Source organism: Artibeus jamaicensis, unplaced genomic scaffold, assembly GCF_021234435.1.
Source record: "Artibeus jamaicensis isolate MK-2021 breed Jamaican fruit bat unplaced genomic scaffold, CSHL_Jam_final contig_588, whole genome shotgun sequence".
Classification (NCBI taxonomy): Eukaryota; Metazoa; Chordata; class Mammalia; order Chiroptera; family Phyllostomidae; genus Artibeus; species Artibeus jamaicensis.
Genome location: NW_026521895.1, coordinates 168070 through 456427, shown reverse-complemented (window position 1 = coordinate 456427; position 288358 = coordinate 168070). Strand labels below are relative to the sequence as shown.

At 41.2% G+C, this 288358-nt stretch overlaps 1 protein-coding gene and 1 long non-coding RNA gene across 2 annotated transcripts; both read right to left on the bottom strand.

Moving 5' to 3' along the window:
• Positions 1–48858: 48858 nt before the first annotated feature.
• EGLN3 (egl-9 family hypoxia inducible factor 3) lies at positions 48859–76751 on the bottom strand. The gene is made up of 5 exons (XM_037161621.2): positions 76105–76751; positions 56275–56394; positions 54605–54741; positions 52759–52832; positions 48859–51868 (listed from the first exon to the last, which is right to left on the bottom strand). Exons 1-5 carry the CDS (start codon positions 76459–76461, stop codon positions 51837–51839), a joined length of 720 nt encoding a protein of 239 aa, XP_037017516.1. The 5' UTR covers positions 76462–76751; the 3' UTR covers positions 48859–51836.
• A 6650-nt stretch (positions 76752–83401) lies between these two features.
• On the bottom strand, positions 83402–206585 carry LOC119043000 (uncharacterized). The gene is made up of 5 exons (XR_008392528.1): positions 206475–206585; positions 186404–186534; positions 181910–181980; positions 84859–84918; positions 83402–84382 (listed from the first exon to the last, which is right to left on the bottom strand). It is a non-coding gene; the product is annotated as an uncharacterized LOC119043000 (long non-coding RNA).
• Positions 206586–288358: the final 81773 nt, after the last annotated feature.

Here is a 288358-nt window from a genome sequence, read left to right as displayed (position 1 = left end):
CTTGCCTCTATAGAGGTATTTTAATTTCCCATCTCAGTTGGTCATCCCACTCTGTGGTCCACCTCCAGTAAGAAAGGGGGGTCTTTGGATGCCTCTTGAGGTCCCTTCTGGGGAAATTTCTGACTCCAGTATAATTCCTCAAAGCTCTGGGAAAATTAGATAGAATACCTGAGTGTCCTCTTTGTGATTTGGAAAAGAGTTATTTCATAATAAGTTCATCTTGGTGCCCCTCTTGGTGGTTTATGGTGCCAGAAACTATTTTGCTATTAAGACACTTTCTTTGCCCCAGATCTTAAGGCTTACAGGAAGATGAGGATACATAGATGAAGAATACAGGAATGGAAACATACTCAGGCTGCCTGGGTAGAGCAGTGGGTCTGCGGTTGTCAGGATTACAGGCAATTGCTCAAGGATGATGGATTGGTTCCCTCCCAATAGTTCTTTGCAGGCCGAACACTCAGTAGGACCATGAATTATGCAAATAGTGCCCATAGATCTCAAAACCTCTGAATTAAGCCTAGAAAAAGAAAGAATATTAGACTGTGGTGATCCTCTTAAGCCTTTTAGATTTCTGTTGGCCAATATTCACTAGGATTTCTTTCACCAGAGACGTCTGGTAGGTGGGTGGGATTCCAGGAGATGCCCTGTGGCCCATGAGGAAAGCTCCTGAGGTTAAAAAAAAAAAAAAGAGCGGGTGGGGGAATGCTTCTAGATTACAAGGGAGTATCTTGCCCACTAGGATCTCTTTCAGCAGAGACATCTGATAGGACAGTGGCATCCTGGGGGACACCCTGTGGCCCACTAGGAAAGCTCCTAAGGCAAACAAAGAGGGACCCCTCTAGATTGCAAAGGAGTATCTTTGTGCTTTTCTTTTTCCTTCTCTTTAGGATCAGCGTGTTCAAGATGGAGACCACACCCTCCATCCCTTCCAAATCATCACTGGGTTTCATTCTTAGTGATTGGGATAAATTTGACCCTAAAATTTTTTAAAGGAAGAGATTAGGGGTTTTTGTAACACTGTTTGACCCCAATACAAATTAGGGTACAGAGATATGGCCTGAAAATGGGAGCAGGAATGATAATATTATACAACAGTTGAATCTGTTCTGTTGGAGGGAAGGCAAATGGTGTGACATTCCTTATATGCAGGCATTTATGGCTCTGCACTGAGATCCCTCCTTTTGCTCTGGCCCTGCCCTGACAGAACCTATGGGCCCAAGTGGCAATCAATTAGAAGATACTCTCCTTAGTTCCCCACCTGTCTCTCAAGGTAGATTAAGGGGACCCCAGAGTTCAGGAGTCTCCGCCCCTACCTTAGAAGGCTCAACTTCTCCACCACCTTGTGTTAGAGACGACCTAAAGCCACCAGATGAGAAAAAACTCAGCCCAGCAGGACATACTAGGAGTGGCACTTATCTCCCCACCACCCCTATACTCCTACATGCAGGGAGATAGCAGGTGCCAAAGGTGCTATTAGGGTACAAGTGCCCTTTCTCTGTAACTGATTTACAATGTAAGGACAGGCTAGGGAGTTTTTCAGAGGGCTCTTAGTAGTGTTTCACTAGTAATTTCCAGACTCTTACTTTTAGGCTTTAGTATGTCATGGAGGGATTCGTACATAATTCTGACCACCTGCTGTTCCCCAGATGAAAAACAGTAGATCTGGGAGGAAGCCTGTGAACATGAAGACCAGTTGCACACCCAGAACCCTGGCACTAACCAGCCTGCTGCCCAAGCCACCCCAGACCAGGACCCCAACTGAGGATACAGTACTCAGGTGGGAATCCAGAGGACGGATGCAATGATAGATTGCCTACTGACAGGAAGGAGAAACTGCATTAAGAAACCTGTAGATTATGAAAAGATTAGGGTAATCATCCAGGGCAAGGAAAAGAACCCAGAAGCAGACTAGTAGAAGCCTTCTGAAAATATGCGAACTTGAGTCCATCCTCCCTGAAGGGTCAAATCTTGAGAGGACAGAGTATTATATAAGTCAGTCCACCCCTGATATTCACAGGAAGCTTCAGAAATTACAAATAGGCCCACAGATCCCCCTAGACTAGCTCATGGATATGGCCTTTTTAATCTTTAAAAATAGGGACTTGGAGGAAAGAAAACAGGAAAAGAAGGAAAGGGAGAAAGCAAGCTGAGCTCTTTGTCCTAGCCTTTCATAGTGCTATTGGTGGAAATCAACCCCATCAGGGGAGCTCAGGGAAGCCTCAGAAAAATCAGGGGCAAAAGGATCAGACCTGTTACATGTGCAAGCACCCCAGACACTGGGCAAAGAACTGCACTCGACCACCTCCAAGACCCTGTCCTCTATGCAAGAACATCAGTTCTGATCCCTGGCACTGGAAGGTAGACTGCCTCCATTCCCAGAGTGGAAATGGGTCATCACCCATAGACCATGGCTATTTTTGAGGACTGAGGGTGCCCAGAGAACAGGTTGACCCTAGGGTATACTCATATTCCCACCTCTCCCAAGGTAACTCTGGATGTGGCAGGTAAGAAAATCAACTTTCTTGATTTTCAGTAGTTGCTGAAACCAGGAGGAAATCCCAAGTTCAGTTGTGGATGCAGTAAAACCTGCTGGTTCAGGAGACAGGGATTCCTGGAAGAGCAAATACTGCATTACCAGTTAAAATCCAATTAAAGCCAAGTCAGATTATCCTCACAGGAAGAAGTATCCTATTAAACAAGAGGCTTTGGGAGGGTTGCAGCCTATCATAACTACAGCACAGGTTCATAGTTCCTTGTCAGTCTCCTTGCAACATTCCCATCTTACCGGTTATAAAACCCACCGGAGAGTATAGGCTAGTCCAGGATCTAAGGTTAGTCAATGAAGCAGTAGTCCCTTTACACGCAATAGTAGCTAAACCCTTATAGCTCATTCTCATAGGTACCTGATGATGCTCAGTGGTACTCAGTGTTAGATTTAAAAGATGCCTTCCTCTGCATCCTGACTTTCAGTATTTGTTTGCTTTTGAGTGGACTGATCCAAAACAATGACACATCAGCAATACACTCTGACATATTGCTGCAGGGGTTCAAGGACAGTCCCCACCTCTTTGCTAGGCTATTAGAAAAGGATCTTAGAGAGCTACAGTTACAAGGAGGTGCCATTTTACAATATGGATGACATACTAATCTGCAGCCCCCCCCAAGGAAGCTTCCACTCAAAATTCCATCCAGATCCTGAATTTTCTAGCCAAAAGAGACTACCAGGAATCAAAGAAGGCTCAGATTACCAAAAATGTCAATTATTTAGGGTATATTTTGACTCCTGGGTCTAGGCTGGTTATCACAGGAGAGAATTAAAGCCATTACTGAGTTAATTCCACCTGCTACTAAACAGCAGCTTTGCTCCTTTTTAGGAATGGCAGGATTCTGAAGGATTTGGATCCCCAACTTTGGGCTAATTGCCAAACCCTTGTATGAAGTTACTAAGGGGCCAGACATGGAACCCAGTATATGGGAAAAAGAATGTGATCAGGCTTTTAACAAAATCAAGCAGGCCCTAGTCGGGGCCCCAGGCTTATCCATGCCTAACTTAAACAATCCTTTCTCTCTGTACATAGTGGAGAATCAAGGAATAGCTTTAGGGGTCTTAGTCCAACAAGTAGGGAATGAACCTCAACCAGTTGCATATTTCTCTAAAAAACTAGACACTGTAGCAACCAGGTGTCCTCCATGTCTAAGACCAGTTGCACCCATAGCCATGCTAACTGAGGAAGCTGCTGCACTAACTCTCATGCAGAAGTTAGAGGTCTTAACTCCACATCAGATACAAGGCATATTAGAAATGAAAGGGGATCTCCGCCTAACCAGTAATAGACTGACCAAATATTGGGCCCTTCTTCTGGACATTCGTGAAGTAAAACCTTAAATCCTGCCTCTTTAATGCCTATAGAATCATCTCTAGATTTGACCCATTTCTGCTCAGACATTATTAATCTTACTCCAGCAGGACTGACTTGCTGGACCAACCCTTAGAAAACCCTGACAAGAAATGGTTCACTGATGGGAACAGCTTTGTTCAGAATGGTCAGTGAAAAGCAGGACATTCCGCTAATTTATATAACACCATCAAGGCACAACCCCTTCCACCCTCTACCTCAGCCCAAAAGGCTGAAATTATAGTCCCTATCTGAGCTCTCATTCTAGGACAAGGGAAAATGGTTAATACCTATACAGACTCCAAATATACCTTCTTTGTTCTGCATGCTCACACTGCCATATGGAAAGAAAGAGGGCTCCTCAATGCTTAGAATTCTCCTATTAAACACAGATCGGAAATCTTAAATCTGTTGGAAGCAGTTAGGCCCCCTGAGCAAGTGGCAGTCGTGCATTGCAAAGGCCACCAAAAGGATATGTCACCTATCTCCTAGGGAAGTAGGAGAGCAGATCGAGAAGCAAAGGAAGCAGCACTGGGGACTGACAAACAAATGGCCTTATTTCTGTGTAAATGGCTCAGATATCAAGCCCACTATACATCTGAGGAAATACCTGGGGCTTTGGGGCAAAGAGGTGTCCATGAAGGACCCTGGATAAATATTGGCCAGAGGCCCTTCCTTCCCCCAGGCCTCCCAGTGGAAATTCTTTTTTGCTTTCAGTATATTTTATTGATTATGCTATTGCAGTTGGCCCAATTATTTTCTCCTCTTTATTCTCCCTCTGTCCTGCACCCCTCCACCCTCCAGCATTTCCCCCCACCTTAGTTCATGTCCATGGGTTGTACATATAAGTTCTTTGGCTTCTCTATTTCCTGTTCTATTCTTAATCTACCCATCTATTTTATGGCTACCAATTATGCTTATTATTCCCTGTGCCTTTTGTCCCCATTCTTCCCTTCCTTCTCCCCACTGATAACCCTCCATGTGATCTCCATTTCTGTGATTCTGCTCCTGTTCCAGTTGTTTGCTTGATTTTTGTTTTTTAGTTACAGTTGTTGATAGTTGTGAATTTGTTGTCATTTTAATGTTCCTGGTTTTTTATCTTTTTCTATGTCTTACTAAGTCCCTTTAACATTCCATATCATAAGAGCTTGGTGATGATGAATTCCTTTAACTTGACCTTATCTGGGAAGCACTTTATCTGCCCTCCCATTCTAAATGATAGCTTTGCTAGATAGGGCAATCTTGGTTGTAGGTCTTTGGATTTCATGACTTTGAATAATTCTTCCCAGCCCCTTCTTGTATGTAAGGTGTTTTTTTTTTTTTTTTGAGGATCACCTGATAGTGTTATGGGAACTCCTTTGTAGTTAACTCTCTCTTTTCCTCTTACTGCTTTTAAGATTCTTTCTTTGTCTTTAATCTTGGGTAACTTAATGTTGATGTGCCTTGGTGTGTTCTTCCCTGGATCCAACTTCTTTGGGACCCTCTTGGCTTCCTGGACTTTCTAGAAGTCTATTTCCTTTGCCAGACTGGGGAAATTTTCCATCATTATTTGTTCAAGTAACTTTTCAATTTCTTACTCTTCCTCTTCTCCTTCTGGCACCTCTATGGCTTAGATGTTGGAGCACTTAAAGTTGTCCAAGTTGTCCCATAGATTCCTCAGCCTCTCCTCATTTGTTTGAATTCTTGTTTCTTCATTCTGTTCCAGTTGGATGTTTATTTCTTCCTTTTGTTCCAAACTGTTGATTTGAGTCCTAGTTTCCTTCCCTTCATTGTTGATTCCCTGTATATTTTTCTTTATTTCACTTTGTATAGCATTCATTTCTTTCTTCATTTTGTGACTGAGCTCAATAATATCTATGAGCATTCTGATTACCAGGGTTTTGAACTCTGTATTTGATAGGTTATCTATATCCTTGTCACTTAGCTCTCTACAGTTTTTTTAGCTCTCTTTCTACAGTTTTTATCTGTTCTTTCACTTGTCTTTCATATTTCTATGTCTCAGTGCACCTGAGGGATGGATGTTCTAAGGGGTGGATGGGGCCTTATGTATTTGCCAGGGCAGGGCAACTTTCATTGGTGCATTGTGGCACTGTCTGTGGGGTCAGAGAGGGAACAGTGCTGCTCACTCTGCTCTAGTCCCACTTTCCATCACTTGTCTCGCTTCCCACAAGTGGATTATGCCCTTTCAGGTGCTGATTTTCAGGTGGGTGGGTTTGATAGCATTCTAGGATCCAATGGGGCTGTCCAATGAACTCTCTTGTGGGACTGGGAATTTCTCCCACCTTTGCAATCCCCACAGGACTTTACAGCTAGAGGTTTTGAGTCTTTATTTTCCTGGTCAGTCAGTCCCTACCGCCTTGTTGTGGGCCCTTTCCACCTGGCTGCTCATCTGCATCCCTCCTACTAGTCTGAATAAATGTTTCTTTAGCTCCTTGGTTGTTGAAGTTTTGTGCAGTTTGATTTTCTGACAGTTCTGGTTGTTTGCTTTTAAATTGGTTGTTATCCTTCTTTTGGTTGTGTGAGGAAATGAGGCATTTCTACCAATGCCTCCATCTTGGCTAGAACTCCCCACTGGAAATTCTTAAAGGCTTTGCATGTCTCCTTCCACATTGAAAAGAATGCTACAATGACAGTGGTTAATAAATTATTTATAGGCAGAGGAATAGCTGCTACCATAAAGAATGTTTACCAGGCTTGTACTCTTTGTGCCTACAACAACCCTGGGCAAAAGCCATCTCTGCCCCCACTGATAGAACCTATTCAGTGAAGAGAGACATATCCTGGAGAGGATTGGCAGATTGATTTTACCAAAATGCCTCCTTATAGAGGATACAGATACTTACTAGTCCTCACAGATGCCTTCATTGGATGGATTGAGGCTTTTCTGACAAGGACGGAGAAAGCCACAGAAATAGCAAAAGCTCTCCTAAAGGAAATGATATCCCAGTTTGTTCTTCCATGATCCCTACAAAGTGACAATGAGCCATACTTCACTTCTAGGATCACTCAAGTGGTCTCTGAAGCTCTAGGCATGAAGTGTTATCTCCACTCCACTTTGAGACCATAGTCCTCTGGGAAGGTAGAACAGGTAAATCAAATTTTAAAAAGAACATTAGCAAAACTTTGTCAGGAGACTTCTGAAAACTGCATAAAAAGTTGCTACCTATAGCCCTCATGAGAATTAGGGGTTCCCCTAAGGCCAATACTAAGCTCAGCCCATTTGAAATGCTATATGGCCAACCCTTTTTATCTCTAGATCTAATATTTGATACAGAGACCCATCAAGCAATTTAGTATATAATAAACTTAGGGCAAGTGTAGAAAGCTTTATAGGAATATAGACATAAAGTTTTACCAGCCTCAAAAGGGAACTTTAAAACTACATTATCTCCAGGGAACTGGGTACTCCTTAAAACTTGGAAGGAGGAATCACCAGCAGACCAACTCAACCCTAAATGGAAAGGGCTCTACCAAGTAGCCCTGAGTACCCCTATGGCTATAAAACTTTTAGGGGTTGATAGCTGGGTTCATATTTCCAGGGTAAAGCCGGGTCCCACTAACCCCAATTTGACCCAGAACCAGCTGGAGACCAAAAGCCCAGACTATACCTGCAAGCCACTGGAGGACCTCAGATTCCTGTTCAAAAGGAGGAAGCCTTAAAAGATAAGTAATAATTGATGACCATGTATTAAAATTACCATTGTTCTGGATAGTTACCCTTCCTGGATCATTTCTATTAGTACTAGTCCTCTGACTAGTCCTACGAAAACTTGTTTACTTCCTTCTGGTTGGAACCATGTCTATGATTTTCCAAAAAGAAAATCTCTTTGTTGTTTCTATTAAACATTCTCTATTTTACCTACACCCTGTATAGGGGAGTGGGATGAAAATGTTTTAGTGAACACTTCTCGAACCTTAGCAGCAGGAGGAAATATGATCCAATGTTGGATATGTCATCCTAACCCAGAAACTCCTTCCAGATATAATACTCATATAAAAGCCTACTCAATACTAATGAATCCTTAATCAATGCTTTGAATTATTCTGCTAATTACACATGTTCCTCTTTTTCTTTGAGGGTCAGATGGGAGTGGAACCCTCCTTTTTGCTTCCATACGACCACTAGAATTAAAGTCATTTAATTACTCCAGTACCTTTCTTAAATCTGACAGTATTATAGGATGCATCCCATATTATAATAATACTCATACTGGGGCCATTAACCCATCTGAAGCCCTGGCATGCCTATCAAGTTCCAGATTTCTAAAAAATCTTTCTGAGGAAGAAATTTTCCAACCTTTAAATTGTTCACATATACCATGCTACTCTAATTATGGTTTTAACTGCATTCCTAACAGTACCCATTGCTGCTTTAATAAAACTCATAATGCAGATACCAACAATACTTCAAAACGTGTTCGTTGGAAATTGAACCAACCCCTTCAAGGGATATTAGCAAAATTTCTACCACCTCCTGCAGAAGGGGATTATCAGGGAAATAATTTAGGCCCCCTTAAGGATTGCCTTTCCCCATTGCCACACACTCTCCTTACCAAATATAACTCCACCAATGCCACAGTCATTGCAACAGCCCTGGGCCTCATCTGGCTATGTGGGACTCCCAATTACTGGTTAACAGATCATTCAGAACTTCAAGAAGCTATTGCTTATACACATCTCAATAATTCTAAATGTGGGGGTTACTGTACCTTAGGGACCTTGGCACCCCAAGACCTTACCATTATAAACATTACCCAGAGTCCTGGAAGTCTGTCATCAGAAAATAACAAGTTTTTGGTTTAGTAGTGGCTGGAGCTGCTGTCACTGGAGCCACTGCAGCCCTCTGGGGAGGCTCTGCCTATCATGAGGCCACTCTAAGGGACCTCACTAAGATTATAGAAGTCTCCAGAGATACCACTGATACTCTAGCTGGACTATCAAGATCAGTAGACTTTCTGACAAATGTAGTCGTGGATAACCATCTGGCCCTTGACTATCTTCTAGCAGAACAAGGTGGGGTACACGCTGTTATCAATAAAACCTGCTGCACCTATGTAAATAACTCCGGAATGATCGAGACTAGCATAAGAAAAATTTATGAACAGGCAGAGTGGCTACATAAATATAATCAACAGGGCCAAGGAATTACGGATAACCTGATCTCCTGGCTCCCTAGCTTAACATGGCTACTACCCCTTGTAGGTCCCCTGATAACATCGCTGATCTTATTACTTTTAGGATTTTGTTTGTTTACTTGTTAAATTTGTATCTTCTGGACTTAAGCAGTTCCATGATGATGGCAAATTGATGATGCTCCAGAGTTTCCAACCAATTCCTGAGAGTGATGTTGAAGCTGACAAACACACAGCATCCATGATGACCTCAGGAATTCCTCTTCAACCACTAGATAGAACAGGGCAAGAATTTTGTGGTTCTTGATAGTCAGGAACTACTGCCCCATCTAAGCCAGAAAAAGTTACAGAAGAATGATGTTCCCTTCAACAACCCCAAAAAGATTTTTGAGAACCTCGTCTCTGAGGGGGGAAGTTGAGGCAGGAGATAGGAAGGAAGGGGGAAACTCTGGAGGTACCCCAGGGCTAAGATAAAGGACATCAATACAGGACAGAGACCCTGTTTTAAGACAAGTTGCTCCCACTTTCTGGAAAAGCACTGAACCATGGTGAATCATGAATGCACCTGCACAGAAGATGTTACATGACCCCTGCTTCATTACAATAGCATTATAATAAGTTAACATTGTGGGACTCCCTTTCCCTGGTGACCAATCAAGGACAAGCGTGGGAGACCACATGCACAGCAGCTTTAAAGTAATATAACTACTTGTACATGTTCGATAAAACCCCACCCAAACTAGCCAGGAAATATCTTCCCTATAAGAATAGAATCAATCTCTCCAGCCCTTGAGGTCAATTTTTGCTTGGAGTTGCCCGCTCCCATGTTCTGTGGAGTGTACTTTTGCTTAATAAATCTGTTCTCTCTCTTTCTGCTCTAAATTCTCTGTGTGTTTGGTTCAATTCACACAGACTGCTTGTCTGCAATCACCAAGAACCTGGTTACCTGTGCCCACTTGTGACAACTAGGTCACTAGACCTCTTAAATGGTTGATGAGTAGACACAAGTATAGACAGATTGAAGGGGAATCCACAAGGAGGAGGAAAGAAGAAAGAAGAGGAATAAACACCACAGCCACCACCAAAAAGGGAGATGATAGTGAGTCTAAAAACAACTCTGATGAGTAATAATAAACTTGATGAGGTTTGGGAAACAACGTCTTTCTCACAAGTACTTCAAAAACTAGTAGCACCAAGAAAGAATGGAATACAGAGATGTGGTGATTGATAAAGTGTTGAAATGGCACATTTGTATATCAAGAATATATTTCTCTCAAACTTTACTGAAAATAAGTCAGTAAGAACAAAGCTAGAACACTGGCAGTAATAGAAATAGGTAATTTAAATAAAGTAATATCAGAGTTGAGACTAGCTATATGCCTGAGGCATAACCCATCCCCTTAACCTTTATTTTCCTATCAAATACTGACTGCCTTAAGGACTCATGTGGAATGTCTCAACTCTGTAGATTTTTGTTTGGATTATCTCTGAAGCAACTCTCTAAAGACCAGCAATGTACTCATTCTACTTCAGAAAGTTTAGAAGTGGTAGAGTAAGTTAGAAGAAAGTTCCAGCAATATCACTTTGGGGTTTGGGAAGAGATGGGACAGTGGCACTGGGCACGAAGGGGAATGTCACAAAGGCATTTAATCCAGGATGGGGAAAGAACACAAGATCAGGGAGATGAGCTCCATGTGCAAAGAGTTGAAGGGTCGGTCTTTCTCCCCCATTTTTACTGACAGGGAAATGAGAGCCCATATATCTAAACTTGTTATTTCTTCATTTAAAACCTTTCAACAACTTCAGGCTGCAAAAATCCCAGTGGGGATTGAGTCGGCGGAAGAAACTACTGAAACCTCAAGCAGTTCCTCTTAAAAAACCGACACACAGACTCACCTACTCAGACTCACTCCCTCTGAGCTCCAGCACCAGGGTAGCAGTTTGAAGGGCACCACTGGCATACTGGGAAAGGCTGAAGTGTCTGGCATCAAGGCGAGCAGAGCCCATTGTCCCTTTTCTGACCCCTCCTCCTGCAGAGTCACTGAACTGACAGACTGGTACCATATCTGAGACTGCATCAACCTGGCTAACACTGTTTGACCCTCCTTAAAGATCCCCAGAGACTCCACCCCACCCAATTTATGGGTCCACTCAAGCTGCTTTTCCATATGAATGGCTGGTCTTGGCTCATGCCTCACAACTTTGTAAATCCTATCAAAAAAGCAACAAATGTCTAGCCAGATTAGTAGCCAGATTAGTTCCATAGCTTGACTTCACCTGGGAATTTCCAAGCCCAGCACAAGAAGAAGCCTTGTCACACAGGTGGCAAACACAAGGCCCTCGGATGAATCTGGCCCTCCACCTTGTTTTATCTGGCCTGGAACCTTGTTTCTACCTGGTGACAGCACCAAGCTCTCACTTGAAATAGTAATTACATTTATACAGTCCTAAAATTACATTCAGCCCTTTGAAGGCAACTGTGAAGTTGATGTAGCCCCTGGCAAAAATGAGTTTGATACCCCAGCCTTATCATATTGCTTTATAACTCAGCAAGGGCAAACCTGGGAAAAACACAGGTAGGGGCTGACCTTGGCCTGCACCACCTCGGAAACCCCAGGGACAGTGCACCCAGTGGACAGCTACAGAACATGTCGGAGCACTATCACCCTGCCCCTGCCCAGATGATCCTCCATGGAAGGTGGAGCTTGGTTGTCTGTGGTCACAGCCGATCCTTGCAGCTGACTGGCCTAGGTCATTCCTCCCATTGATCTGCCAGCAGCAACCAAGTCTCAACTACAAAAGGAGAGTGTACTCAGCTCACATGAAAGGCACACCTTAAGTACCCAGCTTGGCTGACAGAGGAGATTGTGCCACTGACCCTACAGGACACCTACTTTATTAGACCACTGTATCAAAACATGGAGTCTAAGCAGCTCTACTTAATACATATAAATAAACACAGGGAGGCTGCCAAAATGAGGATACAAATAAACGTGGCCCAAATGAAAGAACAGATTAAAATTCCAGAAAAAGAACAACACTAAATGAGGATAACAATCTATCAGATGCAGAGTTCCCAACACTGGTTATAAGGATGCTCAAGGAACTTAATGAGGACCTTGGCAGCATAAAAAAGATCAAGTCAGAAACAAAGAATTCACTAACTGAAATAAAGAACAATTTACAGGGAAACAACAGTAGAGTGGATGAAGCTGAGAACCAAATAAATAATTTGGAACCTCAGGAAGCAAAAGCAGAACAACAAGAAAAAAAAAGAATCACCCCCCCCCGCCAAAAATTAGGGTAGTATAAGCAGCCTATGGGACAACCTTAAGATGTCCAATATCCACATCATAGGGGTACCAGAAAGAGAAGAGCAAGAGCAGGAAATTGAAAATCTATTTGAAGAAATAATAAAAGGAAACTTCCCTAGTTTGGTGAAGGAAATACACATGCAAGTCCAGGAAGCGCAGCGTCCCAATCAAATTGAACACAAAGAGGACCACACCAAGACACATCATAATTAAAATGCCAAGGATGAAGATAAAGAGGGAATCTTATAAGCAGCAAGAGAAAAGCAGAGAGCTACCTATAAAAGAGTTCCTATAAGACTATCGGCTAATTTCTTAAAAGAAACCTTGCAGGCAAGAAAGGGCTGGAAAGAAATATTCAAAGTCATGAAAAACAAGAACCTACAACCAAGATTACTCTCTCCAGCAAAGCTATCATTAGAATGGAAGGGCAGATAAAGTGCTTCCCATAGAAGGTAAAGATAAAGAAATTCATCATCACCAAGCCATTATTATAAGAAATGTTAAAGGGATTTATTTAAGACGAATAAGATCAAAACTATTAACATTAAAATGACAACTAACTCACAACTATCAGCAACTGAATCTAAAAAATAAAAACAAACCAAAAACAAACTAAGTAAACAACTAGAACAGGAAGAGAATCATAGCTATGGAGATCATTTGGAGAGTTATCAGCTGGGAGGGGAGGTAGAGAGAAATGGTGCAGGGATCAAGAAGCATAATTGGTAGGAACAAAATAGATGGTTGGGGGGCTGTCAATCATAGTATAGGAAAGGGAGAAGCCAAAGAACTTACACACATGCCCCATGGACATGAACTAAGGGGAGGGGGCATTGCTGGGAGGAAGAGGGGTACTGGGCAGAGGGGGACAAAAGGGAAAAATTGGGACAACTATAACAGTATAATCAATAAACTATATTTTAAGGGGGAAAAAGGAGAGGGATTTCGAGGAACAAGTATAAAGGACACAGGGACAATAACTAAGGGGGTGGAAATGGGAGGGAGGTGGGGGAGCACGGGGCTGGGATGGGAGAAATAGAAAACTGTATTTGAAAAATAACTAAATAAAATTTAAAAAAATAAAAATAAAACCCTTCAAAAGGTTCCCCATAACTTTGGATCAGGTATAAACTCTTTCAGACTGGATTTAACTCTATGTGTCTCCCTCTTCTCCCACCTTTTCCTATCCCCACATGATCTGGTTCTTACCTCCACTGCCTTAGTCAATATTGAAACTAAGACTAAGCCATAACTGGGAGGGAGGTGGTTGAAAGGCAGACAGATTTCCTATTGCTATGTAAAGAATTGCCACAACTCATCAGTATAAAACAGCACATTTATTATCTAAATTTCTGGAAAGCAGGAGGAGTCTGGGCACAGCTTAAACAGGTCCTCTGTTTAGGACCCTACGAGGATCTACTAATTAAGGTGTTGCCCAGGATTGGGTTCTCCTGGAGTTTCAACTGGGGAAGTGTTCATGTCCTCATGCTCATGGTTTTGGGGAGCATTCAGTTCCTTTGGGCCATAGGATTCATGGCAGCTTGCTTATTCAAATTCAGAGACACAGAGACACTTGCAAGATGCATGTGACAATGTTATGCAGTCACATAAACGTGATCATACCCATCCCTTTGTTTTTGCCACATTCCATGGGTTAAAATCAAGTTGCAGGTACTGCCCACACTCAAGAAGACAGGATTATACAAGGTTGTGAACACAAGGAGTTGGGAGATCACAGGGCCACTTTATGTCCATCCACCCACAGAGTCTATGGTTTATAGCCTACCAGCTGCACTAAAGCTCTGGAGAGTTTTCCCAACAAAAGGAGAAGATGGACAGTGTCTATCATCTTCCAACATGAATGTTAAACACAATGCCTTAAGGATTATTTGATTTTTTTTCTCTTGTTAGACCTGAAAGTCTTTGCAGGGAGGTACCATATTTTTTATAGCAACTCTAGCATCATGCCTGGCACACAGCATTTGTCCTCACTGCAAATTTGTGACCGTGAACACCCCGGTGTGGGAGTATACAGGTAACTATTTAAACACCTATATAAGTAATCTTCAATGTGGTGTTTCTCTCTCATAAGTTTTGTGGAAGTTCCAGTGATTGTTTTGCCCATCTCAATCTCTGGGTACAAGCAAAGTTTCAGATTACAAGCTGCTTCAGAAACCCTCTCTTTCATATGTTAAACAATCCTACTTATGAAGTGATATTCTAGTTAATATTTCCTTGATCACAAATAAATTGTGTCAAGGGCCAATTTTTGCAAATATCACCCAGAGGCCTCTGTGCAATAGGAAGGGAGATGGCACATGGAGATACTATGGCACAGGCTTGGTCAAGTTGTAAATCATTTGAGAAGGGGAGGGGAAAGGTTGGACTTTGGCTCCATTTGACAGCTCACTAATATTTTCCTTGGGGATTTATAACCTACACCATCCCCCAACCTCCCATTGAGAAGATACACGTGAAAGCCTTTGCAATATAAGCCTTTTCAGGGAGAAATGAGAACCATCCTCAGGTTCAAAATAATAAGTAGAAAGAACATCCATTGACTCAACCTTCCGTGTTGGATGTGTAATACATTAAATATTCTATACAAATGCTTAATTTTCTGTTTCCTTCTGGGCATGTGCCAATTAAACACCCATTACATGGTACCCATGTAATGCCAATTGGTTCAATCCCATTGCTCTTTTACAAACCAATAGATGAATGTGGTCTGCAGGAGGAGAGAATGAGCAGAGCAGCATGACAAGTCCTACAAATTAAAAAAGGCTTATAAACCATTACATTTCTGTACCTCCTGGGAAATCAAGCAAATTGAAAACTCATTCACACGCGCAAAAATATTCTTTGGGTGCACCAAATTCTCCCTGAAACCAAAGAGATTTTCAACTTTATGCCCCATCCCGGAGTTCTAGCAGAATAACCAAAGACATTCCTTATGTTTTGTTAAAGTAAACAAAACAAGAGGCTCTGCCTACATGCAGTTAACAACCTAGAAAGAGAACCATAAAATACACTAGTAGCTAAATAAATATTGAGCAATCGTGAATGTTAAGTATTATAGTGGGCTTAAAAATATCCCCCCAAAACTACCCACATTTTAATCTCTGGAACCTGTAACTATTACCTTATATGGCAAAAAGGACTTCAGTTGTGATTAAACAAGGATATTGTGGTGGTAGATTATCCTGCACTATTGGCATAAGCTTTAAATGCAAATGCACGAATTCTTATGACAGGGAGACAGAGGGAGATTACACACACACACACACACACACTCACTCACACAAGAGAAGGCAATGTGATCACAGAAGCAGAGATTAGGGTACACAGCCACAAGCCAAGGATCATGGACAGCCACAAGTTGTTAGAGGCAAGGAATAAATTCTTCCCTAGAGCCTTACACAGAGGGGCGCACTGCCCCACCTACACCTTGATTTCAGCTTAGAGAATCTGACTTGGGGTCTCTGGCCTCCAGAAATGTTGGGAGAATAGATTTCTGTTGTTTTAAGTCAGCAACTTTGTGGTAATTTGTTATAGATGTCTGAGGAAACCAATACAAGCACCATGAAGGAGATAATGCAGGAGGATTTCACGTATCGCAGGGAGCAGGAGTGGGCAGTTACGATGGACGGGAGAGGCAGGGACAGGCTGAGATGACAGAGAGCTCAGAGCTAATGGTGAGAAATGGCTGACCAAAGAGACTGAGGATGACCATTTGGAGGGTTGGGAGGGAGGTCATGGCTCTCCTGATAAGGATGATTTTAGAGGAAAGGTGACACCTGTTGGAGTGAGTTCAAGAGAGAATGAGAGGTGATGGAGTGAAGACAGAATCAAAGATACTTTTAAGAGAAAAGGGACGGTGACTGGAGGGAAGCATGGGGTCGAAGGCCCGTGTATATGCTGTGTTTAATTTAACACAACGATCCTGAAAGAAGGAGCTGCTGAGGTCTGCAGAGGTTCTGTGATTTGCCCACAGTCTTATGGCAGAAAAGAGTCTGAGCAAAAATTCAAAACAGTTTTAACTCTTAGTACAGAATTCTTTATGGTACAGTAACAAAAAAAAAAGATAAAAATGGCTTATACTGGGAGGAAGGAGACCTGAGCCAGGGGAGATAACTGGGTCCCCTGAGCCACACACACCGACAGAGGCCCAGGCTTCCCAGCACGGGCTCTGCCACTGGAAGTCCCCGTGGAGATGTACGGCAAACATTTCTGACCAGTAACTCGGTCAATAAATACAGGTTCAAAGGGTGAATTAAAAATAAGACTTGTCATCCTCATGTATTGCATGAGCAACTCCAAGGAATCTTAGTGAAGAAAATGTTGTCTGCAATAAAAAAGAAAATATTTTGATTATAAATGCTAACGGATTAGACAGAGTAGACAAGTGCAAGAGTGATAGCATATGTTCTGGTGTTTAAAAGAATATTTTCAGAAGATCCCCAATAAAACTAAACTGAAAAGAAATAGAAGAATGTTAATTTAACAATGAAATCAATCACAAGCATCCAGTAGGTGTTTTGATCAGACTGAGTGTGACTCTGCTGCCTTGCAGGATTCCGCAGTAATCTGAAACACTGAAGGAAGCGAGAGCTACTCGGGGCTCTTACTCCACAGTCGATCTTTAGGAAGTGCAGATGGCAGTCCCTGCTTCCCCGGGTTGTTGGGGGGACTAAGTGAGATGAAGATGTATGAACTCCTAGCCAGCAGCTGTCCATAGGAGGCCAGCATATACAAAATATTCTCCCCCGTCCTCCTCCTCCCCCTCCCCTTCCTCCCTGCTCCCCGCTCCCTGCTCCCGCATCACCACCACCACCACTCACGGGTTCTGGGAGATCTGGCTCTGCCTACCCCTGCGAGCTCATTTCCACCCACTCTTCCTCCTGCTGATTATGCTCCAGCTACACTGGCCTTCATTCTGTTCCTTGAACACACCTTGCTTGTCCTCCCCTGAGGACTCAGCTCAAGCTAGAAAGCTCACCCTCAAGATCTTGGCATTGGGGATTCTCTCTCTTCATTCAGATCTGAGCTCATATGCCATCTCTTTAAAGAGGCATTTCACAACCACCACATTAAATCCCTTTCCAGTAATTCATCCTAAATCATAGCACCCTATTTTATTTTCTTCATAGCTCTCATTTTCTGGAATGACCTTTGTCCTGTGTCTCTATGCTGATGGAAAAGACCTGGTCTGTCATATTTCTTGCTTCTCACCCAGCACCTGGAACAGTGCCTGGCACAGAGGAGTGGCAGTCAATAAATATTTGATGGAGTGCATCATTATCTATGGAGTACACACTACTTTATGTATAGGTAGCTGTGTGATCACAGGCAAGATGCCTGGGATGTTTATTCCAATTCCCTGTCAGGGAAGGGCGATTAAGATCTCCCTGTATCACGAGCATTCAAGGAAGTGCTCCAAGTCAAGCACTTAACAGTGCTGATACAACACAGTAAGCTCTTAATAACTATGACATGCATTCCTGTCAAGCAGAATCATTATCCTATGATACAGACTGTAATACCACACCCACACTCAGCAAGTTCTCAGAACTACAGTAGCAAAATCTTTAAAAAAAAAAAAAAAACCCAACATATTCTAGGATACCCAACTGTAATGACAGTCATCAGGTCCCTGAGGTTTACCAACATTAAAGGTTAGATCTAGTTTAATGCTAAAAATTCTTTAGCAAACTTTTCTAATTTGTATTATGAAAGAGTAAAAGACATACAAAGTGTTGTGAAAACCCACCACTTGAGAACCACTTAAATGGAGAAATGTCAGTGAATCCCAAGCACCAGTGGCTTAGCCGCTCCCCTCTCCAACTGCTACTGTTCAGCAAGCTGCACAAAGTCAAGATTTTTTTATACCACAGGGTTATAGGTCAGCTTCAAGAAACTAATTTTCCTGAGTCAGAGAAAATGCTCTAGAAGTTAGAAATAAAGCAGGTCCAACAGCCATTTTCAGGAGAATTGAAACTTATTTCCAACCCTAAGGCCCTGGGCGCCCAGGGCCCTGACGTGCTGAGGACAAAGCCCTGTTGAAAATAAATCAAAGAGCCAGGACACGTGGAGCTGCTTCTCCTAGATGCAAAAGCCAGAGCCTTCCAGCTGATACACTTGGACAGAGCCTCACACAACCTCTAATGACAGGTGAGTCTAAATCTGTTGTTTTTTTCACCTATTAAGTGCCTTTTCAGATCATACTGTGAAAGCATTGGGAAAATCTGCAGGAAAATAGAAAATTTCAGCAGCTCATGTCCTTCTAGACATGTTGATTTTTTTTCAGTGGTGGAGCTCCTGCCCAGTGCTCTTCATAGCTGAGGTGCCCTGTGAACTTACAGAATCCTGGGGCCGCAGAAAAAACCAAGGCCAATAAAAGTGATGTCTCTTCTGAAACACCAATCCAAAAGAACCTATGCACCCCAATGTTCATCGTAGCACAATTTACAATAGCCAAGTGCTGGAAGCAACCTAGGTGCCCATCAGTAAATGAATGGATCAAAAAACTATGGTACATTTAGACAATGGAATTCTATGCAGCAGAAAGAAAGGAGCTCCTACCCTTTGCAATAGCATGGATGGAACTGGAGAGCATTATGCTGAGTGAAATAAGCCAGGCCATGAAAGACAAATACCATATGATCTCACCTTTAACAGGAACCTAAACAACGAAACAAACAAGCAAGCAAAATATAACCAAAGACACTGAAATACAGAACAGGTGGCCAGTGGCCAGTGACCAGAGGGGAGAGGGGAGGGAATTTCAGGGGGAAAGGGGAAGGATTTACAGAAACAAGTATAAAGGACACATGGACAAAAACTAACAGGGGTGGAAATGGGAGGGAGGTGGGGAGCACCTGGAGGGGTGGGCTGGGATGGGAGTAAAAGACAGTAAAAGACAGAAAACTGTATTTGAACAATTAAAATATTTTTTTTTTTAAAAAGTGATGTGTCTTGCTCAAGGCAGAACCATGGCTACAAATAGGCTTCCTCTTTCTACGTTCAGTGTAGAGTTCATTTTAACAATTGGCAACTGGGTTTCACCCATTTGTGATCCACTGGCTGAGGGGATGACCACACAGAACACCCTCTAGTTTTTAGGAATACACGTAAATCTCTTGATCTGTCTGCAGAGCCGCTTTGTAACAGGATGATTCCGTCTAAACTCAGGTATAAAAAGAAGCATAAGTTTCTATGTTTCTTTAAATCTTTCCGAATGCTCTACCTCTGAGCTGTTATTCCACCTCAGTAATTATTGAGGCTTCCTTCTCCATAGTCCCACTCCACGGCCGGGCCAAGTGCTTGGGAGTTTTATACACCAAAGCTTTCCACTGCCCCTGTTGTTATCAATCCACATCAGTTAGCTCAACAACTTGAGTATCTTGGATGAGGCTCATGCTTGGGACCCAGCCTCCCCAGGTTGCCAGTGGAGGTCCTACGGGCCCCTGGGGCAACACTGCAAAGCAGAGTTCCCATCCTGTCTACCCCTTGAACTCATCCGCCAACCCTCTCCTGCCTCTTGGCCTCTGGGACTGACTCCTCACCTCCTCAGCACTCCCTTCTCTCCCCTCACCACTGGGATCCCCAGCATTATCTTTTCAAAAAGCTTGTGTCAAGAAGAAGGGAAAAGAGGCACTGACTGCAAGCAGCTTCTTCTTTTTGGTCCTGCAAAAACCCCTCAGGCGGAAAATACTAGGGCTCTAGCTACCTAATTAAAATTCAGAGGAAGAAAATAAAAGTCAGCAAACAAAATTCAAGTGAGTATCTCAAAACATTGCTTTGCCTTACCATCACAGGTCTTGCTGCCTCTGGCTCCCTGGTGCTATCATATTATATTTTTCTAAAAACTAATGGAAAGCTTTAACTAGACACCCAAGACAATTTAATTTAAAGTATGCATCCTCTGTGCACGCACAAATACACACACACGATTTTGGAGCAATATACTATTTGTGTCTGTATATGCATAATATATTTAAAGATCTATCTCAGAGCTTTTTAGAAGTGTTTCCCAAAGTAAAGGTAATATAAAACTATGTTAAAAACACTGCCTATCAGAATACACTAAGCTATTTGTCTCACCCCAGAGGGTTAGTTGAACTGGTCAGGAATATACAGCCTAGTTGCTGTTAGCTAAACATTTCACCAAAAAAAAAGTTCTTTATTCCAGAATAACTGCTACAAGTTCTTCAGTTGTCCCTTTCTCATCAATATCAGACATTTTGCTATCATAATGCATGTCGAAATTGGGTTCTTGTTAGTGAAAGCAACAATACCCAACATGTGTGCAGTGGCTACACTATCTTGGAGACCTGCCCAACCCTTAAATGAAAAGGTTGAAGAATCTGGACTGTGCTGTCCAATGTGGTAACCACTAGCCACATGGGACTGTTGAGCAATTGTAATGTTGCTAGTTCCACATGTTAAAATGATAATATTTTGGAGGTTCCGGGTTATATAAAACATATTATTTCAATTATATGTTTGTTTTTACTGTTTAAATATGGCTCCCATCATACAACCATTGAACAGCACTCACTGGTCTTAAAGGCCTTTCAATCATAGGGATGGTACCCTAGGTTTGATCCCTAAATGGTCTTGGGTCCTGCCACTTGGTCAGTGGATCATTCTGTGTTCCCAGCAGAACTATCTCACAGAACTGAGTCCTGCCACCAGAACAGCAACTCAGGTAACTCAGGCCTCATGTGCTGTTTTAGGCATGAAGGCAGGTAAAACAGAAGTCAATGCATCAACCTACACAGAGCTTACAGAAGAGGAGTTTTTGTATCAATTTACTAAAAACTGAACATATGACAAAATTTGATCAGAAAACTTCCTTTCATTATAACCTAGTACCAAAGTTGCAAAAAAAAAAAAGCTAATCTCGCCTATCCCAGAACACTGCCTCTAGCTCAGAGGCTCTGGCCCTGAACAAACACTTTAAAGGGCCCTTTTCTGGGCTTTTCCTGACACATCCCTCCCCCAAGGCAGTGATCAGTATGTGCAGCCTGGTGGGGCTCAATACAGTGCTGCTTCAAGCTGATGAAAGTGTTGAATGTAGTGGGTCACAGGATGCGTGTCAGTGACCAAAGCGTCAAATGGCCCAAGCTGGAATACTGCCTGGTACAGACCATCCCCCTGGTGACTCCTAGGTATGGCTGCAGAACTGTAAATGGGCTGTCTGTTTGCACGAAAATGGGCTGGGACTTGAAGGCCATACATCCATCTTCTCCATGATACTAAAATAAAGGTACAGCAATTCCTGAGAATTGTATTTATATCGCATATATAAACTGGGAGATTTATAGGGATCTTTATTGACATATAAATTATATGTATGATACACACATATATTTTATATCCTGTGGGAAATGCTTAATGTAATGACCTCCAATGCATCATGCTTCCTACTATCTATGCCTTCACTAGTCCCTTCCCACTGAAGTCTGGCCTTGCCATGAGGCTTGCTTTGGCCAATGGAACATCAGCCAGTGTGATGATGTAAGCAGAGGCTCACACACTGCAACTTGCTCTCTTGCAACCCCAACACCACCATGCTATGAAGCAACTCAGGTTTTTGGAGAGAAAGGCCTAGATTGTCTTAGCTGCCCCCAGCGCCTACCTCCCACTACACCCACCAGTTGAATGCAACTGTTGAAGAGAGCCCGATGAGAGAAGTAGCAGAACTTTTCAGAATTGTAGGAAATAATGAATGGTGTTGTTTAAATGTTTAAAACGTTAAAAAAAAAAAACTGAATGCTTAAAGCCACTGGGTTTAGGGGTGGTTGGTTATGCAGCAATGGGAATCTCATAATCCCATCAAAGAAAGACATGTTCCCTGCCCTGAAAGGCTTCTCCGCACCCCGCCTGCATCTGCATAGCAGGCTATGAGGTTGGTGTTACCCATTTATGAATTAACAAAAATGTTATATGTGAAAATCTGGATTTTAATATAAAATAAGGTTGATAATCTCCTTCATATAAAGATTTCCTATTGATATTGAAAATATGATTCTAAGTGTAATGCATTTGATTTTTAGAGTTTTCATGACTGCTGAATGAGGTAGCCACAAGCTAAATTTACAGCCTTTATAAACTGCTAGTCTAATATATAGTCTGTCAAATCCTAATCTTATTTTTAAACTGTTGTTACCTATAAGAGACAAGAAGCCCTGCTTCCTGAAAATCTAAAAATCATTCAAGTCAATTTAATACTTTGTCATAAAAAATAAGATCTACACTTTAGTTAGGGAAGCAAGCCTCCCATGCACAAAACTGTTAGAAAACTAAGACTACATGAGTAAATGCAAAATTAATGAGCACAGTAAATAAGTGCTCTGAGACTTCAGAAAAAAGGAGAGACTAATTTGGGCTGGAATATGTAAGGAAGAGTTTTACAGAAAAGAAGCTTCCAGTTAAACATGGCAAGTGAACACATTCATTCCCTTCTAATACTGTCTAAAATTATGGTACAGGGTTTTTTTCAAGGCATAAAATAAGGACAAAGAAAATAAGAAAATAGGCAATAGCAACAGAATTTTTGTACAAATAGTATCTGACTTAGCAGACTAAAGAAAGTTGAAAGGTGACCTGGGAATGGAAGAAGCCCAGAAGCAAGCCAGTCCATTTACTTGGCAGGACTACAGCCCTGAAAAAACAGACTCAGGGGACCAGAGAAACCAAGTGTCTCTGAATGCAGGGTGTAGCAGGTAGAGTTGGTGGCAGGAATGCTTTCAAGAGCTTGAATGTTGATATAGCAGCAGCCCGACCCCTCCTCAGTGCTGACTTGTGACTGTCCTTTCTTAACCCTGTCTGGGTCTGAAGCCCTGGGTTTGGCAACACCAAGTATAGCTGAGGTCAGAGGTAGCATTCTGACAACAGGAGTATTACAGTACGAGGAAAACTTCATATCGAATCAGACCTCAAGTTCCCTTGTTCCATATCTCCAAGCTCATTAGTAGCTAAGTGCATATCTTAAAGGCAAGAGATTAGTGGTACCCTCTGGAGGAAAAATGACTATTCAATGAAAAAAATAACCCTAAGGATATTCATAGTCAAAGAGCCCAGACTACAAATAAAACTCTGGTCAGATTTGATGGACCTTACTCTTAAATATGAAGGGATGGCCTGAGAATCACCAGATAGTTCAGGGCAACATGAATGAAACATAGTGAGTCAAGAAAACAAACAGTGCAGAGAGCCAGAAAGAAAAAAAAAATAGAGTCTAATATAGTAAATATTGCCAGACAACCTCAGAAAATATTTTACAGCCATTATGCTATAAACAAGATGCTGAAAAAAAAAGAATATTCAAAGAAAAAGAAGGAGAAAATGAAGTGATTGGAGAAATTTTATAAATCTATATGGAAGGTTTGGAAGCCAAAGTGGAAATAATGTCCCAGAAAACAGAACAAAATGAAGTGAGATGGAAAGTGTGAAAAATAAAACTTGAAATTAGTGTCAGAAGCCAATTATTAAAATTAAAAGAATTAGAGAAGAGAAAGATGGGGCAAGTGATGAAAGGAAGGAGAAAGTGTTAAATAAATAAAGAAGAATAGGAGTTTCTAGACTGTGAGTACATATCAAGTTGTAACAGAATGAGTGACAAAAAGATAGAATATTAATTTTATTTTAAGATTTTATTTATTTATTTTTTAGAAAGAGGGTTAGGAGGGAGAAAAAGTAGGAAATACACCGATGTGCAAAATCACTTGCCTCTCACACATCCCCAACCAGGGACCTGGCCAGCAACTCAAGCATGTGCCCTGATCGGGAACCAAACCAGCAACCTTTTGTTCTGCAGGACAGTGCTCAATCCACTGAGCCACACCAGCCAGAGCTATAATGTGAAATTTTAGAAAAATGTTAGACAGAATTTTCCTTTAAAAACCTTCCAGAGATAGAAGAGAAAGATCAAAATAAATATCAGAAATCAGAATGGCATCTGATATACATAGTTAACACTGGAAGTTAAAATAAAAGGAAACAGTAAAATCCTGAAGAAAAATGACTTCCAGTCTAGAATTCTATACCCAGACGGATAACCAAATCTGAGAGCAAAAATAAAAGTACTTTCAGATAGGTAAGATCTCAAAAAGTTGGCTTTCCTTGTTATTTTTTTTTTTCCGGAAAGTTACTAGAGTCTGTGCTTCAGCAGAACAGAGCAAACCAGGAAACGGAAAGATGGAAAGTTCAGGAAGCACAAGACCCAACTCCGGGGAGAAGCACAGGGAATCCCCAGGTTGGCAGCAAGAACAGATCCTGTCGTCCAAGGACAGCCTGAGTGCTGTTGGCCTGGAGAACAGCCAGGCCAGATAGGAGCCAAAGGGCACTACTTTCAGGAGGTCTGTGGCCAGTAATGAGAGGAATTTAGAGGATATGTCTTCTGCTGTGATACTGAGAAGGATACAACGCCACTTCAGAGGTAGTTCCGCCCAGAAAGCATAACTTGAATCTGATCGTGAGGCAGGCAAACCCCAATTGAGAGGCACTCTACAAAACAATTGATCTGTACTCTTCAAAGTGTCAGTTTCATGAACTACAAAGACAGACTCAGGAACTGTTGTAGATTAAAGGAGACCAAAGAGATATCACAACTGAATGCAATGCATGACCTTGGATATTTTTTTACTATAAAAAAATGTTATTGGGACAATTGGAAAAACCTAAAGAAGATCTATAGTTTATGGTATCATATCATCAATGTTACCGTATATCAATAGTATATTAATTTTCTGATTTTGATCATTGTACTGCGGCTATTTAAGAAACTCCTTGTTTTTAGAAAATATACACTGAAGTGCTCATAAATAGAGGAGACTGATGCTACAATTTAATCTTAAACACTTTAGGGAAAAAAGTGTTATCTCTATCTATCTGTAGAGAAAAACATACAGCTAATGTAGTACATGTTAACACATGGGGGATCTGGGTAACAGGTATCCAAGACTCTTTTGTACTATTCTTGCAACTTTTCTGTAAGTTTTAAGTAATGTTAAAATGAAACACATATAGAAAAGAAGCTTCACTATCACAGTAAGTGTATACAGTAGCGATTCCCAGAGTCCTTCCTGAAGGAGGTCTATGATCAGTTACTCAGATAGCCATTTGTTAGGGGAAGTCAAGGACCCAGATCTTTAAAAGGTGGCAATGATACCCAGAAAACCAAAGCACCATTCTGACCTCCAGTTACAGCAAAGGTGCTTGGAAACAGGTAATACATGGATTTCTGACCCAGTCCTACCCACCTCACAGTGGACTTCTAGGTCCATGGAGCTACCTAGTGGTTATATCTTTAGTTCCTAAATGTGTAAGTAAAATGACATACTTAGTAACATGTAAAACTCTCACATTGGACATTGGTTTCTTAAATAAGAGAATACAAGAATTGAAACAGGAAAGGTCAAATGGGAGCCCCTGAAACTACCCCCACCTTTAGTCAAAATAACAAATTAAAAACCAACATTGCTTCCTGAGGGATGAGAGTGATTAAGATCCCTCAGACTTAAATGGTGTAATGAGGATGGTCCAAGTCCCCATTTATATTCTCATTTAATTCACCTGAATGGGCCCAAACTTATGATGGGGAGCAGTGGACTGCCATACACTTAATCAGGTAGGAGCGTCAATAGCAGTTATTGTGCCAAATGTGGTTATCTTTACCAGAGTGGATTAACACAGGCTATTGAATGTGGCACATGGCTGTTAATCTGGCTAATGCCTTCTTCCTTTAATGTTTTCCCCTTTATTCTTATTGTTGACACTATTGCAAATGTCCCCATTTCCCCCTCCCCTTTGCCTGCCTCTGCCCAGTCCTCAGCGCCCCCTTCCCTCCTGCCATCCCCGTGCTGTTGTCTGTGTCCATGGGTTATACATACACATTCCTTGGCTAATCCCTTTACCTTCTTCCATCCAGTCCTCCCCTCCCCCCTCTCCCTAAAGCATTCTTTCCCATAGGTATCAGGAGGGATGATCAGAAACAGGTTGCATTCCTACATGATGGGCAACAATGCACATTCATGATCTTGTCTCAGATTAATCCTCCTGCTCTGTCACATCATAGTGCCCAAGTTACCTAGAACATTCAGACATTCTGCAAACCATCACATTTGTCTATTATATTGATGACATCATGTTAAGCAGACCCGATGACATGTGTTCATAAGATATATGGGCTCCACAGGGTTGGAAACAAACCCTACAAAGATCCAGAGTCCTACTACCTCCAAAGTTTTGGGGTCCGGTGCTCTGGGGCACTCCAGGACCTCACCTCCAAAGTTAAGGTGATTCATTACCTCGTACCTCCTCCCACTAAGGAATAAACAATGCTTGATAGGTTCCTCTGGACTTTGTGGGTAGCATTGTTCACACTTAGGAACACTGCTTGTACACCTTTATCAAATGATTTTGAAGGCTTCCAGTTTTTGAATGGGTCCCAGATTAAGGAAGGGATTAGTAGCTGGTTCACACTATAGTATAAGCAACACTGACACTGAGGCCATGTGGCTTGGTGATATTAGGCATAGAAAAAGGTGGCTTGTGGAGTCTAGGGCAAACTCCAAGAGAAGCATCACCACACAGATCATTAGGGTTCTGTGTGTTCAGAGGGTTATTTGCCATTTGAGGAATAGCCCCTGGCATGCGCGAGACGGAGCACCTTATTGTGGGAAATTGAGTAACTGTATATGACCAAGTACCATAAATGCCCATCGTGACCCACATAGGCTTAGAAGCAATCAGCCATGAGATTAAAGTGGCACATCTGGGACTAGGCTCAAGCAGGTCCAGAGGTCACAAATCAGCTGCAAGAACAGATGACCTAGATTCCTGTGACAGTTACCACTACTGCACTGGTGCCTTTCCATTGGTGCACACCTATGACCAGATTGAGGAATCCCTACCATCAGATGACCAAAGAGAAGAAAAACATAAACTTGGTTATTGGGCTCGGATCCCTCAGAAGTGAGTTTGGGTCATCCTACCAAACAAGCCATTGGACCATACGAAGTGATAGCTGAGGGTGAGGAGAATCTATAAGCAATGGTAAAGGAGGCAGATGATGAGTATTAGTTGTGACATCAGGACTAGTAATACCAGTATTGCTATTCTTTTCCCACTAACCCTCCTCTGTATGTTTTTCTAGAAACTGTGACTGACTAGAATCCTGTAAAATCTATGTTTTAGTGAGATAAACTTAAGGTTACCATAGCAGTGAATCTGAATAGGGTGGACTGTAGTAGATGCTGTTAGTTTTCCACTCAAATCTGACTGCAGAGCTGTGTACCCATTCCCTCAGCTACAAGTATTGGCTGAAAATAGCTCAGGGGCATCCCTCCTGTGGAAGCTTTCCCTCAACCAAGGGGAACCATCGTGCCCAGAAGACTACAACTCCCACCTCTCTACCACTACCAACATTGCTAAAGATTAACAGGGTGTGGGGTGTGTGACTTATGCTCCAGACAATTCCTCACCCACCCCCATGGAAAAACTACACTTTCCCGGAAACTACATTCCTTGATTTGCCTCTTTCTCTTTCATATTCCACACTCCTTTGCTCTTCCACAGATTTTTCTGTGGAAGAAAAACTTCCACTATCAATGGAAGAAATAGAAGTGAGAGTTATTTTATGTGACCCTACCCCAAGTGTTCTCAGGTTCCACCATCCTGTGGGCTCAATTAATCATAAGGCAACATGAATACTGCAGTTGTCCTGGATCATAACCACACCTGCTAGTGCAAACCTCACCTTCCCCATTTGTTCCTGGGCTACCCAAAGAGAGCCTTGTCCAGGCATAGGAACAAGTGAGCTCATGTCCTTGTGTCTCTGCCTTCTCCTCAGTGCTGGCTTCCTATGCATTACAGGAGGATGGGGCCTCAACACTGTGGGCCAAGGCTCCCTGAGCACTGACTGCTGCTCCCAAGGCTTTGAAACCCTTGTAGTGACAAGGAGCTTGTTCCCAGCCAAAATCACACCGGAGCTACACAGTGTTTGTGCAGCACTGAGGACATTAACTCTCTCCCAACCCCAGTTTGTTCTTTATGGAGATTTATGGCATCGAGAGCACTGAGGAAGAGTTTCTTTAGAGTTGCTGATGATGTTGATTACACATTTGGTATATATGTCGATTATATACCACCATTTCATTCACTGAGTATAGGATTCCCTTCTTATTTGAGATTTTGCTTTCCAGTTTCAGTTAGTTACCCATGGCCAACCCTGGTCTGAAAATATTAGATGGAAAATTCTAGAAATTAACAATTCATAATTTTTAAATCGCATGCCTTTCTGAGGAATGTGATGAAATCTCATGCCATCTGCTCTGTCCCACATGGAACACAAATCATCCTTTGTCCAGTGTATCCACACTATATATGCTCCCCACCATTAGTCACTTAGAGTCCTTTTCCATTATCGGCTCGACTGTCAAGGTATCACAGTGCCTGTGTTCCGGTGATCCTTATAGGGGCTGATACTGCTTCAGAATGGATGCGTCATTCCCCTCACTTCATCTCATCACACCTCATCTCACATCATCACAAGAGAAGTACATACTGTACAATATTTTGAGAGAGAGAAAACATTTAACTTTTTATAGTATATTCTTATAGTTGTTCTATTTTATTATTAGTTACTACTGTTAATCTCTTACTGTACCTAATTTATAAATTAAGCTTTATCAGATGTGTATCTATTTAAAAACATAGAATAAATATATATTGTACTATCCTCTCTTCAGGCATCCACTGGGGGGTCTTGGAACACATCCCCTGTAGATAAGGGGGGAGCCATTGTATTTCATAGGGTATATGTTGCCTAACCAACTTCCCTGTACATTTCTTCAAGGAACCTACTTTTTCTGTATTTTCCATAATGTGTGTAGAAGTACGAGGCATACTGATCAATTTCAAAAAAAAAAATCCCAGTTGAACAATTAACCAATAGAAACCTCAATAAGTTTTCCCAGTCATTGCTTAAAGAGAACAAACTTTCACTCCATATATGATAGAAGTGACTGTAAGTGAAAGTGGACTCTGTCATTTCGACCATATGATTATTTATTGTTGTTTGGAGGTGATGATGTGCTGGCACCCAAGACCTTTGACAGAGTTAAACTAAAAATAAAAAAAATGATCCCAGCAGTAGGATGACCCCTGGGCATATAAGAAGTACCTACACCCTGTCAGTAAGTATTTTCAACCTAACAAGAAACTAGTCTACCGAGAGAGGCGGAGCCAGGAAACAGAAAAGGGAGAGCTGCGGACAAGATGTTGGCAGCTCCTGCTCCCAGCCCTCAGACAGCTGGGAAAGGTGCCCACCTCATGTTTTAAAACAAAACAAAAAGAAATTTTCTACACGCACACATAAGGCCTAAGAGGGCAGCTAGTGGAAATACACCATTTCCTCCAGTGGTTGGTTAGCTCAGATGACAACAACACATCGCTTAACAGCAACAAAAGTTCGGATTTGATCACTCAATTGCTATTAAGTGACTACTTTATAAAAGGTACTCAGATAAGTATTTCATTTGCACAAAGAGATGTGCAGAACTGAGCAAAATAAAACATACTCACTGATAGCTACAAAGGCAGTTTGTGGTAAGTTCTTGAGATTTTTAGTATAGTATAATGGGAAATTAAGACAAAGGATAAAACAAGAGTTGTATTTAATTTCGTGTTGAACTAGTAAAAGAACAGGACAATTGAGTATTTTGCCCCTGAAGCAGCTCATTGGTTTTCAGCTATACCCCAGTTGCTAGATTAAGAGGACATAAAAATAAACCCATCACCACAACTAAATCAACTGTTCAGAAGGACAAAACCACCTGATAGCAGACTAAGAGTGTCATTATTATACAAAAACCAGTGCCTGGGTGGGAATAGAAGTTCAGTGCTTCTCAAGAGAAAGTCTGGCAGCAAGTCAGCTCCTTTCAAGGCAGCGGCATCAAGGCCTGCACTCAGCAACCTCTAAAGTCCTTCAGCTGAATAGGGAGGCATTCAAGGCAGGAGGGTCTGCACAGGCAGTTAAACGCAGAGGTGTGCTCCCTTGATTTGGCAGCCTTAGAAAACCGGGCCATTCCATTACTACTAATAATGCAGGCAGAGAAGCAAAGACAAGAATACGTGGCTTTTGAAGAAAAATCCCCCATAGGAAAGCTGCTTTGCTCAGGGTAGATAGAAACACAAAGGGCTGCAAGAAAAGTCACATCCGCTAACACTTTTATCTCCTTGCTGCCTAGCAACTTTCACAGGTGGCGTGCGAAGAGGGAAAATTCTCATGGAAGCCCCCAAATAAGCAGGCGCCGTGTTTGTAATGTCGTCTCTTATGAGCTTTAGTAACACAAACTGCGAAGAGCTGCCCCGTGAGAGAGCAGGCTGCCCAGACCAATAAAGTCTGGGAGAATGTTCTTATCTTTTCATGTGTCTTCATGTAGAGTCTTATTTCTGGTTGGTTTCCTGGGCTTTCTCCTCAGCCTGCCAGAAAGAAGAAGGAAGTTGCTATGTTATGTGAAGCCAAAGAAATATTATGGTTTAAAAATACACGAGAGCATCCATTCTCACCGCCCTCTCACTCCAATACCTCAGCATGACAGTCCCTATCTCTGCTGCTGCCAGTCCAGTGACAGAGAGCAGAGCTCACTGTCTCCATCAGAGACGCCTCCAGCTCCTAGAACAAGCTTCCTAACCTTAACCCAGCATCAGGCTCTCGGGGATTCTGAGAAAACAGTAAAAGAGGACAAAGGATCATTGCATAGAAAATTACTCCCCTGAGCAGAAAAGGGAAGACTTCACTAACTATACAGAACAGTATTTAAAAAGATAAAAGAAAAATACCTAAACCCAAAAGAGATGTATCTAGAGATATTGTGGAGAATTCCTGTTTTTCAGGTCTAGTAGACTAAAAAATATTAAAAATTAACTTTAACAAAGATGACAATACAGATCTATACATATAAAAATAACTTTGTATTCTTTAGAAAACAGATGTTCTCAAATGCTTCTGGAACAAAATATGTTTAGGTATGAGATTACTAAAATCCTTTTAAGACTTATAATATGCAATAAAACTGGAAATGAGTAAAAAACAAAAACAAATATGTATATACTAACCACTGGAAGATTTTAACCAAAAATATCCTAATTTTGATTCAGGAAAAAGTCAACCCTAAAGTTAAAAACTATTCAGAAATAATGAAAATATTAGTTACCAACAGCAAGCATTCAATTGTTACTTGCATGTCAAATGCTTTTTTAACTACAGGAGTACTTTATATTTGATCCTCCTGCTAACACTATCAGGTAGCTGCTATCATCTCCATTTTTCAGGTGAGAAAACTGAGGCCCATAAAGGTCAAATAACTGGCCCAAGGTCATATAGACAATAAATGGCAGTCAGAACTTGCACCAAGGCAGCCTAGTTCTAAAGTCTACATCCTTAGCCACTACACTGTGTAACCTCATATAAAAATCCACAGGAATTGTCAAAGACATAAATAGAAAAATGCATACCCTTAATAGCTTTTTATATTTCAAAAATAGATTTGTTAACACCAGATTGCAACATGATGGCAGACTTAGTAAATGATCCTATTGCCTCCTCCTGCACTAAATGTCTCGGGGGCAGGGGGTGGAGGGAAGGGAAATGGGGATGCTCTGCCCAGGATTACCAATGTCTGCATTGATGGTGTCAAGCTGCAGTGTGTAAATCCATGTACACACATGGACAGAAGGTAAGGATTGGGAGGAATCGTGGCTTTGACCAGCAACACCATTAATGTTATAGCACATTGAGGTCAAAATTAAAATTCTGTTCACGAGTGCATCTCTAAGGGTTTTGATTCTAGTACCCTGCTAAACTGTTGTAAATGGGGACTTGTAGAAGAAGTGTTGAGAGCTCAGGCTGTGGTGTCAGACCTTGGTTTAAGGCTATGGCTTGGCCACCTGCTAGTTTTATGACCTTATGAAGCAACTCAACCTCATTTTCTTCTTACATAAAATGGGAAAAACAGTAGCCACCACCAATTCTGTCATTTCCTGGGGTTGTTGGAAAGACTGACTATAAGGCACTTAACACAGGTTCTGGCACAGAATAGCTTTATTCTCTCTCATTGTTTGTATGTTCTATATACATACATTGTTGAGACTAAGTAATAGCTATTAGCAGAACAAAAATTGAAAAATATCCATGCTCCAAAAGTCAGAAATAGGAAGAAATAAATTGTCAGAGGAAACCATAAGATTTCTCTGTAATAGTGGGCTAGGATATATAGACAGGTCCCTTGAAAAACAGAAACAAACCTAAAATCTCTGGGTAAAGTACTTAAAAATAAAAGAAAAACAGACATCGTTTTTGAAAAGTTAGGAGCTAAAGATGTAGTTGGAAGTAACTGGAAGAAAAGGAATTCTACAGATAAATGAAAACAGAAGCCACTTTTGTCTGAGACAATCTCTTGCTCCTACTAGACTTGAACTTGCATGTGAAAACATCTACAGGAAACAGAAAATTCACCAAGTGATCTTGTATATAAGAAAAAAGAACCAAATAGAAGTTATCCAAGATGTATCCCAGAGAGACCAGTGCAAGATATAGAAAAGCTGATAAGAAACAGGAGTTATAGATATAAAGTCAAGGGTATTTAATTGGGGTCCCCAAAGAAGACAGTGGGACAAAGACCACATTCAAAGAGACAATAGCTAAGATTTTTCCATAACCAATACAGATTCAAGAGGCTCAGTGAGTCCTGGCTGGTGTGGCTCAGTGGATTGAGCACAAGCCTGTGAACCAAAGGATCGCTGGTTCACTTCCCAGTCAGGGCACATGCCTGGGTTGCAGGCTGGACCCCCAGTGGTGGTTGCTTGAGAGGTAACCATACATTGATGTTTCTCTTCCTCTCTTTCTCCCTTCTTTCCCCCTCTCTAAAATAAATAAATAAAATCTTTAAAAAAATAAAAAAGAAGCTCCATGAATTCCAAAATTCAGATTAAATAAAAGTAAGTTCACATGAAGACACATCATAGCAAAACTGCAGAGAACCAAAGACAAGGAAGATACCCCTAAATGAAGTCTAGAAAAACCAACCGATTTAGACCGTCGGACTGACAGCAGCAAGACAGAAAACAATCAAACGATCTTTTTGTGTGTGATGTTAAAGATCATTGTCCACCTAGAATTCCATTCCCAGTGAAAATATTTTTAGAACCAAGGTAAAATAAAGACATCCTCAGAAAACAAAATGAGAATTTGCTGCCCAAATACAGGAGAATCTAACAGATACCATTCAGGTAGGAGCAATTATGACCTGACAATCTGATGATGTAAGGAGGACTCGTGAGTTCGTCTAAATAAACACTGAACACATAAACCAGATCTCGTCGGTTTAAACATGGAAAGGTCATTGCATTTGCCAGAGAAGGGTAAAGTTAACTTTATACTTTGATACACGGTGTAATTTTTAGGATAACATCTAGAAAGGAATAGAAAAAAAGAAAGTATAATGCCTAAACTAGTAGGGAAAATAGAATTATAAAAAAATTTTAAGATGTAAAAAAGGAAAGAATGCAACAAAACAGGATAAGTATAAAGCATAAAATAAGATGTTAGATTTAAGCCCAAATAAAACCGTTAATTTAATTAAAATTACATTTAATTTAATTGAAATGTACAAAAGAATGAGGAAAATCTACATGAGCATATAAGGTGACTTTCAGGATATATTTTTAAGTGAAAAACATACAAAAACCTATGTGTTTTTTCTGTAAGGAAATAAAAATAGAAATATACAAATTTATTTTTGTAAAACTAAGCAAAGGATAAACGAGAAAATCAGAGGCCTATGGAGTGCGAGGGGTTGGTATCTGTGGTGTGGAAGAGAGAGAAGAAACGAGATTTCTAAGTATAACTTTTTATACAGTTTTGAGTTTTAAAGCATATTAACATTTTAAGCATGCAAAAAATAAATTGAAACAAGAATGGAAAAAACTCTAAAACTGAATGCAAATCGAAACAAAAGAACCCAACCATGGCTTCATTCAAATTGATACATGATTACACAGAAGGAAAAATTAATCTACATTTCTGAACACAGCAGTCTGACAATACACCCTCAGAGGAATATGGTTTCCTCTAAGAACAAAAAGAAAGTGCAAAGAAACCTTAATCTTGACTTAGTAAATTTTTCGTTGATGAAGCAATTATGAAATATTCTGAATATATTTCAGGATTGAGCAAAAATACTGTTGAGACCCCAGGTTCTCACTGTGGGAGAAGAGAGGTTTGAATACTGAAGAAGAGGTTTGAATACGTGGGCAGAAGAGAGAGACCCTGTGTCGTTAGAACGGAACCAGAGACATCACCAGTAGAAATCCAACGTTTCTTAGCTTTCTCCTCAGAGAGGGCCTGGAAGCACTTACGTCTCTTGCCAAGGAGTTCACCTAGCATCAGATCTTAGTTCTGAATACTATTCCCCGCTGCAACAGAACATTACAATGTCTTGGAGAAATGACTGGTTTCAGGGCTGAAAGAGGGAAAATAAAAGAGAAGCCTGAAGGCCTTGTGGTACCAGAGAGGGAAGACGTGCTGGACAACCAGTGGGCGTAATCGAAAGGACACAGGAGCGTGAGGGCTCACAGTGGCCACTGGGGATCATTTAAACCTTAAGACAAGTAATAACAGGAATAGATGATAATACTGAATAGACAAGATAATCCATGAATCCACCCTGATCTTAAAATTTTATTTTAAAAGGGATGGTGCACGAGAAGGGAGAAGAAAAAGCTTTTCCTTAGAGTAGGATGCCTAGTAAAAAATGTAGAAGGAATGACAGAAATAGAAAACCACTACTTCACAACAAGAAAAACCACCAATGGATAAAATGTTTGGTAAGACATTGTCGAAGAACAGATTGTGAAGGAATGTGACAGGCACCCACCTTAACCAGTACCAGTACCACCCACCAAACTTACCGGTAATAATGGCGCCCACTGTATCACGTGCCCCCATATACAACACTGGGGAGAGCACAGCGGTGTCCGCCTGTGTAGCACTGACAGAAATGTTTACCTAGGCCTCATCAGGAACTGGGATAGAGATCAATACAAACAGAGAGCTACGCTGCAAAACAGTTGAGCTGGATTCTATAAAAAATAAAAAGTAAAAGAGGCCAGGGACCTGTTCCACCTTACAGTGAAAGCTAAATGCAGTCCATAACCCCTGGGTGGATCCTGGGTGGGGGAAATGGTTTTAAAGACCTCACTGGAACATTTTGGACGACCTAAATGTGGACTATATATTAGATGATAATATTGTGTCAATGTTATAATTTCAGAGTGGATAATGATATCGTGATAGGAGAACATTCATGCTCTCAATATAAATGCTCAACCACTGGAATCCAGTTCAACAAGACTTGTGTGTGTGTGTGTGTGTGTGTGTGTAGGTGGGCAGAAGTAGGTTCACAGTTGTGAGTGCGTGAAACAGAGTTTATTCTTGTATTATACATTTCTCTGTGTGAACAACTATAAACCTATCTTTGCCCACCCCTGTATATACATATATTTATGAATTATACATATACACATATGCATTTGTACATATAAACATATTCATAGAGAGAGAATGTAACAGAATGTTAATGATTGGTGAGCCTAATTGCTGTTTATCATTATTCTTGCAAATTTTCTGTAGATATGAAATTTTTCAAAACAAAAAGTTGGAGGAAATTTAACTGAAACTTTAGTCATTTAAAAGACACAGATTACCCTGAGAAGAGTGACTCAGTGGGTTGGATATCGTCCTAAGAATCGAAATGTCATCAGTTCAATCCCGTTCAGGGCACATGCATGGGGTGCCAGCCAGGGGCCTCACTGGGAGCATGTGAGAGGCAAACAATCAATGTTTCTCTCACACATCATGTTTCTCTTCCTCTCTCTCTAAAAAACAAATAAATTCTTTTTTTTAAAAGACAAGGATTACTATACCAGATTTAAATAAAGCCCAACTATATGCAGAATATAAAAGAGCCACGCACTAAAGGATTGGAAATAAAGATTTCAAAAAGAGAACCCAGGTGGCTCTGTAAACATTAGACAATGGAAATTTTAAACGAAAGCATTTACCAGAAAAAAACTTCTCTTAATGATTTTTCAAAAAGTTCAGTTCACAGAGAAGATATTTAAAATTCCAAAATTCTGTTTGTCTAATAAAATGACCTCATATATAAGCCAAAATTGATATAACTACTAAGAGAAATAGGAATATCCACATTCATAGTGAGGGATTTTCACCCAAATCTCAGTTATCAATGGACCAAGCAGCCAAAATAGCATTCAAATGAGAGGTGGAAAAATTCAGACATGAAACAATGCGAAGTTTAGCACCATGAACACCGTCTGAAACACTATGGGGTGTTCTCTTACTAAAGGAAAAAAAGAAAAATAAATGAATCCAAAAGAAAGATGAAATATAAAAAAACAATGACAACCTAGGAAACAAAGCAAACAGCAAAAAAAAAAATCCTAACAATTTGTTATTACAGAAAAAATAACCCTGGAACTAATATGTGAGATTATCTTAATTAGAGAGGTGTATACAATCGAGGAAGAAGGAACTGAAAATAGGATTATTTTGTTCAGGAGGAAGCAATAGATTCTGATTAACTCAAGAGGATGAATACATATCTAAAATTTAAGGTTAATCACTAAAAAAAAAATAGTGTATTGTTTCTGAACCTCCAGAGCAAACACACACATACACACACATACACACAGGAATAAGAACAAAAGCAAAGAAAAACTTGATCAAGGACAGGAAAGGAACGAGAACAACAACAAAAATGAGAAAACAAGAAGTATGGTAAAATATGGCCTGCTGATCTAAAACACTTCAGTGACTGCAACAGGTAGTTTGCATGAGGGAAAGCAAAACCATGGGCTATTTACAAAGAACCCTAAAATAAAGTGAGACCAAAATGTTGAAAATAAAGAGATAAAAAAAGCACACCAGGAAAATGCTAAGTAATGGAAGGCAAATAGTACAATATCAATCTCAGACAAAATAGATTTCAATGTAACAATCACTAAGAGGAATCAAAAAAGTATATTTTTACTTTTGAAAAGTTGCAGTCCACAAAAATCATTATAGTCACAAAGAGTTATCCCCAGATAACATTATCTCCAGAATTTCAAAGTGTACAAGGCAAAAAGCTTTATAATTTATATTTGTAGAAATATAAGAGGAAAACCCACGACCCCAGTAAGTCTGACACTCTTGGAATCCACTCTCACAGGTATTCCCCAGGTGTCTGCTGATATATTGGCAAAGAGTTACAATTTGTTAAGTGTGTAAGTTATTTTCTCTTAGATCACAGTAGATTCCTGTCCCTGGAGCACATTTGAGTGTTGATCATACTTAAAAGGCTAATTACTGGTAACAAGTGTCTGGAGAAGAGTGAGCATCCGATTTCAAGGCCTCTGCTCCCAAACAAGGTTATGATGGGGTTTTCAGCGAAGGGCTTGTCTCTTCTGATATCAGAGGGCAAGACGCTCCCACTGGGCAGAGAAGCTCGAGGTGAGTGGTGGGAGGAGGCAGGGAGGTGTCTCGAGATTGTTGTTTCATCAAAATCTAACCAGACAGTCTCGTTCCAAGTTTCAGATTCCCATTCTTTCCCTGTCAAAATCCTCAACTTTCCCTGTGACACTTGGCCACACTGAATTTCCCAGTCATAATCCAACAACCCGCACAAAGAATCTCGTAACTGATTTTGGCAACATCATGCCTGTGGCTACTGACATTCTATTGTCAGCCCAGAACTTGAGCTGAATGAAAGGGCCTGAGATTGTCATTTCTCTCTGTAAATACTCAAGTATATGCAGGAACACCCACCCTGTGCCTCGGTCCTTGTGGTTATCATTACCGCCATTAAGAATCAAGTCCAGCAGTTGCTTGGGGTTGTAAGGCATTTGTTTCCATTGAGGCTGCATCACAGTTAACCACAAGTGACAGCTTGATTAGCTGTGACACTGATGCATGCCATAGGTTACCCACACTCCATTTCCCACTGGCAAGAGCTGAGCCCTGCACATAAACCCAGACTCATCTCGAAACACCATCTGTGTAAGTGGGGGTGGAGAAGTGGAGATCCATCTTCTTGGACCACTCCTGGTACCAGTTCTATATTGGTCAGGGTCCAGGTGGGAGATAGAAACTGCATAGGAATTTCAACATGGAAATTTAACAGAAGAACCATTTATAGGGAGTCTCTCCAGATAGATAAATACCCTAGAGCTGAGGAAGAGTAACCAAGGAAGGAACAAACTTGGAAGGCTGGATCCTTCCCCTGGCTGAGATTCACCTCCTTCCAGAGGACAAGGCTGCAGCCCACATGATGATGGACAAGTGCTCTAGGTGCCCAGGGATGTGCTAGTTCAGAGTGGGTGAGGAGGGAGAGGCTGCTGGTCAGGACGCCTTCTGCTGGGTGCTGCAGGCAGAGTGCTTGGCTTGAGGACTGGCAATAAAATGCTGAGTGAGGGAGCTACCCCACAATTATTAGAGGGGGAGGAGGCAAGGTTACAGAGAAAACCAAAGCACACACACCTTATGGAGGTTGCACAGTTGGAAACATCTGAACTGAAATTCAAAACCAGACCTGATTCCAAAGTCTACCTTGTTTCCAATAAACCATGCTGACTCCCTACCGTCCGCCAAGCTGCTCCGAAGTACTGGTGATGAAGTTTTGCACTCCAAACAACCCGTGCTTGCTGAACAACTAAGAGAATCACCTACATCTCACAGACACACAACCCAGAGTAGAGCTTAGCTGCTTGCACCATTCCCTGCCTGTTTGTGCTGTTTCATAGCCCAGAGCAGCTCCACTTACCCAAGAACTCCCGAAGTGTCTCACCAGCATGGCTTGAGTTTTCTTCCCTTATCTCAGAGCTGTCCATTTCCAAGCTTGAAAATACTACAGGAACTAGCTCATAGGTCCAGGCCTTCGGCAGTGTATTGCCACATTTCCTACCCTGTGGACAGGGGAACTAGTCTGGCTCAAGTGCGGCCTTGCAGAGAAAAAGGGAATAACTACCAGGGAGGGATTCAAGCTTCTGGGAGAGAATCAGCTGACCTTTAAGGACGCCTCCAAGCCCGAGCCTGGCCCGTGAGTCAAAGGAGCAACAGCTGTGCAGGAGCTCAGCCTTCACAGGTGGCCACCTGTCACAGATGCCTCTCCTTTGAGAGATGGTGGGGCGTGGCCAACACACCTTGCAATACCTCTATTTTATGAAGCTTTCTACCTCCATGGCCCACTAAGGGGAGCAGGAGAAACACATGGCTGGGATGTGGAGAAAATACTATTACATACAGAAAATGCAGAGTAGTTTTTTATTTTTATTTTTCATAACAAGGCCCTGGCCATAATCTAATAGGGAAAGAAATAACCATGGTGTAATTATTCTCCTTAGAGATGAAACTTCATAGTAATACTACTTTCATGTGTGTAGGTCACCACCAAGACCAGGCTCTGATGTGGAATTTAGAGACATGGCCTCATTGGTACAGCCCGGCGTGCCCAGCATGGGTCAGGCATTACTCACCCGCTCATTCCATCTCACCAGCGGGGCAGAACCCACCTTGGGAAATGTGAAGCGAGAATAAGTGCCTTCTGCAGCTGCGGCCCAGCAGCATGCCACGCCCTCCACGTCTCCCCCCACCTCCCCCTACGCAAGCTCCGGAAGCAGGGGCGGGGCGGGGGGGGGGGTGCGGGCCTCCTTCTTCTCTGCTCTCTCCGCCCCCCCCCCCCCCCCCCCCCCCGTCTTACTTCCTAGGTCTTATGTTCTTCCTCAGAGCCAGGATGTCCAACCGTAAATGTGATTCACAAATCAGTGCACATGTGAGGGGGCACATAGGCATCCTACCACTATTTACGTATATTTTTTAGTAAGATAGAGTTTTCATTTTTTATTAAGTGAAACAAATTGCAATTTCCTTCCGTTTTTAACAAGGACCAAAAGAGTAAATGTGACCCTGTGCGATCTGAGGGGCTTGCCCCGCCCACGTGCCCCTTTGAGAGAAACAGCCCTGAACAGCCCGACCTGGAACTACGTGGCACTCTGCCTTCCCTCTCCCCCCTTCCACAGCTCCGGTGAACTCCTGACCACAGGGCAGCCAGTCCAGACCGTGGTTCTGGCACTAAAGGTGAACTTCGCAAATCGAGATATTCTTTGTGGGGGAATTAGAAAGCCGAAAGCATCTGGAATGTGGAAAGTGACACAGGAAAGTCACATAGCCAGGGAATCACGGTCCAAAGAAGCTCCTCAGCCAAAGGCAAGAGCAGAGCAGGAGAGAGAGAGAGAAAGGTGGGCACTGCCCTGAGAGTTTTCTCAGTCCCTGGCTGCTCAGGGCCTCCACTGCGAGTCCCAGGAGGTGTCTGCCGTTCTTGGCCTGTTCTTGGCTGCCTGCGACATTTCCTCTTCACCCCAGACACTTTGAGAGCTCTACCTAAGGAGGATGAGCATGGCAACTGACCAGGTAGCAGAAAACTTGGAGCAAAATCCTGTCCTCAGAATGAAGCGTGATTATGAAAATACTTAACAGTTATGTGGCAGAGGCTCTGCTCATCAGGATGGAGGTCTGTGCTGTCAATGCCAACTGGTGGCCGACATCTTGCCAGGAAAGTCACAGCCATGGCCCGAAGGCCGTCGAGAATGGCTTCATGCCCTTCTCTAGATAAGACAAGGCCACAGAAGCTCACTGTAAATTATCACATGTGATACAGCCTTCAGATTGCTCTGACCAAGACCAGCCTCCTCACTCACTGACCTCGCCACCGGTCAGTGGCACCCACAAGGAGTGGAGAGGGTGGGACTAACGAGTCATTTCAAGTTTTGGATGCTCTGCATCCCCAGAAGTTAGAATAAGTCAGGTATAGCCATCAGAGCAGGGAGAAAATCTCTGTGAAGCTCTTGGGGGAGATTTTGTAAGTCCCCTTAGATAGAGAAATACAGTGCTGGTGGCCACGGGAAACGGCACAGGCGCACATCTTCCCGTCAGACGAGAAGGACCACTCCCCCCTTCATGCAGCCCCTGTGTTAGGCGCTTCGGCTTCATCAGTGTTGGCCAAACATTTTTGCACAACCCAAATAAAAGTCACAAAAATAGGTACCCCTCGCATATTTCTAAGCGGATATCTAAACTTTCCCCCCTAAGCTTAAACATTTGTAAAGAAGACAACTTCCAGTTAAATATCAACATTTTAAAATAAAACTGTTCCATTACGCTCTTCAATATAAACATAAAACTGGCTAGTGAGGTAGCATATGACTGGAGGGTGAGACTGCGAAAATCCTCTTCAAGGGGCCGAGATCCAAATGGCCCGTAATCATGCACACGAAGCAGCGAGGGGAAAGCACTCGAGGCAGAGGTAACAAGTGCAAAGGCCCAGAGGCAGGAACAAGCCAGACTAGTTTGAGGAACCAGAAAAGTTCTAAATTAGTGGGAATGCAGCAAACTGGGGAAGAGTAGTAAGAGATAAGCTGTGAAGAGTAGAACCCGGGAGGCCATTTCCACTGACTCTCTTTGTGAACTCCACACTCCCCACCTCTGTGCCCCTGCACTGACTCCTGGGGCGCTGACCTCTATGTCTCTGTCCGTGGGCTCAGTTGACTGGTGACTGCTAGTCCAGGACATGCTCCAGCAGGTCTGAAGAGAGAAAAGCAGGCGGGTGGGGTGTTTGTGTCCCTGGTTCCCTTCCCACGGGGCCCCATAAGCCTCCTGGGTTCCTCCAGCAGAGGCCCCAGCCCCTGCCAGGCAGCCTCTCTGCCCAGCCTGTTTCTGGTTCTGTGCCTTTCCCCTCCTCTCCTGCTCCCCTTCATGCCCGGGATAGTACTGCTCAATTTCTTCTATGTTCCCTATACCCTCCCAACCTTGGTAAAAAGTCTCTTTATTTAAGTCCCCTCCAATTCTCTAATTCGTAGGCATCATTGATTTCTTCCTGTTACCAGGAAAAGGACCTGGCCCTGAGCAAGTCTGCCTAGGCCAGCCCATCACATGTGGGGTCTTGGCTTCGTGCAGGAAAGTCTGCAATGCAAATCCAGGTGATTTTCAGAGGATGGTTATTAACGCTGAAGACAGTGAAACAAGAAAGGCCCAGGATACTAGGTGGGGGAATGAGCCTAGGAGAGGCTGCTTTGACTCACTAAGTCAGAAAAAGGGGCCATGGGAACAGGCTCAGGGGGTTAACCCTGAGATGCACTTCTGCTGCCCATCAATTTCTGATATAGCAAGCCTCCCGGGGTCCTTACAGTTTAGGAGATGCATGCTGTGGGGAACCGAGGAGGAGAGGTTCAGAGGTGATCCTGGGAGGGAGAGAGCATGCTGGACCTTTGTTTTGAGGGGTTTTAAAGACGGGGGGGGGGGGTTGAAGTAGGTCTTAGGGGAGGATCTCAATAGAATATGCATCATTTTTATGCTGATGTACCAAAATTCATTATCTCAACTTTATTGGTCCTTGGGTGTGGTTGGCTAATGGCACTAATTGGATTTCTGCTGTCAATCTCCCTGAATAGAGTGATTTAAGTAATTTACCCTCTAGTTGGAAAGAAGAAGTGCAAACCATTTACTCCTAAGTGTCTTTGGTTTAAGGAAGATAGGATTTACTAGATGGTTGTAAACCACTTGGCCCGTTAACTATCCGTTTGTTTTCATCTTCTGCCTGTCCTGGTTTACTACCCTGTCTCATTCCTGGGACCCTTGTTGGCGCAGGATAAAGTGCTTACACATTAGTGGCAGTATTCTTAGATCCTTTAACATTTGTCTGTCATTTGGTGAAGCTACCCCATGAATCTCTTTCAGCTTTTTAGCACTTGTTTCCAAGTGCCTATTACAGTGTTATAGGAAATGCATAGTGACTATATACATGATGTGTGACAGAGCTCAGTGATACTTGAGAGACAACTGGTCCACTGAGAAGAAAATGCCATTGGAGGCCATGAAGTTCAAGTCTGGAGCACATTCCCATGCACAGCCCTCTCTGGGGAATGCAGCTAGTCACTGCAAACTCTACTCCCCTCTCAGGTTAAAAACTTTCTCTTCACCCTACTGTTGGTTGGAAAACTTCCAGTCATAACCATATTTAGCCATTTTGGGGGAGGAGGCAGTGGCAGGGCAAAGAAAAAAAGAACATATATGTACCCGTATTTTGCCGGGTAAATGCACTCCCATGTATAGTGCACACCCATGTTTTTGTGCACATTACACACGGGATTATTATGCCCATTATTATACGCGTGGTGTGTGGTCATTATACCCAGGTATAATGAACATCTTTAATTTTCCCTCAAAAATCTGGGCAAAAAAAATGTGCATGTTATACAGGGCAAAATACGGTACTCGATGTAGCTGAGGTCAGTTTACTCCTAACATAATTGTCTGGGAAAGCCTCAGTCAGAGGTCATATGACCAACAAAACAAAACAGAACCCTTTCCCTTCACTTGGGTGGACACTGGCTGCTTTCATTCATCTCAATCCAAGAATCATCATGTTAAGTCATGACTTAGTTACGCTGTGGGAGCCCTAAGTGGTTGGTTGCAAGGCCACTGCCGATGAGAGACTCCGTCCCCTTCTAATCACTGCAACCACAGCTGTCCTGTTTTCTTAAAGCACGTTTCCTCCATCAAGATAAGATAAATACACTGACGAAAGGAAATTTACAGATAGCTCAGAGGGAAAGGAGAAGATAAGAGCAAATTGCCCGATTTAAAGCAGGAAGGAACGTGGGCAGAGGAGAGAGTTTCCCTGACCTCAGCCTCTGAGCCAGTTTCTCGCCGCTCTGAGCAGCTGCTCCTGGACTGAAGACCCTGGCACTGTATACTGTAACCGGACGTTCTGCTCACACCTTCTGAAGCCAGAAACGGCTGAGCAAAAGGCAGAAGAGAGTCAGGGAAGGATGTAGAGGTTGGTTAAAAATAAAACCTATCAGATGAGAATTAAGTCCCAAGAATGTTATCTCTCCCCACAGGAGCATGGAAAAAAAATAGGCTTGTCAAGGAGAACACAAGCCACAGGATGAATAAGCATAAAAATAGGAAGAAATGACAGCGCAAGCGTGCCACTGTGCCGCCCTGCCACCGCCACCCGTGCAGAGGAAGGCCTTCTGGGGGCGCTACCTTTCCAGGATTGGGCAGGTAACCAAGGGGCTGTTTCTGGTGGAAAGAGACCTTTCTTCCCTCTATACATTTCCCAAACTATTTGCTTTTGGTTTTCCATCTGCATTTATTACCTTTTCAAAATAAATAAGTAAATAAATAAAGGGTTTGGGGAAAGATTCTTGGGAATTCCTAGGTCCCAGCATTTTTATAGCAGGTTCCCAAAGAATGCTTCAAAATCCAGATAGTGGGCGAATACGTCCCTGCCGCTGGCTAGTGTTTCCTTCCCCCTCACCCAGGTGCTACCCACCTCAGCCCCAAGCACCACCCCAACAGCTTCTCTGAGGTCTGACCTGAGTCTGGGCCACTCCCAAAGCTCTCTTCCAAACAGGCCCACCAAAACCAGACCCTGTTTTAATGACCATGAGCGGTAAATGAAATGCTCCTTCCATTCCTCTGTACCAAGTGACCTAATTCTACCCCCCACCAGGCATCCATCACAAGGCCTATGCCCTTTTCCCCTAAACAGGCACAGAATAAAGATTACTTATAAAGTTAATTTTTAATGACCCAGTGTTTATCTGCTCCTAAAAGAATGAATTTCCCTGCACAACTGCTCTTAAATCCCTATGCAAAATTGTAACAGTAAAACCACAGCTCTGAGATGTTTCTCTCACTTTAAAAAATGAATCACAAAATGGTCTTTATAAATTTTCTGGAAAAGTCTCAGCACTCAGGAACATGAGCAGCAACTATTTCCAAAAAAAGCTGACTTTTCTAAGTGCTAAGTTTATCGAAGGTCAAACAAACAGGATTCAAGAAAGAAATCTGGGGCTCTTTCAACACTCAGTCTTTTACAGTATTTTAGCAAAAGTGCTGTGCTTTAAAGAAGTTAAAACTTAGTCCTCCTACTGCAGGTCACCTTAAGGAACAGGTGTTGGGGGTTGGGTGAAAGAAGGTGAAGGGATTAAGTAAAAAACACACGCACATATATATACATACCCCATACACATCACATATATGATATGCATCATATATATGCATCATGTTGGCACAGACAACAGTGTGGTGATAGCCCAAGGGAAAACGGGCTGGGGGTAGGTGGAGGCCGGCAAAGTGGGGAAAATGGTAACAAGAAGAGACTTTGCTTTGGGCGATGGGTGCGCAATGCAGGGTGCAGATGATGATTTGAGTTGTACACTTGAGACCTGTATAGTTTAGTGAACCAATGTCCACCCAATAAATTCTATTCAGGAAAAATAAGTAGAGATCACCCAGGTGCTTTTGAGAATTAAAAATGTTTTTAAATCACCACTCGATATCATTCAAAGGTGATAAAAGTATTCCTTGAAATGACAGGGCCTCGCTTGGTCTCTTCCCTTAGTTTCCATTTGTCAGATATTTTTAGTCAGTGACAGAACTCCACTGATATCTCAGCTCCACCTCAAGCCCGAGTGGGAACATTAGTGTGTTAAGAGGAAAAAGGGATGTTTCCTCTTCTCCCCTCGAGGGCATGGACATAGGGACAGAGGGTGGCTGCTTATACACGGTGCTCTGTGGCCTGCTGGGAAGTCCCCAAATCTGTGTCCACTCCCAGGTGGCCCACACCGCTTAACTCTGCCGTATTGGTGACAGCACACCCCACACAGCTCATGCGTGGCATTGGCCCCGGAGGCCAGTACTGGACATACACCCGAAGTGGACTTGATGGACCAGGTAACCAGTGAACTGGGAATCTACCATTCTGTGGCCAATCTGACAAATGCCTTTTTCTCCATTAATATTGCTCCGGAGAGTCAAGAGCAGTTTGCTTCTACCTGGGAAGGCCAGCAATGGACCTTTACAGCGCTCCCTCAGGGGCACTTGCACAGCCTGACCATCAGTCATGGGCTTGTAGTGGAAGACCTGGCTAAGTGGCCACAGCCCGCCACAGTGCACCTTCTTCATCACATTGATGACATTGTGCTAGCCAGGGCTTCTCTTAGAGAATTAGAAAAGGCAGTACCGCAAGTGCTGTCACACCTGAAGTCATGTAGCTGGACAGCCAATGAAGCCAAGATGCAAGGGCCTGAATTATCTGTCAAATTCTTGGGGGTTGTCTGGTCAGGTAAGACAAAAGTAAGCCCTGGTGCGGTAATAGAAAAGATTAGGGTGTATCCTACCCCAACCACTGTGAAGCAGCTCCAAATGTTTTTAGGCCTGCTTGGGTGCTGGAGAGTGTTCCTACCCCACCTCACTCAGGCTATTTGCCCCTTAAACACTTTGGTAAAAAAAAAAAAAAGAGCAAGATGAGACTGGACCCTGACCTTGGAACAAATATCCCAAGGAGCAAAGTGCATCATCAAATGTGCTCAGGCCTCGCATGCTTTGGATCCTGCCAGACCTTGTGAGCTAGATGTGCATGTGACACAGGGAGGCTTTGGGTGGCGTCTGGGGCAGTGATCAGAACAGTACCGCAACCTCTGGCAACACCAGTGAAACGGTGCGCATTCCTCATGGAACGTGACCTGGACTGACATCTACGATGGGGCAGAGCAATAGCAGCACCGGCCCCGGCCGTTAGTTGGCTACACCATACGGGATGACTCGGGGTGGCTTCCAGCTGAGGCAGTGGAGGTGGCTGGACCAGCATCCTCGTCTATTGAGAACCTCAGAGGACAAGCCCAAGTGGGCTGGACTCCGACAGGCCTGGGTCAGAAGCATATTCTAAAGCCTTATGGGGAGGTAAGGAATAAAGCATGGGCTGCAGTTCCCACTGGGGCCCTCTGGGTGTGTGGCTCACATGGGTGGCCTTACTTGCCCAGAAATTGGACTGGCCATTGTACTTGGGGGTGGCCTTATTTGGCTGCCCGAGTTCAGAAAACTCTAGCAACCAGTTAGTTGGGAAGCATTTCAGTCATAACACCAGATACAGAGTACCCCTGGTTGTACTACCCGTTAGCCACTTTTTTCTTTTTAAGCTGCTTCTATAGTAACTGAGGCCAAAATAATTGCTTTGGCTTTGCACACTGCTTGTGCATTGAATACACCACATGATTCCTTGAGCCCCTTCAATGAGGAAATGTATCAATTGCAAAAAGTAGCTTTATAAAATCTCATGGCCTTAGACATGCTCACTGCATCTCAAGACGGGGTATGTGCCCTACTTTGGGCTGAATGCTGTGTATATGTTCCAGATGTCCATCAGTGTTAGCCAAGCTTTATGAGCATTAGCTTTTGAGACCCCTGCTATCAAGCTCCTGACAGGCGATCCCCTGCAGGAAGGGTGGGCATCCTTAACTACTGAATGGCAGTGGGTCCTTGCTGTCTTGGACGGCAGTGTTTGTGTTTTGGTTGTTTGCTGTTGCAGCATTTGGGTGCAGGGCTCTGCCCTCCTCACCAGAGGACCCTCACTGAAGTCACCTTCATGTAGATTATATGATGAAGCACCCCAAAGGGGTGGGATGTAGGGACAGTGGAGTCAGTCATCCTCCCTCACCCGGATATCTGGGTGACAATGACTCAGTAGTGTTCATACAACCATGGTAAGGACCTGCATGTAAAGAATCAAGCTCTGTTATACAACAAGTAATATCATATATTGGCATCCCGCCAGGTTTGTGTCCACTTAGTATATAAGGGAGTCTGGAGTTTCAGCTGGTGCAGATCACCCCAACCCTGAATAAAGGCATGTCAGACATCCCGATGCCTTCACCTATTTTCTTCCAGCTGCCCAAGTCCTGCGTTAACCTGCCTGGCCTAGAACAATTGGAGGACAAGCCCATTGCAAAGTCAAGAGAGAATTCAAATATAAAGTTGGTGCTTTCTGCTCATGTGGTTTATATTGAAAAATTGACATGAGAAAAATTGACAAGAGGAAAATGGGCATGAGACCCTTGTTGATAATCAAAACATTATGTGAGAATATCAAGTAGCAACAATTTACATAAAACTCCCTCTCTCCAAACTGCACTCATCCCACTCTTCTGTCCGGCATCTCCTGGGCAGATGGGAGACCCCAAAGACAACAATACTCAGTTGGGAGTCTTGAGTTAAATCCTGGTGTGCTACCAGGTCAGCCTGTAAACTCTGATAATCCACCTAACGACTCTGAGTACAGTTCCTTATTTGAAAAAGAGTGAGCTGTCTCAGAGGCTGAAAAAAATAAACATGTGAGAGCACATAGTACAGGAACAGCATGTAGTTATTCCCTGAGTGTGTAAGAGTCATTTTACCATATGATTTTATGTCATGACTCTAACTAATGAGCTTGGCCTTGCAAATGTAAAGGAGATATAGGCCATGGTAAGTCTACCCTATCAAGGGGCTAACCTATCACCAAGGTGAGATGGCAGCATATTAAAAAATCACATTTGCATAGTAGATTGAGTCTGAAAGCAGACTGGGTCTTTAATACAAACCAGCATGTGTGATCCAACAGAGTTCAACTATAGCCAGCTTCATTTTGAAAAGAACAATTTATTTCCACTGTTTTGACAATAGTCTCTGACCACCTGGCTAATCAGTATTCTTGTCATGCCATTCAAAAGATTCGAGATTGAAGCTAAGTCGATTTTGTATTATTTTCATTTGAAATAACTTTACCAAGAACATCCTTGTACTTGCCTTATAGTTATCAAATATAAAAGTACCCGACATGTCCAAAACCCTACTCTATATAAACTGCTGACCCAGCATGGCATTTCTCATCATTGCTTTCTGAAACACAAGAAATTTGAAGACCGAATGGCCAAAATAAATTAGGATGACCCAGCCTCTAATGAAATCTGAGTTATTTAAAGAAGGAAAAATAAAATTATGTCTGAATAGATAATTCACGATTCAGACATCCTAGTATTTAATTGGTATTAACTACTCTACTGAAGATCTATTTAATGCACTTAGGCAAGACTTTTTATTTCCATGAAATTGGATCTTTGGTTCAAAATTTAATCTCCTGCCAAGGACTCTGTGCTATGCAGGTGATGTAACACTGAGGTAGGCTCTTAATATTTCATTGCCAGGAATATAAAAGAAATTGATCAGATTATTTGCCAAATAACATTGCTTAGCAAGACGAAGTCATTGCCTAAGTGGGCTGTCAAAGAGAGAAGCAAAATAGCAAACACTATTAGAGTTGTATTTTCCAGCTTAATCTTCCAGAACTCAGATTCAGCCATGAAAAAAAAATCAGTGCATTAAAAGTTGATTTAATATATAGTTTATTAATTTATAAGACCTATGTCTGAATGAAGTAAGCAAGGCCTAAGAGGTCTGATATTTTGGGAAGGCAAAATATGGGCCAAAATAAAAGATACAAGGTATATTATTGGAACAAAATGACTATTCTTTCAGAATAGTCTGTCATTCGTGACATTTGTAATTATGGAAAAAAAATCTTAGTTGCAATTTTATAGAACACAAAATTCTCAAGAAACAACCTTCTTTCTTTCTCTTTTAATGAAGTTTTCCAAAGTTGTTCTGAAGGAAGAGTGTACTCTGCCCAACCTGAATCTACTCATATAAATTACTCCTGTGTTGCCAGGGTACCAAAGGGCAGAATTCTCTGTTCAATTTTCAGGTTCATAGGGGTCAATAACCTGTTCAAACAGGTAAGCAAATATGAAATGACATGATGACCAATGCTTTCTAAAATTCTTAGCCTAAAAGTGTAAGTCAACAATGAGAGATGGGTATGTACAAAAATTCCAGCAAGTCCTTCCTGCCAAAAATGAAGGAAATTAATCAAACCATTGAAATGCTAAGGTAGGAGAGTGAGTTTATTCAAAAGTATTTACTGAGCCCTTACTGTGTTCCAGCTACTATTTTAGGTGCTGGGGATACATTCCTATTACCTTTGTGCTTGGGAAGGATACAAGAAAACAAACACAATAAATAAGAAAGTTACACAGTAAGTTAGAAGGTGATGAGTAGCATGGAAAAAAAGAGAGAGAGAGAGCAGTTATGAGAATGGAAACACATCTTAGCTGGAAATTTTCTAAAACCAGAAAAGGAAAAAATAAGGTTCTTTCTTGCAAAGTCTATATATCTGCAAATGGCCAAAGAATATATTCCTGGCTCTTTAAAGTTTATGGGATTTTCAAACAAGTAATTAAGGGATTTTCAAAATAGGAAAATGGAATTGGAAACTAGGAAGAGTAACTTTCACAGAGCAGGCACTTGACACAGAGTTCTTGAGGAACCTGTGCCTGCTGCCCCGGGAGAACCCTCCTCGGTCCAGCCAGACCCATGGGGTCCGGCCACACTGCCAACCACAGTGGACCTGGAGACTCGAGTGTTTTGAGATGAGCAACTCGGGACAGAAGATGTGAAGAATTCAAACAGTTTTTCAGAATATTTTGTTTTATTTCCACTTTTAATAGCACCCTATTTTTTAATATATTTTCTTATTTTGTTAAAGAAGGGTGAGCTCCTTAAAAGGAAACACTGAAAAATGAAAATGTCCACATTTCCAACTCCACCTTGCTCTCAAATTATTCAAGATGCACACACATTTGTCGTATATTGGTAGACCCAGGTCTTTCAACACCAGCATCAGAGGTTGCCAGCTCTAAGCTACCAGGTAAATATTTTTCCCTTTGCTTTAAATTCAAATTTCATTTCAACAAAGCAACCAAACAATGTCTAGTTTTTGCCCCTGAAGAGTTAGGCTCTCCAAGTAAAAGTGAGAATAGAAAATAAATGATGTCATTTTTTATCAGAAAGTCGCGTGTTCAGTAAAATGGGTCCGGGTTGTAGGGTTAGGAATAAGGAGTGTCTACCCAGAGGACACTAATAAATGGTTGACCACGACAGCAGCCCTGTCTAGAGGTAATAATGTCATTAGGTTGTGATCATTCTCCAGAAACCCCAGCAGCCCTTGGATTGAAAACATCTGGAAATTGTTCAGATGACACAGAGTCCTGTTTCTTGCTATTAAGGCTTCAGTGATGCCTCTCTGTGGCATCTGTCACCATTTTTTTTCTTTGCAGGCCTCCTCCTTTCAAATCAGGAAGTGTACATAAAGTGCAAATCAGATTTATTCCCTCACCCGTGCTTCTTGGGCTCTCATTTCGATAGACAGTATTACCAAATCTATCAATTCAACCGCTGGCCACAGAGATCTTCTGCAGATATTTTCAGAGTTGGATAAGGAGTTCATCTGGCAAAGAGAGTGTCCGAAGGTGGATGCAGTCTTGGCAACACCAAGTACCATTTGCAAGACAGGGATGTGAATGATGCAAGCAGTAGGGGGTCTGCTGGTCACCAATTCACTGAAGAGGGCTTCTTTGGGTTTCAACTCTTGAAGAGAATTCAGGAACTGTTGTTACAATGAACGAGGCCAGCGGATTTTGGAGCACAGTCAGTCTTCAGTGAGGGCAGATTCCGTTTTCCCTGGGTTGGGTACAGAAAGGAAAATGAAGAGGGTTAGGAGCCAGATCTGATGCATTTAACATCACACGTGTCATTTAAAAAGCCTCTAGTAAATGCTCCCCGACTTACAGAACAGAACAGAACTGAGCAGAGTGCCTCCCGATAGGACTTAGCAGAAGAGGTCTTCTTAAATGTTTCACAGGTACATAGTCCAAACGGATCATGAATTAGACAATGTTACATATGACTTTACTGCAGGATTTCTTAGATTAATTTTTCTTGGTCAATATGCTAGTGAGCACTGTGACTCTTCAAGAGAGGCACACAATACGTAATATTTCCCATGTTTGGGAGGCAAGGAATTCACCTTCTCATAAACCACCTGGGCAAGACTAGCAGGATTAGTGTGTCAGTGCAACAGATTGTGGGAGATGCTCCTTTACAAATACTGGTTGGAGGGGAGAGGAGTGCTATTAAGTCATATTCAGTTTATGTTATATGAGCCCAGTTTTTATGTTGGAAGTCACAGCCCCACACCAATGTAATAAATTAAGCATCCTCGCTGGGTCCATTGTATTTCCTTTGCAATGTGCCAAAATCCTGGGCAACATTTAACATTATGCTGGATGGGTGAATATTAATAATAAAACATTAACAATTTCCCATCTATTATAAACTGTCATGCAATCAGTGGGCATTCACAAAGGCTACCCTTTACATTTTTCTGATTTTTCCCAGCAGAGCTCAGGCTAAGGTTTCAGGATTAAGCCCATCAAGGTGTCATTATATATGAAGGTATAAGCCACAGCTGAGAATGAACAGAGTAGATTAGAATATACGTTTAAAAAAATCTTGAATAAAAGTCAAGGATTGATTTGATCAAAAGTCACAGAAAATTACCAAACACATACTAGTTAAATTCCTGAATTTTCTTTTGGCTTCTGCCCTTTCATCAGCATCAAAGTACCAGACAGTCATAGCGTATCTGTGAAAGATAAGCAGATGTTAGAAAAGAGGTTTAAAAATACTACCAATATAAAAAAAAATGCACCCTACAAACCTCCCCTCAGACTCATTTGTAAAACCTAACATTTAAAATTTTCCCTATTATTAGAAGTCCATCCCAATTTTAATTTAAAATAAACTTCTCTGGTTTCAATTCTATTTAAATGTAATAAAACATGTAAGGAATTCTAAGTATGCACCAGACATCAATGGGGGCAATGGGAATTCGAATGCTCATGTGAATATGTCTGCCTCTTCCTCAAGGAGCTCAGCTTCTAGCTGGGGAGCCAGGCAGTTTAACAAACAATGTAACAGTGTGCAATGTGCATTGCAAACAATGTGCAATGATCTACATGGAAAGGACAAAAAGGGAATCATTCTGCTAAAGACTGAGAGACACAGCTTGGTGGGGAGAGGACAGAGAAGAGGAGGTGACATCTGAGTGAAGCTTTACAGCATAACTTATTTAAGTGACAGGACACGTAAAACTCTTGGCGTTCTTTCTTCAGTTTTGGACACTGAGCCAAAGGTGCAATGGAATAATAATGCCCTCAAGCTTTCTGCTTTGTCCTCACTAATAAGCTTTATCCTATCTGTGAGCTAGACTGGAATAGGAGTCCTTTTATGCATGAGTTTTCACAAAGTCTCATTTTATAACTATTACTAGCTACTGGAATTTCAATAGCACTTGGTTTTTTCAATGGCTTCCCATCAGCGTTTGCTAATGCTTCCTGTGACTCCAGTCATCGAGGACCAGTGGAATCAGGAGGGAATTCCAGCACAAATGACAGGGTCTAATTATTGGACCCCATTAAACAAGCCACAAGCAGGCTTTGGTGGTAAGATAGTTACCTGCTCAGCTAGGGCGCGTTTGACATTTCATATGCAAGTCTGTGTGGGGCTCAGATCTGTGATTCTGGAGGAGGACACATAAATCTTAAGAACTTTACAATGTGTATTTAATTTTAGTAGGCATGTTAAGGTCTAGTCAGTATCCTTCCACCCATGCTCTCACCCCCTTCCCCCAGCTGCTAGTCCCAATTCGAGCTGTCCCCACAGCACTCCAGGTCTGCCTGGTTTACGGCTTTGGCTATAAAACTGAGCAAATGAAAGAGTCCAAAATTAAGATTATAGCAAGTTCCTAGATGAATACTCAACAACAAGAAATTGATCAGATACACTGAAAATCTTCCTATGCATAATCTAAGGACAGAATTATTTTATATCCAATTTTTGGGGTATGATCAGTACAGAGATCCCAAACCAATTTTATGCTAAGGAAAGGGTTAACAAGAACAGAACTCAAAACAAATTCCTCTTTCTTTTCTCAAAGTTCTATATCTGCTTTCAACTGGCAACTCATAAACTTATCCAGAGCTGACCAGACAGAATTCCTGGTATGTGACAGCTAACATCCTCAAGGAATAGTAGTTCAATATGATGTTTTTGAAAAGAGGGATGGGAAAGAGAAGGAGAGAAGAGAAAAACATTCTGGGAAATTTAGAATCCAATGCGCTCATCTACTGGAAAACAAGTTGTTAATAGTACAAACTGACGTTAAGTTTTGTGTACTAAAGAATCCAAAGCTTCCACTTTTAAGGAAAACTCAAATTGACTCCAAACAGGTTTGCTAGCAGCTTTGGGGTGTGGTTACGCCCTCATATATGCACAGGACACGAATTTAGAGAATTCTCTGGGAACTGAGGTTTAAACAAGAACGTTCTCTTGAGGAATCCTGGCCCTGGCCGTTACCTGGTTGCATAGGAAGGCTGGACTTCGTGAGGGTTCCTGCGGTCTGACCAGAAGAACAGGAGTCTGTCAAAAATGGGTTCCACATCCGCTACAAATGACTTCCCTTCTGGAAATATCCGCAGGACACCACCGTGTAGCTGAGGGCCACAAAGAAGGAAGATTATTTCCTGGCCTCACATGTAGCTAATTAACAATGACATTTAACACGTCTAAAAACAAAGCCATCTTCCAGCCTCCACTCTAAGCATATATACTCCCAAATTTTCACTTCAGCCTCATACTTTGTACCAAAGTTTTTACTTCGGACTTGGCTAGAGCTGCTTCTTTATTCACCTCACTCCACAGTCGTGATGCCCACGGACAGAAAATGGAGTTCTATTAAGTCGAATCATACAGAATCACCAGTATTCAACAAATTCGACCTACAACCCCCCCCAGCAATTTCCCATGGTTCGATCTAATATTAACAGCCTCCTAGGATAATAATTCCACATAACTTCCCCTCCAATTAGAATTTACAGCTTCCCTCTGAGCGCCACTAGCTCCTGTGTGACCTTGTTAGTTGGAAGAGACAAGCTCTTTTTGTCTGAACTCTCAGACCCCCTTATCTATAGTCTTATTACATGTCTTTCTCTTTTCATTGAATTACTTTGTTCATTTCACGTGTACACCCCATCTGCCCTACCAGAATAACCACAGCAGGGTAGAGTGCAGGCCTCACACATCGATGTTCCCCCACAGCACAATACCTGGCAGTAGCAGGCATTCAAATATTTGTTGAATGATTTCATGCTTTGTAATATATTGTCACAAATCTGACCACTTTATTTGCTTGTCTATAACAACACCTTTCAAGATTTTAAAGGACAGCTAAGGGATGGATTCTAGTCATGTTACCAAATAGGGAGAAGAGCCTTGCCACTGATTCGCTGGATTCCCAGGTTTACTTTCTGACCCCAGATAAAATATCCCAGCCCATGACAGCCAGCATCTGCCTTAATAAACGGGAAATGAAGATGCAGGAGGTTCAAAAGCCAAATAAGCTTACAAAGTTCTGACTTCCCAGACTCCTAAATCATCCTTAGTGTTCAGAAAGGACACGCATTCCAGACAAATGTTTGTAAGTGTGGAACCAGGCTTCATATCTCTTTCTATCTATATGTTCAAAAATACAAAAAGAAACCACAAAGCCTTTGGCATTCGCAAACCATAGCAGGCCATGGCAGGCAGCCACCAGTGAGATGGCTCACCCCACGGAGAGGACTGTGTGGGAAACCTCGCCGGGGATGGTTTTACATCCTGCAGTTCTATTTTTGCGAAACTCTCTCAATGGTGCTGCTGGAAGGGAAAAGCATGCATCTTATTCTGCACTAAGAGTCTTGTCGGCTCTCGATTACACTAAAATGGCAATCCCTAAAATAACAAATTGCCTTCTCTTCACCAACCATTCCTTCCATATCCTAATAATGACCCTACCCCCCCATCACATTCACTTCATATTCATTATTTTCATCTCATCAACTTCAGTACTAATACCATGGGGGATACAAAATAGAAAAGATTCGCCAGTGGGAATTTTGAACTCCAAACTCTCCTCTGAGTCATCTGAACTCTTTTCCTCTCATTTCTAACCCCATTATTCCCGCTCTCTTCCCATTATTCCAAAGTACCTTGGAATCCCAATTCTTGTTCAGATAGTAGATGCAGGTGATGCAGCGGCCGTCACCATTGGGGTTGTCTACATGCCGAACATAACCTGTTCCATTTCCTGGGTAGCAAGCCACCATTGCCTATGAAGGAGAAATCCCAAGAAAGATGGTTAACAAAGCTGAGACGATCTTCTCCCATTGGTGAGCAGCTGAGTAACATGTTCTCCTTAGGTACTATGTGACACTTATGGGCACTGCTGGCATCTTAATTGCATGTACAGTACATAAGTTTGGACTCTTCAGCACACAAGTTTTAATGGCCAAGTCATACCTGTGCCGCAGCCCAGTAGAAAGTGGTTCAACAATATTCCCAGAGTTGGAGAACATTCTAGACAGTAATCCATATATCTCATTAGGATGCTGCCTTTCTTCACTCCTTCTTTCTGAAATAGCAGGTTCTAGGTTCCCTCTCTAGATCCACAAAATCAGAATCATTAGGTGTGGAATTTAGGGATTATGCCCATTTAACAAGTGCCTCTGAATTACCAAATTACCTGCTGTCTTATATCTGGGACTTAAGATGTTTGCATTTACATAGAGGCGGAAACCAATTTCCAAGGAGGAAAAGGTCAGGCTTGCTCAAATGATTAGGGAAGAAGGAAGAGGGAAGGGTCAATGGGAAGCTGTGTCCTAACTTGTGAGCGGAGAACCAGCCACATCTGGCTCACAGAAAAGGCCACAGACACATCTTATGTTTCCCAATGCTTGTCTTCTTCCTACTGATAATTAAGTACTACCTGTATCAGCCAAGTGGAGGAACAAATCAGAAAGCCATACTAAATATTCTACTGACAGTCACTATTAAATTACTATAAATTCTACTGAGAGTTACTATTAAGAGGGTCACAAACCCCTAATCCAGGGGTGTCCCACCCGTGGCCCATGGGCCGCATGACTCCCAGGATGGCTATAAATGCAGCCCAACACAAACTCACAAATTTACTTAAAACATTACTTGGTTTTTTATTACTAAGTTTTATTACTTAGATACATGCATTTTCTATATTAGTGATCAGAAACTTGAGACCTGCTTGATGATTTTAAAAGATTATCAAAAGGGCTACTGCAAAATTAGGGTTATTAGGTGAGGACTTACACCTCTGCCCTAATCGTTCCCTGGAGAAATTACAGCAAGAAACACAAAGGCATCAGCAACAGCTAGTTCTTTGCACAGACGTGGCCATATTTCTAAACTATTTTTATAGAGATGAGATAGATGCAAAAAAGATATTGGAACTGGCAACATAAGATGAAGAAAGGGATATTTTTCCTGCTTTGGTCACTGATGTATTCTCAGTGCCCAGAATAGCACCTGACACAGAGAAGGTGTCTGTTAAAATGTGATACAAACAAATGAATGAGTCAGTAAATGACTCTTTCCTCTAAAGAGTATGTGCAAGATGTTTGTACATTCTATCTAAATCAATATAGATCTCTGTCATTTTAAAAACCTATCTTCCAATATACATGTAGCAATCCAGTTTGTATTTTCTCCCGTAAATGGCCGGATTGTTATATTGGTAAAGTGATCAGTCAGGTAGAGGCCCAAACTAATGCACTAGAGTAGCTCCATGAATCAGCTTCAGTGCTGTGGGTGCCAAGTCTCTCCCAGTAGGAACATGAAGACATGAACGAGGTATATAGCTTTACAGGCTTCACACACACACACTGCATATTGACTTCATAAAAAACCATGTCTCTAAAACAATAATAAAGCTGAACGGTAACTGGGTTTTGTGGTGGTCTTAAAGCTTAAATCACCATATCTATCAAACTTTATATTCCTACACAGCTAGCAATCCCCATATCCTACCTTTGAACATCTAAAATGTCAATGCAATGTCATCTAGGAGGTAAAGTTAGGCCGTTTGCTTGAACATCTTTCAAAAGGTGGAATTTTGAGGCTATTGCAATCAAGATTTAACAAATGATGGTACCACCAAGCAAATATGGCCTGGGAAAAGGTGATTGGTAGCAGACAGAAATGACGGCCCGGCTGCGGAAAAAGAGATAAATGAAGTCACCTATAATGATGAGGGAATTACTTGTCCCTAGAAGCAGCTATTAGGATTATGAGAGCTACCACTGAGCCAATAATGAAACTCATTGAAGCTACAAATAATTACCATCTCAGCCTCACCCCTCTGTGAAGCCCTGAAAAGAAAAAGCACTCCCATTGATGCTACGTAAACTTACATTCTTAAATAGTTCAATTCTAAGGAAAAGGTCAGTGGTCGGATGGCTGCCACCTAGTTCACTCTGCAACTAATTGTATTTCTTTTCTGTAAAGAGGGCTTGGATTACACGGCCTCAACAGCCCAGGAAGATCTAAGACTTGATCTCAGCATCCACCTCAGGAAAAGCAAGAGGGACAGCTCTTCAGGGCATTATCAACCCACACCTGCCTCAGGACTCAACTTGGATTCAAATATTGAAAAAACAGATACAACTCACAAAAGTACACCCTTAATGAATTGTTGTATCTATTAAACACATAGAGAAAGAGCTAGCAAATTCCAGGGACCAGAACCTCTAAGAGTCAGCAAAGTCTCTGATCTCTCAAGAGAGGAACAGAGAAAACTTCTCTGGCCACAGTAAATCTTCACCCTTTCTCCTGGCGGGTGAAGCCACCGCATCAAGTTGGAAACAATGGAAGGAAATCGCTGTGGGCCTCAGTGGGCCTGCTCAAACCTCGTACAGTCAATTTGATCAGTGTTTTCTGGACAACAGCCACAGGAGACGGGTCTTGGCTTGGGCACGTTCCCGGCGACTTGCTGGTCCTTGGCACTGTCTACAACCAGGAGGCTTACGACGCACTCAGGAGCGAGGATCACGTCAATAACAAGTCACTCAATTCTGTGCCAATTTGTGCACGGGACAGGAACAAACCCCGGAAACCGGCTGGGTCAACTGAGCAGCTGTTTAAACCTCATCAAGCCCGGGAAGGGATTTAGAGTGTAGAAAGGAGAGTGTTTCAGAACAACAACAACAGGGCCAAAGTACTTTCATTATCATGTGACAATCATGCCACACAATGATTCGGACACAGATCAGGAAGATGTCTCATTTATTACAGACTTCATACTTGCCAAAGCTTCCTGACTGGATTAATATTTGAAATGTCAGTGTGATCTACAGAAGCATATACAAGAGAGTCTTTTAGTTCCACTGCTGGATATGCAAACAAATCCACAAGTCCCCTTATGCATTTACCATTTCTTCCTCTGAATCCAGCATGGACCCCCCCCCGCCCCCATCCTCAGAGGCCTCCCAACAGCTCCAGCTCTGTAGCCAAAGGAAAATTAGCTGAGGGATGAACCCCTCCCAGGCTCCCAGGTTGGCTGCAGACCAAAGATATGTACTCTAGACACAGAGGCAGCCACGTTCAGGCAGAAAATAATGTATGTATTCTTTAAAAATGTACACAGATATATAAAGTTTAACAGCCAAATACAAGTAACAAAATGTGCTCCCCAAATGCTACAAGTGGAAAAGAAACCAGTTGTTCTATCAGGGTTCTTGGTAAGCTGACTTTATAGAAGACGAGATCTCATCAATCACAAAGGTAAAGTTGAGAAAAATGAAAGTCAAAGAGTTCCCTACCAATGCCTAAATAGAGTGTTCTTGATTGAAACTAACCACGGCTTGATTGCACAGATGAATCATTTCAAACATTTGGCATCGGAGACCCCCTCTGTCCATTCAGCAGTGATGAACGTGTCAGACACGTGGCTGCCAGGGGGGTATAACTGCCCTCTCCCAGCCTCCAGGTAGGCCTGCCGCTCCTCTAATAACAATTAACGACAGATTTTTTGGAGCCAGAGTCACTAGTATAACTGGATCTTGAGCAAGTTATAATCAAGTGGCATTTTACATGAATTTTAAATCAGCAAATTGAAATATTAATAAAGTCTTACTTTATTTGCAAAATTTGTAATAAATGGGCATCTATTTTTTAATGTGTCAAAAATAGCATAACTTCAAAGCTGTCTGGCTGAGTGATCTGTTAATTGGTATTTAAGTCCATGCCAAATGCTAAGACCCATCTAACCGCTATGCAGAAATAGCAGCCAATCTTTGTAAGGATTTGTCTTGAATTATGAATGGTCTTAAGCTGAACATACTTTGAATAAAATGCAACCTAAGTCCAAAAAACCTTTACTTAACTACTTTACACCTCAGTTTTCTCATCTGTAAAATGGGTTAAAGAAGACGAAAGGAGATACTCCTTATGCTGCTTCATATTAGCTATTTTTAAAGTGGGTGATATGCTCATTTCTGTTCCCCTCACGGGGCTTCAGCATGCCTCCCTCTCAGGGGTCTGATTCTACTTAAGTGCTTTGTAGCTCCAACTCTTTTTGGCACTTGTGCGTAACAAATAACTGAAACCACTCATGCATGCGTATATGTGTCAGAACTCTGGAGTGCGTGTTGTGTTCCCTACACCAGGGAATTTACCATCCTTTACAATGAGGGCTCAGTATCACAAAATTCTCTGGTTTTAGGGCAGTAGCAGACAACCAAACTGGATTTGTAGCAAAATGCTCCTGAATATTTTTTAAAGATTTTTCATTTATTTATCTTTAGAGGGGAAGAGGAGGAGATAAGGAGAGAAATATCAATGTATGGTTGCCTCTTGTGTGTCCCCTGCTGGGAACTGGCCTGCAACCCAGGCATGTGCCCTGACTGGGAGTCAAACCGCGATCGCGTGGTTCACAGGTCCACGCTCAATCCACTGAGCTATGCCAGCCAGGGCAATGCTCCTGAATATTTTTTATCCCAATTTTTAAATGAGGGCCACAAAAAAATACATCAGATTGTATTTTAAGACCACCATCTGCATCTCCTAAGAAATCAGCTCTCCTGCCTTGGCTCCTGAGCTGTAAGTGGGCACCTTTCCCAACTCCCTTCACCAGGTTCAGATGTTTGCGGTCCAAAGGCACGGCCTCACCCTACAGTGCAAACCGCATTCCACCCACTTTCTCCAGAACTCCGCTCCTCAAGTCCTTCCCCTGTGTCCACTCTGGACAAAGCAAAGGAGACCCAGGATCCTTCCCTCCCCCGCATAAGGCACTAACCACATGGAGAATTAGATGCGGAAGCAGCTGAGAAGAAATACACAAGACTATGCACCTTCTTTAGCTTGGAAAACCAGCCAGGAAACCCATCATAATGGAGAGTGTAATTGCTGAAGTTTTCTGGCCAAAAATGGGTCTAATTTATATTCAGGTGACAACAGCCTCGTGACAAACTTGCCAATGTTTCTAGTCAGCTGTGGGTGGACGTGCTAAAGGCTACACTCATGGGGCCATTCTTTCTGGGTGGTTTGTGTTCAGCACATATTGTAACACATGCCTTCAATGTGGAGCATGGGCAGGGCAGCTGCACGGCTGTACACTGTATGTCCTAGATCCATAAAGGCACCTGCTGGGGAAGGGGTCCCACTTGGTGATTCATGGGGGGAGGGGGATGTTGTTAAAAACTGAAACGAAAGCACTACATGTGCTAGCGGCAGTTCTGAAATCTAACTTTTCCTATTTTAAAAGAAAACCCAAAACAAAAGAGTTTTTAAGTATTCAAAGTGCTAAGTGGAAACACACCACAGGAGAGGCTGGAGTGACAGAAAAATGGAAGAGGCCTGATTTTTGCAAGTTTTGCTCTCTAAAAAGACAAACAAAAAAAACCTAAAGATAAATTAAGCCAACATGTCATTTTCCATTATTTTCTATTTGGCCGTGACAAGGAGTGGGAGAACTCCAAAACTCCTCTGCAAGGCCAAGGAACTGAAATCCAGTGGCCGTGGAAAGCAAACTGGAACTACTGCTTCAGCCTGTCCTCACCTCCCTCGTTCAGGGGTCCATACTCTTCAAGGGCACCTCGTGCAACCCACTGGTGTCACTTAAATTCAATGACTCTAGTACGGTGTTCACAGGCAACGTCCCAAGATGGTGACAACCATGCAATGCTTCCTCCGACAGTTTCAAGGAAACGTCCTCAAACTAAGTTCACGCTGCCGCCAGGTCCCTGCTCTGTGCGAGGTTGAACAAAAAAGTAAGTTCTTGACGAGATGATGGACAACATAGAAGCTTGCAAAGTGCCTTCGAATTTTTATATATTCATTCTAACTTCATCTGGATTGGCATAAAGAAATCAGTTGTAGATAATGTGGACATGTTAGAGAAAAAATAGGGAACTTTGTGCAAACCATCATTAGTTATCTGGCGCATTGTCTGTCATCTATCTTGTTGGTGAAGAGCCAGCCGAGCTATTTCCTTCCTCCTACCACCTCTCATTAAAGACTGAGGCGGCAGCAGGAGGAGGAACTAGGAAACAGGCTTTTGTTGGCAACATCGTGAGCCGTGTCCAGTCACTGCACTCCCTTCCCTGATGTTTCAGCGTCTGACCTGGCAATTTTGAAGATTCAGGGCACCAGTCAAACACGTGTCGGGTAAATTCGGCAGGTCCTCAAAAACGCTGTTTTGTTGCAACACTGACAAGATGCTGTAGGAACAGCATCTATTATATTACATAGCCTATGGTAAAACCAGTTTCATTAGACGTGGTTTCATTTGTACAGTCACAGAACCTACTGACAACACTGAGGACTTACTGTAATCTTTCCAATAACCCCCAAGTTTCTCATTAAAATATTTTCTACAATTTTGTTTCTACACTGAGAACCACTTATGTCTTCTCAGTTGCCCTACATCCATACTAATGATTTCTCTCTCCGAACCTACACCCCCAGAACCCTGCGTGACACACACAACCTCAACTCCCATTGGAACAATAATCACCATGCCTCATAGCTGAATTTTGTTGTAACACAAGGAACTTCAGTAATTCTGAAAATGAAAAGCAAGACATTACAAGTGACTCTCAGTGGCTCTGGGAGGTGGGTCTGCAGTCCTTCTGGTCAGGGGTAGCGTCCTGAGCAGGGGCTGCAGCATCCCCATTTGAAAACCTGTCCCCAGGTGGACCTTCCCATCACCGCCCTTGTTTTACTATGAACTGGGTTCTAGATTCAGGATCACCCAAACTGCCATCAACAATAACCTAGACTCTGAAACCTTCTATCTAGTTCTCCTAGCTCAGTGACAATGATGCCGTGAGAATCTTACATTAAAGAGCTGAGCTCCCGCCCCAGCCCCCAGAAAGTGCACACACACACACACACACAATTACAGCAGAGTCGTGGGTGGTGAAGTCTAACTGCTCTCTATCAAGATTCCATTCCAGAGGACCCTCCACTTTGTGCATGAACTTAAGTGAATCTGAATTGCCCTTCCCCAAGAAGCAACTGAAGCTCTGAGAGGCCAGGAATTTAAGAGACTATTGTCATTCCTCCCGGAATTGTGGTTAATTCCTCCCCTCTGAGGGGATTCAGCGGAGCCCTGCAATTAAGCACAGTAAACAGGCCAGGGAACATCGACATATCAATACAGGCTGCTTGGGTTTGGGAAGGCAAGCCCTTCCCGCAGCGGCCTGGCTCTGGGCCAGCCGGGTGACGGCTGAGTGACAGGGCTACGTGCGCTGCGTGAGGGTGGCAGTCGGCCCACACCCCGAGCACACAGCCCGGGACACAGAGGGAACATGCACGGGAGAGCACCTCCCTCCCCCTGTCACTACCCCAGTCACCAGAGAAATGTTTTAAATAAGGGCTTCCTTGCAATTATGAAATCAGTACAAGCCAGCTAGGCTCCAAGTTGAGGACAGCAAGAGAGGCATGTAACCACACCCATTCTGACACCTTTTTGCAAATCTAATAGCTGCCATTTCCTGAGGACCCACGGAGCCAGGTGGCACTTCAGGGTGCCACTTTACACATGTCTCATTTAATCTCCTGGTGGGGGGTGACGGTGAGCAGCAGTCATTTTGTATGAGTGACACTGCCCTCTTTTCCGCAGAAGTCATTAACCCTGGAACTTATAAGGACCTAGAAGTTATCCTACTTCTACAGAAAAACAAATTCATGAGTAATTCTTAAGGCTACATGGGGATAGGGAGTCACAATATTTAACTTTGATGTGAAAAGCAGTCTCATTTGAAAAATAAAACTTTACAGGGAGCTCTCTGACGGTTCCAGGTGCAATAGAAAACAAAGCACATTTCTGACTGTCAGATCGTCGGAATACAGTTGTCTTTAAATTCTCATCTTCCATGAATCCCAAGATACTTTAGGGAATCTATGATAACTACAAATGGTAAGACAAGATTCTATTAGTGGGTCATCCACAAAAAATAGTGACTAATAAAAACATGTCCTGAAAAATGCCGGGAAACATTATTTTTAATAGAAACCAAGAAAACATTTGCCCTGCAATTCCCAATGAATTTTAAGAGTATTAACTTGGGACAGTGCAACTATGCTGGAAAAAAATAAAGGTAAAGGACTTGCTAGAAAGCCAGATCATATATTTATATTTGCATTTCAGCACTTGGAAATATACGGATGCTGCATGAAAGGAATGACACGCAGCAAGTCAGTTAGAGCTGAACAAACATTTGTACGGTGCCCCCTACGTGCCTGACCCTGGTCTGTGTGCTTCCCAACATTACCTCATTCAACAGTCATTACAACCCCATGAGGCAGGAACCACTACCTGCATCCTACAGATGAGGAAACTGAGGCAGGAGGAGACCTGGTAACCTTCTTTGCGAGCCCAGTCGGTCTGCCTGTGGACTGGGAGGTCTTAACAACCAAGTCATGCCCTACCAGGACAGCTCACCTAATGTCTCACATTTGCCAAGTCACCTCATTTTTGAAGAAACTAAGATCTTCAATTCTACTTGAAGTTTCTGACTCCCCCTCACCCTGGCCTACCATCTTTTCCATAACAATAGAAAATCAGAAAATGAAAAAAAACCCACCCAAAATATGAAAAATGATTGTGCTTGGAATTGAGTCTGTGAACTAAACGCTTGGGGTGGGGGGTGAGAGTTGGTGCATAACAAAAGCAAGGAGCAAAGGAAGTTGACTCTGAGCCCTGCGGCGAAGCCCCGGTTGTGTGAGTTGTCTTTGCTCCCACTACTCACACTGCAGGACAAGCTCGACCCCACAGCACACCCTCTGCAGTCGCTACAAGGGCCCATATCTGCTTCCCAGGCCCGAGTCCCATGGCCCCTCCCCATGGGGTCGCTCTGCCCCTGCCAGGTTCTGTGGAAGGCAAGCAGCCAAGGTTTTGGGGCTTGTTTCAAAGTCAGACGATAAATGAGCAATTAAGTAAAAATTTCTGAGGAAATACAAAAGTATATTCCCCTCAGGAAGACAAAGGGTGAGACAAATGTTCCTCACGTAGGTGCAAAACTTGTTTAGGAGACATCTTAACTCTCCACTACCACGTTGATTAGCAACCACTGGATACAGAACTTTCTAAAATTATGTTAACTAGAACACTATGGCTACAGATCCATGTGGCTCATAGGAGGGTGAGATCCAGAAGACCTCCTAGACCGGTAGGAAGTAAAACGCTCCTATGAGAGACATGTATGAATTATTCTGGGGAGCAGTGAAAGGGCTAGTAATAAAGGGGTGCCTGCCTCTGAGTCTGGGGTAGGGAGGGGGGCAGTGGCTGCAGAAATTATTAGTTTAACTGCCCCCATGTTCCTCCAAGTTAGATACAAGCCCCCTTTTGCAAACATACAAACTGAGAGGCAGACCCAAAAAGTAATTTATGGGACATTGCAGACTTAGGCATGGTTTCTCCACCACTAAACCCTACTTTTGAAATATCAGGAAAATCTGGCTAACTCAGAATAGGTGTTGTTATTTCCAGAGTGGCCATGGCTGGAGTGGTCTGCCTTCAACTCCAAGACAATGCACCAAAGGGTTCTCAGGTGGTTCTGCGGCTTTCCAGCACTGGCTCAAAGCCTAACGGGGAAGCAAAGCCCTCCGTGGGGAAGGAGGGCAGGTAAGCGACACGCACTTCCCAACTTCTGCCTAGTCGTCACTTGGATTCGTTTGGCAGCTCCACCCCACGCCCCCCACCCTTTCTGGGTCCTCCTCAGGAGGCCCCCCTTCCCCAGAGCACCAGAAATCACCATAGGCTTCCATGTGGTGACCACAGTCAGCACATACTACAGGCTCAATGCAGAAAGAATCACCCGCTCCCAAGACACTCTTGTTCAGCTGGTGCTTGTCCAAAATCACTACGATTCCTCCTCATTCTTGCCGGTGCCGGTGCCCGTGTGGAGGAGCAACACTCTGCATCCGTTAGCCAAGGCTTCTCCCTCCGTTCACCACAACAGGAAAGAATCAGTTCCAAATTTCACTCTAATTCTGGTTCTGGAAAATTAACTTTATTGGTACAAAAACAGGGGGAAAATGTGTGTGTGTATACTTAACATGTTACTGTGTGGCAGTTTCTTCTCAAGAAATCTAAATTGAACTAAAAACATGTTCATTTTTCAATTTTGGCCATGAATAAGCTCAGCTCAGATCAAATGACCAAACTCTGATTTTCTCTGTAATAGAGAAACTATAGGGAGACACAGCACCATCAACCCATTTAGCCTCCTTCACTTTACCCAGTAGTTCTCAGACATCAGCACGGGTGACAACCACCTGGAGGACCTGTGCGTCTCTGTTTCACTGGGTTTGGGGAGAAACCCAAGAATTTGTATCAAGTTTCTGGGTGATGCTGAGAACCACACTTGGAGAGCCACGTCTCAAATTTTGTGGCAAGACCTAGAGTTCTGGAGCAATGCCTCTCCCTAGATGAGAAAAGGTAAAGGGGAATTAGTCAGCAGCACTGTTAACCTGCACAACAGGAGGTGGTGGGCAGAGCAGGAAGCAAGAGGTGTTCCTGGGGCAGCTTCTGGCGAGGGCTTGGCAGTGTGGTTCCTGAAGCTGGCAGGAAACATTCCAGCGGTGACTCTGCAGCAGGCTGAGGACACTGTCACGGCAGTGATCCTCCCCGGGTGTGACTGGCCGCTGGTAGTCATAGGACTACCTCTTTGTAGTCTACCTCTTTGAAAGGACCTCTTTGCTCTCTCAGATGAAAATTTATTCTCATAAATTTTCATACTTTGAAATTTTATTCTCAGATGGAAATTATTTTTATTGAATTCCTTATAATCCTGGAGGCAGATATTTATTATTATATCCATACTCTAAAAGTCAGGCTCAGAGAACTGACTTGCCCAAGTTCACAGTGAGATGACATGAAATGTAAAAACATCCATCCTAGGGTGTACTAGTAGGTACTGACTAAATTAAGCTAAAAAATAAAAAGAAAAATCAAACTCATTCCTAAAGAAGTGGAAATGGAGGTCCTGAGATGCCACTTTCCAGGGGCTGAGCTAGGACCAGACGCCAGGACTCCAAGCCTCATGGTCCACAGTCTTCTCTTGCTTCTCTGAGCCAGAGCTGTATGAATGGGCGGCAGGATTCAGGTGTGACCTTCCGGGACAAGCACAGAATTCCAGCACTGAGGAAAAAAACCTTCCAAAGCCCAACTGCCTCCTTTAAGATGGTCCCTCATAACATGTTTCTTTTGGTTCTCAGTCCCATGCTCAATTCACTGAGCTACACCAGCCAGGGCTAGTAACATGTTAATGTAATAAAATATTTAAACACTTTGACATCAAATTAGGGATCAGGGTGCAAAACCTTTTTTCTGTTTTCTTTTTTCTTTTCTTTTCTCTTCTCTTCTTTTCTTTTGACGTCCTGACATACTTTGAAATCACAGTTCCTTTTGAAGATGAAATTAAGTCAACAAGCACCTATGAATTACCAAGGACTGTTCAAAGCACAAAAGTATATATTTAGCTTAATAAGCTCTGCCTTTAAAGGGACTTTTAAGTAAATGTGGGGTTAGGATAAGCAGTCAAAAAAATAAATGTACGGGGGCAGCCTGGACTGAGCCACCTGCCGAGTGCTAGGGAGCAAAGGGAAGACTTCAGGAAGAAGGCACTAAGATGGATTTGGAAGAGCAGAAGACAATGGGGAAGCTCAGTATGCCTGCAAATCAATCCGCAGCATTTCGGGAATTGGGAGAGAAGGAAGGCGGTGAGCAGGAGATTAAGTATAGAAAGGTCAATAGGGTCAGAGGGGGTCAGATGGGGTCAGATGTGGAGGAACTTAAATGGCGCACTAAGAAGCGCTCAGCATGTACAGTAGACAATGGGGGCAGAGGCCGGCTGGGTCTTTGAAAGCATGGTGACTGCATGATTGGAGATGGGCTCCGCACCATTTACACTCTGACAAAAGCACATTAAAATGGATTGCAGGGAGGATGAAAACAAAAGGCAGGTGATTTATGGTTAAACCAAGTCTCTTTGAAATACTCTTTCTTCCTCAAGGAATTCTACTATAAAGGCAAAACTAAATTTAGTTTAAAAAAAAAAGGACAAAACTTGAAGTTCCACAGTGAACCTAAAAAACAAAAAAGCCAAAACTTTGACCAATAATAGTGCAAGTTCCTGCCTGAATCTTCAATATTTTGTGTTTGTAAAAGGTTTTATTTATTCACGCCAAATATTCACATTAACCTACAAAACCATATGAATAGGGAAAAAAGCCATCAAAAACAAATAAGCAAATGAACACACAAACAAAGGACTCGCTGTCAGTTTTGTGTGGGGTACTGAGATTCCTGAGCAACAGCCCCTCAGGTTTGACTAGACAGATGAGCGGAAATGGGAGGGCGTTTGGAGGGAGGAGCACGGCAGATTCCTGACCTGTGTGTCTGGAGAAGACAGCACGTGCTCCAAAAGATGTGCAGACTGCTTAAAGCAATGTATCTTTTCTTCTTCCAAGCAATACTCAAATGGAAGAGTATTATCCTGGAAAAAAAAAGGAAGAAAAGTATTATCCTGAAGACTTCAAAATATCCTCGACTTCCCCTAGAGAACTAAAACCAGATGTCACTGACACCTGGAACTGAGTTTTTCTTTTGCCTGCTTCCACTAGCAAATACTCAAGAATGCTATCATAGTCTTTGTATTTTGAAGTTATTCTATATGACAACAGTATTTTGGCCTCATTTTGGAAGAAAAGCAGTATTTCATATGAGATAGTTGCATTTACTCCAAAAACTGAGAACGGCTGATCATCAAGTCTCCTAAAGAATCAAAAATCGGCTCGACTTAGTAAGGAGGGATTGACAGGGCACCGAACGCTGAGGACACTCGGTGAGTAGGTGCAGAATGAGCCCGACACAGATCTGAAAGCCTGCATTATCCAACTGCAAAGCCCTGTGCCTGCCAGGCTGGGGCTGGGCTGGGGCAGGGGTGAGGAATAGAACACTCAGTCACTACCACCAGCTCACCAGAAACAAAAATAGGAACTCATCCACAAATCCCAATATCAAAAGAAGATACAAAATTAAGGTAAGTGCCATACTGGTTTAAGATGGAAATAATCGAAGGAAACAGGGTATCAATTCATGTATAATGAACCGAGCTAACTAATCTCGCTTGGCAAACGCACACACGGCTCTGAATCCGAGCCAAGTCAACGGCCCCTGGCGATCCGCCAAAGCCGAATTCCTTAGTCTGGCACCATAAAATGATTTGTCTGTTGCATTTGCAGTTCCAGTGCCTCTGGATTCAGCTACCGGCTGGACACCCCTGGCAGTTGCCCAGCAGAATACATCTGAACTATGGTTACTGTCAGAACAGGCACATCTGACAAACACTACGGAAAAAATGACACCCATTTCTTGGAGCAATATTAGTTCACAGCTACAAAGTGCTGCTATGAAGGAATTATCAAGTCTGTTGCTGTAATAATTAACAAAGGATCAATAACCTTCTCCATTGTTCAAATGTGCAGGCTGCTCCTTAGTAGGCAGAGGTGAAAATGCCACTTAATTTACCAGAGGCTGCAAAGGTGAGTCAAAAGCAGAGAGGCCTTGCCGAACTGAGCAAGTGCAGCCCACACGTGAGATGTCCCCTGAGCTTTTTATCAACACACACACTGCCGGGGTGCTCGGAGAGGTTTCTCAGAGGTGCTCTGCTCACAAGGGGACAAGCCCCACCCCAATCTTTCAGCTTCATCAGAGAAGTCTTCCACACGTGCTGTGTTTTCAGAAAAGCGCTGTAAGGTGCAAGGCGGCTTGCTATTTATTAAATCTGAAATTTTTGTAGCCAGACTCGGGAATCAGGAAAGAACTTAGCAATTTGCTTTGGGCTGAGTGAGGTCAGGAAAGGAAAAAATTCATGACACCCGCAAGTTGAAAGCACAGATAGACATACATAATTCCATGAAAGGGTGCTTGTCAATTCTATGTTAGAATTATACTTAAAATTCCCAAATAAAATGCTGATGCAGCTGAATTAACCCACTGACCCCGTCTCCCAGTCTACCCGACTACGGAGAGACCCCAGCCAGGCTAGCTGCTCTCTGTTTAAGCTCCTTTGCTTAGGCTCAAGACCCACCCCAGTCCCACCCCAAGAACTTGCACAAGACCTCATCTCTCCAAATGTACAAACTGCTGAATAATTGGGGGACTGGGTAGATGTGATTCCTGATCCCTCTCTTAACTTTAAAAACCTATGCCATTAAAATCCTGTATAGTTTGGGTAACTTATTTTGATCGCTTAATTTTAAAACAGAGAAATTGGACAAAGCCCAAAGAAGAGAAAGAAAAATGACTAATCAGTGCAAAAGTACACTGTTTAACCAGAAAAACAGAAAGTAAAGTCAGTGACAACAATTTCACACCACTCAACTTTCAGCCTCTTTGCGTGGTTTTATGATCAACTTTTACCTCCCCTTCCCTCAGCCACTTACAAGTCTACCACAGTACAAGACACTTAACAATTCAACAATGAATAAAAGTAAACTGATACCCCCTGACTTTCCGCTTCCCTAAAAACAGATAAAGTTGTGGTTGTGTGACCAGTGGCCCCAAACTGAACAAGAAAAATTATAAAGTACATACACATGCACACACCACACCTACCTTCCTTGTTCCCAGGTGTTATTCAACAAAAGAGAAAAAAAAAAAACACTATGAAAACTGCCCAGCGGAGAAACTTGCTTCACTGTCACTGAGGCTGTGCTCTATAAATTATTTCCTTGGATTAATTTCCTTCCTCCAAGAGCTAAGTTATTTTTAAATACAAACGCTTTTATAGGAATCCGTCACATCCTACAGAAAAATGTTCCAGTGTTTCAGATTCCATGCCTCACCCCCGTAAGTACCTCCTACACGGGTAGATTTTTTAAGATTTTAATTGCAGAGACACCACTTACGGTGTCTAATCTTCAAACCCCATGCTCAAAGAACTGCACTCATCACGGGTCCTGGCATCGTATCTGGGACCTCTGGTTCCATGCACCCCACTATCACCCCAAACCGAGGCTGACGGGTCCCCTAAGCCAAGGCAAGACCACCCCACATTCTCCACGGGAAGAAAGAGCAGAGTCTAGAATGTTGGTCGAGTATCTGTTGATCTCAAACTGAGGCTGAGGACCTTCTGGTTCGTGATTCACGGCTCCAGTCTTCTCTGTGAACCATGCCTGCGTTTCCTGCCCCCGGGTCCTGAGAGAGATCCTGAGCTTCCAAAAGCATTACCCCAGTTTGGCTTCGAGGAGTTTGCAACTGTGAAAAGCTCCACTGAGTAATGGCTATTCCTGACATCACACGGGAAGGGTGGGCCAAAACTGTTATTGCTGAACGGCAAAGGAACAAACCCTCCCCCCTGCCACACATTTTCTTTTACTCAGACTTACTGCTGTTTCATCACTTCTCTGCATGGTTTCCAGGGGGACGACGGATCCCCCACCACTGTATCATCCAAAACTACTCCAGTCAGGGATCCTAACAACCAGCCTTATTAACGAACACTTTCCCTGCCAGTAACAGTGGGAAAACATTAGCACGGTCCTACATTGTCTCCCTCAAATGGACTTTGCTGACCCACTTCAATTTGGGGGTTTTGTCTTTATTCTTTTTTAGGCTTGAGAACTAATCAGTGTGAACTGGAAGAGCCTGCGATTCAAAAGTGTGAGTGAACGTTAAGCCCCACAAGGCGGGGATTATGCCTGTTCACTGCTGTACCCCCAAGCCCTGTGCAGTACCCCACACTGAGTGAGCACTCGCCAAATAAGTGAAAGGATGAAAAGCAGGAGCATCGCAGGCAAGAACACAGACTCTGGAGTCAGACAGACCTGAGTTAGAATCCCACATCTTCCACTTACAGCTTTATAACACTTATAAACACTCAGATCTGCTAAGAATTTTAGGTATATAATCTTATTTAATGCTCCCACCCTGAAAAGCTCTAAGGAAGTATCCCTCATTTTACACTTGATAAAAATTGAGCAACTTTCCTAAGGCTACCAGGTCAGTAGCTTCCAGCTTAAGCCTCAAACTTAAATGTATTTCTTTTTTTTAACTTAAGTTATTGGGGTGCCATTGGTTAATAAAATTATATCGGTTTCAGGTGTACAATTCTGTAACACATCATCTGTGTATTGTATTGTGCGTTCACCACCCCAAGTCAAATCTCCTTCCATCACCATTTATTCCCCTTCACCCTCTTTTACCTCCCCCACCCCTCTTCCCTCTGGTAATCACCATGCTATTGTCTATATCTACGAGTTTTTCTCTAATTTTTATGATACACTGCTTCACACCACTGACTTTGTGACCTTGGGCAAATGATTTGATCACTCAGTTTGCTGAAGATTGTGGTTCTGAAGACTAAGTCAGACAGACAGTGTGTGTCAAGTGCTTATTAGCACCGGGCCAGACAGAGCAAAGGGCTCATTAAAAGGTAGTTATTATTATTAGTTACTCACTAGCGAGCCTATGGTGAGATGCTTCAAGCAGGACATTCAGTTCCATAAATTACACGTTCTCTGGAAAGCAGCCATTTTCTAGGCAGCCAAAGCAAAAGGAGCAAATTATAACCAATATTTATTTTGGATTTGGTCTAACTTCTCCAAGAGGAAGTAACAGATAAATCTTCTGATAGCCTGAGAGCAATGATCATGCTTGATGTTAGGGGGTGCCATATTGCCGTACTACATTATGGAAACCACTTTCCCAAAGAGTATTGGGCACCCTAGGACTTTTCTCCAACCAAGTAGATAAATTCTGACCAGTAGCAACTTTTGGGGCAGTTATTACTGCCAAAATTCTGACCACTAGTAACTTCTTTGGCAGTTATTACTGCCAAAGGGAGGGAGAATCCTTTAATATTTCTTTCCACTCTTCTACAATTTTAATTTCAATTTCAGTATCTATTCCTACTTTATTGCCAATGCCTTTGCTATTGCTTCATTGAGATAAAGGGCATTATTACATCATTCAATGACCTTTAAAAAATCCAGGGAAAAAAGTATTTAATTAGGATCAATGCACTAATAAGCACAATCCCAAGAATTTAAAGTACCCGAACACCAACTGTTCTAAAATAAATGTATGTATTAGCTAATGTTAAAAATGGGTGATGGAAGCTCAATATACTAGCCTCTCTAAATTATGTTAAAATTTTTTCATAATAAAAACTTACAAAGAATTGTTTAAAGTAATTCACATGTTCTACTTTAAAAAAAATAATTTTTTCTGAAAACCCACTTGAAGGATGTAGCACAGAGTATTTAGTTGGAGGAAGAAAAGTAAATAAGGTAAAATTAAGGTGAAACTAATATAAATCATGTAGAAATGGAATGTGTTTCTGCAATGCTTTAACAATGAACTTCAAACAAGAGACTCAATGCCGCAGACTCTACTAAAGAGACTTCTTTACACAAGCGAATCAAAGTTTTAAAAAATTTTTACTATAATAATTGTTTGCTCAAGCCTGGTTTACATTTGGTTCTAATTGGCTGGGAATATCCCAATCTGGAGGTGGTTTTTCTAAAGAGAAGGAATGAAAAGCTCTGCGCCAAGACAACCAAAGGAGAGCTGGAAATCTGGGTGTGGACAGACAGATGTGTCTTCAGGGGACAGAGATGAATTTCCTCTTTTCAGTGCACAGTCATTTTCTGTTGAGTGAAAAGTTATTTGTTCTACTCAGAAGATAACCCATAATGGAAGATCATGTCTATAGATCTTTTTTCCCTTGGCCAGATGTACAGAGTGCTTTTCATTCCATTTGTGGAGCTAAATTCTAGCTAGTCAAGACCCTGCCACTATCCTTAAGTCAAAGCTAAACAAAAATACCTCACATTCAAATATGTTAGTGACCTCTTTCTACCAATTAGTTCTGACTCCCTCAGAGCAAATCCTGTTCCTAGAATGCTGGGGAAGGGATAGGAGACAAGGGGGAGTTTCCTAATACCTAAGTGTAAAGGAAAGTTTTAAAAACTGGTAAGAAGTCATCTGCTCTTTCAATTTGAAGCTACAAGCTCCTCCGCAATACTGAGGCCAGCTATTCCCCTCCCCCACCCCGCCCTAGCCGGGCAAGGTGCAAAAATAAGACTAATCAAGGCAAACAGCTTTCTAAACCACCACCCAAACGATACAAGGAAGAAAACTAGCATCGATCTTCTACTGAGTCCAGCTCATTCTGAATTTTCCCCAAATCAAAGTAGAAGTTAGAAAGCAGTTCTTTCCTCTAAGATTTACTTTTTTGTGTCTGATTATTAACCATGTTGTCAGATATGCTATTCATGTTCTCCTACTTGAAAGGCAGACAGTAATCTGTCTCTCCTCTACGCCACTCACCCACTCCAACCCCTTCGCTTCTGCACATTTCCAGTCTTCACCATTTGCCCTATATTGAGTGTCCCTCTCAGCTTATGGGACCAATGAAATCACAATGGTATGTTATCACAGGATCAATCTTAAATTGAGAAATACAGCCTATATGGTTCAAGAATGGTGCACAGGTGAATGCTCACCTTCCTTCTCACGCTAGCATGTTTGGCCTTGCTGTGTTAAATAAAGCAAAAGTTTTCTACAGTTCAGAGTGCCCCTTGAGCAGTCCACAATAAAAAAAAATGCAAATCACTCTCAGAACTGCCACAGGAAAACTGGCTGGCTTATCATCTGTGGAAAAGACTGAGTAGCTAGACTATCCCAAATAACACACCACGCATTCCCATACTTCTGCCAATCTACCTGTAAATATTTCCAAGATAAATTTCCACCCAGGGAGTCACTTCTGGCTGTGAACAGAAACATGATTTCTTTCCAGAGGTACTTGGCTATCCTCTCCTGATCACATAACTGGTGGTTTTGAGTAGATTTCCCCATCAGCTGATAGTTAGGAAAGAGAAGGTGCTGGTGTAGGCTCAGCACCAGAAGAGAATTTTCAAAAGCAGGTGGATGATCGAAGCGTCCTGGACGCAACAAGCCGAGGGCAGCACTGAAAAGTGAAGAGGAGCAAACTCTTTCCCTGCCTGCCAAACCCCACAAACTGAATGCCACACTACGAAGTCACAACTGTTTCCAGAACTTCTTAAGAGTGTGTTCACAGGAATCATTTCAGAATCAATGGAGGGCAATATTAGGTGACTTTCAGGTAGACATTTAAAGACATGAATGTACGTGTGTCTCGAATCACACACAATGTTTCTAACAACCCGTCCCTCATTTGGACCTCTGAGAACTTCCATGTCTTAAAATCAGACGAAAAAGCCACAGTTTGCCGGTTTAAACCAACCACTAGAGCCATTATCTCAAAATTATCAGAAGGTCATTCAAAGTATAAACCTAAGTTCCTCCAGTGGATTTTCCCCGGGCGGGGCGGGGAGACCAGACTGATTTTTTTCTTCTTGGTGAAAAACTAAAGTTCTCTTGTAGCCCTGCGAAGGCGACAGACAACGACTCGGACTGTCTCTGGTCCCTGCGGGCTGCAGCGGCGGCGGGGCGCCCGCGCGCGTCCTACCTTGGACCTCTCCTTGACGTAGTATTTGCCCAGCCGGCTCCCGCAGTACAGGACCAGCCTGTCGATGAGGGACAGGAGAAAGCTGATGGCCTCGCAGCCCTCCTCGTTGCCCCCGATCCACGTGATCTGGTCGCCCCGCAGGTGCCGCTTGGAGACTCCCGCGCGCGGCCCGGCCAGCTGGCCGTCCCGCAGGACTCCGTTGCTGTGCAGCTGCTTGACGCGCTCCAGGACGCAGTCGCCCACCACCTCGCCCAGGAAGTTGTCCAGGTAACAGAAGCCGACCTCGTGCAGACAGGGCACGATGTACTCCAGGGCGATTTTCTCCAGATCCAGCCTCATGATGTGTCCCAGGGGCATCTCGCCCTCAGAGTCGAGCTCAGGGACCCCCAGCGTGTACAGAGAGTGAGCGACCTACGAGCGCGCGCAGCTGAGACGCGGCTGGTGTGGCCCGGGGTTCAGCCGCCTGCTGCTGAGCGGTCCCCGAGCCAACGCAGCGCCGGGGAGAAGGGAAACTTGCTCGCAACTCTGGGAAACGGACATCCAGTTCAAGGGCCAGCGAGACTTGGGAGCTCCACGACCGAGCACCAGACTGACTCAGTGAGGAGTGAGAGGGCCCCTTTCGGAGGCAGAGCAACCAATGGAGCGGCGGCGGCCCCGGGCGGGGAGAGGCTGAGGTCCAGCGGGGCGGCCGGCCCACCGGACGCGTCACGGGCCCCACCCAGGCCCCGCCCCTGCGCCGCCTCCGGGACCGCCTTCCTCCCCCGCCAGTCACCTCTACAGCAAACAGCTGCGGTTGTCTGAGTAGCGGAGAGGCTCGCTAACAGATGGGGTTTTCAGAATGCTATAGATTTGCACATGTTTTGCATAAGATTCAAGACCAAACTTGAAAACATGACTCCCAGCTCTGAAAATGCAAAGGGAATTAACAGCACGGTACACTGCAGCATTCTGGCTGATCACCTCACACTCCTGAACAAAATAATAAACCCAGGAGCAAATTACGTGTATACTAAACAGTGATCTCTTTCTAGGTTTACTTGGTGCCTTTTCTTACTCACTTTTCCTCTTCTGTTTGACCCACATCAGGAGGTTCAAGCCACTGAGGGACTGAGAGGAATCCAGTCTTAACTGAAATGAACATTTTCCTAGTCCCTACTCTAGTCAAGGCCCTCTGTGCCCAGTGAAGAAATGCGGGATCATATCTGACTGAACCCTGAAAACACCGTATGTTGCTTTGCTGGATGTTTTTATCAGCTCATCTTTCAGATTTACTAAACCACGGCATTCTGAAAGTCTGCCTTCAAAACTAGTCACATATTCATGTAACAGCCAGTTTAAGTATGTCTTCCAAAAGACGGCTGCGTCCCTCTCACTTTCCCACAGGAAGGCACACTTACGTGGGAGGGACGGGCAGCACCTAGTGGACTTTTTAGTTACCTTGGCAAGGGCACCGATCCATCAATCAATTACAGGCCTCCCGGTCACCTGGTGGCTGCCGCCACTGTACGTGGCCGAGGAGCTGGAGACAGCGTGACTGGCAAAGAGCGCATGCGTGACTCCGTGGAGGGGTGCAGGCAGGCTAGAGGCATGCACGGCTCTGAGCCTGAGCATCAGCATGGCAAACACCAAGCTAACTGCTCACGTGCATTTGTGTTCATTATTTGCCCACTCATTTGTGTCATTGTAATAATGAATATTAAAATACTTTTCATATTAATAACTAAAACAAATTAATGTCCCTGTAATTTCATTGCAACAGCAGTCATTGTCTTCCAGTATACATCTCTCTACAGTACAGATGCAGTCATTTTCAAGCACGTGGATGAGACAGGGTGTTGAATTTCTTTGCCTTAGAGTTTAACATGAAAGGGATGCTCGTAATTATTTCACTTTCTTCCAGACAAGGAAACCAGGGCTTGGAAGGGCTGGATGTTGGCTGACGTTCTCTAAAAAGGTCTGTGACAAGTGGAATAGGAAGCTGGAATGTTTTATATCCTCAACCAGAACAAAGACGGCACTCACTCTGGCATGTAGGTATGATTTTTTTATAATGTAAAAGTTACGAAACATAAAATTAACCCATACAAATTGAATAATTCAATGGCACTTAGTCCAGTCACAATGTCAGGCAACCACTGTCACTCTGCGTTTCCTGAACACGTTTGCCAAAAGAAAGCCCTCTACTCAGTGAGCGGTTACTCCGCAACTCCCCAGCCCTGATGACTGACTGCCAACCAGCCTGCTTCAGTTGCTGTGGATCTACCTTGTCCAGGCAGTCACTCGGAGTAGAATCAGAGGATATGCGGCTTTTCGTGTCTGTCTTCTTTCACTGAATAAAATGTTTCCCGGGTTCATCCACATTGTGCCATGCATCAGTACTGTGTTCCCTGGTGTGGCTGAATGATATTCCATTGTATGGGTGGACCACATCTCTTTAGTCATTCATAACCTAATGGATATTTGGTTGTTCCCACCTTCTGGCTATTGATTACCTGCTTTCCAATTCTTTTGGGCACATACTTAAGAGCGGACTCGCTGGGTCACATGGTAATTCCGTGTCTAACTTTTTGAGGAAGCACCAAACTGGTTTCCAAAGGGCCGTGTCATTTTACTTCTCTACCAATCTCATGGAAGGGTTGCATTACATTCTTTTTTTATTTCTCATAAAAACTGTCTATATGTCTTCTGCCCCTTCAACGTCCTGCCATGCTTCCCTTCCCTTCCATGTTCTTGCCAGACCATATCGTCAAGAGGCTTATTGTTAAACACTGAATGGCTTCATAGTGGGCAAGGGCTCATACTTACTAATTTATTAAACAAACCCTTTGGTAAACCATATTCCAGGCACTGTGCTAAAAGTGTTACAAACATTACTTTGATCAATTCTTATTATATCCCCAAGGAATCAGTACTGTTGATATTTCCCCATTGTGAAGATGACAAAAGTGAAACAGAGAGAGGCTACGGCCAAGGTCACACAGTGAGAGTAAAACAATGATGGACAAAATCCGAGAGATGCCAAGGTAGTAAGAGCAGGAAAAAAAGATTATTTTGAGCCATTTGCTTGGCATGGCAACATGTTTGTCCTTAAGTATTCCCTCTCTCTCTCCTCTTTTTTTAAGCCAAAATGTGTTTATTGGGATGGTGACCCACTTGTCTAACTGGGTGCTTTTAGTGCTGCTTCATTCTGAAGGAGCATCCTTCTGCAAGCCCAGCTGGTCCTCCTGTCGGCCAAAAAAGCAGCCAACACACAAAACTGCCCCTGGTGCGTGGCTAGAGACAGTGGTGATTTACAGCCTCCTGGGTACTTCACACCGACTGGGGCTGTGCACCGAGTGCTCCTTCCTGTTTTCCTTCCCCTGCTCTTCTGCACGGGGGTGAGAGAGAGCCTTAGCAGGGCATGCTGTTGGGCGCAGGCGGTCACCACCAGAACTGCCCTTCAGTACCTTTTTGCTACGACTCTTAATTATCACACTCTTACCTGCAATGAAAATTTTAGTTGTCAGTTGCCTTACTGGTACTTGGTAAAGGAGGAAGATAAGCCAAACTACCATAACTGACTTAACAGGGGATATTAGGAGGAATCTTCCAAACTACAAGTTGGCGTTAGCTCCTTGCTCCTTTCCAGCGATGGCCCAGTGTTGCCGGCAGTCGCACGTTCCAGTGACGTGTAGTCTGTGGAGAGCAGCTGTTGGTAACGAGCCACCCTCCTGTCCACTGGGCTGCAAGGCTCAACCTTCGGGACCCAAGAAGCACATTTAAGTTAAATGGAGGGGGTGAAACCAGAGGTCGGCACCTGAAGGGAACTTACGCTTGAGCTCACTGCCATGAACTCGGTCAGGGTGAGATGCATTCGCTCATATCCCATTCCCTGTGGAGTCCCCAGGCGTCCTCCTTCTGTCCAAGTCCAAGGGGAAAGGAAGTGACTTTCTGTATGAGTTCTTAGTTGTTTCTGAGCACATGGATGAGTGCTCTTTGATAACTCAGGCCGTGTACAGATTCTGGGAAGTGAGACCTACCAGTAATTTCATTAACATTTTCCAGTTCGACTCTTATTTAAGCTGAAAATGCCCAAAAAGCACTCGCTCTGGCTAAAAATATGGCAAAAAAATTGCATCGATCATAAAAATACAGCAGTGTCATATTCACATTAGTATGAATGCATTAAGGAAACTTTGTGCTTCATTTTATAAAGCCTTTTACAAAGGGTTTTTGTATCTCAATGTCCCTTATTTAAAATAGCGTATTTTTAAATTTTAGAGTAGTTTTCGATTTACAGGACAGGTGACTCACATCGAGTTCCCACACCCCCCACACCCAGTTGCCCCCGTTGACATGTGACATTAGTACGGTACACGTCACAACTTATGAATGAATATTGATATATTATTAACTGAAGTCCTTATGGCATTCACACTTCCTTTGTTTTTACCTAACGGCCTTTTTCTTTTCCATGATCCTAGTGAAATTGCACTACGGTTGAAATGAACTCACAGTGTTTGGGGGGAAGTGTGTGCCAAGTCAGTCATTCCAGCCCTGTAGCTCCTGTAGCAGCTTCCAAAGGCTCCCCAGGGTACGGAGGGCCACACACCCACGGAGCATGGCTCCCCCTCCTCCCAGCCCGCTGCGTGGCTGAGGCTCGGTGGCCACCTCGGGCACCTTCTGTTTGCAGCCAGGAGTCTCTGGGATTTTCCCCTCTCTGGCCGGTGCTGGGAGGAGGGAGTACCAAGGGCCCCCGTGTCCTGTGGTCCACTGTGCCACCAGACCTCAGCTCTGGTGCACATGTTTCTCTCCTCCCTGGCTCTGCAGAAGGAGCTTGGTTGGTCTGAGGCAGTGGGTCTTTTGGAATCACCAGGCGAGCTTTCTGAAACACGAATTGCTGACCCTACCCCCAGAGTTTCCGAATCAGTGGGTCTGGGTGGTGCCTGATAATTCGCATCTCTGACAGGTTCCCAGGGGCTGCTTCTACGGGTGGGGGGAGGGGCAAGCACAGTCTGAGGGGCATCCATTTTTCTAAGCCAGTCAGTATTCTCCTGGTGACTGTTAGTCTAGTGATGGGCAGGTGACCTCAGCCTGAGCCAATGGTTCCCTGCCCTGGTTGTACATTACAATTACTTAGGAGCTTCTAAACCTGCTTCCAGCTGGGACCCACCTCAGGCTAATAAATTAATATGGCTAAAGATAAGGCCTCGGTATCAATAATTTTTTTAAAAAGCAAGAAAACAAACAAAATAAAAATGAAATAACAACAATAAATAATTCAAGAAGCACTCCCGGTGATTTTAATGTACAGCAGTATTGGAAATCACCAGTAAAGAGTTGATATCAAAGGGAAAGCTCTCTCTTTTCCTTCCCTGCAAACACAGAAAACGGAAACCAGCAGCTCTGCGGCCTCTGGCAGCCACCCAGTCCCCACGAAGGGAGCCGGTCCTGGGGTGAAGCCAACACCTAGAAAGGCAGGCGGTGTGTCAGAAGGACTTGGGACCTTGGCGACATCACTGAGAGCTTATCTACCTATTCCGGGAGAACTGCCCTACCTCTGGACTTCCAGTTATGGAGAGGATACATCATTTTTAAAGTCAATTTAAGTCACAGTTTTCAGCCACTTGTAGTTGAAAATATTCTAACAGATAACACCAAAGACAGTTGCCAAGTGGCCATAATAATGGGTCTACTCTGAAAGACACCTTGTCTCAGATGTCACCCCTTTCGCACACCCCAGAGGTCTGACTCTATGAAGACAGAGAGCTGTTAGCGGGACAGTTCAAGTGCATCTGCGACTAAGCTCCTCTCCGGCTCCAGACTGTGCGCACATGTCCAGCTCTGAAATTTTACATTGCTTTTGGCTTCCCAGCAAAGCAAAGCAACTGGATAGAAGACCAGGTGTTTTACCTTATGTCTAAAATAGTTAGTTTCCTCTTTCTACCTAAGCAAAAAAATCTCATAATAGTCAAACTACAGGTTATGATTGTACTCTTTATAAACTGTTTTCTCAAACTGCAAATTTGTTTTCATGCAATAATTCCTATTTATATTTATAATAGGAAAATGTTCGTAAAACATAAATATTCAACACTGGGAACTACTTGGAACAAAGTAAATATCTGGCAAATATTTTATTGCAACAAAATTAACGCTGTGGGTTACAAAACCAAATGTAGAGTCCCTTGTTGAGAGACAGACCCCAAGATGTTATTAGTGATTGTTTCTAGCCCTGGCTAATGTGGCTCAGTGGACTGAGTGCCAGCCTGCAAACCTAAGGGTCGTTGGTTTAATTCCCAGTCTAGGGCACATGCCTGGGTTGTGGGTCAGGTCCCCAGTAGGGGGCGCGTGAGAGGCAAGCACACATTGATGTGTCTCCCTCCCTTCCCCTCTCTAAAAATAAGTAAATAAAATTTAAAAAGAAATTACTGTTTCTGGTTGAGTGGGACTATGACAGTTTTTAATGTTCTGTTTGTATGTATTTTCTAATTATTTTCTAATGGATACATATTGCCTTTGTAGTAAAAAATAAATGTACCTTTTTTAAAAGAATATGGGATTCATTGGCTTGTTGGCACTGAGCACCATTCCTGCCGCTGTGTGTACTGTTAGAGGGGGCTGGAATCCTGTGACTTGCATTTCCCAGACGCCTTTGCCAACTGGCCCAGTTAGATGCTGCCAGTGTGAAGCACTGGTGGGAAAACTGGACGGAATGAAGGAGAGACCCTTTGTTTTAAAGCTTCTGGCAGTGGTGGTGGCAGCGATGTGGGCTCCAGGAGCCATCAGCAGTTCCAGCAACAGCATCAGTGGCTGGGGCAGCGCCAGTTCCAAGAGCATCAGCAGCTTCACACAGTGTCAGATGCCAGACATTTCTGGGCTGATAACATCACCACCACTTTTTTCCCTCCAGCTTTAGGAGTGGTCCTGCCTTCCTGCAGGTGCTCATCTCTAGGCTAGCACACCTTCCTCTCTCTGTTTCTCCAAACTTTGCAACAGTCTTGTAACTACTAGTACTGAAAAGTACTACTAGTACTGGAATGTTGGGAAAACATTCTAACAGATAACCTAATTTCCTTAGGATATATTCCCTCCGTTTGAAATAGCTGGTTTGTTTTCCCAACTCGACACTGACTGATACCTGTACCTGAGTCAGTTCCTAAATCGAATTCACCAACGACAACTCCTCCCAATTCTGCTGCCTCTTGTAACTCCAACCCCCCCTTCTCCCAGTCTCCACTGCCCCCACCAGCCCTGACCACCAGCCCCTCCATGTGGATTATGCAACAGCCTTCTCTCAAGTGTCCCTACCCTCACACTTGCCCGGCATCAGTCTACACAGAAGCCAGAGCAACCTTCCTTAGGCATAAATAACATGGCATCACTCTCCTTTGAGAAGCCTCCGCACTTGAAATCCAAACTCACCAACGTGGCCCACGAGGCCCCAGGGGCCAGCTTGTCACTGTGCCATGTTCTCCACTCACTGTGCCCCAGTCACACTGTTTTTCCTTAAGTTCTTGAAACAGAGAAGCTCTTTCCTACTTCAGTGACGCTGCATGTGGCACCTACACCTTGAAATACACTTTTCCCTACCCTTCATAAAGTAGCTTCTTCCGATCATTTCAACATGTTATTCTTCAAAAAAGCCCTCCTCACTCCCCTACAAAAAGTGGGCATTCTCATCTCAGCTCCTGGTGTTTTTTCTTCACAGTGCCTATCAAAATTGGCTTTTTCTTGGTTCGTTTTATGTCTATTTCTCCCCGAAATAGTCAGAGGGCAAGGACGTGTTCATAGTATTTCCAGCGCCCGGCACACTGCCTGACACAAATCAGATGTTTGTTATACACAGAAATCAAGGAAATCAGATTTACTTTCATACACTTTTGATTGTTGGATATTTAAAAAGCCAAAGTTAATGAAAATCTAAAAAATACAAAGAAAAGAATTTTTAGAAAAACAGACCAAATTGATAAAAGATAGAGCTAAAAAATCTTCCCATGACATAGTAGCAAAATGTTCTCCCAAATACAATTTGGTCCAAATTCTTCTATTGACAAATTTGCATTTGCCTAAATTGATTCAACTCCATTAGCTAAAACTGACTCAGGCATCCAGGCTGGGGGTCCTGAGTCACTTCTGAGGCCGTGTGTGCCACAAGCGGAGTATCGCTCAGGATTAGGTCTCATTCTTGCAACACTTTTAGCTCTTGCGTTCTTGTATCTTTCAGTCAAGCATGCATTCATTGAGTCAGTAAGGCAGTCGATAAATATTTTCTTGCATGCCTTCCACATGCCAGGCACTGTAAAAGGTGTACATAAATAAACGCAATGATTTTGGGTCATCATTAAGTGCTGTAAGAAAATATGACCGTGGAATGCGGTAAGTGCTAGAGGGGCACCACCACGTCACTGGTTGGAGAAACCTTGGCTGAGAAGGTAACCATGGACCTGAGGGCACAGTTGCTAACCAGGACCCACATCTCATTCCGGATGCACACAGTGACTTTGCAGCTGTGTGGAGAATGGTTGGGATGAGCATGGGCATGGCAGAGACCAGGTAGCAGCTCTGATGCAAGCTGAGGTGAGACTCTGGGGCATGGACTTGTGTGGGAGCAGAAAGCATCAAGTCGCCTGAAGGGCCAGTCCCTCCACAGTTCCAGCAACATAGGCTTACTTTTCTCCTAAAGGGGCTTTAGTTGTCCTTCTGCACAGTGTGCGGCTCTTTTCCGGAGAAAGGGATGCCTTTGGAACCTTCCCATCCAATTAGTCGTCTTACCTGAGAAGTCTTTGAAGTGCTTCTGCCCAACAGCAGGCCTTAGCAGGAAATTCCGGAAGTCTGGGGAAAGAAAAGGGGGCCATGTAATTAATCTGACATGCTCAGTGACAGAAAGTAGCCTCCCAGGGTGAACAGCTCATAAATTCCTAACTGGGCAGATCACGGTGGATAGTGATGGCCCTAGCCTATAACGTTCCTGGTAGAAGTGTTATCTTTGCTTTAAGCAAGCCCTGTCCATCTTGTGCATCTGAGTTAATACACCTTTGAAATGCCAGACGCCTTGCAGGTATAAGCCCCCTCAAGGGAGCACATTATCTGGCTGCCCACACACCGTCCCTATTTCTTGCAAATGTGAAATGTTAACTGTCTTGTAATCCAATCACATAAATTCATACCCCCCTTGCTTTCTCCCACCTCCTTAATCTACTTCCAATGGATTTTCATGCAGTCTTCCTAATGTTCCCTTATTTAATTCCAAATGCGTAAAAAGAACTGCAAAACTGCCATTGTCAGGAGCATCTTCTCGGACCACTGAGATGTTGCTTCCACGCATGTCCTCAGTTTGGCTCACATAAACCCTTCTATGTTGACAGTTTGACAGCCCATTTAAGTCCCAAATGTGTAGAAAGTCCCCTGGGCCTCTGCCAGCCATCAGAGCCATGAGGTGCACACGATGGTTGGCAATGTCATTCTCCAGCTTCCCCTGGTGACAAGCCGGCGGGAACCTGGGGAGGTGAGAGGTGGAGTCCTGGGGCAGTGCTCTCTGCCCCTTAATACAGGGCAGAGTCTTCTGGGTGCCTCCCTGGGTGAGCTTTCCTGCTCGAGAGCTGAGACTGGGTCTGAAGTGAGCCTGTGTCACTTCATTGTGACCCACAGGAACGTGGCCCCTTTCCGGTAACTGGAAAGCTCTGAGTCTGCCAGCTGTGTGGTGCCTGGCTGGTTTTGAGACATCCGTTTTCTGCCACTGGGAAGGGAAGTGGGGAGGGGCTGCGGACAGTGACGGAGGCTGGAGTTTCTGACAGAATTTTCTTGACTGATGGAAAATGGCTGGTTTTAAACCACATCTCTCTTGTTCACTCTTGCTATATAATTGTATGTATGGTTCAGTTTCATTTTATTTTGCTTTTTAATTTTATCCTCACCAGGGGACATTTTTTTCCATTGCTTTTAGAGATAGAGAGGAAGGGAAAGATAGAAACATTGATGTGAGAGAGAAGCATCCTAGGCCCTGGGACAGGGGATCGGGGATTGAGGATCCAACCCACAACCCAAGCATGTGCCTGACCAGGAATCAAACCTGCAGGCTTTTAACGGGATGACACTCCAACCGAGCCACACCAGCCAGGGCTCAGTTCAACTTTTAAAAAATAAATTGCTTTCCTCTAGTCATGGAGTTGGAATTTCCCATGTGAAAGTACCCGAAGTAGCCTTTGCTTTATAAGTCTGAAAGCAAATCAGGTGAACACCGAACCTGAGTCACCACAAAATAATGCGGATAGCAAAAAGAAAGGTTTATGGTGTTCCTAGTTATTTTTTGTTTTGAGGAAGGGAGGAAGGGAGGGAGGAAAGGAGAAAGATTTGAGAGAGTACATGGAATAAAATGGAGCTACCCCTCAGTCTGCCCCCTATTTTTCAAAGTTCCCTGCCTCCTTTATTTTTTTTAAATTGTAGGGTTTTTTAAAGCAATATAACTTCACTTCTTGACTTATATATCAGTAACCTTTCCTGCCAGCCTGGTTTACTCCCCACCCTCCTCAGAATTTCTATAACTGCTCCTCCTGCTGACCCCCCCCCCACACACACACACACCCTGAAACAGCTTGTATTTGAAACTGGCAAAAGGGAGACAAACAGAAAGCGAAAGAAAGCCCGGGTGATATTTAAAAGCTAAGAACTGTTTAGAGGCTGTCTGTCTCCAAGAAGACTGATCAGCTTAGAATATGACCTGGAAACTTCAGGACAGTGCCATCTTCTTAAACATAACAACACAGCTGTGCTTCAAACCAGAGGTCAGAAATGCCAGGGAGAAGCAGCAGCTCGAGCCGGGATGGCTGGCTGTGAGAACTAGGCTGACCGAGGCAGAGGGCGCCGTGAAGTGGGGGAGGGCCACAGGGACTGGGCTACAGAGGTCAGTTAGTCTTCATCTGAGAGTAGAGTGGCTGGGAGCCTGAGGGAGAAGGTGTGAGGGATGGGGTCTGTGCAGGCTTGGGGTTCGTGGGTTGAGCACAGAGTGATGTGAATCTCAAAGGGGTAGAACATATGAGAATCACCCGTGGAGCTTTTCCCTCACATCCTCCTCATGCTCCTTCATCTCCCCTCACTGCAGTATGAGCCTCTGTTACTAACAGGAATGCGTCCATCTCCCAGGTGTATTGGGGCCCAGAGTGTATGTGGATTTCGTGAAGCCTGAAGCTGATACCATTGCAGGGGCCCTTTTTAAGGAAACATGACAAAACGGCAAATGTAAAATGCCTGCAACCCAATGCAAAATGCACTCAGAGCACTCCAGTGCCGCAAACAAATCTGTCTCATTCTGACTGATACTGTTTGTGTGAATGCACTATAACTTACTTATCCATTCCGCTACTAATATACCCATATATTGTTTCCAGGCTCTTGCTATTATGTAAAATACCGCCAAGAGTGCATTTGTACATATATTAATTGCCACACTTGAAAGCGTATCTGTGGGGCAAATTTCTAGAAGTAAAAATCACTGGGTGAGAGGGTTTGTGTGTTTGTAATTTTGATAAATATTATCACATTACTGTCTGTAGAACTTGTTCCAGTTTACACTCTTATCAGCAGGATATAAGGGCACTTGGTTCCCATACCCTTGCTGATACAATATCGTTATTGTTATATTTTTGTTTATCTGACAGATAAAACACTCTTTCTCTCTCTCCCACACCCCACCCAACATTGAAATTTAAGTACTTTTTCATATGTTTGAGCCACGTATGTAGGTTGCTTGTTTGGTCAATGGTTTATATCCTTTGCCCATTTTGTTTTCATAGACCAATAACCCAATTGTTCTCTTTCCTATTGAACTGTAAAAAACCTTTATATTTTAAGGAAATTAGCCCTGTAATATTAATATGTAAATATTCTTCCCAGTTTTTTGTTTTTTAATCTTTGACTTGGGTTGTAGGGCCTTTGCTATAAGATTTTTATTAATGTCATCAAATCTACCCTCCTGCAGAGGCTTATATCAGCCATGGTGGTCAGGAAAGGCTCCTCCAGAAAGACGACAGCACAAGCTGAAACCTGAAAAGCTCACGTGCATCTGTTTGTGCGCATGTCTCATGCAAGGAGCAGGAGACGAGGGCTGTGGTCGGCAGGCTCTCCGGCAGCAATGTGCTGGGTGTGTTAGAGGAACTGAGAGGAAGCCCAGGGAACACAGCGCACAAAAAGTGCCAGAGCTGGATGCAGCGCAAATCAGGAAGCTTCCGAAAGCCAGGGAAAGAAGCATGGGTTAGCTTCGGGCCCCAGAGGGGACCTAAAATCAATGGAGAAAAACAATAGGAAGGCCATTCTAATAATTATCACTGTCCAACATGGAATGGGCTCCAGGATTCATCGGCAGTTCTGTCCCTGGAACACTTCGGGCAGAAGTTAACGCCAATGGGCGGAAATGCCAGGGAAACTCAAGCATTAGATGGGAGTTAGACCTGGTGACGTTTGTTGCATATACCCCTGCTTTTCTCTTTCCTCATGGTTTCTCTCCTCCTCTTCTGTTCGTATATTTTCATTTCTCCCTTCCCTTCCTTCTTTCCTCCCTCCCTCCCTGCCTCCCCTTCCTTTCTCCCTACCTCTCTCTGTCTTTCTTATATCATTTTCCATGTGATATCACGGCTAATGGTTTATTCTTGGCTCCTCTGATAGCATTAAAGGCCAAGGTGACACCGCGTTTACATGGAAATAACTTCCTATTTTCAGCGATACCTGTTTATAGTTGTGCCATACATATACCTGGCACTGGAACTCTCTCTGACCCAGGAGTCCCTGGGGGCAGAAACTACATCTTTTCCCTCCTGTGTTTTCTCCTGGTGCAGAAACATGGATCCAGTAGGCGCTCAGTACACAGGTGATGTTGATATGCACTCGCAGGCTGGTTCTGCAAAATGGCTAATTGCAGATAGTGCGGTTTCCTCTTAACAGTTGAAACCTAGGAACAGCGAGAACAATGACTGGTCCAAGGAGTCAGGACAGGAAATGAAGTTGAGGTAAGCCACAGTCATGGGTGGGGCCAGGTCAGAATGCAGTGGAGAAGGTGCCGAGAGTCAAGAAAAGACAGAAAACGTCCATGAGATTTCTAGCATAGGAACCCCTTCAAACTATAGGCTGACACTGTCATACCATACTATACTTAGAGAGTCACTACGGTAGGATCTGAACTTGAGATGGGAAGAAAAACAGACAGAGAGGACTGAGCAGGCTGCTGTCAGAACCTGGCCAGCGTGGAAGCAGCCGGCAGGGCAGCCGGGGAGGAGGGATAGAGATGAGTCCACAGCAGGGAGAGTCTTTGCTAGGCCAGGAACTCCTAAGTGCTTTACATCTCTTGCCTCATTGAATTTCACAGCCACTCTGAAAGTTAGAAATTATTATCCTAGTTTCACACTTATGGAAATTGAGGCTGAGAAAAGTTGAGGGACTTCCCCAAAGTCACAGAGCTGGTAGGTGATGGCACTGGGATTTAACCCAGTCTGATTCGAGGACCTCCCTCTTTCACTCCATCCGGAACAGCAGTGAAGTTCCCCTGTTTTGCACAGATGCTGGCTGGGCAGCCCAGGAGAGGTGGGAGGTCTCAGGCGAGCATAGGATGTGTCTTCAGCCAGATGACCTGGGCCAGCAGACACGCTCTGCTTTTGGCAGAAGCAAAGGAAAGAGAACCACAGTGACTACTTTGCTTGGCTTCTTTCCCTAGCTAAGTCAACATCGTGGTTGGTCGAGGGTCATATTTAACCAAATAATATGTTAGTGTTTTGTTTCCTCAAAGAAAGACACCAATGTACTTAGTTTGGATGCACCCATTTATTTCCAATTTCTTATTTTCCTGAGGACACATTCTCTTGGCACATCTTTCTTCTATATGTAGCAATGACACTAATTTGGAATTGCAATCCTACATGCAGAGGGACAGCACCCAATAGAAAAATAAATACTAAAATGCTTTTTTTAAATCTAAAACTAACATAACATTGTACATCAACTATAATTGAAAAATAAAATTATTTTAAAAAATAACAATTGAAGAGTAAATTGCTTTTCTTTTTACCCACCATGAATATAGTTGGAGATGGAAGCAGTCCTGTTTCAAACACACTGCTGTACAATTAGACACCAAGAATCCTAAATTTTATGATTTACTCACTGTTTACATTACAAAATGTATTGAATGCAAGAACAAAGGCAAACATTTGCACATGGGGAACAGGGGTAAACAACCCAAAATATACCAGAAAGCAGGAATTAATTTTTTGCTTCTTAAGAAATTGATGAACCCATTCCACACAAGTCCTTGCCTGCCATATATTTTCCTTATCTATGAACATCATGTATATCTACAAAGCTGTTATTGTGGAACAAGTTCAAACAAAAAAATTTACAGAACCCAGAGACTATTCCTTATGCAAATCCTGCATTAGAGAATGCCAAAAACCAATAGAAGATGAAAGTGCCTGCTGACTTATGACTGGGCCCTCAAAGAAGTTTCCACTTTTAAGACTTTGCATTTTGTCTCACTCTGTTAGCCATCAGAGCCTCAGTCATGCCACTCACTTGGTAAGTGTGTGAAGCTTGGAGTAAGTTACCCCCCATCTCCCTGGGTCTCTGGATTTCTTGCCTATCAAGGGAGGGGCACAGGATTCAACACATTCTTGAGATACCACCTCCCATGCTTCAGTGCCAGCTGCACGTCTCACTGCCTCTTCCCATTCATTTTATGCTCTAAACCAGAGCTGGTGGGTTTGTGAATAGTGCTAGTACTCTGTAGGAGGAGGAAGTGCATCTGGTCTTCTGTGTTTTTCTTGAAGCAATACACATATACTCTGTTCATAAAATGCCCCACCACCACCCAGGCAGGGGCCTTCTGCACCATCTCCTTAAAGGCTGACAAGACTAGTGGCTTTGTACTATAATCACCTGACTCAGGCATCATAAAAGCTAATTATCACATGAGCCAAAATACCATGGCTTGATTTTATTCAAAATCTAGTCTAGCTTAATCATAAGCAAATCATCCCATATATAAAATCACCTACAATTTAGTTTTTTTTAGTTACCGCAGTTTTTTTAATTGCACACAATGATTTTTTATTTGCCCCTTGACACTAGTGATAATAACACACAGTAAACTGTTCTCCAAACCTGCGTTTGCATAACTTTTGCCATGTGTGTCCATTCGATGATCTTTGACACTTGGTTAGAAAATGTGTAATCTCATAAGAGCAGGCTTCTTCAAGACAAACCACTCTTGAAAACAAGTTAGAAGTTTTTGTCTTTAATTCCTGTTTTAGATTTGTTATAAACATGCAAATTTATTTCCCAATTCATTCAATCTGCCATCTCTAAATCTTTGGGGAGAATTACCGAAATGGAGATAAAATCTTGGTAATTTATGCAATTTTATCACTTCTACTGATCCCATAAAAAGACTCCATCTGTCAAATTATCTTCTTTAAAAAAAACAAAAAACCTTTTATAATTTTCTTTATATGGGAATGTTGAAAACGAGTAGTTTAAGTATCTGTGTCATGAAAACTATTGACGTTCCAATAAAATCTGCTCTTTCTAAATTATCTGTTCTTGAGCCTCTTTTGAGAGGAAACTGCAGCTTCTATCATTTGTTTATAATTTGCTTGTGCAGCTTGGGATTTATTGCTCAGAGTGAATATATTATGGCATGTTTGGGAAGTGCAGAATAAAATACTCTTATGTTAACATATTCTGTGATTTGGATTCCAATCCATAATCAGTACATCTTTCTTCTTAGAATTTCTACTGCCTCGGTTTTATTGAAAGCGCAAATAGTAAGCATAAAAAAAAAAAGAGAAACCTGGTTGAATCCCATCTTTGATTGTATATTTTAAGGTTTGTTTCTGGATCGTAGGCTGTGTGAGCACCAATGCACCTGAGCATCTGAGTTCCACCAGAGAAACAGGGCACCACCGCCGCCAGGAGTTTTCTGATTCCTCATTTTAACTGGGCTCTCGTGCTAATCTTTGATCAATTCTCTCCTCTCAAGGGCAATGCCCATGCTTCACTTTTCTTTTGCAGGACCCATCTAGGGTTGTGAGACAAAATACAGAATGCTCAGTAAAATCTGAATTTCAGTTATACAATGAATAATTTTTTAGTATCTGTCCCATGCAACATTTAACATGTTCTATATTTGTATTTGCTGACTCTGGCAACCCTACTCCTAGCCCCTCTTCTTCTCATGGGCAACTTCGTGTCATGAGGGAATTTTTATCAAGAACTCCTTCAACTTCCTGCCGGCTCCTCTTCAAATTCACCTACCTTAGGATAGCTGGTTACCTGTTACCTGCCTCTCTGCCATGCCAGTGACTAGACTTTCCTTCTTCAGAGAGCTGGACACTCAGGAGTGAGGTTTATATGTGGTGTAAGCCTCTCCCCCATCAGAGACTCAATCAGGGGAGGCCAGTGTGCAGGGAAAGAGAAGAACAACCTGAAGTGCAAGGAGAAGTGGGGATGATCCACAAGAAAAGTAACTGAGCTTTCCGGGGCTTGTGTTCTCCAGGCCGGAACCATTCTGAGGACCCACTGGAAAGACACCGCTGTACTGCTTAACAAATTTCTCATTTTAGCTTAAGTTAACATGAACTGATTTCTATGCTTACAACCAGAAAAGTATTTCTAATTGTTAGATATATCTACTAGGTCATATTATAAACTCCAGTTAATCCAAAAACATTACCAAAGAGGATTCTCTTTTCCAAACAGAGGAAATCCTGCTACTAGAAGTCATTTGAGGGCATCTGAGAATATTTTCTAGATAGAATTCTTGGAACTCACTTCAATTTCACTACAGAAAACTTTACTGTTAAATATCATACCAGCTTCATCAGAGTTGTTTGGATCACAGTCCAGTTGTTTCTTTATGGATATGTAACTTCATGTAAATTGGATTTCCCTATAGGAAACAGATTATTTCAATTTCTCCTGTAGTGAAAGAATATGCTACAAATTGATAAAAATTATCTTTATGAGGTTTATCAATAAAATTATAGAAAATATTTTCTAACATGGCATATCATACTGGAATATAAGCAAATAAGCCCTAATTTACATTTTTAAAGAGCTGCCTTTACCTAATGATGCAACAATATACCATTGTTTTGATAATCAACATTTTCTAAAATTGCTATACAACCACACCTTACAGATATATATATAGATATATATACATATATATATCTATATATCTATATATCTATATATATATTAAAAAAAATAGATTCCACCCTGCCTGGTGGGCTCAGTGAATTGAGTGCTGGCCTGAGAACCAAAGGGTTGCTGGTTCGATTCCCAGTCAGGGCACATGCCTGGGTTGTGGGCCAGATCCCCAGTAGGGGACACTTGAGAGGCAACCACACACTGATGTTTCTCTCCCTCTCTTTCTCCCTCCCTTCTTCTCTCTCTAAAAATCATACATAAATAAAATTAAAAAAAATAGATTCCCATAAGTATAAGATGTGTGCTAGAGTAGTTAATTTCAAAAGTGTTCAGGAAAGGGATACTTTTAAAACTCTTTTTAAAAGATATATGTGCTACAATATTGCAGCATTATCTAAAAATGGGAAACATACATACATGTCCAACAATCAGCTATTGGTGAAGTAAATTATTGGATTCTATGTAGCTATTCTAAATGATGATGTAGGATTATAATTATTAATATGGAATATATTTAACAAGGGGAAAATAGGATCTAAAGAAGCAGGTTTCAATTCCATTTTTGAAAAGTACGTAAATACATACATACATGCATACATACTGGCATGAATCAAAAATGTCAAATAATGTATTTCAAATGTCAATGATGGTGCTTTCCTTTAGGTGAAGGAAATGTGGGTGAACTATTTTAATTTCAACATTTTTATTATCTAGATGTTTTTATAATACATACACATTACCTTCATAGAATAGTAATATTATTTTCATTTTTTAAAGTCTCTACTTTTTAAAAAGATTTTTTTACTTTTAAATTACATTTTATTGCTTATATTATTACAGTTATCACAATTTTACCCCTTTTGACCCCTTCCATTCAGCACCCCCACTCCCTCAGGCAGGCCCCCCACCATTGTTCATGTCCATGGGTCATGCATAGGTTCTTTGGCTATTCCATTTCCTATACTGTACTTTACATCCCCGTGGTTATTCCGCAACTACCTATTTGTATTTCTTTTTTTTTAAGGTTTACTTATTTATCTATTTTTAGAGTGGGGAAGGGAAGAAGATACAGAGGGAGAGAAACATTAATGTGTGGTTGCCTCTTGAACACCCCCTGCTAGTGACTTGGCCCCAAACCCAGGCATGTGCCCTGACTAGGAATCAAACCAGAGACCCTTTGGTTCACAGTCCAGCACTCAATCCACTGAGGCACACCAGCCAGGGCCCTAATTTTACCTCTTAATCTCCTCACCTCTTCACCCATTTCGTCACATCACCTTCCACCTGGCAACCATCAATTTGCTCTCTGTATCCATGATTCTGTCTCTGTTCTTCTTTTTTGCTTAGTTTGTTTAGATTAGTGGTAGACAGATATGCATTTTTTTGTCATTTTATTGTTTATAGTTTTTATCTTCTTTTTGTTAGATAAGTCCCTTTAATATTTCATGTAATACTGGTTTGGTGATGATGAACTCTTTTAGTCTTTTGTTTTTTTCTTGTCTGGAAAGCTTTTTATCTGCATTTGGATTCTAAATGATAGCTTTTCAGAGTAGAGCAATCTTGGCTGTAGTTCCCTGCTCTTCATGACTTTGAATATTTCTTGACAATCCCTCTACATTCGAAGTTTCTTTTCAGACATTGGCTGAGTCTTATGGGGACTCCCCTGTAGGTAATTAACTACTTTTCTCTTGCTGCTTTTAATATTCTCCCTTTATATTTAACCTTTGGTGTTTAAGTTATGATGTGTCTTGGAGTGGGCCTCTTTGCCTTCATCTTGTTTAAAACTTTCTGTGCTTCCTAGACTTGCATGTGTATTTCCTTCGCCAAAATAGGGAAGTTTTCTTTCATTATTTTTTCAAGTAAATTTCCAGTATCTTGCTCATTCTATTCTTCTGACACCCCAATGATGTAAATTTGGACCTCCTGAAGTTGTCCAAAGGGCTACTTACACTATCCTTACATTTTTTTTTCTTCTTCTTGTTCTGATTGCTTGGTTTTTGCTCTTTACATCCCAAATCATTTATTTGACTCTGGGCATCACCCACTCTACTATTGTTTCCCTATACATGTTTTTCATTTCAATTAGTATATCCTTCATTTCTGACTATATCTTCTTTATGCTGTTGAGGTCATCACTAAGTTCCTAAGCATCCTTATAACCAATGTTTTGAACTCTGTTTCTGATCGTTCATTTATCACAATTCTGTTAAGCTCTTTTTCTGGACTTATGATCTGTTCTTTCATTTGGGCCACATTTCCCTGTCTCCTCCTTTTGGCAGCCTCCCTCTGATTGTTTCTATGTATTAACTAGAGTTACTATGACTCTACATCTTGATAGTGTGGCATAAGTAGTAGGTGTCCTGTGGAGTTCAGTGGCACAGCCTCCCCTATTAGCCAAGCTAGGTATTTGAGGTGTGCCCCTCATATGGGCCAGTACACCCTCCTCTTGCAGGTGAGCCTTGATTGCTATTGGCAGATCAATGGGAGGGATTTACCCAAGCCAGTCAGCTTCAAGGATTGCCTGTGAACACTGACCACTGGCTGTGGTCCTCTGCCCTCTGCGGAGGATCAGCTCTGCAGGAGCAGGGTGCTGGTGTTCTGATACAGTCTGCAGTTATCCACAGGGGCACAAGCTCTGGGGTTTCCCAGGTGGTACAGGTCAAGGTTACCCCCCAGCTATGTTCTCTTTGGAGCCACCCTGCATAAGCTATAAAGCAATCTGAGATGGCTGCTACTTGTGCTGGGCTTAGAGATTCCCAGGCAAAGCCAAGTCATGAATCTAGGCTAGCTGCTGCTACTGCCAGGCCCCGGGCTACTTAGCAAGAGGTACAGGGTCTGGGTGCTCATTGAGATTGTCTGTTGCTTCTTTAATAGGTTTTAGAAAGTTGTGAAACATGAACCAAGACCAGCCATTCATTCAGAGTTCTAGGGGATCTCCAGGGAGGGGCAACAGTCTTAGCCATGTTGATGAAGACTCAGAAACAGCACCAGACTGCCAGCATTGTGGCTTTCTAGGGAGAGGGCTCAAAAAGGGAGCCATGGCTTCTGCCCACCTTTCTATCTGGAAGAAATTTGTTCCCCTGCTCTCAACTCCAGACACTTCAGTTCCTCCCTGTATGTCATTGGTGCTCTTCCAGATGCTACCCTGTTGCTGGAGCTCAAAGGGAGTGAGTCTGAATAAGTCCATGTGTGGGTTATTTTAGAGAAAGTGCTTGGGACTCCAGAAGTTTCTTTCATTGACTCAATCCTCACTGGTTTTTGCAGCCAGTAGTTATGGAGACTTATCTTCCTGGTACTAGAACCAAGTGGGCCAAATGGTCTGGGCCAAGTGGTCTGGGCTGGAGATGTGATTCCTTGCTCCCAAGATATCCCTTCCAAATTTTTTCCCACCACATGTGGATGTGGGAACAACCTATTCTGTGCTTCCACCTCTCCTACCAGTCTGGATGGGTGTGTTTCTTTTTAATTCTTTATTTGTCAGACTTCCATTCCACTTGATTTCTTATGGTTTTCAGTTATGCTTATTCTATATTTCAGTTGTAATTTTGATTTGGTTGTGCCAAGAGGAAAGCCATGTTTACCTAGGCTGCCACCTTCACTGAAAGTTCCACTTTTATTTATTTATTTTTTAGAGAGAAGGGAAAGGAGGCAGAGAGAGGGAGAGAAACACTGATTGGTTTTATGTTGCACACCCCAAGTCAGGGACCTGGCATGCAATACAGGCATATTCCCTGACCAGGGATTGAACTCATGACCTTTCAGTTTACAGGACAATACTCAACCCACTGAGCTACACCAGTCTGGGCAAGTTTCTACATATAAATGGTAGAGCTAATGAGTTTTGATGTCAGGTAAGATGGTGGAGGAGTGAATGGAAGTCACAGTAACCTCCACCCAGGACCAATCTGGAATTACAACTAAATTGTGGAGAAATCACCCAAAGCAAACAACTGAACAATAGTGAGAGAGAAGGCTTATAACCTCAGACAGACAGAAAAATTAGCTTCAGCACAACCTGACTGGTAAGGAACGTGGTACACTCAAGAAGGCTGGCTAGGCACCCACAGGCAGCAGCACCAGTGGGATAATTAAGCAACCAGTTGAATGCCCCTGAGAAGAATAGGGTAAAACCATAAGCTAGGATTCTCTGCCTAGAGCACCAGAGCCCAAAAAGTACACAGATAGCAACCAGTGGTGAAAAGTAGCAGGGTTGCTTTCTTCCAAAAACGAATGCCTGAGATGCAAAGATCCATTTACAGGGCCAACACATATATTTTCATTTGTAGCCACTGACCCTGGGCTCCAACAAAGGAAAGGGCCGAGTGGGTTAGAGATGCCTAAGGAGAGACTGGGGATGGAAGTTTTGGTGAGAGAGCTGAGAAAGTAAATGCCAGGATCCCAGTGCTGAGTCATTCCCCCATAGGGCGGCAGCCATCCCACTCAGGCAGACCACTCCCCTTCAAGCAGCAGCAGCCTGAGGGGAAACAATAGTTCTGACCCCAGAAGGGATTCTGCCCCACCCTAGAGGGCTTAAACCTGACTGCTGAGTACAGTGACTAGATTAACAACTGAAAGAGGCAAACATAAATAGCAGATCTCTAGCAGTCTTGGAGCAGGCTGCCTAAGGTCAGATGGGGTCAACACCTGACATCACCAGAGGTGGTACCAGGAAGAAAAACAGTAGTAAATACTAGAGGCTACAGAGATAAAATCCACTGTGGTCTTCTCAATGATTTGCGATATTTTCTTTCCTGCATAGCTTTTTAACACTCATTTCTTATCCATCAAGTTTGTGCATATTATGTCACTGTGTTTTATACTATATTTTCTCTCCTTTCTTTTTTTTAAAGATTTTATTTATTTTTTCAGCTTTTTTTTAACTTTATTTATTTTAATTGTTGTTCAAGTACAGTTTTCTGTCTTTTATTACCATCTCATCCCACCCCCACAGTGCTCCCCATCTCCCTCCCATTTCCACCCCCCTTAGTTGTTGTCCATGTGTCCTTTATACTAGTTCCTGTAAATCCTTCCCCTTTCTCCTGAAATTCCCTCCCCTCTTCCCTCTGGTCACTGTCAGCCTATTCTCTATTTCAGTGTATTTGGTTATATTTTGCTTGCTTGTTTGTTTTGTTGTTTAGGTTCCTGTTAAAGGTGAGATCATATGGTATTTGTCTTTCACCACCTGGATTATTTCACTCAGCATAATGCTTTCCAGTTCCATCCATGCTGTTGCAAAGGGTAGGAGCTCCTTCTTTCTCTCTGCTGCACAGAATTCCATTGTGTAAATGTACCATAGTTTTTTGATTCATTCATTTGCTGATGGGCACCTAGGTTGCTTCCAACTCTTGGCCATTGTAAATTGTACTACTATGAACATTGGGGTACATAGGCTCTTTTGGATTGGTGTTTTGGGATTCTTAGGCTATAATCCTAGCAGTTAAATTGCTGGGTCAAAGGCAGGTCCATTTTTAGTTTTCTGAGAAAATTCCATACTATTTTCCATAGTGGTTGTACCAGTCTGCAATCCCACCAACAGTGAACTAAGGTCCCCTTTTTCCCACTACCTCTCCAACACTTGCTGTTTGTTTCTTTGTTTATGATGGCCATTCTGACTGGTGTAAGGTGGTATCTCATTGTGGTTTTAATTTGCATCTCTCTGATAGCTAGCAATATTAAGCATCTTTTCATGTGTCTCTGGATCCTCTGTATGTCCTCCTTGGAGAAATGTCTATTCAAGACCTTTTCCCACTTTTTAATTGGGTTGGTTGTCTTCTTAGAGTGGAGTCATGTAAGTTATTTGTATATTTTGGAGAATAAACCTTTGTCTGAGGTATCATTGGCAAATATCTTTTCTGATACAGTTGGTTCTCTTTTTATTTTAATACTGTTTTCTTTAGCCGTGCAGAAGCTTTTTATTTTGATGAGATCTCATTTGTTTATTCTTTCCTTTATGGCCCTTGTTCTAGGACACATATCAGTGAAAATGTTGCTGCGTGAAATATCTGACATTTTCCTGCCAATGTTCTCCTCTAGGACTTTAATGGTGTCACGGCTTATAACTAAGTCTTTTATCCACCTTGAATTTACTTTGGTGTATGGTGTAAGTTGGTGCTTGAGTTTCATTTTTTTGCACGTAGCTAACACCATTTGTTGAACAGGCTATTTTTACTCCATTTTATGTTACTGTCCCCTTTGTCGAACATTAATTGACCATAGAAACTTGGGTTTATTTCTGGGCTCTCTGTTCTGTTAAATTGGTTTATGTGCCTATTTCTATGCCAGTACCGCTGTTTTGATTATACTGGCCTTGTAATACAGTTTGGTATCAGGTATTGTAATCCCTCCTACTTTGTTCTTCTTCCTCAAAATTGCAGCTGCTATTCGGGGTCGTTTATGGTTCCATATAAATTTTTGAAGTGTTTGTTCTATGTCTGTGAAATATGCCATTGGTACTTTAATAGGTATTGCACTGAATCTGTAAATTGCTTTGGGTAGTATGGGCATTTTGATGATGTTAATTCTTCTAATCCATGAACATGGTATATGTTTCCATTTGTTTGTGTCTTCCTTGATTTCTTTCTTCAGCGTTGTGTAGTATTCTGCATACAGGTCTTTTACCTCCTTGGTTTGGTTTATTCCTGGGTATTTTATTTTTCTTGTTGCTATATCAAATGGGATATTTTTCTTGATTTCTGCTTCTACTGATTCATTGTTAGTATATAAAAATGCCTTTGATTTCTGGTACTGACTTTGTATCCCACTGTTTTGCCAAATTCATTTATTAGGTCAAGCAGTTTTGGGGTAGAGTCTATAGGATTTTCTATGTACACTATCATGTCATCTGCAAACAGTGACAGTTTTGTTTCCTTCTTTCTGATTGGGATGCCTTTTATTTCATTTTCTTGTTTGGTCTCTGTGGCTAAAACTTCCAGTACTGGAAGTTTGGAAGTTTTTATTCAATACTTTTATATTGAATAAAAGTGGTGAAAGTAAACAACCTTGTCTTGTTCCTGATCTTAGTGGAAAAGATTTTAGTTTTTGCCCTTTGAGTATGATGTTGGCTGTAGGTCTCTCATATATGGCCTTTATTATATTGAGGAATGCTCTCTCTATTCCCACTTTGCTGAGTGTTCTTATCATAAATGGGTGCTGTACCTTATCAAATGCTTTTTTCACATCTACTGATATGATCATGTGATTTTTGTCTTTGCTTTTGTTTATATGATGTATTACATTTACTGATTTACGAATATTGGACCATCCTTGCATCCCTGGGATGAATCCCACTTGATCATGGTGTGCAATCTTTTTAATGTATTGTTGGATGCAGTTTGCCAATATTTTGTTGAGGATTTTAGCATCTATCTTCATTAGCAATATTGGCCTGAAGTTTTCTTTCTTTGTTGTGTCTTTATCTGGTTTTGGAGTTAGGATGATGCTGGCTTCATGAAAATAGTTTGGGAGTCTTCCTTCTTCTTGGATATTTTGGAATAGTCTGTAAAGGATAGGGGTTAGCTTTTTTATAAATGTTTTATAAAATTCTCCTGTGAAACCATCTGGACCAGGGCTTTTGTGTGCCAGAAGTCTTTTGATTACTGCTTCAATTTCATCTGCTGTTATTGGTCTGTTCAGGCTTTCTGCTTCTTCTTCATTGAGTTTTAGATTATATTTTTCTAGAAATTTTTCCATTTCCCCTAGGTTTTCAAATTTCTTGGCATACAGTTCTTCATAGTAATTCCTTACAATCCTTTGTATTTCTGGGGTGTCAGTTGTAATCTATCCTCTTTCATTTCTGATTGTGTTTATTTGGTTCCTGTCTTTTTTCTTTTTTTTTTAAGATTTTATTTATTTATCTTTAGAGGGGAAGGGAAGGAGAGAGGGAGAAATATCAGTGTATGGTTGTCTCTCAGTGGTCCCCCACTGGGAACTGGCACGTGTCCTGACTGGAAATCGAACTGCAATCTTTTGGTTCACAGGCCTGAGTTCAATCCACTGAGCTACACCAACCAGGCCCTCTTCTTTTCTTGATGAGCCTGCTTAAAGGCTTGTCAATTTTGTTTATCGTTTCAAAAAACCAGCTCCTGGATTCATTGATCCTTACAGTTGTGCTTTTAGCATCTTATGTCATTTAATTCTGCTCTGATCTTGGTTATTCCTTCTACTTGCTCTGGGCTGTCTTTGTTATTGTTCCTCAGATTCTTGTAGGCATAGGGTTAGGTTGTTTGTTTGAAATGTTTCTATCTTTTTTTAGGTAGGCCTGTATTGCTATGAACTTCCCTCTCAGGACTGCCTTTGCTGTGTCTAATAAGTTTTGGGTTGTCGTGAGTTCATTTTCATTTTTTTACAGAAACTTTCTGATTTCTTCCCTAGTTTCATTCTTGACCCATTCGTTGTTTAATAGCATGCTATTCAATCTTCATGATTTTGAGTGTTTTGGATTTTTTCCTTAAGTGTTGGTTTTCAGTTTCAGTCTCTTGTGGTTGGAGAAAATGCTTGGCATGATTTCAATTTCTTTGAATTTGTTGAGGCCAGTTTTGTGTCCTATCATATGATCTATCTTTGAAAATGTTCCATGTGCATTTGAAAAGAATGTGTTGATATTTCATTTGGAAGATCTATCCATTTTTGACATTTTGTTAAAATCCTCTACTATAATTGTGTTGCTGTCAATATCTTTCTTGAAGTCCTCTAAGATTTTTTTTATATATTTGGGTGCATATGTATTTACAATGTTAATGTCTTCTTGGTGGATTCTTCCCCTGAGTATTATGAAATGACCTTCTGGGTCTCTCTTTATGGCCCCTTTTTTGAAGTGTGTTTTGTCTGATATGCGTATTGCTACCCTGGCTTTTTTTCCCATCCGATCTTCTGCTTCATTGATCCTGCTTTTGATTCCTTCCACTGTGTTCTTCAGTTCAGAAATTGTATTCTTCATTTCCTCTTGTCCCTTGCTGATAGTTTCTGTTCCCTTTTTCATGTTGATATTGTTTGAGGTGAGATTATTTTAGCTCCCCTGTAGTTTCTGGTAGCTCATTGTGAGCTCTTTGAACTTCCTGATAACCAGTGCTTTGAATTCAATATCTGATAGCTGACTTGCCTCTATTTCATCTAGCATTCTTTCTGAGGCTTCCTCCTTTCCTTTCATTTGGGGATTGTTACTTTGTCTTCCCATTGTTTGTGAGACTCTTCTTGTTAGCTTCAGCTTCTTAAATTGATTTGTTCTGGCTTTCTGGGTTTATGGTCTGAACTTCTGTGGCATAATACCTGTAAGATTCAGTGGTTTAGTCTCCTTGATCTCCCAAGCTCACTGGTCTTGGGCTGTCCTTTAAGTTGGCTCTTTGTTTGTCTTTGGATTTTGATTGTTTTGGGGATTTTCTTTTGTGGGTCCTTCCCACCAGCTGGTTAACTGAAGGTCCCTCCGTCTACCACCTGTTGTAATTTGTTGTGCTGATGAGGGCAGGTTGTGTTGAAGCTAAGTTCTTCCATGTGTACAAGGTTTTGAGGATCCTCTTCTGCTCTTGTTCAGTTGTTTGTACTGGGTAGTTTCTCCTCTATTTAGTTGTATTTCCAGATAGGCCTTGGATTGAGGTTGGTGTGGTTTCCACTCCCTCCTTCACCTTCTTATGTTGTTATCTGTTGGTGGTTCCTTTGTTGTTGGGTTTCTTCTTCCACTGGGTATCCTGGTGTTCACCGCTTCTACCTACTCTTTTTTTGTGATCAGTTGGAGGGGAAGGCAAAATGGTTTATAACAGCAGGAGAGTATTCTATGATATTTACAGTAGCAGCTGGTAGAGAAGAGATAGGAGATCCTTTGGCTATGTACAGTGTTAACTGTAATCTTCAACCCAACTAGCCACTTTTAAGAAAGGATGGAAAGAAGATAAGACTCTTGTTGGGGAGGGAAGGATTGTGAGTTGGATCTAGAAAGCAGTGAGGTTGTGGGAGGTCAGATTCTGAGGTAAGGTGAGAGTAAAGGATAGTAAATAGGTGTAGAGTGTGAGAGAATAGAGTTATCCACTACAGTAAGAGAGTTCAGGAAACTGTGAAGTGGGCGAAGATCTGGGAGGGGTGTTGTGAAGTATTTACAAATTGTATGGAACAACTATTATTTATAATATTAGAGTAACAATCATATGACAGGATCTATGTGATCTGGATTACATGAATGGGGGTATAGTACTTTGAGTGGTGTGCTAAAGGAGCATAAATGACGAGAAGGGTAGTAAATTAGCAATACACTGTGGAAGAGAGAAAAGGGGAAACCTGTCAAATGCTAAAATATAACCAGCCAAGCAAAGAAGACTATACAGAAGGAAGAGAAGTACAAAAATACTATTAAAATGAAAAATGTAAGAATAATGAAAAATAATAATACAAATATGCAGTGACTTGTAATTTCTCTGCAATAGCAAAGTGAGATTTGTCTCTCTGTCTCTACTGTTGGGATGCCCTGTCTTTGGGTCCAACTCTGGTCCTTTCACAGTTCCAAGTTTTTTGTCTCACTTGTGGGTATTAAAAAAAAAAAAAGGCAGGAGAAGGGAGGAAGAAGAGATAAGTTTCGAAAGAAAGGAAGAAGAAATAAAACAAGAAAGAAGGAGAGGAATAAATATTGAAAGATAAAACAATAATAAAATTTTAAAAAATAAAAGATTACTTAAAAAAAAAACACTTCTTGTTGGTTTCAAACTGGCCAAACCAGTTTTTCTGGTCTTGCTGGCTGCAGCAGGCTGAGGGGTGATTGGTGTGGCCTTTCTCCCTTCCCAATGTGTATTCAGCCAGCCTTGCAAGCACTCTCCCAAGAACTAGTCTGGCGCCTCTCCCCAGTACCCCATGCAGGGGATCCAGGTCTTTTTCAGAGCACTTTTTCCCCAGGGGTCATTGCCGTGGGCTAGGGTGCGGGGGCGCTCACCTGGCCAGGCTGCCTTGGTCTGCAGGCTTGGGTGCAAACTCTTCCTAGTGCTATGGGGGAACGCAGGGCTTTTCGCCTGGCTGCGTGGGGAGTAGGCCAAGCAGCTGTCAAGGAGAATCCTCCAAACAGTTTTACTTTTTAAGAAATTTTTCATACTCAAGCCTGCTTCTCAGTACAGCCCAATTCTCCAGCCAGACTGGTGACTATCAGGGTCAGAGCCCAACACTGTGACTCTCAACTCTCCCAAGCCGGTGACCACACACTCCGCAGGTGATCACAGCCCTTGTGTATTTGCCTCTTTGTCCTTATTCCTCTCTCTGAAACTCCAAGCAACCAGGTCTCTCCCTGTGCTGCTCACACCCTGCTTGTCCAGGGAGGGAGGGAACAGATGACCCGGCTCTCTGCCAAGGACTCTGTAGCAGGCCCACTGCTCCCAAAGGAGTCTGTGGTAGACCCAGCGCCAGTGCCCGGCACAGGGCTGAGGCTGCCGCCACCAGTCCCTGGGACCTTATTATCCTGCAGCCGTCTCCCTACCATCTGGTTTTTCAGTGTCCACTACAATTTCTGGTCTCTTATTTTCACATGTGCTGGGGAATTGTTGCCTGTTTGCTCTGTTTCTCCAAAGATCAGCCAGGTTTTTCTCCCATGTGCAGGGGGAAGTGGAATCTGCTCCCTCCTACTCCATTACCATCTTCCCAATCTTGTTTATTTATTTTTAGACAGAGAGGAAGGGAGGGAGAAAGAGAGGGAGAGAAATATCAATGTGTGGTTGTTTCTTACGTGCCCCCTACTGGGGACCTGGCCTGCAACCCAGGTATGTCTCCTATTGGGAATGGAAACAGTGACTCTTTGGTTCACAGGCCAGCACTCAACCCGCTGAGCCACACCAGCCAGGGCTTTCCTTTCTTATAAGTCTTAATCTCTTTTCACCTTTATTAATACTGGTTCATTTGCTGTTGATAGCAGGATTGCAGGAGAGGGGCTATTTTTGTGGATGTGGGATTGTTCCCTGTGCTTTGTGATTTTGTTCTGGCAGCATCTGCATAGCAGCATACAAGACGTGGTGGGAAGAATGACCCTTAGTCACCCAGCTGGAAGGAAGAGCCCACCAAAGAATGACCCAATAATAAATCAAGAAACAATCACATCCAGAGAGCCAACATAAATGACGTAAAGGGCATCCCAAGAGCATCAAGTTCAGGAGATCAAGGACACAGCACCACTGAATCTTATACGTCTCCTACCATAGAAGTTCATACCACAAACTCAAGGAGTCAAAACAAATTAATTTAAGAATCAGAACCAAATAAGAAGAGTCTCACAAATAATGGGAAGACAAAGAAACAACCCTCAATCAAAAAGAAAGAAGGAATCCTCAGAAAGAATGCTAAATGAAATAGAGGAAAATCAACTATCAGATACTGAGTTCAAAACAATGTTTCTAAGGAATCTCAATGAAATCAGTGAGACTTTCCAAAAACTACAGGAAAACTACAGTGAGCTTACTGCAAACTATGTCAGCATAAAAAAGGAAATAGAAACTATCAACAAGAGCCAAGAGGAAATGAAGAATACAATTTTTGAATGGAAGACAACAGTAGCAGGCATCAGAAGCAGGCTAGATGAAGCACAGGACCAAATCAGTGAGCTAAAGGACAACATAGAAAAAAAACTCCCGGAAAGAGCAAGAAAAGGAAAAAAGACTAAAAAAGAACAAAGAGGGGTTAAGAGAACTGCAGGACAACATGAAACATAGTAATATCTGTATAATGTAGATACCAAAAGGAGGAGATTAGGAGCAAGGGACAGAAAACCTGTTTGAAAAAGTCATGATAGAAAACTTCCTTAATTTGACGAGAGAAAAAAACCCACAAATCCAGGAAGTACAGAGGGTCCCAATCAAGAGGAACCTAAAGAAATCCACTTCAAGACATGTTATAATTAAAATGGCAAATCCAAGACAAAGAGAGAATCTTCAAGGCATCAAGGGAGAAACAGGAGGTACATGCAAGGAACCCCAATAAAGCTAGCAACGGACTTCTCAACAGAAACACTACAAGCAAAAGAGAATGCAAGAAATATTCCAAGTAATGAAAAGCAAAGGCCTACAACCAAGACTACTCTACTCAGCAAGGCTTTCAATTAAAATAGAATGTGAAATAGGTAACTTCCCAGACAAAAGAAGGCTGATAGAATACACCTCCACCAAACCAGTATTGCAAGATATGCCAAAGGAACTGCTTTAAGAATATAAAGAAAGGACTTCCGCCAAGATGGAGGTGTAGGTGGAAACACTTTGCCTTCTCACACAACCAAATCTAAAAACAACAAAGTTTTAGCAATAATAAATACAGCCAAACCACAGAAAATTGAACAATGCGGGAATACCACAACAACGAACCACTCAGCTAGACCAGTAAGAGGGGCCGAGCCAGCAGCAGAGCAGGTCAGGCAAAAAAGATTCCTTGACCCAGGCATCCAAGGGCAAATCCCAGGTGTGGTGCAGTGACGGGGGGATCCAGTGAAGGCGCAAGGCAGCAGGCTGACCACGGTTATACATTTGCATGCAGATAAACCAGCGAAGGAGCGAGCAGTGAGACAGACCGGGCAGGCCCCAGCGGCGGGAAGCGGCACAGGGGACCGCTATTGCTCCCTCTCTGACCCCGCCCCCACATACAGCGTCACAAACCAACGACCTGGGTGGCCCCACCCTGGTGAACAACTAAGGCTCCTTCCTCATATGTAACAGGTGCGAACAGATCAAAACACCGCTCAAGAAGAACTCAGAGCCCCAGAGCCCATAAATCTAAGCGAACAAGAAATTGCCAACCTATCAGAGGCACAGTTCAAAACACTGGTGATCAGGATTCTCACAGAACTGGTTGATTTTAGTCACAAATTTGAGGAACATATGAAGGCTAAAACTAATTGAAATGAAGGGAAATGCACAGGAAACCAATAGTGATGGAAAGGAAACTGGGACTCAAATCAAGGGAGTGGATCAGAAGGAAGAAAAAATGACCAAACAGAAAAATATGAAGAAACAAGCATTCAAAAAAATGAGGAGAGGCTAAGGAACCTCCAGGACATCTTTAAATGCTCCAACATCCAAATTATAGGGGCACCAGAAGGGGAAGAGGAACAGCCATCAGTGGAAACCTTATTTGAACAAATAATAAAGAACTTCCCTATTCTGGCAAAGGAAATAGACTTCCAGGAAATCCAGGAAGCTCAGAGAGTCCCAAAGAAGCTGGACCCAAGAAGAAACACACCAAGGCACATCATCATTACATTAGCCAAGATTCAGGGGGGGGGGGGTGGGTGGTGGCGTGTGCAAATTGGTCCCGAGACCCGGGGGGTGGGGCTTCTGTCGGCGGGCGCTTTTTTTTTTTTCCTCTTTCTTTAAAAAATATAATGAAGGACAGAATCCTAGAAGCAGCAAGAGATAAGGGGACAGTCACCTACAAAGGAGTTCCCATCAGACTGTCAGCTATTTCTCAAAAGAGACCTTACAGGCAAGAAGGGGCTGGAAAAAGGTATTCCAAGTCATGAAATCCAAGGACCTACAACCAAGATTGCTCTATCCAGCAAACCTTTCATTTAGCATGGAAGGGCAGATAAAGTGCTTCTCAGATAAGATCAAATTCAAGGAGTTCATCATCACTAAACCATTATTATATGAAATGTTAAAGGAACTTATCTAAGAAAAAGAAGAGAGAAAAGAAGAACAGTAAAAGGACAGCAAACTCACAGTTATTAACAACCACACCTAAAACAGAAGCAATCTAAGAGGACAGCTAGATCAGGAGCAAACCATAGAAAAGAAGATCACATGGAGGGTTAGCAACAGGGGAGTGGGAGAAGGAGAAGGGGGGAAAAGGTACAGAAAATAAGTAGCATAGACGGTAGATAGAAAATAGATAGGGGGAGGGTAAGAATAGTAGGGAAAATATAGAATCTAAAGAACTTGAGACACGTGGTCATAAACTAAAGGGGGGATGGTGGGGGAGGGGTGTGCAGGGTGGAGGGGAATGAAGGGGGGAAATAGAACAACTGTAATGGCATAATCAATAAAATATAGTTTAAAAAAAGAATATGAAAAAAAGAGAGAGAGGAGCACAGGTACAAAGGGAGTAAATGACCATGAATAAGTACCTATCAATAATAACCCTAAATGTAAATAGATTAAATCCTCTAATCAAAAGACACAGGGTAGCTGAATGTGTAAGAAAACATGACTCCCACATATGCTGCCTACAAGAGACCCATCTCAGAACAGAAGACCCACACAGAATGAAAGGGTAGGGTTGAAAAAAAATATTCCAAGCAAATGGACAGGAAAGAAGCTGGGGTAGCAATATTGATATCATACAAAATAAACTTCAAAACAAATGACATCAGAAAAGACACAGAGGGACACTTTATAATACTCAAGGGAAGAATCCACCAATAATACATAAACTTTATAAACATATGTGTACCCAAAATAGGAGCACCCAAATATATAAGAAAAATCCTGGAGACTTCACAAAAGATATAGACGGTAACACACTTACACTAGGGGATTTTAACACCCCACTCTCAAAAATGAATAGATCTTCCAAACAAAATATCAAGAAGGATATTGTGGCATTGAACAATGCCCCAGATCAAATGGACTTAACTGATATACATAGAACTTTCCATCCCAAAGAAGCAAAATACACATTCTTTTCAAATGCACATGGAATATTTTTTAAAATAGACCTCATGATAGGACATAAAACAAGCCTCAACAAATTCAAGAATATTTAAATCATATCAAGCATTTTCTCTGACCATGAGGGCCTGAAACTAGAAACCAACCTCAAGGAAAAAACTCAAAAACACTTAAATTCATGGAGATTGAATAGCATGCTATTAAACAATGAATGGGTCAAGAATGAGATCAAGGAAGAAATCAAAAAGTTTCTGGAAACAAATGAAAATTAATGCACAACAGTCCAAAGCTAAGGGATACAGCAAAGGCAGTCCTGAGACGGAAGTCTATAGCTACACAGGGCTTCTTAAAAAAGATAGAAACATTTCAGATAAACAATCTAACCCTACATCTACAAGAACTTGAGGAACAAGAACAAACAAAGCCCAGAGAGAATAGAAGAAAGGAAATAACCAAGATTGGAAGAGAATTAAACAACATAGAAAATAAAAGCACAATTCTTTTTTTTTTAATTTTTATTTAGTTATTTTTCAAGTACATTTTTTATCTATTTCTCCCATCCCAGCCCCCCCCCGCCCTGTCTCCCCCCTCTCTCCCACCCCCCCCCCCAGTCCTCATCCCTGTGTCTTTCATACTTGTTCCTCAAAATCCCTCCCCATTTTTCCCCTTAAATTCCCTTCTCTCTCCCCTCTGGTCGCTGCCCACTTGTTCTCTATTTCAGTGTCTTTGTTATAGGCCAGGCATTGAAGGACAAATACCATATGATCTCACCTTTGACAGGAAGCTAAACAATAAAACAAACAAGCAAACAGAATAAAAGCACAATTCTAAGGATCAATAAACCCAGGAGCTGGTTCTTTGAAAAGATAAATAAAATTGACAAGCCTTTAAGCAGACTCATCAACAAAAAAAGAGAGAGGACCCAAATAAACACAATCCAAAATGAAACAGGAGAGATCACAACTGATACCACAGAGATACAAAGGATTATAAGACATTACTATGAAGAACCATATGTCAAGAAATTTGAAAACCTAGGTGAAATGGACAGATTTCTAGAAAAATATAATTTTCCAAAACTGGACCAAGAAGAAGCAGAAAGCCTGAATAGACTGAAGATAGCTAGTGAAATTGATGCATTAATCAAAAGACTCCTGGCACACAAAAGCCCTGGACCAGATGGTTTCACAGAATTTTACAAAACATTTATGAAAAAGCTAACCCCTATCCTTTACAGACTATTCCAAAATATCAAAGAAGAAGGAAGACTCCCAAACTATTTCCATGAAGCCAACATCTTCCTAATCCCTAAATCAGATAAAGACACAACAAAGAAAGAAAACTACAGGTCAATATTGCTAATGAACATAGTTGCTAAGATCCTCAACAAAATATTGGCAAACTGCTTCCAGCAATACATTAAAAAGATTGTACGCCATGATCAAGTGGGATTCATCCCAGGGATGCAAGGATGGTTCCATCTTTATGAAGAATGGTTCAATATTCGTAAATAAGTAAATGTAATATAACACATAAACAAAAGCAAAGACAAATCATGATCATATCAGTAGATATGGAAAAAGCATTTGATAAGGTACAATACCCATTTATGATAAAAAACACTAAGCAAAGTGGGAGTAGAGGGAGCATTCCTCAGTATAATAAAGGCTATATATGAGAAACCTACAGCTAACATCACACTCAAGGGGCAAAAACTAAAATCTTTTCCACTGAGATCAGGAACAAGACAAAGATGTCTGCTTTTGCCACTCCCATTCAACATTGTATTAGAAGTCCTAACAGCAGTGATCAGACAAGAAAAAGAAATAAAAGGCATCCAAATTGGAAGGGAGGAAACAAAACTGTAACTGTTTGCAGATGACATGATACTGTACATAGAAAATACTATAGACTCCTCCCAAAAAGTACTTGACCTACTAAGTGAATTTGGCAAAACAGCAGGGTACAAAGTTAGTATTCTGAAATCAAAGGCATTTTTGTACACCAACAATGAAACAGCAGACAGAGATCAGGAAAAAAAAATCCCATGTGATATATAGCAAGGTAAAAGACCTATACTCAGAAAACTACACAACACTGAAGAAAGAAATTAAGGAAGACACAATAAATGGAAGCATATACCATATTCATGGATTGAAAGAATTAACACCATTAAAATATCCATACTACCCAAAGCAATCTGCAGATTCAACACAAACCCTATCAAAGTACCAATGGCATATTTCACAAATATAGAACAAATACTTCAAAAATGTGTATGGAGCCACAAACAAACCCAAATAGCCTCAGCAATTTTGAGAAATAACAAGAAGAAGGGATCACAAAAACTGATATCAAACTATGCTATAAGGTCACTGTAATCAAAACAGTATGCTATTGAGATAAGAACAGCTATACAGACCAATGGAACAGAATAGAGACCCCAGAAATAAACTCATGTCAGTATGGTCGATTAATATTTCACAAAGGGGGCAGGAGCATAAAAATAGCCTCTTCAACAAATAGTGTAGAGATATCTGGACAGCTACATGCAAAAAAAAATGAAACTAGACCACCAACTTATACCATACACAAAAATAAACTCGAGATGGATAAAAGACTTAAATATAAGTTGTGACACCATAAAAGTCCTAGAGGAGATCATAGTCAGGGAAATCTCAGATATTCTACACAACTATATTTTCACCATGGATGGTTCTGGAAAGCATTGTGTTAAGTGAAATAAGCCAGGTGGTAAAAGGCAAATACCATGTGATCTCACCTATAAGTGCAACATAATCAACAAAACAAACAAGCAAGCAAAATATAACCAGAGACACTGAAATAGAGAATAAACTGACAGTAACCAGAGGGGAGAGGGGATGGGGTAACAGGGGTGAAAGGGGAAAGGTCATCAAGGAACATGCATAAAGGACCCATGGACAAAGTCAAAGGGGGGGTAGTATCAAAGGTAGGAGGTGGGGATGGGTGGGGCAGGGGTGAGTGGTGGGAGAAAATGTAGACACCTGTACTTGAACAACAATAAAAAATAAAGAAAGAAAAAAAAGAGTTTTGATGTCAAAAAAGTAGTAGAGTCTTCCCTAATCCAACTCCCTTCACTACCAACCTCCAACCACCAGTACCAAAATCCCTTCTGGAAGTTTCTAACAGTCACTCAGACTTAATTCATGAGGAACTAATTACTTTCCAAGTATAAGAAGATAATTCTAATGAAGCAAACTTCCACTTAAGACAGGAATGGAGTTTGGAGATATATAAACTCCTCTGGAGGCTCCGGGGTATGGTGAGACAGTGTGGTGTGGGCACCATTCTCAAGTGTTCTGTATAAGGCAGAGAGAATAATTTACGTCCCTTCTCCAGGGAGGAGAGGAGAGGTTTGCCGAGAAAGATGAGGAGAGAGTGCATTTGGCAAGTGGGAGAGAGGCAGAGGCCACCGAAGTCTCCTCCGAGAGGGGCTGACAGGAGGTCTCTGTCTAGTGCTCTACGGAACGCTTCCTCGTTTTCCCTGTGATGTTAGCAGCTCCTTCCACTTTGCCTTCTCCCATTCTATTTTTTTTGTGTGAAAATTAGTTGGGGTGAGTGTAATATCTGACTGACAGTGCAAAACAGCCACAGCACAACGGAACGCAGGCACCTAGGATCAGCACTGACCACGAGGAAAGGATTTGTCAAACTCCTGGGGACAGCTCAGGACTTTCACTTGAGGGATAGGGATAGGCCATTTCATCTAGATTTCCACAGGCAGAGGTACCAGGTGACATCTTGGTTACACGGGCAGACCCTCCCTTTAATGTACAGCTCTCCTACCTCATGGCAACTCAAAGCCTGCTTCTTTGTCCATTCCTTTTGTCCTACTCTGTACAAACACAGAGGCAGTCTAATCTGTGTTTTAAATGAAAGGTAAAGGAAATATGATACCCTTGAAATATTAAACTAATTTTCATTCCCCATAAGTGCTGTTGTCCTACGACCCCTCAGTCATTGAATCAGTGGGTTTTACTACTTCAGGGGAATGCTGAATACCTAACTAGAACAAAGTCATCACTCAGCTTAGATTGTCAAAGTAAATCTCTTCATTTCACAGCAAGATAATTCCAGGCTTTGTTAAAAGAAGAAAGAGTCTTGCCTAAATTCTAAAAGTCTTCTTTTTCAACATTTAAAGAGCAAAGCTCGGGGGCCTGAGCACAGAGCCTTACAAGAGCTCTACGGCCTTCAAGTAGGCATGTGTGTACTCCTGGGAGTTCGTGAAGACTTTCTACAGAGTGCTTGGTCACTAGGAATTTTAAGGGAGCAAATTCTGAGACTGTCAACTTCCATGTGTATTCTTCCTTAAAACTAATCTGCCTTTAAAATTTGCATATTAACCTGCCGTCTCAAATTGTTCTTGCTTTTTTACAAGAGAAACTCACACCTCTTACCATCCAGGATCCTAAACTGGTACGTTACTCTAGGGTATAAAAACCTCTGGGTCAGAAATGATGGGACAAGTGGTTCTTTGAGAGCAGCACCAAGTGGGCTCACGGGAAAACACTGAGGGCCACGGGGCCTCACTTCCTCCAGGCTGCAGAGTCCTGCACAGATCATTGCCTCATCTACTGATCTTTGTTTCCATGCATTAGAATTTAGAATTGATATGGTTGTCAGGAGGACTTACCTTGAAACATTGACCTAAATTGAGAAATCACATCAAGATTTATCCTGACAGAGAGCATGCCTCATTTGGCTGGTCGGTTAAACAATAAAAACTGACTTTGCTGGTTACGCTCAGTGCCAATGTTTTTCATTCACAGAATGAGCAAAATCTAATGTTCTGAGGTTTCAAGAAAAATATAGCTCGAGCACATATTCAATACAAATTACCCTAGAGATCACCACTTTTACAACTATTAAACTTATGATAAAAATTTAGATATCAAAAAAAAGTGTTGAAGTTTTTCAGAACTGTCTTAGAGAATATGAAAAGGAAAGATTTGCTAAAAACCACTGTCAAGAGCAGGGACAAGATGGGCATGCATTTTTTATTGGACATGAGGGTAGAGGAAGAAGAGGAGGAGAGGTGAAGAACCAAAGGTCAAATGTGAAGGTGGGAGCTCTCTTCCCCACACCCTGGGGCAAACTTAAAGATCCAAAAGCCAGTGGGGAGTAGGGAGTACTAGGAATGAGTAGAAAATTTGGAAGAGTCCAGCACATAAGGACCTATTTCTTGCCCTCCAGGAAACAGTAGCTCAGGAAAATTTCAAGCTCCTTAGTCCCAAAAAACAACATGAAGTGACCATCGGCATGAAAATGGTGGCAAAACATTGTTAAGCAGAGAAAGCACTGAGAGACCACCAGGCATGACTGCCTGCATTAGTCACAAGATGTGAAAGGAATTTCCAAAGTCCCTGTGACCTCGTGAGGGATATATAAGGTGACTGGGAATTAGGAATGGTCTGACTGTTAGGGGAAGAGGGCTGAACTTCCTCGGCACAGTCCTACTCCCTTCCCCATCTGCTTCCTGTGCCCTGGTGTCCTCCAGAGAGAAGAAAGGAGCGAGTCCGAACACTGGAAGAAATGCTGGATGTTAAATCAGCCACAGGACTCCCACCCTGCATCTGTGAGTCATCAAATAATTTAGACATGCAACAGCTTTCTCATTAAAATGATATATAGAGTCATTGAGTTTCATAGCTTGAAGGAACTTGAAAGATTGGCCCTCTGCTCTCATTTGACAGCCATGGAAATGGAAGACCAGGGCAACAGACTGAGAGGCCGGTGTTTGGGAGCTACCACTGAAAGTGGTGATTCCCACTGGCTCGCCTTAAGACTGGATCTATCCTAGTGCTTTGTGGTACCAGCCTTCTAATGCTTTTCAGAAACATAAATTCTCCCCACTCAGTGTGGATGCTATTCAATGTGTTCAGAACATGTTCGGGCTGACTGAGCTGCTGGGGCCTCGAGTTTCCAGGAACACCTGACATTTCGCACTGGTTAAATTCAAATTGGTACATGGATAGAATAACAGTGAATCAAACCTCAGAAACATTGTATTAGGATCATGAAAACACTTTATAGCAGAGCTGCCCAATGGCACCTTACGCTATTTTAGAAAAATGTTCTTTCTCTATTAGCACTGCCCAATATTGTGGCAGCTGGTGATTGAGGCTATTGAGCACTAGAAATGTGGCTAGCTTGACTGAGGAATTAAATTTGTATTTTATTTAACTTTAATTAATTTAAACATATATTAAAAACCACACAGAACTAAAGAATTCTATAATACTGAACAGCATAGATGCTGTCCCCACAGTCTATAATAATCATTAAAAACAAAGGTTCCCTCTTCTTTTTGTCACAATTATCAGGAATTTGTTTGAAACTCATAATTTTAGGCCTACACACTGTTTTCTTCATATCTGTTACTTAATTCTTGAGGAGACAATTTTTTATATTGTACTTAAACAGTGGTCATTCTCTAGAAGAACAAATGTATTTCTTTGAAAGCCAATGATTGGGACTTAATCTTAGTCTCTGAACCAAAATTTATTGGTAGTGTTTATTTATTTATTTTTTTATTTACTCTTACTGTGCATGTGATTATCAAAATTAAATTCCATTTACTAGTTACATTATCAGCTTTAATAGCTTTAACTTCTAAGTAATTTTTCTGTTTTCCATAGTACTATAGTACCACTGTATGCATTATCTATTGCTGTGTAACAAATTATCCCATAACTTAGTGGCTTAAAACACCAACAGTTTCAGTATTGCAGAGTTTCTGGGTTGGGTGTCAGAGCACAGCTCAGCTGGGTTCCCTGACCGAGTCTCTCATGAGGCTGCTATCAGGACACCAAGACTGCAGTCATCTCAAGGCTCAGTGGGGGAGGGTCTGCTTCCCCGCTCCCTCCTGCAGCTGTTAGGCTTCAGGTCCTGACTGACTTTTGATAGGGACCTCAGTTCCACACCATGTAGGTCTCTTTGTAGTGTGACTCACAATATGTCAGCTGGCTAGTGGCTGCCTTCAGTTCCTGACCACATTGCGCCTCTATGTGGAATAGGTCACAATATGACATCTTGCTTAATCAGGGAGAAAGAAGAAAAGTCAGAGAACCAATGTGAGCCAAGAGGCCAGTCTTTTGTAATCTAATCTCAGAAATTGACATCCCATCACTTTTGTTGTATTTTATCTGTTAGAAGCAAGCCATTAGGTACGGCCAACACTCAAGGTGAATGGACTAGATGGGGGTGGGGTGTGCATACTAGAAGGCAGGGATTATTGAGAATCAATTGAGAGTTTGCACTCCACAACTACTTTAAAGAAGTCTCCTTTCCTAGCTGGCGTAGTCTATCTTGCACCTTAGCTTCAGAGTCAGCTCTATCTAGAGTTGGAGCGTGGGTGAGTCCAACCTCCCCCAACCAGATAGCAGGAGAAATAGAATGAGCATCCAAGTCTCCTAAGGTCCTGATCAGCCCTCTGCTTTTTGTCATATGTGATGCTCGGTTAGGCTGCCAGCACAGGCACAGAGAGTCCCAAAGTGCCAAGCAAAATAGGTACTAAGTTTTTTGAGCAGGAGAGTGCTATGACAGTAGTGATTTTAAAGAAATATTAGTGTGATGACTATAGGTAAATTAGAGAGAGAAAGACTGGAGATCATATTAATTCTTATTTATATGAATTTATAAATAAGAACTTTTATAAATAAGAATTTATAAATAAGTTCATTTATATGAACTTATCTATAATTAGCATATTTATGATCTAGAGTTTTATACTTTGTTGTTATAAAGACATTCCATGTTTTCATAAGTCTTAATAAAATCATCTCTAAAAAAATTATTTGGACCAAAAATATATATATCAAGTAGAATACTACATTGGAAAGTCTATGACCAAATATTATAGCATACAATATTTTCACCTGTGCACATTGAAATAAACTCTAAGAGTTATTTACAGTGAATTTCAGAGATGATGTTCTCTACTACTATAGGAAGCATCTGGGAGAATCAGGACTTGAAAACTGCGAAAAGTTACTGTTGTCTGAAAAATGTTTTAAAGTATTGCCCTGCTAAGCCCCCAACCTCAACCATGATGGCACAAAACCTGCATGTAAACAAGAAGATGGTGTGGCAAAGTCTTTGAGTTATCTATCAACATTCACCCTCATCTTCTTCTTTTAGTAGTAAATTTTCTGAAGTTTAGCTGGACACATTGCCCAGTTAAGACTACATTTCTCGGCCTTCCTTACAATTAGGTGCATCCATTAAGACTAAGTTCTGGCCAATGGGGTATGAGTAGAAGTGATGGAAGTCCTTCCTGGTTGTGTCTTAACAGAAAAGGTATGTGCTCCCCTTATTCCTCTGCCCGTTCTCATTGGTTAGCATGCACATGTGATGACAGGAGCTGGGAGCAGTTGGAGATGAAATCTATCATAATTGCCCTGGGCCATCTACCTTTGGAAATGTCCATGATTGTTTTAAACTTCTTTTTTGCATAAGCCAGTAAGTTTTGGAGTCTCCAAATATGAGCAGTTTAATTACTATAATTACTTTACTGCTGTAATTACATATCCACCTTTCCTTTATCTTGGTCCTATACCCAAAGAAGTAATATGAAGATGCCTATGCTAACATGTTAAGGAAAAGGGATATGTTGGGTCATATTAAATTCTTGTTTTCCTCTCCTACTTACCCGTGAAGCTACCAGGATCTTAGTGGCAGCAGCAAACTCCTATTTTCTCTTGCTACCTGGCTTTACTCCCTCTCCTTATTTGCCAGTAATTAAAGGAACAATAGTATCATAGGCTCAGACATGCTAATGGTGCCAAAAATGATTTTAAGTTTCCCTCTCTCATGTTGGATTAGGGTCAGGAACTAGAGATTCATTCAGTTTGGGACTGATAAATGCTGATCCCATAACTCTCTAGGGAAACCTAAGCCCTGATTTCCATGGTGTAAATATTCCCACCACGGCCGATTTCAAGCTACCAATATGATGTCACTGAACATAAGGTCAGGAAGAAATGTTTACAATTGACCTTGCAAGCTAATCCTAGCTAGTTCCAGAACACTGGGATCTATCCATCCATTACCTCAACCTGGCACTGCTTCTGATTTCCTTTCTGGCTACACCGTGGAGGAGGATGCTAAATTTACAGTGATACGCAGCAGAAACAGTGCAGACTGTGCTAGGAGTGGATCCGATGATCTCTGAACTACAGTTGGGGCCTTGCCTTCACCTGATCTCTGATGCTCCTGCACTTCATCCTTTTGGTTTATGTCAGTGGTTGGCAAACTCGACTGTACCTTGGAAACGCTGGGGAGTTTTAAAAACTAACAATGCCTGGGTTCCAGCTCCAGAGATTCTGATTCAATTGATCTGTGCTGGGAGTGCAAAAAGTAGATCATTGTAATGTACAGCCAAAGTTAAAAAAACACTGGTTTAAAGTAATAGACCTTTTGTTAATGGGACAGAGGGTTGATGTTATCATTTTTGTTTGGGGCATAAAGAGGAAAAGTCAACCTACATGGCTTGGCAAAAAGGGGAGAAGTCAATGGCAGTAAGGTCAGGACCATTTCCTTAGTGGAAGGGAAGGCGGAGGAAAAGAGTTCTGTGCTCTGACTCCTCTGTGGGTCCTGAAAAGGACCTTAAATATTACTTTCTGAACCCAGAAAAACACTAGTGATTCTTCCCTTTTAATTAGGAATGTAAGTAAGCATAAGAAATGCTGAAATCCTAGGGAACTGTGATAGATCATTTAATTATCTCTGCTTTGTTTTGAATCTACATAAACTGGTATTATACATCGTGAAATCTGGTTCAATTCTTTTATCTATATTAGATTTGCCTCCATTCTTAAAAGCAAATGTTATATTTACTGCTAATCAAAGATCAACAGACATCTAGGTCATGTAGTTTTTGGCCATTATGTTAACCTCTGAAGGAAGTTGCGATTAAAATTTTACAGACTGATAAAATTGCTACTTTACTAATGAATCAATGTCATGCAGTATTTTTTCATCCATTCAAGTATTTATGTAAACACACAGATGATACAAGCAAGATGACAAAGATCTGTTGAGTGCAGCCATATGGTCACTAGCGGGGCCGCGTCTGGTGAAGGAGCAGCAAGCCCGGGTGCTAAGCTTCACGCTGCACAAGTCTGATGCAACTTCTGAATTTATAAAAATGAGGGCATAGGACAGGGTGACTTTGGCCCCTTCAACTTCAATATTTGATAAGGTATCTCAGTAATGGTATCACTGAAACCATTAGTGGTGTCAATGAACCAAATAGGTTCAAAGAGTGGTCATTTTCCTTAGGTTTGTCAGACATTGACAAACTGAGAATGAGTGTATATTTCTAAGTTATTCTTTCTGAGTTGATATTCCTTCCAAATCAGGAATTCTTCGTAAATACACTTCATCTTCAGGTCCAGTCTCACTTGACTAGTAATGGCCACCCCAAAGCACTGTGTTGAGAAAGTTTCCGAAGCCATGTGCAGGCACCATGGGACTTAAGAGAGCCGTGATTGATAAGTGGTGATTGTCTTAGGTCTAAAAGGGGTGAAACAGCAATGTTGCACCCCATGTCCCATCCCTGGCCACAATCTTTTGATATAGGTCTGTGTTTCCCTCACCATCTATTAGGTACTTCTGAAGTTAAATACTTCATAAGTATTTATTTGGAGGTTCTATATCCTACCACTTTCCACCAGGAAAATTTAGTCCATTTTCAAAGTGGTAATAGCTCTGAAGTTCATTCAGTGAAAATATTTAGCTATTGAGTCTTTGACAAGCAGTTTCAATATAGGTTATATCTTTATAATGATGAAACAATCATTAGTTGATTCACTTAAACTATTTAAGGGGGGAGCCTGGTTATTTAATATTATTTTGGCTAAAACAGAAAATACTTTTCAATTCTTTTGCTTGTAAGCCAGTCCCATTAGACACAGTCTGAAAGATAACAGAAATCGTGACCTTCCTTTTCTTCCACCAACTTAGGTCTGGATGGCTGCAGTTTTCTCTTTCAGCTTTGTAACACCCCAGCATGATCTGAAAAGTAATTAACTACTTTAGAAGTTAATCCAGCATACACTTTGAGGCAGAAACAATTCCATGCCTAATAGTTGCTTGGCAGATTGGTTCCTGCTTCTGGCTCTTGAAACCATATGTAGTAATTGCCCCAGAATTTAAAAATCTCTGGGGGCATTTAAGGTACAAACAGCTCATGACTTTGATCCTTTACCGTGTGTCTGTGTGTTGGTGGGGAGAGCAATGCCGCGAGAATCACTGTATGGAAAAGAAAGATGTCTTCTCACTGAAAGACCTGAAAAAAATCTTTATTTGACCAGAGTATAAAACTGAGTTTGAAATCTGGTAAATTAATAATTGTTTGAATATGTGTTTGTAGAGAGAAATCTCTGTGAGGAAAGGCCTCTTGAAGTGGGTGCTCTTGCACTTAGGAGCTCTGGTTACAGATATGCCTGTTTTCATGCTGGTTTTGGTGCTGTCGCACTGTGTATAAAACAGTGTTGGGACAACTCTCTTCTCAGCAGCAACCTAGCTTGATCAAAAGATTTCATGATCAAAAGATTTTACTTTCGCACTGTTCTCAGTTTCCTTCATTTTATGCCTATTGCCTTGATTTCATGATTAAACTATGTTCTGTATGACAGCCTTCCCACACTTGCTAAATTTCCTGAGATTGATAGGGTGGGCCAGGCCCTCTTTCAATTTCTTTCTTCTTGTCCAGCTGTATGGTCTCAGGCAGCACTTGACACACAAAGAAGCCCTCACTTAATAGTCCGGGAACCAGCCTATGACTGTTCCGGGAACTGGGAACAGTCATGATGGCTGTGTGTAGTTTATATTTGTTATTTATATTCTGTCCTCTTCAAAACTGAGGATGGCTCCCCTGGGGTTTTCAGCTCCCATCAGTTATCCATCAATCTCCACAAATCCTTGAACTGACAAGCAGCTTTCAATATCTTAATAGTTTGAAATAATTAAAAGTAATTGAACTAATAAATGATTCACGAACCAGAGATGAGTTTCCAGTTTGCGGGTAAATAAAGAAATCATTAAAAAAGAATTATTATTAACTTGTCATAAGCAGAAAATAAAAAACTTTGGCTTTGCTCTCTAGTTGGTTGCAATTTTATTGGAGGAAATGACTAACACTCATGAGACAACACGCACTACATGAGGCATTTTGTTGCTAAGTCCTGATGGTGCCCTGTGACTTGAGAAAGGGGCATGATTCCTGGGATTGGTTAATAATTGAAGGCTTCACAGACAAGGTGAATTGAGTCTGGTGTTAAAGGAGAAGAGGTTTGGAAAGGCAGAGGGAGGAGGGGAAGCTTTCCCATTGAGGTATCAATAGGACCAAACATACAGAGAGAATAACCAGTGTGGTCAATGAGGTGGCCAGCCTGTCTACAAGACGGGGTTGAAAACCCAAAGGAACTATGTAAACTTAATAGGAAGGGGTCCAATTATGGTGGGCCTTTAAAGCTACATTGAAAGGCTTATAGTTAATATATTAGAAAATTCAGTCCTAGTCAAATGGTTAAGTTGGTTGGAGCATCATCCTATACACCAAAAAGTTACGGGTTGGCCCCCTGGTCAGGGAACATACCTAGGTTAAGGATTCGATTTCCAGTTGGGGCACGTACAGGAGGCAAACGAATGATGTTTCTCTCTCACATCAATCTCTCTCTCTCTCTCTTTTCTTCCCTCCCTCTCCCCCTACCCTTTCCTCTCTTCCTAAAATCAACAAACATATCCTTGGGTGAGGATTTTTTTTAAAGAAAGAAAGAGAGAGAGAAAAAAGAAGAAGGAAAGAAAGAGAGAGAGAGAGAGAGAGAGAGAGAGAAAGAAAGAAAGAAAGAAAGAAAGAAAGAAAGAAAGAAAGAAAGAAAGAAAGAAAGAAAGAAAGGAAGGAAGGAAGAAAGAGAGAAAATTCAACCAGTCTGGGTGTTAACTAACTATCGGATAAGTAAGTCAAATGTAAATTTGAAGGTGAGTGGAGGGGGAAGCATCAATAACGGAACCAGGGACGTTGGAAGAGGAATTGTCTCTGAACACGCTGAATTTGAAATGACAGTGAGCCGTGTAACAAGGTAACACTGTAGGAGGCTAATTTGAGGAAGTAATGAAACCTTATTTCAAAACCTGAGTCTAAGACATTTAACTCCACTAACAAGGAGAATAGTACCTGACTCACATGGCTATGGAGCTGATTAACTGTGGTAAGAATATGAAAGTGTTTCATAGTGCCATCCTAATGTATGCCTTTGGCTTTTTACTATGTGCACATCTCCTTCCCAGCTGCCTATGATACTGAACAGTATGTAAAACTTCTCATAAAGTTCCTTCTGAACAGTATGTACTGAGATACATCACTTCTGATGGCAGGGAGATGGGTTGGTTGGTCGTAGCAGTGAAACAGATAAGAGACAATGATGAGGATCTGGTCCAGGGTAGTGACAGCACAAGTAGAAGTATGTAGACTTACATGCTTTTTTTGGATAAAGATATGACAAAATTTATCAATTACTTGGGTGTGAAAAATGAGTTAGAGGGAAAATTATAGAATGACATCCAGGTTCCTGGTATGGGAAACTGGTAGACTGTGGTTTAAATCATCAAGATACAAAAGACAGGAAGAGGAGCAAATCTGATCAGGGAGGAATATCATGGATTTTGTGTGGTTGTAGTAGTAGGCAAGAATGATGCCCCAAAGATGTTCATATCCTAATCCCCAGAACCTGTAAACATGTTATCTTCCATGAAACAGAGAGCTTTGTAGATGTGATTAAGTTAAGGATTTGCAATGAGATTATCCTGGACTGTCTGGATGAGCCAATGTAGTCACAAATGTTCTTATAAGTGAAAGACGGAGGCAGGAGACTGAGAGCCAGAGTCAATGTGATGTGATTTGAGAAAGATGGACCATTGCTGGCTTTAAAGATGGAAGGGGCTACAAGCCAAAGACTGTAGAGGCCTCTACAAGCTAGAAAAGGCAAGAAATGGATTTCCCGTAGAGTGTCTACAAGGACTACAGACCTGCTGACACCTTGATTTTAGCCCTGTGTTGGACTCCTGGCCTCCAAAAATATAAAATAATACATTTCTATTGTTTTAAGCCATTGAGTGTGTGGAAATTTTTCCTGCAGCAATGGAAAACTAATACAGACACATTGGAATCTGAGGTAAATAAGAGTTGCAGGTGGAGACTAGGACTGACCTATTTAAAGGTCTGGGATGAAATTATAGATTTGGGAGTCATTAGCACATGCTAATACATGTTGTATTTTACACATCTCTAAAGTCAGATGTGTCTTACAGTTGATAATATAATTGTTATTTTCAGGCTACAGATATATTGCCTATGTGTGTCCAAGTCAGGTCGCCTCAGTGGTAAAATGTGATGCCTGGACATTTCAGTCAACAAACCACAAGGACTATTTGAGAAAGGCACATGAGTCCTGTTAGTTGTCTGAAGATTTTTTGTTAACACATTTTACAAGATCAAGAATGGGCCAAAAGAAGGACATTCAGAACAGATGTCAGTGACTTCAAAGAAAATCTTCGAGAAGTTCCTAAAGAATTCTTGTGAGTAATGCTAATTTATCTATACTCTTGATAGAACAAGAGATAGCACAGTGATGGAATAGCAAAGATATAGATGAATGTGAGTCAAAAAATAGCTCTGAAGAGTTGTTTCTGAAAAATCCCAAGTAATGCATTAATCAATATATTGTGCTCGTATTTCCTTTTCATACATACACAAAAATCTAAAAGAGTTTTTTCAAAAGTTATTAAAAATTATAAGTGATAAGAAAGCATTGTGAGAGTCTAATTGACACCATGTTTTACTTCTGGCATTCACAGAATAATAGTGAATCTTACGATTGAATGGTGTCTTGAACTTGACAGTCTTCATAGTCATGTAGATAGGTAAGACATTTCAGAGAGAGAATATAGAATAAGAAGAGCAAAAGATCCAGGAGGAAATTCTCAGAAATAATAGTACTGAGTAATTTAACAATGTATCTCTAGAGCCATAAAAGTATATATAATCCTTAATCCCATTTTGGCTAATTCACCCCAAGAAACTCATCTAAAAAGAAAAAAATAATTATGTAGATAATGGAGGTTTACTTCCATGAGAAAGTGAGATGGGCACAGATGGCAGTCTCAGAAGCGGAGCTATGACTGAGTCCAGCCCTCTGACATTGGTAAGTACACCAAGACTCATGCCAAACGAGAAACACAGTTGATCATCATTAAGAATATACTAATAGCTTTGGTAAGTCAGTAATTTTTCTGTTCTGGTCATTTTTTTTCCATCTCCAGAAGAATATACAGAGCATCCTGACTTCTCTGTATAATCTCACATTTATATTTACTAAGAAAAAGGAAATCATGGGATCAGTTTGATCCATCCAATATGGCACCCTGCTACTGAGCAGCCTCTTACTGAGCCACTTCATGGCCTCTCCGATATCTAGCTCACATATGTCTGCCTTTTGGCCCAGGCACAGATCCTCTGGACTGTTAGAATCTATCTATAGGGATGGCAAAGTCACATGGGATAGAGTGGGACAACTTTATGAGGAAAGGATTGCCTGTGACTACTTTCCTCAGAGGCAGACTGTAGCCATGGCACTTAGCATTTTGTGCACTATCCAGAAGGACACAATTTGGGGAGGGGAGAGAGGAATATTTTTTATTAAGAAAAAAGAGAGAACAATTTAAATATCTAAAAATAGTGAAATAGTTATTTCATTATTTTAGTACATTCACTCCATATAATTTTATTCACATTTTAGAGAGACAGTTATGAACATAAACAACAAGTAACATGGAAAAAAGGAACTATAATAGTGAACATAACTACAGTGAAACTTCACAAAAATATGTATTTATATGGAAATGACCATAGTTGTTAGGAAATGGGATTATCAGTGACAATTTTATCTATAATTTGAAAATTTTAAAGCATTATTATGTTATTATCATATAGAAGTAGGAGAAAACATAATTTGAACAACTGTAGTTTATTAAATAAAGCCATTGATCAAACTTCATAAAAGGTGTACAATCTGGAGTTGCAAACTACTAACTACACTTTGAAATAATTAATAGGAACTATATGTCAAGTGACTAATAAATGTCTGATCTAAGTCAATGATGCTTTAAAATGAACTCATAAAGACCCAAAGTGGAATTCATTTACCTTCATCTTTCTTTCATTAGAAGTAAATTTATTACCAATACTGTGGTTCTTGCAAAAACCAAAAGAGATGTTTATATAACTTCTATTTAATAACATCTTGGCTTCTTCAAATAGTTCAAAAAAATTTTACATATAGTAAACTTCTCTGTCCTGACAATTGGACAGTAATTATCAGTCCCATTTTATGAAAGAGGGATTGGTAAAGACCTGTCCAAGATAACCCACTCCCAAAAATTCAAGTGAAAAATATAGTTAGACTTTCGTCTATTTAACTCATAATACCAATGCCCAGCATTCGGTACTCATCCAGTGCAGCGGAGCGACAGTTCTCTAGGTAACTGAAGTCCATGCCTCCAGACATCCAGAATCCCCACTCCTACGTTTCGGGTCATTGTTTTTAATCAATGCATCCACATTTTCTTTGCTTTCTTAAACAGAGTATATTGAACATGTTGGCTTTTTTAAAATTGAAGGCTTTAGTCATCAGAATGAATATCAATAATTATATATTAAACTTCTTGCAGCAAGCACTTCTTAGAATATTTAAATTTATAATTATTTCAATGGAAAAATGTCTCCAGATCCGCATATATGTTCATACACACACACCCATTGCACGTGTGTGTGCGCACACACACTCACCCACATTTCACCCTGGCAAGCCCTCCTATTTTGTTACTGGCACTTCTTAATTTCTGCTTCTAATTTGCCTTGGACATAGAAACTAGTAAGCAAATTTGTTAAAAATGTACAAAAACTAAGTGTTAAAAACTTTTGAGTTAGAGGTTTTTTGTATGGAAACATAAAATTATTGGATAAAGAATCCCCAATTAAGGGAAGGTTGAGAAGTAGTTATGTGCCAGAGACCTTGTGTTTTAAGTCCCACTCCTTGATTTCAGGAAAATTCCCCCATTTTACCTGGAAGTACCCACCATCCATGTTGTCATAATTGGAAAGGCCATGGATGGGCAATATGATTCCCTCCCTTTCTAGCATCATGAAGTTTTGCACAGGAGGGGCACATAACTGAAGACTGGCCATTCAGTTCTTCCCTGGACATTTGAAATTTGAAGGAAAGAAAGAGGTAGAGGGAAAGATCAGCCTCTCTCCAAGTGACCAGACCCATCAGATGAAAATTCTGAGAGCTGTTGCACCTCATATTTCTATCATATGAACTTGAAGGCAGGAAAGTAGGAAGAGAGGATGGAGCAGATACACAGAGATAAGAAATGGTAGGAGAGGCCAGACAGTTTCCAAGGGCCTGGCTCTAGGGCCTCCCTGAGGCCCGGCTAAATCTTTGTCCTCGGGCTCCATGAGATACCCATGTATCCTAGGTAGTGTTGACTTTCAAAATACTCGACAATGGCATGGGGCGGGTGGCGGAGGGAGGGCGGAAATCAGGACAGAGCCAGACAGCTGGTACACAGTCCTGGACGTCTGCTGCCATTCCAAGCATTACTCCCTTTGTTATGAAGCACAGAGTCCTGAGAAATCCCCAGGGGATAAGCTGAGATGGTTGAGGCAGCAAAGAGGCATTTGGGGTCTCAGAGCAACAGGAGCAGAAGTATTTCTAAATGCAAATAACCAGCATCACACTTTGTGAATGATGCTGCAATGAACATATGGATGTCTTTTTTGGGGAAAAAAAAACCAACCAGCATCACAATAGGAGTGCAACTAGCTGATTATCAGCCCTCTCTGTATCCTTGTGAGAAATGCTACTTTTTCACTTCAACTAGTTTGACTACTTTATTTTACAATTGTGAGTCCTAAACAATAGTATTTATGCTGTATCATTATTAGTCATCTATTTTTCTGACTGAATTTGATGGTAATTTCATAAAGCCTGAGGGCTGGAGCAAACTCTGAAGTGTGAATGAAAAAGAGCCTTGTAGTAAACTGGACAAGCTCAGTGATGGAAAGTAACCTCACAGGGTGATCTGATTATAAATTCCTAAGTGGGCAGATCATAGTTGGTAGTCATATCCCAGGGCTCAACTCTCTTAGTAAAAGGTTTCTCTTTGCCTTAAGCAAGCCCTGTTCATTGTTTTTATGCATCTGAGTTATTAACATACCTTTGAAATGCCCAACCCCTTGAAGGTAATGACCACACCCAAGGGAGCACAAACATGACCTTGTTGCCCATATATCATCATTATTTATCACAAATGTTAAATGTTAAGCATCCTCTCTATATAATGTAGAAGACATGTGTATATCTCCATTTTTGCTTTCTTATATCTATTTGATCTACTACCAATTAGTTTCATGTAATCATCTTGATGTTCTCTCCTTTGATTACAAATGTATAAAAAGAACAGTAAAGCTGCCATTCTCTAGTGCACTTTAGAGATCTTATTTCCATGCATGGCATCAGTTTGGCTCAAGTAAACTCATAAAATTACCTGTAGGTTTGGATATTCTTATGTCAACAGAAGTAATTTTGTCCAGTTTCCCACCCAAATATATTTTTCATCCAAATAATTTATCACAAGATAGGAAAAACCTGTGCCTTTCCAGTCAGTAAAAGTGTAAGAAATATTTTACATTACAATATATGCTCACTATAAAAAATTAATCTAGGTGAAAAAGCAAAAATATTAAAAACACTTATCTAATCATTAGTAAAAAAAAAATCACTGTGGCCCTGGCTGGTATGACTCAGTGGACTGAACACTGGCCTGTGGACTAAAAGGTTGCAAGTCCAATTCTTCATCAGGGCACATGCCTAGGTCATGGGCCAGGTCCCCAGAGCAGGGCACACAAGAGGCAACCAATCTATGTACCCTCATGCATTAATGTTTCCCTTCCTCTTTCACACCCTCTCTAAAAATAAATTTTAAAAAATATTTTTAAAAATCACTGTTAACATTTTTGTGTGTATATATCCTGGTTTTATGCATATATAATTCTTAGTTATTGCAAAAACAGTTTTACATGGAAACCATCTTTTACTTTTTAACTCCTTTCCATAAAACAGACTTTAAAAAAAAATCTCTAGTCCTGTATATCATCTCCTGGGTGTTTTCATTTCTTAGGCATCAGGAAGGGAGGAGGACAGTTCTCCAGAGTTCTTCAGGGAACAAGGTTTATGTAGCTCTTTGCTCTTGGCTCACAGTGCAGATCTCAGGAGAACAAGGCTGACCTTATTGCCAGGCAGAATTATTCATGTCGCAACTTTTTCTTTGGAAGTTGCTTAGGGACTCATGTCTGACTGTATGAGAAAGGATGATTTACACATTCAGCAGCAGGTGAACTAAAGTCAACAAAGTCCATTATTTAATCTCCAATATTAGTGCTGGAGTTGCAAAATGGGAAGAAGACAAATGAGTTATGGAAACACATATATAACTTAGCTTACTTACTTTTATGCATCGGGGAGTAAAGCCTTTACAAGTAAGAAGAGCTGTTTCCTTTAATCATGTCAACTTATATCTAGAGTATTTTTAAAATTATATTTTATTGATCATGCTATTACAGTTGTCCCTATTTTTCTCCCTTGCCCCCTTGACACAGCACCCCCATTCCCTCAGGCAATCCCCATACCATTGTTTATGCCTATGGGTCACACATGTATGTTCTCTGGCCACTCCATTTCCTATACTGTACTTTACATCCCCCTGGCTATTCTTTAACTACCTATTTGTACTTATAAATACCCTCATATCTTCACTCACTCCCCCATACCTTCCATCCATCTGTCAACCATCAACATCCTCTTCATATCCATGATTGTGTCTCTATTCTTCTTGTTTGCTTAGTTATTTTTTTAGATCAATAGTTGATAGATATATATTTGTTGCAATTTTATTGGACATAGTTGTGGTCTTCTTCTTTTTCTTAAATAAGTCTTTTTACTGTTTCATATAATAATGGTTTGGTGGTGATGAACTCCTTAAGTTTTTTTCTTATCTGGAAAGTTTTTTATCTGCCTTCTATTTATAAATGATACCTTTGCTGGGTAAAGCAATCTTGGCATAGGTCCCTGCTCTTCATGACTTTGAATATTTCTTGCCAATCCCTTTTAGTCTTCAAGGTTTCTTTTGAGAAATCAGCTGATAGTCTTATGAGAACTCCTTTGTAGGTAGCTAACTGCTACCTACTGCTTTTCTCTTGCTGCTTTTCTCTTGCTGCTTTTCTCTTGCTGCTTTTAAGATGATCTCTTTTTCTTTAACCTTTAGCATTTTAAATATGATGTGTCTTGGAGTAGGTCTCTTTGCATCTATCTTATTTGGGACTCTATGCTTCCCGGACTTGCATGTCTATTTCCTTCATCATATTAGAAATGTTTCCTTTCATTATTTTTTCAAGTAGATGTCCAATTTCTTGCTGTTTCTCTTCTCTTTCTGGCATCGATATGATGCAAATATTGGACCTCTTAAAGTTGTCCCAGAAGGCTGCTTACACTGTCATTGGTTTTGGGATTCTTTTTTCTTCTTGTTGTTCTATTTGTTTTTTGCTTCCTTACATTCCAAATCATTGATTTGATTCTCAACTTCATCCACTCTACTGTTGTTCCACTGTAAATTATTCTTACTTTTAATTAGTGTACTCTTCATTCTGAGTCTTATTTATGCTGTTGAAATCCTCACTAAGTTCTCTGAGCATCCTTATAAACAGTGTTTTGAACTCTGCATCTGAGAGATTGCTTATTTCCATTTTGTTTAGTTATTTTTCTGGAGTTTTAACTAATTCTTTCATTTGGGCCATCTTTCTTTGTCTCATTTTGGCAGCTTCCCTGTGTTTGTTTCTACATATTAGGTAGAGCTGCCTTGACCCCCATGTCTTGGTAGCATGGCCTAATGTAGTAGATGTTCTATACTACACCAGTGGCACAGCCTCCCCTATCACCCAAGTTGGGTACTGAAGGTGTACCCCTCATATGGTCTGAGTATGCCCTCCTCTTGTAGATGAGCCTTGATTGCTATTGGAAGATCAATGGAAGAGATTTACCCAGGCCAGTCAGCTGCAAGGATTAACCGTGACCACAGACCACTAACCTCCACCTTCCATAGAGGATCAGCTGTGCAGGGGCAGGGTGCTCTAACATGGTCTGTTGCTGTCCACTGGGTGCACTGCCCCTGAGGTTTCCTGAGTTGTGCAGGCCAAGGTCAGCCCTCACTTGTGTTTTGTTTGGTTCCCCCTGCATGAGCTATAAAACAGTCTGAGATGGCTGCTACATTTTCTGGGTTTGGAGATTCCCAGGTGAAGCCAAGCTGTTAGTGTAGGCTGGTTGCTGCTAGTCCTGGGCCTGGCGCTGCTTACTATATTTTGCCATGTATAATGCACAACCATGTTTTTGGCCCAAACTTTCAGGGAAAAAATTTAATTTTTTAATTCAAAAATTTTTAACTTAAATTTAGATACTTATTTTTTTGTATTTTAAAGGAACATTAGCATTTATTTTTAAACATATTACAGTACAAGAAATTTTATGTAATAATTATAAAATGCAAGAACAGATATGAGTTATTTCAGGTACTACCCATATATAACGCACATCTTTATTTTTCTCTCAAAAATTTGGGCAAAAAATTGTGCACTGTACACTGCAAAATACAGTAGCAAGAGGTATGGGGCGGGTGGCTCATTGAGGCTTACTGTTACTTGTTTGAGAGGATTTAGGAAGTTGTGAAGCATGACCAAGACCAGTCATTCATATGGAAAAGTCTCCATCAACAGTTTGGGTGGACCCATGGGTTGAGTGGGACAGAGTCTCAGGGAATCTCCAGGACAGAGCAAACAGTGTTGGCCAGGTTGATGGAGTCTCACATATGGCACCCACCTGCTGACTCTGTGACTCTGTTGGGGTAGGATTTAGAAAAGAGACAATGGCCTTTCCGTCTGGGAGAAATCTGCCCCCCAGCTCTTGTCAGACCCTTTACCTTCTCCTTGTATGCTGCTAGTGCCTTTCATGTTGCTACCCCAGTGCTGGAGCTCAGAGGGAGTGAGTCTGAGTGGCTGAGTTTATGTGTGGGGTCTTTAAGAACCACTTGGGACTCCAGAAGTTTCTTCCACCACCAACTAATTCCCCACTGGTCTCTGTAGCCAGAAGTTATGGGGGCTTACTGGCACTGGAAGCCTGAGCTGAGGGGTCTGGCATGGGGCTAGGAATCCTCACTCCTGAGATATCCTTCCTGAATTTTTATCCACTATTTATAAGTGTGGGACTAGCCAGTTCCACATCTCTGCCCCTCCCACCAGTCTGGATGAATGTGGTTACTTTAATTCCATAGTTGTCAGACTTCCATTAAACTTGATTTCTGGTGGTTCTGAGTGATGGTTGTTGTATAATTTAGTTGTAATTTTGATGTGGTTGTGTGAGGGTATGAGCCATGTTTACTTAAACTTCCATCTTGACTGGAATGGTTCTATAATATTCTTATGGTGATATAAGTTGTTGTTGTTAAAGAAAATCTGCCAGACCAAGTGAAATGGTTGGCCACTGTATGGGTACAAGTCATCCACAATGGAGCAGAAAAATAAATACCTGAGATTCAAGTGGAGATGCCACAAAAAAATAGCCAGAAACATTAGAAATAGAGAGAAAAAGTTAAAATGCATGATGTTTCACAGACCTGTGCTCCTAGAAGTTCAATAAAAGGCAATAAAACTATTGCCATCTAGGTCTGCATGTATAAAAGTGCAATGTTAAAAAAAATGTAATCATTCACTTGAACTTCACATTCATCTTCCTCTGTGTGGCCCAAGTGCTTGGTTCTGGGAAACTCATTTGAAGATGGAGATTAGCAAATTAGGGTACATCCAAAAGTAAACAAGTCAGAGGCAAAAGGGCACCTGAGAAGGTTTTAAGGTAACAGGCATGGAACATTTGGAAAAAAGAAGACTGAAAGAGAAGTTGTTATTCTGTTTATAAATTTGAAAGCACCTAAATGTCTATTGAATGGGAAATATTTATTATAAGATAGTGTGTTAGATTATGGAATACAGCCATTAAAACTTCACATTAAAGGAACACATAAAGTGACAAAGTAAGAGTATGAAACAAACTTGCTTTTCTTCTGGTCAAGATGGCAGCCTAGGTAAACACAGCTTGCATCCTCGCAGAACCACATCAAAATTATTACTAAATATAGAACAGCCATCACTTAGAACCATCAGAAATCAAGTTGAATAAAAGTTTGACAGTGGAATTAAAGAAACCACAACCATCCAGAATGGTAGGAGGGACGGAGACATGTAAAGGCTGGTCCTATATTGATGTGTGGTGGATAAAAGTTGGGGAGGGATATCTCAGTAGGAAGAAGTCCCAGCCCCACACCAACCCCCCACAGCCCAGGGATCCAGTGCCAGGAAGATAAGTCCCCATAATGTCTGGCTGCAAAACCAGCAGGGATTCAGTTGGTGGAAGAAACTTCTGGAGTCCCAAGCAGTTCCTATTAAAGAACCCACACATGGACTTACTCAGTCTCAGGCCCTCTGAGCTCCAGCACTGGGGTAGCAGCTTGAAAGGCACCAGTGTCGCACAGGGAGGAGCTGAAGTGCCTGGCATTAAAGCAAAGGCTGGGAGACAGATTTCTCCCAGACAGAAATATGGGCGGAGGCCATTGTCAGGCTGATAGCTTTCCAGACAGGTGTTAGGGGTGGAGAGATAGAGCAAAAAAGGGCAAAAAAAAGAGAGAGAGAGAGAAAGAGTTCATGAACAAGGACAGCATGATGATTACAAGGGTTAGGGGCAACAGTGGAGATTAAAGAAGGCATAGGGGAATAAATGGTAATTGAAAAAATATGATTAAAAAGTATTGAAATGAAAAAATAAAATAAAAATAAAGACAGTGGCTTCTTGCAAAAAAATAATAAAATAATAAAAGGAAGACAGTAAGTCCTCACTTAACATTGCCAATAGGAAAGCATTACACTAAGCGAAATAAGCCAGGCAGTGAAAGACAAATACCATGTGACCTCACCTTTAACAGGAACCTTAACAACAAAACAAAAATGAAATATAACCAAAGACACTGAAATAGAGAACAAGCTGAGGGGAGAGGGGAGGGAATTTCGGGGGAATTTCAGGGGAAAAGGGGAAGGGTCTACAGGAACAAGTGTAAAGGACACATGAACAAAAACCAGGGGGGTGGAAATGGGAGGGAGGTGGGCAGGGTTGAGTGGGTAGGCTGGGATGGGAGTAAAAGAAAACTGTACTTGAACAAAAATTAAAATAAAAAAATTTTAAATTGCCAATAGGTTCTTGAAAACTGTGGCTTTAGCAAAACAATGTATAAGGAAATCAATTTTACCATAAACTAATTGATATAAATAAGAATTAACTACATATGGCATGTTCCAGGTCACAAAAATATTACCAAACTTTTAGGTAAAGGCCCCAAACTCTCCTAATAGTAAACATTGAAATAAATGTGACCTACACATACATTTTAAAAAGATGAATAAAAACAAGGAAGATATTTTCTTACAGATTATTCCAGTTCAGGATCATGGGTGGTCAGAACCTGTCTGGTAGCTCAGGGCACAAGGTGGGACCCCCCGGACAGAACACCTTTTCATCGTGGGACCACTCACACACACACATACACACGCACTCACTCACTCACTCTGGGATAGCTCAGACACGCCAATTCACCTCACATGCACAACTTTGGGATGTGGGAGAAAACCAGACACAGACATGGGAGAACATGCCAACTCCGCACACACTGTGACCCCTGCCACAGTGCAATCTATTTCTTTTCCACATCGACCTTATAATGAAATGATCTTACGTGAAACTACATTAGAGTATCTTCCTGTACATGAACATTTATGGTAAATAATTCAAATAATAATTTCAATTATTCAATAAATATTTATTGAATGCTTATTATGTGCTTTTATTCTTTCTGGTTCTAGAGGACGAAACACATAGCAGTGGGTAGAAGGAACATGGAGGCAGAAAGTATGTTGGTATAAAAAAGAAATGTCAGGATTTCAACATTTCCATGTCAATGGAAATATTCAATCATGTACATTAATGTAGAAATGCATATAATGAATGAAAAATACATGACTTCCAGGATCCTTACTGATTCTGAGAATCTATTACTTCCTAAATTAACATTAAGCATCACTTATCTACCACATACTATTTATTGGACAACTCAGTTTCCTTCTGATAGTCCTTTCTAAAACAGGAGACATAACGCTGACTTAGGCCAACATAAACCTGACAGATAAGATTTAGAGAATGTTTCTGAAGCACTTAGGTCATATTTAGTAGATAAATGAAGTCATTTATGTAAATTACCAAAAGCAATAGTCAGGGTTACAGCATCATCCTAATGAATACTAGAATCCTAATGAATGTCTTAAACTTAAACCAAGATTATAAGTGCTTATTTTAAAAACTGGTCCTACATGGGGCTCATTACTCATCTATTATTTCCAAACTTTGACTAAACTATTATGTCGCAATACTAGTTCCTTCACACTGACACTGTTCATACCACAATGGTTCAGAAAACATAATTTTGGAGATTTGGGCATTTTTTAAAGTAAAAGGAAAGGGAGAATTATAAAAGCAAATCAACACCACAATGAGATACCACTTCATACCCACTAAGGTGACTGTAATTGAAGACACAATAAGAAGTGTTGGTGAACATACAGAGAATTGGAACCCTCATACACACTTGTGAGAATGTAAAATGATGCAACGACTATAAAGAACAGTTTGTCAGCTCTCAAATATTAAACCTGGAGTTACCATATGACCCAACAATTTCATTCCTCAGTACATAGGAGTGAATGAAATCAGAGAAATGAAAACTTATGGCCACACAAAAGCCTGCACATGAATGTTCATAGCAGCATTATTCATACAGCCAAAAAGTCAGAATGATTCAAATACTCATCAACTGATAAACAAAAATTTACTATTCATACAATGGAATATTATTCATAAACAAAAGCAATGAAATATTGACATGTTGTAATGTAGATAAACCTTGAAAAACATGCTAAGTAAAAAAATAAGTCAGTCACAAGAGATGACATACTGTATGATCTATTTACACGACATGTTCAGAATAGGCAAATTTATGGAAAAATAAAGTAGATTAATGGTTGCCTAGGGCTGGGAGGCTGCTGGAGGGGATGTGGGAGTGACTGGTAGTGAGCACAGGGTTTCTTTTTGGGGATTATGAAATGCACTAAAATTAATTGTAGTGATGCTTACACAACTCTGACTATATTAAAATCCATTGCATTGTACACTTTAAACAGATGTAAATTGTAGTTCCATAATGCTGTTTTTAAAAAAGGAAGATTATATTTTCACAAGTTCATTTCATTTCAGCTTCCTAAATTTCTCTGGCTAATATCACGCCTGTTGTAATATTTCCTAAATATAGCTTCATAACGCTGCTACTGAAATAGTATGTGGCCTTCCAGTACAATGTTCAGCTGTGAGTCAGAGCTTTAAAACAAAGGCCAGAAGGTAGAGCAAACCAGTAAACCAAATTTAGACCTTGCAAAAAATACTGCAAATGTGAAATATTAGCTTTAAGGCCTCATGAGCTCTTGGGACTCAATTAAAATTATTGTAGATCAGAGCTTTTTTGCACGGGTCAAAAATCTAACCAGATAACAAAGCAGATGTTCCAATGTCTCAGGGAGTGCAAAAATGGAAAGCCAGTCTCTGATCTGAGTCAAAGTTTTCTAAAGATCAGAAAATGATGTGAGAGTAGTTTTTACATCATCAAAAAGCAAAGGATGAAACAAGCAAAAAACCACACACACACAAATAAAGATGTTCATGAACAAATAAGGTATAGTGATTGAAACACACTTTTCCTTTTTGTTCTGTTTTTTGTTTTTCCTACTTGCCATGTCTTTCTAACAGAACTGGAAACTCCCAAGGGCAAGGCCCATGTGCACTCCCTTGGAATTCCTTCACAGCACTTATACAATATCTTCCAGAGGGAATTATAAGACCCTACATTACCTGGCTTCTGCCCTCTTAGCATCATCTCATTCCATAGCTACCTGTGCACACCTACTTCCCACACTGGGTCCCTTCCATTTTTCATATCTGCCAGGCTCTCTCCCCTCTGGAGCCTCTGACCATGCTGGTCCTTTCACTTGAATACTCTTCCCTTCTCTTTGTAAGGTTACCTTTTTTTTTTTCACCTTTCAGGTCTCAGCTTAAATGCTACCTCCTCAGAAAGTCCCTCCCTCACTGTCCCATATTAATTAAGTTCCCATGAGAGTCTGAGTTCTTACCCAATTTGTTTATTTCACAGTATGTATCATAAAGTCTTTCAAATATTTGATAAATATTCACTCAGTCCCTAAAGATGTACCAGCCACTGTTTTAGGTGCTGGACATACAACAGTATACAAAAGAATTAATAATTCAACTTATATTTGTTGTTTCTTGAATATTCTTTGTCTTCCCTATTACACCAATCATTTAACCTTCCCATCATATAACTGCTTTGTACACAGGGACTGGCTGGGGGAGGCAGAATGCTGTAGTGGTCAAGAGCCGTAACTCCAGAGCCAGAGAACTAGGATAGAATCCTGGTTCCACCACTTGACCAATTTACTTCATTGCTCTGAATCTCAGTTTTTACATCAAGTATTAAAAAAGTATAATTATATTACCTTCTTTGGGGGCCATTATGGGAGGCCCAGTGACTATGGCTTAATCACTTGAAAAATACTTCACACATAAGGAGCCCTATAAAAATGTATATTAAAGAAATGTTTTCTGACAGAAATAAACCCATGTCTATATGGTCGATTCATACATGACAAAGGAGGCAAAAACAAATAATGGAGTAACGACAGTCTCTTCAATTAATGGCATTGGGAAAATTAGACAGATACACACGCAAAAATAAACTAGACCACCTTCTTACATCATATTACAAGTATAAATTAAAAATGGATTAAAGACTTAAATGTAAGACTCTATGCCATAAAACTCCTGGGAGAAACTATGGGCAGTCAAATCTCTGACATTTCTCTCAGCAAATTTTTTCTGACATAACTCCTTGGACAAGAGAAACAAAAGAAAAAACTGAACAAATGGCGCTACATTAAACTAAAAGTTTTTGCACAAGAAAGGAAACTATCAACAAAGTGAAAAAACAACCACTGAATGAAAGAACATATTTGCAATTGATACATCTGATAAGGGGTTAATATCCAAAATTTATAAAGAACTCAGCTAAAACAAACCACCAAAAAAACCAACAATTTAATCCAATTGAATAGTAGGCAGAGGACCTAAAGAAGCATTTCTCCAAAGAGGACATACAGAAGGCCAACAGACACATGAAAAAATGCTCAATGTCACTAATCATCAGAGAAATACACATCCAAACCACAGTGACATACCACCTCATACCTATCAGAATAGCTGTCATCAATAAATCAACAAACAAGTATTCATAGGATGTGCAGAAAAGGGAACCCTTGTGCACTGTTGGTGGGAATACAGATTGGTACAGACACTAAGAAAAACAGTGTGGAGGCCTACCAAAAATTAAAAATGGTATTATCTTAAACCCAGTGAGTCCACTTTGGGGTATAAAAGGTCTGTCCAGAAAATATCCAGCCGTGCATTATGGAAAATAGAAACATTTATTGAAGAAGATACAAGAAACATTGTACAACAACACCTCAGTCCTCTTCAAAGTAGGTACTTTGGAGCCTCACACAGTTCTCCCAATTGCCATCAGCTGCCCTATCATATTTTCCTGAATCTCATCAACAGTCTGATAGCTCTTCCCTTTCAAAGGTGATTTTAGTTTTTGGAAAAGCTAGAAGTCACAGGGTGCCAAATCTGGGTTGTAGGGGGCCTGAGTCACCTGAGTGACTTTGATGTCATCACAAAATACTCTGCAAGAGATGTGATGCATAAGTGGGTGTATTGTCATAATAAAGCTGCCAATCACCAGTTGCCCATAGTTGCAGCTTCCTAAATCATCTGAATAGTTTCCATGAACGAATGTTCAAGCTTAATGTGAAATCTGATGTAGATTCATTGCTCTGTGCACCCATTTTGAATGTGACAGCCATACAGTACACAGGCTCACTCAACTGTGTCTACTGACTCCACTGACTAGTATAATAAAGTCATCATTGTTCAGGCATGTGCATCTCAGTCCACTCTCCTTGGCTGCCAGGTTACATCAAAGTCATGCAAAGCATTCTCGTTATATTAACAATGGCTGGACTTTTTCCGGACAGACTTCATATATTTGAAGAAACCCAAAACACTAATTTAAAAGAATATATGTGTCCCTATGTTCATTACAACATTATTTACAATAGCCAAAATATGGAAGCAACCCAAGTGCCCATCAATACACAAGAGGATTAAAAAAGCAGTGGTACCTACATAAAATGGAATATTACTTGGGCATAAAAAGGGATGAAAATCTTAACACTTGTGACAGCATGTATGGACCTACAGGTTATTATGCTAAGTGAAATAAACCAGACAGAGAAGGACGAACACCATATAGTTTCATACGTGAAATCTAAAGAACAAAATAAACAAAATACAAGTAGACTCATAGATACAGAGAACAGACTGATGGATGCCAGGTGAAGGGTGGGTTTGGGGACTAGGTAAAAAAGGTGATGGGATTAAGAAGTAATTGGTAGTACAAAATAGTCACAGAGATGTAAAGTACAGGGAATATAGCTAACAATACTGTAATAATTATGTGTGGTACCAGGTGGGTACTTGAAATACCTATAGAGGGAGGGGGCACTTTCTAGAGCACATTATTGTCTAACCACTATGCTGTACACCTGAAACTAACACACACAAATGTTGAATATAAACTGTAATTGAAAAATAAAATTTTAAAAAGAAATGTGTTTTGATTAGTGGGTTAATACAGTGCCTGACAGTTGGTATTAGTTAGATGAATTAATGAAGCGTGGTGCCCATGACTGAACTTATGTTTGTAATTGGGCCAAAACATAAAGACAAAGTAGATCGGCAAGAATAAAATTCCTTTTTTCATCTTTTTCCAACTCTGTGTTGGAAAAAAGTTCTTTAGTCTTGTAGATAAAAATTGATCATTTCCAAACTGGTGGCAGCATTCTCTTTGGAATTTGCTAGAAATATTCTGGATATTTTCTACCATAGGAGATTCTGGAACTTTCCAGGAAGGAAAGGCTGTTGGTATTTAGTTTAGTCCACAATTTGGCTTCCATTATCTTATGAAAGAAGCCACCTTTCATGTCTCTAGGAGATGGTGGAGGAATCACAGATACCTCTGTTTTTGTCATCTACTTCTCTTGTCCTCTTCCCATTTCATATATCCACCATTTCTAATTTGACGCTGCTACCTACTATAAATTCAAAATAGAGTTGTGAAGAAGATACCTACTGCATTTGGGATGGCATTCCCAATAACTCCTTCCAGGAACCATTAGTCAACACATGTATAAACTCAGAAAGCACCTAAGCACCTGAGTATTCTATATGTGCATACTTCCAGGAGAGACATAATACAATGAAAGAAGGATCAGTAAAGTAATCAAAAGCAATTTGGAGCTGCTGGGAAGTATTTACCAAGATCTAAGTTCTGGCATTTAAAAAAATGCTACAGGGAAGACCAAAAATATAGGGAAGCAAAGTATTCTGTCACAAATTTGCCTTCAAGAATTCTACAATCTACTTAGATTAAAATATCCATATATCAAAACAGGAAAAGCTTTATAAAGGATGAAAGTTTATGATAGGCAGGATAAAGATGCCCACATCCTTATTCCAGGAACTATAATATGTTAGGTTATATGCCAAAAGAAAATTAAACTTGTGGACATAATTAAAATTGCTAATCTGTTGACCTTAAAATAGAGACATTATTCTAGATGTTCTGATTGGGTCCAATGTAATCACGCTATACTTCAAAGTGGAGGAGAAAGGCAGCATAGTGTTAGACAAAAACATGTGATGGCAGAAGTGGGGTCAGAGAGATGCTACATTGCTGTCTCTGAAAATAAAGGAAAGGGGACATGAGCCAAGGAATGCATACAACCTTAAGAAGCTAGAAAAAGTAAGGAAACAAATTCTCCCCTAGACCTTCCAAAAGAAACAAAGCCCAACCAACATGTTGACTTCAGCCCCATGAGATCCTGTTGGACTTCTAACCTACAGAACTGAAAGGTCATAAGTTTGTGTTGTTTCTAGTCCCTATGTTTGTGGCAGTTTATTACACCAAGCATAGAAAACTAATACAACATGTAATAAAATCTAAATTACTATTATCAGAAAATAAATCAAAAATAAGAGAGAGAGAGAGAGCAACGCTGACTAAAGTTATTAGGAAAAATGACTTTGAGTAAGTGGGAGTTTAGATTACTCTTTTCATAATCTATGGGAGGAGAGTAGAAAGATAAAGGCTGAGAAAGGATATTTGTCAGATCTATAAAATCATAAAGGAAGCATAAATTTTTTTTACTAAATTTGAGATTACCACAACCAGGAAATATCTCCCCAAAACTTAAAAGGGGTAGTTTAGGATGGATAGATAGGATAGATAGGTAGGTAGGTAGGTAGGTAGGTAGGTAAGTAGGTGGATGGATGGATAGATAGATAGATAGATAGATAGATAGATAGATAGATAGATAATAGATAGAAGGATGGGAGGAGGGAGAAAAGGGGAGAGAAAGAAGAAAAAGAGAAAGAGAGAAAAGGAGAAAGGGAAGTAAGGGAAGAAGGGAGGCAGGGAGGGAAGGAGACTGCTGCTCTTGGCAATACGAGATCCTTGTATCTTTAGAGAGAGCGGAAACTGAAAATATAAAAAGCTTTAAATTTTTTAGATACATTCAGGGGTGCCAGATCCAAAGTAAGCTCAGGGAAAACAAGATGTTCCGGGTGAAAGTGGAGCCTTTGTCATATAGATAACTTGATTCCCCCAGACTCAATTACTATAAATTACTACAGCCTGTCAGAGATGGACCAGTGGCTTAGAGCTGACACACTACAGCAATTTCCATTTTTATCCCTGGTTTGAGGATTCCTGGGAAAATAGCAAAGATGGTCTAAGTGTTCCTCTCCATCCACACTATAAAGAGTCTGTTTTTCTGGTCCAGAAACAGCAAACAAGACCTCATGTTCCCTTTTAAAGATGGAATTGAAACCTGAGGTCTTGAACAGCTCATAGCATCTTTCCTAATGTGGGGGCATTAGTCACACAGTTGTTCACTTACTGCATAGGTACATCATGATTCTCCTACAGATAATCTGCCCCCACTCAGGCTATATTCTATACTTCCTACTGGCATGCCTTCCTCTGAGCTACTAAACAGTACTCTTACACCTCAGGGAGCTATAAGACAATGGTGAGTGAAGTGACACGTATAAAATCTGCCAAAAGAAAGGAGGAACTCCTACCCCGTGCAACAGTATGGATGAAACTGGAGAGCATTATGCTAAGTGAAATAAGCCAGGAGGTGAAAGACAAATACCATATGGTCTCACCTGTTAGTGGAAACTAATCAATAAAACAAACATGCGAACAAAATAAAACTAGAGACGTAGAAATAAAGGACAAATTAACAGTGACCAGAGGGGTGTAGGAAGGGGAGTAAAGGGGGGATGAAGGGGAAGGGTCAAGTCAAGGAACATGTATAAAGGATCCATGGACAAAGACAATGGTGGGGGAGAGATTGAATGTGAAAAGTGGGGGATGGGGAGAGCAGGGGAGAGTAATTGGGGGAAAATGGGGGCAATTATAATTAAACAATTAAATTAAATTTTTTAAAATCTTCCAGGTCTCACTGGTTCTTGTGTTCTCCAGAACCACGACCCATGTTTGTGTGGACGGAGTACATGGAATCAGTCTGAACCTATTGCAGGAGGAAATTAACTTGCCAGCCCTTGAGGATGACACTGGGGTTTTGAGAAAGGAAGGCTCGGTGAAGTTGCCATGGCAACTGCTCTCAGAGTTATGGGATGAGACCCAAAGGCCAAATGCTGAGCATTACTCACCCTTTCAGTCTCCTTGGCCGACGTGTGATCATCTGCTGAAAGTGAATCCATGGAAGTCTTTAAACCAGTAAGATTTGGGAACTGAATATGGTGGACACCTTCTGATCTGAAGTCTGACAAGACTCAAAAAAAGAGAACTTAGGCTACCAACCTAATCCACTTGCTCTTCTGTATAAATTGTCAGAGTGACTACAAAGTCGATTATAATTCATTTCAAACTCATGTGTGCACCTGTCATACTTTCTTTATAAGATGATGAACTTAGAAATGTTTCAGAAAGGTTCCAGGAATTGTTCAAAAGCAGATAAGAAATATAACCAACACACATGGTGTTGAAATACAACCATTTGACTATCACATGGCCAACATATAAGAAAATTATGCCTCTTTTCACTTAAAGATTCACTGGACATTTATAAATTTGGGTGGGGTGGGTAGAGGGCTTCTCTAACCAGCATGATGGGCTGTCACTCTGTAAGGAGATAGACTTTACCAGCACTAGTGGAAAATCTTGGAGCTAATTCAGGAGGCATTTAAATGGACTGTTTTTACCAATTGAAGGCCAAAAGAGCAATAGGAAACAAACAGCCATAAAATGAATTTTCTGCTACTGGAATAGAAGACTTCCCTGGAAATTAACGTCCCTACCCTGCTGTTCCATTGATAGGGATTTCCAGTGGTATTCAAAGAACTTTGCTTTTTTATTGCTGCCATACCTCTTGCTCTTTCCAATGTTTATATCTATTATTATCTACCAATATATGAAGCAATTTTGTGCATAAGGCCTCTCCTAAAGCAAGGCTCAGTCCTATTAACCTTTATGCAGTAATTTATAGTTAAGATCTAAATGGCACTGGTGCATGTAAATAGTGTCTGTAGGCTCTGCCATCATGAGGAAAGTACTGTGCTTAAGTGGCTCCAACACATTTGCTTAGAACATTATGGAAGGAACCACTGAGATCTCTGTAGGAAATTATTTAGTGAAATTCTACATAAGGTTAACATTGCTTTGTAACAGACTTGTTGTTGTGCTGAGTCTAGAATTTTTCAGACATGTGTGGAATCCAAAGCTTTGTCTTTATTTTATTTAATTTTATTTTTATTTTTAACCTTAAAAATGTTTAAATATGTTTATTAAACAAGAAGGAGGAGAGAGAGAAACATTGATGCTGAGAAACATTGATTGGTTGCTTCCCATATGTGCCATGAAATCAAATCCCCAATCTTTTAGTGTCCCAGCACTAAACCAACAGGGACAGCACTCCGACCAACTGAGCCACACCAGCAAGGGCTTGTATGCCTTTTATATCAGTCCCTGATCTGCTCAACTAAAAAGAAAAAATTTCAGAAGCCAGAAATCTCAGGTGCTTTCAAATTCCCTTGTGATTTCTCATCAAGAACAAGTGAATTTGAGAAATCTCTCTACATCTCAGGAGTGAATGCAAATAAAATAGAGGCACACTTTGCCAAGTTGACTACATCAAACAAATTTCTCAAATTCCTCTAGATCCTTCTTTTCACTTTTTTGCATCAAAAATCATTCTTTCACCCTGGCTGGTGTGGCTCACTGTATTTAGTGTCAGCCTTTGAACTGAAAGCTTGCTGGTTCAATTCCCATCACAGAGCATGAGAGGCAACTGATTAGTGTTTCTTTCACACATTAATGTTTCTCTCCCTCTCTTTATCCCTCTTCCTCTCCCTAAAAATAAAGAAAAATCTTTTTAAATTTTTAAATAAAATAAAATGAAAGGAAAGTAGTCTCTCTGTCACTGACCATTCTCCAAATTGCCCATCCAGACTCATAGGAAACACTAAAGTGTTCAGCTGGCCCAGTGAATCCACTACTCAAAGCCCCCCAGAAACATGAGTGGTTTCATATCCACTCCCATCCACCCATCACTCCATCCATCCATCCACTGAACTTTCTATTGGCCGCCCATGTTTATGAGGCCTTCTGCTAGATTCTGGGATAAACAAGTATGGACAAGATGAATGTGGCTCTTGCTCATGGAATTTAAAATATCAGCTGGGAAAAGACACATTCATCACAAATAATGATTTCATTGCAATTGGGTAAGTGGTCTAGAGGAAAGGTATGGTGGAGTGAGATAATTTAACAAAGGTTTCTGACCTTGTCTGGCCATGAAGTGGGGGAGACCAAGGAAAGCTTCTCTGAGGAAGTAATATCTGTGCTGATTCCTAAAGGATGAGTAGGAATTCATCAGACAAGTGGTATGTGTGGGAGGGCTGGTGAGAGGAAGGGTGGGAGGGTCAGGCGTTAGAGAATCTGGGCAGCAAGATAAACAAGCGAACACCCAGGGCACAGAGACCAGGGCAAGCAGGTCAGTGTGGCTGGAGAATGGTCAGGAGTGGGGAGGGGAACAGAAGATCAGGCCAGATTATAATCTGGAAAGAGTGTAGGAAGAAGTATTCGGGTCATCTTAGCTTGCTCACAGAGCAGTCAAATTCTGACCCCAAGGCCTTCATGGGGTTCTCAGACTGGGTGTGCCTAAACCCATCAGACCTGCACCCCCAGGGCCAGGCTAAGTGACAACTCTAGGCCAAAGCTACAAGTCATGAACAGTCAATCAAGAGCACAAACACCAAAGGCAGTGTGTGGACCTAGTTTGCATTCCAGTCTGCAGTGCACAACTTGACTAAATCAACTGTAAATAAATATTTGGGGGACATTGAGGAAATGCAATGCTTTAGATGATATACATAAATTACCATTAATTTGTAAATACAAAAATGATATTGTGGTTGAGGGATAAAATGTCCTCATTTTTGGAGTATTTAGGGGTGAAATGTCATAATGTCTATGATTTAAATTAATTCAGTAAAATTTTGAGAAAGTATATATGGAAAAATATTAGTTATTGTTCTGCTAGGTGATGTATAATATATATGGGAGTTAATTACATTGTTCTCTTCACCTTATTTTGTTTGAAAATGTTCATAATAAAAAGTTAAAAACATGAAAAGGAAAAAAAATACTATTAGTCATCAAGCTGGCTTGGTAGTATTTATCCTGAAAAAAGGAAGCCTGGAACCAACCATCTCACCAAAGGCAAAGGGCGTGAATAAAACATGCATTTTCCTTTTAAATTTCTTTTTCATAGTTCTTATTTATTGGTCTGTGAAAATTCAGTTCCTACTAATAAAGCTCATTCAACCATCTAAGTGAGCACCTACTATGCACCAGTGATGACACCTTTTACATGAACAATATGCTTGATCTAGAAATTTTCTGTCCAGTGCAGAGCATTCAAAAGTTGATTTAGTTCCAACTTTTTGTATCGATTCTTGTAATAGTAATTTTATCAATCTTCTTTGGGTATTTCCATGCCTTAGGGAACTACAGCTCAGGAAAGGACATTTGATTTGCACTCTTTGATCTCGAATCCAGCTAATTCTTTATTCCAAGACTGACAAACAATGTGCTCACAGTGGATGAGGCATGGATGAGGTGGAACAGTAACCCAGCATGAAATGCCCATGAAGTGCCAAAGATGAGATCACTGTAGCACAGCTGCATTTAGGGGAGCCTGAGAGCCCCAGGGCCTACAAGTCATAGGAATGGCATTGCCAGATAAAATACAGGATTCCTGGCTCAACTTGAATTTCAGATAAGCAAAGAATACATTTTTTGGTGTAAGTATGCCCCATGCAATATTTAAGATACACTTATAATTTTTAAAAAATATTTATTTGAAAATCAAATTTACCTGGGCATTCTGTATTTTTCCTTATTTCTTTCTGTTTCTTTTGTGTTCTAATCTAGCAAATCAACACAAGAATGAATGAATGAATGAATGAATGAACAAATGTGCACAGGAATGAATAAGTTGTGGGGGAAAGTTAAATCACAGGAGCTTCTAAAATGTCTGGCCCATGGACATTCTCAAAGATAGACCACATGATAGGGCACAAAACAAGCCTCAACAAATTCAAGAATATTGAAATCATACCAAGCATTTTCTCTGACCATAAGGGACTGAAACTGGAAACCAACCCCAAAGGAAAAAACCCAAAACACCCAAAATCATGGAGACTGAACGGTATGCTATTAAACAATGAATGGGTCAAGAATGAAATTAGGGAAGAAATCAAAACGTTTCTGGAAACAAATGAAAATGATCTCACAACAACCCAAAACTTATGGGATACACCCAAGGCAGTCCTGAGAGGGAAGTTTATAGCAATACAGGCCTACCTAAAGAAAACAGAAACATTTCAAACAAATGACCTTACTCTACGCCTGCAAGAACTCGAGGAACAACAACAAAAACAGCCCAAAGCAAGTAGAAGGAAGGAAATAACTAAGATCAGAGCAGAACTAAATGACATAGAGATTAAAAGTACAATTCTAAAGATCAATGAATCCAGGAGTTGGTTCTTTGAAAAAATAAACAAAATAGACAAGCCTTTAAGTAGGCTCATCAAGAAAAGAAGGGAACGGACACAAATAAACACAATCAGAAATGAAAGAGGAGAGATTACAACTGATACCACAGAAATAGAGAGGATTGTAAGAAATTACTATGAAGAACTGTATGCCAAGAAATTTGAGAACCTAGGGGAAATGGACACATTTCTAGAAAAATATAATCTCCCAAAACTCAATGAAAAAGAAGTAGAACACCTGAATAGACCAATAACAGCAAAAGAAATTGAAGCAGTAATCAAAAAACTCCCATCACACAAAAGCCCTGGACCAGATGGATTCACAGGAGAATTCTACAAAGCATTTAAGGAAGAGCTAACCCCCATTCTTCACAGACTATTCCAAAAAATCCAAAAGGATGGAAAACTCCCTAACTCCTTTTATGAAGCCAGCATCATCCTAATTCCAAAACCAGATAGAGATACAACAAAGAAAGAAAACTTCAGGCCAATATCGCTGATGAACATAGACGCTAAAATCCTCAACAAAATATTAGCAAATCGCATCCAACAATATATCCAAAAGATTATACATCATGACCAAGTGGGATTCATCCCAGGGATGCAAGGATGGTTCAACATTCGCAAAACAGTAAATGTAATTCATCACATAAACAAAAGCAAAGACAAAAACCACATGATCATATCAATAGACGCAGAAAAAGCTTTCGATAAGGTACAACACCCATTTATGATAAAAAACACTCAGCAAAATGGGAATAGAGGGAACATTCCTCAATATAATAAAGGCCATTTATGAGAGACCTACAGCCAATATCATACTCAATGGACAAAAACTAAAAGCTTTTCCACTAAGATCAGGAACAAGACAAGGATGTCCACTTTCACCACTTCTATTCAATATAGTATTAGAAGTTTTGGCCACAGCGATCAGGCAGGAAAAGGAAATAAAAGGCATACGAATAGGAAAGGAGGAAACAAAATTGTCACTGTTTGCAGATGACATGATAGTGTATATGGAAAATCCTATAGACTCTACCCAAAAACTGCTCCAACTAATTAATGAATTTGGCAAAACAGCAGGATACAAAGTCAATATCCAGAAATCAAAGGCATTTTTGTATACAAACAATGAATCAGCAGAAGCAGAAATCAAGGAAAAAATCCCATTGGATATAGCAAAAAGAAAAATAAAATATCTGGGAATAAACCTAACCAAAGAGGTAAAAGACCTGTATGTAGAAAACTACACAGCACTGAAGAAAGAAATCAGGGAAGACACAAACAAATGGAAACATATACCGTGTTCATGGATTGGAAGAATTAACATCATCAAAATGTCCATACTACCCAAAGCAATATACAGATTCAATGCAATACCTATTAAAGTACCAATGGCGTATTTCACAGACATAGAACAAACACTTCAAAAATTTATATGGAATCATAAACGAGCCCGAATAGCAGCTGCTCTTTTGAGAAAGAAGAACAAAGTAAAAGGGATCACAATACCTGATATCAAACTGTATTACAAAGCCACGGTAATCAAAACAGCCTGGTACTGGCATAAAAACAGGCACATAGACCAATGGAACAGAACAGAGAGCCCAGAAATCAACCCAACCCTCTACAGTCAATTAATATTCGACAAAGGGGGCAGTAACATAAAATGGAGTAAAGATAGCCTCTTCAGCAAATGGTGTTGGGAGAACTGGACAGCTACGTGCAAAAAAATGAAACTTGAGCACCAACTTACACCATACACCAAAATAAATTCAAGGTGGATAAAAGACTTAAATATAAGCCATGACACCATTAAAGTCCTAAAGGAGAACATTGGCAAGAAAATCTCAGATATTCCACGCAGCAACATTTTTACGGATATGTCCCCTAGAGCAAGGAATATAAAGGAAAGAATAAACAAATGGGATCTCATCAAAATAAAAAGTTTCTGCATGGCTAAAGAAAACAGTATTAAATTAAAAAGACAACCAACTGTATGGGAAAACATATTTGCCAATGATACCTCAGACAAAGGTTTAATCTCCAAAATATACAAAGAACTTACACTACTCCACTCTAGGAAGACATCGAACCCAATTAAAAAATGGGAAAAGGACTTGAACAGACACTTCTCCAAAGAGGACATACAGAATATCCAGAGACACATGAAGAGGTGCTCAATATCGTTAGCTATCAGAGAGATGCAAATTAAAACCACAATGAGATACCACTTTACACCAGTCAGGATGGCTATAATAGACAAAGCAACAAACAACAAATGTTGGAGAGGTTGTGGGGAAAAGGGGACCTTAGTTCACTGTTGGTGGGATTGCAGACTGGTACAACCATTATGGAAAACAGTATGGAATTTTCTCAGAAAAATAAAAATTGACCTGCCTTTTGACCCAGCAATTCCACTGCTAGGATTATACCCCAAGAATCCTAAAACATCAATTTCAAAGAACCTATGCACCACAATGTTCATAGCAGCACAATTTACAATAGCCAAGAGTTGGAAGCAACCTAGGTGCCCATCAGTAAATGAATGGATCAAAAAATTGTGGTACATATACACCATGGAATTCTATGCAGCAGAGAGAAAGAAGGAGCTACTACCTTTTGCAACAACATGGATGGAACTGGAAAGCATTATGCTGAGTGAAATAGGCCAGGCATTGAAGGACAAATACCATATGATCTCACCTTTGACAGGAAGCTAAAGAATAAAACAAACAAGCAAACAGAAGAAAAACAAAGACACCGAAATAGAGAACAAGTGGGCAGCGACCAGAGGGGAGAGGGAAGGGAACTTAAGGGGAAAAAGGGGGAGGGATTTTGAGGAACAAGTATGAAAGACACAGAGATGAGGACTGGGGCGGGGAATGGGAGGGAGGGGGGAGACCGGGCGGGGGGGGTACGGTGGGATGGGAGAAATAGATGAAAAAAAAATTTACTTGAAAAGTAACTAAATAAAATAATATTTAAAAAAAAATGTCTGGCCCATGAGCTGGGACATTGGACTAAGGAATTCAGGTGACACACTTTAGGACAGGGAGGAATAACTAAAGATTTGGGACAAAAGAAGTAAAAACATGAGATTATCTGTGGACAGTCTTCTTTTTTTTTTTTTTATTTTTTTCTTAATCCTCATCCAAGGATATGTTTTACTTGATTTTAGAGAGAGGAAGGGAAAGATAGATGGAGAGAGAGAAACATCAGTGTGAGAGAGAAACATCAGTCAGTTGCCTCCCTTACAAGTCTCCACCAGGCATCAAACCTGCAGCCTAGGTATGCGCCCTGCCTGGGAATCAAATCCACAGTCTGTTGGTGTATGAGAGGATGCTCCAACTAACTGAGCCACACCAGCCAGATTGGGACAGTCTTTCAAGGAAGAGCTTTCCTCCATCACTTCCCACTTGAGTGATTGGCTTCTTAAGCATTAATCGGGACTTGCAAGGTTCTGGGGATATAGGCAGAGATGAATAATAAGACATCTCCACTGCCTCAAAGAGTAACAGCTTAGTAGCTGAGAACTAGACTCCAGAGTTGCATTCTGCAGCCAGACCAATGAGTTCGAACTCCAGCTTTGACATGACTTTGCAACAATTACTTAGTTTTCTGTGCCTAGCAGGGACAGTAAATGAAGTTGTTTTATAGGATTGCCATAATTATTAGATGAATTAACAAACAAAAAAGTTATCTAACACTTAAGTATTAAGTGTATGTACAAGGTCTGTTCAGAAACAGTTCAGCCATTGTTAATATAACAAGAACAGTTTGTGTGACATAGATATAACCTGGCAGCCAAAAAAAAGTGGACTGGAATGCACATGTGTGAACAGTGATGACTTCACTGTATTAGCCAGTGGGGATGGTAGACATGGTTGAGTGAGCATGTGCACTGTGTGGCAATCGCATTCAAAATGATTGAGTAGAACAACAAATCTGTACCGGACTTCACATTAAGCTTGAACATTCCTCTGTGAAAACTATTGGTATGATTAAGGAAGCTGCAGCTACGGGCAACTGGTAATAGGCAGCCTTATCACAACAACAAGCCTACTCATGCATCACATCTCATGCAGTTTTTTGGCAAAACATTAAATCACCCAGGTGACCTGCCCCCCCTACAACCTATATTTGGCATCCTGCAACTTCTGGCTTTTCCCAAAACTAAAATCACCTTTGAAAGGGAAGAGATTCAAGACCATCAGAGATTCAGGAAAATACAACAGGGTACCTGATGGTGACTGGGAGAACCTCACCTGATGGTGAGGTCCCAGAGTGCCTACTTTGAAAGGGACTGAGGCATCACTGTCCTATGTACAATGTTTCTTGTATCGTGTTTTCTTTTATAATATCTCTATTTTTCATATTACATGGTTGGATGCCTTTTGGACAGGATACATATATATCATATGTATATATTTATATGTGTGTGTGTGTATGAATAAGCAGCCTACAAGATATAAACTAAAAGGTTTTCTAAAAAGTAATTTTGATATAATTCCATTAAGAAGAATACATTCCAAAACATAGGGAATAATAAGATCAAAGAAGCGGAGAATACAGCATTAAGTGGAATAACAAGTAATTCACTGTAGTTAGAACTTTTGGGCCTGTTAAAGAAGTGCTAAGAAGCAAAACCAGGAAGGAGAGGTGAGTCCCCCTTTTACAAAGAGCTTTGAGTGCAGGCTAAAGAATGGTGGCTCTGCCCTGCAGGCAGTGGAGGACCACTGAAAGTGTTTGAGCAAGGGAAAAGCTGAATGTTGGTGAAGGATTAATCGTGTCACCATGTACATAACAGAGGAGCCCAGAGGATGTGGACTTATTACAGAAAACAATCACTGTGTTCATAGCAAATATCAAACATTGTGAGCAAAAAGGTTCCTGCCTTTGTGCAGGCTACAGTCTAGTGGAAGAATGAGATGTTAAACAAAAGAGCCACACAAACATGAAGAAAAAGCACAGGGTGTTCTGAGAGCTCATAAGAACCTAACGTAGATGGAGGGTGAGAAGTCTGATTGGAAGAGGCGGCACCTACTGAGATGTAAGAGTGCGTAGGAGTGAGCCTAATAGGTACCAGAGAGGAGTCTGCCAGGTGGAGGAGCAGGACAAGCATGGGCTCTGTGTCAGGAGGAAAAATGGCCCTCAATACCTTCTAAAAAAAGGCCAGTAGAGGCAGAGCAGAGGGCAGAGGGGGATTGTGGCCTGACTTAAGGGAGCATGAAGCAGGATTAAGTCACTCACCACCTTGGGCACAACTTACTGAGCCAAGAGCCAACACCTGGCCAAACAATACACTCCTTTAGGCTCCTCAGCCCACTATGAGGTGACCTGCCATAACACCAGATATCAACTCCCTGAACCAATCAGAGCTTCTCTTGGGGAGTTTGAATGTAGAACAGAGAGGGAGAGAATGACCCCAAAAAGAGAGAAAAGCTCACTAACATAAATAGAGTATACTCGAGTGGCAGCACAGAAACAGAGAGTGAGCCACGTAGGCCATATTAAGTATTTTGACCTTGTCTTAATAACAAATCTGGTGAAGAGTGAGGGGAGCCTGACCTAGGACCATAGAAGTACAAATAAAAAAGACACCCTAGCTGGGTGGCTGAGTTAGTTGGAGTGTCATCCCATATACCAAAATGTTGTGGATTTGATTTTCTGTCGAGGTACAAACAGGAGGCAACTGATTAATGTTGCTCTCACACTGATGTTTCTCTCTCTCTCTCTCTCTCTCTCTCTCTCTCTCTCTCTCTCTCTCTGTCTCAAATCAATGAACATATCCTCTGCTTAGGATTTTAAAAAATAAAGAAGGGGTAGTGGTTTTAAAAATATGACCACAGATTCTGACACTTCTTTGTAAATTCCCCTCCTGTTAAGTATGGGCTATACTTAGTGATTTGCTTTTAATAATAGCATATTGCAAAACCAATGCTGTGTACCTTCCCAGACTGGATTATGAAGAGGCAGCAACTTCCATATTAAGTGTCCTCTCTCCTATTTCCTTCCCACCCTGCCTCCCTCTCTATCTCTCCACCTCTGGGGAGAAGCAAGCTGTAATGTTATACACAACCCATGAAGTAACCTACTTTGTGAGGAACTGAAGCCCCCAGCCAATAGCCAGCACAGAAGAGAGATCTGCTAATAATCACAAGAGTGATCTTAGAAGTAGAATCTCCAGCTCTAATCAAGCATTGAGCTGACTGCAGCCCTAGCAATGGCTTGTCTACAATCTCTTGAGAAGCCAGCTGAATTAAGCCACTCCCAGATTCCTAATCCTCAGAAACTGTGTGAAATAATAAATATGTTGTTTTAAGCTGCTAAACTTTGGTATAATTTGTGGCACAGCATAAGAAATGAATATAGAGGGGAACAGATGATATTACATCAGTAGAATTGCTAGGACTTTGCAATGATAGCTATTGGGCACAGGGGAGGGAAAAAAAAGAAGTAAATAGTATTCTGAGCTTTGTGCCTGGCTCACTGAAGTTCCATCTTAGAGAAGGGAATGGAATGTAGGAGAAAGAACTTTGGTTGGGAAAGGAAATGATTTCCATTTCGAACTCATTAAATCTGAGATGCTGGTGAGATTTTCAGGTACAGTATCCCACACAAATCTGGAAATGTATGAAAGTGTTAGAGTGGTGATAGAGGAAAACCATGGCAATGGAGGGCATTTCCACCAAGGGCAAGGAGGGAAAATAACGACACATGAGAGGCAAACCACCAAAACAGATACAGGTATGGAACCAAAAAAAGGAAAAGAAGTCCCTAAAGACAGATTTGATAAGGAGAAGACTTTCACTAGTGCTAAAAACCATTGAGAAGGATCCCTGTCTCAGGCAAGTTCTATCTCACATTGTAAATCTGTACATTGGATTACCAAAATCCCAGCTGGTATCAGTCAACAGTGCCTGTACAGAGGAAGTCAATTTTTGAGATCTACAACATAGATAAAGAGACCTTGCAATGAGGTGACCCAAGCAAAGCATTTGTCACCAAGCCAAGTTCTCCTCAGGTGTCTATATGTTTTTCTATAATTTCCCTCTAAAACTGCAACGGAAAAATGTTCATGATTTTCTCTAAACAACCTACACATTTCACAAATGGGGATTTTTCAAGTTACAAAATAGGAAAGCCTACTCATTTACCTCAGGGTAAGAGTTTCCATCTTAGGGATACCTGGGAGGATTGAAGAGGCAAAGTAAACAGTTTCCAGAGCTACATGCTGAGTCTCACAGAGAACTAAAACACTGATTGCAATGGAATGGCATTTTCTCCAGCAGCCTGCCATGCCTGAACTATCTCCTGCATTCTGTCCCTTTCTCTACTTGCCACTTCTTATTCATCTATTATCTGAGGTGTCTTGATGCCTTTTTTCATAGCTTTCATTTACTAAAGTCTATTGCCTCATAGTTTCTCCTCACTGCTTTCTCTTTCCACATCTCTAGTTTTCTGCATTGACACTAGAATACCTTGTTATCCCTCCTTTTTTCCTCTTTTGCATCGGAGTCATTTCATCTTCTGTCTCAAGTTCAAACTTCCTTAGAGAGGCTTTGATTGGTTCGGACTGTGTAATCCAGGCCACCTCGCAGGAGGCCAGAGAGCCTAAAAGAGTCTGTTTTTGGTCAGGTGTTGGTTCCTGACAACCAGCTGCGGCCAAGGTGGTGGGCAGGTGGGCACTAGGCCTAGAGAACTCCCTGTGGCCTCTTTTCCCCAAAAGGAAGCAGTGAGCCTGAAAACTACTTTGAGACTTAATGACCTTCTGAGTACAAATCCCTCAATGACTTAATGGTAAAAAATGGTTCAAAACTTCCTCTTTCAAGTATGGATTTGTTCCAACCAGGTTTTTATCTTTAATATTAGTTCAATTTAGCAGCAACTACCTGTGGTGCTAAACCTCCAAGTAGCACATGCTGGCTGCTTACAAGTGAAAAACCCAAGATAAAGATAAAAAAACAACAATAAATAAACAAAAAACAAGCAAGGAAGCCTTTGGTAAACTATAAAGCCTGAATTATTTCCATGAACTCTGCCTAACTCTAGTCATTTAGTTACTGCTCTTCATTCTTATTCATTCACTCAGCACCACTACTTGGTGGGGATTTTCTAGTCTGATAGGTTTATAAAGACATTTAAGACAGAAACCCTACCCTTAATGGAATGACTTCTGAGAGAGAAGGTAGGAGCTGTGTTTTTCTTCTCATCTCTCTTTGGTCCTCTTTGACTCTTTCCTCCCTTCCCCTTTTTGATCTTTTGGAAATGGGCTTGTTGGTATTCAGCTCCTTCTTTTCTGTGTTTCTTTACTATGCTTGTCAAGGATTCATAGAAACCCTAACTTACTCTTGGTCTATGAACAGGTGAAAATGAAATGGGCTGGAAGAAATAGGGTTGGGAGAGAGAGTGTGTTTTTAGATTTATATGCCTTCATACTGTTCAAATTTTTTATAAGCTTTTAGCTAGAAATTACTTTTTATAATAGAAAAATAAATAAGTAAAAAAAAGTTTTATATATAAAGAAGGAAAAGAAATGAGAAGGGATGGGCAACTGTGAACAAATGGACTTGGTAAAATTTTCCATGACTCTGCTGGCAAGATTATTTTGTTTTCATTAAAAAGAAAAAAAAGCCTCAAAGGAAATATTGTGGAGTGAAGGAAGAACATATTTTAATCTGCAAGTAACTAGAAAAAATTCTTTTGTCCTTTAGATTTGGTTGATTCATGTGGATTGCTTTCTTAGTCTAAAAATTCAAGCGACCGTATTCCTACTTTATTATGGAAAAGCAGTTGACATCATAAAATAAGCAAACATTTGGGAAGATGAAGTAGTCAATGGAAAGTTTGGTGGTGAGGGGCAAGCAGGGAATGGTTTTTTAGACATGTGAGCTTCCTGTAATGTGGAATGCGTACGTGTGAAATCACCAGTCACTACATTGCAATACCCTAATAATATGACCGTTCCCCACCCGTCCTCTTTCCCCACACTGAGTTCCAGTTTCACATGGAGCTACTTACTGTGAAACTTCACAAAGAAAGAAGGAAGTAAACCTACCAAAGAGGTAGTAACGTGTTCCAAACACCACATTCTTAACCAGATGAAAGTGTCTTTTATCACATTTGTTGTAATGCTACGTGGTTCAGAGTGGATGGTCCAAACCTGTGTTTAATAGTCTCACCATGCCCGGGACTTTCAAACACATTAATAATTATTTAAATGAGAATGGTGGCAGAGTTAGCAGACAAAATATTCCTAGCCAGAGTCAGTTCCTTCTGCCTCATGATTGCACCTGCTCCTCCATCTGAACTAAAAAGGAAGAAAAAAAAAGTGATATTTAAGTGGCCATGTCCTTTTGTCTGATGCCACAAAGAGATGAGAGCTCCCCTTTCCACACTTGTTCATGCTAAAGGATCTCCAAGTGTGTACCGCTTAGCCGAATAAATTAATTCCCTGCTCCCTAAAAGCAAATAGCTCTGCAGGGGAGAGGCAGCAGCTGGCCAGTGGGGCTCAGTAATCCCCACAGCACAGCAGGAGCTAGCAGGAGATTACCGTGTTTGAGGAAACTGATAGGATCTAGAGAGAAATCAAAGCTTAATACCTTGTCTGTCATCCCTCTTAAAATTTAGGAACAGCAAAGGTAGGCAAATTGCTGCTTAAGGAGTAACTAAGGAGGAAAAGAAATCTGGGCCCACCACGTTGTTCTAAAGCAGCCCTTGGATCTGAAGCTGGGCTTGGAACTGGGCAGACAGAGGCTGAGAGCTCTGTAGAACCACTAATTTAGTAATAATTCAGAATAATGCTATGCCCTTAGACAGATTCGAAGTGGTATTTTACATCACTATTCAATTAGAAGAGCCTGCCAGCTGACAAAACAGAGGTGGGATTTGGCTCCCTATGAGAAGGCAAACCATGAGCATATAAATATTTTAATTAAAGTTTAACATGGAACTGACTGTGCTTAATATTGAACTTGGAACTACTATCACCCCCTGCTTTAATCTTAGCTCTGACACTGGTAAACATAAGCAGCTAATGAGAGTGCTTGCTTTAAAAAAGCACTCTTGAATAAACCAAAGGCTGAGACGAACAATTATAAAAGCAGTAATGACAGTTACAAATGTTGGTTCTACCGCTTATGATTTCAGAAAAATATTTTTAATCTCTCCTTTGATTTTATGAGGCAATTTTGAAAAATATCAATCAAAGACCTGCTCTGAATCTCCAGGTGTGAAAACAGGGTATGTTGGGAAATCCAGATGGTCAAATCTGCAGCAGAATTGTATTTGTGATTGGAAGAGGATGGCCTGTGTTTGAAGTTCAACAGATGGGAAATGCCAGCTTCATCACTTATTATCCATAACGTATTATCCTCACTCTCATACCACAATCTGGGAACATGCGATATGTTGCTTTTTTAAAAGATAGTTCTTTTCTAGATGAGGGGCAACATAAAATGCCCATTTTATTACCCCTACACCCTAATTTGGATTAAGATGTAGCCATTACTATCTTTATTACTTGATGAGGAGTTATGGCCAGTCATTTAAAAAAATTACAATCTTATTAGAAAAAATTTAATTATGTATACATTTTATAATTCTGAAAAGCCAATAAAAATATTTTAACAATGAGTGATCAGGCAACAAAATGTGTGTGCTACCTTATGAACATGAGCATGAGTGTGTATACATCTGAGCATATTTACATTTTTAAGTGGCAGAAAAAAAATTATACTTTGAAATAATTAAGCACAACTTCTGATCAAGATGGTAGCACAGGTAAACATGGCTTATCTCCTCATACAACCACATCAAATTACAACCAAAATATAGAATATCCATCATTCAGAACCACCAGAAATCTAGACGAATGGAACTCTGACAACAATGGAATTAAAGGAACTACATCCATATAGACTGAAAAAAGAGGTAGAAATGTGGTACTGGCTAGTCCCACACCCACATGTGGTAGATAAAAAGTTAGGAAGGACATCTCAGAAGCAAGGAGTCCCAGCCCCATACCAGGCCCCCACCCCAGGGCTCCAATGATAGGAAGATAAGTCTCCTTAACTTCTGACTACAAAAACCAGCAGAGAGTGAGTTGGTAGAAGTAAATTCTGGAATCCCAAGCAGATCCTCTTAAAAAAAAACAAACATTTGGAACATAAGTGTTTATCAACCTGGCTAACACTATTTACCCTACCCTGGAGATTCCCTGAGATTCCAACCCACCCAACTCACAGGAATACCCAACTTATTAACTATGACTTTTTCATATGAATGTCTGATCTTGTCTTATGCTTCACAACTTCCTAAGTCCTATAAAACAAGCAAGAGTTGGCCTCAGTGAAACCCTAGCTTCTGCACCTCTTGCTAATTAGCCCCTGGCCCAACAAAAGCAGCAACTAGCCTAGATTCACAGTTTGGCTTCTCCTGGGAGTTTCCAAGTCCAGCACAAGTAGCAGCCATCTTAGATTGCTTCATAGCTCATACAGGGTGGCCGCACACAAAAACACAGGTGGGGAATGAAAATGGCCTGCATCATCCAGGAAATTCCCAACCTGCACACCCAGTGCACAGCTGTAGACAATAGCAGAATACCACCACTCTGACCCTGCACACCTAGTCCTCCATGGAGGTCAGGGTTGGTGGACAGTGGTAATAACCATTCCTTGCAGCTGACTGGCCTCTGTAAATCCTACCATTGACTTGCCAACAGCAATCAAGGCTTGACTATAATAGGACGGTGTATTCAGCCCACACAAAGGACACGTCAGGAGTACCCAGCTCGGGTTATAAAAGAGGCTGTGCCGCTGGACCCCACAGAACACCTACTATATTAGGCCACACTACCAAGACAAACAGTCATACCAGTTCTACCTAATAGATAGAAACAAATAGAGGGAGGCTGCCAAAGAAAGGAGACAAAGAAACATGACCCAAATGAAAGAACAGATCAAAACTCAAAAAAAAATAACCCAACTAAATAAAAGAGATAAGCAATGTATCAGATACAGAGCTCAAAACATTGGTTATAAGGATGATGAAGGAACTTAGTGAGGACCTTAGGAACATAAAAAATATCCAGTGACAAGCAAAGGATACACTAATTGAAATAAAGAAAAATTCACAGGGAAACAGCAGTAGAGTGGATGAAGCCAAGAATCAAGTCACTGATTCAGAATATAAGGAAACAATAAACAACCAACCAGAACAACAAGAAGAAAAAAGAATCCAAAAAATGAGGATAGTGTAAGCAGCCTCTGGGACAACTTCAAGAGGTCCAACATTTGCATCACAGGGATGCCAGAAAAAGAGCAAGAAATTGGAAATATACTTGAAAAAATAATGAAAGAAAAGTTTTTCTATTTAGTGAGAAAAATAGACATGCAATTCCAGAAAGCACAAATAAGATAGATGCAAAGAGACCCACCCCAAGACACATCATGATTAAAATGCTAAAGGTTAAAGATAAAAAGAGAATCTTAAATGCAGCAAGAGAAGAGCAGTTAATCACCTACAGGGGAGTTCCCATAAGACTGTCAGCTGATTTCTTGAAAGAAACTTTGCAGGCTAGAAGGGATTGGCAAGAAATATTCAAAGTTATGAAAAGCAGGGACCTATAGCCAAGATTGCTTTACCCAGTAAAACTATCATTTAGAACTGAAGAGCAGATAAAGAGCTTTCCAGACAAGAAAAAAATAAAGGAGTTCATCTTCTCCAAACCATTATTGGAGCAGCAACAGACTATTAATTGGTCTGCTTTAGAGAAGCAGACTATTTAAAGCAGACCATTAATTGTCCTGCCTCAGAGAAATGAAACAGTAAAGGGACTTATTAAAAAAAAAGAAGATCAAAACTATGAATAATAAAATGGCAATAAATACATATGTACCAACAAATGAATGTAAAAAACAAACTAAGCAATCAAGAAGAACAGAGATGGGACTTCTGGCCAAGATGGAGGCATAGGTGGAAATACTGTACCTCCTTGCACAACCAAGTTTAAAGACAACAAAGTTTTAGTAACAAAAACACAGCCAAAACACAGAAAATTGAACTGTACGAAAGTCCAACAACAATGAACCATTCATCCAGACTGATAAGAGAGGTGGAGTCAGTGGCTAGCAGAGCGGGTCAGGCAGGAAAAATTGGCAGGACCAACCCTGGAGTGCAGGCAGTAGTTAGCAGATCCCAGGTGTGGGGTGGCAACAGGCAGACCCAGTGAGGGCGCAAGGCGGCTGGCTGACTGCAGTCACACATTTGAATGCAGATAAACCAAGCAAAGGAAAGAGCAGTGAGACAGATTGCACAGGCTAGGACCCCAGCGACAGGAATTAATGACTAAAAGCACCAATTGAAAAAACTTTGGGGGTCAAGGTGCCAGGAGAAGCTCCCAGGCTCACAGAGAGTTTGTTGGAGAGACGCACAGGGTCCTGGGGGGTGCACAGGCCCACACACCCAAGAGCCGGCACCAGGGGGGGCCAGGTTTGCTCATGGGAAGCAACAGAGGGGACCAAAATCCGAGAGAGAGTGGAACAAATGCCACTGCCCCTCTCTGACCCCGCCCCTACATACAGCATCACAACCCAGTGACCTGGGTCGCCCCACCCTGGTGAACACCTAAGGCTCCGCCCCTCGTACCTAACAGGCTCAAACAAACAAAAACATTATGACTCAAAAACAGCTCAAAGCCCCAGAGCCAATAATTCTAAGTGACCAAGAAATAGCCAACCTATCAGATGCACAGTTCAAAACACTGGTGATCAGGATGCTCACAGAACTGGTTGATTTTAGTCACAAATTAGAGGAACATATGAAGGCTAAACTAATTGAAATGAAGAGAAATGCACAGGAAACCAATAGTGATGGAAAGGAAACTGGGACTCAAATCAAGGGAGTGGATCAGAAGGAAGAAAAAAATGACCAAACAGAGAAGAATGAAGAAACAAGAATTCAAAAAAATGAGGAGAGGCTTAGGAACCTCCAGGACATCTTTAAATGCTCCAACATCCGAATTATAGGGATAACAGAAGGGGAAGAGGAACAGCCACCAGTGGAAAACTTATTTGAACAAATAATAAAGGAGAACTTCCCCATTCTGGCAAAGAAAATAGACTTCCAGGAAATCCAGGAAGCTCAGAGAGTCTCAAAGAAGTTGGACCCAAGAAGGAACACACCAAGGCACACCATCATTACATTAGCCAAGATTAAAATGAAGGAGAGAATCCTAGAAGCAGCAAGAGATAAGGGGACAGTCACCTACAAAGGAGTTCCCATCAGACTGTCAGCGGATTTCTCAAAACAGACCTTACAGGCAAGAAGGGACTGAAAAGAAGTATTCCAAGTCATGAAATCAAAGACCTACATCCAAGATTGCTCTATCCAACAAAGCTTTCATTTAGAATGGAAGGGCAGATAAAGTACTTCCCAGATAAGGTCAAATTCAAGGAGTTCATCATCACCAAGCCCTTATTATATGAAATGTTAAAGGGACTTATATAAGAAAAAGGAGATAAAAAATATAAACAATGAAAGGACAGCAAACTCACAGTTATTAACAACCACACCTAAAACAAAAGCAATCTAAGAGGACAGCTAGATCAGGAACAGAACCACAGAAATGGAGATCACATGGAGGGTTAGCAACAGGGAAGTGGGAGGAGAAGAAGGGGGGAGAAGGTACAGAGAATTAGTAGCATAGACAGTAGGTAGAAAATAGATAGGGGGAGGGCAAGAATAGTATGCGAAATACAGACTCTAAAGAACTTGTGACATATGGACAAAGAAAGGGGAGGGAATGGTGGGGGAGTGAGTGTGCAGGGTGGAAGGGAATGAAGGGGGGGAATGGGACAACTGTAATTGCATAATCAATAAGATATTTTTTTAAGAAAGAAGAACAGAGATGGAATCATGGATAGAGAGTGTTTTGATGTTTGCCAGATGGGAGGGAAGAGGGGGAGCATGGGTGAAGATGTTAGAGGACTAAGAAATACAAATAGGTCATTACAGAATAGCCATGGGAATGTAAAGTACAGTATAGGAAATGGGGTAGCCGTAGAACTTACACGACCCATGGACCTGAACAATGGTGTAGGGGTGGCCTGAGGGAGTGAGGGGTACTGGGCAGTACAAAGCAAATGAGGAAAAATAGGGGCAACTGTAATAGCATAATCAATAATATATTGATAAAAGAAATGATTGAGCATCTTTTTTTGCTTAAGAAATCTCATTGATATTCAAAAAAGAAAGAAAGAAGTCTTATCTCATTAGCAGATCAACCATTTCCCCAAAATCTATTGCCTCAGGCAGGTAGAGACATGGTTATTCCTTCTGGGCAGAAGCAACAGGGAGTGTCACTTAAGGTCTGCAGACAAGGTGAGAGGGAGAGGGAGAGGGAGAGAGAGAGAACATGGAATATGGTAGCAGCAAACATCAAATTTTATTTAAGTATTCTGTCCAGCAGAACATTTGATCTTAGGTGTTCCCTTTGTCTGTCTTGGACTTCTGACCTATGTTATGTCCTGGTTTCAATTACTCCTAAAATAAAGAATAAACTACCCCATCTGTGAAGCAGCTAATTTAAAATAAAACACAAACTGACTTTAAAAATATTTTGAATTAAAATTCTTTGGAAATGGGTGTTTATAAATCTATGATTGGCTAATGCTCAAAACTATAATTTTCTTTGATTTAACTAAAGTAATTATTTATCTCAAAATGAAACCACAATTATTTGTTAAGATGATACTTTCAGGCAGTTGATTTCAGAGTATTTGCTAGGAAACAACTAAGGTTAAATCAGCAAACCCAAACATACATTAAGCATATACAGTCAGAGCAGACTTTACTTCTATAAGGGATTTCAACTGGATTTCTCTTCTTTCTAAGAAAACATCTGTATCACTTTCATTTTGGTTAAGTGTTTTTTTTTTTAACTTAAATCAAAAGGATGACAAAGAATTAATGGTCTTATTAGATTTTTTATTTTTAACATATAATCTTTATTGTATTTTTCCATTACCATTTAGTCCCCTTATATGCATCTGCCCCTAGCAATCACCATACTGTTGTCCATGTCCATGAGTCCTTTTTCTTTTTTGCTCCCCACTCCAGATGTCACCCTGCTCTCCATCTAAGAGTCTGTCTCTGTTTTGCTTGAAGTTCCATTTGTTGATTAGTTTCCACATCTGAGTGAAATCATATGGTATTTATCTTTCTCTGACTGGCTTATTTCACTTAGCATAATGTTGTCCAGGTCCTGTTGCAAAGGGTAAAATTTTCTTCATTTTCTAACTCTAAGTAGGATTCCATTGTGTAAAGATCCCATAGTTGTTTTATCCATTCATCTATTGATGAATAGATGGATCAATATCCATTCATCTATTGATGGACACTTGGGCTGCTTCCATATCTTGGCGATTGTAATAATGTTGCAATGAACATAGGGATGCTTATGTTCTTTTGAATTAGTCTTTTGGATTCTTTGGATATATTCACAGAAGTGAGATTACTGAGTCAAAAGGCATATCCATTTTTAATATTTAGAGGTATCCCCATACTGCTTTCCACAGTGGCTGCACCAGTCTGCATTACCACCAACAGTGTAAAGTGGTTCCCTTTCTCCACATCCTCACCAGCACTAGTTGTTTGTTGATTTATTGATGATAGCCATTCTGACAGGTGTGACATGGTATCTCATTGTGGTTTGAATGTGCATTTCTCCGCTGATTAGGAATGTTGAGCATCTTTTTACATGTCTATTGGCCATCTGTATGACCTCTTTGGAGAAGTGTCTATTCAGGCCTTTTGCCCACTTTTTAATTGGGTTTGTTTGTTTGTTTGTTTGTTTGTTTTTGGTGTTGAGATTTATAAGTACTTCCTAAATTTTGAATATCAAACCCTTATCAGATGTATTTGCGAACATATGTTCTTGAATTCTCTAGATTGTCTTTTTATTTTGTTGATGATTTCCTTTGTCGTGCAAGAACTTTTTAGTTTGATGAAGTCCCACTGTTTATTTTTTCTTTTGTTTCCCTTGCCTGGGAAAATATATCTCATAAAAAAAATTTCTATAAGCAATGTCTGAGATTTTGCTGTGTTTTCTTCTAGGGTTTTTATGGTTCAGGGTCTAAGATTTAAGTCTTTGATCCATTTTGAATTTATTCTTCAGTGTGGTGTAAGAAGGTGGTCTAGTTTCATTTTTCTGCACATATCTGTCCAATTTCCCCAACACCATTTATTGAATAAACTATCTTTAGCCCATTGTATGTGCTTGCTTCCTCTGTTGAACATTGACCATAAAGGTGTGGGTTTATTTCTAGGCTCTCTATTCTGTTCCACTGATCTTTGTATCTATTGTTTATGGCAGTACCAGGCTGTTTTGATTACTGTTGCCTTGTAGTATAGTTTGATATTCAGTAGCATGATACCTCCAACATTGTTCTTTTTCAGTAATGTTGTTGCTATGCAGGGCCTTTAGTGATTCCATATAATTTTTGAAATATTTATTCTAGTTCTGTGAAATACATCATTGAAATCTTTTTTTTAATATTTTATTTATTTATCTTTAGAGGGGAAGGGAAAGAGAGAGAGGAAGAGAAACATCAATGTATGGTTGCCTTTTGTGCATCCCCTGCTGGGAATTGGCCTGCAGGGAACTGGTCTGCAACCCCAGCATGTGCCCTAACTGGGAATCGAACTGCAATTGTCTGGTTCACAGGCCCGCGCTCAATCCACTGAGCTACACCAGCCAGGGCCATCATTGAAATCTTGATAGGAATTACATTGAATCTATGGATTGCTTTGGGTAGCATGAACATTTTAATGATGTTAATTCATCCTATCATGAATATGGTATATGCTTCCACTATTTGTATCTTCTTCAATTTCTTTCTTCGGTGTCTTATAATTTTCCACATGCAGGTCTTTTACATCCTTAGTTAGGTTTATTTCTAGGTATTTTATTCTTTCTGGAGTAATTGTTAATGAGATTGTTTTCTTAATTTCCCTTTCTGTTAGTTCATTATTGGCATTTAAAAATGCAACTGATTTCTGGATATTAATTTTGTATCCTCCTACTTTGCTGAATTCATTTATCAGTTCTAGTGTTTGTTGGTAGAATTTGGGGGGTTCTCTATATACAATATAATGTTATCTACAAATAAAGACAGTTTTACTTCTTCCTTTACAATTTGGATGCCTTTTATTTCTTCTTCCTTTCCAATTGCTGTGGCTAGAACATCCAGTACTATGTTAAATAAGAGAGGTGAAAGCAGACATCCCTGTCTTGGTCCCAAACTTAAGGGGAATGCTTGTAGCTTTTGCCCATTGAGTATGATGCTTGCAGTGGGTTTGCCATATATGACCTTTATCATATTTAGGTATGTTCCCTCTATTCCCACTTTGCTGAGCATTTTTATCATAAGTGTGTGCTGAATTTATCAAATGCTTTTTCTGAGTCCATTGGCATAATCATGTGGTTTTTATCCTTCATTTTGTGTATATGGTGAATCACAGTTTTTGATTTGCAAATGTTGTTTCCTTACATTCCTGAAATAAATCCCACTTGATAGTGGTATATGAACTTTTTCATGCATTTCTGTATTCAGTTTGTTAATATTTTTGTTGAGGATTTCAGCATCTATGTTCATTAGTGATATTGGCCTATAATTTTCTTTCTTTGTAGTATCTTTATTTGGTTTCAGAATTAGGATAATGCTGTCCTCATAAAATGAGTGTGAGCCTTCCCTCTTCTTGAATTTGATGTAATAGTTTGAGAAGGAAAGGTGTTAGTTCTTGACATTTTTGGTTAAATTCACCTGTGAAGCCATTTGGTCCAGGGCTTTTGTTTGTTGTCAGTTTTTTTATTGCTGCTTCAAGTTTCTAAGTGTAATCTATCTATTCAGATTCTCTGATTCTTCCTGACTTATTTTTGGAATATTGTATATCTAGGAACTTATCCATTTCATCCAAGTTGTCCAGTTTGGGGGCATAGAATTGTTCATGATATTTTCTTATAATCTGTTGTACTTCTTTGGTGTCAGTTGTTATTTCTCCTCTTTCAGTTCTTATTTTATTTATTTGGGTCCTTTCTCTTTTTTGCTTAATGAGTCTAGTCAAAGGTATGTCAGTCTTGCTTATTTTTTCAGAGAACTAGCTCTTGGATTCATTGATTTTTTGTATCATTTTTTAGACTCTATTTATTTTTATTCTGATCTTAATTATTTCCTTCCTCCTATTCACAATGGGCTTTGTTTGTTGTTTATTTCAAGTTCCTTCAAGTGTGAAGTTGGATTCATATACGAGCTTTTTATTGTTTTTTTTTTTAGATAGGTCTGTAATGCTATGAATTTTCCTCTTCAAATTGCTTCCCCAGTTTTCCACAGATTTTGGATGTTTGTCCTCATTTTAATTTGTTTCAAGATACTTTGATTTCTTCTTTGATCTTGTTGTTGTCCTATTCATTGTTTAATAACATGTTATTTAGCTTCCATGTCTTTGCATGCTTTTCAGTGTTCTTGTGGTTGATTTCCAGCTTAATAGCATTGTGGTCATTGAAGGTACTTGATATGATTTCAATCTTCTTAAATTTATTGAGACTTGTTTTGTGTCCTGACATGTGGTCTAACCTAGAAAATGTTATATGTGCACTTGAAAAGTATGTATATTCTGCCGCTTTAGGGTGAAATGCTCTGAATATATCAATTAAATCCATTGCCACTTAAGGCTATGGTCTCCTTGTTGATTTTCTGTCAGGAAGATCTAGTCATTGAAATCAATAATGTATTAAAATCCTTGATCCTGGCTGGTGTAGCTCAGTGGATTGAGTGTGGGCCTGTGAACCAGACAAGCGAGGTTTGATTCCCAGTCAGGGCACATACCGGGGTTGCAGGCCGGTTCCCTGCAGGCCAGTGCCCTGCAGGCCAGTTCCCAGCAGGGGACACACGAAAGGCAACCATACATTGATGTTTCTCTCCCTCTCTCCTGCCCTTCCCCTCTAAAGATAAATAAATAAAATCTAATTTAAAAAAATCCTTGACTATAACTGTATTTCTGTCAATCTCTCCCTTTGTCCATCAAGATTGCTTCACATATTTAGATGCTCCTATGTCGGGTGCATAATGTTAACAGGGTTATATCATCTTGTTGGATTGTTTCCTTTGTCATTGTGTAGTGTCCTTCTTTGTCTCTTACTGTAGCCTGAGTTTTAAATTTTATTTTTGTCCAATATAATTACTGCTATCCCAAATTTTTTCTTTTCCATTTGCATAAAATATCTCTTTCCAACCCTTTACTTTTAGTCAGTGTATATCTTTCCAAGATGGGTCTCTTGGAGGCAGCATATTTATGTGTCTCATTTTCTTATCCATTCAGCTACCCTATGTCTTTTGGTTGGAGTATTTAAGTCATTTACATTTAAGGTAATTATTGATAGGTATGTATGTAGTGCCATTTTATTGTTAGACTATTTTTCTCTGGGTTGTTTTTTTTTTCCCCTTTCTTCTTCTTCTTCCTACTCCTCATCCTCATCCTCCTTCTCCTCCTCCTCTTCTTCCTTCTCCTCCTTCTTCTCCTTCTTCTTCAAGCAAGCCCTTCAACATTTGTTGCAGTGCTGGTTTGGTATTAACAAACTCCTTTAGCTCTTTCTTGTTGGGGAAGCTCCCATTTTTCCTTCAATTTTAAATGATAGCTTTGCTGGGTAAAGTAGCCTTCATTGTAGGTTCTCACTTTTCATCAGCCTGAATATTTCAAGTCACTCTCTCTGGCCTAAAATGTTTCTTATGAGCAGTCGGGTGACAGTCTAATTGGTGCTTCCTTATAGGTAACTACTTGTTTTTCTCTTGTGGCTTCTAGGATTCTCTCCTTATATTTAAGCCTTGTCATTTTAATTATGATGTGTCTTCATGTAGGCCTCTGTGGAACTCTCTGAATTACCTGGACTTCTGCGACTCTTTCCTTCACTAGATTAGGGAAGTTTTTGGTTATTATTTCCTCCAACAGGTTCTGAATTCCTTGCTCAATCTCTCCTCCTTCTCTCCTCCTTCTACAGTGCAGATGTCGTTAAACTTAATGTTGTCCAAGATGTTTTTTAAATTCTCTTCATTTTTTTATACTCTTATTTCTTTCTCATGCTCTCCCTGATTGTTTTTTCTTACCTTGTCCTCCAAAACACTGATTCAATCCTCTGTTTCATCTAACCTACTGTTTATTCCTTCCAGTGTATTATTTATCTCAGATATTGCATTTTTTTCTTCTGGATGATACTCTTTTTTTGTTTTCATGTCTTTTTTCATGTTGTTGAATATCATTATAATTATTACTCTAAACTCTTTATCTGATAAATTGCTTACTTTTATTTCATGTAGTTCATCTGGAAAATTCTCTTGTTCTTTCATTTGGGGTTTTTCTTGACCTTCCCATTTTGGCTTCTTTGTATTTTCTGCCTTATATGTTAAACTAATCAGCCATTAATCTGATCAGTTGTTGATCAATTGCTTTCTTCTAGTTGTATGGGTTTTAGTATTTCATTTAAGTCTTTAGTGTATTTTGAGTTCATTATTGTATGTGTATAAGAAAATACTCGTCTTTTTTTTTATGTATCTGTCCAATTTTCATGAAACCATTTATTGAAGAGACTGTCTTTACCCCATTGTGTATTCTTACCTTCTTTGACATAGCTTAATTTACCATATATATGTGGGTTTATTTGGGGGCTCTCTATTCTATTCCATTGATCTTTACATCTATCTTTACATCATACCATGCTGTTATAATTAACATGCCTTGTAGCATATACAAGGATAGCATGAGACCTCCAGTTTTCTTCTTTTATTATTTCTTTGGCTACTCATGATCTTTGGGGTTCTCTATAAATTTTTTGCATTATTTGTTCTGATTCTGTGAAAAATGTCATTGGCATTTTGATATGGATGCATTGAATCTATAGATTGCTTTGGGAATTATGGACATTTTAAGAATGTTAATTCCCCCTATTCGTGAGCATAGTGTATGCTTTCATTTATCTGTATCTTTAATTTATTTCTGCAGTGTCTTGTAATTTTCCAAGGACAGGTCTTTTACCTCCTTGGTCAAATTTATTACTAGGTTCTTTCTTTCTTTCTTTCTTTCTTTCTTTCTTTCTTTCTTTCTTTCTTTCTTTTATGCAGTTGCAAATAGGATTCTTAATTTTTTTTCTGCCAGTTTGTAATTGGTGTATAAAACCAATTCCTGATTCCTGAATATTCATGTTATATCCTGCTACTGTACTGAATTCATTTTTAAGTTCTAATAATTTTTGGTGGATTTGTTAGGGTTATCTATGTATAATAATATCATGTCATCTTCAAATAATGACACTTTTACTTTTTACTTTCCAATTTGGATACCTTTTATTTCTTTTTCTTGTCTTACTGCTCTGGTTACAATTTCCAATACTGTGTACAATAAATGTGGTAAGTGTGAGCATTCTCGTCTTGTTCCTGATCTTAAGGAAAACACTTTTTTTCCTTCTTATTGAATTTATTGGGGTGATACTAGTTAACAAAATTATACAGGTTTCAACACTTGTTATTTTTTCCCCATTTACTATGACATTAGTTGTGGGTTTGTCATATACAGCCTTTATTACATTGAGGTATGTTCTCTCTATTCAAACTTTGTTGAGATTCTTTATCATAAATGGGAGCTGGATTTGTCAAAAGCTTTTACAAGTACAAAGTTCTTCATGTATTGATATGATCATGTTTTTATCCTTCATTTTGCTTTATGTGATGTATCACATTAATTGATTTGTGGTTATTAAACCGAACTCGCATACCAGAAATAAATCCCACTTGATTGTGGTGTAAAATCTTTTAAATATATTGCTGGACCCTATTTGCTAATACTTTTTTGAGGATTTTTGGCATCTATGTTCTCAGGGATATTGGCCTATATTTTTTTTTGTAATGTCTTTGTCTGGTTTTGGTATTAGAGTAATGCTGACTTCGTAAAATGCATTTGGAAGCCTTCTCTACTCTTCAAATTTTTGGAATCGTTTGAGAAGAATAGTTGTTAGTGCCTCTTTGAATTTGGTAAAATTTGCTTGTGAAACCATTGGGTCCAGGACTTTTGTTTGTTGGGAGTTTTTCATTACTGATTTGATTTCGTTAGTAATGACTGGTCTGTTCAGATTTCCTTTTCCTTCTTGATTCAGTATGTTTCTAGAAATTTATCCATTTTTTCTTAGCTCTCCAAATTCTAAGCATATAGTTGTTCATAGTATTGTCTTATAATTCTTTGTATTTCTGTGGTGTCAAATGTCACTTATCTTTCATTTCTGATTTTATTTATTTAAGTACTCTCACATTTTTTGATGAGTCAGTCTAGTTAAATGTTTATCAATTTGTTTATCTATTCAAAGAAACAGCTCTTGCTACCATTGATCTTTTGTATTCTTTTTTAGACTCCATTTTTGTTTATTTCCACTCTGATCTTTATTCTCTCCCTTCTACTCACATTAGGCTTTGTTTGTTGTTTTCTAATTCCTTTAGGTGCAAGTTTAAGTGTTTATTTGTTTTTGTCTGTTTGCTCTGAATTTCCCTCTTTGAGCTGCTCTGGTTGTGTCTCACACATTTTGTGTGTGTGTGTGCTGTTGCATTTTTAATTGTGTTTGTCTTGAGACATCTTTTGATTTCTTCCTTGATGAAGTTAACCATTTATCATTTAGTAGCATGTTATTTAGTGTCTATGTGTTTGTGTGTTTTTCCGTTTTTTTCTTCTAATTGATTTCTCATTTCATAACATTGTCATCAGAGAATATGCTTAATATGATTTCTATCTTCTTAATTTTACTGAAACTTGTTGTGGCCTAATATATGTTCTATTCTGGAAATGTTCTATTTATTCTTGATGAATATATATTCTGCCTCTTTGAAAGAAAATGTCCTAAATGTATCAGTTAAATGTAGTTGGTCTAATGTAACATTTAAGGGTACTCTTCCCTTGTTGATTTTCTGCCTGCAAGACCTATCCATTGATGTAAATGGGTTGTTAAAGTACCCTACTTTGACTCTGTTATTGTTGATCTTGCCCTTTATGCCCATTGATATTTGCTTTATATATTTAGGTGGTCATATGTTAGGTGCGTAAATGTTTAAAAATATTATCTTCTTACTGGATTGATCTCTTTATCATTATGTAACATCCATCTTTTTCTCTTATTTTTTATTTTTTTATTCACCCATTTCCCCTTTGTTTCTTATTTTAGCCTTTGTTTTAAAGTTTCTCTTGTCTAATATAAATATTGTTGCCCCCAGCCTTTTTTATTTACATTTACATGAAATATCTTTTTCATCCCTTTACTTTCATTTTTTTGTGTGTCTCATTCTCAGGTGAATCTCTTGTAGACAGTACATATATGGATCTTGTTTTCTTCTCCACTTATCTGTCCTGTATCTTTTGATTGAAGCATTTAATCCACTTATACTTAAACTGATTCGTGATAGGTAGGCATTTATTGCCATTTTATTCTCTATAATTATGTTCCTCTTGTTTTTCCTCTTCCTAAAAAAGTCCCTTGAACACTTTTTGTAATTCTGTTTTAGTGGTGATAAACTCTTTCCATTTTTCCTTTTCTAGGAAGCTCTTTATATCTCCTTAGATTCAAAATTACAGCTTTGCTGGGTAGAGTAATCTTGGTTGTAGGTCCTTGCTTTTCAACACTTTGAACATTTAATGCTAATCTCTTTGGGCCTGAAAAGTTTCCATTGAGAAATTAGCTGACAGTCTTATGGGGGCTCTCTTGTAGGTAAATAACTGCTTTATTTCTTGCTGCTTTTAATATTCTCTTTTTGATATGTCTTGGTGTGGGGCCCTTTGTTTGGGATTCTCTACACCACCTGAACTTGTATGGCTATTTCCTTTGCTAAGTTAGATAAGTTTTAAGTCATGATTTCTTCAAATAGGTTTTCAGTCTTTTGCTCTCTCTCATCTACTTTTGGTACCCTTATAATGTGAATGTTGTTATATTTGATGTTGTCCCAGAAGTCCCTTACACTACCCTCCTATTTAATGTTTCTCCTTTCTCTGTTTCAACCTTGTCTTCCATAATATGATTCAGTCCTCTACTTCATCTAATCTGTTCTTGATTCCTTGTAATGTATTCTTCATTCCAGTTATTATATTCTTCATTTCTGATTGGTTCTTTTCACAGCTTTTAATCTTATTGTGTACGTTCTTACTGAGTTGATCTATTCTTACCCTGAGTTCATTGCGCATTTTTTTAAATGTTGTCTATTTATTTATTTTTAAAAGAGGGGAAGAAAGAGAGACAGACAGAAACATCAGTGTGAGAGAGAAACATCGATTGGTTGCCTCTTGTGCACGTCTCAACTGGCACCCAGGTGTGTGCCCTGACTGGGATTCAAACCAGCAACTTTTTGTTTTGTAGGATAACACCCAACTAATTAAGCTACATTAGTCAGGACCACTGAGCATTCTTATAACCAGTGTTTTGAACTAGTTATCTTGTAGATTGATTGCCTCCATGTTGTTTAATTCTGTTTCTGGAGTTTTGTCATGTTCTTTTCTTTTGCACATGTTTCTTTGTCTCTTCATTTTTGCTGCCTCTCTGTGTTTGTTTCTGTGTACTAGGTAGGTCTTCTATGTGTCTCAGTCTTGGAAGGGTGGCCTTGTGTATTAGGTGTCTTGTGAGGCCCAAGAGCAAGTCTCTCTGCTCACCTGAGTCTGGTGGGCCTGGAGGGTCTGTCATATGGGTTGTGTGGGCCCTCCTCTTATAGTTGAGCCTTGATTGCTATTGGTACATTTGTGGCCACACCAACCCTCATGCTGTCTGAGAGGACTGGCCATAACTATAGTGGATGAACTGTTTTTTGGAGGCTGACTCCACAGAGTAGAATTTACTTTAGCGAGGCTCTGCTACCTGCCAAGTCTGCCCTTTGGGGGTATTGCTTGTGGAGCTAATTGAGTAGTACTCTTTTGTGGTCTGAAGCTGGCCACTGGGTTGTGTTGGTTCTGAGGCCTGTTGGGAGGGACTCTGGTGCAGGCCAATGTCAGCCCCTGCCTGTGTCCAGCTCAGAGCCACCTGATAGGAACTACGAAGTGATCCGAGGTTGGTAGCTTCCTGTTCTGGGCTTGCAGATGCCTGAGAGAGGCTATGCTGTAAACCAAAGCCAACAGCTTTCAGTGTGGCACTTGGGACTGTTTAATAAAAGGTATAGGACACACTGTTTGGTTTTGTGGACCTTTAAGAGATTTTAGGAAAGTTTGCATTGACAGCTGAGGCTAGTGATTTGTGAGGAATGGCCACTGAAAGAGGTTGGGCTAGTGCAAAAGTTAGGTGGGACAGGGTCTCAGGGGCCAGCACTGTTACCGAAACTAATGGAAACTCATGTTCGGTGACCACCTGTGCTTTATAGGCTGAGTGAAGGAGGATTCACCAAAAAAAAAAAAAGACAATGCCACCTACCATCACTTCTGTCTGGGGAGAAGTGCCCCTCCATCCCTTGTCCTTAAGCCAAAACATTCAGTTCCTCTACGTATGTCCATGACACTTTTTGAGCTGCTATCACTTTGTGAGAATTTAGGGCTAGTATTTATGAGCAAGTGAGTTTTTGCGCAGACTCTTTAAGAAGACCCTGGGTCTAAAGCAGCCCTTTGTCTCATCAGTTGGAGTCCCTGATAATTTTCACAACCTGATGTGTAGGGACTTCTCTTCCTGACACTGGTACTTTGGGCTGGGGAGCACAGTTTGGAGATCCCAACTGAGCTGTCCCTTCCAATTTTTAACCATCACACATGGGTGTGAGACCATCTCATTTCACATCTCTGCCCCTCTTCCCAGTCTCCACATGGCTTCTCTGTAGCCTTAATCATAGGAGTTATGCTTATTTATTCTTTCTGTGGTTCTCAAAAGTGGTTGTTCTGTAATTTAGTTTTAATTCTGATGTGGATATGGAAGAGAATGAGTCAAGATGGTGGAGTATACCTACTCCACCATTTTGACTAAAAGTCCTAAATCTGTGATTTCTAATGTTCATTTTGTTACCTGTTGACATATCAAACTACCTTATCAAATCTGTGTTCGGAGTAATGCAAAATAGAATCTGCATCCAGAGACCCCTCAGATGTTAGCCAGTGCCTCACTCAAAAGACTTTAGTGATGCTAGGAACCTTGCAATGGTATATTTGGAGTAATTTTCACATCACATGCTCTTCAATGGCAGAAAGATATAAAGTGTGGACAAACAAAAGTCAGTACAATGGTTAAATGAAAGTGAAATCATGGTGACCCAGAAATGCAAATAAGTGTACCTAGCTCTCTGTAGTATTCGTGGTACCTGAACACTGTATTCTTTCTTCAGATTACCTAGTGTCGCAAGAGAGGCATCAGTGACTTAGAGAAAAAGAGATAAAAAGTAGAGGGAAGCAGCATGCAGCAGTGGAATCTAATTTTATTTGAGAAGCATCTCCATAATTTATAGTAGGCTTCAATAGGAAAAAGAAAGGCAGTTTTAAAGTTTATTGCCCTTTATATTGGTTTACTACCTTTACTGGTCCAAATTCAAAGCTAAATATTAGAAGTGATTGTAAAACTGAATCTTAGCCAATCATAAAGTAAGATATGCAAGCATAGAGATTTATAATTCTTATCTGCATTTTGTTCTACAAAGTTGCAAAGTGTGCAGGAAGCTCCTGGCTGATGATAGAAAGCTCCTTAAAATGTAAATTTCCGGTAAATAATGGCATGTTTCTCATCACTAGTGGAATTAGGAGGAAGAGAGGAAGAGAAGTGGGAGGGAGGGAGAAAAGTAGAGGAAGAGAGATGATAAATTAAAGAAAAAGAAAATAGGGTAGATTTAAAAGAAAAATAACAGAAATCAAGATCAGAGAGGAACTCATTATAAAAAAATTGAACAAAGTAAACCAACGATAGATAGCAAGTGGGTTACAAATGTGAATCATCTAATGCCCTGGGCTTGAACCCAGGCTCCATACTTCATTTCTTGGTGATTTAACCTCCTGAAGTTTTGTTAATTACTTTCAGGATTAATTGTAAGAATGTACACAAAGTGCCTGGAATGGTGAGGGGGATAGAGTGTTCAATGACCACAAGCTCAGTTGACAGCCTTTCCTGTGTATCCCAGGCCAAGAGGAAGGCATGAGCTGAATCCTCAACCTCTACCTTCCTCTGTCTCCATACCTACAGCCATTTGATAACAGTGACCTGAGGCCTAGACAAATACCAAAGACAGAGGGTGCTCAACTTTTGAGTTCAAATCTCTGTTCTACCACTTGCCAGGTATTAGTGCATTAATTTATGCAACAAATACATATCAACGGTATACTACTTTTCCAATTCTGAGCTAGGGTCCGGTGAATGAAAACAGACTTGACCCCTGCCCTTATGCAGCTTACGTTCTCATGAGAGAGCCAGATAAGCAATTAAATAATTATGCAAACAAATATAAAATTAAAATTATGAGCAGCATATGATGCCATAAAAGTCCCTTGAGGAAGACACGATTGTATTGAACTCTGGCAGGTAAGTGGGCATCAACCTAGACTATGAAAGAGAAGGGAAGACTATTCTAGGCTGAGTGAGTAGCCACAGTAGTGGAGGCCCAGGAAAGGAGAAGGAACTGGAGCAGTCATCCAGGGCCAGATCAGGCAGGACCTAGTGGGCCTGGTTGAGGACTTCGGTCTTTTCACTAAGGGTGAATGGAAAAAAAATCAATGGAGGACTTTTAGTAATGAAAACAACATGATTGCATGTGATATTTGATAAGTCCACTCAAGTTCAAAATCAGGATAGATTTGAGGGGACAAGGTAGACTGCTGAGAAGGCTCGGGGCTGTTAATGGTTAGCACGTGGTGGCTTGGGCTAGAACAGAAACCTTACGAGGAATTTACGGATGGGTAGATGTTTCATCAGCAGGACTCAGAAATTAGATATAGAAGGAGGATTTCTCACTGGAGGAACCAGATGATAAACTTTTCATCCCCTGAGACAGCAAGTGCTGGGAGAATGCCAAGTTTAGGAGAGGTTTGCTCATAGGTTTAGTTTTAGACATGTTTATTTATGTTGCTTTGAGGAAGCCATTTAACCCCTCTAACCCTGGAGGATTAAGTGAGATCTTAGGCCTGAATGCTTAGCACACAGTAGATACTCAGTAAGTAGTACCCAGTGTGTTAATGGGATTTTAGATAAGAAAAACTACAGCAACTTTGCCTTCATCTACAGAGAATCCAGGTCTTCCACTTTACAGTTCACAAGACAGTATAAGACCCACACATACAAGATTTTAAAGTATAATGCCTCATTTAAGCACATAATGAATCAGGATTCTTGAGTCACCCAGGGAAAAAATTCACATTTAATTTACCAAAAAATTCCTTAATCTTCCCTTTATTATTATTGCTATTATGAGAAGTCAAGTTTTTAGACTTGTATATATGACACTTCCTCCTTTTCACATTTTGCATAGGGGAAACTGCATTTGATAGCTCATTTACAAATATTATATATATAACAAAAATTTCTTAAGTACCTCCTTTATGTAAACTATGGAATATGAAGACGAATGAGGAGTCCTTCAGAAATATGAGGTCTGGTAAGAGTCACAAAAACCTACTGAAATACCATGAGTTAGTATAAATAACAGATAGTGGGGTGCAAAATTCTCAAGTCTAGAAATAGCAGGTCCTAAATTTCAAACTGGAAACTGAAACAAAAGTGCTACTTTCAAATGCTATGCCAGTCCCGTGGTTCTGGCAATGAAAAGTATATTTAAATTTGGGGTCTGGAAAAGACGCTGGATGGATACCATCTGAAACCCATGGCAAAAAATAAAGGTATGATGAGACCTAGGTATAATAAACATAGATAGCCAAAACATCATTAAATATATAGTACTTGGGGTGGAGGAAAAGACCAGAATTGTTAAGTCTACAAAAAAAAGACTTTCTATTAAAATCAAATTCAAGAACTGCTGTACGGCCAGTGACATGATGGATACTGTGTCACATGGTTGACACCCGTGGTTTTATCTTATAAAATAACTTGTAAATAACACACAAATTCTGCCCAGCACTAGGACTGTGCTAGGTAGAATGTGCTGGCCAGCACTTCTGCCCAACCACCTTCCAGTGTCAGCTCTCTAAAGAACAGCAAACTTAAGGGTCAGCTTGCCCACACATTCTGCACTTGGTAAATTTTCTTTTGAAATTTAAATTAAAACAAATTCTTTAGCAATGACCTTTTTTCATCCATAGAGCAATTTAACAAGCCATTTATTTTGTCTGTAATAAGATTGTAAAACTAAGCATATTGAACATAAAACAAAGCTAATTCTAGGAAATTTCAAAATCAAAGAGCATCTTTAGAACATCTTTATATCAGGGGAACTTAAGAGTAAGTTCTAGAGAATCTACTTTCCAGATGGTGTTGTCCTCCAGTAATTGAAATAATTAAGGCCTGAATATTTATTGAATTACTTGAAATAATCGTCTACCCTTTAGCTAACAGGTTCTGGTTCTGTCAGTTAGATCCTGAGTTAATCCAAAACGAGTTAATGGTTTACATTTCCCCTTCTAGCCAGCTGGTTGACATTAAGCAGAAAAAGTAATTTTATCATTGAAAAAGTCAGCAGCCAACACATTCTCTGACACCTGATTCAAATGTTTCCTCCATTACTGCCTCCCTGATCTTCATACGTGACTCTTTTGGAGTCTTTGTCACATTGGATTGAAATTATTTCTAGTGCTCATCTACTCTTCTACACTGTAAGCCTGTCAAGGGTAAGAACAGGGGCATGAGAACTTTTGTGGCATAATTCCTGAACTCTGCATCTGATAGATTGCTTGTCTATTTTGTTTAGTTCTTTTCCTGGATTTCTGATCTGTTCTTTCATTTTGACCATGTTTCTTTGTCTCCTCATTTTGGCAGCCTCCCTGTGTCTGTTTCTGTATATTAGGTAGAGCTTCTATGCCTCCCTGTCTTGATAGTGTTGCCTAATGTAGTAGGTGTCCTGTAGGGTCCCATGGCACAGCCTCCTTATAACCCAAGCTGGGTATTTGTGGTGCTCCCTTCATGTGGACTGAGTATACTCTCCTCTTGTAGTTGAGCCTTGATTGCTATTGACAAGTCAGTTGGAGAGATTTACCAAGGCCAGTCAGCTCCAAGGAATAGCTGTGATCACTAACCACCAACCCCTCCTTCCATGGAGGATCAGCTGCGTAAGGGCAGGGTGATGGTCCTCTGATGCAGTCTGTAGTTGCCCACTGGGTGTGCAGGCCCTGGGAATTTCCCAGATGGTACAGGCTATGTCAGTTCTCACCTGTGTTTTGTCTGAGGCTACCCTGCATGAGCTATAAAGCAGTCTGAGATGTCTGCTACTTATACAGGGCTTACAGATTCCCAGACAAAGCCAAATTATAAATCTAGGCTGGCTACTGTTAGTGCTTGGCCTAGAGCCACTTTAACAAGAGGTACAAGTGCTGGGGCATCACTGAAACCAGCTGTTGCTTGTTTGATGGGATTTAGGAAGTTGTGAAGCATGATCCATGACTAGATATTCACATGGAAAAGTCAAGATTAAGTTTGGGTGGGTCTGTAAGTTGGGTGGGATGGAGTTTAAGGGGATATCCAGGTCAGGGCAGTGTTAGTCTTGTTGACAGAGTCTCTGATGGGGCACCTACCTGACAGTTCTGTGGCTCTGGTGATGGGGGAGGAGCTCAGAAAGAGACAATGGCCTCTACCCACCTTTCTGTCTGAGAGAAAGCTGTCCCCCGGCCCTCACCTTGATGCCAGTCACTTCAGTTCCTCCCTGCGTGTAACTGGCACCTTTCAAGCTGCTATCCTTATGCTGTAGCTCAGAGGGAGTGTATCCGAGTTATGTCCGTGTTTAGGTTCATTAAGGAGAACTGCTTGGGACTCCAGAAGTTTCTTCCACTGACTCAATCCCCGCTATCCTCCTGGCACTGAAACCCTGGCCTGGAGTGCCTGGTGTTGGGCTGTGACTACTCACTCCTGAAATAAACCTCTCAAATTTTTATCTACCGCACATGGATATGGGACCAGCCCATTCTGCATCATCACCCCTTCTACTAGTTTTGGTGAATGTGGTTTCTCTAATTCCATAGTTGACAGACTTCCATTCAACTCAACTTCTGAAGGTTCTGAGTGTTGTCTGTTCTATATTTTAGTTGTAATTTCGATGTGATTTTGAAAGGAGGCAAACTCTGTTTACCTATGCTGCCATCTTGACTGGAAGTCTTAGTTGCTGGGAAGAGGTTTTAAAGGCTAAGTTCCTGTGAATGAACAATGCCATCTGTGAATGAGCCACATGTTTGAAAAAATCTAACTCCAAGGAGCTACTACCCTTTGCAACAACATGGATGGAACTGGAAAGCATTATGATGAGTGAAATAGGCCAGGTGTTGAAAGACAAATACCATATGATCTCACCTTTAACAGGAAGCTAAACAACAAAACAAACAAGCAAGCAGAATAAAAACAAAGACACTGAAATAGAGAACAAGGGGACAGTGACCAGAGGGGAGAGGGAAGGGAATTTACGGGGAAAAAAAGGGGAGGAATTTGGAGAAACAAATAGGAAGGACAGAAGGACGACAACTAAGGGGGTGGAAATGGGAGGGAGGTGGGGAGCACGGGGCAGGGCAGGCTTGGATGGGAGAAATAGACAAAAAACTGTACTTGAAAAATAACTAAATAAAATTTAAAAAATAACTCCATTACCCCTCTCTCTCAAGATACACCATGAAGGTGCATTCATTTTATTGAATTTATTAGGGTGACATTGGTTAACAAAACTATATAAGTTTCTGGTGTACAATTCTATAATATGTCATCTGTGTTGTGTGTTCACCACCCAAATCAAGTCTCCTTCCACCACCATTTATGCCCCCTATACTCTGAGCTACCTCCCCCAACCTCTCTTTCCCTCTGATAATCACCATTATGTGATCTGTACGTTTGAGGGGTTTTTTCCCCTTCACCTTTTCACCCAGCCCTGCACCCCCTCAAAGCAATCTTTTAAATTAGACATGGAAAAATAGCACCAGCTATTATACATAATGTTTTAAATTCTAACTATCCTTCATGTTAGTAAACTTAAATTCTTCAGTTTATGAGCAGATATCCTGGAAAAACTTCTCTTTGTTTTCTGAATTATGAATCACCAAAGTTTAGAGCTGAAGGGACCTTGTCTGTCAGTCATCTGCTCCAATGTACTCACCTAGATTCTCTTCCTGCTATGCAGAAGCAGGAAGAATCAAGTTTTGCCCTATCAAGAACCAATTTTTATACAGACATGAATCAAGAAAACAGGATTTGATTACAGTAGTATTTACTAAAGATATTTTTATATAATTAGAGTTTTCTAAGATAATTTTTAAAAGATTTTGTGATCAAATAAGTTTTACAAGTACCGAACTAAAAAATTTTAAAAGTTCTGCCCTGGCTGGTGTGACTCAGTGGATTAAATGCTGGTCTGCAAGCCCTTTGAAGGCAACTGCAAGGCTGATGTGGCCCGTGGTAAAAATGAGTTTGACACCCCTATTCTAGATGGTTCCTAAGGTCCAGCTTCAAATTTCTCGAAGTTTGTAGGGTTTATTATTTTGTTATTCAGAAAAGTATCAAGCTTCCAGTCTCCTCTGAAAATGTGAATTTGTCCTTGTAGGTATCTGTACCTTAAGTAGCTTACACTCATAGGAGATATGTTTAACACATCACTAAAACCTTAAGCCATGGCAATGCGTCAACAATTTGGAAGAGCTAAAAGGAAAAGGGAGAAACTAAGAATAGAAGTGGAAGAATACCAAAAATAATTCTATCTACTTAAGCATTTTGATTTAAATCAAACTTAGTTTCCTTAGGAGACTTTAAAATGATAGCAATAACAATCATAACTTGCTGAAAATCAGCCTTACGAAATAATAATAATAACAACAATAGTAGTAATAGAAGTAATAGAAGCAGCAGCAAACACTTATCTGGTGGTCCCTACATGCTAGGCCCTCTTATAAAAGCATTATATTGGGTTGGCCAAAAAATCCTTTTAGTTTTTCCCATAAAATAAAAGACACATTTTCATGAATGACTTTATTGATTTGGATATTTTGAGTATGTCAGCTATCTCCTGTGTGATATAACATTGATTGTTCTCAATTAATGTCTTGATTCCATAACTATGAACTTCAACTGGCCTATCCAACCGTGGAGCACCATCCAGTGAGAAATCTCCAGCATGAAACTTCACAAATCACTTTTGACACATTTGATCAGCCACATCACCTCCTCCATACACTGCATAAATCTTTGTTTTGCATTTCAGTCGTGTTTTTACCTTTGTTGGGATGATAAAGCATAATATGCTGAAAATGTTGTTTATTTTCTTCCATCTTCAACATTAAAATGGGTACCCCAAAATTCACTAGTTTTGATAAGTTTTCTTTTAAATGCATGCTGATATGACAGCTGTCACAATACAATCTAACAAAATTGTTTCAAATGGAAGTTAAAGACAACTAAGCACCACTAGAGCCTTCTTATGGGGGGAAAAAACTTTTTGGCCAACCCAAAATATAATTATTCTTTTAATGCTCACAATAATCCAAAGAGGTACATGCTATTCTTATCCTCTCTCACAAATGAGGAAACTGGTTCTGAGGGGTTGAATAACTGGCCTAAAACCCTGTCGGTAGGAGCAGCAGATCCAGAATTCAAGCTGGTTCTCTAGTCTCAGGCTTAACCAGCACATCCTGCAGCTGGAGACTGCTGCTGGTCTGAGAGGTGGCCTCACTCCAGCACTCTCCTCTCAAAATAAGATTTTGCTGAAGAACTTATGTGGGGCTAAGAAAAGCAGTACCATACACATAGAGAATAATAAAGGTTTTAATGCACAAAAATTATTACTCCAATATGACTACAACAGAAACAATTCTTAAAAAACCAAAGGTGGTTTCCACTGTGATGATACACCAGCCAGGAACTGCTTTGGTAAAACCTGAACAAACAGACCACCAGAAAAGTCAACTGAGTACATATTGCAAGGGCTCGGGAAGGGGTGCAAACTTCCCTGCCAACAAAGGGAGGCCCTGGTTCCACTGTAGGTGTGCAATGGCTGCACAGAGGCCTCCAGGTCCTTGGGCTATCTTCCTTCCAGTTAACATAAAATACTACAGTGTTTGTTCCAGCATCCCCTCTTCTCTCTAGGCCTTCCCCCTTTTCTCTCAGCACAGATCATCCTGTTTAGAAAGGGAGGAGGAGAACGTATTCGAAATAGTCCAGCAGCACTCTGAAATATAATCGCATGCTATCATCACACATCCAGGAATCAATCTCAAACTTCTCATTACCTTTCATCAGAGGATTGCAAAACACTTTTCAAACAGTAATCATCTCTTCTTATGCACTTTCCTCCTAAGAGCTGAAAGACAAAACACAACAATTATATGTCTTATCCTCTGAACTACTACCAACAATTTCCTTGAAACTCTTAAGCCAAACACACTCACACGCGCACACACATGCGTTGCAGGGGGCGGAGGAGGGGAGAGAGAATATTTTTAAATGGTGACAAGGCAGTGGAATTCTTCACATCCTGTTCTGTGCTCACAGCAAGCACGGGGCCCAGGTCATCTGTACATGTAAGCATTAATAATCATGCTAAGTTTCCCTGCACATCATTAATCAAATGAGAATCCAGTCCCACTTGTGAAGTTGCCTGCCTCCATCTATTAGCTCAGCTTCTCTGAGCCACCCATATCCTGACTTAGTAAAACCACCTCTCAGCTAAACCACCCTTTTCTCATCTCCTGGCCCATTTTATAGTCCCGAAATGCAGTGCTTCTTCTGTAAAGAACTGTGCATTTCAAAAGAGGGTGAATTAATTCTTAAGAATTGGCTATGTTTCAACATCAATGAAACTTGTTTTGCCCTTGAGGTGAACTGAAAACTCACAGCAATTATCAATAAATTTGGACAATCTTAGAGGCTAAGTTTTAAGCTGAATTTTGCTCAGCTTATGCTACCTCTTTTTGGTTTCTCTTCTACCTGGAGTGTTAAGTCAAAATAAGACCTTAGAGAAACCTGGGAGCTGCTGTTGTACTTGCTGTGGCTTCTGTCTGGGAGCCCCATTCCCCAAATCTGACATCTAGCCCAATGGCCCAGCCTGCCCTGAGGGGCAGCTAAAGGTCTTTTCCTGGGAGAAGGAGCTGTGCATCCTGTGGGGCAGACGTGAAGGCCAGAAGAGTCCCTTGAGACCCACAACTTCCTATCACCGTTGGCAGTCTCAAAAAGCTGTTATTACATTGCTTGCTGTCCTCCACAGTGAACAGAATATCTGAAAGCTGATTTTGACTCCAATTGTGATCCGTAAGATTTAGAGTCTCATCTGTATTTCACAGTTACCTTTCTATAGAAGTCATGATTTAACGTCTTTCCCACCCTGCTTTAAGCATTATGTTAGAATTCTGGCCTTCAACTTCTCAGAAAAGGGGAGTGAAACTTGGAGACCTCACCCAGCCCTGACTTTGATATCTGGGTGTCCCTCCACCCATTTGCATATTCATTCACTCTTTGTTTTTATTTTATTCATCCAACTAACTGACTGTTAGCTTATGTGTGCTGGGCTTTGTGCTGGAGACATAGTAATGAACAAAACAAACATGGGGCCTGGCCACGTGGCTCAGTTGGTTGGAGCATTGTCCCATACACCAAAATGTACGGGACAGGTTGAGAGCCAGGACACAGGTTGAGAGTTTGATCCCCAGCTGGGGTGCATATGGGAAACAATGGACCGATGTTTCTCTTTCTCTCTCCCCCTACCCTTCTCTCTCTCCTGCTTCCTCTCTCTCTAAAAATCAATAAACATATCCTCAGGTGAGGATTTATTAAACAAACAACAAACACGTGTCCCGCCCTCTTGAACATACAAGCAGACAACTGGTAAACAACCAGGCAGATAGCATTATTCCAGAGTTGGGATATGTGCCGTCTGGAAAGGTGCAGGGTATCATGAAGGACCGACCAACAAGCAGATCTAATGAGGACACTTGTGCAAGAGCATTTGTCAGGCCATCTGTCCTGAACAGCAGACTCCCACACAGCCAGAGTATGCTTCTCACTGTGATCTTTGCAATCTGGTGAAGATTCCTTAAACGTAGATGTCATTCGGGATCTGCCTCAGGGAGAAATCTCATTGGTGTCCTCTTTTGCTTTGAACTGTACAGAGTTTGAAGAAACTTCCATAAGCAGGATCACCTGTCACACAACTTCAGGGTACCATTTACATTGTAATCTGTGAATGGAGCCTCTGGAGTTACATACCCAGGTAGCTAATGACAAATCTCAAATTTGCTAAGAGTTCTAATTTGGTGAAAGAACATTCAAGCAACTGTGGCTCTTCCAGAGCAGTCGTCACCACTTCTCTCTTGTTCCTTCCTTAAAGGGCCATTGCCAGGTATAGATTTCATCTCTCCTCAGTAATTCTCTTTAGGAAGCATAAAATTCTCCCCAATTAATTACAGACCTTGCAACTTTGCGTTGTGGAGATGCGCACTGAGCTGGATGCAAATCCTAGGTCTCAGCACTGTTCCTGGGAGTGGCTCACAGGACTTCACCAGTGGTTCCTAAAGATCTTCACAGTGACGGGGGCCCTAATGCAGACCCACCACGCTGGCAGTGAGAAAGCAGTGTGGGGGCTTGACTCACAAAAATATGTATGACTTGAGGCTCAGGAGGGCAGGCTCTAGAACCAAATAGAATTGATTGTGTATCCCAGCCCCACCACAGGTTAGCTGTGACTTTGGGCACATTATTTAAACTCTTTGCGCCTCAGTTTCCTCACCCATAAACCTCACATTCTGTGTGTATGCACATATGTAGATTAAATGATATAATGTCTATAAAATGATTAGTAAAGTCCCAACACAAAGTAAAAACTCAACATTTGTTAGCAAATATATATATTTTAGCAAAAAAGTATAAATATGTATAAAACAGCAAGCACTTATATATGTCAGGCATTTGCTCAGAGTCATACATGGTTATTAAGTGATAGAACAATTTGCTAATTTGAGCCTGTATAATTTGGCTCTGGTAGCTTAAGCAGTCCATCATAAATAGCAAGGAAAAAAAGTAGGGGATTGGTGAGGGAGAAAAAGGAGAATAAAAGGAGGAAGAGGAGGGAAAATAAAGATAAAATAATACAATGCAATATTTTTAAAAACCAAAATTAATACAATAAGCTATGATGAACAAAACTTCAAAATTTTGAATAAAGACACTATCAGTATCACTGATCTTTCCTTTTACCTTAGGCCCCAGTATGGCTTGGCATGACACCGAAAGCCATGACCATGTGTGGGAAAGTGTGCTGGTCTGCTTGCTGTTCCTGAGATCTGAGAATTAACGGGCCCTGAGTGAACGTCTGGAGCTGGCTAGTGACAGCCTATTCTATGCAAGTTTCCCCAACTCCACATTAATGACATCACCTTGATAGCTTGATATCAAATACAGTAATAGTATTTATACAAAGTAAGTTGACAAGCCTCCCCCTTCCCCCCCACCCTGAAGTTGCTGTTTTACCAGCATCTACCTACTGGATGGTTTGTCAACTCACTGTTGGGAACAAACACCACTGGTGAGGGTTTTAGTTCGAGTTGGCCGGAACTACAGGGTACAACTGACATTTGGAGCCAGATAATTCATTATTGGTGGGGGACTGTCTGTGCACGGAGGGATGTTAGCAGCATCATGGACACCTCCACCTACTAGATGTCAATAGCATTCCGTCCTCCCCTCTACCATGACAATCAAAAACCTCTCAACATTGCCAAATGTCCCTAGTTGTGGACTGGGGTGGCACAGCTCATTTAAGAACCAAGAGTGGACAAAGAGACAGCCCCAGGCTGAAGAAGCCCATACACTGTGGAACAATTACTTTTAGCCCTTTCCCAGCAAGAAGAGGCAGCAATGGAAAAGAGCCAACTAGCAAGGAGCTTCCTGGCTCCTCGGTGGATGTTTGTCATGCTTCTCTGAGGCCTGAAGACTGGCCTCTGCAGGCAAACATTTGGTTATTATGAGGAGTAACCCAAACTATCATTAGAAACAAATTACCCAGCTCAAGGGTTCTGTTTGTTTGGCCAGGAACAAAACTACACATACAAATCCCTGGTCACTTTCCAGGAAGAGGCCTCTCCTCAGCAGGGATTGGTGACAACAGCCTTTTCTCAAACTCTTCATCTTTCCAGGTATTTCTAGATCCCTGTGCTCCTCCTTGAGGCACCTGCCTGTGGTAGTTTCTACCAGTCCAGAGTCTCTAGCATGTTCCACTGCCTGTGTGGCCAGGATGAATGTGTGCATGGGCAGTCACCTGCCATCAGAGAATCTTGAAAGTAGATTCATGATTTTCTAATGACCAGAAATTGGAATAAAATATCAAGTAAAATCATCTTTGGTACAGAATTACAGTCAAACCTCGGTTCTTGAATGTCTTCCATCTCAAGCAAGTTGTTCACAGAAAAAATGTCTCAGCTGTGGAATAAAACTGGTTCACAAAGTTTTGTGATCCACAAACCCTTTTATTCTGATTCAATATTTCTAATGGGAAAATGATTTGGTTTTTGAACAAACTGCTTCTGGAACTGCCTTCCATAACCAATTAAGTTTGAGAACTGAGGTGCCACTGTAAAACTTTTTAAAGAATATTTAATTTACCGCTGTTAAAAAATGGTCGGCCAGCAATTTTTACCCACTCCATGCTGAGTCAGGCGCTCTCTCTCTCTCTCTCTCTCTCTCTCTCACACACACACACACACACACACATACACATACATACACACACTTACTCATCTTGGCAGCAGCTGTAGCCAGACAGTATCTTTATCCCGGATGCTTTCTTGATTCCCAACACACAGCTGTTGAGTTGGCCCACATTCACCCTCTCCAACTGTCGTTTGCAGAATTAGAAGCAGGACAACTGAGGGAGAAGAGGCAAAGCTATGCTCAGTAAAGGAGGACAGAGTTAATGTACTCCTCTCTTGGAATCTCAAGGATCCAAGGAGGATCAGGACTAGCCATTTAAACACCAGAAAACACCCTCCCTCACCCATGCAACTGAAAACCCAATCCCTTCTTTAGGTGATTACGGAAGCTAAAAGATTTTCCATTTCATATGACCCCTATGCTGCCAACATCCAAATCTTCACCCTCAACACTGACTAGATTCTTGATCTCCAGGTCTGAATTTCCAGGGTTATGTCCAGATGCACATCCTCCAGCCCCTCAAATACAATGTGACCTATGTGATGATTCTCCTTTCCCAGCCCAACACCCCCTCCTCCTGGGTCTTCCCCTAACCCCTGCCTCCAGCATATAAGGGCTTGAAACCTTGGGTCACCTTCAAAGCCTGCTTCTTCTCCACTCCCACATCCACTCCACCTCTTATATCTGCCCGACATATTCATCTCTACAGAAACAATTCCCTTTCTTCTAAGTTACTTCACTACTCTGGACACTGGTCACTCTGCCTCATTTATGTCCTTTACCATGGCACTATTTCCTAAATGGCTCTTTCTCACCTGCTTATAAAAGAGCAATTGCTCTCCTTGACCTATGATGCTCCTGAACAAGTTTTTCAAGGACTGCTGTGGTTTACTCACCGCCCCACTTTTCTCCTCTGTCTCTGGATCCTTCCTGCCTTCCAGCCATTACAAACTATTTGTTTCCCAAGACCATGGTAAGCACAACCTGCTGTTGCTCGTGCTACTTTCTCAGTATGGAACCTTCTTTTCTGATGATTAACATTGAGTCCTGGATCAAACCCTGCTTTTGCCTGGAAAACCTATTTGTGCTTCATCCCAAAGATTCTTTGAGATACATATATAAAATTTACATTTCACATACCTACCTAATGCACTAGTCAGTCCACTCCCTTCATTTGCTATCTTAGAATAACTGTGGGACAATATCTGTATTTACTAGTTAGTTGCTCAGGAAATAGTTGCTGAATTAAGAACAATTTGTAGAAGAACAGGCCAACTCAAAGGTAGAACCAGAATAAGATGAACCGAATGGGGGGAAATGTATTGAAAGAGTAACACATAATAATGAGGGGGGCAAGGGAGACCACCCCCTTACTTCAGTGATGAGCCAAAGGGAGGAGGTCCACCTCACCAGAAATCAGTTCCCTCAGGATCCGCAACTTTCAACTGTGGAAAGATCCCTGACTCAGCAGTGTCCCAATGTCTGTGCTCTAACAGAAAACAAACTGAACAACTGCCTTGGGGTCAAGAGTTAAGAAACCAACCCCACAGTCAGCTCGTTGGGCTAAGCACACACCACAAGAGCCTCTCCCCAGAGATTTCCTTACATGTGGTAATTCGATACCAAATTTTCCCTTGGTGCTGATCACGTACTTAAACTGCGGTTCTTTTATTTGAAATATTCTTAAAGAAAAAGCCTCAAAGGACTGTTTATGAAAGTAACGCAAGAAAAGTACACATCTTGAGCCAAAAGTTTCATCGAAAACTTAAAACACTATCAGCCCTGTTGAAGTCACTAGAAGAACTAAAGAAAACAAATCATTATTTTAAACTCATGTTGGAATCTTATTTGTTGAGCACCTACTCTATTCACAAAAGCCACTGGATCTAACTGTCACATGTCACACCAGGTAGGCTGAGTTTCTTCATTTTAGAAATTGGAAAACTAAGGATCTAGAGCATGAAATTTAATTTTGTTTCTTAACTAGCTGATAAGCTTTTTGAGAAGAGCCCATGCATAGTGAGTCAATTCTGTAGTGTCTTCCACAGTCTCAAAGAATAGTATATGTTCAATAAATGCTTACTGAACCTCAAAATTAAGATATCCCTTCCTTTTGTAGAAGACACACCTTTGCTAATTTTTCTCTTCCTCATTACCAGAAGTCCTATCCTCTTTCCTCACCTGCCACAGGGCAGCCAGAAGGGATCCCCCAGACGTCTACTTTCCAGGGTTGTGACGGATGAGTGGCCCTTGCTGCTGTGCCCTGGACTCCACCTGCAGCTGCCACACCTTGAGCAAGTGCGGCACAGAGACTGAAGCTTGCAGCCCTGGGAGACAGGGCTCCTCTGACCTTCACCTTTGGCTGGTGATCTCCTCAATGGCCTTGCTGAACTTCCCTCAGGCTACACCAGAAAGTATAATGTGGTCCTCCTCACCTTCCTTTCTGTCCATCTCCATTCTAAGATCAGACTTCCATCAAAGCCTGAGGATCTACCCCGCTTCCTCCAGCTCTCTCCCCATTTTATGTGCACATGTCTTCCCCTGAATAAAGTCCTGGCACGTTTATTCCTTAATATCCTCTTCTTGGAGGACTAGGGATTGACATACCCCCGTTTTTTCTTTAATAACTAATTTATAATCTTCATTCACTTTAGAGTATTTAGTGAGCACCTATTGTGTGCTGGGCATAAGGTGGTAAACAATAAACACTGGTGGATTAATCAAATAATTACAAAAATTAAAAGCAGAGGGAGCTATGATGAGATGTAACAGGGGGAACCCGGCCTAATCTGTGGGACTATGAGAGAATTCCCTACAGAATAGCGATTTCACTTGAGATCTGAAGATTTAGGAGGAGTTAACCAGGCAAAGGGGTGGAGCATTTCAGGCTGGCGGGACAGAAGGTGCAAAGGCTCTGAGGTGTTCAGAAACTCAACAAATAAAAGGACATAAAAGCGGAGGGTGGGACTGAACAGGAAGGCAGGGCCCATCTCAGGAGGCCTTGTGTGCCATCTTGAGAATATGGGAAGATTATTTATCTTTTTTGAGTGTAAGTTCTTTGAAAGCAAGTACTCTGTATTGGCCCTATTTTCTGGGTCTAGTATAATGGCTGAAACAAAGTAGGTGCTTACTAAATATCTGTTGAACCAAAGTAGTAGAAATCAATGAGGAAATAACTCAAGTGTGCATTACTATCTCTAACATTAAGGATGTAGCAAATTAGCCAAAAGCATCAACCAGAAGAAGCTTCTGTCCTCTGCTAGCTGATACAACTGACGATAACAGGATGATCATTCTCGAGCATTGGTTCAATCCTTAAAGAGACTTAAGCAGAGAGATGCCATAGCAGTGGGCACTATGGTGGGTAAAGTGTGCCCCAGATAAAATTGCCTGGTTCAAATATTGGCATTACCACTTCCTAGCCGGGTGGCCTTGGGCAAGTTACCTAATGCCATCGGCATCTCAGTGTCCTCCAGTGTCAGGCAAAGCTGATCACGGGACCTCCATAAGAAGGAGATGGGAGAAACTGCAGGAAATCACTACATAAAGCACCCTCAGCAGGCTGCCTGAGGTATAACATGTATTCAAGAAATGATACCAAGTGTTAGTATTCAAACATGGTTCTCTTTGCCAAGATAAGAGAACATTAGCTTGGAGATTTCCCAAACCAGGATGAGTTGTCATAAACCATCTGTTATCAGACTACATGGGATCACTTCTTAACACAAGGAGCCAACTTTGGGGACCAGCTGGGTGGGCTGAAAACAAACCATGGGGCCTGGCCAAGAGACCATGCCCAGACATGCATTTTTCACACTCAAACTCTGAATCCCATACTAGTATTAAAATATCAATTTGAGTGTCAGGCCAGACTGCACTACGAATGTGTAGGTATATACAATAGGCTCACAGGACAGGCAGCGGCTGAGGACAGAAGGACACACTGCTTCTAGATATTTTGTCCTGGAAGGCAAAAGCTGGCCCTTTTGGCTTCATTTCAGAAGGCGAAAGACAGCTCCACAAGCAAACACAGTTTGTTTGATTCCTGCCTTTCAGGTTTGTTTTCCCATCCTGGACATTGCAGTGAGAGCCCAGCTTAGAAGCAAATGGCTGTGGAATCAAAAAGGATGAAAGGAGGAGAAATGCCTGGCTCCTTCCCCAAGCACTGGGTCCCAGCCAGCTCCAGCTGTCTTGGAATTAAGCAGGGTAGTTGGGATGCAATTGCCCAGGCACAGATACGAGGCATTTGAGGCTACGTGCACTGCAGCACACACCGCCAGGTGGGGAGAGACTCTGTTTAGTGACTGTCCATCTGACAACAACCTGGACCTTTAAGATGCCAGCTGCCTGCCAAGCTGGACATGTCTGTACAGTGCCACCCAGAGGTCCAGGAGACAGAACAAATAGCCTATTAATGACTCGGCCTGTGTTAGTATGTCATCCACACCAAATAAGTTTTGAAACAGGCTGGCAGAGAGGCTGTATCTCGGAACCCAAGAATCTATAATGGATACTGTCAAATTTTGAAGGAACTCTCTGATGGCAATTTCAAGGTCAGTGGTTGAACCTGAGCCTTCTCACTAGAATTTGGCACTTGGGCTCAGGCTTTCCTAAGAGTATTCTTTTCTGTGCCTCCTACTGTCACCAGGCCCTGCAGTGCTGGCTTTCTTGGTGCCGGTGCCCTCCTCTTTAGGGTATAGCATCCATCAAGGCCTGAAACCTCCCCATTTCACTAGGACATAATAATATTAACCATGGCAAATATATATTTACTACTTACACCAGCTTCTTACTACTCTAAATGCTACAAGTATATTTTAACTCATTTACTTATCACAGCAACCCTATATGCACAATTATTTTCCCATTTAACAGAGGAGTAAACAGGCACCAAACAGGTTGATAACTTCCCCAAAGTCACAAAGCTATTAAGTGGCAGAGCCAGGAATTGCTTCCAGGCTGGTTCAGCTCCAGAGCCCACACTCTTATCCATTACACCTTATTTCCTCTCTATCCATGACCAGTTTCTTACTGATTAAAATTTTTTAAAGATATTATAGTCCTGGGCCTGTTTTTCCAGAATGAACTGTACTCTAGAGCGGAGCTACAATTTCATAACTTCTGAATTTATGTAGAGTAAAACTGGGAAATGGCTACAAATTAGGAGAATTGGGAGAGGCTGAATGGCTCAAGAACTTCATCAGCATTAATACTGAGAACTCTGGTGCTTTTAGCCAAGTAAGCAGGTGGACAAACTATATCTCTTGGTACAAGTTTACACCTTGTAGTTTCTGGTTTAAGAGAGACATAACTTAGCTCAGTTCCCAACTGCATCATTAGGAAAAGCAGCGACTGACTCAAAGTTTGTTTATAGCACTGCCTCCCCACAGCGGCTTACAGATCTAAGCTCTGGGCCCAAATTGGTAAGCCACTGCCAGGAATTTGTCCTGGAAGGAACTCCTTGCAGCCATGGAAATGAAGGAAGGGACTGAACATTACTAAAGACCCACTCAGCTAGGATTTAACACTCACAGAAAGGATAGAAGGTCATTGTTATTTTCCCCATCTTACAGGTGAGAATACTGAGACCTACTGTTCTTATAGTTGCCCAACGTAAGTCCTGGTAAATCTAGACTCAAACCGCATCTGATTGCAAAGGAGGGAAGGAGTCAGTGTCAGTCCAAGCCCAACTTTCCCAAGAGCTGTTTCTCAGACCTACATCAGTCCCTCTTTTTTTATACTTGTCATCTTTGCCACAATCTAGTGCTTACTTACATTGTTTCATACTGTTTAGTCTTGTTAGCCAGCCAGACTATAAATTTGGGGGTAATAACTGGGTGAATGTTTATTTCCGGCCACCCCTGGGCATTTCAGAATGGGAAAACTAGAAGTAAAGACCTAGAACCACAGCCTTGTCTCCCAGTCAGGGTAGGTCACTCCCTGCATCCCCAGAAAGTGCCGGCTTGGCATTAAAAGTTACTAAAGTACTAGCTAGAAATGGCTTTCATGTTACTGTTGCCCTCCTTTGCCAATCTCATTAAAATGCCTTGCAGTTGGGTCCAGGCATTGTAAAGCATCCCCCAAAGTAAGTAACTATGGCTACATTGTCACTCACTTGGGCTTGGCACAAGAGGAAAGGCAGCCACCTTTCAATCCTGCTCCTGCCTTACTATATCCCAGCACTCTGCAGGTCCTGCCCCCTAGTGTGGCGCCATCCAACATGAGACCCAAGGTCTAATCTTAACCCTTCCTGAACCTCAAACACTTCAGACTAGAAATAATGCCATACAGCTGGCACACCGAGACATACCTGCAACATCACCAAGTCAAACCCAAAATACATTTCAGGAGAACTTATAAGGCAGAAAGCATCCTCTAATTTAACAACAACAAAAAAAAGCAAGAGGGCTAGGTGTTTGTTTGCTTTCCTTCCCAAAGCTAAGACACAAACGTTTCTTTTATATTAAAGAACCTGAACCCACCCAACCTGATTCTCTCCTCTCAGTCCACATCAATGTCAACAACAATGACCAAGGCACACTGAGTTGTGTAGGAAGAGCAACAAGATGAATGTGTCATCCTATCCTATCACCTCTCCAGACTATGGGATATTGACCTGACAAGCTTGACAGACACATACACCTGTGAAACCGTGAGTACAGTCGCAACAATGAACATACCGTCACTACTCAAAGTTTCCTGGTGCCCTTTTGTTCCCCCTCCCTCCACCCCCTCCCAGCCCCACTAACAGGCAACCAGTCACCTCCTTTCTGTCACTACAGAGTGCTTTCATTTTCTAGAATTTTACAGTAATGTAATCACAAAGTATATACTCTTGTTTGGCCTGACTTTTACCCTGGGACTAAGATTCTGTTCAGGGAATTTTACGAAGGTTTGGACTGTTCCTTACAGTGGAGCTTACTGCTCCTATCTTAGAATACAAACCTTTTTTTCCCTCTCAAATGGGGAGTAACAAAAAAAATCAGCCATTTAAGATTCTTAAGTGATAAAAAGAATTTTGCAATATTCAGGGACTTTGAGCTGTGAGGAATAAGGAGACAAAGACCTGAGTTCATCATTCTTGCCCAAGATAATTCTCACACCATCCTTACTCTCAATTTCCTATTCACTTCATTTCTTCCCTTGTGTTAGTAAATTGTCTGAAGAGAATGTTCCAAGCACAGTTGTGATTTTGCTTTTAAAGTCACTAAAAGGGGAGATTACACTGCAACCACAGTTCGAGTTATTCTTTGTGCATTCATTCATTCATTCACTCACCATACATGAGTTAGGCATCTTCTGTGTGCTGGGCACCATACTGGGGATACAGAGACACACAGAAACGTATCTGAAGACTTGGTTCCTCCTTTCACAGAGTTTTAGGGCATGAAGGCTTCACAGCTGGACAGTTTTACAACAGACTCCTTAACAATAATCAAGAGATTAGACAGTAGACAGGTCAACACGGTAGTTGGGGGCTAAGCTGTTACCATCATGACTAGAAGACGGGAGTGAGTGAGAACGTGGTGACAGAGGAAGGGCTACGGTTCATACACTGTCAGGAAGCACAGTTCCCACCGACAGTGACAGAGAAGACCACCTCAAATCCTCCACGCGGCGCAATCCGAAGACAGGAGGATGTAGGGAATGTATGAAGCATGTCTTCTGTCCCTCAAAACTAGCCTTGATGGGCATATTGTTGTTTTCCCTATGAAAAAGTAGAGAAACCTATTTTTCTAAATAGGCAACAGTGTTAAAAACTATTTGTTTGGGTATTCTTTGAATTTTCTTTAATGAGTACTTCACTATTAAATTTTTGAAGAATTCATTTGAAATACATTCTTCATTAGAAGTCATGGATTTATAGCCAAAGGAAACCAAAACCAACAGTCTGAATTCACCTGTACTTTAGAGAAAAGTTGGAACCAAGGAGAGACTTGGGGAAACCCAGTGACAGAGGAAAGGTAAGACCTTGCAGAAGGGTTTATGCCAGCCTAGGGGCTCCACCCTGAGGTACAGGAGTGAAGGAGAGGTAGAGATGGAAGTGGGAACTGGAGACTACCTGGAGAGTAATGAGAACCAGGCGAGAGTATACAGACAGCCTTCGAAAGACCAGACAGAACCAGTGAGGCCAGGACCTGGCTGGGTGACTGTGACAAAGTTTGGGCCTCAGGGTCCTTGCTTATAAAATGGAAAAACAAGACTAAATCTTATTCAAGCTCCCTTCTAATTCTAAATAGGAGTCTGAATATAGAGGAATCTGGGTTGTTTGATTCATTTCAACATCTATCTATTGAAGACTTTCAGTGTCTGAAGCAGTGTGGGTCAACAACCACAAACAGCTTCTTTGATGTAGCTCACATGAATCAAAAACAATTGAACATTAGTTACTAACTGGATAGTGATGTATAGTTTCCAGAAACAGAGTTGTGCAAAATCAGTACCTCATGTGAGCAAGGGCTAAGAGAGCAAATCTGCCTCTTTTATAATGTGACAGTCCACTCTGATTAGGGACATCAGAAAAAGGATTCTCCAGGAATCATAGAATAGAAATTGACCCACGCCTCAGCAGGGAGATGCCAAGACAGCGAGAAAAGGCCTGCAGGCCTCGTGGGCATTACTGTTGGAAGATGTGCTCCCATCTTTCTCCCAGAAGTATCTCCAGTCACCACTGTTGACTGAAGTTAGAGGTAAGCTGCTGTCTGTTGGTGAGAAATGTGAAAACTCACGCACAGATGGGTGGAGCAGGACGCTGAGGGAAGAAGGTCAGAGAGAAAACAAAGGGGTTTCCTCGGATGAATCACTGCCTTCGGGGAAACACTTTCAGAAGCTACCACAAAGCTCCCAGTACCTGTCCAAGGCTGTACTTTGTGCTGAAAGTGGCAAATGAAGTACTAAGCTGCATTTAATAGCCCACAAGCCACATGCAGGGCAAAGGTCTGAGACAGAGCCAGCAGTAGCCCATGTGACAATTTAATTTGCACACCACCTTCGGGAGTCTCCAGGGCGCAACCCTGGGTGGCTTGAGGACTCTAGCTCAAATGCTTCTTTCCTTTAAGTGGAGCAAGCTTTATGCTACTGTTACCCTCAATAGTCATAGCTTAGATTTTAAGATAAAGGGTTTTTTTTCTTCTTTTCTGTTGCCTTGTGATTAAGGTCAACGAACATCAGATAATTTTTTACATGTAAAAAGCTTACTGAATCTAGAAAGAAAACAGATTTGACCATAAATCTAGGTCTACAAAGCAAAACGAGTAGTCTGTTGGGCCCCGCATAGGACGAATTCCTTTCCTTGGTTTATGTTGCTCTGAAAACAAAACTAACATGTATTTCCTCGCCCATTAAAAGGCTGTGGGTTATATGCAATAGGGTAAAAAGCACACAGGCAGATGATCTATACAACAAAACTGAGACAGTGAATCAAGCCGGAAGAAGACATGGGAGCTCAGGGGATCCAACTCAGGACGGGAGTGTAGGAAATTCCAGGATGATGATCAAGAAAACATGCAGCAGCCCTGGACAGCCACCAGTCCTGATAGGAGGAGACAGGCAGGAGACTCCAGGAGGGCTCTTCCTCTTGAGAAAAATATAATGATAATGTTCACACATAGATCAAGATGTGATTTACAATTCTATCAGAGAGCTCTGTATAGAAAACCAAGAAACTAAGCAAATTAAAATCAAGTATTAACTCCAGAGGTAAAGAGTTAAATAAGAAAGGAAGGACAATCCTAGTATTCTACGTGGCTCAGCTTTCATGATATTTACATATTCGTAGAAACGTATAAACTGAATATTTATTTAATTCACATCACAAAACCCTATTATAACCATATTTAAAGAAATGGAGGAAGAGAAGCATATGAAAAATTGGGAGCACAGACCTAAAAAACTAAACTCTCCTCTTATATAGCCAGAAGTCAACGCATAATATCTAAACCTGAAAAAAATCAACAAATAGCAGTATACATATGTTCATCAGGAAGTTTTAAGATTCTACAGTAGATTCAAGTCTGGGACAGAGCAGGCACAGCAGAAAATATTTCTTAATGTAAGACTTGTACTATTTTGACTTTCTCAACAAATACATTTCTCAACAAAGTCTGTGCAGAAAATATCCAGCCATGTGCTATATAAAATTGCAGAAGATACAAGCTACAAGAAATGTTGCACATAGGATGCCTTAGTCCCCTTTAAAGCAGGCACCTTGGGACCTCACATGCTTCTCTCAATTGCCACCAGCTGCCCCATTGTATTTCTCTGAATCTCATGGTCAGCCTGAAATCTCTCTCATTTCAAAGGTGATTTTAGCTTTGGGAAAGTAGAAGTAGCAGGGCACCAGATCTGGGCTGTAAGGGGCTGAGTCACCTGGGTGATTTGATGTTTGCCAAAAAAATTCTTCAAGAAATATGATGCATGAATGAACGCATTGTCATGATGAATCCGCCAGTCACCAGTTGCCCATAACTGCAGCCTTCTGAATCATCTGAATAGTGTCTGTGGAGGAATGTTCACTTAATGCAAAATCTGATGCAGATTCATTGCTCTACTCGCTCAGTCATTTTGAATGTGATGGCCACACAGAACACATGGCCACTCAAAGGCATCTATGCTCCAACTGACTAGTACAGTGAAGTTGTCATTGTTCACTCACGTGCATCCCAGTCCACTCTCCTTGGCTGCCAGCTTACACTGATGTCACACAAACCATTCTCGTTTTATTAACAATGACTGGACTTTTTCTGAACAGACATCCCTCCACGGTATATAACTTTAGTTTAAAAAAAAATTTAAGAATATAGTGCAAAGTCTCATTTTTTCCTTCTTTGGATCAATGCAAAAAAAAAAAGAAAAAATATGTTAAAAATTATGAGTAGTACAAAATCATATTTATATCTATTGTATGGAGAGAAGAGAATCTAAAATGACATATATTGAGGTGTTAATAGTGATAAGCACTGTGAGAGAATTTTAACTTTTTCTACTTTTAAAATTCTCCTTTATTTATCAATGCTGTATTTTACTTTAATGTACTTAATAACATTTAACAAAGATAGTATATTGTCTCCACCAAAAAATAATAAAGCCTTTAAAATGAAAAAAGAGAAGGAAAAAAAGAAGAATGGAAAGGTAGATTCAAGTTTGGAAATCAGACCCTACCACTTAATAGGGGTTTTTTATATTAAGCACATTTTTATCCTTTTGGGACTTCAGATTCCTCAGTCATAAAATGGGGATACTGCTACCTGTTCTGTCTCCCCGGAGAGGTTACTGTGAGAGGTGACAGCAATAGTTGCACAAAGCTTCCCAAATGTAAAGCATGTTATTAAATAAATTAGATATGGTAAGGGCCACAGGAGAACGTGCAAACTGGGCGAGTCTTGTACTTCACACAATCCTCATGGCACCGCTACCCTTGTTCCCTTCAGGGGTCACTCACTCAGAGCTCCCTCAGGCCACCACAGGGAAATCCCTCTAAAACTCCCTCCTGTGAGAGCTGGCAGGAGGCTAAAACTCAAGGGCACTTCCTTGTGCCTGTCCTTGTTTCCTTTCTTTCGGGGGCAGCTTGCTGAATCAGATCTTCTCTATCCACCCCTTACACAGAAACCCTCCATTTTCCACGATACACTGACCTGCCCTCATTCCTCATCGGGCCCTCTCTCTTCAGCTGTAATCGCTGTCCCCACTCCCAATGCCACTTCTACTCCCACCTGACCTAGCTATCTGGATGCTGCCACAGATAGGGATTTTACACAGGGCCTTAGAGAGGGACTCAAAGTTGTGTTCCTCCAAGGACCTCTGCAAGCATAAGAGGCCTTATTCCTGAGGACATTCCTCTTAGAACTAGGTTGCTTTGAAAGGCCCAGGATTTAAGTCTGCAGTGGGAAATGAGTGTATTTAAAAATTAAACAATTTTCACCCAAAACGTTGGAAGTCAGTCAGTGGCCCTTCAGCCAAACAGTAAATCCTGAACCACCAACCTATTCTGTGACTAGCTCCTCACTATCAAAGCCATCTGCCCTGCAATGATGCAAAGAGATGCTCTAAAAAGAATCTTGAACTAGGAATGTTTAGAAGACTCGATTCCCAGTCTCATCTCTGCCTCCGAGTAGCCCTGAGACCTTGGCAAATCATTTAACTTCATTGAGTCTTAGTTTTCTCATCTATAAAATGAGACAATAACCACACTAGTTTCATGCAAAAGGAATAATCCTCTCTGAACATGTGCTCATAGCTTCTATCATCTTTGGTTCCTCTGTTGGTTTTCCAGTTTCCTCTTACTCAGTAGTCTCTTCTCGCATTTTGCTTCCCCTATTATCCTGGTAGCTCTCAGTCATCTTGCCCCATCTCCAGGTGCAGGAACAAGTCCCTAAGCAAAAAGAGAGTAGAGCTGCCTCTGCCTCCTCAGAGACCACACCAAGGCTCTCCTCTTCCCCCTGGGCTCCTGCCTTAGCCAGCTGTCTTCCAAGGGCAAGCTACCTGGTAGTAGGAGCCACCAACCACATGGAGGGACAAGACATTCAGGAGCTGCCATAGGGCCCTTGATAGAGTAACAGGACAGTTTTGGTAATCACAAGGAACCTCTCTTCACATAGAAAAGACTAGAGAGACCGCTCTGATTTTTAAAACTTAATCATCAAAGTTGCAAACTTAAAAATCTAGGTCTTCCTTAAACTTTTAAGTTCACTTAAAAGATATACTCTTTATAAATATGGCAAATGTTAATCACCTTTTAAAGGTCTCTTAATCATCCCTGCCTGGTATGGCTCAGTGGATTGAGCACTGGCCTGAGAACCAAAGGGTTGCTGGTTCAATTCCCAGTCAGGGCACATGCCTGGGTCGCAGGCCAGGTCCCCAGTTGGGGGCACATGAGAGGCAACCACACATTGATGTTTCTCTCCATCTTTCTCCCTCCCTTCCCCTCTCAAAAACAAATAAATCTTTTAAAAAACTAAAGTCTTAATTTGTGCATACTTCTTACCCTATAAGAAAATAATACCATCATAAGTAGTCCTGGGTTATACTCCCAGACAATTTTGGGGGTGCCGTCTCAGCTGAATTAGGTTAACAAGCAGGGAGGCCCCTGGTGGCAACACCACAGATCCCTGCCTCACCCCACTGTCACTTCAGGCCTGTTTCTGAGTTGCCTTTCCCCACGGCCTACCTCCCAGAGATTCAGGTAATGCCATACTCAATGATTTTCTCTCCTAGTTCACCGCTTGGTTAGTTTCAACCAATCTAAATGCAGCTCCATTCTATTTTGAATTTTTTTCTTATTAACTCACTAATCCTTTTAGCATAGCTCTTATAGATATTTCAGTGCCACCCCATGGAATTCCTTACAGTTTTGTCTAACTCTGTTTTCACAATTCCAAGTTCACACCACTTCTACACTGACAGGTAGAAGATGATGGAGTAGATAAAGCATATTTAAATTTCTAGATGGTTTTCACCATAGTACTTTCCTCTCCATAAGGATCAGGGAATAAGCAGAGAAAAAAATGCACTCTTCACCATAGTGGAACATACCAGTCACTTCTCATCTGCCTGAACTCAAAATTCTCCCTGCAGAGTTCTGAAGTCCTGCCAGTGTCTTGGTGCCCCAGGGTCAGTTCACAGAGCCAAAGAGTTTATCAGGTTGGTGTGTGATTTTTGCCTCTTTTTGTCTCTCTCTTTCTCTTTTTCTTGCACATGCACATGTGTGCACACTCACACACAGCCTTCTATATAACTGATCCTCTGTGGCCCTGGTCGCAGGCTTACAATCATTCTCATTAACCATCCTGAGGTCAGGCAATTCCAAACATTAGTATAACCTAAGCAGGTTATACTAATTCTATCATATCCTTCAGCTGTTGACAATGGAGTTGCTTAATCTCTCCCTCTCCCTCCCCCTCCCCCTCCCCCTCTCCCTCTCCCTCTTTTGGTCTTTTTTACAGCCCTCTTACTTTAATACCTATACCAAGGCAGACAAGTTGAATAATTAGTTTAGAATGGGTGTCAGGTATTGTGATCTCTCCTACTTTGTTCTTCTTTCTCAAAATTACAGCTGCTATTCAGGGTCGTTTATGGTTCCATATAAATTTTTGAAGTGTTTGTTCTATATCTGTGAAGTATGTCATTGGTACTTTAATAGGTATTGCACTGAATCTGTAAATTGCTTTGGGTAGTATGGCCATTTTGATTATGTTAATTCTTCCAGTCCGTGAACATGGTATATGTTTCCATCTGTTTGTGTCTTCCTTGATTTCTTTCTTCAGTGTTATGTAGTTTTCTGCGTACAGGTCTTTTATGTCCTTGGTTAGGTTTATTCCTAGATATTTTATTTTTCTTGTTGCTATATCAAATGGGATTTTTTTCTTGATTTCTACTTCTGCTGTTTCATTGTTGGTATACAAAAATGCCTTTGATTTCTGGATATTGACTTTGTAACCTGCTGTTCTGCCAAATTCACTTATTAGTTTGAGCAGTTTTGAGGTAGAGTCTATAGGATCTTCTATGTACACTATCATGTCATGTTATATCCTAAGAACACTAAAACACCAATTCAAAAGAACCTATGCACCCCAATGTTCGTAGCAGCACAATTTACAATAGCAAAGAGCTGGAAGCAACCTAGGTACCCATCAGTAAATGAATGGATCAATAAATTATAGTACATATACACAATGGAATTCTATGCAGCAGAAAGAAAGGAGCTCCTACCCTTCATAACAGCATGGATGGAACTGGAAAGCATTATGCTGAGTGAAATAAGCCAGGTGTTGAAAGACAAATACTATATGATCTCACCTTTTACATGAAGCTAAACAACGAAACAAACAAGCAAGCAAAATAAAAACAAAGACACTGAAATAGAGAACATGGGGAAAGTGACCAGAGGGGAGAGGGGAGGGAATTTCAGGGAGAAAATGGGAAGGATTTACAGGAACTAGTATAAAGGACACATGGACAACAACTAAGGGGGGTGGAAATGGGAGGGAGGTGGGGAACACTGAGGGGGTAGGCTGGGATGGGAGTAAAAAACAGAAAACCGTACTTGAACAATAATTAAATAAATTTTTAAAAAAGAATGGGAAGCGGGGGAGCATTTAACAAAACACATGGGCAAGTCTCCCTCTTCTGACCAAGAGGGAGCTGTGGTGCAGTAAGGGAGCACGGGGCTCGGATTACAGGCTTTGTGTCTAATCCATTTCTGCTCAAACTGTGCATCCTGGGCCCAATCTCTGTGAGCCTTAGTTCCTTCACCTGGGACATCAGTGACATGGACATAGGCGCAATTGACGATGGTGTTTCCAAAATTAAATTCAAAAGCATATAAAAACACTTGTATTTTCTTCAATTGTCTACCAGGAGCTGATATGCTCTTGATTTTCCTCCTGCCTCACTGGTTGGTCCACCTCAGTTGCTTTGCCAGTTCTTCCTCATCTTTCCAACCTCTATAGATTGAGTTCAGTCCTTGGACTTCTGCTTTCCATCTCTACTTACACCCTTGATGATCTTATTCAGTCATACGGCTTTTGATATAGGCTGATGGCTCCCACATTTCTATCCCCAGCCCAGAACTCTCCCTTGAACTCCAAACTTATATTTGCAACTGCCTACTCATCATCTCAGCTCAGGTGACAAACAGGCATCTCAAACTGTACATTTCAGCCCTGCCTTCTTGCAACCCTTTCTTGTTCAATAAATGGCAATTCCATCTTTTCAGCTGGTTGGATGCAAATCATACAGTCATCCATGACTTGTCCCTTTAGTATATTCCATCCATTCCATCAGCAAATTATGTGAGTTTTATCTTCAAAAGCTATCCCAAATCAGATTATTTTTCACCACATCCACTGCTACCACCTGATGCAAGTCAACATTATATCTCACCTGGATTCTTGCTATAGTCCCCTAAGTCTCCATGGTCCTGGTCTTTCCTCCTTCAGCCTCAGTCTGTTTTTAACACAAGCAGACACAGTGATAGTTAAAATATAAATTATCATGTCATGCCTCTCCACAAGATCCTCTAATTTCTACCCACTGCATTCCGAGAAATTACTGTTCTACATCATTTACTATTAAAAGGTGATTATAACAGTGCCTACTTCATAGGCTGTTGTGAGGTTGAGTCAATATATGTAAAGAATTTAGACAAGGTTGAGTCAATATATGTAAAAAATTTAGACGTAGTACTCTCTATTTACTACGTATCAAGCACTGCACTAAATGCTTTATACATAGTAATTCTTTATGAATTAGCTCATTAATTCTCATAAGAATTTTGAGATGTGTACTGTTATAATACCCACTTTATAGATGAAGGAACTACCTTACAGATGGATTAAATAACTCCTCCACAGGAGTTATTCTGCCACAGCTAGTGCTCAGCAGAATTGAGTTCCAATCCAGGCCATGAGCCTCCAAAGGCTGTGCTTTCACTACCCTGCTTACTGAGTAAGATGTAGGTGGTAAATAATACCCCATCATATGGAGGGACCATTGATTTACTTCCTAATTCCTCACTAAGTCCTCTAGTCATTGCAGATGTTCTCACTTAAGCTAATAAAGTTTGAGCCTCCCTCTCAAACTTTACAATCCATACAACTAGCATCTATATCTAACCAAGCTCAGGAGGAGGAGGAGAAATATTAGAAAATAATTGTCCCATTCTTTTTCCAAAACAGTTTATCAGATTAGATAAAAGAATACTAGGAACTAAGCTGGATGGGGAGGAGAGAGTAGGTGGCTTGTTCAGAGGAGCAGGTCAAAAGGGGACTCAGTCCCAAGGGGATGCCTGGCGGGAGCACCGGGCCCTAATTGGGAAGGGAAGCTGACGCACAGACAATAGAGACATGGAAAGAGAGTGGAGAAGAAAGTGGCAAAGACAGAAATCATCTAGGTTGATGCAACTGAGTCCTTTTCTAAATCAACACACCTTCCCACCCCAGCTTTGCCCCAGTCCAGCCTGGGCTGCTTGCTGCAGGCACCCCAGTCAAGAGAAAAGAACCTGGATATTCAAGCCAGTTCCAGCATTTACTAAACAAAATAATTGGCCTCTGTAAAAGACAAAAACAAACAAACAAAAATTCAAACAGTAGCTCTGAGGATTTAAAAAGGTAACCCGTGCAATATCCCAGTTTAGTATCTAGCTCCTTAGTAGATACTCAAATCTTAAACATTACCCCAGCACATGCCCAGAGCATGCTCAGCCAGCTTTCTCAACACACACTAAATCCATAACTTCTTGCACATTCGCATGTCTATTTTTTACTTGTCATTTATTACATCTAATTCAATTCAGCAAAGATCTTTATAGGATGCCAAGCGCTAAAGAGAGGGCTAGGATTCAATAGGACCAGATCCTACTTGCTCCCTCTCCCCTAAACCTTGTAGCCTACAGTGGAGACTAGTGATAAAATATGATGCAGATAATGAGCATTCCAATAAGAGAAATACATGAGCTGTCAGAACACATGTAGCATATCCCATAGTAAATGCATATACAAGATCTACATCATTTATGTCATGTCGAGACTCAGCGATCAAGTACAAACACCCTCAATAGATATCCACAAAAGACATCACGATGGAGCTGGTTTTTATGTGGAGAGTAGATGCAAAGTTAACACACAACTGAAAACCACATAATCACTCACATTTTTAAAAAATCCCTAAATTACCCATAAAATAAAGTACATGTGGTTTTGATGTACAACCATGTATAGTTATGTGTATGTAAAAAATAATCCATAATAGTAAAGAACATTTAATAAAAAATAAATATGTAAGTTTATGTATTTTTATTATACAGTACAAAAGAGATCAAAAGTTGAATTTGAAAAAGGTTGCCAAATCAACATTCTTCACGTAAAAACTTTCAGTATATGTGCATGTTTATTTCTGATAAATAAAGAGCTAATGGGTCAGGATACAGCTGCTATGCAAAGCACATTCACACTCTTTAACCACCCTGGACTTTTCTCAAAAAGTGTAAGAATCTTGAACAATGCGGGTTAGAACTGCACAGATCCATTTATATGAGGCTTTTTTTTTTCAATAAGTACTGTATATACAGTACTGCAAATGTATTTTCTATTCCTTATTATTTTCTTAATGACATTTTTCTCTTCTCTAGCTTACTTTATTGTAAAAATACAGCATATAGGACATCCAATATATAAAATGTGTGTTAATCAACTATGTTATCAGTAAAGCTTCTGTCAACACTAGGCTATTACAAGTTTGGGGGGAGTCAAAGTTATATGCAAAGTTAGACTGCATGGTGTCCTTATCCCCACATTGTTCAAGTGTCAAATGTAAAGCAACAGACTCAGTAAATTGTCCTTTGGTTCTTCTAGGATCTGAGCAACCTTAAAAAGTAATAGAAAGAAAACTAGCTCCCAAAGCCTTATGAGCCTTATATCCTTGGACAAGTGATAGAATCATAAAATCTCAAGGTTTTAAGGGAACTTAAAGATCACTGGTCCAACCTCTCATTAGAGTTTTGTTCCCTCCCAAAGGGGTCAAAATGCCTCTACTTCATGAAAATGTTTATATCATTTGACCTAAAAATTCCACTTCAGGTAACCCATGCTAAGGAAATAATGTATAAAATGGTCAAATATTTATGTACAAAGATAGTCACTGAAGTTCTGCTTAGCCAAAAAAATGGAAACAACTTAAACTTCCAACAATAAAGGAACAGTAGAAGAAAAACTATAATGCCTTCATAAAGTTGACTATGAAAAGTTTAATGATGTGGGAAAATATAGTATTAAATAATAATATAAAATGTAGATTGTCATCTCAATTATATTAAAATGGATTTTAAGTACCTAGAAATATATCTGAAATGCTAACATTATTGGTATATAAATGTTGGGTTACAAAGGGTTTTTTCTCTTTATATCTTAATGTGTTTTATATCTTAGTGTGTTTTTATGAGAGCATTTATAAATTTTATAATCTAGATTTTGGCAACCCCTTGCACCCTCCAAAAAAGAAAAGAAGGAAAACAATTAGAACAAAAACAACCCTGAAATAGGCAAAGGCAAAAAGTGCTGTACAGTCGCTTAGGTCTATTTGCAGACGAGATCCTGAAACCTAGTACGATGACTAAAGGCAGAATTTCCATGAGAATCTCATTTTTATTCCTACTAACTCTACAGAAACTGCAGTCCTTATGGTTGACTCAACATGAGCAAACAAGAGTGACAGACTTTTCTGAGTTGGACAGTGTCTCTCATTCTCTGCTCTTCCTTGGTATTGTATGGCCAAGGAAAATATTCCTCTCTCTCATTTCTATGGGCCACCGCAGTTCAGGAGACTCCTTCCTGTACATTCTCATCTTGAGCCTCATAGCAGCACTGAAAAGTGGCAAAGTGAGGATAATCTAAAGCTCTATGATGCGAATGGGGCTGCCCTGAGTCACTGGTCATGACCAGAGCCTCAGGACTCAAAGGCAGCTTTGGGGCTCCAGGCCTGGCCCTTATCGATGGCAGGCATCCAGGGACCTCACTGGTAAAGCTGAGGAAGACTGGTCAGTTATTCAGCCTAACAGTGGTCTTACCATAAGCTCAGCTGTGTCCATTTAAACCTATCACACCTGTAAGATTTCACACCTATTACAGGCATTCTGCAGAGATAGTGCAATTCATTGGAGACTGCGCCGATAAAGCGAGTAAATAATACAAACTCTCCCGCACCACCGCCCCGCGCCGCCCTCCTTTTTTCCCCAACTCCCCTTTCCAGTGAACACAGGAGGTGGGGGGGAGGGGAGGCTGTCACTAGGTTGTACCAGCACTAAAACTTATATACTAGAACTATGTACTTCTATATATATAAAGGTTATGGTAAATCGTCCTCTTATCAACAAATAAAACGCTTAAACAAGTTTTAATTTTCTCATCTGTCAAATGGATTGAAAGGTGTCTGCCCGTCCCACCCTTTCCACGTCACGTGGTTGTTTAGGGATCAACTGAGGGGAAAAACACTGTGAGAGAGCACTTGGCCTACTAGCTGCTCTTTTCTTAGATAAGATGCTATAAAATGAAAACCCAAAGGCTGAGCCTCGGGCCTCCGTGGATTCCCCGGGAGCAAGGAAGCTAAACTGAAGCATTCCTTTCCCACCGCACACCTAACGTGATTCTGGCTGCTCTCGCCTACCTAGCAGAAATGGCCGGGTACAGTCGCTGCGAACCAAAGACCACAGTCCCGCTGCAGCCATAAAGGGGACTGAAACCGCCAGTGAGCAACAAGGCAGGAGGGTGAAGTCCCGCACCCGCGGGCGCCGAGGCGGGGCAGGAGGCCAGGCTCAGGGCGCCTGCGCGCGCAGCTGTCTCGGAATAAATAAATAACCGCGCGGGCGGGCGGTGGCCCCAGCTTGGCGCCCCGCCCGGCCTGGCTCGGCTCGCAGCTCACGTAGCGAGAACGTGAGTCAGCGCTTCGACCGCAGCCCTGAGCCGGGGGAGGGTTCCCTCGCGCCGCGCCGGCCGCCGGCACGTACCGCCGCCGCTGTCTGCCCGTCGCCCAGCCCGCGAGCCGCTCGCCTCCGCGCCGGGCCCGACCGCGGGAGGGGCGTCTGGGTTACGCGGCTCGTTGGGCCCCAAGGTGGCCCCTCAAAAGCCTGGTTCCCGTACGCGCTTGCCAGCCCGGAAGAAAGGAGGGGAAACAGAGTGAAGGGCAGGACAGATCCAAGCCCATGGTCCTTCTTCACTGGAACTCGACCTTCCACTTGTCCCTGTGTGCTTTCCCTGTTTGACCAGCACACTGCTGGTTCTCGTTTCACCCGATTCAGTTCTTTCCCACCCTCAACCCCCCACCCCTGCGGAGGCGGACGGAGAAGGAACTGGTGGGGGGTTGGGCGCTGCCGGGGTCGTGCCTAGGGCAGACCGGGGAGGCCGAGGCCAGCAAATTAAGGGGGAACTCACTTATCAACTTCATCTGCTGTGCAGCGGGGGATTTACTCAAGTCAGTCTGCATTTCCTCAACTCGGCACCTGTTTAGCTACAGCCACCAACTTTCTAAGAGGAAGTTGCCTACGTGCCTGGCTGCTGCAAGACAGGATTGGAAGTACTATTGACTAAACGTGTGAACCTAGCAGGGCCTCCCGTTCAGCTCTAGACCCACGGGAGTGCAAAAGTGGGTTCAGGGCAGGAAAAATTTCAAGTTCTCTTTTGCCCTTTGTTAAAATATTCTTTCCCGAGTTAGGACATATTAAAGTTTTCCTCTCCGTGCATCTTTAATATAACGATGTCACTTTTTCAAAACCTGTTCGAGGGGCAGGAATGTATGGAGAGGGACACAAGAGAAGGATGCAATGAAAAGATGGATACTGGGAAAGGGGAAAAGAAAAGTTAATTAGGTAAGGAGCATTGAACAAGGAGTAAAGTGATGACCAGAACATTATTGACCTCCTAATGGACCTCAGGCATGTCTGAACACTGGAAATGCAAAATAAGTGGTTTGTCAGGGTCCCTGCTCTCTGGGGGTCATTACAGGAGACAGTGCAATGGTTCACAGGCAAGAACTGGGATGTCCAAGTTCCTATGCCAGCTCTGTGACTTTAGCCAACTGATTGCCCCCAACCCACTTCACTTGCCTTGTTTGAGAAATGAAAATGGGGGAAACAGTACTTTTTAGGACTTTTCACAGAACTAACTACATCAATACAAGCAAAGCACTTTAAAAATACCCTGCACCCACTAGGCACTCACTAAATATTGTTAGAAGAATGAGTGAAGAAGACAGGCAGGGCCACCAAGCACAACCAAGTACTTGCACAACTCCAGAAGGTACATACAAGTAGATGTGAATGGAACTTGCCAGAGCTGTGCAATGTAGTAGTCCTGAGTGCAAGTATGTCTGCTCTTAATAACAAAAAATTGAAATTCAAATGCACTTATTTATAGATAAAATGTGGTACATTCATGCAAAAGAATACTATTAGAGCTATTAAAAGCAATGTTACAACTACTGTATCAAAATGGATACATCTCAAAAATTATTGAATAAGAAACAGTAACTTGCAAAATCATACATGCAGCATGATGCTGTTTATATTAAGAAATCATGCTGCATGATTTCCTGTATTTTTCCTGTATTTTATATATGTATGTATTTTTTTAAATTCCAGAAGACTACACAACCAAATTTAAAGGTACCTCTGGATGGAAAGCAGGAATTGGGATTTGAAATGGTGGTCATTAGCTTATTCCATATCATGCTAATTGCTTCAAAAAAGCCAATGTCCTTATATATCATGTAGTTTTGTGGGTTTTTTAAAGGTATAGACATATAAAATTAAACTAGAAATAAATATGTCAACACTGGATAATTCTGGGTTCCAGGAACATGAGTGATCATTATTTTTTCTTTTGTACTTTTCTGCATAGATTAAAAATAATTACAACCTTGCCAAGAAAGGTGTGAGTCTAAAGGTCCTGTCTTGGGGAAAGCTAGGCTTGCATGTCCAGAGCCTTTGGTCACAACAATGGACAGCGCTGGCTTCTCGAGACCTATGTTCTAACTGCACGCTGGGTAGGAGTGGGTAGCTCTGGCATACCAGGACTAGACAGGGGTCTGGGCCAGGGCTTCCCTAGCATAGTGCTACTGGTGCGTATGCTTTGCAAGTTCCTCTTAGGAATTTGAGCCTACATAAAATACGGCATTCCAGTGCCTGATGAAATAGTGGGTGACTGCCCAGCCCCTGAGCGAGAGCACTGTTCTCTGTGTGTCACCTACAATACTGAAAGTTTAAGTGGGCTACTTAATATCATACAACGATGGCAAAGGCTAAACTGGAAAGCACATCCAACTCCCATCTTTGAGCACCTGCTCTTCTCCCCAGCCTCTGCTGAGCACATTTTTATGGGTGTTGCCCTCTTTCAGAGCAGCTCAGCATAGTGGTCAGGATTCCAGGCTTTGCAGTCACTCAGACCTAGGCTCCAGATGCCAATGACGATTTGGAGCAAGTTACTCAACTTCTCTGAGCCTCTGTTTCCTCTCCTGTGAAGTGGGGATAAGAGTGATGCTCAGAGGACCGATTGGTGCCCTCAGTCAATGGTGCCTAGGTGTGGATCAGGAAGAGAAGGATTTTGGTAACAGAAATGGTTTTAAAGAGGAGATTGTTTCTTATCCTGTGGCAACATTTTACTCTAGTAAAGGGTTAAATAGCTGTGTAGAAAAATAATGAAACTCCTTGCCTCAGTCACATGGAACTGAACTTGATATTGATGTTTTAGAGAGTTTTAGGCCCAGGAACAGTTGTTCCAAGAGCACCCACCCCTGCCCTCACTCCTTAAAAGAATCAGTTGTGGTTTTGTTTCTTAATAGCTGAAATGACTCGCTGTCCACCCCTATCTCCAAACAGGATGCTCTTACATTTCAAAACATCACCCAGACACCAGAGTCTTTTCTGAAGGAAGAAAACAGAACTTTTGATTAAGTGAAACCCACTAAAAATTCCTTCTCCCTTGGTTGCTTTCTCCCTGGCACTCATACACAAAAATGTCTAAGGGATTCTTTAACTCAGTCATGCTGAAAATCCATGATTTAAATTGGATTCCCAGCTGCTCCTTCAGAACAGGTTGCATGAGATGTTGTTCAATCCAACTAGCCCTGGGGAGGGGTAAACACGTACTGCTGAATGGTGGGACGTGCAGAACATCAGGAGAACATAACCAGGCAGAGTTAAGCATGTGCTGTGACTAATAAAGCAGGACCTGGGGTGTGGTTGCCATGAGCGAAAGCAACTCCCCACAGGGCCCCAGTACCTAAGAGAGTTCAGGAAAACAACTTCTGACTCCCAGGCAGTGTCTACCCAGCCAGGGTGAAGGTGTCTTCAGTTATCACATTGGTGCTTTTCTAAGCTGCCCTTCAGTGTTTGTTCAGGAAAAGGAAGCTGCCCTAGGGGGTCTAAGTGATCTGTGTGAGTAAGCCACCTATCTAAGAAGCCAGCAGCCCATCCCACAGCAAGACAGATAAGCCTCCACCCTGGGCCCTAGACTGAGCAGAGTTTCGGACATTTTCCAGGCATCGCCAGCCCAACCCTCCTCCCTGGCTCAGCATGTAGGAAGGGCTCCTGGCACAGGGCTTTATCACTGGCATGAGTAACTTTCCTCTACCTTCCAGGATGGCACTGGCCTCTTCACCAAATGCAGTTGGTTTTATTTTTTAAAATATTGGTGGTGGGGATTGCACATTTTTGCTTTCTGTTTTGTTTGGGTTTGGGGGGTATTTTTTCTGGTATAGAATACATGTAAATTATAAAAAGGCACTTAGAGAAAATAGAAATATTTGAAGAAGAAAATATCAACCACATCTGTACTGGGTTAACCAGTAACTCCCCAAAATTCACATCCACCTAGCACCTGTGTAAGTGACCTGTGTATGGAAATAGGATCACTGCAGATTTTTTCAGTCGTTTTTATTTATTTTTTAAATTTTTATTGTATTTTTTTACATTACAGTTTAGTCCCCTCATATCCCCCTCCGCCCGGCAGTCACTACACTGTTGTCCATGTCCATGAGTTCTTTTTTGTTTTTGTTCAATCCCTCCACCCTGTAACCTCCACCTCCCCCCACTAGCTGTTATCTGTTCTCCATCTATTAAATGTCTCTGTTTTGCTTATTCAGTTTGTTCATTAGATTCCACATACCAGTAAAATCATACAGTATTTGTCTTTCTCTGACTAGCTTATTTCACTTAGCGTAATGTTCTCTAGGCCCATCCACACTGTTGCAAAGGATAAAATTTTCTTCTTTCTTATAGCTGGGTAGTATTCCATTGTATAAATGTCCCGCAGTTGTTTTATCCACTCACCTATTGATGAACACAGGCTGCTTCCATATCTTGGTGATTGTAAATAACGTTGCAATGAACATAGGGATGCTTATGTTATTTCAAATTGGTGTTTTGGGTTTCTTTGGATATATTTCCAGAAATGGGGTTGCTGAGTCAAAAGGCAGATCCATTTTTAATTTTTTGACATATCTCCATATTGCTTTCCATAGTGGCTGAACCAGCCAGCAGTGCAAAAGAATTCCCCTTTCTCTACATCCTCACCAATACTTGTTGTTTGTTATTTATTGATGATAGACTTTCTGAAAGGCATGAGGTGATATCTCATTGTGATTTTAATTTGCATTTCTCTCATGATTAGAGACATTGAGCAGTTTTTTATGTCTATTGGCAATCTGTATGTCTTCTTCAAAGAAGTGTCTATTTGGGTCCTTTGCCCATTTTTTAATTGTATTTTTTGTTTTTCTGGTGCTGAGTTTTGTACTTTGTATATTTTGGATATTAACTCCTTGTCAGATGTATTGGCAAATATGTTCTCCCATCCTGTGGGTTATCATTTTATTTTGTTGATGATTTCCTTTGTTGTGCAAAAACTTTTTAGTTTGATATAATCCCATTTGTTTATTTTTTTTCTTTTGTTTCCCTGGCTTGGGAGAAAGATCTGATAAAAAAAATTGCTACAAGCACTGGGTAGTCCCACATTTGAGTGCAGATAAACCAGGAGGAACAACTAGGGAGTGAGATAGACTACACAACCCAGGGTTCCAGTATTGGGAAATGAAGTCTCAAAGCCTCTGACTGAAAACATCTGTGGGAGTTGAGGCAGCTGTGGGAGAAACTCCAAGCCTCACAGGAGAGTTCATTGGAGAGACCCACGGGGTCCTAGAATGTACACAAACCCACCCAGAAGAAATCCTTCTGGGAATTCCCAGAATTCCTTCTGGGAATCAACACCAGGAGGACCCAATTTGATTGTGGGTAGCAGCAGAAGTGACTGAAAGTTGAGTGCTGAGCAAGTGGCACTGTTTCCTCTTGGACCCCTTCCCCACATACAGCATCACAACACAGCCTCATGGGTTGCCCCTCCCCAGTGAACATCTAAGGTTCCACCCCTTACTACTTAATAGGCATGCTGCAACAACAAAAAAAAAATGGGGCAAATTAAAGAACAGTTCAAAGCTCCAGAAAAAAAATGCAACTAAGCAACAAAGAGATACCTAACCTATCAAATACACAGTTCAAAATGCTGGTTATCAGGATGCTCCAGGAACTCACTGGATACTTCAACAGCATAAAAAAGACCCAAGCAGCAATGAAGGTCGCATTATGTGAAATAAAGAAAAATCTACAGGGAACCAACAGTGACGGGAAGAAAACCAGGACTCAAATCAATGGTTTGGAGCAGAAGGAAGAAAGAAACATTCAACCAGAATAGAATGAAGAAACAAGAATTCAACAAAATAAGGAGAGGCTTAGGAACCTCCAGGACATCTTAAAACATTTCAATATCTGAATCATAGGGGTGCCAGAAGAGAAGAAGAAGAGCAACAAATTGAAAACTTATTTGAACAAATAATGAAGGAGAACTTTGCCAATCTTGCAAAGAAAATAGACTTCCAGGAAGTCCAGAAAGCTCAGAGTCCCAAAGACGTTGGACCCAAGGAGGAACACACCAAGGCACATCATAATTACATTACCCAGGCTTAAAGATAAGGAGAAAAATCTTAAAAGCAGCAAGAGAAAAGGAGACAGTTACGTACAAAGGAGGTCCCATAAGACTATCAGCTGATTTCTCAGAAGAAACCTTACACACAAGAAGGGGATGAAAAGAAGTATATGAAGTCAAGAAAGGCAAGGTTCTACATCCAGGATTGCTCTATCCAGCAAAGCTATCATTTAGAATAGGAGGGCAGATAAAGTACTTCCCAGATAAGGTCAAGTTTCAGGAGTTCATCAATACCAAGCCCTTATTATATGAAATGTTAAAGGGACTTATCTAAGAAAAAGATCAAAACTATGAATAGTAAAATGACCACAAACTCACAGCTATTAACAAATGAACCTAAAAATAAAAAATAAAAACAAACTGAGCAAACAACTAGAACAGTAACAGAATCACAGAAATGGAGATCACATGGAGGGTTATCAGTGGGGGAGTGGGAGGGGATAAAAGGGGGAAAAGGAACAGAGAATAAGTAACATAAATGGTAGGTAGAAAATAGACAGGAGGAGGTTAAGAATAGTATAGGAAATGTAGAACCCAAAGAATGACCCATGGATATGAACTTTAGTTCATAGGGGGGGAATTCGGGTGGGAGGGGGGGTGCAGGGCAGAGGAGAATAAACAAGGGAAAATGAGACAACTAATAGCATAATCAATAAAATATATTTAAAAAATAAAATAAATTGAATATTTTTTCATTGCTACAAGTTATGTCCAACATATTTCTGCCTATGTTTTCTTCTAGGATTTTTATAAATTCAGGTCAAACATTTAAATCTTTGATACATTTTGAATTTATTCTTGTGTGTGGTATAAGAAGGTGGTCTAGTTTCATTTTTCTGCACATATTTGTTCAATTTTCCCAACACCATTTATTGAGCAAACTATCTTTAGCCCATTGTATCTGTTTGTGTCCTCATTGAATATTAATTGACTATAAAAGTGCGGGTTTGTTTCTGGGCTCTCTATTCTGTGCCATTGATCTGTGTGTCTGTTTTTATGCCAGTACCATGCTGTTTCGATTACTATGGCCTTATGTGCAGTTTGCTATTTGGTGGCATGATTCCTCCAACTTTGTTCTTCTTTCTCAAGGTCATTGTTGCTATGTGGGCCCTTTTGTGGTTCCATATAAATTTTTGAAATATTTGTTCTATTTCTATGAGGTACGTCATTGGAATCTTGATGGAAATTGCATTGAATCTATGGATTGCTTTGGGTAGCATAGCATTTTAATGATGTTAATTCACCCTATCATGAACGTGGAATGTGCTTTCATTTATTTGTATCTTCTTCAATTTCCTTCTTCAGTGTCTTATAATTTTCTGTGTGCAGTTCTTTTACATCCTTGTTTAGGTTTATTCCTGGGTATTTTATTCTTTTTAAAGAGATGGTGAATGGGATTTTTTTCTTAATTTCTTTTTTTGTTAGTTCTTTATTGGCATATAAAATGCAACTGATTTCTGAATATTAATTTTGTATCCTACTACTTTTCTGAATCATTTATGCATTCTCACACTTTCTTGGAGGAATCTTTGGGGTCTTCTATGTACAAAGTCATGTCATCTGCAAATAAAGACATTTTTACTACTTCTTTTCCAATTTGGATGCCTTTAATTTCTTTTTGCCTGATTCTTGTGGCTAGGATGTCCAGTACTATGCTGAATAAGACAGGTGAAAGTGAACATCCTTGTCTTGTTCCTGCTCTTAAAGGGAACGCCTGTAGTTTTTGACCATTGAGTATGATGCTGGCAGTGGGGTTGTCATGTGTGGTCTTTACTATTTTTAGGGATGTTCCCTCTATTCTTACTTTGCTGAGAGTATTTATCATAAATTAGAGCTGGATTTTATCAAACACTTTTTCTGTATTTATTGATACAATCATGTGGTTTTTATCCTTCATTTTACTTATGTGGTGAATCATATTTATTGATTTGCAAATGCTGTACCAACCTTGCATTCCTAGAATAAGTCCTATTTGATCATGGTATATGATCTTTTTGATGCATTGTTGTATTTAGTTTGCTAGGGTTTTGTGTTTTTTTTTTGAGGATTTTAGCATCTATATTCATCAGAGATATTGGCCTATAGTGATCTTTCTTTACCGTGTCTTTATCTGGTTTTGGAGTTAGGATAATGCTGGCCTAGTAAAATGAGTTTGGGAGCCTTCCCTCCTCTTGAACTTTATGAGTTTGAGAAGCAGAGTTGGTAGCTCTTCTCAGAATGTTTGTTAAAATTCACCTGTGAAGCCAACCAGTCCAGGCCTTTTGTTTGTTGAGAGTTTTTTATTATTACCTCAATTTCACTATGTGTAATCTGTTTATTCATATTCTCTAATTCTCCCTGATTTAGTTTGGAGGATTGTATGTTTCTAGGCATTTATCCATTTCATCCAGATTTGTCCAGTTTGTTGGCACAGAGTTGTTCATAATATTTTCTTACATCCTTTGTATTTCTTTGGTGTCAGTTGTTATTTCTCCTCCTTCCTTTCTGAATTTATTCATTTGGGGCCTTTCTCTTTTTTCTTAGTGAATCTGGTTAGTTTGTCAATCTTATTCAACTTTTCAAAGAATCAGCTCTTGGAGTCATTGATCTTTTTTATTGTTTTTAGACTCTACGTCATTTATATCTGCTCTGATCTTTATTATTTTATTTCTTGCTTTATTTGTTGTTCTTTTTCAAGTTCCTTTCAGTGTAAAGTTAGATTATTATTTAAGTTTTTCTTTTTTTCTTGAGATAAGTCTATAATGCTATATATTTCTCTCTTAGGATTGTTTTTCCAGTGTCCCACAGATTTTGGATTGTTGTATCTTTATTTTCATTTATTTCAAGGTATCTTGATTTCTTCCTTAATCTCATTTTTGATCCATTTATTGCTTAATAACATGTTATGTAGCTTTCATGTCTTTGCATGTTTTTCAGTGTTCTTCCTGTGATTGATTTCTAGTTTCATAGCATTGTGGTCAGAAAAGATACTTGATATGATTTCAATCTTCTTAAATTTATTGAGACTTGTTGTGTGTCCTAACATGTGGTCTATCCTAGAAAAGGTTCCATGTGCACTTAAAAAGTATGTATATTCTGCTGCTTTGGGGCAAAATGCTCTGAATATATCAATTGAATCCACTTGATCTAGTGTGTCATTTAAGGCTGCTGTTTCCTTGTTGATTTTCTACCTGGAAGATCTATCCATTGAAGTCAATGGTGTGTTAAAATCCCCAGCTATGACTGTATTTCTGTTGATATTTTCCTTTATGTCCCTCAAGATTTGTTTCACATATTTAGGTGCTCCTAATGTTGGATGTGTAAATTTTTATTGGGGTTGTATCCTCTTGTTGGATTGTTCCCTTTATTTTTAGGTAGTGTCTTTCTTTGTTTATTACTATAGCCTTGGTTTTAAAGTCTATTTTGTTGGATAGAAGTACTGATACCCCAGCTTTTTTTTTTCCTTCCTTTTGCATAAAATCTTTTTTCATCCCTTTACTTTTAGTCTGTGTATCTTTTGGTCTGGGGTGGGTCTCTTGAGGGCAGCATATAAGTAGGTCTTGTTTTCTTATCCACTCAACTATCCTATGTCTTTTGGTTGAAGCATTTAAGCCATTTACATTTAAAGTGATTATTGACAGGTACATATGTACTGCCATTTTATTGTTAGGCTATTTTCCTCCGATTTTTTCTTTCTCTTCTTCTTCTTTTTCTTCTTCTTCTTCTTCAAGTAAACCCTTTAACATTTATTGTCATAGTGATTTGGTGTTGACAAACTCCTTTAGCCTTTTTTTGTGGGGGAAGCTCATTATTTCTCCTTCAGTTTTAAAAGACAGCCTCACTGAGTAAAGTAGCTTTGGTTGTCAATCCTTGTTTTTCATCATCTTGAATATTTCATGCCTCTCCCTTCTGGTCTGAAATATTTCTGTTGAGTAATCAGATGACATCCTAATTGGTTCTGCCTTGTAGGTAACTATTTGCTTTTCTCTTGTTGCTTTTAGGATTCTCTCTTTGACTTTAAGCCTTGTCATTTTAGTTATGATGTGTCTTGGTGTAGGCTTCTTTGGGTCCAACTTGTGTGGGACTCTCTGAGCATCCAGGATTTGTGTTTTTCCTTCACCAGATTAGGGGAGTTTTCAGTCATTATTTCTTCAAATAGGTTCTTGATCCCTTGCTTGCTCTCTTCTCCTTCTGGTATTCCCATGATGAAGATGTTGTTCTGCTTCATGTTGTCCAAAATGTTACTTAAGCTCTCTTCATTTTTAAAAAATTTTATGGTTGTTGTTGCTCTGCCTTGGTGTTTCTTATACCTTGTCTTCCAAATCACTGGTGTGATCCTCTGCTTCATCTAACCTACTATTTTTTTCCTTCCAGTGTATTATTTATTTCAGATATTGCATTCTTTATATCTGACTGGTCCTTGTTTATAATTTTTATGTCTTTTTTCATGCTGATTAGTGTTCTTATAATCATTACTCTAAACTTTTTGTCTGATAAATTGCTTGCCTCCATGTCATCTAGTTATTCTGCTGGAGAATTCTCTTGTTCTTTCATTTGGGTCTGTTTCTTTGTGTTCCATTTTGGCTGCTTCTTTGTATTATCCACCTTAGCTGTTAAACTAGTCAGTCATTAAGCCTCATCAGGTTTTAAATTAATCAAGCTGTAGTCAACAGTCCAGCTTAAGCTCCATCATGTAAGGCAGAGTAATCCCTGTGGGCTGGGCTCTTGCTTCCCCTCAGGTTTATTCCACTTGGAGGGGAGTGCTCTGCCTGAGGAAGATGGTCTCTGCAGTATGAGGAATGACTCAGCACAGGAATCGTGGCAGTTTTCCTTCAGTTCTTTCCCCAAAGCCACCAACCCCAGACTCTCCTCAAGTATCTTTAGCCTACTGTGCCCTCCCTCTGTCAGAGTCCGAGGTAAGTAGCTGCAAAAGAAATTTTGTGCATTGGCCCATCAAGAGGCTCTCTGAGTCTCTAGCTGTCTTTTCCTAGCAGACAGAAACTCTGCTGCTTTTCACAGATGGATGTTATCTGGGTTCCTTTCTGGTTCTGGTGTTGCAGGTTGGGGAGCCCAGCTTGGGGTTTATACCCCACATTTCTCAGGGGAACACTCCAGCCACTGAAATATCCCTCTGGATCTTCAGCTGCTACCTGTGGGAACCCAGCCAGCCCTCTTGCATCTCCACACTCCCTACCAGTCATGTTGTGGTGAAGTGATTGCTTCTGTCTGTACGTGCTATAAGGCTTTTCTCCAGCTAGTGTTTGGTGAGTATTCAGGATGCTTTCTCTACAATTTAGTTGTAATGTCAACTGACAGTCTTATGGGAGCTTCCTTGTAGATAACTGGTAACTAACTGTCTTTCTCTTGCTGCTTTAAAGATTCTCTCTTTGTCTTCAACCTTGACATTTTAATTATGATATGTCTTGATATGGGCCTCTTGGGTTCATCTTGTTTGGGACTCTGGACCTCCTGGATCTGTGTGTCTTCTCCTTCACCAGGTTAGGGAAGTTTTCAGTCATTATTTCTTTAACTCAGTTCTCTGTCCCTTGCTCGCTCTCTTCTCCTTCTGGTATCCTTATTATGTAGATGTTGTTATGCTTCATATTGTCCCAAAAGTCCTTAAATAGTCCTCATATTTTTTAAATACTTTTTTTTTTTTGCTATTCTGATTGGGTGTTTCTGCTACCTTCTCTTCCCAATCACTGACTCAATCCTCTGCTTTATCTAACCTACTGTTTACTCCTTCTAGTGCATTCTTCATTTCAGATATTCTTCATTTTCAATTGGTTATTTTTATGGTTTCTATGTCTTTTTTCATGCTGTTGTATTTATTACTAAGTTTCTTGAGCACCTTATAACCACTTCTTGAATGCTACATCTAGTAAACTATTTGCCTCCTTTTCATTTAGCTCTTTTTCTAGAGATTTCTCCTATTATTTCTTTTGGGGCATGTTTCCTTGTCTCCCCTTTTCAGCTGCCTCTGTGTTTGTTTCTATGTATTATGTACATCAGCTATGACTTCCAGGCTTGGTAGGGTGGCCTTATCTAGTAGGCTTCCTGTGGGACTCAATGGCACAGTGTCCTTGATCACCTGAGTTCAGTGCTCCAATGATGTGCCTTGTGTGGGTTATATGAGCCCTCCTGTTGTAAGTGAGTCTCGATTGCTATTGGCCCATTCTTGCAACAGATTGACTCTCAGCCTGGCTGACTTTAAGGATCAACTGGACCACATAATGTATGCAGGTACTGACCACACAAAGCAAAATTCACCAGGGTCTGGTGCCTGCTGAGATTTCCATTTGGATATGCCACTTGTGAAGCTAATTGGATCCTGATCTGATATTGTCTGGAGCTGGCCACTGGGTATGTTGGTTCTGGGTCCTTTTGGGAGGTCCTCTGGTGCAGGTCACTGTCAGATGCTGATCATGTCTGGCCCTAGGCAACTTGTTTGTTGCTGTAAAGCCACCCACTGTTTGTGGCTGCCTCTGCTTGGACTGGGTGTACATGGGAAGGACCAAGCTGTGCACCAAGGCCAGCTTCTACCAACACTGAGCCCAGTGGAAGGTCAGCAAAAGGCCCAAGGCACTCTAACATCTGCCTACATCTGACTTCTCCTGCCATTACAGATAGAACATCTGGTAGTATTCAAGTTACATGTGGTAGGTTCTCAGTGAGTCACCAGATAGGGGCAAATTGTGTTCACCAGAGTGATACAATTTCACATCAGTGCTGAGTCTGAGGCCTCTCAGCAAAACTCCCAGAGTATACCAAGTCTAGCTGCTACATACCAAGTACCCACAGACATCTGTGGTGGAGTGGGGTCTCAAGAAGTCATCATGATGGGGCTAGAAGTGTTTATTAGCCCCAAATAGACCAAGATTTGGCTGTGTGAAGGGAGGGCTCTGCACCAGTTGAGTGTGTGAAGGAAAAATGGACCTTATATTAAAGCTACACAATTCAGTTCATCCCAGATTCTGCCCCAGCCCAAGCTCAGCAGAGCAGGGTGCTGGGGGGCAGGATAGTGGGTCTACCAGAAGCCCAGAGGGTGAGGCTAGTGGATCTCCCAAGAGGGGATACACCAGTCAGGTTCATAGGAAAATGGGGGGAATAGCCCCCACCCAAAACCACACAATTCAGTCACTGACATCCCTGAGTATGCCTGGACCTCTACACCCCAACCCAGGCAGCTGACACCTTAGTAGGGCACAAGTTCTGCACAGTAGGGTGACAGGGAGTATAGAGTATGGAGCCATTACATTCTTCCAGGCTAATGCCCATTCCAGGAGCTGTGCTCCACCCAAGAAAGATGGCATCTATGATGTTGGAAAGGGACTCAGCGCAGTGATCCTGGTGGCTGTCCCTTCAGTTCTCTCCTCAGAACTACAAACCCCAGACTCTCCTCACAAGACTCTAGTCCATCTACCCTCCCTCCCCTGAACCCCAGAATGAATGTCTGTGAATAAGACTTTGTTTGCTAGTCCTTTATTTGTTTTTTATCCATACTCGAGGACTTACTTATTAATTTTAGAGAGGGGGGGAAGGAGAGAAACAGTGATGTGAGAGGGAAACATTGATCCATTGCCTCCCACATGCACCCCAATCAGGGACTGAATCCATAACCTAGGTATGTGCTCTGAATAGGAATCAAAGCAGCAATCTTCCCATTTATAGGACAACACGCCACTCAACTGACCCACACTAGCCAGAGCTGTTTTCTGACCCATTAAGAGAACATCTGAATTTCTATCTAATCCCCATCCCGCCCTGGTGAAGAGAATCCCGGCTGATTTCACAGCCAGTTGTGTGGTCACCTCTCCCCAGCTTTGGTGCTCCAGGCTGGGGAACCCAGCATAGGGCTCAGGAGGAAACTTTGCAGCTGAAATATCCTTCAGGCACCAACTGTGGGAGGTGGGCCAGCCCTTTTCACATCTCCACACTTCCTATCAATCTCAACGTGGCTCCTTCTGTAAATCTTTGGTTATACAATTTCTGTTCAGCTAGTGTTCAGTTGGTTGTTTATGTTGATTATATTTTAGTTGTCATTCCAGTTTAGTCCTGGGAGGAGGTTAGTGTAACTTCCACCTACTGTGCCACCATCTTGGGTCTTGATCTTTATTCTTTATTCTTTTTTTGCTTTTACTTTTATTTGTATTTATTTTATGTTGAATTTACTCCCAGGCCATAAGTTTTAGTTTCTTCAGTTTCTTCTGGAATACATTTTTCCCCTGTACAACCTCCTCTTCAGGTTTAGGAACAAATTGCTCTTTTTCAGTAAGTGTCCTATCAATGCAGCAGGGAGGGCTCATGTGTGGGTTAATTTGCCCATAAACTCTGTAGATTCCATGCTGCATCTTGGGAGTTTTGTTCACCTGGATGTGCTCATGACCAGAGAATCTACATCTAAATCCTTAAGTTTGCATTACTGTCTATGTTTTTAAGCATGCTTAAAAATAAAGAAATTCAGCACTCTTTGGGCCCCTAACCCTTTGTCCAGCTCTACTGTCTAGCCTGAGCACACCTACTACCTCCACCATTAAAATGACAAAATGGCACATACTGCTATTGTAAAATTGCATCCTTCACATTCTTGGTGGCTTCAAATATGCATACCCTTAATACCTGGGCAGTTTCATGAGCATTCTTAAAGTAAACACAAAGATTTAAACCTCTTGTTTTGCATGATTTTGTGGCATTTTCTGGGTCGAGTGAATAGCAAACCACTCTCAGAGGTCACCCATGGCCACTTTTGGGAAGAGCCCAGTCTTCCTTTATTCTTAATGTAGGTATTTTTCAATATAAATTACCTCTTGAAACTACTCATGCTGCATCCCATAAGTTTAGATGTGTTGAGCTTCCAGTTTGTTTCAACATATTTTTTAATTTCCCATTTGATTTCTTCATTGATTGGTTTTTCAGGAATTTGTTTTTTAATTTCCACATATTTTTTTTAACTTTTCAGGGGTTTTTTTTTTTCTGTTACTGATTTCTAGTTTCCTATCATTGTGGTCAGAAAAGATCCTTGATCCCTCACAGATATTATCTAAAGGACCTTTACCATGTGCTCCTGAATTCCAGGCATTGAGGCTTCTGAGACAAATGATCATAAAATCCATATTGGGACTATTAGGGTCAGTATGTATTTGACTCATACCTATACTTGGATAAGTTGCGGATAAGTTACCATTTAAGAGAACAGAAGAATCAAGCCAACACTAAGAAGCAGAGTAAAAAATAGAAACCAAATCTTGGTCATTTAGTTTAAAGTGCAGCTACAGTGTACTCTTAGGCCAGATCTATGACTAGTTATTTAGTTATGTGAGGCAATAAATTCCCTTTAATAACATAAGTCAATTTAAACTGAAATTTGTGTTACTTGAAAGGAAAATTATTTTAACTGATATATGGGGGTTATCAGAGAAGATAACTCCGAAGTGACATTTACACTGAGTTTAACGCATGAGAAAGCCAGCCATGCAAAGAGGCAGGGAAAGGAAAAAGAGAACAACCACTGTAGAGGCAATGCAGTGGGGAACATTTCAACAAGTGGAGCAACTGAGAAGAAACCATTGTGAGCAAGGTGGAAAGAGGTAGGAGACAAGAATGGAAGGGTGGGCAGGGACATTGTAGGCTTACGCAAGAAAGGTGAATAGAATTCTAGTCAGAAAACCTTTATTCCAAAAGAACTTGTCTTAGCATCAAAAGATTAATGAATAATTCTACATTTAGGCAGTTCAGGTGAATACTTATGTTTAAGGTATATATGTATTACTTTTTATGGTTCCCCATTTAAATGCTTTTCAATTATGCAACTACCAATTGCAGATTACATCAAATCAGAATATTTTTACTCTATCCTATTACATGGATATGCTATCATCTATTTAACCTTATTGATTGTTGCCAGTGTTTCATATAATTAACAGTATTTCGGTGAACTTGTGCAAAAACCTTAGCACAGTTATTTCAGTAAACCTACAATTTTATATAAACATAGAATTTATGAATCACAGCAAATCTATATTTCCATTTTAAACAACTGTTGTCAAGTTGCTCCTGAAAGTATATATCAGTTTATAACTCATTTACGGCAAGTCTTACTGGGCATTTTTTTATCAGTTTAAAAATAGTTTTTCCAATCAAACAGGCAAAAATGCTTTCATTTGCCTGCCTTTAATTAGTGAAGTATATTTTTATTTGCTTATTGGCCATTTGTAATTCTTCTATTATGACTTCCCATTTCATTTCTATCTTTATTTTTCTACTGAGTTCTTTATCTTTCTGTTGACTTGTGTGTTTTTAATATTATGAATAGCAGCTCTTTATTTGTGGTATGTGATCCAAATATTTCTCTATTGTCATTGGTCTTTGATTTGCTTAGGGTTTGTTTTAGCCTGTTATATAATGAAAACAACCCCTTTTTCAAAGCCCTCTGGGTTTTATTCATGCTTAGGAAAGACTGTGTCCTTAAAATTAGAAAGCCTCTTGTCTTTGTTTTCCTAATATATTTATGATTTGATTTTTTACATTTAAAATAATCCAAAAAATAAAATAAATCCATGTAGAATTAATTTCGTGTGAGGAGTGAGGTAAGGATTCAGCTTAATTTATTTCCCAGAAGACTTGTCAATTGTCTCACTACAATTTATTGAGTAATCTGTATTTTCCTTGTCAATTTGAAAAAAGGCTATTATCAAAAATTAATTATTTGTATATGTTTAAGTTTATTTGTGGGTTCAATGTTCATAATTTCATTAATATATCCATTTCTACATCAGTACCAAATTGTTTTCATTACTGCAACAAAATGTTTGCCTCATACTTGCCTTCCCTTGGCTATTCTCATTGCCAACTTTCAATATTTATTTGTTTTTCCCCCTAGTGAACTCAAGTTCCTTTAGAGCAGGAACTGTTGCTTAAGCATTTTTATAGCCTTGACATCTTGGCTGAGTATTTACTTTTCTCAGTAGCTTCCTACCCTGCTCCCCCCACCTCACAGTGCCTTGCACAAAGTAATCACTCGACAAACATATGTTAAATTTTAAGTGGTAAAGATGGAAGACCAAGATGTTCCAAGATGGAGAGATGGAAATACAAAGAATGAATTCATGAGAGGCTGAAGCAGACAGCCCTAACAGAGGTCATGGAAGACATCTGTGACAATAAGCAGGTCTGACCAGGATGCCAGTCTGTCACAACAGCACCAGTAGTGTTGGTATCACTGAGTCAGCCCTGGTGCTTGATTAAGTGTTCTGGTCAACATATGGTGATGACTGAAGGAATGACGACTGCCTTTGTCACCCAACCCTGCAATGGCAGCCTGGAGAACTGACTACCTACTGCCTCCTGCATTTCCTGAAGAATGACTGTCACTGTGTAAGTGCACCTGCGTAAGGTACTGTGACTTGGCATGCATGTTCCTAATCATCCTGAGGATTAGTTCTCTCCCTTTCAAAGTAGTCACCAGAATACTGATGAATTTTCTGTGTTAGGAGGCTCTACATTTATTCCAATTATCTGCCATAGACCAAAAAGTTTTATCGGCATCGTCTTCAGAGCCTATGGATAAGGCATACGTATGAAGACTTGGGGTGAAGCTGCCAGCTGTTAGTTAAATTCCCAAAACTAACATAGAATCATCATTTCTAAAAGTTGCATCTGTGTAAGGTTGTTAAAATTTCAGATTTTCAGTCATGTGGAGAGTATGACTGGGGAGGTCAAGGCAGGTTTGAATATGCATGTCTAACAAGTGCCCTCTGTACTTATCAGTTTGAGAAACACAAACATAATAGATTGGACTAACCTAGGTAAAAATGAGTTATCTATGAGACTTATGCAACACAGAAGTCCATATAAGTTAATTAGGGTATATCCTTAAAACTAGAATGTAACTAAAGAACACCAGACCTAGTTATTTACACTAAGATCTATTTTTTTAAATAAATTAAAAACCTATGCTGATAGAAGAGTGTATGTCAGACTGAACTCTTAAAAACAAGAATCAGAAAAATGTATCAGTATTAATAAAATGAAAAAAATGAATGAATGCATACATGAGCCAAAGCAAATTTTAAGCTCCCTTTGATAAGAGAATTTCAGAAAAGTTCCAGCAACAGCTTGAATTAAGTATACAGCTGACCAGGAAGACATCTTTAAAGTATAAAATTCAGTTGAATGCAGATGTTTCAACATGGATTACTTTTGAAAAGACTTCTTAGTTTTAAGTCACCTTCTGTGGCACTGACTATAACTAAGTTTATGACTTTGGGCAAGCTGCTTACTTCTGTGGGCTTCTGGTTCCTGCCTGTAAAATGGGGTTAGATTGTTTCTGAGACCAGGTAATCTATAAACTACTAAGATCTCTAATTCTTTGGTCCTATGGCATAACTGTCTCTCACCTGCTGCACACAGTGGCCTGTGACTCAACCTCTGGATTTAGACAGAGGAGGCAAACTGCTGCAGAACACAGGCACCTCTCCATCTCGATGCCTGCTGTATATCAGTGATGGCCTTGGGTTCAAACTCCTCCTTCTTTTCCAATGGACATTTTCCTTCTATTGCAGGACAAGCAATGTGTCACTTAGCAGAGACCTCAAGGTCCAAGGTCAATGTGATTTTCTAACAATGTGATTTTCAATAGATAGAGGACCATCTATCAAGGACCTCTGTTCACCAATAGTTATCCAGGCAAAGATTAAGAGTCTCTAAAACAATTTTCCTATAAAAAAAAATGTATCCAAAAAGTAAAAGAAAAAGAACTGGGTCCCTTTAAAAAAAGTAGATATAGTGATTAAAAATAAAGGTAGACATAGAGACAAAGAGACATATATTGAAACATTAGGGATATGAGCACTATGTATATATTTGTACCTAACATACTCTGCAAGGCTGAGGAATAAATGACTAAAAGTCTGATAGCAAAAGACATAAACAGGTCTTTTATGTCTTTTACAGAAAAGACATAAAACAATATGTAAACATGTGGAATGTGTTCAACTTCAAAATAATAAGAGAAATACAGATCAAACAATACTGAAGTATCTTTTTTTCCAAGTTATCAACACTTAAACACCTTGAGAAAATGTACTCCTGGCAAGACTGTGGGGAAACAGTGTCTCTCGTACATTCCTGGTAGGACTGCAAAATGGCATAACCCATACAGAGGGAAATTTGGCAATATCAAACTGTTACATATATGTTTAACTTTTGACCCAGCAACCCCATGTGTATGACTTACAGTTGGAAAAACTTATCAGCAAAGTTGTTCATAGTAGCAATATTTATAATGTTGGCAGCAAACCTAAATTCTTATACACTGGAAATTAGTTGAATAAACTGTGGCACATACATTAAATGGAGAACTGTATTGCTATAAAAAAGAATAAGATCTCCATGAAATAATATGGACTGATTTACAGAATAGAAGCAGGTTAAAAGTGAAGTACAAAGACTTTATGTGGTATGCTACCTCTTGCATAAGAAAATAAAACAAATAATAAAACAAGGTTTGTCCACAAAAATTCTAGTTGTTGTTAATGTAAAGAGAATAGTTAATGCAACATTGATGTAACCTGACAGCCAACGAGAGTGGACTGGAATGCACATGAGTGGACAATGATGACTTCACTGTACTAGTCAGTGAGGGCAGTGGACACTGTTGAGTGAGCATGTGTACTGTGTGGCTGTCACATTCAAAATGACTGAGCAAGTAGAGCAACAAATCTGCATCAAATTATGCATTAAGCTTGAATGTGCTTCCACAGAGATTATTCAGATGATTCAGAAGGTTGCAGCTATGGGCAACTTGTGATTGGCAGTTTCATCCCAACAACGCACCCACCCATGCATCACATCTCCTGCAGAGATTTTGCTAAACATTAAATCGCCCAGGTGACTCATCCCCTTATATCCCAGATGTGATGCCCTATGACTTCTGGCTTTCCCCAAAACTAAAATCAATTAGAAAGGGAAGAGATTTCAGACCTTCAGTTATATTCAGGAAAATATAACAGGGCAGCTGATAGTGACTAGAACTGTGTAAGGTCCCAAGGTGCCTACTTTGAAGGGGACTGAAGCATCACTGTCCTATGTACAATGTCTCTTTTATCCTACATTTTTTCAGTAAGTGTCTTTATTTTCATATTACATAGCTAGATAACTTCTGGACAGGCCTCATACATACATACATATATCTGCTTAATTTTTTATTATATTTTATTGATTATGCTATTACAGTTGTCCCAATTTTTCCCTCTTTCTGCCCCTCCACCCAATATCCCCCACTCCCTCAGGCAATCCCCACACCATTATTCATGTCCATGAGTCATGCATATTCTTTGGTGACTCCATTTCCTGTACTGTACTTTACTGCCACGTCCACAGTTGGATCCCTTCCTTGACAAAGTCAGGAGGGGAGGTCCAAGACTTCAAAGAAGCATTTTCCAACCTGGTGGACGTGGCATGGAGGGCCCTGCTATACCCATTGTGATTGTTCTTGCTTTGGGGATTTTGACCTCTTCCACCCTGATTATTTTGAATACCACTGCTGTGATCCAAATAGTACAAGCAAGTCTTTCCCTGTTCACTGAACAAAGTAATAATATTTCAGAAAGTACATCAACCCTGTTCACTAAATAAAGTAATAATACTTTAGAAAGTACATTGAGTGATGTGACTCCAGATGATTTAGAGAGTACTTGGAACAAAGAAAGTAACCATAGTAACACACCAGAAGAAATCAGGAAGCAGAATATGAGTATTGGAGAATTAATAGAAAAGTTAGAAAAGATCATCCTTGAAAGCCCCCTACTACGACAGGATAGCCCCATGAGACAAAGGATTCTCCCAAAACCTACAAAAACACCGAGAAAAATCCCACCTACTATTAAAACTCCATGGAGACCTGCTTATTTTATTAAGACCAGACCTTAGTATCCCCCTAAGGGACAGCGAAGTCTCCAGCCTGTCCCGACACCACCTAAACCTACACTTCAAAAACAGTAATAATATAACGGCAAGAAGCCTACCCTTCTTAGAGAGACTTGCAAGAAGTAATAGCACACCACAAAAATGCATGACAGCACAAGGAAAACTAGAAGTTAGAAAAAGCCTCCTAAGATATTTTTCCAGGCCATGTTACCTTACATACTGGCCCGAGAAGAGAGAACAAATATTAAAAGAAATAAAAGAATTAGAACCCCTAACAAAAGAGGAAATAAGGAAGGGCATAGACAAGTACACAGGTCAACCAGGAAGGCATGTTTCCCCCCCGAGTCAATTTTAGACATACCTAATACGCAGAATAAGAATAGGCCCCCTGCGACAGCCTAACCAAGGCAGACAGCCAAGTTCCTGTTCAGACCAAGAAGTATAGCAACAGTAACTGCAAAAGCCAACGAATCCGAAATCGCTTGCCAGCTAGAATAGTACAAAAGCTCCAGCCTTACTTTCAATAAAGGTCTTCAGAGCATCACCTGCCTTGAGCTGCGTAGTTGCCTGATTTCCTTGCCGACTCCTACCTTCACCTCGAGGGGACCCTTAGACCCGCTGTGGCCAGACCGCAGCACTTTACATCCCAATACCTTCTCTGTAACTACCTCTCTGTACTTATTAATCCCCTCACCTTTTCACCCATTTCCCTACAACCCCCTCCCATCTGTCAATCATCAAAACACTCTCTGTATCCATGATTCTGTCTCTGTTCATCTTGTTTGCTTACTTTGTTTTTAGAGTCAATTGTTTATAAATATTTATTTATTGCCATTTTATTGTTCATAATTAAAAGGCTAAAGTTTAAAGATAAAGAGAGAATCTTAAAAACAGCAAGAGAAAAGAAGTCCATTCGATCTTTTTTCTTTGTATTAAATACGTTCTTTTAACATTTCATATAATAATGGTGTGGTGATGATGAACTCCTTTAGTTTTTTCTTGTCTGGGAAGCTCTTTATCTGACCTTCAATTCTAAATATCTTTGCTGGGTAGAGCAATTTTGGCTGTAGGTCCCTGATTTTCATGATTTTAAATATTTCTTGCCAATCCCTTCTGGCCTGCAAAGTTTCTTTGGAGAAATCAGCTAACAGCCTTAGGGGAATTCCCCTGTGGGTAACTAACATCTTCTCTCTTGCTGTTTTTAAGATTCTTTATCTTCAAACTTTAGCCGTTTAATTATGATGTGTTGGAGTGGGCTTCTTTGCATCCACCTTGTTTGGGACTCTCTGTGCCTGCACTTGCATGTCTATTTCCTTCACCAAATAGAGGAAGTTTTCTTTCACTATTTTTTCAAATAGATTTCCAATTTCTTGCTTTTTTTTCTTCTCCTTCTGACACCCATATGATGCAAATGTTGGACCTCTTGAAGTTGTCCCAGGGGCTGCTTACACTATCCTCATTTTGGGGATTCTTTTTCTTCTTTTGTTTTGACTGGTTGTTTTTTACTTCCTTATGTTCCAAATCACTGATTTGATTCTCAGTTTCATTCACTCTACTATTATTTCACTGTAAGTTGTTTTTAATTTAAATTGTTTTCCCAAACTTTGCCTGACTGAATCTTTTTTATATCGTCAACATCTTTATTAAGTTCCTTGAAAATCTTTACAATCAGCATTTTGACCTCTGCATCTGATAGACTGCTTATCTCCATTTTGTTTAGTTCTTTATCTGGAGTTTTGATCTGTTCTTTCATTTGGGCCATGTTTCTTAGTCTCCTCATTTTGGCAGTCTCCCTGTGTCTCTTTCTATGTATTAGGTAGAGCTGTTTTGACTTCCTGTCTTGGTTGTGCCATAATGTGCCCTATAGGGTCCAGTGGCACAGCCTCCCCAATCACCCAAACTGGGTACTCAAGGTGCACTCTTTGTGTGGGCTGAGTACACCCTCCTCTTGTAGTTGATCCTTGATTGTTGTTGGCAGGTTAACGGGAGGAATTTACCCAGGCAAGTCGGCCTCACGGACTGGCTGTGACCACTGACACCCAACTTCTGCCCTCTGTGGAGAATCAGCTGTGCAGGGGCAGAGTGGTGGTGCTCCAGTGTGGTCTTTAGCTTTCCACTGGATGCACAGGCTCTGGGGTTTCCCAGGTGGTTCAGGCGAAGGTCAGCCTACACCTATGTTCTACCTGGGGCCATCCTGCATGGTCTACAAAGCAGTTTGAAATGGCTGCTACTTGTGCTGAGTTTGAAGTTTCTCAGACAAAGCTGCGCTGTGAGTCTAAGCTGGCCACTGCTAGTGCTTGGCCTTGGGCCACTTAGCAAGAGATACTGGGCCTAGAGGCTCAATGAGGCCAGCTGTTGCTTGTTTGAAAGAATTTAGGAAATTGTGAAGCTTCAGCTAAGACCAGACATTCATATGGAAAAGTCATGGTTAACAGTTTGGTTGGCCCATAAGTTATTAGTTGGGTGGGAGAGAGTCTCAGGGGATCTCTGGGGAAGGGCAAACAGTGTTAGCCAGGTTGATGGAGTCTCAGATAAGGCACCACCTGCCAGTTCTGTGACTCTGTGTGGGAAGGGGTCAGAAAAGGAACAAAGGCCTCTATCCACCTTTCTATCTGTGAGAAAGCTGTACCCCAGCTCCTACTTTGATGCCAAACATTTTCTTTTTTTTCTCTGAATCCTGCTGGTGCCTCTCAAACTGCTATCCCAGTGCTGGAGCTCAGAGGCAATGAGTCTCAGTAAGTCAGTGTGTGGTTCTTCAAGGGCAACTGCTTGGGACCCTAGATGTTTTTTTCCAGTAACTCAATCACTGCTGGGTTTTGAGGCCAAAAGTTATGGGGACTTATCTTCCTGGTACTGGATCCCTGGGCTGGGGAGCCTGGTATGGGGCTGGGAATCTTTGTTCCTGATATATCCCTTCTGAATTTTTATCCACCACACATGGGTATGGGACCAGCCTGTTTTGTGTCACCATCCCTCCTACCAGTCTGGTTGGATGTGGTTTCTTTAATTCCATAGTTGTCAGATTTCCATTCCACTCAATTTCTGATGGTTCTGAGTAATGGTTCTATATTTTAGTTGTAATTTTAATGTGGTTGTGAGAAGAGGTGGTGTGGTACCTATGCTACCATCTTGACCAGAAGTCTTTTATCTACTTATTTTTGCAAAAATAAACACAGCTAGTGTAAACAAGAAGCAAATAAGTTTGGTCATCTGCAGAATGTGGGTATAAGGGATAAGGAAGGAGTGAGAGTCCTTGGAATGTAGTTTTTAGGTATCATTTCGAGTTTCAGAAGTGTGTTACTGTTTTATTTACTCAGAATCATAAAATTAAACCAACAAGAATGGAGGTGGATGAGAAATCAACAATGGAATAAAAACCAAAAAAAAGAGCCTTACTGTACTTCAAATAAGCAACATTAGTACACTGAGAAAAATGATTTAACCCCAAGTAACTTTTGAACATAATACTTTGCCTATATAACCTTGTTCTAAAACAAAAAGAACAACAAATGTCAAACTCTACTGTAGTATGTCATTTTTCTCAGTGATTTGTGTGAATAATTCTGAAATTATTTTGTCTGTGTTGGAAGTATTAAACAAATAAATAAATATTAGAAGGATGTTGGGAACCAGGTTGCTCACTTGTAGAGAAGAGATACAAATATGGAAGGAATAGCAGGCTAAGAAGAATCCTGTGTTATTGGATTGAAATTGGATATAGTATTAACTTATAGTTTTTTAATATATATTTGGTTTACAAATGGACGTGTGGTTGTGTGTGTGTGCATTTTTCTTTACTCTCTGCTGAAAGGAACTAGAAGCCTTGACATTCCAGTAGCATCTAAATCTTGATTTCTAAATGCCATTCCCTACTAAAAGGGACTGGAAGTCCTGGAGAAATTACTAATTACAGTACACAGGCAGAGAAAATACAAGAAGACCAGTCTGTCTTGTGGCAAAAGTAAACAAGCCCTGGCTGCTGTGGCTCACTTGGTTGGAGTATTGTCCCATAACCAAAAAGTTGCTGGTTCAATTCCAGGTCAGGGAACATACCTAGGTTTCCAGTTTGATCCCTGGTCAAAATGAACACAGGTCTGGCCATGAACAACCTTTGGTCTGGGTGCATATAGGAGGCAACCAATCGATGCCTGTCATTCACATTGATGTTTCTCTCCCTCCCTTCCTCTCTCTCTAAAAGCAATAAAAAAGATATCCTAGAGTAAGGATAGAAGGATGGAAGGATGGAAGGAAGGAAGGGAGGAAGGAAGGAAGGAAGGAAGGAAGGAAGGAAGGAAGGAAGGAAGGAAGGAAGGAAGGAAGGACTCAAAAATGAGGAGGACACCCTAGCTAGAGTGAGAGGGGGCCTGCAAACCAAAGGGCCACTGGTTTGACTCTTAGGGGATATGCCTGGGTTGCAGGCCAGGTCCCCAATAGGGGGCGCATGAGAGGCAACCACACAGTAATGTTTCTCTCCTTCTCTTTCTCCCCCATCCCGTCCCCTCTCCCTAAAAGTAAATAAATAAAATATTTAAAAATGAAAAAGACACGTCAAAAGAACACATGAACAAACTTAAAGGTGCTTCTACTGGTCAAATCCGAGATAATTTGAGCATCAAAATTAATAATTGTAGTAATGAATAATAACCCATTGAACAGAAAACAAGAATCCATTAGTCCACACTGATAATTAATGATGCCAGCAAGTTCTCCTTTACAACAGAATGCCAACTAATACATGTAGAAAAAATGGAGTTAGAAAAATCAACATTTTGTAACCGTCATAATAATTAATGATTTAGGTAAGAATCATTAATGAATGACAAAATCAATGGTGTAAAGTTTTATGAAAAACAGTTCATTTACATAGTCTGAAAATAACTCACCCATTACTCATTAATTACTCATTAATTACAAAGGGAAAAGCAGTAACTTTGCAGTGGAGAAATCTGGCAGATATCACCTTAAGCAAATGATCAAAGTTAATGTCATTAATAATGGGTCAAACTGACTTCAAATGTCTTTTTATAGAGTGCACTGAGAAGGACACAATATCACTTATGTAGGATTTCTGCCAAGAAGATAACCTGAATCTAATCATAAGTGAACATCAGACAAACCCAAACTGAGGGCAACTCTGGAAAATATATGACCTGTACTGTGGCGGGGAAAAAAAGTCAATCAAAGGCAGGCTAAGCTGAGGAATCATTCCAAACTAATCATTTAAGTATATGTAATACTTAATCCTGCATTAGATTTTGGATCAGAAAAGTAAAATTGCTAAACAATTTTGTGTTGATTTCAAAATTCTCTGATTTGATCATTGAACTATAATTTTGTAATTGAATAGCCTTACCCTAAGGAAACAGACACTGAAAAACTGGAGAGTCAAAAAGTATAATGTATGCAACATACTCTCAAATAGTTCAAGACAATGATAAAGCAAATAGGATAAAAATTAACAACTGGTGAATCTGGATGAAAGGTGTATGAAGGGTTTTTACACTATTCTTAAAACTGTTCTATAAATTTGAAATCATTTCAAAATAAAAAGTTCCTTTTACAGATGGAAGGAAGGAAGGGAGGGAGAGAGGAATCAACCAGGCGACCCCCTAGTCAACAGTCAAAACTGCCATGTATTGTTCTGGAGCATGGTAATGACCAGCTGGATCATGGGAAAGCTCTGAGGTCCAAAGGCAACCTCGAACAAGAGCCTGCAATAAAGAATTCTAGTCTCCTACCTTAAAGCCCTCAGGTCTCTATGAGGTCACCAGTTGGCCCACGAATGTGTGATCCATCACAGAAGGGAAGACTGTCGTAAGTTCAAACCATCTATGACTTTGCTTTGTTACAAATAAAAAATAGCAGGAGAAATATTTTAAGAAGGCAATCCCAGGAATCTTCTGCACACATGCCAAGCTTGTTTTCTAGCTTGAAATCATGGGGAGCTTACACGAAGTTCCCCACATAGTATAGACTATGGGTTATACAGTCACAACTAGACATGTGTCTCTGCTCTGTAATTTAGTAGCTACTTAATTTTCTGAGTCTCAGTTTACTCACCTGTCAAATGGACATAATTGTACCAACATCATACAACTATGAAAAAGAGTAAATAGCACGTATACATATAATAACATGTAAACAGCACCTAAATTATGATAAATTATCTTTAATATATCTTTTCCTTTCCCACAGATGACAAGAATATGCCTAACAGCATAAATATCTTTAGGATTGTGGCCAATATTCAAATATGAAATGTAAATGAAAAAAATTCCACATTAATCAGTGGTAATAGATTAGTTAACTCTAGTCAAGAGGTAAACTAGCCAGAGCTACAGAGGCAGAAATCAGAAGAAAGAATTGGCTAATAGTCTAATTTGAAAGCAGGTCAGCTGTGAAAATAGTCCTGTTTACACTGCATGGACAAGGAGTCCTTCGTTATCACTGTGACTATTTAAAAGGTGTTCAGCATCTCCATCAATGCACAGGGCACCCTGGCATCAGACTTTACAACTGAATCCCAGCCGAAACTTTTGGCCAAAAGCAACCCCAATTTATTGAGATGGTAGCAAGTATCTGTCCACTCCAGGATGTTTAGAATTAAATACAGAAACAATGAAATAAACCAAACCATACTACTAATAGTTTGCTCATATGTTTAGTAGTGATCTGTGTATATTTTATGTTTTAATTTTTGGAGTATTAAGAGATTTTAGGGAATTTGATAGATTTGGTCTTTATTCTGATTTAAAATATATAACTAAGTAATTGATTTTAGACTTCAGTTTTTTTAATTGAACTTATTGGGGTGACACTGGTTAACAAAATTGCACAGGTTTCAGATGCACAATTCTACAACACATCATCTGTACAATGTATTGTGTGTTCACCACCCCAAGTCAAGTTTCCCTCCATCACCATTTATCCCCCCTTACCCTCCTCCTTCACCTCCTTCCAACCCTACCTACCTCCGGCAATCACCACATTGTTGTCCATGTCCATGAGTCTGTAAACAAAATTAGAATGGGTATGATTAACTTGAGATGGACCACAGTTGTTAATTTAATTAGACTTATTAGAGTGGGAAGCCTTTGATAGGTAGGTTAGAAGTGTCTTAAAAAGTCAAATATATTCCATTTATAAATGCAGTCTAAAATGTTAAAGGGACTAGTACAAAAGACACATGGACAACTAAGGGGGGTGGAAATGGGAGGGAGGTGGGGAGCACTGGGGGGTGGGCTGGGATGGGAGTAAAAGACAGAAAACTATACCTGAACAACAATTAAATAAATTAAATAAATAAATAAATAAAAATAAAATGTTCAAGGGAATTTTATAAATTAAGATATAAACAGGAAAGATTGTTTCAGGGAGTTTGGTCTGTTCAGCTAATTAACCAAATTATAATCAAGTACTTCCCAGGGCTTATTATATTTATTTATAAAATAAAAATTGTCATTTGAACTTGAAAGCTTAAGAAAAACTAGATTTATTTTTACCTCTTACCTTTTCCAAATTAAATAGTAATTTTAAAATCTCAAGGTTTAAATAGTATTTTGTATTCACAAAAACATATCGCACAGGCAGCGACTCCCCTGGACTATACTCATTTCTAGGACAGTGATCCTTTAGATTTCCATTGTATTTTTTGTTTCATGGGAATACTAAATACAGAAAATGGAATTTACTCAATTTTGAATTAAATATTTTTTAACTGTTTTAACCCTTGGCAGATGAGGGAAAGGAAACAGAATGAAAAAGAGTCCATGAAAGGAGGAGGATGATGATGATGATAACTGAAACTTACTTCATGCTTAGCATGTACTCATCAAAGCTCTGATGCTTTACATATGCCACTCATTTAAATCTCCTAAAAAATCTATGAAATTTTAGAAATAGAAGAACATCATAGAAAAAAATTGTTGTACGGTAACCACAATCCAGGAAAAATTTTTATCTTAGCATTTCAATGTTTTCTGAAGTAGCCCAATTACAATATGCAGCACCTGGTGACACACCTATTCATTTTTTCATTCACTCCTGTAACTATACTGAAGTTCTTACTATGTGTCAGGCTATAGAGTTGGTGAATAGCTTTGCAGGGAAGCAAGCTTGGAGACCAGTCAGGAGGCTGATATCATGATCCACGTGGAACTGATGGTGCTTGGTTTGGGGTGGTTGGTGATAGATGTTAAGGAAAGAATATACTAAAGAGCTACATAGAAGTTAGAATTGACATGAATAATTAGGAAAAAGGTGGCATCTTCTCCCAGGTCCTCAAAAAGCAAAGCTTGAGGATGGAGTTAAGGTCATAACAATTTATTTGGTAGATGCAAGCCCAAGGAAGTGAGAATGAGGAAACCACGAATTGAGCAAGGACAATTGAGCAATAACACAGCAGGCTGCATGACCAGCTGGCTCCTGTTTCACAACAGGATGTGAAGAGGGATGGTGGGTCATTCAGTAGGTATGTTCATTCATCACACAAGTCTCCTTCAAAGGGCTGCAAAGAAAAAACACACCCAGAAGTAACCCACAAAAGAGAGAAAAGAGAGGGTCTTTACCTCATGAGTTAATTCCTATCTTCCATTTACTGAGACAAAGAACCCTATAGAAGGAGTGAGTGAAGTGATAGAAGGTGATCAGTTAAATTTCAATATGTTTAATTGGCTTTTATGACATGTCCAGATAAAGGGTTAAATATACAGGCTGGGGCAAAAGTAGGTTTAGGGCTGTTCATATGAAAAATAATACAATAATTAATTAATAGTGCAAGAATAAACTGTGTTTTGCATACTCACAACAGTAACCCTACTTTTGCCGCACAGTGTAGATGGTGTCTGAAGCTCAGCACAGAGAAGGCCAGGTTATAGTAGGCTGAGTCATGAGCACACAGTGTGCCACCCAGGACTTCACTTTAGGGTTGAAGTACTTTTGCTCCTAATTGCCAGGGACTGTTGCCTGCTGGTGGCTCATGGCTGAATCCCTTTCTAGAATTACCCTTTATCAGAGGAAGCCACCTTGCCCAAGTTTATGCACCTGACCTGTGCATACCCAGAAGTGGGTAACGATCAATAGATGTGGGGCTACAAAGGCCTATTCCCTTTGCCTCCATCAGGTCATCCCTAAAAGGCCACACCAGCTCTAGAGTTCCCTAGAATTGGATAATATCACTGATGCATCTACATTGCTGCTCTCCCCTCTGCCAATCTTGTTTCTTTCATCCCACCCCCAGGTTGTTTCTCACGGCAATGCTTGCATGCAAATTTCTGTGTCAGAATCTCCGAGAGAACCTAACTCAAAGTAGAGCAGAACCTGAACACAAACTTTAGGTGAATTCTTTCAAGAAACCAGTCTGCAACAAGGAAGGAAGATTCTTAAAGAGAGGTACTATCAACGGAAAACTTTTTTTTTTAATTTGGAAAGTCTAAGCATTTTTATCTGCTAATGGAAAAGAACTGGGTAAGAGAGAAGAATGAAAAATTCTGGATGGAAAAAAAGGAAGCTGCAGTTCTGGCCAAGATGAAGGTATAGGCAGAAATGCTTTGCTTTCATGCACAACCAAAAAAAGGATAACGACCAACTTAAAAACAGAGAACAGTCAGAACTGCCAGCCAAACATTTGCACAGAAGCCCATCAACCAAGGAATTAAAGAAACATTCACCCAGACAATAGGAGGGGCAAAGACAAGCAGCCAGGTGGAGAGGACTGGTGGCAAGTCAACCACTGGAGGACAGGGAGAGCATTCCCACATTCGTATGCAGACAAGCTGTGCCAAACAGCGGGGACAGGGAGCAGCAGGGGAATGAGACAGACCATGAAACCAAGGTTTCAGTGTGGGAAACTAAAGACTCAAAACCTCAGGCTGTAAAAAAATCTGTGGGGATTGTAATAGTAGGAGAAACTCCAACCCTCATAGGAAAGTTTTTGGAGAGACCCACAGGGTCCTAATACATGCACATGCACATACACACACACACATGGATCAGCACCTGAAAGGGCATGGAGTGCTTGTGGGAAGCCATGGAAATGGGACCAGAGCAGAGCAAGCAGCATTGCTGCCTCTCTGACCCATCCCCAACATACAACACCATAACACAGCAGAGGGTTACCCCGCCCTAGGGACTACCTAAGCCTCTGCCCCTTGCAATGTTACAGGTGTGCCAAGACAAAGAAATATGGCCCAAATGAAAGAACAGATCAAAACTTCAGAAAAATCACTAAGTGATGAGGAGATAGACAACACATCTGATACAGAGTTCAAATCACTGGTAATCAGGATGCTCACAGAACTGATTGATCTCAGTTGCAAAATTAAGGAAAAAATGAAGGCTACCCAAAGTGAAATAAAGAAAAATATACAGGGAACCAACAATAAAGGGGAAAAAACCGGGACTCAAATCAACAATTTGAAACAAAAAGAGGAAGTAAGCATCCAACCAGAACATAATTAAGAAACGAGAATGCAAGAAAATGAGGAAAGGCTGAGAAACTTCTGGGACAGTTTTAAGCATTCAAACATTCGAATCATGGGAATGCTGGAAGAAGAAGAGGAAAAGCAAGAAATTGAATATTTATTGGAACAAATAATGAAGGAACACTTCCCCAATCTGGTGAAGAAAATAGACTTCCAGGAAGCCCAGAGAGCCCCAAGGAAATTGGACCCAAGGAGGAGCACACCAAAACACATCATAATTAAGTTACCCAAGATTAAAGATAAGGAGAGAATCTTAAAAGCAGCAAGAGAAAAAAGAGAGTTACCTATAAAGGAGTTCCCATGAGGCTATCAGCTCAAAAGAAACCTTGCAGGCAAGAAGGAGCTAGAAAGAAGTATTCAAAGTCGTGAAAGTCCAGGACCTACATCCAAGATTACTCTATCCAGCAAAGCTTTCATTTAGAATGGAAGGGCAGATAAAGTGCCTCCCAGATAAGGTAAAGATAAAGCAGTTCACCATCACCAAGCCCTTATTATATGAAATGCTAAAGGGACTTATTTAAGAAATAGAAGATCAAAAACTATGAACAGTAATATGACAACAAACCCACAACTATCAACAACTGAACTTAAAAAGCAAACACTAAAACTAAGCAAATAACCGGAACAGGAACAGAATCATAGAAATGGAGATCACATGGAGGGTTATCAGTGGGGAGGGGGAGGAGGGAATGGGGGGAAAAGGCATAGGGAATAAGAAGCAGAATAGGTAGGCACAAAATAGACAGGGGGCGGTTAAGAAGAGTATAGAAAATGGAGAAGCCAAAGAACTTATATGTATGACCTATGGACATGAACTGTGTATGTGTGTGGGGAGGAGGAGATACTGGAGGGTGAGAGGAGAGGTACAGGGAGGAGGGGGATAAAGGGTAGAAAAAAATGGGACAACTGTAATAGCATTATCAATAAAATATACTTAAACAATAAAAGAGATGGAAAAGGAAGCTGGGGAGAAATGGGATCCAAATCACAGGTAAAAGGGTTGCCTGTTATGAGAGGAAAACTTTCTCTGTGATGTGAATGGGGAGAAGAAGATGGCTATGAATGTAGGTAAATTTATTTTCACTGTAGGGAAGGTTAGATCATCCACTGAGAAGAAGAAGAACTGGAGGCTAGGGAGTCAGAAGCTTAAAGACAATGGGGAATGTTAGAGATAGGCATCGGGGACAATGGCAGGGAGAGTTGTCCTTAGAATGCCGCAGAAACGCTGAGCAGTGATGAGAGCTGGATTGCGAATGAGGTCACCAGAAATTTAGAGTGGCAATCACCATGGCACTAAACATGGTATGTTATAATTATAGGCCTCTCTCAGCACATGTGCCTCACAAGCTGGAGTATCCACTAAATGTTCAGTGAACGAACAGACTCAACTGACGTGAGCCCTCCAGTTAGATGGCCACATCTCCTCTGCCAACATAGTTTCATCAGATAAAACCATATGATAGCTCTCTATCTCTCTCTGGTATTTTTAGTATAAAGAAATGTTGAGGTGGAATGTGTGCTTTTTTCTGCTTTTGTACAAGTTTATCATAGATTAAACATGTATGCTTTGCAATATGTGTATGCATTGAATAGTTTTCCAAAGATGGTAGTGCAGGGCAGAGCTTAGGATAACTCAGGTCACCTGACTCCCATTCCACCTACTGTACAATGGGACATCCTTCTTGCAACTGCCAGAATTCCAGACGATTCAACAGGCCTTCAATACTCCTTCCTTCCTTCCTTCCTTCCTTCCTTCCTTCCTTCCTTCCTTCCTTCCTTCCTTCCTTCCTTCCTTCTCTCCTTCCTTCTATCTTCATTCCCTCTATCTTCCTCCCTGAGCATGGGGGACCTCTTGGAATTTTTTTGGATCTCCCTCCTAAGCTGTCCCCCCAGCTTCATTATGTTCAGCCCTCATTTGCACATGCTCTTGACACCTGGTGCTTGGTGGCAGAAATGGCTGATAAAATTCCACACTAATTGATTTCATGTTTAATCTAACGGATACTTCTGTAGCCTTTGCAAATAACCTTTTTGAACAAAAACTGCAACAGCTCATTCCAAACCTGATCAAAGAGGTATGCATGACTCACAGGCACTAAATAAACATTGATGCCTGATGGCAGTAATATGGCTATTTATATTCAGAGCCTGATTTAACCAGTGGCATTCCTGTAATAAGATAATAAGCATGGGCTGTTTACTAGAAAAAAAGGAGGGTCTGTGGTGCCGATGTTCAATAAAATCTCTTAACAGGCAAATGAGTCTCAGAAATTGGTTGGCAAATACATTCAGAATGAGATGTGCTAATTAGTTGCTGTTACTGATTTTCCAAAATAAAGAGTTTAAACTTAAATTACCCCTGAAATTTAGTACAATAAAAAATACTGGATATAGGATATCATGTGGAGTCCCATAGATTATGCCTAATATATGTCCAGCAACACAATTAAGAAAAAAGAACTCCTAAATCATTAGATTTTAAACATAGACTATCTAGGAAGAGGTTTTTAATTGTGGAGACTTATAAGTACAGATATCTGAATCTCAGGTTCAAAGCATTTTCTATTCAGAGACCATTTGTAGGTGATCCTCTTGGCTATACTGGCAAAGATATCTATTACTCTAAGCACTTTAATTTTTAATTAGGAAGAGCAAAGGAATTAATAATTATCTTACTAGCATTTAGATGCCCTTTAAACATAGGTTAACCCATTCCGAGGGGGAACTGTAACCCATTACAGAGGTTCCAGGTAAGCATGTAGGAGACAATTGCTCTGGATTCAGAAATAAATGATGAGAGTGTCAAGCTGATGAATCCTCCCCCAACACCTGCCAACACTGTCCTTTCTCCCCTGAAGTGAGAGCAGCAGGTGCCCTGCACTGGCTTCCTTTCCCCTCTGCCACCATTGGATGCAGCCCCTTCCCATTGTCAATCCTCCATTTTCACTACTTCCTTCACTTACTTGGAAGGGGCTGCATTGATCAACAGCTGCAACTTCAAAGAATGAGATGATCTCAGGATACATTCAAGTATTTTTAAAAATTAAATCTTGCTTCTAAAAAGATATGGCCAAGTCATAAGAGGGTTCAGGTTGCGTCTCCATTATATGTTTTTCCAAAAATTACTTTAAATTCAAAATCCTGTGTTTGAATTTAGGTGTATGTGATGGTGTTTGTTTTCCCAGGGCAAATGGTCATTCTTTTACAGGTGGGCAAATGTCAGTGCTGTGGCCCTGAGGTACTAATGTTATTAATGTTAGCAATGAGTTCATTCACTGATGTGGATTCTATTTATCTGTATGTAGTTAAACACATGAAGGGTGATTATTAGTTTACTAAAGCGTTTTTAGTCTTCATCAGAGTCTTTATTAGTCAGGGAAAATTGATTATGTTCATCTTCATATCCATTTCCCTGTAGTGCCTTCAGCCCAGGTAGCAGTGGTTCTGGCTATTCTAGTTACCTGGGTTTGTGGGGGATGCACTTATGTGGACTATAAAATAATGAATCATAGACTTCCACCTAGATGGAGGCATAGGTGGAAACACTGTGCCTTCACGCACAACCAAGTTTAAAGACAACAAAGTTTTAGTAACAAAAAATGCAGCCAAAACACAGAAAATTAAACTATACAAAGTCCGACAACAATGAACCCTTCAGCCAGGCTGATAAGAGGGGTAGAGCCAGTGACTGGCAGAGCAGGGTTGTGCAGGAAAACACAACCAGACCGACCGGGGCAGCAGTTGGCAGAACCCAGGCATGGGGTTGTGGCAGGCAGACCCAGTGAGGGCGAAAGGCAGCAGGCTGACTGTGATCATACATTCACACACAGATAAAGCAGTGAAGGAGTGAGCATTGAGACAGACAGCTCAGGCCCCAGTGGCAGGAAGCAGCAGAGGAGACTGCTATTGACTCTCTTTGACCCTGCCCCCACATACAACGTCACAACCCAATGACCTGGGCGGCCCTGCCCTGGTGAACATCTAAGGCTCCACTCCTCATAGTAACAGGTGAAAACAGATCAAACCATGGCTCAAGAAGATCTCAAAGCCCCAGAGTCCATAACTCTAAGAGACCAAGAAATAGCCAAACTATCAGATGCACAGTTCAAAACACTGGTGATCAGGATGCTCACAGAACTAGTTGATTTTAGTCACAAATTAGAGGAACATATGAAGGCTAAACTAATTGAAATGAAGGGAAATGCACAGGAAACCAATAGTGATGGAAAGGAAACTGGGACTCAAATCAAGGGAGTGGATCAGAAGGAAGAAAAAGTGACCAAACAGAAAAATACGAAGAAACAAGAATTTAAAAAAATGAGGAGGACTTAGGAACCTCCAGGACATCTTTAATTGCTCCAATATCCAAATTATAGGGGTACCAGAAGGGGGAAAGGAACAGCCACCAGTGGAAAACTTATTTGAACAAATAATAAAGGAGAACTGCCCCAATCTGGCAAAGGAAATAGACTTCCAGGAAGTCCAGGAAACTCAGAGTCCCAAAGAAGTTGGACCCAAGAAGGAACACACCAAGGCACATCATCATTATATTAGCCAAGATTAAAATGGAGGAGACAATCCTAGAAGCAACAAGAGATAAGGGGACAGTCACCTACAGAGGAGTTCCCATCAGACTGTCAGCAGATTTCTCAAAAGAGACCTTACAGGCAAGAAGGGGCTGGAAAGAGGTATTCCAAGTTATGAAATCCAAAGACCTACAGCCAAGATTGCTCTATCCAGTAAAGCTTTCATTTAGAATGGAAGGACAGATAAAGTACTTCTCAGATAAGGTGAAATTCAAGGACTTCATGATCACCAAGCCCTTATTATATGAAATGTTAAAGGGACTTCCTAAGAAAAAGAAGATAAAAGAGATGAACAGTGAAAGGACAGCAAACTCACAGTTGTTAACAACCACATCTAAAACAAAAGCAAACTAAGAGGACAGCTAGATCAGGAGCAGAAACATAGAAATGAAGATCTCATGGAGGGTTAGCAACAGGGGAGTGGGAGGAGAAGGGGGGAGAAGGTACAGAAAATAAGTAGCATAGACGGTAGATAGAAAATAGATGGGGGGAGGGCAAGAATAGTAGGGGAAATACAGAATCTAAAGAACTTGAGACACGTGGTCATAAACTAAAGTAGGGGAATGGTGGGGGAGGGGTGTGCAGGGTGGAGGGAAATGAAGGGGGGAATAGAACAACTGTAATGGCGTAATCAATAAAATTAAAATTTTTTAAATTAAAATAAAATAAAATAATGAATCGTAAATAGAATTCTGAGTCATGAACATCTGGCCTTCCCTATATTTTTCAATAGAATTATTTACAGTTCTATTGAAACCAACTCTGGCTACCTTGAGATAAGAAAGAATTTCCTGAAATTATTAGTAATCTTACAAAATGGAAGAAAGATGTGGATAGGCACACCTCAGAAGTACAAGAACTGCAGCAGTTCAAACGACATGAAAACAAGACATTCTGGGCTTATTCTGCTGTTTTTACAGTTCAGCAACTAATATCTTCTGGTTCCTTTTTTCCTTTTTTTTAAGATTGCATATTCTTAAATAAGAAATTCTGGTTGATCCAGCTTGGCTCAAACAAATGACCTGAGTGAATCAGTTATGACTACAAGAAAAGGGCATCTGCAGGTATCAACATGGTTCCTGTGGAAGTCCTCAGAGGCCAGGCAGAGGTGTCCAACCCACGGCCTGCAGGTTGCATGCACCTCAGGATGGCTATGAATGCAGCCCAACACAAAATTGTAAATTGACTTAAAACTTTGTTTTAGTTCATCAATTTTCATTAGTGTTTGTGTATTTAGTGCATAGCCCAAACCAACTCTTCTTCCTCCAGTGTGGCCCAGAGACACCAAAAGTTTGGACACCCCTGGGCTAGATAATAGTTATCAACTGGGAAGCAAACCCAAAGGTCCTCTAGATCAGTGCTCCTCCAAGTGCCAGTCCCTGAAACAGCTCAATGCCTGTCCAAGATAAGGAGCTTGCACCAGAATCTAAATCAGCACACTGCTCACTTCATTGACAAAGCTTGCTATGTTAAAAAATGTCAGCTGAATTAAAGAGTGTGCTTAATGACATAGTTGGTTTACATTCTTGTTTGGTACTTCTTAGCTCCTCATAGACCAGTAGCAAAGAGTTTACTGACAGGAAACTGCCTGTGGACCACACTTGAACAGCAGTCTTTCTCTTCATGCCTTGTCTGACTGTATGGGACTCATGCCAGAGTAATCAAGAACATGGACTTTGAAATCATCTGGGTTTCAGTTCTTGCTATGCTTAGTGGCTGAATCATCTTGGACAGATAAACACTGCCAACCTCATTTTCCTCATCTAAGTTGAAGATAACAATACCATATTAGTCAGAACTCTTTCAATTGCAGGCAGTAGAAATTCAAACAATGTGGTTAAACCAGGTAAAACTGCTGACATCCGATCTGTAAAAATAGTAATTTTATATGGTTCAAACCAATAGCTTAAACAAAAAAAATTTGATTAGCTTATGAAAATAGAAGGTATCATAGTGGAGTATATAACACACGTACCTGAATCTTGAGCTTAAATAAATAAAGGGAAGCCCTCTCTTTTCCAGCAACCAGAATTGGATCACATGGCATATAAGAACTCTAACTTGCCCTACTTGGGTCACACTTCCAACCCTGGCCCAGTCACTGTCAAAAGAGACCTGAAGATCCATGATGAGCCAGGCTTGTGTCATGGGCTTAGGAGTAGGTAGGACACTGTGACTTACAGATTGGCAAGCTGTCAGAAACCCTGTCTGTCTTGTTAGTTATTTCTCTAATGCCTAGCACATAATAGGTCCCCCCCCAAAATTAGGTAAATAAATAATTGGGGAAAAATATTGTGTAGCCTCTCCACTCAAAATAGGTGGCAGACAAAAGCATAGAATTCCATGACAGATGCCATCATATGGTTGTTGTGAAGGTTAAATAAGAATATCATGTACATGGGACAAGGCTTGGCATATAGTGGCACTTTTATCTACAATATAGGCCAGGTCAGTGTGGGAGCCAATATTTTCTATGCAGTTATTTACACATAGCAGGTGCCCAGGTTTTTGGTGGACTGAATGAATTAATAAATGTACTCATGACTAGACAATGAGCAATCTGGATCCCATACCTTCTTTCAGAAAATGTTCTTTACCCAGTTACGATTTTCATTTTGTCTGAAGTTTTGCTATGAACAACCAGATGAGAATCATACAATCAACAGGGCAAGAGTGAACAGGCATTAAATCACAACAGGAGGCATTTCAGTTACAGACCTACATTAGGAAACAGCTCTGGAAAGCAAATCTTCTTGAGTGAAACTTGAAGAAAAAGGCCAGTTTTTACTATAATTCTTTCTGGTGGAAGGAAAGTGACAGATGACTTTTAAGAGTCCTTGCCCAGGCACTGGCAGGCAGCATTTGTTCCTCACATTCCAATCCAAACTCAGTCAAAGGAAGGGTGACAGGAGGAGGAGACACAATATCAGAATGTTTGATTTGGCGGTGTCCACAAGCTCATCTAGTCTAACCCCTCTTTTTACTGAGGAGGAAACTTAGGCCTGGAGAAATGAAGTAGCTTATCTAAGAGTCATAGCTATGCTCATGGTAAGGGCCAAAGTGCAGTCCACATCTTTTAGTCCATGGTCAGTATTTGTCCTCCAAACCACACCACAGGTGGTGGCCCACCAGGCACCAATAGTGCCCCCATCACCCTTTTGGGTAGACAAGAAAGCACATGGGGAATGGTAATGTCTCGGTGAAAAATTAGTAAAGATCCTTGTGTGGCAGTGTGCCCTGAAGGACAATCTGGGTCCCATTCTTGGTCAAAAATCCCATGGATTAGTAACCTATACCTTTCCATTGGCCACCTGAAGAGAATTCAAAATATGTACAGTATTTTTTTTAATTACAGGTGTCAACAATCCGGGAAAATAACAAACTAGGTTATTATATGAACACTTCATTTTCTAAAATAAAACTCAGGACACATGAATCTAACAAAGGATATCTGAGCCCCTCTAAATAGGAAAAACATAGATTTAGGTCTAAAATATTGACTTTGTGGGGTTAATAAGGAGTATAGGCAGATTATTTGCAATTGGCACAAAGCCAGGACATATGCTCACCTAGAGAGTATGGGCATCATATTTGTGGCAGACCATTAGTTCCCCACCCAGTATCAATCCTCTCCTTATTCATTGGCAGAGTTCCTATATTGCTGGGAGTGACAGGATTCCCATTTTTTAATGACTTATATGAGATATAAGTAAAGGAAATTTAGGCTTTCCAGAAAGCCCCCTTCAAAGGGATTGGCAGGCTCTTCTATCCCTCTTCTACATCTCCAAGATGTTGATCAAATGGCTAGCACTCCAGAAAACAGACTATAAACATGGGGTGAGGATCTATCTGAGGGACTGTGGAACAGTGAGCTGCAAAGAACTTGGGTCCTCGAAAGCTCATGGCGTCACCCCCTAGACTACACAGCCCACTTCTGCACAACTTATCAGATGGAAGAAGAATAAAGCCCTATCTAACTTACACCAATTTTCAGATCACCCAAGTATCCTGACTGACACAAACTCATGGCATATTCTTGGCAAAGCAAGTTTTTTTAGCTCCTTTGTGCCTCAGTTTCTCCCTCTTGAAAACTGAGTAAGAATATTAACCAGATTTAAAGAATATATTATACAATGGTTTTAAAATTCTGTTTCTTAAAGCCCTAGAAAAATTTTTGGAGGTAGTTCACAGGAGTGAAGGGGTAAATACGTGGGTATTTGAATTCTACTAATATTCAATCAGAACATTTCCTCTTCTATTTAATTTTTATATTAAGTTTCCAAGTAAGATTTCATTTGAAGGGAAAAAAGAGTTTAAAGGCTAAAATAATTTGAAAATCGCCAGCATAGGAAAGTTTAGTCCTTCACATTCAAGGGCACGTGGGGCCTACCACTGCTTCTGAAATTATAGTTTTCCAACACTGCCCATGGATCTGTTGATGGCAGTTGGATCCTTCTCTAGACCAATATCCCACAGTTGTAGACCAGCCGAAAGGATCAGTCTGGGGCCACTGAGCGGTGCAAAATGTCCTCATCCATTCAGGAATAAAATTAGTCATCTCTGCTGCCTTCATGCTGTGCTCTAACCCCTTGAAGAATAACTAATGAGCCTGAGAGCTGTGCACAGCTGCTCTCTGAGGTGTTAAATAAAGGGAAGGCATCTAGGAAGCTGTGTCCATTAGGAAGGTATCTTTTTATTGAGTGGCTATTGTCACCTGCCATAACCCTGAACTCTCTGTCCCATCAGATGCAGTGTACTTATCTACTCAAGAGGTCAGTAGCCTTCCACATGAGAAAAAGTTCCCATCTGATATTTGTAAAAAGAAAAGAAGAAATAAAAAAGAGTCCTGGGCCTTTCAGACCACTTGACTTCTATACAAGGTGTGTTGTGACAGATTATTTCAAATTTAGTTCTTTCCCCAGGAAAGAACTAAACCATAAATATCTTGGGACCTTGGAAATTAGCTTTTGTCCAGCTGAACCCCTCACCTATCTATAGAAGTAGTTTTGACTCCCAGAAAATGATACAGCCAGGGCCCTTGGATTATAGAAGTCTGCTCTGTGCACTACGTTAATCAAATAAGAAACACCTGAGGGCTGAGGGCTGGTGTCTACACAATCACAGCCCCTACAGCAACCCCAAACCCCGACTCCAAATTCTCTTTCCCAACTAACTTGGATTCCAACTTTGACTTGCCCGTCAAGCTGCCATTTTTTTTTTGCTCAAGTCTTTGGCTGTGTTTCCCTGAGTGGGATCACTGCCAGTCGGTTTTCTCACTCTGTTAGGGTCATGTCCCCCTGATGAGCCACAAATTGCTCATGACTCCTTGTCTTTAACCCTTGCTCACTCCATACCCCATCTCCAACCCATATGTGCCCATTCCAATCACTCCCAGCTGCCAAAATCCAGATTCTCTGGGGATCGTCAGGCTCTGTCTGACTCCCTTTCTCATGTTCTCAAACATCTCCATGCAAACAACTCATTCAAACTGATCATTAAAATGGAATATATTCTATTTGCATTGCAATTATCTCTTTCTTTTACCATTCTTCTCTCCCACTCCAACTTGACCTCTGCAAGTATATCATTCTGAGTGGGTTTTTGAATGATGATTGGAGAAATAATATAGGAAAGATGACATTAGAAATTAAGAGAAAGATTTTGGGTGGGGGGGGGGGTAATTACATAGAGTAGATGGAAGGTCCTGGTGCCTGCTGGATTCAGTGAGACAGAAGGAAGCACTAAATATTGTCTCCTAGCCCTCAGCATCTATTTCCACCTTTTTCTATGAATCATATAGACTAGAAGGCTTAAAAGCATTGTCCTGACTCCTTTTCTGCTAGGGTTTTAGATGTGATATATCTTCTGCCATTAAAATGTATATGTGCTCTCTGGCACGCAGAGGGAAGTAGAGGTCATTCTTTCTTGGGCAGTGATGATTGATGAGCATGCTCCCACAAACATGACCTTTAGCTGTTGGCTAAGATTCCATGCTACCCTGATGACTGGTCTCATGGATATCGAGCAGCTGTTATTCTGGCAGCCATTACCAGACCTCTGGGTAATAGTAGAAAATAGATAGATCAGAGAAAGGAGTCTTTTTGAATCAATAATGTGGATCAAGCTACATGTACTTTGCTAGAAGAGTTCCAGTTTCTTATCTCCTAAACTATTCTTCCCCAAATAGGGTCAAATAGGTGAGACACTATTCCTTATAAATGAACTTTAAAATTAGGTAGTATTGGAATGACTGCTGTTCACAGGATGCAAGGCTCATTCAATGTTCAAAAACCAACCAATGAAACCCACTATATTAATAAACTAAAGAGAAAAAATGCAATTGTATCAACTGAAGCAGAAAAAGCATTTGGTAAAATTCAACAAAATTAATGATTTTTAAAAACTCTCAGAAAACTAGGAATAGCAGGACACTTCCTCAATTGCATAAAGAACATCTACAAAAAACTTACAGGTAACATTATATTTCATTGTAAAAGACAGTGTTTTTTTTTCCTATGATCAGATACAAGGTAAAGATGTCTGTGAGGATGTCTGTTCTCACTACTTCTATTCAACTGTTATCTAACTGGCTCAGTAAGGCAAGAAAAGGAAATAAAGGTATCTGGATAAGAAAGAAAGAACTAAAACTGCCCCTTACTTGCAGAAGCCATTATAGTCTACATAGAAATTCCAAGGAATCTTTTTTTAAAAAAGCTATTGAGCTAATAAGTGAAATCAACAAGGTTGCAGATGCAAGATCAACATACAAAAGTCAGTTGTAACAATAGAAAAATTAATTTTACTTCCATATTCCAATGGTGAAAAAATTAAAATGCAATATCATTAATAATCATTCAAATAACATAGCAATGGAATGACTGCTATTCGCAGGTCTCTTAGTCCTCTTCTGAGATAAGACACCCCTCCACCTTGACTCTAGTAAAAAGGTCAGGAAACCTTTAGTAAGGTTGGAGGTATTAATTTTGGGCAGTTAATTACATTCTTTCAGCATTCATCTCCCTGAAGTTTTCACTGGGCAAATCCTTTAGGAGGCCATCCCCATTAGCTATTCATTTTTCTTTTGCACTGACTGGAGAATGAAGTGACTATTGGCTGTGTCACACAACTCGTTGAAATTCACCCCTGGGTGAAGTGATCCTCAAATAATTACCAAATGTAGTTCAGGTAACTGAATTAGTGAATTACACCGGCTCCTTTGAGATGAAAGACTCTTTAGGAATGTGAAATTCTTTGGCTCTTTGTTATTAATAACCTTACCAATGAAAGACCCAAAGTAGTACTCAATATGCTCCAGAAATGGAAAGACTAAAATTAAAGAATGCAATTGATTTTCATTTTCTATACTTTTCATTTTTTCTCCTTTTCATTTCAATAGTCAGGACTGAATATGACAAGTCATCAAATTCCCTCTGATGTTAATAAAGTATCAACTATAGAGCTCTGGGAAGAGAAAAATTCAGCTGACGTATAGCAAGTAGGTGGTTTTGCTCCCTTCTGTGATTTATTACCATATCCTCTCACCCACCCTGTTATAATGCTCTACAGATGAAAACCTTCTTCCCTGACCTGCTTCATCTTCTTCTGCCTTAGTCTAATTTTCCAAAAGTGTTTCAACTATTCTTCCACTCTCCAACAAATCATTGCACTCATCAGTTGTGCCCACCAGAGAAAAAGTGCTACACCTGGGCATGAAGACATAAATATAGTGGTGAATCCCTAGAAGAGAGCCTCAAGTTGGTGAAGGGGGCACCATTTCATTCCCCACCCCCGCACATCCCTTCCCCTTCAGTAACCACCAGTCTGTTGCCTGTATCTGTAAAGCTTTTATTTTGTTTTGTTTTTGTTCATTTGATTCTTTCCTTCTGTTTTCTTTTTGTCTTACATTCCAGGTATGAATGAAATCATATGATTTTTGTCCTTTTCCATCTGACTTCACTTAATATCCTCAAGGTCCATCTGTGCTGTTGCAAATGGCAAAATTTCATCCTCTTTTTGGTAAGGTTGAGTAGTATTCTAGATCAATAAATTCTTAGGTTATTTTCATGTCTTGGTTATTGTAAATAATGCTACAATGAACATAGGAGATATATATACACAAAAATGTATACATAGGGATATATACATAGGGATATGAACACAGGAATAGATATAGATAGATAGATGATAGATAGATCTGAATTAGTATTTTCATATTTTTCAGATAAATACCTAGAACTGAGATAACTGGATCATATAGTAGTTCTGTTCTTTTCCTGTTAACTGTGTAACACTGAGTTTCAAATGTTTCCCAATTTGTCCACTGACTTTTGATTCTGTTAATGGTTGTTTTTGAATACAGACATTTTTAAAAACATGGTTGAATTTTTCATTCTTTTATTTTATGACTGCTGTAATTTGTGTCAGATTTTAAAGCTTTATTTAGTCATAGATTACAATAAGAAAAATTTTCATATTTATTTTCATATTTTTATTATTTCACATTTTTAGATTTAAAATCTGTGACCCATCTGGAATTTTTTTGGTAAGGTGTGAGGTCTGGCTCCTATTTATTTATTTATTGTTATAGCCAACTACCCTGTTGTCCAAACAGTATTGATAAAACTTCTAGTTTTCTTCACTGATTTGAAATGAGGCATTTATCATAGGCTAAATCCCTGCATGTATTTGGGTCTACTTCTTGATTTTCTATTCTGTTGTTTCTTAGTCCTCACCTGAAGTTACTTTATTGATTTTAGAAAGAGAGAGATAGAGAGAAGCATTGATGTGAGAAACATTATCGATTAGTTGCCTCTTGTACACACCCTGACCAGGGATCAAACCCACAATATTGGTATGTGCCCTGACTGGGGCTTGAACCTGCAACACTTCGGTGCATAGGATGACACTCCAATCAACTGAGCTACCAGGCCAGGTCTCTATTCTCTTTTATTTCTCTATTCATGTGCTACTGGCACCTTGTTTTAAATTTTTAAAACTTAACTAAAATTAATTATACTTTAATATTTTAAAGTTTAAGCATCTCCCAAAGTGACTTTCCTTTTGGGTCAGTGATCCAATAGAAATGAGGTTTTCTATCTGTGTCTGACAACTTTGTTTACTTTCCCTCAGATAGCCAGTAACCATATTTACTTAACTTTCCAGAAAAAAAACTAGCCTCTACCATAGTCAAATAAATAACATAACCTCGGGTTTATAAGGACATAACCAAAGGAATACCATACTTCACTATCCTAAATTCTAGTGCATAACAGGGTCACAGGGGAACAAGCTCCTTTTTTCTAAGGCTGTAATTTTAAAGTCAAGTTCTATTTAACAAATATTTACTGTATGACAAGTCATTTCAATTAGGATCCTTTTTGGCTTTATGTCAAAGACACAGATTCAGCCTTACACAATAAGGAAATGCGATAACTAATTCTCAAGGGACAGGGGCTCAGGTAAGCAGTTCCAGCAGCCAGGCCATGTCATTACACATCCAGCTCTTGGCATTTTCTGTTCTGCCATCTTCAGGCATCAGCCACATTCTCAGGCTGATGGCAAGATGGTGTCAGGACTTCCAGGTACCCTCTTTAGACATGACAACACTTTGAGAAAGAAGAGACAGCATCTCTTTTTGTCCTCTTTCTTCTGAGGAAAGAAACATTTCTCAGAAGTCTCCCGTGTCTCATTGGCCAGAATTGGGAGGCACCCCCATTCCCAAAGCAATCACTGACAACAGTAACGTGATCATTTTTAGACCAATCAGACTCACCCCTGGCTGGGGAAGGGTGAGTTTCCTCTAAGGCACATAGCTGCTTGGAAGAGGGTGGATACCTGCGCAAAACCTGGGTTCCCATAGTAATGAAAGTACATAACGGATGTTAACAAGAAGTCTGTCCCATTTCTCTCTCCTGGCTGAATCCTGTGCTAGATACCCACAGTGCTCCCGCTCACACACACTTAGCATTTGGTAATGTATTAATTACAAACTTATTCATTCAATAAATACTTTTTTTTATCCTCACCTGAGGACTCTTTTTTTTGAGGAAAGTAGAAAGAGAAACACCAGTGTGAAAGAAATATCAATCGGTTGCCTCTTGTACACACCCAGACTGGCGATGAGACTGTAAACCACATATTTGTGCACTGACTGGGAATTGAACCCACGAACCCCTGGTTACGGGACAACCCTCCAACCAACTGAACCACACTGACCACGGCTCACTCAATAAACACTTATCGAGACCATACTATATTCCCAATACTGAGTGAAGACCTGAGGGCTGGAAGAAGGCAGGGATCCTAATCTCAATGATTTTAATGGGAGAGGCAGAAAATTAGGCCACTCCATACTGCAGTAATAAGTGATATGTATATAATGTAAGGGTGCTTTGGGCATTCTAAAAAATGTGCAGCTTCATGGGGAGAGGGTAGAACAAGTGGAATATTCTAGCTGCATTTTGAAAGATATAGAGAAAATTAAAAAGAATGACATCCAGGCAGGAGAACTAGCTTACACAGGGGATGGAGAGGGCACTGGCGGGGAATGCTCAGCCTACTGTAAGTGTTGTGTGTGTCAAGGGTGAGCACGGTGGCAGGGCGCTGCTTTACCTAGTGCATGCAGGCGCCCGGGGGGAGGCTTTGGGCCTGGTTAGCAACCACGGTGTGTACTGCTTAGGAGACATGATCAGTGGATACCATCCCTGTGAAGTTCGGACAGTGGTTAAAGCTAATTGTAGCATACAAACACAATCAGCAGATTATTAATGAACCTTTTTAGGTCACAAACCACACCTCAGAGGCCCCTAAATCTTTCTCTCATTTATCACTCAAGCTTCTTGGCAAAGATATCTACACTAACGATCTTCTTACCTTCATTCAATCCTCAGCCCCAACCCACTGATATTAGTTATGCTGATTGTTCCTGCTAAGGTCATCACTGGCCTTTATAAAACAACATAAAAGACTCTCCCACATTCTACCTTCCAACTAGACTGAATGAACAACTTATAATTCACTAATTATACCGATTAATATGTTTAAAACCCTAAGCACTGAAAGTACAATTTTTTTCTATTTCAATAGAAATTTAAAACAATCATAAATCACAATTTTTTTCCATAAGGACTTCATTTGTTTAAATATCAATCTTTTTTCACCAAATCTCTCTCTCTGCCCACTCTCTTCCCCTGTTTTGTTGGGGTTTTTTTCCTTATTTAAGCACCTGCATGGTTCACCGGTTGAATAATATAAACACACTCACGCCTTGTTTGTAATGGGTTGAATGAAGTCCCCTGAAAGGATATATCCACCCAAACCTCGGGATGTGATCTTATTTAGTTTAAGGTCTTTGCAGATGTAACCAATGTAAAGATCTTTAGATGAGATCATCCTGGATGAGGGTGGGCCCTAAAGCCAATGACAAGCATCCTTATAAGAGACAGAAGCAAGGAATTGCAGACCTGAGAGGAGAACCTCATGAAGACAAAGGCCATGATCAGCGCATTTACAAACCAAGGAACACCAAGAATTTTTGACATAACCTCGTCATAAGCCAGGATCAGTGTCTCCAAGGTAAACAGTCCCCTGCTTTCTACTCTTTCTGTTGATGTCCAAACCCCCATAATCTTTTGGCCTTCATGACGAACCTCCTTGACAAGGAGCTCTGGCAAAGAAAGAGACTATGTGGGCATCTTTTGCCAGTAGTTACCAGTTTATTTTAATTTCCTTTTCAAAAATGCATTATTTTATTTCCAAAATCTTATTTTGACCAAAAACAAAAACAAAACAACCTAATGGAAGGGGGAGGTTAAGAATAGCATAGAAAATGTAGAAGCCAAAGAACTTACATGTATGACCCATGGACGTGAACTAAAGGTGGGGAATAAGGGTGGAAAGAGGTGTACAGGGCGGCGGGAAATAAGTGTGGGGGGGTGAATGGGACAACTGTAATAGCATAATCACTAAAATATATTTTTAAAAAGACATATGAAAAACATAAAAAAAAAACCCAACCTGACGAAATTTCTTATACAAGGCTGCTTAGCTTTCTAGAAACGTTTCCTTTGCTTTAGCTGGTGTGTTGAGTCCCTTTTCTAACAGCCTCTCGTCAGGGTTTAACCCTGAGTACACAGTCCTGTGCTAGGGCTTGTTGCAGATCAGAAACAAAAAAGTGCTAGAAGACATGCCTCTGCCATCACAGAGCTCACAAAGTATGGGACCCTGCTGGGCCACTGCACAGAGAGAGCCCAGGAATCATCAGGCCTCATTAGTGTGAGATGTGCAGACCAAAGGGTCAGAGCCCTAGAAACCACCTCCTGGGTTTGGTCGGGGAAAGATGATCTTCCAGTGCTGATCAGATGGGCAGACTCAGCCATGGGCAGGAGAGGAGAGAGACAGGCCAATTCCTGAAACCATTCTCTTTCTTCCAAGTCAGGCATCCCTCCTGGCTCATCTGAAGACCTCCCAAAGTATCACTCAGGGCACCCGAGGGGAGAAATATTACAACAGTAGCATATAGAGACTGTTTTGTACCCTACAAGGCATGGACATCATAATTCCTTCTGTGATAAATTGGAAATGCAGAAACCTGAGTCAAATAATTTGTCCCCAAACTATAGGCATTTCTAAATTCACATGTTAAATTTACCTCTTCTCCTCTTTGTATGTAACAGGTCCTTTGTGCTGCCAAAGGGCTGCATAAATGGTAAACCCCTTGCAATGGCAAGGCATTGTCACAACCTGTACTCCCCCTTGCACACACACGCCTTATACATACATATGGCCTGCCCGTGTCTAGAGAGATGAATGGTCCAATTGCCCAGCAACCCGTGTCTAAGTCCAGTTCCACGCTGGCTGGTTATCTAGAGAACCAAAACTCCTGCCCAGTATTAATGTGCTCACTTCCTCCATCATTTACACCCCAGTTCACCAAGGAATGGTGAATAGAGACATATGTCACCTGCATGTGGACTGTCTGCATGTGGACTGCAAGGGATTACTGTCAGGGTCTCCATCAGGTAGTCAAAAACAGTGGACAAGTGGATCTGAACGAATGCGGTTACTGGGCAATTTGCCCAGCATTAGGACGAAGTCAAAACATTTTGTCCTAGAGTCGAGGATACCACCTAAAAGGCCTAAGGCAGAGGCAGCTGAGATGGAACGTGGACCTCTCCTCCCTGAAAAACTGCCCTTCTGCCCTCACCCAAGCCTTTCCCAATTCTGCCCTCACCCAGTGAAATCTCCCAGCCAGCCCAGGCGCTGTCCCACCCACTCCAGCCCACTTCTCATTCATTCATTCATTCATTTGTTCAACAAACATCCAGGCTCCTACTGTGTGTCAGTCCCTGCGCCAGACCCTGGAGATACAGGGATGCCGGATAGACCCTGCTGGGAACAGGGTAGGAGTCCCTCTGTTCCCCTCACTCCAGGCACATTCTACACAAGGCCATCTCTTCAGAGAACTGTGGCTTCTTTCTGAGGCCTCACCCCAGTGCAGTAGCAGTAGCTTGGAAAATCTCTGTCCTTTCATTTGCTTTATAGAATTTTTAAAATCCTCACCCCCAAATATGTTTATTGCTTTTAGAGAAAGAGAAACAGAACAAGAAACATAGATGTGAGAGAAACATTGATAACTTGGCCTCCGTACACACCCTGACTAGGGGTCAAGTCCGCATCCTGGGTATGTGCCCTGACCTGGGATCAAACCACAGCCTTTTTGGTGTTGGGAACAATGCTCCAATCAACCAAGCCACCAGGCCAGGGGGCATTATAGGATTTTATTTTCAAAGCAGCAGCAGGAGTGGCAGGAGCTTTGCCTTCCACAAAGCCTGTGGTTTCAGCTAATATTTACATGGATTTGCATTTTCTTTTTGTACACATGGACTGAGAAAGGGTGGGGAAGGGAGTTTTGCCAAGGAATGAAAATGCGCCCTGGGCCAATCCTCAAAGTGCTATTGCAATTGCCAATTTAAAATCAAGAAGCAACTTGTTGGGCTAAAATTCAAGCAGTTTCTGTCCCTCCCAGCCTGGCTCTTCTTCCCCTGCAAACCCCAGCTCCTGAGCTGTCCTGCACATCTGTTCACTTTAGGTGTGGGTGAGCTATACTTTGTCTTGGTCTTAAATGCACTGGAAATTTTCTTTCTCCTCTAATTCTTCAGGTTTTGGTCATTTTCAGAGAGCACCATGGGCACCCTCTGGTGGCTGACTGACATTTTACCTGCAAAAATTGCAGTTTAACAAGAATGGCTTGATTTTGCAGTCAGGGTCTTTAGCCGGATGTTAAAAATTGTAAGTTTATTTGCTGTGCTTTGTACCACCTCTTTCATCACACTGTATATGAGACGGAAACAGTAGCTTTGCCCTCTCAAGAGGAATGGCATCTTACAGAAAGGGCAGAGCTAAGAAACAGGCCGTGATCTGTGGATTGCAGTGTTTCGAGGTCAGCCTGGCTGAGGATGAGGGCAGCCCTTTGGACTCACCCCAGAGGAAAGCCCACTGTACTCCCAGAGCAGGTCAGGCTCCCTGAATGACTTTCTTCCCAGAAGTCCTGCTCCTCCACCAGCACAAGGGGCAGGTATTCCTGAGATCCTCCTGGTCTCTGAAGAAGGGTGAGGACAGGGAGGGAGGGGGGGAGTAGAGGCAGAAAGGAGAGCTGTCTACCTGAGGATGGCTCCCAGGCCCTAATGTCAGATGAGCACAACTGTTCTGTCAACACAATAAATACCACCACCTGATTTTCCTTAGCTGTTTCTCCCAGGATTTCTTTAGTCTCAGGATACCCCTCAAATCGGTTAATACTGCCTTCGTATTGCAAAAAGAGGCCCACAGAGCTTAAGTATGAGTGGGACTTCAGCCAGCCTGTCAGCACAGGCCAAGATTGAAGTTTTTTTCCTGTGGATGGTGCTCGGGGATATTTACCTGTAGCTGCTGTGGGTCTCAGCCACCTCCCGCCTGAGCAAGCCAGGCTGAAACAGGCAAATTGTGAGGCCTTTGTAAGGCACAGGGGGTTAGCAGTGTCACAAGTGGGTTCCAGGTGCTCAGATGCCAGACCCCACGATCTTAGGCCTAAGCCTTATCATTTACCTGGAAACAAAGAGGCATTGTCTACCAGACCGGTCTTCGTTATTACTACCATTTTTCATGTGCTTTATTTCACAACCAAGCTGCAGGGCAGAAGGGAAGCCCAGCTCCTCCTGGTAAGCCATTAGTCTCCCCGCACTTACAGTGGCAGCCCCCTCTAGCCCGACTGGATCTCAGACTGTCACTGCAGGGAGCAATGTCTTAGTGGGCAGCCCAGGAGCTAAGATATGATTGGAGCAGAGCAAAAAAAGGCATCATTGTGACCACACCTGTGGGAGTAGATAGCTCAGCTACCCACAGAGCCTCCAACCTGGAGCCAGGGCTGTCTGGGGATCTCCTGTTGAATCTGAACTGAGCACGTAGGTCTCTCCCTCCAGTCTGTGCTCCCAGCAGAATGTGAATACTTTTGCAGTTACTCTATGCCAAACACCCACACTGGGATGTAGCAGGCATTGTGCTCATCGCGGCTGAGGGAATGTAGCCAAGTGCAGCCACCGCCCACTCTAAACCCTTTGCATAGATTAACTCGTTAGTCTTGGTGACAACCCAGTGAAAGAGGTGCCGTCAAAACTGCCATAATAGAGGACACCAAGACAGAGAAATAACCTGCCCTACATCGTGCATATCGTCAGTGGTGAACTCGGGACTCAAACCCTGGCCTGTGGCTCTGGAGCCTGTGCTCTTACACTACTCATCCTGTTGTTTGCCTCAGTATGTAGTATGCGCTCATGTTCCCTTTGCAAAAGCTGCATGAATGTACTAGTTCCCCATTTAACTGAAGAGAAAAGTGAGTCACAGAGGAGTTAAATAAAGTTATACAGCTAACAAGACACAGAGCCAGAATTTGAGCCCAAGTAACTAAAGTCCCGAATCCCAGCTCTAATCATCATCTATTCATCATTCCCCACTCCCTTTAAGCCAGGGCCATTTCCGAAGCTTCCACTCACTAGATTTTACAAAATTCCTGTTGGACATTGGGTGAGCACCACTGTGGCTTTGTGGCTGGCCCCAAAGCCCGGGGAGTGGTCGTCTTACCCTCCTGAAGGCAGATCTGAATGGGCTCCTCCCTCTGTGCACCGCTCCAGGAATCTCTCCAAAAACTAGTCGGTTCATTGTTACTTGCCTCTGGCTAGCAAGGTAACACCAGTCTTGATTCTGTGCAGATTACACAGGATGTTTCCACCTGGGGCTCTCAGTCCCTGGAGGGTGTCTCTCTCCTCCTTAACCAAATTATTCCCATTTCCTCCACTGGGTGTCATGCTCCCAAGGGCTTCCCTCAGACAGACAGCCACTCAGGAACCTGGGGAGCAGGTAGCTCACCCATAGCACTGCTCCTGAGGGACCAGCGTTCATGGGGTATCACTGCATTTTATAGCCTACCTGTTTGATTAAGAAACGTCCTCAGCAATTTTTTCTCCTTTCTGGTTTATTGATCATATAGCTGGCTACCTTCTAAAACTGATGCTGGCTTTCGTCATTTAAGGTTTGTGTTACGCTCTGTTGGGCTGCTGAGTTCTATCAAATGAGATCAATGCCAGGACAACTACTTCAAATTGCCTGGTGGCAGTCCTAGACATCTTCCATTTGTCCCTCCAGACATCTCTTCACACTCCTCCCAGGGTGCTGACCTGCAAGGACAGGCTTTCGCTGGGTTTATCTGGTGGAGGACACTGGCAGTAGATAAGCAGGAAAAGAGAGAAGCCCGAGTGTTTGTCCTGCCAAGTTACCACGGTGCTGCCAAGTTTCCATGGGTTATCTGTGTCCCTCTACTGGGCCACAATTCGTGTATCCTGGTATTGACTGGTGGGTAAGAAAATGCCCTCAACTCTTAGTAGCTTCAAACAACAACAGTCATTTATTTTATTGATGAACTCATAATTTGGATAGGGCTTGGTGCGCAGCTCATCTCATCTTCATGTCGTGGGACATTTGCTGGGGCACTTGAGTGGAGCTGGAGAATCCACTCCCAAAATGACTTGCGAGTTAGTGCTGGCTGTCACCTAGTGAGCTTTGTCAAGGCTCTCAGCGGAAGCCCTCAGTTCTCCAGGAGAACTTTTGACTTTTAGTTACTTCTTTACTCATAATGTATCATGAGGGAACCACGTGTTTAGGCAGTACCCAAAGTTCTCTGTGCCCCATGTTCATCCTGTCTTGTAACAAAAGCCAAGTGCCTGTGAACACCCCTGGGAACTCCTATACCCTCCAGAAACCCATGTCCCTAGAGCAGACATGCCAGCAGGCTTGCCCTTCCCTGCCCCTCCCTGCCTGTGTGTACAGAACGTGTGCCTGCCTCGCAGCTGATGCCCCACATGTTAGGATGAATGTTCCCGTTTTAGGATGCTAGTCTGATCAGGCAACGAACAATACCTGAGATAACTGTGACTCAGAATTGAATTTAGGTGCTGGTTCTACCACTTACTAGCTATATACATTTGGGCAACATACTGAAATAGCCTCAGTTTCTCCACGAACAACAACAATGACAAAATGAGATAATTTTCACCTACCCAGAATAAATAACAGTAATCCTAGTCCAGTGCTGGGAACCCAAAAGGTGCTTGACAAATGTTACTTTCATTTCTGTTCAGACAAATATGCTATGGCCGAAGACCCTTCAACTCAGAAGACAAAAGCAAAGGTACAAAATATTTGTTGCAATGAAATTAATTTGCTGAAATACAGCCCTCTTTCCCAGACAGAAGGACCACATCCTGAAGGATCTGGAGGCAAAGAAATAAGATCCCACAATGACGGAATGGTAGAGGCCAGGCTGGGTTTTCACAGGCAATGGAAATTCCAGGGGTGGGGTGGGGAGATCTACAGGGCCTAAGAGATTCCTTCCACCCTGAGGCAACAGGTGTGGATAGCAGAAAGATTTCAAACAGAGTCAGCACCCTAACCTAAAATACTGCAGGGACCTGACTCAGACCAGTGACGCCATGCCCAGTCTGTGAGACAAGAGGACAGAGTGGTGACTGACAGGGACTCCATCTGTCTAGGAAGAGAAAGCTAGAGCCTCCTGATTGCTCCAAACAAAACAGGGTCTGTGAAAGGGTCTCATATCATCAGTAATGCCAACAGATGAATCTTGAAAATCCCTCCAAGCTGAGTCAAGAATTTAAGAGACTCCATTTACCCAGCTTGGAAAGAGGCTGTGAGAGGGAATATGCATAGCCCTGCCAGCCTCCAAAGGGTCTGAATAAATGCATGTTGTTCCTCATGCCCAGAGGACAAGGCTGCTTCTCCTTGGGTGACCTTGCTGGCAGCAGTGGCTTTGTTAGTGTGTGCACTTTCATCTTTTCAAAGACTCTACATTTGAAAAGAGTTAAGCTGGAGGAAGCTGGGAAAAAAGGAGTCAGAGAAGACCTACTTGGGTAGCCAGGACCTGAGTGGGTAGTACACAAAGAAAGCTTCTCTCTCACACACACTTTTGCAAATGCAAGGGGATACCATAATAATAGTGATAACAATCCGGTTTACTGAGAGTTGATCATGTGCCTAGAACTCTCCTGGGCACTTCACATCTCTCATTTAATTTAGTCCTTACAACCACTTTAGAATGTATGTATTATCTGTTTTACAAACAAGGAAACTGAGGCACAGAGATTATAAATCACCAGTCCAAGGTCAAATAGTTATTAAGTAGTACAGTTCTAATTTTTAATTTTTCAAGAGTGTAAAGAAGATGCAGCACCTTAGACTTGAGTTCCTACATCAAAGGGCTTCAAGGTAATGGACTCTGAGGATTAGAAGGGATATTCAAGACAACTCAGTCATTCACTCCAAGCTTCTCTGTCTCCCATTCACCAAGACTGGGAGAAGTGAATCCCTGGGCCCTTAGTGAAACATCAGCTCTTCCAAGTGAACATTTGGCACACACTATAAATTGTGCTGGGGGGGATTAGGGCCCTTCTTTTCTTATCCCAACGAGATGAGCCAGAAATCCAGGACAAGTGGAATAGTGACACTGAGACAGATAGTTAAACAAGCAGTTTGCAGCCATCTAGTAAATCCTATCTTCCCTAAATCAAGGACACTTAAGAGTAAATGGTTTGCACTTCTCCCCAACCAGAGGGTAAATAGCTTAAATCACCCTACTCAGGGAGATAGATAGCAGAAATCCAATTAGTGTCATTTGCCAACCACACTCAAGGACAGAGGAATTTAAGGGAATTAATCTCATTTTGGCACATCAACACAAAGCTGATGAATATTCTATTGAGATCCTCCCCTAAGTCCTCCTCTAAACTCTCATTCTTTAAAACCTCTTCCCTGGCCAGGGCACACTCTCCCTCCTGGGAGCACACTTCCTTCTCCTTTCCCCTTCCCCTCTTGTTCCCCCACAGGCATGCATCTCCTAAACTCTAGGGACACCAGGAGGCTTGCATTGAGGGAGCTATGGGCAGTGGAAGCTCTCATCCTGAGCTAACCCCTTCAACCTCTCCCCAAGGACCCCTTTTCTCTGACTTCTTAGTGAGCTAAGCCCCACCAAGGCTCATTTTTCCCTAAAACATTTCCAGAGAGCCAAGGCAATCCTGCCTAGGCTCTCCTGTTGCTTCCAATATCCTAAGCCCTTCCTTGTACTGTCCCCAGCTTTAATAAACATCCTCTAAAAGTCACCTGGACTGGTGGTGTGAAATCTTTCCTACATAAAGTCAAGAACCCACACACACTGTGGGCTAGCCCTAGGCAGACCCACTCAGAGCCAGGTCCCTTTCCTGGTAATGGCATGAAGACATTCTTATTTAGGAGGGTCAGAGCCAGGGCTGGCTTTATAGCCCTGTGACCTCTGAATCACACAGGGCCCCTCTTTTTGAAGGGTCCCATGTTTGATGCACCGCTCCTCTACTGATGCCTTGAAATCTTAAATTTTTTAACAAGGGATCCTGCCTTTTTATTTTATAATCGTAACTGCACAGAAACTCCATTTTTAAGCCCGACCCTTTCTCCTTTCTGTCAGTCCATTTCCTTCCTTTATCATTAAGCCTAGAGGACAACAGATTCTGGTCAATATCAAACTGTCTTAAGAACAAAGCCTCAGGTCTATTGACCACAGAAACAGAGTTTCAGTCCAGCTAAAGATAACATCTTGACTTCAGCTGTGTTTCAGCCCCAGGCCCAGGAAACCAGAAAGACCACACCCTTACAAAACCAGAGAGAACAATGCTATTACTGACCTCAGGACCTGATACAATGAGCAACATCTCCTTACCCTGCCCCCAACCAGTAAGAAGAGCCCAGAGCCCCAACTCCTTCAGCTGCCATGATTAATGATCGTCCCCCTAGGTAATGAATGCACTGAAAGCCATTGGGGAGCCAGGTCTTTTAGCACTAGCTTACCCATGACTCCAGGGGTTGGCACCATTTCCCCAACTAATAAACCTCTACTTTCTTTGCTGCAAACCCTTGTTCATGTTTGATTGAGCTTTGATGTGCACAGGTGAATGGACCACTTTAGTTTGGTAACATAATGAGCCTCACAAATTCTGTAGCTAGTCCTGAACAGAGCTGTAGGGCTAGGGCAGGGAGAGGCTGCCAGTCAAGCTAGTTAGTGTCTCTGCCTATAGCCTGTTCTTTACAGTGGGCCCACAGGTTAGAATGCTGCACATCATGGAGCCCAAGGAGCACTGATAATCCCAAAGAGCACTTATAGGCCCCTTTCCAACAAATGCAAGTGAAACTGTGCTTCACATGTGTCAATATGTTATGGAACTGAAGTGGGATTTGGCTGCCTGTCTCCACCAACAGGCAAATTCTAGAGGAAAAGGCTGGGATAAGGGGAAGAGGTTTCTATTCAAATGCTGCATGATTTGGGAGAATGGCAGACTCTTATCTCAGAGCCCATCACTTCTGGGAAACCCAGAGGAAAATCTAGCCATCCTTAGCCAGACCAAAACTAAAGGCAGCGTCCAGAGTATCTTCTCCCATTTAAAGCACCATCCTCTGGGAACCTCAGGTGGCTCAACTTTTCTCCTGGCCACTGTCTGGCTTCAGACTCCCTCCTAGAGTCCACGTTTGTAGCTGGTGCTGCCACTGGCCATGTGGCTTCCAGGGGCCAGAAGGTACGTTCGCCAGGTGGGTCAGAGCACATCCCTTACTCTCCTTACTGCCATTCTGACCTCCACGACTCGTATGCCTGCCTTTCCCTGCTTCCATCTCCAATCAGGTAACAGAAGAGGGCAAGAGGGCTTTTCCCCCCTATCCAATTATTTTGCTAGTTTTGCATGTGCTTACTGCAATACTTCTTTTCTGGGGGTGGGGGATACGTCACCAGGAGCAGGACACTCCACATCAGTGCGGGTGCAGCATTCACAAGGCACCATCTCAATTACCTAGCCAGTAACTGCCTCAGGCAGTTGATGGTCTCCTCCAGCAGCCCCTCCTGTTCCCTGCCCTCCACCTGCTCCCTGCAGTCTGGCCAGGCTGCCGGTATTAACTACCCCCTTCCAAACTCTGGACCCTAGTATTCTTACAAGGGCAAATGGACAAAGGTCTCATTCTTCTTTAATTACTTGCTGCTGGCAACGGACATAGTCTTACCTATCCCAGAGTCCAGAGATTTTTACTATCCAACAGGGGAAGGGGTAGGCGGTAAGGAATGGAGGGAAGAATTTATGCAAGGGAGAAGGATCTTGCAAAGTCGAGGTCATCCCTGGCCATCCCTGGGGAGCAGTGTACACAATGTCCAAACTGCTGGATTAGTGAAGCTGGTAGACTGCTTCATGTTCCAAGAAGCAGGGTTGCAGATAGGCTTCCAAAGTGAGACCTATTGTCAAGCAAATCGTCAAGTGTTTAGTGAAGGGTCAGAAACCAGAAAGAGATTAAAGGATCTCCATGAACTAGCCCCAAATAACACTTTGGGTGGCACCCCCCCCCCCTTTACCCCAATAGAATAAATTTGCTGAGGAAATCACTGTCTGGGAAATGCAACAAAAGAAATAAAGGAAAAAATAAAATAAAAGTAATCATTGTTACTTAGCGTTGGGAGTTGCTGTCCCTTTCTAAAAGAGGAACTTTAAATCTCCTTCAGGAGTGCAGGTCCAGCTTCTCCTTGCAGTATCAACAGCAGCAAGATCCAAGTCCTCCTCAGGCAGTGCCTGGTTTATCTATGTGTGGTAGACCCAAGGCTTGATTTCCATGAGCTTTAGGGAAGAGTGTGTTATCAGCAGGATGTCACAGGAAATGGTCCACCACTCAGCCAATCGCTATTCAGGTCTTTGAGTCTTCTACATTTTTAGTAAGATTTGGTTTCCTGCATGGAACAGTTGCTTACAACTGTTCACCAGATAGATAGATGGACCTGCAATGAGCAAACTTGTGTAAAATTGTGTTTGCCCTAAATGTTGTACGTACTGTTTGATTTTTTTATTCATGCTCTAAATCTAATGGGAACATTCCTAAAACAGAGACTTGGAAGGGTCTCCCAGACACTATTTCAAAAGTGCCTAATTTAGTCCCACTTCTGGGTGCTACCCTAATTTGGAGCAAGGCAATAGGAAGTGCCTGGTCCCATTTCAAATGCATTTCCTGGCATATTTTCACCACTGTCTTCTTTATTGTGTGGTTCATTTTCTCAGTCTTTCCGGTAGATTGGGGTCTCCAAGTTTCATGTAGTTTCCATTGAATCTGTGGTGCCTGTCCTGTCCTCTGGGAAACCTCTGAAGTGAACGATGGTCTATTTTTGCTTTGAATTCTGTGAGGAAGTACAAATCTAGGGATTGTTTCTATAAGCAGAAGTTTTGCTGCCTCAGTTGCTTTCTCAGTTCTAGTGGGGTATGCTTCTACCCATCCAGAAAAAGTGTCCACAAAAACTAATAAAAATTTAAAGTTTCCTCTGGTTTTAGGCACCTGTATAAAGTCAACTTGCCAATCTTCAAATGGACGTAACCCCTTATATTGTACTCCCTTTTCCGTTGGGGCATGTTCTGTCTTAGGATTGTTTCAGGAGTATATCTGACAGGCTTAGAAAATTCTCTGGATGGTCCTTTTCAAATGAGGGCCCTTAAAGTGTGGCCTAATGAGGTCCAATAAAGGATCCCTTAAGTCTTTTGCTCATATTTCCCCAGATATAGTCAGTGAATTCTTAAATCCTTGTCATATTCAGTCCAACAGTACTGGAGCGTGGCTTTAGTTTTTGAGTCCTGCAATTCAAACGCAAACAATAGTTGAGCCTGTTTATCTTGGAATGCAGAAAAAGGCATCCTTCAAGTCTAGGACTGAAAACCATTTGTTATCCCCAGGCACCATGGTCAACCAAGTATAAGGGTTGTGCACCTCGGGATAAATGTCCTAGACAATGTCATTTATGGCCCTAATATCCTGTACAAATTGATATTCACTAGGTGAAGCTTTTTCATTAGCAAAATGGGAGTGTTATAGGGAGACTGGCATGGCCAAATTAACCCTGATTTTAAGAATTTCTTTAATACTGGTCAAATCTCCTGTAAAGCTTCCTTTTTAAGGGGGTATTGTTTTTTTCCACAGATCTGTGCCCCTTCTTTTAGGTTAATTTTTACAGGCTGAATGTTAACTCTACCTGAGGTTCCATCAGCCCAAACAGCTTGATCGACCTTCTCATAGCTTTCAGGTGGGAAGCGTTTGCCTCTGGGTCCTCTCGGGCAAGTCAGGAGCACCTGGAGCAGATAACATGTTCCAGTGGGACCTCTACACATAATCGCTGCTTCTCAGGAGAAAAAGTTACTTGTGCTTCTCAGGAGAAAAATTTACAAAGCCTCAGCCCTGCAATGAAATCAGGCAGTCTAGCATGTAGAAAAAACTGCGTAAGTTTTGATCCCCAAGCTGGCATTCCACGGGTTGAAGGAAGACCTGTTTTTTTCTGTAACTGTCCAGTCACTCCAGTAACCATGACTGTAGCTGAACTTCTATTGGTTAGTTTTGTGTTTAGCACTGAATATGCAGCTTCTGTATCTACAAGGAAATCAATTAGCTTGTTTCCCACTGTAAATTGTACCCAGGACTCCTATGGGGAAACAGGGGAGCCATGGGGTGTCCCCATTTGTCATGAGATGCCTCTTTCCTGTCTAGAATTTCTCGGCAAGGGTTTTCATCCTTTCTATTTTTCATTTTGAGTTTCAGGCAGTTCTTTGTCCAAGGGCCCTCCTCCTTGCAACAGGCACATTAGTTGGCACCTAATGGGTCTTTCCTCCTCCTCTCAGGTTTCATCTCTCCTTCTGGTTTTCCTGCACTGTTTTAAAAAACATCTTGGCCTGTTCTAACTTCCTTGATTCTCAGGAACTGTAAATGTTAAAGGCTATATCCACCACCTGGGAGGGATTCATTCTCACGGCCCCATCTAAACATTGGAGTTTCCTTCTGATATCCGGGGCACTTTGCCCAATAACAGTCGTGTTTACCAGCTGGATATTTTCTGGTTCCTGTGGGTAAGCCTCAGTGTGCTTTCAATAGGCCTGATAAATTCTTTCTAAAAATTCAGCAGGATCTTCGTTTGGTTTTTGTTGAGTGGCCTGTATCATATTCGGGCACTTTTGTTTAGGAACCCATTTCTTAAGCCCTTCTAACATGCACCTTTTTTAATATCATAGGAAGCCTAGATCTCCTCTATTTGGGTCCCAGTTGGGCTCCATCAAGAGAATTGTCCTGGCTGGGTTGGGGTTCCCATTGGGATTCTCTTTATGGAAGCACGGAGCCTTTTCCTCATTCATAACTAGCCACCTTTCATCTGCCATTAGCAGGATATTAAGGAGAGCCCATACATGTGCCCTGTTTGGATGATGAGAAGCAAAAGTGAATGTGGTAAGGTCTGTCATTTTCTGAGTATCCTCCCTATACGAGGGGTTGACATTCCTTCAATTTAGTAAGTCTGAAGTGGAAAACAGAGTATGGGCTCAATAGTAGCCAGTGGGCTGGCCTTCCTGGTTTATTCTGCCTATGGGGTATTGCCTCTAAGGGCGTTGTCTTGCTCCAAATAGGGATACTCCCTGGCCAAATTGGATGCCCTGCCAGATCTTTGAGGGGGAGACCATTCTTTCTTTTTTTTCTAAAGATTTTTTTATTTATTTATCTTTAGAGAGGAAAGGAAGAAGAGAAATATCAATGTATGGTTGCTTCTCATGATTCCCCTGCTGGGAACTGGCCTGCAACCCAGGCATGTGCCCTGACTGGGAATCGAACTATGATCATGTGGTTCACAGGCCCACACTCAATCCACTGAGCTACACCAGCCAGGGCAACCATTCCTTCTTCATACAGAGGTAGGGCTACTATCTCTCTGGGCCCTATTTCATGGGTATCTAGCAGTGGGAGTGGTGATGGGGGAAGTCTTTCTGTGTCCCCTGGGTTCATAGCATTAAAGAGACTTTCCAATGTCTATTAGAGAGGAGTTTTGAAGCCACTTCCCTTCTGTGCATCATGAAGTGGTTTCCTTTCCTTGCTGAATCTTTATTGTGTAATGACATAAACGCCTAGACATGAGGTATTTTGTCCTGTTTCCTTGACCACTGGAAAAATAATTCCAACTGCATGATGGTATAGTAATTTAGGGAACCATTTAGGGACCATTTTCCCCCATAGTCTAAAACACACATAGGCCATGTAGTGTTACATTAGAAAGCCAACTCCTTCTTAGATATTGTTGATAGCTGTACATGAGCCAATCTGCTAAAATTTGGCCCAATGGGCTCTTTTTAGGAGTCAAACAGAACGATCTCTAATAGCAAAATAGATATAGAGAGAAGAATTTCACTGGTAAATGTGCTTTTTCAAACATGTAACTGTGTAGTACCTAGTACCAACTGCTAAAACTTGCCACTATCTTTCCAGGTGTTCAGGAGGAAAACTTTCCTGTACCATCAAGGTTTTTCTGGCTGATCTAGTAATACATGAGACAGATTTGCAAGAGAAAATAACCAAATTTAGTACATACATACGTACAAGAACCCTGCATATATGAGTCAGAGACTCTACATGCAGGAGGGTTCAAATATAGAAAGGGAGAGTGATGTATATAAGACATTCCAAGCTACAGATGAGATAATGCTTCTTGAAGCATTGAAAGGTCATTACAGGATGATAAGAAAAGCAGATGTTTAGTAAATGAAAGTTTCCCCTGCTGTTTGGTTGTGTCCAAAATGTTATCACTGACAATCTCTTATTATGTCAAGGCCTCTAAGTCAGGTTCTTCTAAGTAGTTAAAGGAAGGGGCAGAAGTTTCTCTCGAGCCTGTGGGTAAAGTTGCCTTTAGCTCAAAACAAAACAATTGCATATCACAGATACACAACTTGGCCTTTGTGAGCAAAGATGGCTGTCTCAGGGTGGCAGCAGCACCTGTACTAGCTTCTCCTCCCCTACACATCTCCTCCACCTTACCCCCATCCCACAAACAGATGCCCTGACACATTCCTCAAGACAACCAATCTCCCCAAAGGCCCACATTCACCAGAAAAGCCAAACCCTGACACAGTCTCTTAGTGTAACTCAAAGGGAATGTTGCCCATCTTGTAGTTACTCCAACCTACTCCACCGAGGGCTAAGTCCCTAGGGCCAGCTTTGAAATGGCTTCTGTAAACTAGATGGATGATTCTTTCTAATAGGTCACCTTCATCTGGGATCTCTTTAATAGAAATCCTCCTGGGATAGAAGACCATGAGTTATGGAAAGAGAAAATGGAGCTAGAACCCAACTGGGATTCTTTGCCCATCAGGGAGAAGAGTTTCCAGATACCTTGAGGAGTGTGAATAGAGAGGGGAGTGACAAAGATAAAGGTAGGAGGAAAACCTCCTGGTAGCAGACACACAGCAGGTAGACAGCAGAAGCTGTTAGAGTTAGCTATTGCTCCCTCCACCTTTCCATTCCAGAACTCTCCTGAAAAATCTCCTGGGATGTACAGCAAGAGGGTAGGGATAGTTTCCTGCTCCAATTTACTCCTTGAACAGTTTCCTCTCCCATCCATGGAAGATACTGTTTAAGCCTTTTTTATTGGGAGCCAACAGTGATTGTTTAATAACTACCTAAGCCTCATAAAAAAAGACACATTATGAGAACATTTGAATATTTTCAGAATGAGACCCACAAAGTCCTCTGCTTCACATCATTTATACTGAATGGCTGTTCCCCACCCCTAGACTTTAAAATATGTTATTATACCTTTCAAGTTACTTTCCTCTCTCCTTAAGCCCTCTATTAAACCAACCCTATCTGCTGTTGTTGCCACCATTGCTGACGCCCCTAAAGAGCACCCACTCCCTCCTCCCTTGCATTCTAGTCAGAGGGAATACAGTAAAATGTGAATGACAACAACAAACCCAAACAAGGTAAAGAGTGAATGTTCGAAGAGTGTTGTAGATGAAAAGTACTGGAAGAATCAAGAGGGGAGAGGGGTCTTTAGCCTGAGGAAAACAATAGGAGTGTCATTAGAAGTTGAGCTGAGTGATGAAGATTGTGAGGCATAAAGCAGATCTACTCAGGGAAAACTGAATGTCTTAGTCCAAAGTAGTTTGTTCATTTAAAATGGAATCTCTCAAGACAGTGGTGTGCTGGTAAATGTTTGACAACTAGATCTGATTTGTAGACTTTGCCAATTTCCATGGTGTAAATACTTCCTCCATGGCCCATTTCAAGATACCAACATGATATCACTGAGCACAGAGTTGAGAAGACACTTATAAAACTGGCTCTCCCCAAAAAGGTACAAGTTAGTTCACCATTGAGGCAAGATCTCTGATATCTACTTCATAAAGCTAACCATGTTGCATTAGCCCGCAAGCAGCACTTTTCAAAATGGAGATGGGCTGACACAGAGAACAAATCAGCTACAACGACACCTGATGTGCTGCCCCAATACATAAAATAGGGAACTTGGCTTGTTTTTAGTGCTGCAATTCCCTGAATACTGGTTATAATCTCTTGTCTTAGTATTCCCTTCTGTAAAGGGAAGGGCATTTTAACAGCCACTGCCCAACCTTTTGAGCCAATGAGAATGTGCACCAACCCAATCTATGCTGTCTCCAGCACTGCCGACCCTCTGGTAGCACCTCCCCAACTTCTTTTTGGATCTTCCTGAAAGCACAGGTGGTCACCTACTGACTATTACTATTCATAGTGCTAAAATGGCCTGGTAACCTGCACTAATATAACACTTAGAAGTAAAAATATCTCAAGACCCTCTGAACTCAAAGCTGCTTTTGTGATGCACAGAGAAGTGGGAAACATTAGAAACACAGGGTTCAGTGAAGACCTCTTATAGGAAGCTCTGATTTCCCTGGGGGCCCTTCCAGCTCTACCCCACTTCCCTTTTCTAGCCATCTATTAAAAGGAACACTACTACATGGGTCAGGCCATAGTCACATTTCAGGCCCTACTGCCAGTGCAAGTGGGGTGGTGGGAGGTGATTGAGCAGGACTAAAAGGGAGTCTATGGGGAGAAGGATGAGACTGTATCTAGTCTCTAGTCCTATATAAAGCATTTTTCTTACATCTGCAGGTGTAAGTGTAAAGGACCAAAAGCAAACATTTCTTTCACCCTTTTCCAGTTGGAGATATATACAGGTTTTCTCAGAGAACAAGATAAGCTAGAAACAAGATGTGGAGAGCCCAAATAAAGTCCTGAAAAATTAATGTGAATATATACATGAATTTTTTCTTTTTCATCCAAATCTTACTCTCAATTATTTTTTAGGACCTCACTTATGGTACAATTGAAAGGAAACATGCTAAGTGGCTATTCTGAGACATAGTCAATAAGTCCATTTATACTTTCTTGGAGCCATCTGAACTATACAACCATTCTCTTTCTCTTGGCCTTTATACTTTGCTTTCCAAGTAAATTGAACTGAATTTATTATGAGAAATTTTATTGTATTATACTCCTCTTTGCTAAATACCTGACTGATTTCATTGTTTTCTCAGGCCCTGTTCTTAAAAACCTAATTGATACAGAGATGTGTGTTCTCTTTGAGTTGCACATTCATCTCACCCGAGAGATTTCAGAGTGTGTGCTACCATTTCAAAGTCACTGCTTGTTGTTCCTGATATTGCACATTTTTCCAAGAAAGATCTTAATCATAGAGACATAAGTTAGCAGAGGTACTGACAGTCTTCCTGAATATTCACCAGGTAAGAGATGCAGGTGATTTCTTTGACTAGAAAATCCTGCAGGCAGTCACAAGCCATGTTAGAAAAGGAAAGAGATTTCCACTGGGAGAGCTTATCATTCCTTAAATATTTATGTTTGTTTTCTGTTGTAAAATTACCACATTCCTCTCCAGAATTCCACTTAATATGTCTATTGTCTCAGGGGATTGTTTTTTTCTTTTACTAAAGCTTTCAAGATAGTACATACATGACTCCTTTTAAACTCACTTTGAAAAGTCAGGGGACCCTCTTTTGTCACAGGAGAGCTATGTGGGCTCATCAATTTTGTTAATGTTTTTCTTTTTTTTTATAAGTGCATGGAAACCCCACTCTGCACATTCTCAACACTCTTCTTTGAAGCACAGCTTATGACAATAAAGAACTTAATATTAAATATACCTCATACTTGTCATTTATAAACCTTTTCCTTCTGTTCCTTGCAGCAAAATCTTAACATTTCTGAGTCTGATGAATTTATCTGAAGTGATCTTCACAATTTACTTTGTTTCACTTTTGCTATAAGAAAAATGAAGAAAAGCATATCTGCTGCTACCCCACAGTGGAGAAAGAATGGATAGCTTGGCTCCCCTGGGGAAAGAGACATTCCACAGAGCACAGGGTGAGTGCTGATGGAGATGGGGAGAAAGGTCCTCTTTCCCAAGTAACTGACAACCCAAGAGCTTCACCAAAGTCTGTAACAAAAGCCCAGAGAGAAGTCCATTTACTTACACTACAGAGTAAGACCTCTATCTTCCTTTCATAATTTCCCAAGGTGCTTAACACATGTCCAATGAATGCGTTTTATGTCCAATGAATGTGGTTGACTAAATGAAAGATGAACAGTCAGCTTGGTTGGTGTTTTATCTTTGGCTAACACATGTACAATATTTGGTCCTTCAAAAACTGAAGTGGAAAGATTGACAACTTTTGCCTTGAATTATAAAATGCCCAAAGGTCAATGAAAAGTGTCATAACCCATGTTGTTATCCTATCACAATTTTATCCCACTCAGCAACATTCTAGGATCCAGAGTAGAGTGATAGAGTCTTACGGATATCTCCTGAAGCCCAAGAGATTATTTCATCCCATACTTCAGTTTTTGGAATTCCTGTAGCATTCTTCTGTTTGATACACATCCAAACATCATTATGTTTTACACGACTTGTTAATTTGCAGAGACAAAATATAAATTCTAGGCTGAATTCAATGATCAGAGAATGTCTCCGCTGGATAAAACCCAACTGGAGTGATTTTTAGTGTGTGTTATAGTGAATCTCTACCTGATTTCTTGGAAATGTTACCAAGACAGTTAACTTGTTTAAAGTGAGTTTCTAATGTAAATTATATCATCCTTCCTATAAAATTTGCTTTTCACCAACTAAAAGGACTGCTAGATTTAGAGGAAAAAGATCAGAGCCAATTAGCTTATTTTACAAATGAGGCTTTAATAAGCACCTCTCAGTGCTAACCAAGACAGTAGTGGCAAAGATCAGCTTTCAGTGGGAGCTAAAACCTTGAGTGAGCATCATGGTATCAGATATGTTATGCTGCTACTCTCGGGCTGAAAATAACTACTTGAGTACCTTGATAATGCTTGAGATATAAATGTCCCTAATTATTTGCAGCCAAAATATTATATGTGTAGTATGAGTTTGATTCTATTAAAAAGTTCTAAAATTGACTCTGAATTTCTTCAATGTTAAAAGATGCATACCCACTAGAGAAATCATTTAAAACCATTTTGAAGTCTCTTCTCTCACAATTTTGGAGACACCTCCTTAATAGGGTAGGTTTTCTTAATCACCAGAAAGCTCCTTGGCCAGGGCACAGACTGGATTCTTATCCATAACCCTACTGGGACATGCTGAGTCCTACCGAGACCGTATCACTTCCCTCAAAATGGAAAGGCCTCACCACTGAAAACCTGAGACTGAAGAAACACATTGCACAGTTTCTCAGGAAGTCTGCAACCACCACTCTAGTATCAGCCCTTCATGCTTTTCTTTGGTTCTAAGGATCTTGAAAAGTCTGTCCTATTTCTACAGACCTTTGAACTGGATGAAATTCTGCCTTCTTTGGATATCGTCATCAGGTAAGGCCAAAAGCCTCACAAGTATTTAATCCATTTCTGATCACATCTCTCATGGCTTTGCCCAAATCTAGCCATAGTTCTGGAGCATATGCCCATGACAAATCTCAAGCTTTCTCAAGGTCCCCTGATGTGATGAGGGAATAGTAGCAGTAGAGGCAGAAATAGTAATAAGTAGCAGTAGCAGTAATGATAATAACAGCTATTAACAGATATAGAAATCAGGACACAAAATAGCCATGCCATGAGTAGCCATAATTCAGAACTTTACAGGCAACAACTGGGTTTATGCTGATATTTATATTCTAACCAGCCCATAGTTCATGTCCATGAATGTATCCTTTGTGAAATGTGTATTTTTAAACACCAACATTTGCACTCATCTTTCATACTGTACCTCTTGACTTCCAGCTGACAGTGAGTGTGACAAGGTGTTGCATGCAGCTAAAGCAAACTGCCAATGGTTTACTTTCAGCACCATTACCTTCTTTGTCTATACAACATTAATTTGAAGAGTTTACTGCAATATAACCTTACTGTTTGTTTTTTTAAGAAGAAAATGAAAAAAAACAAAATGCAGTTGCCAATGATGCAAAGCAAATCATTCTAATTGAGTTCAAGATAGAAATTATTAGTGAATAGCTAATTCGCTAATTATTGTTGAATAACTCATGTAGCATCAGCTAACAGAGATGCCTGAGCACATGAGGAAAAAAGAAATTGTTCCTAATTCTCAGCATTTAGGCAGACTACCAAACTTGTCCAAGGCTACTGGTTCAGGCCCAGTAGGCTACAGTTAGTCAAGCTCAGAACACTCCAATCCTCCATCTCACCCATCCGCAGTCTTTCAGAATCCTATAGCCTCATCCTCTGGAAGGACTCCAAACCCAGAAATTAGAGACAAAGCAAAGGGCCTCTAAGAAGCTCAGACTGTATAAACAACCAAACAAGCTCCACAATTTTCTGTGAGGCAACATTTTATGGACTTTCCCCCTTCAAAATCCAAATTAACTGCAGGGCTTTCCACGCCTTCCTTCTGCAGACACAGGCTTTTTGAACTCTTTGGAAGTAGAGCACCTGATAAATAAACCATAAATAAATTAAATTTGTATCACTGCATCTATCTCCTAGTATGAAAGAAGATCCTGGTCTTATTCTTTCAAGGTTTATATTTCAAGGCAAAATTCAGCATAATTTAGAAAGTTCCTTTTCTATTGAGTCAATTTGCTGTTTTTGAAATATTGTACAAATAACTCAGATACACTGTGTTGGTGGGTGAATAATCTATCTTTTGATGAAAAGTATAAGTTCTTTTTAGAAGGAATCATTTATTTCTTAACATCCCCAAGGCAAAAACCTCCCAAGATAAAGCTAGGACTCTTTCCCCTCTCTGACTTATTCAACACCATATTTATAAAATAACTTCTCTAAATCAAATGATCTTCAACATAGGATTTTGGAGGTTTGTGTTTTTCACCTCCTAAAAAAGGAGGGTATTTGGAAATGTTTATTTATTCATTCAATCATTCACTAGACACTCACTGACTACACAGCACTTGCAGAGCACTGTGCTAGTGGCAGCACTAAAGGATGGGGATGGATAAAACAGTGAATAAAAAAGGACCCCCTGTCCTGTGCACTGAGAGCTCAGAAGCTTATAATACATAAACCAAGCGTCAGATACAAGGAGCAACTAGGAGGAGTCAGTATGATTCCTAAATATGATTGCACACCAAGATACTTGAGAAACCGATTAAAAATAAAGATTCTTGGGCCCTACCTACTGGGCTGAGATCTGCTGAATCAGAGGGGTCTACAAGAACCTGAGGACTTGTATTTTTATAAATACAACATCTGAGGCTTAAATAACATTTTAGTGGCTAGAAAATTCCACACAGCCTCCTCCACAACCACCAAAAGCATTTTGCTTTTTGCTCACAGTGAAAATTGGGGTAACTGAGATCCTTATTTTGCAAAGCCAAAAAGCTAGCCTACAGTGAAATGGTCTGACTTGCCCAGAAAGAATATCCAGGAAGAGATGCATCTTTGACAAGAAAGTCAAGGATTTCTACCTGTCATTGGTATTAGGAAGTCAAGTACCTATTTCAGCCCTATGCAAGACTATTCACATGCAATCACAGCTCAGCAGAGCCAAGTTCACAAACTAGACCACAGTTCACAAACTTACATGGTTACAGGGCCCAGGAAGCACACATATAATTGAAGCAGACTGGAGGAGACAGGGTCTAAAGAGGTCACCTGCTACTCTACTGTAGCTGGTACTTGCCACAAAACAATGTGAGCTCAGCCCTGGTCGGGTGGCCCATTTGGTTGGAGTGTTGTGCCATACACCAAAGGGTTGTGGGTTTTATCTCCAGGTGAGACACATGATGGACACAACCAATTGATGTTTCTCTGTCACATCAGTCTTTCTCTCTCACACTGACATTTCTCTCTCTCTCTCTCTCTCTCCTCTCTCTCTCAAACCAATAAACATATCTTCAGGTGAGAATTTAAAAAAAAAGAAAATATGGGCCCAATGTGCCAGATGTTCCAAATTTTTAATGAGAAGCTGGAAATCTCTACATGAAAACTATTCATGTAAATAAAAGACTCTGCTGACATATTCAGCCTAATTCCTGATCTAGTCCAAAGTCTTCATCTGACATATGAGAAAATAACATTGCCCTATTCCTCATATCTTTTCAGTTTGACCTGCCACTGTGAGGAGGGGGAGTTGCTACTGAATTAAGTTGAGTTTTTTTTCCTAGATTTGAATTTTTAATTGCTCCAGATATTCAGAGGCCAGTTCACTAAAAGACCCATACGGAAGGCACTATGCTATGCTGCCCAGAACACCATCTCCCCAGTTGGGCAGGCCTCATCTCTCAGCCATCTCCTGGAGTTGCCTTCAGCTGCCTCACTCAAGGGTATCCCTCTCCTTCCCTAGACATCTAGCACCCAGTGACTAAATGATACTCATGGTTTTACGAGCCCAGCCTTCTCACCCCAACTCAGGACAACTCTGTAGGGCCACTGAAACTTCAGAGCATTAGCTAAAGCCTTGTTGTAGCAGCATCCCAGCCCAGCTTCTCCCACACCCAGTCCTGCTATCCCAACAGTTATGGGTCCCAGAGTGCTCCCCAGTACGCTCTCTGCACAGATTATCTGTCTTCAAGTCTGCTTCCCAGGTGCCAGACCTGCGCCACTATGCACATGAGGATCTCACTGAAAAAAACCTCATTTGTGCAACTCCAGACTTGCAAAGTCACATAGAGAACCATTCTTTACTTCACAAAAATTACTTCTGTTGTTTATTTTAAGAATTGTTTTATTAGGACCCTGGCCAGCTAACTCAATTGGTTAGAGTGTCATGCTGATACACAAACGTTGTGAGTTTGATCCCTGGTCAGGGCACATGCCAGAATCAACCAATGAGTGCATAAGTAAGTGTAATTGCTGTTTCTCTCTCTCTCTCTCTCTCTCAAATCAATACATAAAAATAAATATTAAAACATCAGTTAAAATAAGTTTAAAAATAAATAATAAATAATAAAATTGCTGTATTGTTTTTTGAAAAATCATATCATACTAGATGCCTCCTACTTCATGTCCCATCTCTTAGCCATTGCTGTTGGGGGCAGCTCTGGAAGTTCAGACTCACCTGACAATGACAGTGCCTACCTCAAGGGTGGGCCCTGCCTCTTTCGGCCATCAGACTTGGGGCCTTTTCTGATACTGCAGAGTCCCACCGAACCCTCAAAAGTAGAGCCTACAAAGGTTGGGGGTGTTTGTGCTGATGAGGACCAGGGGATTACTGCTCCAGTCTCCTGGCCTTCGGACAAGTATTTACGGCAAGGCTCTCTTAACACCCACCCACACAGCCTTTACCCACCCTGACGTGGGCTTTCCCTCTCCCTGTCTCCGTCTCATTTCCTCATTTCTCTTCCTGGGATCATGTTCCAGGTCAGCTACACCAAGTCCTCCTCCATGTGGCTCTGTTTCAAGTGCAACCCAGTCAAAGACAGATACATCACCAATTTTTAGAAACCCAACAATACATAAAAGTCTAAGAAGACAGTAGAAGTGCATTTTTGAAACCCTTCCAGTCATATTTCTATGCACTAATGCCAACTTATGGGTAATTTTCAATAAATCAGATCAATATAGATATTTTGGTAACACTACTGGTCCCTTCAAACACTGGTTTCATTGAGCATATTTAAAATTACTTCTGTAATTGTTTCATTCTTCCATCCACTCATATGTGCTTCAGGTCTTCTGTGTGCCAGACACAATGCTAAATACTGTAAATTTTACAAAGACATGGCCCTTGCCTTCAGGATATTCATGTTCATTTTTTATTCAATTTTTCAGGAGCATATTGATTAAACAAATTAAGGCACCTGTGTTATCTAAAAGCACATTAGGACTCCTTGAAATCCAATACCCTAGGCTTTAATTAATAGAGTTTTCACCCAGGTGGCATGTACAGTAATGGATTCCTAGGTTCAAATTTTGGCTCTGCAACTAAGAACAAAGGTGACCTCTACCTTCGTTTTTCTTGTTTGTAAAATGGGAGATAATGATAATAACTTTCATAAGTAGTTGCAAGGGTAAAATGAGATAATCAATGTGAAGAACTTGGCACAGTGCATGCCACAGAGTAAGAATTCAATACATTTTCACTCTCATAGCAATTTTGTATTCATCTAACATTAACCTCAAGTCCACTGTGTGTAGCATGGCCAAGGCACCACGGGAACTGAGCAGAACAAATTGGAACTCAAAATATAGACTGTCCAACACTGTTCTGCTCAGCACAGTTTTACCAGCTTGGAGTCCTGTCACTGTCACTGGGGAGCTAAAGCCCTAGGAAAGCATCGTGCTCACCTGGCCACTCCTCATAACCACAGAGAAAGTAGGCTCATCTGTGGAGCTGGTGCCAGTGCGCAGGTGCAGGTGCCAACCTGACAACATCTGGAGTTGGCTCCAGGCTCCGGAGTCCTGAGCACAGTGTTTACTAGTTCTGTAGAGAAAGAACAAACCAGGAGAATGCAGAAGGGATATAAATACCACGTTTGCTCAGCTGTCTGAACAAATGCTGGCATGAAAATTCATTAGCATTTCAACTCGACAAATATTAGGTCAGGCAGTTGCTCCTTAAAAGAGGCTGTCCCCTCAATATGAGGGACATGTTCTCAAGGAGCTGCTATCTTCTGTCTTCTGTAGTCCTCCCAGCACCCAGCATAGCCTTAATTCTAGAGGCTCAATATATATTTTTCCACTGATTGATTGAATGCTTGTAGATCTCCTTGAATCTTACTCTGGCAGAGAAAGAGTTTATGAAGTGTGGAGAAAATCTGACTCTCCAAAGACTTCCTGTTTATGCTTTGTAAAGTGCATTAAACCGAGAGAGATGGTATAGATTATACGTATATGCTGTATTTGTGTCTATAGTTTTAATTCTGGCTTAGAATGTCTGTTGTGCTACATAAGGAAAGACACTGAAAGATTACATTTTTTCAAATACAACAGTTTCGGTGGGCTTTTTACACTGCTCTCCCTCCCACGTTTCCATTAATACTGCAATTACTACCACTACCACCACCACTGCTGCGGACTAAACCTTATTCAAGCCTTTGAAATGTAAATGCCTAGTCATTGCAGAAAAACAGTTTACCCTGTCTTCATAGGGTTTGACTCTGAATATTTCACTCTATTTCTCTCTGCATTCTGAAATCCAATTTCTGTTCAGGCTTCAGGTAAATGCGTATCAATGCCAATCTGGGTCCTGCCACACAGATTTTGAGAAAAGGTGGGCCACTGTCCATGTAGTAGACTAAAGACGGTACATCAAGTCCAGGTCAGTCCTCATCCATGGACACTATGAGAAGGCTGATTTGTACTGTTGTACTGTTAGGTCACCCTCTTAGATGAGCACACCTGCAAAAGCCATTTATATTTGTCCTTAAACACCACACTAATCTTAAATATTAAAAAGTGTACTACTACAATACTAAGGCTCTGGCCTTGTCCTTTAAAAAATTTAGGCAGCCAGGTATTTAAATAGCAATTAAAGAATCCTGTTCAGTATCAACATCAACAAAACCCAATCCAAATGGTAATGATTCTTTCATAAGATCTCTGGGCGGGGTGGCAGGGGGAGAGAGAGAGAGGGAGAGGGAGAGAGGTTGCATAGATAAAATGGAATGAGCCTCATGATGCAATTGTGTGTCTCTAGGAGGGAGTGGGGCAAGGGTGAAAGCAAGAGCAGGATGTCTGCCACTTCATGCACTAAAGTTTACAAAACCAAAGGCAGGGAAAACCACTCATAGATTGCAAAACATATCTAAGATGGTGACAGGAACAGGTAAGAAATGTGATTGTTCTACAGCTGAGGATAGACTGTCACTGACTGAAGATATATTTTGTTTGAGTTGTTCACTTGTAACACAACATAAGTATTGTACTAGAATTAAATTAGAAACACTGGAAACATCAGATCAAGATTCTGGAAAGTAATTATACCTTAGTAAAACCGGAAATCACTTGTTCTGCTCAAATTTGTCTCTTCCCGCTAACTAGAATGCAAATGTCATGGTTTCCACCTATCAGGGCCCAAAGGAATCTGAGTCTATCCCTGATATACTTGTTGGCCCTCACAGCCTAACATCATCTGCCCTTTGAGAAGTCTGTTTCCTATGACTTCCTCTAAGCCTTTGTTAGAAGCATTGCCTACTTAGACAGATTCTGTACCTTTTCAAGCATATAAAGCAACACCAAAAAACTGCTACTGTAGAAAGTTTACTGGAGAGGATTTAAGACCTTCCCGCAAAGTGAGACAACCATGACTTGCACTGCACTTTGCAGAAGACTTTAAAATGCATGATCTTAGTTGACTTTTATTATAATATTGTGAGATAGATGTGGTATATAGAACTATTATTACCATCAAGATCCTAACTTCACAGGCAAAGAATCTAAGGTGCTAAGGAAACAAATGACATACTCAAGGTCATCTGCTGAAGCTTGAATTTGGGCTTCCGGGCTCCTAGTCAGGTTCTCTCCTCTATACCACAATATGTCATCTGCTTCTTTCTGTACCTTTGAAGGAAGATTTTAGATGGTTAATACTCCCTGAAGACAGAGTAAGTAATGAGCTTGCCATGTCTTCTGAATAGTTTTTTAAAATTTATCTCATTTATAAAATTTAGTATAAACATTAAATAGAGGACTTCCGCCAAGATGGAGGCATAGGTGGAGACACTGCTTCCTCACACAACCAAGTTTAGAGACAACTAGATATTAGCAACAGAAAACACAGCCAGAACACAGAAAATTGAACTTTTCTGAAGTCTGATAACAACAAATTCTTCAGCCTGACCGGTAAGAGGGGCGAAACCAGCAGCTGGAGGAGCGGAGTTGCACAGGAAAACTCCGTCAGACGGACTCAGGTGCACGGAATCCAGGCGCAGGGTTGGACCTGGTGGGCAACTCAGCAAGCCACTGCGGGGAAATAGCAAGGGAGCAGGGTTGACTGGGGTCTCGCATCCGTGCGTGGATAGACAAACGAGGGAGTGGGCGATTGAACGGGACCCAGCAGGCCCCAGTGGCAAGTGGCAGCAGAGGGCGCCGCAATTTCCCCGCTCTGACCCCGCCTCCACATATAGCGTCATAACCCAGCGACCTAAGTGGCCCTGCCCTGGTGAACTACCTGAGGCTCTGCTCCTTACCCAGCGGCAAGAAACAGCAGAGGGGGCCGCCATTTCCCCACTCTGACCATGCCCCCACATACAGCGTCACAACCCAGCGACATGGGAGTCCAAGGCTCCCCTCCTCGTACTTAACGGGCGTGAACAGAACAAAAATGGCTCAAGAAGATCTCAAAGCCCCAGAGCCTATAAATCTAAGTGATGAAGAAATAGCAAAACTCTCAGGCGCACAGTTTAAAACACTGGTGATCAGGATCCTCACAGAACTGGTTGATTATAGCCACAAATTAGATATACATATGAAGGCAAAACTAATTGAAATGAATGGAATTACACAGGAAATCAATAGCGATGAAAAGGAAACTGGGTTTCAAATCAATGGAGTGGACCAGAAGAAAGCAAATAATGGCCAAAGAGAAAAGAGTGAAGAAGCAAGAATTCAAAAAAATAAGGAGAGTCTTAGGAACCTCCAGGACATCTTTAAACACTCCAACATCCGAATTATAGGGGTACCAGAAGGGGAAGAGGAACAGCCACCAGTGGAAAACTTATTTGAACAAATAATAAAGGAGAATTTCCCCAATCTGGCAAAGGAAATAGACTTCCAGGACATCCGGGAAGCTCAGAGAGTCCCAAAGAAGTTGGACCCAAGAAGAAACACACCAAGGCACATCATCGTTACATTAGCCAAGATTAAAATGAAGGAGAGAATCCTAGAAGCAGCAAGAGATAAGGGGACAGTCACCTACAAAGGACTTCCCATCGGACTGTCAGCAGATTTCTCAAAAGAGACCTTACAGGCAAGAAGGGGCTGGAAAGAGGTATTCCAAGTCATGAAAACCAAAGACCTACAACCAAGATTGCTCTATCCAGCAAAGCTTTCATTTAGAATGGAAGGACAGATAAAGTGCTTCTCAGATAAGATCAAATTCAAGGAGTTTATCATCACCAAGCCCTTATTATGTGAAATGCTAAAGGGAATTATCTAAGAAAAAGAAGTTAAAAAAACATGAACAGTGAAAGGACAGCAAACTCACAGTTATTAACAACCACACCTAAAACAAAAGCAAACTAAAATGACAGCTACATCAGGAGTGGAAACATAGAAATGAAGATCTTAAGGAGGGTTAGCAACAGGGGAGTGGGAGGAGGAGAATGGGGGAGAAGGTACAGAAAATAAGTAGCATAGACAGTAGATAGAAAATAGATGGAGGGGCAAGAATAGTATGGGAAATACAGAATCTAAAGAACTTGAGACACATGGTCATAAACTAAAGGGGGTAATGATGGGGATGGGGGGTAGGGTGGAGGGGAATGAAGGGGGGAATAGAACAACTGTAATGGCATAATCAATAAAAATAAATAAATAATTTAAAAAACATTAAATAAATTGTTTCATCAGCTTCCACTCCAACTTTGGACTCTAGAAAAATCTGCACTGTCAGTCCCAATCCTGTCTGAGAGCGGATTCCAATGGACATATGAAGTAAATAGTGACATAGCCCAGTGCCCTCCAACATGCAGCTTGCTGGGGAGACATTTTGCCAGTGGCCCAAGGTCAGACAGGCTGGACATGATGAGCTGATGGTCTGAGCCATGCCTGGGTCAGTACTTTGTAGCTCCACAGTGTTTGCATTTTATTATGAGTCTCAAAAACAAATACAATCACTTAGTGAATGTAATCACCATTTACTGGGTGCTAATATATCCCTTGTGCTTCATATAAGCTGTCCCATTGAAACCTCACAGAAACCCTAAAAAACAGGGATTATTCTCAATTTATAGAAGGCCTAAGTATTAAGGCAAAGTATTCAAGGTTTTACAGCTGCAAATAGCATGGCTGGGATTTAGAGCCCAACCAATCTCTCTCCAAGGTCCAAGGACTTTGTACTGGCCCACTAAGCCTCCTAGATGAGGAACATGATGGGAAAGTGAAGAAAATCAATAATAATCTCCTTAGAGCATTGTACAGTGACCTTTCTAATAGTGTCTATTTTCTCAAGGAAAGAAAATAGGAAGTAAAGGAAGAACAGAGCTACAAACAGAGACAGACACTGTAGACACTGATTAGAACACTCTATACATGGTTTAAATATCTGAAGACATGTCCTATGTTTAAAATTTTTTAAATATGTTTATTAATTTGAGAGAGAGAAGCAGGGGGGAAGAGAGAGAGAAAAAAGGAAACATCAATGTGAGAGAGAAACATCGGTTGCTTCCCATACGCACCCTGACAGGGGATCAAATCCTCAACCTAAATGTGTGCCCTGACCAAGAACCGCACCAACATTTGGTGTACAGGACAATGCTCCAACCAAGTCACATCAGCTAGGGCGACATGTGCTACCCAGTGCCCAGGCTGAGCATAGACAGGGCCCTAGGAACAGCAGCCAAGAAGTAAGAGGAAAATAGGGAGCTCGACACAGCAGCAAGGCAGAGAAGAGATCCCGTGCCTCTTGTGACCACGTGGCCGGCCTACTTAACAAATTGCTTTCAGGTTTTCATTTTCATATAATGTTCTAAACACTTTCAAGATTAGCATTTGGAGCTAAAGGGGAAATGCTAAAGGTTTTGCTTAAAACAAAAACAATAAACTTGCTTTTCTCTCTTCCTCCAAAAGCTTGCCCCAGGCTGCAAGTGACACTTGGCCACTGAGGCTCAGGTGGCTCCTTCCTCCTGCTGTTTGCAGGAAGGAAGTGACAGCCCCACAGGAAAGAAGCCGTCTGTGTATCTGCCTTCTTGGCTACCGGAGAGCATTTCCCCCTTCACCTCACAGCCGCTTGTGAACTCGGCCCTGCTACCCGAAACTGCCTCTGAGCCCACATTTGCATGTCAGAATGTGTGTACGTGAGTCCCTTCTCGTGCTGCGTTTCAAACTACTATTTTCAGCCTGAGCAGATGCCAGATCTTCACAGCCGTGTAGGTGGAGGCAGCTCTTTACACCCAAGCTGCCTGGTGTGAAACATGAAGAAAGCATCTGAGAAGGTCAAAGCCTTCAAACTTTTAGAAAATATGAGTTTCAGTTACTCCACATTAGTGATACCCCCACAGATAGACATCTTCCTTATTGTCAAAGCCCTTTGGAAGGAGCCACAAAAGCAGGCTGTCTTACACAGGTTTCCTAAAGCACCAACATGATGGAGGGCAGAGGTTGGGGTGGCCCCATCCCAAGCACACACAGGATGCTAAGGGGAAAAAGCATGTGATATATGATGAACACTAGCTCAGGGTCCCAGCCTGAGTAACAGCTGTGACTTTTAGAGCAGAACTCGAGACGGGGATAACTCTGATTTTAAAGCTATGATTCAAGTCATTGAAGGACCAGGCCTTATATTCCATTTGCCCTAAAAATGGCCACAAAGTGAAGATCACTGAGTTCAAAGAGACTCCTCAGAAACAAGTGTGGACTCAACTCTAAGGCACAGGTCAATGTGTAGACACAATGAATAGGGTCAGCTGCTTTGCCCGGATCATGCTGACCCAGTCCGCACCTGGAATGGGATGGAAGGTTATGTGCTTCCTATAAAAGGGTGTGAAGTATAACACTTTAGCAAGGGGATGGTCTGAGCCAAGCCATGAGGTGCCTGATATACAACCCAAGTTCCCAAAACAAAGATGAGTTCATGCTACTCCCAATGTTCTCCTCCCAGCAGAAACCAGGAGTTAATTTGTCAAAACAGAAACCTATAGGAGACCATTCTGTATAGCGTGGGCCCAGCCCCCAATGGCAAACATTTACTGCAAAGTAACTTCCTAAAATCCACACTAAACCTTCCAAGGATGAGTGTAACTGGTTCAACCACTTTTGCCCTCTTCATTTGCAAATATCCCTCTTCTGTGATGTGATTAGTAGCATTGGCTCCTTTGTTTTCTGTAAAAGGTAACCACCTAAAGTGAACCTGTGCATACTAAATGAGGACCATCATGTAATGTGCCCAGAAACCCAATAAAGGCCTGTCACCGGTAGGGTTGGGCTTCTGCTCCCCTTGAGAGGAAAGCCATGCTGTCCCTTTTCCTCCACTGAACTCAGTAGTCCATGTGAATGTCTCATTTTATCCATAATGACACGGACACTGCTGGCCAGTGTCTGCATCAGAAACCCAGTCTGGGCTGAATTTAATTTGGTTGCTGGTAAAGGGGAAAGGAAGCCACCAGTGTGGAGAGGAGGCAGGTGAGGGGAAGGAAGGTTCATTTTGAGGTCTCTGGCTGCTTTGTGCATTGGCCAAGCCCTTTTTACACTGCTCACAATACGACCCCTGGGATTGCCCAGGGTTCTTTCTTGGGCTACAAGTCTTGGTCTTGCTCAACTTAAGGAAGTCACGAGAGGTTCAGTAACTCACACAAAGCAACCTGACAGCCAAGTCCCCTGATTCTAGCCTAATGGTCTTTCCCACCAGAACACAGAAGATACCTTCTCTCTTCAGCCATAAGGAACAGTGTTGACAAAAATATCCGGACCTCTGCAGTTTCATCAGTAATGTAATCATACTTAGAGTTGACTGAAATCCAACTCCAAGGACACATGGTGAAGGACAGCCATCTGACTCCTTTCTCCTTCATGAGTAAAATATAGAGGAAAGAACACCTTTCCACTTGGCACAGCCAGCTAAAGCAGGAAGGTCTGAAGTGACTGGGACAAAGGTCACAAAAGCAGTTTGTGTTGAAGATGAAAGGTGACAGACAGCTACTACACCACCCAGATCACAGGAGTCTCACCTCTCAGCCAGGGCTCTACAGCCCCATCTTATCCTTCCTGACCCTCGGAGCACCCAGCCACATTGTCTTTCCCTTCCCCTGTTTAAAATGTACCATTCTAACCACTTCCGGCTGGTTCATTAGTAAATTCTGAGGGGAGCCAAATTTTTATATTCTTGCCTCAGGCAACGTTATATAACCTCAAAGTTTTCATCCTAACAAATGTCTCCAGGACTAAGGAATTTCAGGGTAGATAGGATAGGAAGAGTTAGCCTGGCATGTCCTGGGAGGCTAGCCATGGCCTCCATTGCATCAGGAACTGATACCAGAGACTCGTGGCTCATGGCTGTGCAGGAGCCTGTCCACAGGCCCAGATCACCTCCGGATATTTCTGACCAGCAGTGAATGCCTTTGTGCCTAAGTGTGGCAGGTCACTGGAAGCCTCTTGAAGCACTCTGCCTCCTGACACGTCCGCGCTGACTGTTTGGCTGCTTTACATGCCTATGGGGCAAGCAGGCTATTTCTGAGCAGATTTCATAACCCACTTTTGTGGCTGCTGCGGCTGCTGATTGCACATGTGTTTCCAGCTCTGTTCCTGTGGCAAAAATGTTTAACAAAGACTGTGCCTTGTTAAAGAGCGTAGAGAAAGCAAGATTGAAAGATTGGGAGCACAGTTTCCATGTCTAGACATAGTTCGCACAGCCGGCATCCACTCCAGTCATGGTCCCTGGAATTCAGTAGCTTATGTTGTCAGTCTCTGAACCAGCCATCCCATCTGGAGAACTTCACTGTGAAGTCTCCAAGGCAGTGTCAAGGGGCCAGGAGAGCTTCCTGTTATCCTTCCTGAGAAAAAATTCAGGGTGGGCTTTGGAGTGTTGTGGGAGGAAAACAATCAAAGTATCGAAAATTCTGCATACATTCCTCTTTCTGTAAACTTCGTCTCAAGCCCAAGTCTAGCCTCTGTAACAGGCTGTCTCACACAGTCCTGGCTCAGAGGGCCATCTTCATCGCTACTTTGGTTGCTGATTTATTTATCCCTTTGCTTACTTTCTTGGTCCTATCAGCTTGGTGATGAGCCTGCTCACTTATTTTGTTTTTAATCCATCCTTGGCTCTTCTTTTCTGCCTCTGCCCACTGTTCCCTTTCAGAAAGCACCATTGCCCTGTTACATGCAGCTTTCACATGGACCCTCACCATGTTTGAACAACAAGCTCCAACAGTTCTCTTCTGGAAACTTTGATTCCATTTGTTTACTGTCCCCTTCACCCTGTTCTTCTCTCCTGGCTCTTGTCATGTACTGTGTCATAATTGCCCATCACCAGCTACCTTGGGGTAAGATCTGTGTCATCTTTATCACCACCCTTATGGCTTTCTGATGTGTTTTCAAGAAAAATAATACCAGCTAACAGCTAAAATCACATCGCAAGCGCTTAATGAACACTCTACATGCACTTTTCTCTCTTTTTTTAATTCCGTTTTTTTCCATCACCATTTATTTAGTCCCCTTTTACACCTCCCTCCCACAATCGCCACGCTGGTGTCCATGTCCATGAGTCCTTTATCTTTTTTGTTCAATTCTACCACCCCCTAACCTCCCCCAGGTCCCTTAGCTGTCATCCTGCTCTATATCTATGAGTCTGTCCCCATTTTCCTTGATAGTTCAATCTGTTTATTAGACTCTGCATATGAGTGAAATCATATGGTATTTGTCTTTCTCTGACTGACTTATTTCACTTAGCATAATGCTCTCCAGGTCCATCCATACTGTTGTAAAGGGTAATTTATATCAAAGCAGTATTTCATTGTATAAATGTCCCATAGTTGTTTTACCCACTTATCTACTGATGAACACTTGGGCTGCTT

Coding starts and splice junctions, on each gene's coding strand:
- EGLN3 (XM_037161621.2), bottom strand. CDS start 76,461: ATGCCCCTGGGACACATCATGAGGCTGGATCTGGAGAAAATCGCCCTG. Junction 56,395..76,104: donor ACGTCAAGGAGAGGTCCAAG/GTAGGACGCGCG, acceptor TCTCCTTCATAG/GCAATGGTGGCTTGCTACCC. Junction 54,742..56,274: donor ACAAGAATTGGGATTCCAAG/GTACTTTGGAAT, acceptor TGTGGCCCTCAG/CTACACGGTGGTGTCCTGCG.